Source organism: Vulpes vulpes, chromosome 14 (genome assembly GCF_048418805.1).
Source record: "Vulpes vulpes isolate BD-2025 chromosome 14, VulVul3, whole genome shotgun sequence".
Classification (NCBI taxonomy): Eukaryota; Metazoa; Chordata; class Mammalia; order Carnivora; family Canidae; genus Vulpes; species Vulpes vulpes.
In genome coordinates this window covers 116,963,448-117,251,805 of record NC_132793.1, presented here as the reverse complement: position 1 = coordinate 117,251,805, position 288,358 = coordinate 116,963,448, and the positions used below count along the sequence as shown (strand labels likewise).

The 288,358-nt window shown below is 42.1% G+C and overlaps 2 protein-coding genes and 1 long non-coding RNA gene across 6 annotated transcripts; 1 reads left to right on the top strand and 2 right to left on the bottom strand.

The window, feature by feature from the left end:
* Window positions 1-10,699: 10,699 nt before the first annotated feature.
* On the bottom strand, window positions 10,700-27,736 carry ZNF518B (zinc finger protein 518B). 3 transcript variants are annotated; one of them, XM_072737777.1, is made up of 2 exons: window positions 27,629-27,736; window positions 10,700-17,337 (listed from the first exon to the last, which is right to left on the bottom strand). In XM_072737777.1, the coding sequence occupies exon 2, from the start codon at window positions 17,131-17,133 to the stop codon at window positions 13,888-13,890; it is 3,246 nt and encodes a 1,081-aa protein (XP_072593878.1). In that variant the 5' UTR covers window positions 17,134-17,337; window positions 27,629-27,736; the 3' UTR covers window positions 10,700-13,887. The 3 variants fall into 3 exon arrangements, with proteins under 3 accessions (XP_072593878.1, XP_072593880.1, XP_072593879.1); XM_072737779.1 differs by lacking the exon at window positions 27,629-27,736 and adding an exon at window positions 27,153-27,321; XM_072737778.1 differs by lacking the exon at window positions 27,629-27,736 and adding an exon at window positions 19,262-20,002.
* A 24,571-nt stretch (window positions 27,737-52,307) lies between these two features.
* Window positions 52,308-253,614, bottom strand: CLNK (cytokine dependent hematopoietic cell linker). Of its 2 annotated transcripts, none has more exons than XM_025998330.2 (19): window positions 253,334-253,614; window positions 193,380-193,432; window positions 135,079-135,150; window positions 126,147-126,175; window positions 116,604-116,641; window positions 112,138-112,282; window positions 110,638-110,744; window positions 104,129-104,174; window positions 92,686-92,711; window positions 92,452-92,471; window positions 91,098-91,208; window positions 84,384-84,411; window positions 81,042-81,060; window positions 79,073-79,154; window positions 77,075-77,115; window positions 70,387-70,517; window positions 68,040-68,117; window positions 63,792-63,947; window positions 52,308-56,012 (listed from the first exon to the last, which is right to left on the bottom strand). In XM_025998330.2, exons 1-19 carry the CDS (start codon window positions 253,334-253,336, stop codon window positions 55,866-55,868), a joined length of 1,332 nt encoding a protein of 443 aa, XP_025854115.2. In that variant the 5' UTR covers window positions 253,337-253,614; the 3' UTR covers window positions 52,308-55,865. The 2 variants fall into 2 exon arrangements, with proteins under 2 accessions (XP_025854115.2, XP_025854119.2); XM_025998334.2 differs by lacking the exon at window positions 253,334-253,614 and adding an exon at window positions 206,588-206,840.
* Window positions 253,615-268,884: 15,270 nt separating this feature from the next.
* On the top strand, window positions 268,885-284,992 carry LOC140595500 (uncharacterized). Its single transcript, XR_011997176.1, has 3 exons — window positions 268,885-268,934; window positions 271,509-271,593; window positions 284,718-284,992. It is a non-coding gene; the product is annotated as an uncharacterized lncRNA (long non-coding RNA).
* Window positions 284,993-288,358: the final 3,366 nt, after the last annotated feature.

The following is a 288,358-nucleotide window of genomic DNA, read 5'->3' as shown; positions in this document are numbered from 1 at the left end:
CGATAGCAGTGTTCAAGCAGCTAAAAAAATAAATTTTAGTTTTCTCTGTTGAAAATATTATCAAGTTGTTGAAATAAATCTTCATGATAAAGAGAAAGCAGATAAAAATGCACAGAAAAGGTTTTATTGAGGTATGCATAGATTTTATGTTTGTGTTACTTGTAAGCTTTTTTTAATTTTTTTTCTTTTTTTTTATTCATGATAGAGAGAGAGAGGCAGAGACACGGGAGGAGGGAGAAGCAGTCTCTATGCTGGGAGCCCGACGCAGGACTCCATCCTGGGACTCCAGGATTGCGCCCTGGGCCAAAGGCAGGCGCCAAACCGCTGAGCCACTCAGGGATCCCCTACTTGTAAGTTTTTAAGCAAGTTGTTGTGATTTCACTTCTCATTCTAAACACATATTCATTTTATACCTAACTTTGTAGTTATAAAATTTTTGTACTTTTTTTTCTTAAGGAGGGCTCAAAGTTTATGTAAACTTGTCCACCACAAGTTTACACCACACCACACCACACCACAAAGGTCATTCTGCTCTGACTGTGGCCTTAGGCAGAGAAACACGGACCCTTCTAAAATGGAACTAGACAATGAGAGAATTGATCTCTTTATCCTGCAGCCCAAAGCAAAGCCAAAGGGCTAAGGAACACAATTATTTTAGTCCATAGAGTTCAGCCTCTCTGGGGACAAAGCTGAGTGCCAAAGGGGCAAGCAGCACACTTGCAGCATAATGGGAAACCTAATGTTGCCAGGAAGGGTCTTGCTGCCAGGAAGGGTCTTGTGCAGAACAGCGCTCAGGGACCCGCTTCCACTGGTGCCCACCCCCACTTGCTCTGCCCCACAGGGAAAAGAATGGCTTAAGCAATTAAAAGCATATAGAGTTCCTGTCTCATATTTAGGTCTTTCATCCATTTTGAGTTTATTTTTGTGTATGGTATAAGAAAAAGGTCCAGTTTTTTTCTTCTACACATGACTGTCCAATTTTCCCAGCACCATTTATTGAACAGATTGTATTTTTTCCATTGGATATTCTTTCTTGCTTTGTTGAAGATTAGTTGACCATAGAGTTGAGGGTCTGTTTCTGGGCTCTCTATTCTGTTTCTCAGCCATCAGAAAGGATGAATACTTAGCATTTACATTGACATCGATAGAACTGGAAGGTATTATGCTGAGTGAATAAGTTGATCAGAGAAATACGATTATCATATGGTTTCACTCATATTCCACAGAAACAAACAGAATCATAGGGGGAGGGAGGGAAAACTAAAGGGGAAGTCGTCAAAGAGGGAGAGAAACCATGAGAGACTCTTAACTATAAGAAAGAAACTGAGGGTTGCTAGAGGGAAGAGGGGGGTGGGGTGGGGTAATTGGGTGATGGACATTAAAGAGGGTACATGATGGGGTGAGCATTGGGTGTCATATGCACTTGATGAATTATTGAACACTACATCTGAAATAATGGTGAACTATATGTTGGCTAGTTGAATTTAAATTAAAAAAAAAAAACACACAAAGCACAGAGGGACCGGTACCTTCTATGTTCACTTTCACTGCTACCCCCCCCCCCCCCCCCCCCGCCTGCCCACCTGCAGAAGGGCATGTGCTGTGTGCTCTTGTGCTATGGCACCAACAGGTCACCAGCCATGCCAGTGAATGGAAGTATGTCCCCCTCATCAGGAAGCTCATTTGAGAATGTGGTCTAGCTGTATTTGAAAGTCCCTTCCAGCTCTACCTGATAATAGTAATAATAAATAATAATAATAATAATAATAATAATAATAATACAAAGCATGATTATTATGATCTTGTCCAACTCCCACATTTTACTGGTTAGAATATATTTTGCTCTTGAAAGAAATGTTCCATTGCAATATTTATTAAGGATAGTTCTTTTATTATTTTTAGCTTTCCTTCAAATCTCAATTTTAGTAGTATTTGAACTACTAGCAAGTAACTCCCAGTTTTTAGAGGGTATTTATGTGAATTACAAATGTAACTGCCAACAATGATCTTTCACTTGAGAAACCTCTGCGTTCTAAATCATAATTTTCTTTTATGGATTTCTTAGTGAAATCTCTGCCAAAGTGAGTAGAGACTAGAAAGAGGAACACCCTTTTCTTCTAAATATAATGCACAATCCTCTAATGGATAGGGATTTGCATAATGTTGAGGCTGAAAGAAAGGACTTGTCATGTTTATGATTTCTAAAACAAAGGGTAAAGGCTAAATTAGTTTTTCAAAGGGTCAGTTTGCTTCTGTTCCACAATTAAGTGCAACAACAATAGTGACAAGGAAGACAGGTTCTGGCTGGAGTGTGGGTGGGGGATGCAATTTTAGTGCCATCTGCTTGGTTTTGAAACACCTGCCTGGACTCACCAGTGATTTTTTAAAAAAGATTCATTTATTCATTTATTAGAGAGAGAGAGAGCGCGCTGGGTGAGGGACAGAGGGAGAGAATCCACAATCAGACTCCTTGCTGAGCATGGAGCCCAATATGGGGCTCTATCCCAGGACCCTGAAGTCATGCCCTGAGCTGAAATCGAGAATCAGCCACTCAAATGACTAAGCCATCCAGGTGCCCCACCCCAGTGATTTTTAAAGTCATGTGACCAGCTCCAGGAACTCCAGAGGCCCACACATGTAATGGATGGTTCTAGCTCATTATAAATCATTATTCAAAATGCCTGGGTGGGGACACCTGGGTGGCTCAGTGGTTGTGTGTCTACCTTTGACTCAGGTCATGATCCCAGGATCTGGGATCGAGTCCCACATTGGGCTTCCCACAGGGAGCCTGATTCTCCTCTGCCTTTGTCTCTGCATCTCTCCGTGTGTCTCTCATGAATAAATAAATAAAACCTTAAAAAAAATGCCTGGGTGAAGCATACACATTCATACTTCAAATTACCTTATGAGGAATCTTCAGGATCAGAATCTTCAAATTTAACATTGATGGGGAGGGATTCAGAGACAGGTACTTAGGATCAGCCTCATTTGAATTGCTGAGATGTCAGAGATCTGGCTACTCCACAGTCTAATTCATCATTTTTCCTTTAGTTTTTGAGATAAGATTGAGGAATTTATGGTTGCATGTATTGAGCTCAGAAAGGCAAATCGCAAAGAATGAAGTTGCTTTCTATATCAATTCATAGAAATCAGTAAGAATACTTGAATAGGCTCTAAACCGCTTTCTCCAACAGCTGTTGTTCTGTTTTTATAAAATAAAACTTTAAGATTTCAATGCATGGCCCCTAGAAGAGCAGCATCGGCATCATCAGACAGACTGAGCTGGGATCTGTATTTTAATGAGATCCTTCATGATTTGTATGCACAGTGAAGCAATGCTTCTCAAACTTCAGAATTTAACTCTCAAGCTTACTATGCAGGAGATCCAGAGAGGTCTTGCCCTCAGCCCCAGCTCTCCTGTAAACCTGGGCCATAAAATGACAGGCACTGAGAAAGGATGAGGTCAGCTTGCAGTTTAAGAGATGAATCCTGAGCAGGCTCTTAACCACTTGGCAACACAGCACCTGGTTTCTCTCTGACTCAGGGCCCAGCTTGTCTAGCCCAAGACTCTGTCCTTCATTCAGTTTCCTACAGTCTTCTTTCCTGCTTGCTGCCCCCACCTTTCCCCCTGGTTCCCGTTACCATTAATTATAGCCTATGGCTCTGCATATGCCGCTTGTTCTGATAACACAGAGTATGCCTGCTTCCTCACTGGACCATGAGTACTTTCTCCCCTTTCATTTTCTAAGAGCAATAGCAGTGCCATGGCAACGTCTAATCCCCTAACCTCGAGATGGGGGTGGGGTTGAGAGAATCAGAGCAGGTGTTCTTGAGAAAGGAAACAAAGAATTAGCCAGATGAAGGCAGAAGAGAAGGATCAGTATTCTAGGCCAGTGTTTCTCAAACTGTCATGGGCATGCAAGTCACCCAGGGGTTTGTCCATTCTGATTCAGGAGGTCAGGGATGGGACTGGAGATTCTTTAGTTCTCACAAGATAACAGGTGTTCCCAATGATACTGGCCCATGGATCACAGTTTAAGAAGAAAGTTCCAGGAAATGTGAAGGTGAGGATCATATTGTTCTATTCACTGTAATATCAAGACCATGTGTGTCTACCCCAGAAAAGGTGTTTAATAGGTTAGTGAATAAATACTAACTGAATCGACCACTTAATATCTGAGATACCACCTGGCTGCTTGATTTCTTGTAAACTGCAAGATTTAAAATATGTTCCATTTGGCTCTAAAATCAGGGCTAATACTACATGCACTGAGGCACAGAGAGGTTGAGTTACTTGCTCAGAGTCACACAGTTATTGTCGCAAGTTGTTGCTTACCAGATATCCCATGAGCTCCCCTACGTTTCCTAATCTCCCTTATAGTTAGTTGAAACTGTTGAACTAATTCGAGCCAATGGACTGTCAGGGACATGGCATGTGTCACCTACTAGCTGAGGCAATCAAGAGGCAACCCTATTTCCTCCTTTACCCCTTTCTTGCCTGTTTTGTACTTTACCTAAAATTTATGGCCCCCACAGTAAGATTGCAGGAATGTTGCCAACCTGCAGCGGGCACAAGGATACATAAATCTTAGCTGAATTTGAACCACTGCAAATTTGAATTTTGCTATCATGTTATTCTAACTACTATGGGCTCAGTGTTGCTATAAGACAACTCTTTGCATAATGGGCTTTTTGTCTGGCATTCTAGGCCTTCTAAACGGGAGCATCACCCCCACTCTAGATGAGGCGTGCCACAGTCCTGCCAACGGGGGAGAGCCTAGATGCTAGGCACTGGGGCTAAAAATGCATGATAAGGGCCTGGAGAAACGCCTGAAGACAAAAGATTTAGCAACAGCAGCACAGTGACTATTCTCTGCAACCTGGCTCCTTATCTGCCAGGAGGCATTTGTTGTCTAGCTGTTCTTTATCCATATGGAGGCATGTCTTCAAGCATGTTTGCTATGAGGCAAACCTTGCTTTCAGAGGTTTAGGGGCTGCATTCATGAACTGAGTGGAATCTTATTTTTGGAACATTATGAATGCACACCTTTTCAAGTGATTGATTTTATAACTTCCATTGACTTGGTCAGATGGGATGTATTTTTCTACACAATGGCATATAGACTGTGTGTCCCACAAAATAATATAAGATGCACCATCTTACTTGCATGTAAACATCAAAAAGCCAGAACTATTGTTTATATTTTTCTAGGCATATGGAATTGAACAGAATAGAGAAGCACAACTAACTTAATAAAAAAAGATACCCCTAAAAAATATATTCATTGTACAAATCAAATCAGTATTTGAGACTTTCCAACCTTCCTCTTCCCCCATCCATATTTCTCCTTTTTTGTTAAAGATGCCTGGTCAAGATGTTTTTGCTGGAGGATTAACCCTCCAAGAACCAACTGATCTCTATTCTCTGAAACAATTTGCATAAATGGAGATGTAGAGAAAGTGACCCACCCATCCTATAAGAGTGGTATACCTTGGGATCCCTGGGTGGCCCAGCGGTTTGGCGCCTGCCTTTGGCCCAGGGCGCGATCCTAGAGACCTGGGATCGAGTCCCACATCGGGCTCCCGGTGCATGGAGCCTGCTTCTCCCTCTGCCTCTCCCTCTGTTTTAGAACTTCATCTAAAATACTCTTAGTAAATAATGTTGACATGTTTTCCATACCTCATCCATTTCATTCAACAAGTAAAATTTTTAAATTTTTAACAAAGCTCTTAGGATTTACACATTTGTATTTAAACATTGATATATATAGAGAATTCATTGACTGCTCATAAGTTAAATTGGTAGAGACAACTGTTCCTAAGATCTCAGCATTGAAATTTATATGCCACCTTATCTTTCATAAAAGCTGAAAATTGTTGACTTAAAATGAAAATCAACTATTCATGTTTTGACGATAGTTATTAATACTGTTATTTGTTACAGTTTTGGGCACAGTATATTAAAACATAACTTGTGTTGTTCCAATATGTAACATGGAGGGCCAGGTCATAAATAATGACATTATAAAAAAAAAAAGAAAAAAAGAAAAAAAAATGTTTGCTATGAGGCAAAAAAAAAAAAAATTTTTTTTTTTTCATTTTGGATTGGTTGATTTTATAAGATAAAAGTACATTTTAATAAAGAAAAAAATTCAACATTGAAGGCTCAGACATTCTTGGGGTACTGGGAAGGGGAATTCCCACTTCTTCCTCCCACCTCCCCAGCATCATTGTGGAGGCGGGGTGACAAGTTTTTCTGATCTTGGAAGGAATGTCTCTGCCTCTCTCTCTCTCTCTCTCTCTCTCTGTGACTATCATAAAAAAAAAAAAAAGAGTGGTATACCTTGATAAAATAGCATAAGGACAGTACTAAAAGAGGAAATCCCAGACCAGTACTGCTTACATGGATTCTAGTGTTAGATCTGGATACTCAGCAATATATGCATATGAATAGATCATCACAAAGTATGGTTTATCCCAGGAATATAAGGAAGATTTAACATAAGAAAAACTTATTCAAGTAATACACTATATTAGAATTTTGAGAGAAAATATACTCAAATAAATGTTTAACAAATGTAGTTGTGGGGAAAAAAAAAAAACCTAAGCAACTTATGGATAGAAGGGAATTGCCTTAAGCTGATAAAGTTTCTCTTCCAAAAACCTATGGCAAAAATTATGGTGAAACTCTAAGGAAACTTTCGTCTCTTCCAATATTTCTTTCTTTCAAGCTCTAATGTTTTGTTTGCATAGAAAATTCAAAGAGGCCCATTTTAATTTATAATTTCATATTACGTTGGTTAGGACTATTCTTAAACTGCTGAATAATGGAGGTGATAGAAGCATTCCCACGAGAGCTATTTCTATGCTGATGTATAGGAATTACACTGATTTTTAAAATATTGGATTTGCACTTGGCAATCTTGATACTCCTATTGCCATGTGATATAGTGACCTAAAATTCTTTCTTCCTTTCTCATGGTTTTAATTGATTATGCAACCTATAGTTTTTATTGTTACTGTGAATGAAATCTTTTCCCCCAAATAAATGGAATAAATTATAAAGCGTTATTGGTCCAGCAGAACTTTATTTCTATTACATATTCAAATCAATTATCACACTAAATGGTAATAACATGTTCCCACTGATGCAAATTTTCCTTCTTTCTTTTTAAAAGTTTATTAAAATTCAACTAATATAGTGTATTATTAGTTTCAGATGTAGAGCTCAGTGATTCATTGGTTGTATATAACACCCAGTGCTCATTACATCACTTGCCCTCCTCTTTCATGCCCATCACCAAGTTACCCCATCCCCCCACCCCCATCTCCCCTCTAGCAACCCTCAGTTTGTTTTCTAGAGTTAAGTCTTTTATGATTTATCTCCCTCTCCAATTTCATCTTTTTTTCTCCCTCCCCCTATGATCCTCTTGTTTGGTTTCTTAAATTCTACATATGAGTGAAATCATATATTTGTCTTTCTCTGATTGACTTATTTTGTTTAGCAAAATACCCTCTAGCTTCATCCATGTGATGCAAATTTTCTTTAAATGTACCTGTAAATTCTGTGTTCTTCTAACCAAAATCTCAACAGGGATTGACAGGCTGATTTTCAAATGCATAGGGAAGAGCAAACCAAGAATAGCCAAGATCATTATACAGTTTTCTAGTATCTGCCAAGGAAAGTGTCCTCACTTCGAATATAACTCCGTCAATGATAAACTATGTTATTAGAGTTAACTTTGAAGAAGAATCACAGTAAATCATGTAATGCAATGCAGAGACCCAACCATAGATCCACACAAATATGAAACCTGGATATATGGAGATATATCCCACACAGGGATAAAAGTATAGACTCTCTGGTAGTCTGGTAGTGGGTGTTAGGACAACTGAGTAATTCACTTGAAGCTGACATATAAAAAGATTTGGACCCCGATCCTTTTGCAATTGTTTTTTTTTTTTTTTTTTTTTTTTTTACAAAGCCTATATCTGACAGCTTGCATTGTTATAGTGTTCACTGTTGTATGGAAGTTTAATATTAAATACAAAAAACTATCTTTTTGATTTCAGGGTAGGGAAGGATTTCTAAAATAAAGCACAAAAACACCAAACCCAACGGAAAAAATTTTTCTTCATGGATTTTTAATAGTGTCTATATTTTCTTTTAAGAGTTTTAAATAGTAAATGGACAAGGAGTACCAGCAGCCCATACAAGCCAATATAGCCCCAAAACGATAGTATCCAATAAATACTTGCAAAATATACTATCTCACTTGGAATTGTGGCAATGCAAATGAGAACAATACATGGCTTCTTCAAATTTAGATCTTGCCAAATACCATGTTGAAGTTCCTATTTCTCCATATCTTCACCACCTCTTAGCAGACTGTTATCATTTCACAACTATCCGATTGAGAAGCTGCTTTCCACACAGGGCGATTGCTATTCATGCCTCTCCAGCATTCAGCCTGTAAGCCACTGTTAGATGTCACTAGTGGTTAGCATGCTGTTCTGCACACAAAGGCAGTGGGAATGCATAGCCCCTTTGGGAAGTTGTGTGACCACTTCTGGGGCAGTGGGTGGTGAGTGGAAGCTCTGTATGTTGTTTCCCGCCTGTGCGAAATCCACCCCTCTTGCTGTCACACTGAGGAAGGAGCCCAAGTGGTTCAGATGGTGCAGCCATAAGATGGGACCCTCCCTCAGGTCTCTGGCACTGTGGATAGTGTCAATGAGAAATAAACATTTGGTTGGTTGACCAGCTCTGTTGCAAAATAAATGTTGTCACCTTAAAAAGTCACATGTGCAATAAGTTTAAGGTGTAAGTCTAGAAATAGAACTGTGGGGCATTCATGCAGAATCTGGCACAGAACTGGCATTTCATAAATGTAAATTAGTGAAACCCATCCTAGCCTACCCTAGTTTTAGAGGTACATAGATAAAATCCAATTCTTCGTATTAAGAAGCTCAGACAAGTTAAGCTAATATTTACAACACAGTAAATATTTTTGTCTTATCCTAGGCTGTTCAATGTGGTAATCACTAGGCACACATGGGTAATGAACATTTGAAATGTGGCTAGAGTGCCTGAAGAACTGAATTTCTCATTTAAATTGGAAAATGTTAAACAGTTAATATCTTGCCACTAAACACAGCTTAAGTGTTTTGATAAGACTGTATCTCATTATAAATGAAAATTTAGCATTAAAATTTAAACCTTCTCTAAGTTGAAAATCAATTTTGTTTTAAACAATGTATATAAATATACACTTTGTTGTTGTTTTTTTTTTAAGATTTATTTATTTATTCATGAGACACACAGAGAGAGAGGCAGAGACACAGGCAGAGGGAGAAGCAGGCTCCTCCCAGGGAGCCCGACATGGGTCTCGATCCCTGATCCCGGGATCAGGCCCTGAGTTGAAGGCAGATGCCCAACCGATGAGCCACCCAGGCATCCCTAAATATACACTTAGTATATGTGTTAACATATACAAAATATCTCAATATTTTAGATGTATTGTCAAAACATTTAATTTCACCTGCTCTTTTTACTCTCCTAAATGTGGCTACCAGAAAGTTCAGATTATGTATGTGGCTCACGTTATATTCCTATTGGACAGCACGGCTCCAGACTAAGTCCACATTCCTCAGAACGGTATCTCATCCTAACTCCTGTGTCTGATACATGCTAGAACCATAAGAAGTCAATTCATCCTAAGTGTAACCTGTGGCAGCAAAAGGCTCTACATGTTGCAAAGAGCTTTATAGACGCTGGGGCACTTCCTGCCAAAACACAAGCTTGCATATTACTTCACTCGCCTTCACGTAAACATAATTTTTTTTTTTTTAACATTCATCTTTCTTGAACTGGAGTTTTCTTCACAATAAAATGTGACCCGGCGACTGCCACTCAACTTTCTGGCCTTGGTGTCAGCGTCCGCCCAGTCCCTGACTCTGTGCATACCGCAGCCACCTCTGGTAGTCCACACCCAATCCGAACCTCCCTTGAGGCTTCCACTGCCTTATTTGATTTCCACTTCCTTCTAAACAACCAAAGATGACAATTTACTGGACCAGAACTATAGGATGGAGGATGACTCCTCTCAGCTAATAAATTGAAACCGCAAATAGCTGAATTTACGCCAACTCACATCTCTAGGTTTTCTTCAGGGTCTGCCAAAACTCAAGTCCGTTTCTTTTCTTTTTTTGGCTCCTTGGAATGATGAACCAAGCGCCCCCTCCAAATATTCTCGTCTTTCCTCTCTAGTATGCGTGGAGTCAGATGCGAGGATGTTTGGGAAGATGGCATCAGCAGTGCAGCTGCTCCTGTGGTCCAGCAGGCTTATCAACCCCTTGGGAGCTCTCTTGTTCCAATCCCCTCCCAGCTGAGAGGCCAGGTTCAGTGGCCACATTATCATCTCCGATGAGGCCATGGACCATGGGATGAAAACTGTTACTGCTGCCTAAACCAGCATCTCTTGTGAATTTAAGACAAAGACAAAACAAAACGAAGCAAAATGACCTGGTCCATTTCAGAGCATGCATGGTTAACCAGCAGTACATCTAACTCAACATATACCCGGATGGAATTCAGAGCACCTGTGCTGTACAGATGGCTGCCTTTACATATCAGAAATGTATCCCACAAGATAGGCTATGTAATAAAAAGCCCTCTTATCACTGAAATGAAAGGGCAGAGAACGTTTTACAGTTGCTTTATTTAACAAAATTTACGCCAACTTCTAGATCTATATACAAACGTGTTTCAAAACCAGAGCAGCAGACACATAAACTGTTAACACAGGACTTACACTAATGCTTCAGACATGTTATGCAATGTTTTGTTTTCTGCTCATATTGACATGTACAGGTTCAAAAATTATTCCAAAGGCCAAGCAACATCACATTTTTGTTTCCTGGGATGGTTTATTTAGTAGGTTGTGAAGAAAGAGGGACGGAACTTTTGAGGGTTAATATATTGTGTTCAGTGTAGTTTAATAAACAGCATTTGGCCCAGAGTGGGGCTCACGAAATATTTTGGGCAGGGGATAAAAATTTGAGTAAAATATGATCTATGAGACTATGAATCTTTTTAAAAATTTTCATTCTGTCATAACTATAAGATCATATCATTTCTGACCCCCAAAAGTAAAAAACTCTAAGAAATAAGTTTAAAATTCTATTAGTAAATATTATTAATAAAATTTCATGAGCACAGGTCCTTCAAAATCAAGGTGGGAGTACATAAATACTCAACACAATTCTACCCCTACCTCGTTCATTAGAAATGTTTTATGACATTTACCTACACGTTAAGCTATTTCCTAAAGTTCTTCATATAGGGAGGACAGACATGTTTTGCTTTCTCATTTTTTATGACTTTCAGGAGCCTTCTTAATTCCTCAAAAAGTATTGTAGCTCAGGAAATCCTCAAAAAGCTTATCTACATGGTCTATTCATAAAATTTAGGTCCATAAAGTATGTAAGCTGAATTTTAGGTAATACTTGAAAAACGGTTGATGCTACAAAGTATAAATATTTCATGTTGACACTTAACACTCTGACCTGATTCATAGTCATCTTTCCTGAAAGGTCATGCTCTAGCCTCTCAAGAAAGATGCTACTAAGCAGTGAGGTATAGGAGAAAAAAAAAAAATCACAGCCTTTTCTTCTGTTAACTTAGGAGCCTTCTATCACGCCGGCAGGGTACATATCCACACATGGTTCATCTGAGAGCACTCTCCTCTATGTGGTGAAGTGGTACATAGGATCCATTTCCCAAAAAGCACCAACTAGAAATGCATGGGGATGAAATACTGCAATGAAATGATCCTCAGGGATTCCTACTCCTGTTTGTTCATATAAATCAGACTCATCATTTACTTGTGCTTTCATTTTCTAAAAATGAGACCATACCATTATAAAAATGTGCTTCCAAAATAATTTCTAGAATATAAAGTGTCTTATATTTTTCCAGCCCACATAATTTCATTATAAAATAGGAAATCAGAAAATTAGCTGTTTTCATATGGTAAAAAATATTTATATGTGTACACACACACATATAAACATATATACACATATAAAAAACCCAAGTTTTAAATTCCAATAAAAACCAATTAACCAACTTAATGATCATGTATTCAGTTAAACATAAGAAATGTTGATTATCTTGAGAACCAACTACAAAGAATTATAACTCCACCTATCAGAAGATAGTTTGACTTTCACACATGTAAAAAAAAAAAAATCAAAGTTCCAACTAACCAACATGAAAATCTCACTCAAGTTTTTTTCAGATATATTGGCTCCCAGTTTCATTCACCGCACTAACAAACTGCCTAAGGAAGGAGCAGTCTTAAAGGGAGGAAAATGCAGAGTTGGGGGCTGCCCTGTAGCCGTGCCTGTGTGTTCTGAGACGGTTGGTGCCTGGCAGGTGGGTTGGTGAGGATGAAATCCAGCCTGAGCTCCCTGTGCCTGGCCACCTATCTGCCCAACAGGTGGTGAAGGTGCAAAGGGAGTTTTTCCTAATGCACACAAAGGTGCTGTGTGGACCAGCCATGGTCCCAGCATCTGATGGTGGAGAGGGGAGGTGTTCACGAGTTACTACCCAGGAAAGGTGAGTGAGAGGGAGAACAGACTGTGAAGGTGAAAGTAAACTAGAAGTGTACTGTGATTATCAGTGAAAACCAGGAGTAGTGTTTCTATAACCTCCACAAAAGATAGTGGGATGTTTCTATTTTGTTGGTTCTTGCTTTAGTATTTCCATGAGGGAAAGCCTTAAGGTGCCTCAGAGGCACAAAATGAAGGGGACAGGAGGTGAGTAGGGAAATGTCTCACTCCAAAGGAGAACCTGTTCGGAAAACTGGTAGAGGGAGAGCAGGCTATGAGCTAGGTTGGAGGCAACATCCTGGATCCCTAAGTGGTGGAGAAAGCACGCGCAGCCTTTGCCCATGGTCTGTGCATGGGTTCTCAAATGAAAACTAATGGCTACATTAAAGTCATAACTCCCTTCACAGTCCTGCCTTGAACTTTATCTATGTTGTAAGAAGCCTATTGATTCACATTTTAAATTGGGTTACTTTATGTTCGTGAGGGTGGCCTTAATTTTATTTTCCATCTGTGACCATTCCTTTTTTTTTTTTTAAGGCACGTTCCCTCCCCAACTGTCATAAATCAAGACATTTAAAAAAAAAGTAAAGGTTTGAAAATGTTTCTTTCCTCCCCTAACATCTACTGTTGACGTAATAAATTCAGGCAAACCCTCAGAATCATTCTTCAAAATGGCCAAGGGAAGCACAATGCTCTGTGCTACAGACACTTCTGAGTACTGCAGAGTGGGTGAGGAATTTAAAAGAGCCACTTTTCTATAACCAAATTTAAGATAACAAAGTAGAAGGTATAATTTCCATTATGTACCAAATATTCAGCACATAAGTTAATGCAGAAAAAAAATGGATGTGCACACCAAGATACGGGTTTAATTCCTCAGTAGCATTTTGTATAAAGAGCAATATGTAAAACACTAAACTTGTCCCTCTGAATAGATCACAACAAATATGTAACTACTCAGAAAAAAGGGGTGCTAAACAAAGAAAAGTCTCAGATCCCACTGGAAATCTGGAAGTTTCACTTCTCTCCAGAAAAACACGTATACATAGATTTGTGCGTACGATTTCAGGGGCTTCAACTAGCTTCCAAGGTCTGGTCACTTATCTCCGGTTAAGACTCCTGGCTCTCAACATTCCTACAAGGTTTCTGAAGAATGAATGATCCTCCCATTTCTACAATCTATATTTCTCCTACTGAGTCAGGGAGGAAGGGGAAAAAACAAACTAGAATAAACTAAAAGTAAGAAAATAATTTGCTTCAAAAACCATTTTTTACTTATTTGCCCTTGGAAGAAAGAACATCCCAATCTCTAGTTGCCTCTATCAAATGCCGTTGGCCATGACTCATCCACTCTTCCTGGTCTTCATACAGCCGCCCACAAAACCAGCATTTAAATATACACTGTGATGAGTCATCAGGCAAAGAATCCACCACCTGGTAGTTGTTTTTATGAACTTTTTTAAGTTTCATTTTCAACATCATTTGCCTTTTTATCTGATTGGCCTCCTCCACATTCTGGTATGTCAGGCGAACGTGATGCCGTCTGATGCCTAGCTGACACCTAGTCCTCTCTGACAAGACGACTTTGAGAACGTTGCCTTTGTACTTGTTTATTACCTTCATCACATTGGTCACTTCTGGAGAGTCAACATCAGGATGGTTTAATACGATGACAGGCTGGTTCCGACGTGGGCATTTAATCAATTGATCTGGTTTAACAGCTACCAGTCGAAGTTGTCTTGCAACCTGGAAAATTGAAGGATCCTTGAGATAGCGGCTGGGATCAGCCTGGATTTTACTTTTCTTCTTGGATGAGTTCACTTGTTTGGTTTTATTTTTACTGATAGGAAGACTTCTGGAAAGCAGTTTCCCTTGCTTACTCAGTTCACTGCTTCCTTGCTGACTGTGCAGGGGGCCAGTTTTTTTAGGCATGGTGCTACAAATAGAACTCTCTTTTCTTGGTTTTGGCCGAAGAGGTATATCAAAATTTTGAGACATATCTATTGGCCCACTTTCACTTGTCAAAGACTGTAAGTCTGAGTCTGTCTGTCTCACTGGGCATAACGGAATGGGTTTTATTAACTGTGTCTCACTGCAAGGTATGCTGACAGGTGCTTCACACGTGGCTTCTATAATGTGTGCATCCTCAGAAGAATTAAGAACCCTCAATACAGCCCCTTTGGGGATCAATACTGGAGTAGCAACATGGGCCTTCCTGGTTACCCGTTCAGTATTCCCATTGCTGCCTTCTATAAACTGTGGACATATTTGCTGATGAGTCAGCTGTCCATTAATACTACCATCATCCTGAGGTTTTGGGAGCGTGCCTGTGGAATAGCCAGTGCCAGTAAATGATACGTTAATTTCGTGGATACCTTCAGGAGCAGCTTTTGAAGTTTCCTTCGACGTCTGCCCTGCAGAACGGCGATGTGCATTATTTGCAGACAAAGATGATGGCTTACCACAGGATTCAATTAATTGAGCTATCTTTCTGCGCAAGAGTTCAATTGACTTTATTTTGGATGTTGAACTATTCCACTTAACACCCTCAGGGACATTTTCAGACCCAGAGCTCAGAGAAAATACTGATGAGATGACTGGACCATCAAAAGAGTCTTTAGTCCTTTCAGGATTCTTTAATTCCAAAGGCTCCTCCCTGGGTGGCTGAGACCTGATTCTATCTTCTCCTGGCATATTTATGTGTAAATACTCGCTTTTATGTTGAGAGGAAATCTGGCTTGTATTTGAAACTGCCTTGTGTTCCTCCATCTGCTTGTCTTTCAGCTTCCGATGAGAGGGAACCATTTTTATAGGAACACTGATCTCATTTCTAGATTCCAAGTTATTTGTACTTACAGGCAATGAGCCCTTTTCTCCAGAGAAGGACATGGTTGTAGGTGATGCAGCTAGGGGAAGCAACTGCTGCAAGTCACCGTGTAAGTTCCTTCCATCTTCAGCAAAAGAAACAGCAGCTTTATATGGAAAGGGATTTGATGCAGCTCCAAGACTGTGGAAAATACTGTTTTTTACTAGAGATGCTGGAGAATGACCTTTTAAGGAGAGAGAAGGAAAAGCCGGTCTGTGTGGGTACATACTGCTTTTTTTTGGGAAATCCTCAACTGTATCTGGGTTGAGGAGGGATTCTCCACGGTCGTGCACACTAGAATTGGACATGAAAAAATCATAAGACCTGACCCACTTCACATTTTTAAGTTGTTTCTGAACTGACGACTGAAGATTATCAATGCCTGCCAGTTTTCCAACATTCCCTTCAATTGCCAGTGACTTTGTTTGGCCTGCAGAAACCATTTTTTCTGGTTCAACTAAACGCTTCTCTCTAGCCATACGCTCAGAATTGCCCCCCTCGCCCCCACCAGCGTCAGGGCGGTTACTTTCTTCCAGAGGAAACAATTTCAGGACCAGCTGCTGGGTCCCATTGACAACCTTCACATCTATCAACTGGGCTAAGCAGTTTGCAGGAACGACGAGTTCTGCTGGTGCCACCACAGTTAACGGCATTCCCGGCTGGACAGGCTCTTTTGCTGGAGACAGCACTTCCACCTCCACACTTTTGTTCTCAAACAGACTGCCTTCGTTTGGCTCCGACAAGGTCACTTTATTTGGAACACATACTACATCTTTTTGGTATTCCTTTGATTCAGGCAACAACATGATACTGTGCATTTTGTCTTTATTCGTATGGAGAGAGAACCTTGAGAGTTGATCTGATGACTTATTTTGAAATGTAGTCCTTGGATTGGGAGCTTTGAAAAGCTCTGTGTTTTGCTTGGATGTGCTGACTCTTTTCGGCTCCAGTTTGGCAACAGTTTTGGGCAGCCGCTTTCCCCCCACCCTCTCATGTACTCTCCGCCTGTGTTTGACAATGTAGTCATTCCTAATAGCACCATAGTCGCAGTACTCACACTGATAAGGGAATACGCCTGTGTGTTTCACCAGGTGCCTCTGGAACTCCCCTTTTGTGTAAGAAACATAGTTGCAGTGAGAACAGATGAATTTAATCTCTTCATGTTGAAGTGTGTGCTTCTTGTATTGCAGAGGGTCCTTTGTGGAAAATCGACATTTATCACAATAGTATTTGCCTGGCTTAAAGTTCCTTACCTTAAATTTGTTATTGACGGAACTTGAGATGGCTTCGGCTTTATTTCCTACAGCAGTAGCATTGGGATTGCTGTTCACATAATGAAAATGGGGAGCAGCCACACCTAGGTTGCATTTGAAGCAAATGTATTTGTCTTCCTTTTGGCTTGGCCCGGTACCCTTTTTCAAATCTTGAAGCGGGATTTTGTGAACACTTTTGCACTTCACACATGTAGCAACAGTCATCATGGCAGCCTCTGCCTCTGAGCCTTGACACAAAAGAGCCTGCGCTTCTTGTCTATCTGGTCGAGTTGCTCTATTAGCAGTAGGCTGTTTGGGTGACATGGTTAAGGAATTATGTCTGTTGTTCACTTGAGTGGTATATAACTGCCGTCCAAGATCCTTCATCTTCTTTATTTGCATTTCTAAAAAGGGAAAGCCAAAAAATCCAGGAAGACTTCACAGGATAAAATCCTTCGGGGCCATCCTTCATTTAACTTCCCGATTGGCAGAGAAGCAGTGACTTCCTGGGCGGGCATAGTCAGTTATCCTTGCTTATAAACCACCACAGTAGGTGTATGATCCCAAAATACAATTGTTCCCAATTCTCTGATATTCCGGGCAACACTAAAGGGAAAAAAAGACATCAGAAAGCATGATTAATACGTGAACTTAAGGTTTAGTTAAGCTATTTCCAAACTTATCCTGTATTTCAATGATCTTTATATTTCATGCTAAACCTTCACATATTTTCTTAAACATATACTGACAGTAAAATGTAGTACCACAGAAGGGGCAAATAAGCCTAAATGGAAGATATTTTTAAATTCAGCCCTCTAAGAACTCCTCTCTTTAGACCAACCATAAGTAGATAGGCCAGGAACAAGGAAATCACAGCTGTCACTCAGAACAGTCCTTAATAAGTGAGTTATTTTTAGGTGTCATGGAGAACATCCCAGCAATTTCATAGGTATAAAATCATATTATACCTGTACAGGAGAATACTATTTCAGTTTCTAAACATACACATTATCAGGTCACGGAGAAAGCTAGGGCTGGGGCTCAGGTGTCATTTGTTAATTAGCAGCTTGGATTCCCAGCTCTCTCTATGCTACATTTACTTTCACAAATGTAAGAAGTCAATAATACACTGGCAATATTAGGTGGACAAATACTGATTCCTTCAAGATTTTATTGAGCATCTATTATGTGTCAGGCAGTGTTCTGAGTAGTGCAGGGCAGTTAGCAAAACCCAGTTAAGTGATGAGGTTGCAGAGCTGGCATATAGAGGTGTGGAGAGTCAGGAAAGACTCCAGTTAAGCTGACATTTATTTGAGCAGAGACCTCAGGGCAGCAGGGAGTGAGTACTGTAGTTGTCTGGGAGAAGGGAATTTCAGGCAAAGAAGGCAAAGGTCTGTGGGATGTGGGCCTGGACCAACTGAGGAATGGCAAGGAGGCTGAGAACAGAGGACAGTCAGCAAGGAGAGGAGATAAATGAAAGAGCAGTTGGTATGATCAGAGTCAGTGGGGGCACTGGTTAAGGAAAGCTCCAGCACAGAGTCATAAGGACGTGACTTTTCCTGTACCTGAGAAAGATAACCAGGGGAGACTAGAGCAGTGACATGGCCTGATGTGATTTATATCCCAACAGAGCCTCTAACTGCTGCACAGACAAGCATCTGTGGGTGGAATGAAGAGTGTGGGGGATTGAGGTGAGGGTGGGGGGGCAGCCTGGGCCGTGGTGGCAGAAGCAGAAATGTCCCTACAGCAAATGCCATAATATGTGTAACACTGATACTCCTATAAAAATGATTATCTTTAAGTGCAAGTTCTTTTTTCAGAATATACAAGACCCATAAGCCAAACAATAAAACATTCTAGCTGGGGATCTACTAAAAAAACCTTTCTTTTATGACCTTATAAAAACTACTGAAGCCTTGAGCCTCATTTTTTTTCATCTATTAATGAGAAGGAAGGACACTTATCCAACCTCTCTCATGGCGCTGCCACGATGACTAAAACACTCAAGGGTAGAAAAGAACACTTCTGAAGTTTTAAAGTGGTTCTTTAAGTGTCAAGAGGCACACAGAGGTACCCAGTGTCTGACCGATGATGAGTAGCAACAGGAGGTGGAATTAGCAGCTTTCTTCTGGCACACTGATCACAGGCCAAGAGCCATGCAAAATAAGTCTGAAGGGCCAACCTGGGGGAGCAGAAGGTCCTACTGTAGGGTCAAGAGAAATAATTATTGCATATTCAGATCCAAACTAAAAGCTGCCCTGTAAAAGCATTTTTGGAAAGCACCATAAGAACACACTATGTTTGACAACATGCTTTTTATTTGGCAGTGTTCTCTCCCTATTTTGCTTTTGCAAAAGATAGCGGTCTCCTTTCAAAAGCAATTCCCAGTATGCTGTTGAATCCTGGTGGCACCCAGGACTTGATCAGACGTGCCCCACTCCAAGCATGTATGTATATTTAGACACCAAGTGGGCAGAGGCCCCGTGGAGTTGCAAAACGCTACCTCTGCCCTTAGCGTTCAAACACATACCGATACAAGGGGACTGTGAAGAGGGCAGGACACGTGGGTGCTTCCAGCTGGCAAACTGATAAGCATGGGCAAAGACAAGAACTTCCATTTTGCACTCCTGGTATACACGACAGGTAGAAGTTTTAAGATTCACTCATAAAACTCACATGCATTTCATTTTCCAGGTATAAACTGGATCTAGTGAAGGGAGAGACTCCAGTGACACTATTAGTACCAGAACTTCTAGAAGCATAACCTGCAACTACTCAGGTAATCTCAAGCGAGCCACCTGTTCTCATCTGCTTGTTCATCTATGTGATTTCCAAGCCCAGTCTCCCAGAGCCGACCTCTGAAATCAGTCTTCCTACCATCCAGGAATGCTACTGCCAACAATGTGGTCATGTGGGCAATTTCATCCCATTAAAACAAAGGGAGAAATATCTGTGACCAGAACCCAAGAGAAGGCTGGCTCCAAGGACCCACAGGTGAAGAAGACTCTAAAAGGGAATTGGCCCAGTGGTTCCCAAACATGGAGGAGCCTCAGCATCACAGTTGAGACAGACAATTCTGGACTCACCCCTGAGCTAGTGAGTCTAAATCCTGATGAGGCAGGGGAAGAGGTAGAGATCTGTGGTTTATAAAAGCACTCACTGTAGTTTTGGTAAAAGCCAGGATTAGAAATCGCTAGTTAAAACTTCCAGCAACATTTTGATCTTTTAAAATCATCTTCACCAGTTGATCATGCAACCGACAGTCTAACATTGCCATAAAATTTCTGCCTCCTTTTAGGCAGCTAATTTTATTTTCACGTAGTTCTCGTTGTTGAGAATTTGCCCTTAAATGTAAATGAAACTAGTGATTTTGTAACTTTCTTATATACTGATTCTGGAGCTACAAACATAATCCCTCTTCATAAACCATTATATTAATACACACCTTTTCTGTCATTCAGTCCCTGGTTCTCAACTCTCTTCCAAAGATCTGCATGCCAGTTGATATTATATCTGCTATCAGCCCTGTAATCCTACTAACCAGAGAGAGGGAGGGGGAAGAAGACAGGAGGAAAAAGGGAGAGCACAGAGGGGAGAAAAGAAGAAACTTACTTGCCTGGTACAAACTGCTTACCAACTACTTCAACATCTCACATATTAACGCTAAGAAATTCTCAAGACTCTTGTGATGAGATTTCTTCATTTGAAGACTCACCCAAAACAGGATTCCAACTGTGCATTTTTAGTTTTCCAGCACCTTTCCCGGCCTCCAGGGTTCTTCAAAATTTATAGAAAGCAGTTTTGCCATTTTTTTTCCCCAAGTCCTCTTAAAACTTGGGAGATGTCTTTCCTCCTAAATAACTGAAGACTCAAAATCTCAGCAGATTGGATGGTAAGATCACATACTTGGCAAGAAGTAGAGAGCATGCTGATGGAGGAAAGTTCCCTAGGGGGATTAAGCAAGCCAGCTACAGTGGTGAAGGAGTGTAGTCCTATCAGAGGTGTTTCCAGAAAACTATCTCACCAGATATTCTGAATTAAGAATCCTGAGGAGCAAGTGCCTGTAGGAAATGCGAGGCTGTGATTAGCAAATACAGTTTAACGCGAGGCAAGACATCTAGGCCATATCTGAATTATGGTCACCTGTTTACAAGTGTCTTCCTGGCTTCTAAACCACTCTCAAAGTAATACAATATTTCTACACTGGTACTTCCTTCAGTCCAGGTGACAAAGATATCAGGCTTCTTCCAAACAAGTTCTCTTTGGCCTTTGCAACGTGTGTGGCTAATTGTTAGGGGAAAAGGTCTGAGCACATCCAAAGACAGGGGTCAATGGATGCAGTGACCGGCAGGGAAGAACTAAGGTGGCTTTGCTTCTGGTACTGCATGTGGGCATACCCGAGCGACCCGCTCGAGGGCCCACTCCCTCTGTCTGGCTCATGGAAGGTGCAACCACCTGGGGAGTTGGGTCCTCTTGGCAAACTGCTGCCCAGTGGGCTAATGACCAAGGCTTATGTGAGGTGATAAAAGCCCTTGTATGCCCCTGACATGGGAGGGCACTCAGCAAACTGCTAACTTCGGTTTTGGTGTTTACCTACCTTTCAAACTCATGCCTCTATTCCCAAACCGCTGCATTTGACCTCCTAGAACTGGAAACATACTTTTTTTTGGGGGGGGGGGTGGGGAGAGGGTGCCTTAGGAAGAGTCTCAAAAGCACAGAAAATACTTAGTATTATTAGCCCTGGACACAATAAATAAAATGTCCAATGACTATTAAGTTGTCTGTTTTTTCACAGCACACCATGAGCTTTTTAATGCAGATTTATCTACAGCAACAGCCAAAGATGACGGACACACCCCAAAGAGAAGTGCACCGTATGACACAAGTGTTTCCTCAAGACTGAGTCTTGTCTCCTCCTGAGGAAAAGGCTGTACAGCATTCGCTGCTGCTGGTTTTTCTTTTGACTTTGAGCTCACTTGCCCTGGTTTTTCTTATGCTTATTATGGAGACTTATGGAGAAAAAGACTTGAGTCTGTCAGACACCAGGACAGCGCCACTGCAGCCTATAAAAACTGTGAGGATTGTACAAATTCTTATTAAGATGGAAGTATCAGACTTGTAAATACTGGAAATGCCAAGTGCTCAACAGAATTAGAAAAGAAATAAGTAGCAATATGACATAAACCTACAGATTCTAGAATTGTATTACAGGGATTTAAAACCTAGTGCCATCCCTTTCTAGGTGTATGACCTGAGGCCAAATGTCTGAATCCTCATCAGTAAAACCAACACTAATAGTACCTATGTCCTAGGCTTGTCCTGAGGATTATGTGATAATATGACATACAGTGTTAAACTGTTACAAATATAATTTCCCCCCCTTTTCATGAAGTAAATGGAGAAAGAAATCATACCAATGACATAGTCAAAGGGGTTAAAATATTTGCTGCTTCCCTGCCTAGCAACTGCTCTTTCCAGAATATACACTGAAATTCACTTCATGATTTTAATTACATTTCCTGGGTTGTATAGCCTAAAATACAATTTATCTCTGGGGCAAGATCATCACCTAGCCTTACTGGCAAAGGACTAACATGGAAAGATGCTTCAACTACATATGACAGTATTCACTACAACTTAGGTTAGGTACTGGCTAGTTACTGAACTACCTGTTCCTCTCCAAGCTCAGGTGAATCGTGAAATATTCCTGTGAGTGCATGAACGTCTATAAGCTGGATGTGAGTGTGAACAGCGGCTGGCCAATTATATCACATGCATGTAATTCGTGGGTCATCAAGATTCTGTTCGTTGAGAAGCTCACCAAACTCAGTCACCAGAATTTGCATCATTTTTGGATGGAGAAGCATATATAGGAAGCTCTCTCCAGAAATCCTCCCACGTGGCTCCTGCCACATTCAGTGCCAGGGCAGGGATGGAGCTGCAGGACCCACGAAGAGCAAAGGGAATGCAACTGGAAGATTTGTGGCTCAAACTCTGATTTCTATTTGTTGAGTCCTTAGGCAAGTGGTTCTCTCTGCTCATTGTCAGGCAAGGAAACAGGCTTCATGATCTTCAGACTTAGAAGGTAATTAGGAGAGCCAAACAAGGTAACATATGCAAAGCACTCAGGTTGTGGCACAGTGCTCAAAAATTCTTTTCTGTTCCTTTTTATCTACTTAGTCATAGCAAAGACTGGTCTAAAAAATGTTTCCCAGCAAGCAAAAATTTAAAGCATTCTACCTCAAAGTGCCCAGCAGCATGTAGACAAGTAACACCTGATCAGAGTTAAAGAACCCAACCCCAACATTAGGCCTTTGAAGTGCTCACACTGCACAGATAAAATGGCATTTAGAAAGAAACTGGTACCTCACTCAGCAAGAACCATTGCAAAGAATCAGAACTGAACTGAATTGGTAAATACTTCTAAGAAAAGAAAAACAGCTAAGTAAGATCTTTTCTGTCAAACTACTTTGCACTTCAAAACGACTGAACTGAAAATTGATGGCCCCTGAATGACAGAGAAATACTTCCAAACGTTGCAGACAAACACACCACCTATGGGATTCTAGATTTCCTTCTGAAACCAAACATTATCACTTGGGTCACAGAATGGGGCAAGAAGGCTGGACAAGAAAGCCCCTGTTCAGGTTCCTCTGCTTTCTATGGGAAAAGTGCAAGAGTAGAAAGGACAATGAGCTTGGAATTTCAAGAGCAATGTTTAAAACCTAGGTTTTGGACTTAAGAGCTGTGCAATTCTGAATTTATTAACCTGCTCTGAGCTTGAGTTTTCTCACTTGTAAAGTGGGACTAATGATGCCCAATTTACATGCTGATATGAGGACGAGGTATATGCAGGCAGCAGGTAACCTTATGTTTGGCAAGCAGTATATGTTCCGTTAGAAAGAAACCTATTTTTGCAAGTCTCCTTTGAATGTAGAAGAGTCTGGCAAACTGAAAAGCAGAAACTCTTAACAAATCAGCCTGATGAGATAAAGGACTCACAGCAGGCTGTCCTCAGGGGGTTGGGGGGCCAGGATCTTCTCCCCAGTCCCATCTAGAAAGGAGTTATTTGGGGACCCACTTGACACTGTAAAGCTCTTCAACTGAGACTATATCAGAAAGCAAAGTAAGTTATTACACAGATTTTCTTTTTAACAGTTTAAGAGAAGACCTTTTAAAAGAAAGAATATGACCAGTGATAGAGTTCTTAAAGTATAAAACTTACAGTTCTCTGGGTGGAAAAAAAAAATGTTAAGGGGAAATTATGCTTTTGTTAGCATTAAAAAAAGCACAAGGTAAAAACAAAGTAGTATTACAAACAACAGTACAGAATTGTGTGTTACTGAACACACCTAGGAACTTCAGGTCTCTAAAGTGACAAAAATAAAGGACACATATTTTTGTATTCTCCCCCCTTCTTTTTGGCTTAAAACCCAAATTTGTAGATGAAATGGATTAAAAGTTTAATAAAAAACACAAACACAGAAGAAATCTTACTACACCAGTGATTATTAACCTTGGCTGCATTAGGGTGACCAACTTGTCATAATATGCCCAGGATGTTAAACTTATTTTTGAAGGAGGTCCCTGGGATGGTCAACCTACTGCACATCAGGATTACTTGGAGAGCTTTGAAAATGATGCCTGGGCCCCACTGTGTGTGCAGAGGTTTTAAAAGCTTTCCAGGTAAATCTCATGTACAGCCAAGGTTCTTAACCCCCTGACAAAACAGGCGCAAAGGAGTGTGAGGGGGAAGGCAAGTATATTATGAACATCCTTGTGCAATCTTTTATATACCCATCCCAGCCAAGGGTGCTAGAGAGGGGGCAAGGCAGTGGCCTTGGATGGGGGTGGAGTGCTGGGCAAGCCAACTCTGGGTCCTGCTCCTGCTTAGCCATTTGACCTTGGAAATATCATCACTGATACTCTCTGTAACCACAGTGTGTAAGTAACCACTTTACAGATTCTTGGGAATGTAAATGTTCCTGGCAGGGCGCTAGTACAATGAGCACAAACCAGGACTGTTTATCCCCACACTTGCTATGGGCTGCTGTCTTTAAGGAGTGTAATGGGAGATGGAGAGCAGTCCTAAAAGGGTGGTTTCAGTGAGGCAGCAAGTGCTGTACCGCTGATCTGATCAGGAAGCTCTCAGTGGCTGGCTGTGTTTGGCAATCTTGGAGCATCTCGACCCAAGTCAGGTGGAAGGGGTGCCTGGGGCCTGTAGACGCACCTTCATACGTTACCTCAATACTCCTGAAAGTGTACCTTCAATTATCTGCTTCTTCTAAGATAACAGATCTGGAGAGGCTATGTGTCGTTTCCCAGGTCATGGAGTTGATCCGCTGGTGTCTAATCTAAATTCTTTGCTTTCTGCTACCAGACTGTGTGAAACTGTGAACTGAAGACACGGCATCTGCTGCCACTCAAGTACCGTTCTTACTTCCTGCCTGGTGCCGTAGAGCTGCAGATGAGTCAAAGGCGTGGCGAGTTCCAGGGCTCTTCCTTCTTTCAGGTCTTGTCTTCTCAGGCACCAAGCCCCATCTGGCCTCCTAACTGTAGGCCCTGGCGTAGGCTTCTACACCCAGCACCCTGTGAGGCTTCCACGCACTGCACAAAATGCCCTGCAGCAGAAGCCAGGCACTTGGATGTAAGGCCTGAGTCTGTGCAGTCTCAATTGCACCAGGGTTTTTCTTCTAGAAAATAAGAATGAGCCCCCAAGACGTTCTCTGAGCAGGGATGTGTTGCAAAGTAACACAGGAGCTTAAAATAAAAAAGAAGAAAAGGCTTCCTAGGGCTCAGGTGAACTAATAAATCAGATTGCCCTTTTCCTGAGATGGGCTGAGGCATACAGTTTACAATCCTTCCCAGGGATTCTGCTGCCTCACCACCCCCACTCCATGATGAGAACATCTGGATTACAGTCTCTGGACCCTTCACTCCAAGGATGGATTCTGGAAATTACAATTGGTGGGGTTGGCATATGTAAACAAAGAAAATGCAGTCTACCCCCGAGCAGCTTGAGAGCAATCAAGACTGGGAAGCCTCTCTGTGAGGACCTCATTTATCACAGTCAACAGCATGGGGCTTGGCACAGGAGGTACTCCATACACATTGGTTGAAGGAATGAATGAATGAATGAGTGAATGAAAGAAAGGTCAGCCTTGTGTCAACAGTCATCCAAATGTTCCTTCTTCCTCTTGCCTGAAAACTGCCCCAGATTCCCTTACTTAAAGGCAAAACAGCAATGGAGATCAAGACTTTAAAAAAAAAATTGATATTAATGAATTCTTAAAAATCTACATTAGTTTGACATATCAGGGAGGAGGCTCGATAAAACAATGCCCTCCTTTGTTTTCAAAAATGCATCTGTAATGAATGTTATCAGCAGAACAAAACCGGATACATACAGAAGGGTTATTTTTTCGTGGTTACATTACATCCAAGATTAAAAAAAAAAAAATTTTAAAAAGTGCATCCTAGGTGAGAGAAGGTCGACCTTAGACAATTAACAGAGCCAAACATTCTACTTGCGTTCTGGTTTCTAAAGGGCTATTTGCTGGGCTTCCAGAACCCTTGGCCAGTATCTCCCGTTGTGTACACACATCACAGGCTGGGCTGAACTTTGCATCGGTGGCTCAGGGAAAAGATAAAGACACATACATACATTCCTATTCTCTCTCCGTTCCTCTAGGAAAGCACTGCAAACTCCTGGAGACCACAGCTGTCTCACTCGGGGTGACTTCAATTCTAAACTTAGAGAGAGAGAGATGATCCTGAAAGGCCGTAACACGTTGCAGTGCAGCCGTGTAGACCTCCATAAACAGGACGGCGTGCTATTTCGCTTTTTTCAACTTACTGAATGCCAGCCGGGCTGATACACTTGTCCACGGCCTGGTTTTTAAAGTCAGGGTTATTGTAATGGGGGGGGGGAGGGTGTACACTTGCCTAGAAGGACTGTACTTGTTCGTTCTCTCTCTCCGTTGGTCTCCCTTTCCGGTGAAGAAATCTATTATTCACTCTTGTGCACCCGGCCTGAAACTGCCCAACACAACCCACAGATCGCAAGATAAAAAAAAGGGGGGGGGGGCAGCTGAGATGGGGGCGGTCCCGCAAGGGCAGCCTGCAGGGCCTCGGAGCAGGCAAGCCCCCGCCGTACCCGCCCCCCGCGGCCCCGGCCCCCGGCCCCCGGCCCCCCTGCTCTCCGCAAGGTCCTGGGCAAGCCCACGCCGGGCGCACGCCGCCCAACTCCCAAGGAAAGACAATGCCAGTCGGGTTCTCAAGTTTATTGTTGGCGCGCCCAGGCCGGTGGGGCGCGGGCTGCAGGCGGGCGGCGGGCGGCGGGGCCGGGGCGGGCCGGGGCGGGCCGGGGCGCGGCCGCGGGGTCTCCGGTCACCGCGGGCGGCGCACACGTCAACGCTTACCTCCGAGGCCCGCAGGAGGCTTTAAAAATGGCCTCCTGACGACACTTCCTGCTCGGAGCCGACCGGTAGGAACCCTCGCAGGAGACGCATCATTTAAAACGCCGGGGGCGGGCGGAGGAGGCCGGGCGGGCGCCTGCACTCGGGCCGCCGCCGCCAGCACCGCCGCGGGAGGCCAGCCTGCGGGTCGCGGCGGCACAAAGGGCCCGCACCCGGCCCCCGGCCCCCGGCCCCCCGCACCCCGCCCGGCCCCGGCCCCGGCCCCCCGGCCCGCGCAGCGCCCCCGCCCGCCCCGGGCGCCTCTGCGCCACGACGCCCGCCGGCCAAGCCGCACGCGGGGTCGCGGCCCGCACCGCCCCCCCCGCCCCGGCCCGAGGCTGCCCGCCCCGTCCCGCCCCGGCGCGGCCTCGTCCGGCCCTCCCCCTCCCCCCCGCCCCCGCCGCGCGCGAACCCCCCCCGCCCCCGGCTCAACCACTCACCCGGCCGGCGGGGCCCGGCTCCCAGGGTAGGGGCGTCTACACCGCCGGCCGCCGGCCGCAGCCGCCTCCGCCGCCGCCGCCGCCGCGCCCGCTGTAGGTCCCTACTCGGGGGGGCGGAGTCGGGCCGGCGACGCGCGTGCGCAGTGGGCGCACAGGCTCGGCTGCGGCGCGCCCGGCGCCCGGGATTCCCGAGGCTGCGCCCGGCCCCCGCGGGGTCTCCGCGCCGCCCGGGGAGCCGGCCCGCCGCGGTCGGGGTGCTGGGCCCCGCGCTCCGCCCGGCCCGTCCACGGCGTGCGCAGGCGGCGGCCGCAGGCTCGGCAGGAGAACGCAGCCGCTTCCATTGTCGCCCGGGAGGAGGACCGCTCGGGAGCGCCCGCGGGGTGCAGGCCGAGGGCAAGGCGGCTCCCTGCCCGCGAGGAGCTTGAAGTCCAGCCGCGACGGAGAGAGGGAGCTCGGCTCTCCAGCCTCCAGTTCTTCCTCTTTCGAAAGCCGCAGTGGATGACACGGCCTTGAGGCGCGTTCGAATCCCGACTCTTGCATCCTAGCTTCGGGACCTTGGGCAAAGAACCCCCCTGACCCCCTGACCTCTGCGAGGCTCAGAGTTGGCGCTGCTAAAGGCGGGGAAGGCCACACCAGAAGACAGAGCTTCATCTACCACGTGGGTGGTTAGGACAGTCTGGAGATGGTGTGAGCTCATTTAATGCCAGGGTTTTTCTTTTTTCTTTTTTTTTCTGCTCCTTGGGCTCCCAATACCATTTTCTGGGAACCATGATCCACTCCCAACACAAGAGCACTTTTTTTTTTTACCCCCCACAGGAGCACTTTTGATCTTCTGGAAAGAAATTGTCTAGAATAGACCCCCTTTCTTAGGAAAGAAAGAGGCCCGGTCCCAATAATCAGTGACTCAGATGCTGCTCCCCCCAAAATAAAAGTGCTCCCTAGGAACGCGGACGGTATGGGCAGGGAGCAGCGACGGCGAGAAGCGCAGTTTCTCCAGGAATAACAGCCACGGTTGATTTCAAAGCTCCGGAAGGAGCGCGGCTGGTTTCCAACACCTTCCTGTTGTAGGCCAGAGGTCAGGGTGTGTGGACGTTGGCCAGAAGCAGGAAGGAGCTACAGGGCTGGAGGCAGTTCTTCAACACGGGGAAGTGGGAGTTCAGGAAGACCCCGTCAGTCACCGGCAGCCTGCCACTGAAATAGCAAGAGCTGGGCGGAGAGAATGCCAACCCAGAGATGGATCACCACCAGCAAGTTCTTCCTCCTGCTCTTTGCTGCAAGGCCCGACTTTGATTCCTCATAAGGGAGCCTCCTGGTCCTCTATCTCCTATGGCTCATTCAAGCTAGCAGACCTTTTCTCAGAAAAAACAAACAAACCCCATTTATGTAGAAAGAATTCTGTCCCCCCAAGATCGGGGAGGGCTTGGGAAGAACACAGAGAATCCAAACTGGGCACTGCTTAGAGATTGCTAGTGGCAGAAGGAGCTAAATCAGGAAAAGCTGTTAATTGTAAGCATTGGAGAACCAGAAGTCTAAGGCGTTAGAGAATTTTTCCTAAAATGTAGCCGAATTGTTGCTCCTGCTTGTAACATCGACTCAGGCATTGCAATTCTGTCCTCTTGGGTCACACAGAATTGATGAAAGAGTACCTCTGGCTCTCCTGAGCAATTTTTCTGGAATTAGATAGAGTTGGTTATAAATCCCAGCTGTGAGCCTGCTCCCTAGCTTGTCTGAACCTCAGCTTCTCATGTAAAATTCAGTGAACAATAGGACCTAGCTCACAGGCCAATTGTCAACATTAAAGGAGAGAAATCAGGTCAAGGCTTAGCACAGTCCCTGGCAGATTTACATGTTCTCAGAAGACCATATTAAGGCAGATAAAATGCTTTTTGGAGAGCCTGGAAGCGGGGGTGTTTGCAGTTTGGAAGAGGGCCAAAAGGAATAGAGACCACTCCCATAGAAACCCTTAAAATTTGCATATCGTCCCCTCTTGAATGCAGGCAGAGTTCACCTGGAAATGTTATTGCTGGACATTCAACCAGGGCACATGTCCTACGTGTGCGGCTGGCTGCCCATGTGTCTCCTTCCCCATCCTGCTTAGTTTGCCTAAATTCTTTTTCAGTGTTCCAAAGATCACCTCTGTTATGAATGCAAATCCACCCCTGTGGATGTGACCTTATTTGGAAATAGGGTCTTCGCAGACATAGTTAAAATGAAGTCATGAGGTGGGTCCTAATACAGTATGATTGGTGTCCTTCAAAAAGAAGAAATTCAGAGAGGCGAATGCCACACGAAGACACAGAAATACAGGAAGAAAACGCCATGCGAAGACAAGGCCAACGTGGGGTTATGTTGCCACAAGCCAAGGGAACACCTGGTGCTGTCAGAAACTGGGAAAGGCAAGAAAGGATCTACCCCTATAGCATTCCCAGGGAGCATGGCTCTGCTGACACCTTGATTTTACACTTCTAGCCTACAGAACTGTGAGAATAAATTTGTTACTGCAGCTCTAAGAAATGAAGACAAGCTCTCAGATATGATTGCCTACTGAATAGGAGAGAGGAAGGAAGGCATATGAACAAAATCAGTCACTGAGTATAAGGATTGGGAGATGTCCGGTCATTTACTTATTCATTCAACAAACATTTACTGAGTACCTGACATATGTACTGAGTGCAGACATAAGCTAGGCGCTGAGGATAGAGTACTCAAGGAGCAAGACCAGGCTCCTTCAGGGAGCACTGGTGTTACTGGAGGTGGTGACCTCAGACAATGAATGGAATATGGAATTCGTATTAGGGAGCCCTAGAGGTCAGAGAGGAAAAACTGGGTGGTGGTGGAAGGGAGTGCAAAGCCAGGGAAAGGATAATCTAAGAGGCTCAGTGAAGGGAACTTTGAAGATGAGCTCTAAGCCACGAACAGAAACCAGCATGGGAAGATGGAAGGAGCTTCACAGGGAGGGTAAGAGCAGGTGCAAAGACCCTGGGGTGGGCAGAGTTGCCTACGTTTGAAGGAGAGAAGGAAGTACAGTGCGGCCCTAGATCATCCTGGGCACTTAGAAATTGTGATCTTAAGGAGTCATTCACCGGGATTCTGTCAGTGAGGACCTGCGGCTTGGAGGAAGGTACGCGGCCTCAGGGCCTCAATGCGCCTGAAGAAAAAGGCCAGGTCTCTAACAACCAGGTTTGGAACTTCCGGCTAGTTGCGGGGGAGCGAGGGGGCGGGGCGGACAAAGACATGTAAACTATGGCATTTCAAGACGGCATCAACAGGAAACCCGAGAAGTGGCTTTTGTTTGTTTAAAATATTTGAGGCGTATCCAGTAATTTCTTTGAGCCTTTGTTGGCTCACCTGTGAAGGAGGGAGAAAGGCCTCTTTGCTCAGGGTCCCCACGGTCCTATAGGACTACCAAGATACTCAAGCTCCCTGCTCCTCCCATTCCTGGGGCGCAGAGGGGGGAGGCTGCAGAGTCCGAATCCCAATCCCATTATTCTTCTGCACGGGCTGTGTGACCTCGGGCAAGTTACTGCCCGTCTCTGAGACGCTTTTATCAACCTCCAGAGTCGTGCCACCGGGCGGCGCTGCGGGCGGCACTCGCCGGCTCAGCCGCCTCCGGAGCCCCGCGGGACCGCGCGGTGGGGCGGCCGCAGCCGCGAGCAGCGCACCGGGCATGCGCGGCCGGTGGAGCCACTCGAGGCAGCCTGGACGCCTCCCCGCCCCCCGCCGCCCGCCCCCCGCCCGGCGGCCGCGGCCGCGACCGGGAGCGCTGCAGTACCGCCGGCGGCCGGTGGCGTCGCTGCGCGGCCGGCCCTGCGGTCCGCGCCTGTAGAGCTCTACCCGCTCGGGCAGCTCCGCGCTCACCTGGCGGCTGGCGCTGCCCGCCCCGCGCCCTCAGCCCGCCGCGCGCCCTCCTCCCGCCCGACTTCTTCCAGGTGTGCTGCTTTGCTCGGGTTTCTGCGAGGCCGCGGGAGCGGCGGGGGTGGAGACGGCGCGCAGGCCAGATAACGGGGGACTCCCTGCCCGGCCGCGTGCGCTCTCGCGACCAGCGTTTGCAAAGTTGGTATTTATTTAAGCAAAGGCAGATGCCTACCTGGGGACCCAGTAGGGTGGGTCCAGGGGGTTCCTGATGACTCACAGCCTCCCTCTCTTGGCGTTGGCCTGGACTGACAAGTCCGCGCGCGCCCCCGCCGCCGGGCTGTTGAGTTCCACCTGCGCACGTGTCGTGTCCGTGTCGTGGCTGTTTTGCTCCTCGCGGACGCGCCACGGTTGGCATATGCCAGGCCCGGAACAGACCCGGCTTCCAGGGCCAGGCCGGCCTGAGCCGCCAGCGTCGCGCCTTGCTTGGACTTGGACCAGGGGGAGCCAAAGCCTGAATAGGACAGGGCGTCCCCGAAGAGGTTCCCGAGGGAGGCGCGAAACGGAGCGCAGAAGGGGAGCGCTCACCGCGTCGGACGCAGCTTCGGCCCCCAGCGCGGGATGCGCGGAGCAAGGTAGGGAGTTGGGGGGGTGTGCCCCGACTCAGGTCGCTCGTGGCTCAGGCTGCGATCTAGCCACATGCAGTGGACGCCCGTGTGTTGAGAAAGGATGGATGGGGGCAGATAGTTCTAGGCTGCGGTGATAGCCAGCCGCCTCACCTCCCTGCCTCCACCCTCATCCGTGCTGAAGCATCCAGAGCATCCTTCCGCAGCGCACACGGCTGGAGCTGGAGCCACTCCCCAGCTGAAGAGTCCTTGCGGGTCCTGACCTTCCACAGCATCTCGTCCTGGCTCTGCAGCGCTGGTTCCCCCTTGCAGGGCTCATGCACGGGGCTTCTTTTGTCCCACGGTCCTAGCATCTGTTCCTTCTGTCTGGGACATCTCTGATCTTCTCTCAGCTCAAAAACCCCCTTCTTCTTCTTCTTTTTTCCTTCGATTTTATTTATTCAAGAGAGATAGAGATAGGCAGAGGGAGAAGCAGGCTCCATGCAGGAATCCCGATGCGGGACTCGATCCCGGGACTCCAGGATCACGCCCTGGGCCGAAGGCAGGCGCCAAACCGCTGAGCCACCCAGGGATCCCTGCAAACCGCCCCCCCCCCCTCTTAGAAGTCTTTCTAACGGTTGAATTTCCCACAGCCGTCACCTCCCCACACCCTAGCACATCTCTGTGTTTACATTCTTCCTAAAAAAATGAAATCATTCATTTGTGTTTTTGGGTTTTCTCATTATCCTACACGACCAAATACATTATTGGCTTGTCTTGTTCATCTAAGGACAGGGCTTGGGACTCACCAGACACCCTGTAATGGTGGAGTGCCTACCATCTTGGTTTGAGTGACCAGGGCTTGAAAGCAGACTTGGAATCCCCAGGTCCAAATATCTACCCTTAACTCTTCCTCTACTCTTTCATTTCTAAATTTTCTCATCTACGATATGATGAGGGTAATAATAGGATATGAACATTAGATGAGTTAACTTTGTAGAAGACTTAAGAGATGCTCAGATTGAGAGCCCCAGGTGATTTAGCTATGGCATCAGGATGGGCTCGGTTATACTGTAGCAATGAACAACCTCCAAATCTCAGTGGTTTAAAAAAGACCTAGGTTTATTTTCCACTTATGCCATATGTTCACCATGGATTGCCAAGAACTTGGCTCCTTGACATCAACCACACTGACAAAGCAGCCACCAACTGATGTATTGCCAGTTGCCGAGGCAAAAAGGAGTTTGGCTTAATTGGGTACTTTTAACTTACAGCAAGAAACTTTCAGAAGGAAAGACTAAATTTTCAAGTCTAACTTGGAGAAGCTAGATGGATCATGTCACTGGGTTCTAGTCAATGGGAAATAAATAGACCTAGAATATGCATGACAACCAGATGTGTTCTCAACCCCTTCTTCATTATGCTGGCTTGAATAAAAGAATGAAGTGATGATTTGGGCTTGCACTGCTAGTGAGTATAACTTACTGAGGGTGATAGAGCAGTAAGATAAAAGAATGAACCTGGGTTCCTGATAATCACAGAGCTGTCCCCTGACTTAATTTTAAAAGGGAAATAAACTGCTATTTTGGATTTACTGTTGCTCACAGGAAAATCTAACATGAACCCATCCATTGTTTGGGACAGTGAAGGATGGGAATGGACAAAGCAGGAGCCAACATGGTGTGAAAAGTGAAGAGTGTATGTTGGATGATCTACAAATTCAAATCAGTGGAACCAACAGGTTAGAGTGAGAAGTCTGCAGAAGAAATACAAGTAGTCTCCATCCGAACCCCTTCAAGACCCTCCAGATATCAAGATATCAAGTGAGGGCCATCGCATCTCTTATTGTAAGCGAAGGCTCTGGCTGTTTTTATTGGAATCTCAGAGTAAAGGGCATTGGGTCTTCTCTTCTTTAAATAGGAAGAGAGCTCTGTGTGCATATCATGCATGGTTCCTGAGGGTCAGATGCATGTATTCAGAATCAGGTACTCAGCTGGCATGTCATTCACCAGGCTGAACATTGCTCGCTAGCAGGATAGCAATCGGTATCAAGATTCCTCAAGTAATTAAAAATAATAAAAAATTATATCCAGTATTATAATATCCAATTTGGCTTTACATTTATTGGAAATAAAGACCCCCTACCCTGAGGACCTGTTATTTGCAGACAAGTGCTTGCAGGTACCTATCTGAAAATCTTTCTTATCAATTATAAATAAAAATATGAAAATTCTAGGTAGCCAGTCATGAAAACTGTATTTCCAGTGCTGCAGAATGTACCTTGCATTGTCACCTATATTTTGAGCACATTTTATTCCCAAACCAAAACTCTATGCCTGATTTTTAGAACATAAATGAACTACTCTACTTTTAATTCCATAGGATGGATTTCTAGCATTAGAATTGCTGAGTAGAAATATATATATATATATATATATATATATATATATATATATATATATTGATAGAGCTTGCCAGGTTAATTTTCTTAGCCCTGCAGTAATTCCAGTGTCCATTGTTATTAACAATTTATAGAACCTCCTGCTTGGCTTTGGGTCCCCTTGCCCTCCCTACTGAGTGTAACATTCTTCTGAACTTTTTGCCACCTGTTGGGTGAAAAACATGTTAACTCATTGTTACTTTAATTGGCATTTCCCTGATAATTGTGAGGTTGAACTCCTTTTCATTTGTGAGCATCTGGATTTCCTCTTCTATAAAATGGCTATTTTTATCCTTTGAGTATTTTTCAATTGGACTATTTCCCTTATAGTCTTAATTTATGGGAGTTACTAAAGTAGCATATATAGGAATCTCTTATCTGACCTACGGTGCTTCAAAGGTCTGTCACAGTCTGTTCTTTCTGACTTTGCTTATTCTCTTTTCTTTGTCATATTTTAAATAGTTACATAATCAAATGCTTAATTTTCCTTTTGTTGTTTGATTGTCCTGCCTTGCTTACGAAATCTCCCAGATACACACTGGCACAAATTCCAAGAGCATACACATATCTTTATAGATTTTCTTCTAAATAGTTGTTTATTTTTTACCTTTAAAGATTTCATTCTCATGAAGTTTTTTTTTTTTTAATGTAGATAAAAGGAAGAATGAATCTGCCTTTTCCACCCCGTTTGTAGGCAGTTTTGGATGAAGCAATATGTATTTAAACAAACCACCCCTTTCCCACTGATTTGTGTAATACTACCTTTACATCTTATGTTTCCTACTTTTGAATTTCTAGTATGTTTCAAACATTAGGCTGGCTTTCTGTTAAAAAACAATCTCGTAAGGCAAGATTACCTCCTCACCCCCTTCTCCACTACGTATTTTTTTTTCACCTGAGTTTTCTTAGGTATTCTTTGACATCTATCCTCTGTGTGAAGTATAAGGGTTTTTGTTGTTGTTAATTTGTTTTCACCTCTTTTTGCTGGTCCAAAGGGGAATTGGACTGATTTGATCAAGCATTCTCTCCAGTGATGATTGGGATCACAAATCCTGCACCCAATGGTGGCTTACTCTTCTCACACTCCCAGAAAGTGACCATGGGAGGGGGTGGGGGGGCGGACATGGACTACTCATTTGCTGCAGTGTTCCAGGCGGTGGAAATTGCTTGGGCTGTGGAGAGGGTGTAAGGTGAAAAGCAGCTGGTGCTCTGGTCTCAAATGGGCCCATTTTACTTTGAAGGGTGCCTTCTAATGCACACAAAAGCCCTACATTAGCAGCAGCTGCCTGAGATCAGAGGGCTCATCCTAGTGAAAGCTGCACACCCCAGGTGCCCACTCTGGGTTCCGTGGTCCCTCAGGGAACAGCCTAGGCTTCAGCGCCTGGGCTGGCCTGGCTTCAGACTCTCTGGATTGAATCCCAGCCCCATCTCTGGCTTTCTGAGCTCCTTTTTTCCTGGATCTCCTTGCTTTTAAAATAGGTGACACCTTCTTCATTAATCCATTGCTGCCTCTTAGCCCGAGATAGCAGTGTCACCTGCTTGAGTTATGGTGGCCTCCTGACTGCGTTCCTTGCTTCTGCCCTCCCTGGTCTTCAGTTTGTTCTCAACTCAGCAGCCAGTGATCCTTTTTTTTTTTTAATATTAAATTCAGTTAGCCAACATATAGTACATCATTGGTTTCAGATGTAGTTTTCAATAATTCATCAGGTGCATATAACACCCAGTGCTCATCACATCACGATCCTTTTAAACTGAAGTCTTGGGCTGTTTCTGAATCTTGCCAGAGCCCTCCCACCCCATTCAGAGTCAAAGCCCATCTTCCCAAGGGCAGCAAGTTTCCACACCATCAATTCTTGTCACCTCTCTGACCTCCCTCCGATGACTGTGCTTCTCAACTAGTTAGTTGTTCATTCATTCATTCATCAGACATTGATTGAGTGCCTGCTTATGTGCCAGGCACTGCTATAGACACTTGGGACACTCCAGTGGACAAACATGTGACAGAGAGGAGGGACTAGTCTCTTGGCTGTTCCATGAACTGCTGGCATGTGGTTGCCTCAGTCCTGAATACTAACTTTCTCTGCCTGGGATGCCCTTGCCCTAGAAATCCACATGCCTTATGAGATCATCTTCATTCTCTTCAAATGTCATATCCTAGCAAAGCCTTCCGTGACTGCCTATTTAAAATCGCCAAGTGTCTGGCACTTACTGTCTTCTCTCCCCTATTCATTTCTTTATGACTCAATTTCCTCTAAGGGACTTTTTTTTTTTTTTTTTTTTTGGTGCAGAAAGGTGGTTTTATTAAAGCACAGGGACAGGACCCATGGACAGGATACCTACACTGAGGTCCTGAGGAGTGGCCCATCATATATTTTCAAGTTGGCAGGGGGTTAGGGATAGGATAAGCCTCTAAGGAATTTGCAAGCAAGGTTTCCAGGACCTTGAGTGGCTAGCTGTTGGGAAAAGGTCATTCATTACTATCTGGTAAAACCTTAGTCTTGAGACCCTTCAGATATATATTAGTGGGCCAGATGTTTGGAGGATGATTGCTAACACATATCTTGGGGGATAGAAATAAAGGTACTTTCCAAAGGAATTTCTGTATGTTACAGACTCACAGGATTCTGGAGGCCCAGATATGTTAAGCTAAGATTGCCTTTTGCCCTTAGTATTTAAACAAATTTTCTTTATTTAAATTCAGTTAATTAACATATGATGTATTATTGGTATCAGGTAGAGGTCACTGATTCATCAGTCTTCTATAACATCCAGTGCTCATCATATCACCTATCTTCCTTAATGCCCATCACCCAGTTACCCCATCCCCCCACCCTTCTCCCCTCCAGCAACCCTGTTTGTTTCGTATGGTTAACAATCTCTTATGGTTTGTCTCCCCCTCTGATTTTGTCTTGTTTGACTTTTTCCCTCCCTTCCCCTTTAATCCTGTTTTGTTTCTTAAATTTCATATATGAGTGAGATCATATAATTATCTCTGATTGACTTATTTCACTTAGCATAAGATCCTCTAGTTTCACCCACCTTGTTGCAAATGGCAAGATTTCATTTTTTTGATGGCTGAGTAGTGTTCTATTGCATATATATATATCCCACATCTTTTTCCCCATTCATCTGTTGATGGACATCTGAGCTCTTTCTATAGTTCGGCTATAGTTGTGGACATTGCTGCTCTAAACATTGGGGTAACAGACCTTATATTTTATAATGTCTAGACTTTACAATTTTTGTCTGTCATCTTTCTCCTGGCTCTCCCCAGTGAGAGCTGGAGGAGGCGTGGTTTTCTCCCTACTGCCATCTAAGTGCCCAGAACAATGCCTGGCACAGAATGGAATAATTTCTGGATAAAGGAAAGGATGGATGAAAACGAAGAACCTTTAGAACGTTATTGGCCTTTCTCTGCTTCCTTACCATCTTCTAAAAATAAAGGAGTATGATGGCCACTAAGTGACAGGCCCATTGGAAATGTTTAATGAAACAATACATCAAGGAGTGCCTGCCTGGCTCAGTTGGTGGAGCATGTGACTCTTGATCTTGGGGCTATGAGTTTGAGCCCCACATTGGGTGTAGAGATTACTTAAAAATAAAAGCTCTAAAAATCCCCCAACATATCTGGGCACCTGAGTGGCTCAGTAGTTAAGTGGCTGACTCTTGATTTCAGCTCAGGTCATAATCTCAGGGTCATGGGATTGAGCCCTACATTGGGCTCTGAACTCATCGGGGAGTCTGCTTGAGATTTTCTCTCCCTGTCCCTCTGCCCCTCCCCCCCCAACTCAAATCAATCAATCAATCAATCTTAAAAAAAATCCCCAATGCATCTAAAATGCTTAAAACAGTACTTGACACACATTAGAGTTTTTGAAATGTAGTTTGTTATGTGCTCCCCAGTTCCATTTCCACATCATGTATGTAATGTGCACACATACAGTTTAGGATTCATACTTTTTATCTTTTATATGTACCCCTGAACAAACACATGGTATTGTTTCATGTGTCTCAAAATTTACTGCGACAGTATTATGCATGTGTTTTTGAGACCATTTATGTAGAAATATATACTCTAGTTCTTCCCTTTCAATGGCTGTGTGGTTCTCTGCCAAGGGAACATGTCTTCCCAATACAGGCAATACTAAAGGGAAACATCTTTGCCCAGGTCTTTTTGTGCACATCTCATCCCAAATGTGCGAGAGTTTCTCAAGGACGTATCCAAAAAGTAGAGTTACTGGATTTTCTGGCTATTCTCCATCCATTCTCCATCCTTACTGGGCTGCTCTGTCCTGGGATGCAGGACGATCCATGGAGACTGCACCACCCACTGCCTTCCCACTGGGTTTGGCCAGTGGAGACCCTAGCAGGAGACTAGAGGATAGGAAGGAGGGGTCAGGGTACTTTTTCCTGACCTCCCTCTTTGTTTCAGTGCTTTATGTCTAGAAGCGAGTCTATCCTTTACATCTATCCTTCCCTCCTATTCCAGGTTTGCCTGGGCTCTGTGTTCTCTCAGTGCCCAGTGAGCCCTGAGAAGGGTGACAGGTTTCCACCATTGCCAGTTTGGGTACTTCAACATCCGTCGTCTCCTTCATCCTGTCTGTTCCTCCCTAAGGAGTTGCCTTGTAAAAGGCTCTTCATTCAAACATTGAGATATACTGTTTTCTACAAGGACCAGATGGACACATTGGTTTCATGGGAAATGCTCATTATTTATTTATGAGAGAGAGAGAGAGAAGAGAGAGAGAGAATGAGCAGGAGGGGCAGAGGGAGAGGGACAAGCAGACTCCCCCACTGAGCGGAGAGCCCAATGTGGAGCTCAATCCCAAGACCCTGAGATCATGGCCTAAGCCTAAATCTGATGTTTAATGGACTGAGCCACCCAGGTGCCCCAGGACATGCTCATTTTTAAAACTGAATTTTTGTTTTAACATCATACCATCCCCCCCTAGTTTTGGGAAGTCAAATAGCACTAAAAAGTATACTATGGAAAACAGAAATCACCTGCCTTCTTTCCCATCTCTTGTCTCTATTTTGGCTCTCTGGAAGCCACCATATTGCTCTCTGAGGACTTATGAGGTGGAGCATCTTTTCAGGTGTTTATTGGCCATTTATATACCTTATTTTGTCAAATGTTTCTTTGGGTCTTTTATATTTGATCTGTAGTTCTTTATATTTTCTAGATATTAAATATATATCAAATGTATGTATAATATTTTCTCCCAACTTGGGGCTTGTCTCTTACTTTCCTAATAGTCTCTTTTGAAGAACAGAAAGTTTAAATCCTGATGAAGTACAACTTACTATTTTTTTTAATGAGATCTCATTTATTAAGTTTTTTCCTTTATGGTTGCTTTTTTTTTTTTTTTTTGGTGTTATAACAAATGCCTACCCAAGGTTGAAAGTATACTCTTGTTTTCTTCTAGCAGCTTTACAGTTTTAGGTTCTGCATTTATATTTATGACCTATTTTTGAATTTTTGCTTTGTTTCATATAGTGTGAAATTGAGTTCATTTTTTTGTCCACATGGATATCTCCTTTCTCTAACACCATTTATGGGAAAGACTATCCTTTCTCCACTGAATAACTTTGATGTTTTTGCCAAAAATCAATTGATGATACCTTTGTGATACTATTTCTGGATTCTAGACTCAGTTCATTGATGTATTTATTCAATCTTCATGTTAATACAAACTTTGTTCTTCATTTTTCAGGATGATTTTGGCAAGACTTACCTCCTTTGCAATTTCATGTAAATTTTATAATCACTCCTCAAGTTCTACCAAAGTTTTTAGATGAATGTGGAGAGAAGTGACATGTTAACAGTATAGAGTGTTTCATCCACTTCATGAATATGGCACCTCTCCATTTACTGAGGTCTCCTTTAATTTTTCTTGGCCATGTTATTAGCTTTGGTTGAAAGATACTGTACATTTTTCATCGAGGTTATTCCTAACTATATTAATGATATTCAAAATGGAATTAAAAATTATTTTCCAACTGTTAATTTCAAAGATACAGAAATACAATTATTTTTTGTATACTAACTTTATATCCTATGATTTTGCTAAATTTACTCTTTTAGTAGTTTATAGATTTCTTGGTTTTTTTAAGTACACATTCATGTCATTTGGAATAAAGACAGTTTTACCTCCTCTTATATTTATCCTTCCAGGTGTTATTTTTCTTGCCTTATTACACTAGCTAGAACCTCTAGCACAATGATGAATCAAACATCTTTGCCTATTCCTGATTTTAGGATGAACATATTTGTGATAAAACAAGGATCAGATTATCAAAGCAGACTCATCCAAATCAGAGATGTTAACGCAGGCAGATTACACAGGTGAAGCAGGAACAAGTTTAGAACCATCGACAGAGCTCTTTAGGTCCTTTATTGTAACATCAGATATGCTCTTGTACCTTTTTAAATAATGAATGCAGTTCACATCATTTACATTATAAGTGAGCCATTTAAGTCATGAATATGTCTTTGTTTTACACTTTGATAGTTATACAACATTTTCTAGGGAGCAATGCTCTATAAAACCATAGGCACCAAGTTTGTTTACTATAAGCAGGCCTGTCCATCCTTTGGAATGGATTCCACAGGTTAAAGATTTTCCTGCTATTAAGGACCATTAGCTTCTTTCCAAGAGGTTGCCATTTCATGTGTATAAGGAAATCAAATCAGATTACCTCTCCTTCTATCTTTTCCAGGAGATTTCCCCATCTAACAGGGGAAAATGGGTTAAAGATGCCATTTAATTCTTAACTTTTCAATATTCGGTATTTCACCATTATCATGTTAGCTGAATGCTCTTGTAGATCCCCTTAATCAGAATGAGTAAATTTTCTTCTATTCCTAGTTTGCTAGATGTTTTATTAGAAATTAATGGTAAATTTTTTCTAATGCTTTCTTTACATTTGTTGGGATGATCGAATAATTTTTCTTAGTTTGTTAATGTGGAAAATTATATTGATTTTCTTTTTTTAAAAGATTTTATTTATTTATTCATGAGACACAGAGAGAGAGAGAGAGAGAGAGAGAGGCAGAGACTCAGGCAGAGGGAGAAACAGGCTCCATGCAGGGAACCCGATGTGGGACTCAATCACAAGACCCTGGGGTCAGGCCCTGGGCTGTAGGCCGGGCTAAACCGCTGAGCCACCTGGGCTGCCCTTGATTTTCAAATGTTGAACCAACATAGCATTCCTAGAATAAGTAAGTCCTACTTCATCATGAGATACTTACCTTTATATATACATTGCTGGGTACACACACAGACACACATACATTTTGTCAGTTGCTCCTTAGCATTTTTTTTAAGTTGGTAAAAGCACATAACATTTAGCATCTTAACCAGTTTCAAGTCCGCAGTGCAATGGTGTTAACTATATGCACATTTTTGTGCCATGGGTGTTTAGAACTTTTTCATCTTGCAAGACTGAAACTCTCTACTCATTAAACATCAACTCCCCATTTCCTCCTCCCCCCTCAGCCCTTGGTAACCACATTCTACTTTCTGTTTCCTTGAGTTTGACTACTTTAGATACTTCATACAAGTGGAATCTCATGCAGTATTGTGTTTTTATGACTGGCTTGTTTCACTTAATGTCCTCAAGGTTTATCCCTGTTGTACAGTATGACAGAATTTTCTTCCTTTTTAAAGCTGAATAATATTTCATTGTATGAATATACCACATTGCTTTATCCATTCCTCTGTTGATAGACACTTAAATTGCTTCCGCCTCTTGACTTGGGAATAATGCTGCAGTGAACATGGGTGTGCAAATACCTCTTGGCGATGCCGTCTTCAGATCTTCTGGATACATACCAAGAAGTAGGATTGCTGGATCATATGTTAATCAGGTTTTTAATATTTTGGGGGAAACTCCATACTTTTTTTCTCAGCAGCTGAACCATTTTATAGTCCCACAAACAATGGGTAGTGTTCCGATTTCTCCATATCCTCTCTAGCACTTGGTATTTGCTATTGTTTGTTTGTTTATGTTTTTTGTTTTGATAATGAGCATACTAATGAGTATGAGGTTTTGGTTTGAATCTCTCTGATGATTAGTGATGTTGAGTATCTTTTCATGTACATCATTTGTATATCTTCTCTGGAGAAATGTTTCTTTGAGTCCTTGACCCATTTAATCAGGTTATTTGTTGTTGTTTTGAGTTGTAGGGAGTCCATTAAATAATCACTTTGTTGTTCTTTTGCTGCACAATAGTTTTTAAGTTTGATGTAGTCCCATTTGTCAATTTATGTTTTCATTGCTTGTGCTTTTAGTGTCCTATTCAGGAAATCGTTATTAAATGTGATGTCCTAGAAGCTTTTCCTATATATTTTCTTACAGGAGATTTATTATTTTATATCTTATGTTTAGGTCTGTAATTCATTTTGGGTTAATTTTGTATGTAGTCTAAGGTAGGGTCCAACTTCACTCTTTTGCATATGGATATGTGCTTTTCCAAACACCGTTTGTCGCAGAAACTGTCCTTTCCCCGGTGTGTAGCTTTGGCACCCTTGTTGAAGATCATTTGGTCATGGGTGGCTCAACGTCTGCCTCTGGCTCAGGTTGTGATCCCAGGGCCCTGGGATTGAGTCCTGCATTAGGCTTTCTGCAGTGAGCCTGCTTCTCTCTCTGCCTGTGTCTCTGCCTCTCTCTCTGTGTCTCTCATGAGTAAATAAATAAATTCTTTTTTAAAAAAAGATTATTAGGTCATATATGCAAGGCTTTATTTCTGGGCTGTTCCACTAGTCTATATATCTGTCTTTATGCCAATACTTACATTATCTTAATTACTGTTGCTTTGGAGTATGTTTTGAAATCATACTGGAGTGTGGGGACTCCAAATTCGTTTTTTCTTTTTCAAGATTTCTTTGACTATTCTGGATTCCCTTGAGATTCCATATTTATTTTTAAGATGGTTTTCTTTTAGTTCTGCAAAAAATGGCATTGGAATTTTGATAGGGATTACATTGAATCTGTAGATTGGTTTGGGTAGTATGGACATTTGAACAATATTAAGTCTTCCAATTCTTGAACACAGGATGTCTTTCCATTTATTTGTGTCTTCTATGATTTCTTTTAGCAATATTTTGTAGTTTTTGATGTACAAGTCTTTCACCTCCTTGGTTAGTTTTTTTTTTCCTAAGTATTTTATTCTTTTTGATACTACTGTGATTGGGAATATTTTACATTTCCTTCTCCAATTTTTATTGTTAGTGTATACAAACACAAGTGACTTTTTAAAAAAGATTTTATTTATTTATTCATGAGAATACACAGAGAGGAGAGAGAGGCAGAGACACAGGCAGAGGGAGAAGCAGGCTTCATGCAGGGAGCCTGAGGTGGGACTCGATCCAGGGTCTCCAGGATCACACCCTGGGCTGCAGGCGGCGCTAAACCGCTGAGCCACCAGGGCTGCCCCAAGTGACTTTTTTTTTTTTAAAGATTTTATTTATTTATTCATGAGAGACGAGAGAGAGAGAGAGAGAGAGAGAGAGAGAGACAGGCAGAGGGAGAAGCAGGCTCCATGCAGGGAGCCCGATGTCGGACTCCATCCCAGGTCTCCAGGATCAGGCCCTGGGCTGAAGGCGGCGCTAAACTACTGAGCCACCGGGGCTGCCCACAAGTGACTTTTGTATGTTGATTCTGTGAAATCTTTAGAGTTTTCTAGATATTAGATCATGTCATCCTGATAGCAGAGATAATATCCTTCTTCCTTCCTAGTTTGGATGATGCTCTGTGTAGTATTTCCAGTACTATATCGAACAGTCATGGTCGGAGTGTTCATCCTTGCTTTTTTATTTTTTTAACTTTAAAAAATGTTTTTATTCCAAATTTGATAAATATAACACTCATAAGTTGATGCATCTCAAATGTATTTGCATAGGAGAGGTTGGCATTCTCCCACGGAGAGTTAAAAAAAAAGTTGGCAATAGTGTACAGAGAATGCTCAGAGGAATATTCTGCAAGAATTTAGTGTTTTAGCACCTGAAACTCCTGTTTTGCCTTGTTTCTGATCTTGGAAAGTTTCATTCTTTTACAGTTGAGTGTAATGTCAGCTGGGGGTTTGTCATTTGTTAAAGCAGTTCCCTCCTATACCCCATTTGTTGTGCTTTTTAAGAAATTCTTTTTATTGTAAAAGGGTACTGAATTTTATCAAGAGCTTTTCTGCATCCATTGAGATGATCATGTGGGTTTTACCTTTTGTTCTGCTAATGTGTGGTGTATTACAATTACTGATTTTGATATGTTGAACAGTCCTTGCGTTCCAAGTAAAAATCCCACTTGCTTATGGTGTGTGATACTCTTTTGTTGCATGAAGTTTGCTAGTATTTTGATTAAGGGATTTTTTTTTTATTAGGATTTTTGCATCAGTTTTCATCAGGGATATTGGTCGTCTATAGTTTTCTTTTTGTGCCTTTGTCTGTTTATGATGTAAGAGTAATTCTGGTGTAATAGATGAGTTTGGAAAGGTGCCAGCTCTTTAATTCTGTGGAAGAGTTTGAGGAAGATTGTGGTTAATTATTCTTTAAATATTTGGTAGAATTCTCCAGTGAAGATATCTAGTCTTAGGCTTTTCATTGTTGAGAGTTTTTTTGATCATTGCTTTAATTTCCTTTTAGTTATTATTCCATTTAGATTTTGCATTTCTTCATTGTTTGGTCTTGGTAGATTATATGTTTCTAGGAATTTATCCATTTCTTTTAGGTTATTCAATTTGTTGATATATAATTGTCCATTGTAGTCTCTTATAATCTTTTTTATTTCTGCAGCATCAGTTGTCCTCTCCTTCATTTCTAATTTTAGTTATTTGGAACTTCTCCCTCCTTTTTTTTTTTTTTTTCATTTGCTAAGAGTTTATCAATTTTTTTCATTAATTTTTTCTTTTGTTTTTTTCTCTGTTTTGTTGATCTCTCCTGTAATCTTTATCATTTTCCTTCTTTTAGCTTTTTTTTTTTTTTGGTATTTTTAAGAAAGACCTTAATTTCTAAGAGCAGTTTTAAGTTTACCATAAAATTGGCAGGAAGGTACAGAGATTTCCCACATATGCGGAGCCTTCCTTGTTCTCAGCACCACTCACTAGGAAGGGATATTTGTGATCATCAGTGAACCTGCATTGACCCAGCATAATCACCCAAAGTCCCAAAGTTTATCTGAGGGTTCACTCTTGGTGTTATATGTTTTGTGGGCTTGGAAAAATGTATAATGACATTTATCCATTATTGTAATAGCTTATGGAATATGTTCACTGCCCCCCAAAAATCCTCTGTGCTCTGCCTGTTTATCTTTCTCTTCTCCCTATCCCTTCACCACTGATATTTTATCATTATGATAGTTTTGCATTTTCCAGAATGTTATATAGTTGGAATCATATAGTAGACAGCCTTTGAGGACTGGCTTCCTTCACTTTGTTGTTGTTCTTTTTCACTTTGTAATATGCCTTTTAGGTTCATCCATGTATTTTCACAGCTTGGTAGCTCATTTCCTTTTAGTGCTGAACACTATTCCACTATTCCATTGTCTGGATGTACCACAGTTCATTCATCAGTTTACCTAGTGACAGGCATCTTGGTGGCTTTCAGTTTTTTGGAGTTATGAATAAAGCTGTTATAAACATCCACGTGCAGGTTTTTCTGCAGGTCTAAGTTTTCAACTCCTTTGAGTAAATACCAAGAAGTGTGATTGCCGGATCATGTGGTAAGAGTACGGGATCTGCAAAACTGCCTTCCTAAGTGGCTGTACTATTTTGCATTCCCACTAGCAATACTGAGAAGCTCCGGTTGTTCCATATCCTTGCCAACAGTGGGTGTTGTCCTTGTTCCAGGTTTTGGCCATTCTCCTAGGTGTGTAGTGGTATCTCATTTTTATTTGCTCTTTGCTGATGATTTTTGATGTGAAGCATCCCCTTTTCATATGTTTAGTTATCAGCTGTATGTCCTATTTGGCGAGATGTCTGTTAGGGTCTTTGGCCCATTTTAGTTGGGTTTTTTACTTTATTATTGTTGAGTTTTAAGAGTTCTTGCTATATTTTGGACAATAGTTCTTTATCAAATGCGTCCTTTGCAAATATTTTCTCCCAGTCTGTGGCTTGTCTTCTGGTTCTTTTGATAGTGTCTTCTTCTCCTGCTAACTTTTGGTTTCGTTTGTTCTCTTCCTTCTTTCTTGAGGTGTGAAATTAGATTGTCGACTTGAGATCTCTTTTTTCTCCTTTTTAAATGTAATTGTTTGCTGCTGGAAACTTTTCTACTGCTTTTGCTTCCTCCTGTTAGTTTTTGTATGTTTATTTGTCTCTAGATATCTTCTCAATTTTCTAAATTTCTTGCGTTGCTAAAAACTTACATTGGTAAGATTTACATCTTACACATAGATTTGTTACTATTAATGAGGCAATATTGCTACATTGTTACTACCTAAAGTCCATCCCCCATTTTTTCTTTAGTTTTTACCTATTCTAATTTTTATGTCCCCAGATCCCATCTGGGATTCCTTACTGCATTTATCTGACACGCTGCCTTAGGCTCCTCGAGATGGAACAGTTTCTCAGATTTTCCTTGTTTTTGATGACCTTAGCAGTTTTGTATACTGGACAGGTATTTTGTGGAATATTCCTCACTTTGGATTTGTCTGATATTTTTCTCATGATGAGATTATGGTTATAGGATTTTGAGAGGAAGACCACTGAGATAAAGGGCCATTCTCATCCCATCTTGTCAAGGGCACATACCATGAGCAGTAGTTATCACTGATAATGTAAAGTGTGATCATTATTATTAAATTTAAAAGGTAATGCTTTTTAGATTTCTCCACCATAAGGTTAATCATTTTTCCTTTCTTTCCATCTAGTAGTCATTGGGAGCCAGTTGCTGTGCATAGCCCACACTTAGAAAGTAGGGAATTATGGTCCTCCTTCCTGATAGTATAGTATCTATATAAACTATTCAGAATTCTTCTGTATGTGAATTATTTCTTTTGTCTGCCATTTGTTTATATCATTGTGGACTCGTGAATATTTATGGATACATTTGGTTATAATGCAATGCTATGTTTATTTTGTTGGCTTCTGTGTCCTTCGACTTACCTCTATCATTCCACAGTGGCTTTTGAGTATTTCCTTCCTTTTTGGCACTAGCAGATGCTCCAGGCTCATCATATATGTTCCCTGTTCCAGCCCTAAAATCAACCATTCCTCCAAGGAGCCTCGCTTCCTTTTTGTTTTTGGATATTGGTATTAAAAACCAAGTTCTGGGCCATTGGGCATGTTAATTGCCACTGGACTGTCATTGTTTCTAGTTCCTGTGGACAGTCATTGACAGAGGGCAGTGCCATTTCTTCCAGGTCCTCTAAATGGACAGAGCTTGGAAATGTATGTGTTATGCTGGGGCTTATACACATAATTTGTAATGATTTCTATGTTTACCTATATTTATGTATGTACCTATTTTTAGCAAAACATGAATTCATACTAATGTCTCCAACTATAATGCAGTGTCACATGGCTCATTCTGACCTTATCCCCCTGCTTATCTGGCATGTTCCATTCCAGGAGGAAGAATCTTGGCTCCTACCGCCTAGCGTCCATATACTATTGTGTTTAATCCCACTATGTATGTATACACATATCTGCAGGAGAAATGATTTTACCAGCTGGAGTACAAAGCTATGTCTCATTCTTTTGTCTTTGGCCTTACAGTCTCCTCTCTGTTCCAAAACTATTTAGGTCAGCATCTTTTCTCCCCCCTGATTTGCCAATATTTTGTTAAGGATTTTTGTATCTATGTTTGTGAGGCATATTAATCTGTAAATTTATTTCTTTATATTATCTGTGTCAGGCTGATTGGCTCATTTGTTTATTTATTTATGGCTGGGTTTGTGCCAGCCTTAAAGCTGGAAAGTATTCCCTTTTCATCTACCAAAAAGGTCTGTGAGTTTGGTATTATTGGTTTAAAATTTTTGAGGGATTGTCATGGTTTGGAGCTTTTGTGTGGGAAAGTTTCTCATTTCTTTTAAAGATGAAGTGCTCTTTAGATTTTCTATCTTCTTATTGTAGTCTTGTGACTGCGGAGTTGTGTGTTTCAACTTCATTGGAAGATAAAGGTGCTTCTGACATTCCTTTAATATCTTTTCAATGTCTGTAGGATCGCCATGTTTTCCTTTCTTTTATTCCTGGTTAGTAATTTGTGTTTTCTTTTGCTTATGTGTTTATTTCAGCTAGCTGTTTTCTAATTAATCTTTAAAGAAAGCCCAACATTTGGCTTCATTGTTTTCTTTATTGTTTGTTTGCTTCTTTGATTTCTGATCTTATTTTTTTTAATTCTTTTTTTTTAATTTTTATTTATTTATGATAGTCAAAGAGAGAGAGAGAGAGAGGCAGAGACACAGGCAGAGGGAGAAGCAGGCTCCATGCATCGAGAGCCCGATGTGGGATTCGATCCTGGGTCTCCAGGATCGCGCCCTGGGCCAAAGGCAGGCACCAAACTGCTGCGCCACCCAGGGATCCCGATTTCTGATCTTATTTTATGATTTCCTTTTTTCTACTTACTTTGGCTTTAATTTATGCTTTCTTTATAGCTTGATTATGGGCCTTTCTTTCCTAATATAGTCATTTAAGACCTTTAAGGTATAAATGCTTTTATGAAATCGTTATATTTAAAGGATAGTTATACCCCTTAAATTTTGGTTATGTTATGTTTCATTATCATTCATTTTGAAATGTTTTTAGATTTTTTTCTTTGACCATGGGTAATTTATTTATTTTTTTAAATTTCTTTATAATTTTTTTTGTTGGAGTTCAATTTGCCAACATATAGCATAACACCCAGTGCTCATCCCGCCAAGTGCCCCCCTCAGTGCCCATCACCCAGTCACCCCAACCCCCCGCCCACCTCCCTTTCCACTACCTGACCATGGGTAATTTAGAAATGTGTTGTTGAATTTCCATATATTTGGAGATTTTGCTAGACATCTTATTATTTATTTCTAATTTAATTCTTTGGGGAACGTGGGCTTAGAGAATATACCATATTTTTCCAGTCCTTTGAAATTTTTTTAGATTTGTTTTAGGTCCTAGAGATGATCCTTCTTGGTAAGTGTTCTTTGTAGACTAGACAGTAATGTGTACACTGTATTAGTTTTGTGAACTAGAGATGTGCGTTAAATTTCCAACTATCATTGTGAATTTGCTTGTTTCTTCCTTTTAGTGTTCTCTATTTTGGCTTCTGAATATTTCTTTCCATAGCATTCTATTCACATTCTATGGATTCAGTGTATGCTGTCTTAACTGTTCATATTTAAGAGAGAGGCATGGAAATGCTAGTTGGGACTTATTTGCCTACTGGTAGGACCTCAGTGTAGAATAATAGGGTGGGGGTCTGGCTCTTTGTTGGGCACCAGCACACACTACTGTTGGTAGCAGTATTACTCTGCTTTTGGGTTTAGGGCTGTGAGTCTATCTGCTCCGCCTGGAGCTTAAACCAAGTGTTTAAGCAGGGTGGTGGTTCTGGGGCGCCTGGGTGGCTCAGTCAGTTGAGCACCTGACTCTTGATTTCAGCTCAGGTCATGATCTGAGAGTACTGGGTTTGAGTCTTAGGCTCTGTGCTCAACAAGGAGTCTTCTTGGGAGTCTCTCTCTCCCTCCTCCTCTGCCCCTCCTTCCACTTGTGTGCAAATGCTCTCTTTCTCTCAAATAAGTAAGTCTTTAAAAAGGGGGGGTTGTGGTTCTAAACATTGGGAACTTCAGCTTAAACCCTGTTTTTCAGGTCAGCATATACTTCCCACTTTCAACAGGATCTTATATCCTAAGTCTCAATGTTTTCTGGAAGTGTACTCTCAGGGTGAGGGACTCTATCTGACTAAGCTGCTGATTCCCAGGGGAGGAGTGTTGATTATAACTGATTCTTATAATGGCCATCTGTGGATCCCCTTTTCACCCCAAACCCTTTACTGGTATGTAAGGGTACCTAGTGACTCCAATTTCTGAGGCTTTTCAGATTTTTCTAAGGGGAACTAGCTTGTTTCTTGTTGAATTTCCTCTTAGCAGACTTACATTTTAGCTTTTTCTATTTTGTTAACTCTGTCACTATTTGTCCTTTTAATTTCCTTCACCCCAAATTTTGTTGATGTCTCTCTTCTTCTGCCGTATTTTCTTCTATTTCTTTTATCACATATTCTTGACTTTTCAATTCCTCTGTTCGTATAGTGGAGTTTCCAGAGATACCAAGGTTAAGTTCATATTTAGCCATGTTTTAATTGGAATTCTTATTGCAGTGGGTCATACAGTTTATATTTTACTATTTTTAAATTGCTTCCCATGGTGCTGTACTGATTCACATTCCAGCTGGTAGTTGAGAATTTTTACTTCTTTACATCCTCACCAGGATATTATTTTGATATTATCTGAAATTTTAATTTTGACCAATCTGATGGGTGGAAAGAGCTATATAAATGTTATTTTAATTACCATCACTCTGGCTACTGTTGTGGGAGTACTGTCAGATGATCCTGAAGCCCAGGCATGCTGGAGGAGGCTCCTGGGTAGCCGCCTTTGACTTTCATCAAGCCTGTCAATGAGCACAGAGGAATGGTTAGCTTTCATTTGCCCATTTTGCTTCCATCCCTGGGCAGACAGGAAACTTGCTTGCCATTCTCATTGGGATTGCTCACTCTTTTAACCTCTTGCCTCCTTTTAAACATTCTCGCTAAATTATCCCTCATGTGGATTCATGCCCAGCTGTAGGAATGGGGACCAAAGGAGCCACGTTTCCATCTCCTGCTCTGCTCCATTAGACTCCACATTGTTTGTCCTTATAGATAGCTCCATTGCATGATGGCATCTATTGATATCCTATGTCAATCCATCACAGTCCAGTTATGATAACAGGGCTGGACATCTTATAGGGCTAAGAGGTTCTTTGTGTGTGGGAATTGCTTGTTTATATTCTTTGATCATATTTCTATAAAGTTGTTTAAATGCCTTTGGACTTTGTCTAACTTTTGCAAACATTTAAAACTTTGGTGTAATGAATCTTTCAGTTTTTTCCTTTATGATTCATGTTTCCATGTGGTTTAGGAACACTTTTCATATCCCCAAATCATAAACATTATTAGAAGAAAACACAAGACTCAATTTAAAGTTTTCTTTTCATTTTTAGCTATTTGATCTGTGGTGAATTTATTTTTGTATGTGATTTGATGTAGAGACATAATTTTATGTTTTTCCTATATGGTGAGCCAGTTTCCCCAGAACCACTTGATAAATCATCTGTCCTTTCCCCATGGATGCCAGTTCTGTTGTGTTCACATACTCCTTAACTAGGTAGTCATTGCTTTACTGGTGACAAGAATGGCCTGGAATAGAGCCTTAAAGATTAGAGCACTCAGAAATAGACTGACAAAGTTATTTGTACCTCAAAAGCTTGGGTTCTAGGGGCATCCTTCAACTCTTTGCTTGAATCTCTCCCCTGGGCAGGTCTCCCTCACTGCATCCTCCCCAAACATCCATTTCTGCCTACCAATGCAATGGTGGCACAAGGGAGAGCATTAGCAAATCTATTATTCTGTGTTACATGATTTTAATTACCTGTGTATCTTGTGTGCCAGACTCTTAGCCCTCAATCGCTGGGATTAGGTCTTTTCATCTTTATTCCCCAAATCTAGCTTGGGCTAATACTCATATGTCAAAAATTGTTCCAGAAATTTTGTCATAAGTTTATCCTATCACTTCAGAAGGACTTGAAGGCTAATAGGGCATGAAATGAACAAAATTAAACTATTTTGAAATCCTTTCTTTAATACTCAGTTACAGAGATATTATGACATTTAATTATGTATTTGCTTTATTTTAACATGGCTGTAAATCATGAATGTTCAAAAGAAAGTGCATTTAGCTGGAACAAACATTAGTATACAAAAATGGATACACAAATATAGCTAGTCGTAAATAATACCATCTTATACCATCTTATAAAAAATGTGTTTATGTGTACACACATGGAAATGGGCTAAATTTGACAATAGGGTAAAATTTGGTTCCTCTGTGGTCATCAACCTAGAAGATTTAACTGATTTGAGCTGTGACATGGTTATTCATATATCCACATCCTCTCCCACACACATATACCTAAGTAGGAGAATTTTCCATTAAGTAAATTTAGTAAAATTTAAAATTTTCTGGTTCAGAACTTTTAAAAACCATCTCAAATAAGCTTCATCAAAATGTCTAATGTTGGCCTCACTGACAAGCACTCAGTGATAAGTGTTCAAATGAAAATACAGTAAAGAAGATTATCTTATTTATTGGGTACTTTCTGTCTACTTCTCCCACTTAATTAACCACTATAATTCCAACGTCCTCAAAAGTGCCTAGCAATATATGCATACACAAACAAGTGCTCATAGCAAGATACTATTAAAGATGAGGAAGATATGAATTGATCCATAATGATAGTTATTTAGCCAACAAGAAATGTCTTGAACGTAATAGATGCTATAATCAGATAAAGCTAAGATTTCACTACTCTCTGGCAGCTAGGAGTCAAGTGATACTATTTCATTTTCAATGGAAAAGAATTTGGAAAATTCCAAATTCTTTGGAATTTGGGCAAGCCAAACCCAAATCATTGAACTTTTTCAGTTATAAAAAGCAGCTAGACACTGAATAGAATTGTGTCTGAAGGCATTGGTCCAGCTATGGCTGTGTCACCTTAAGATATAGGCCAAGGAGGCACAGTGTCTTCAATTATACAGTGGATTCAGAATACTTGGCCTGCCTTCTCTTCAGAACTGTTGTGAGAATCAAGAACAATTAAAATTTGTGTGTCCTTATTCTTCAGTAGTCTGTGTATAAGCAATACGTCCGTATTACAGTCAACACTGAAAACCAGAGTCACTGTGGCAGGCATGGTGGTGGGTCACTCAGTTTTCCCTTGAGAGAACTTGCTAATCCGTGAGTTATTTGACAGCCTGCCGCTGCAGAATCTTCTGGATCTCCCATAGCATCCGAAGCTTGTGTTTATCCAAGGCATCCTCTGGCAATGATTTACATGCTGTTGTAAGACCTAGCCATTTCTGTTTCACATTAGACTCTCTCTCATCTATGAGCAATCTTTGGTCTGGATCATATCAGTGGGCTGGCCAGGATGCTCCCAGAGCTGCATCTCTGCTGGATGGCTTTCCTACTCATGTCTCTATCCTTCTTGCTCTCACAGGGTCCAGATCATATCCCAGCCTGAAGTCTCTCCCTACCTAGTCCTACTCTTTCCTCCCGTCCCATCTTTCTCTGGCATTACCTCTAACAAATGTTGACATTTCTAACTCCTGTTTTGGCACCTGAGTTCCAGAAGACCCAACTAACATGGTCCCTCCAACACAAATCATCTACATAGCAACCCCATCAATATTTTGAATGTTATCTTTCTTTCCAGAGATTTTAACTATGTATAAGTATGGTGGGCTTTTAATTTCAAGATGGTTTACTTTTACCTCTTTTCCTCTTCCCATCATATCAGGCATTTATGAATAAAGCATTTTGAAAAGCATAAGGCTCATAAAGTGTTAGACACCAGCTGATGCTCATCTGTTTTAACAACAACAGTGTTTGAGGAGACTCAGATGACTCGAGCACACAGTGTTGAATGGCTCAAACAAGCCAATCAGAGTTCTCAGGCATCTCCCAACAGCTTTGTAGAGGGAGGGTGAGGGTCAGATTCTTTCTGCACGTGAGCAGTGGCCTCTGCTGTCTCTTTCCATGCCAGCCTAGGCATGGAAAAGTCCAGCCTTGCCGAAGTCCAGCTGAGAGTGATCAGCAACCATAAAGCCTTCAGCTCTGAACAGTGTGCTCTGTAGTAGCCAAGCCTCAGTTTAGACACACTCACCTCTTAGTTCATATGTTATCCTGGGCAGGTGCGCTTGAAGGGAGGCTCAGTGGGGGATCAGGAGTGCTAACCGACAAAGAGCTTTTCATCAGGTGCTCCTGATCTGCCTTAGAGGTGTAACTTTCCACTGACCTTGTGAAAGCAGAATCTGTGCAACTGTCTAGTTGATAGGTAGGCGCTCAGAGCTCCTCTCAGACCACTTCTTGGCTGCCATTTTAGATGAGATAAGCCTAAGCATTGTTTCCATTCTCTTTCTTTCTGATTCTATTTTGATTTTATTTCCACCTTAAAGCTACTATTGTATAAATATTCCATAAATTTCATGTGTAAGCTTTGTGGTAACATTTGAAGTCATTATGTAGATTGACTTCAACCAGGAACCCCACCCCCCCTTTTTAAAAACCTACTCCACTTAAGAGTTTATTTATTTTTATATTTTAACACAGGCAAATCTGTATTTCAAACCACCCATGGTTTCAAATGGTTTCTCTCTCTTCAATTTAGCTTTTGAACTTGATTGTAAAATTCTGCAGGAATATACCTGGGAAAGTGTGCTTGGTTGGGCCAGGCAAAATAGATAAAGATGTGGACTCTTTTACACAGAGTGAGATCAGTATCTTTGAGCCTCTTAGTCCTCATTTGTATTGTAAAATAGAGTAAGATTCTTTTAGCTTTAGGAGGTGACAGCACCAGGAGGCATGCAGGATTCTTCAAAGTAGCACTAATCTGAGGACAGTCCTCTTCCTTTGAAGGGAGGTCCACAATTGGAATTAAAAAAAAAAAAATTCAAAAACAAAACAAAAAAAATTCACTCAGACTTAGGCTTACTCCCTTATTATATATCTAGTAATTCCATTTGTCTTAAAGCCACTAGAAAAGAGTCCTGGAGACTGGGCCTGTGGCCCTTTTACACTAGTGCAAAAGCATTTCTGTGTTATAGGTAATATTTGCAAATACTCTTATTTTCTGCTACATTCCTTCCCTACAATTGCGTTTCCAGGATTACACATAAAATAAAGCTTATATTCAGCAATCTCAAAAAACATACCTTCACAGGTCCTACCACTTCTGAAAGAAAGGCAGGACCAGGTTTTATAAAGAGCATAGATTCAGAAGTCTCACATAGATTTGTCCCATGCTAGCTGCAAACATTTAAGCAAAGCTTCTTGTCACCTTTCTTTCTCATCTGGAATATAAGTATGATGACCATGTTTATAGTTTTCTCTTTATAGGATATTTTTTAAGAGCCAGCTTTTATTTTTGCTTCTTATCAATATTTTTTCTGTAGTTTGAGCTTTCAAAACAGAGATTGATTTTCCAATTTCCATCATAGAATGTTTTTCTTTTCTCCAAAGTCAAAGAAGTGATCCCTTGAAGCCACAGAAAATCATCTTTTGAAATAAATGAAAAGTGGCTGGAGGTATTGGATCCATTGAACTGAAAACAATACCCAGGCTACCAAGGTGAGAAGCACCTGCTGAGGGGGAGGGGCTGAGTCAGGTAGCATTGCTCCTTGTGGATTCCAGTTTTGTCTTTCCCATCAATTAGTATGATGGGAAAATACTTGTAGTGTTCGATGATGTCTTCTACTGAATTAAACTTCTGAAACACAGAAAAGAAAGTTAATGAAAATTTAAATATCTTTTGTTTCTGTGGGTTAAAGCACAGAATAAGATGCTTCGTTTCCTTAGGGAAGAAATTAACTCATTTAGCTTTTTTTTGTGTGTGTGTGAAGGTATGTCAGAAAGCGATTAAAAAAAAAAAGAATGTGGAAAACCAGCTCTCGAAGGATGTGTGATAAAGAAGTTAGCAAGGAAGAGTAAGGTGCTTGGGGAGACCACTCATCTTCACCTAGTAAACTGGTGGGAAGACCTGCAGAGAGCCCCCCTCCTGGAAACCCCTGTGTTCCAGTGAATCCTGGGGGTAATCAGAAGGAGCAGAGCCAGCCACAGTGCCAATGTTGCTTCCTTGCCTGGGTTTCTTGTGAGATAATGAGGTGACAGCAGATCTTTACTCTTTTTGTATTTCTGGAGATATGCAGATGAAGGGCTGTGGCAAACTGAATAGACAGATTATTTCAAGTTTGGGGAATCAAGTTGTGCTTCGCTGAAGATGCAGACTTGAAATGGGCTATACCTTCTGGGTGATTCTGAATAAAGGGACAAGAGGGTTTAAGGATTCTAAAAGCAGAGGAAGAAGCATGAACAAAGGCAGGTGTTGAAGACATGAGGACACAGATGGTGGTGATTCTGATGAGCTGAGTTTGGGTGTATCCTCAAAGGAAGAGGATGACTATAAGTAGGAAGAGCTTGATCCTCCTCGGCCGCAACCCCATGAGGTGAGCAGGGCACGTGGAATGGCCTCATGGAAGAGCTAAGGAAACTGCAGCTCAGAAACATGGCCTGATCTGCTTGGGTCACACAGCCAGTGGTCCAGGACCAGGAATGGAATCTAGTTCTTTTGGATATGAGTCGTCTGCCCTTTCTCTCATACAACTTGGCCTATGGCTTGTGACCCTGGATTCCAACAGACCAGGACAGAGACGACACAGCCTGAAGGGAGGGACTTCGGTGGGATGACTCTGATGCTGCCAGCACATGTTTGCAGGCCTTCGGGGTATCCAGCAGGGAGTGGGATTGTCACGGTGCCTGTCCTTGTGGAGATTGCATTCTGGAGGGGGCAGACAGAAGATAACTCCCTGTACAAACAGGTCATTTCATTTAGGTATAACATGCTCTAAAGAATGTACTTGGGACTCAGGAGCATCACCAGGCCTCCTGGAGAGCTTCCCTCGGGTGCTGCATGTGGCCACTGGGAGGGAACTCCTTTTCCTCAGGGGCACACAGTGCTAGTGACCTGTAACTGCCATGGCTGTCCCCTCCTTCCCACCACCTGTGGAGGGTGTGAAGCATAATGAGGTATCACACTGGAGGAAAGACTGGGATATAGTCCACAAGCTTCTCAGCTATTCCCACCCAAGCTCATCTGACTTGGCTTCTGGCTTTCCTTTTTTTCTTTTCTTTCCTTTTCTTTTCTCTCTTACTTTTGTTTAAAGATTTTATTTATTCATGAGAGACACAGAGAGGGAGGCAGAGACATAGGCAGAGGGAGAAATAGGCTAGGGAGCTTCCCTACAGGGAGCCCGAAGTGGGACTTGATCCCAGGACCTGGGATCATGACCTGAGCCAAAGGCAGATGCTCAACCACTGAGCCACCCAGGTGCCCCAGCTTCTGTCTTTTCACACTAAAACAGTCCTGATTAAATCTGTGGCTTGCCCATCTGCACCTGCTACTGGATCTGATTTCAGTGAGATAACCCATCTGTCCACTCCTCGCAGATATACAATAAACACTAGGTCTGACCTGATGCTAAGGTAAGGTGGTTTCCTGGTTGTGCCATGGGGAATGCAAGGGGTGCAGAAGTCTGATGTGAAGGGGCTATGGGGACCATGTGCCTGAGTTCCAAACTCGGTACTCCCACTCAAGAGCTGTGTGACCTTGGTTCGTTTCTCTTACTCCCTGTTTCAGTTTCTCTGTCTACGAACAGTAATGGTAAATCATATCAGGACCTACCTCTGACAGCCATTGTGAGGATTAATGGAACTAACACTTATTCACCATTTAGAAGAGAGCTTGGTATACAGTGAGTGCTCAATAAATTTTGTCATGACTATGACTTCATCCCTTGTGGGTTTGCCAAGAACGTGAACAAAGAACAGTGAGATCACTGGAGAAGTTTATAGATTATTATTGTCCACCTTCAGGAAAGCCCCCCCCCCTTTTTTTGGTATTTTCATCTCCAGTCATAAACGGAGTTTTCTTCCTCTTTTTTCATATTCAACAAAACTAAAAGTAAGTGATGAAAAGAAACTTCTCATGTGGAACTCTTTTCCAAAATTGGTTAACCCATGTGGCACAAAGGAAAGCCTCTTCCTTGATACTCATCTTCAGAGGAAAAATGCCTGCTTTTTTGTTCGCATTCCTGTTATCGTTAGGATGGTCTTGAAATAATGTTTTCAATATTAATTATTTTAATAACTGACTACATGGATGCCATTTTACACGAAATTGTAATTTTAGTAAGGGGTAGGAAGCAAGCAAAGCAGGAGCAAAAAATCAGGCTGTCATTTCTTATTATTTCCTTCTAGTGATAGGCCCATAACTGATATATTACCCTAAAGAAACTTAAAAAAATATTATAATTAAGCTCTTATTTTTATGTTAAATGATTTTTCCAGGAGGGCAGCAAATGTCATCCTGTTGTTAGATCTTAAAATTTCTTTAAATCTTTTGTGTTTGTTTGCCTTACATACCAACTGTAGGCAATGGTTCACGGACAGAAGGGTAAAGAAATCTGTTTGGGACTGCCCAGAGCAGTGAAAGAAGAAAAGAGAGAAGCTGATGGAAGAAGTGAAAAGCTCTGCCTACCAGTCTTTAAAGTTTGATTTATCCAGTAAGCATCTATCATAATTTTCAGTCATTTATCATAACCATTTGCAAGACAAGGGCAGGTCTGATGATTGAAACTGCTCCTTTCTATGAGCTTTCACAGAAACGTTAACAGATGTGATATCTGAACTCAGATGCAGGTTAATGTCTGGCAGCCAGTGAAGCTCTGAGGGTTACTAATGGCAGGTGCTTCTCTCTCTCTCTCATTTTTTTCCCTAAGATTTTATTTATTTATTCATGAGAGACACACAGAGAGAGAGGCAGAGACACAGGCAGAGGGAGAAGCAGACTCCATGCAGGGAGCCCGACGTGGGACTCCATCCTGGGTTTCCAGGATCATGCCCCAGGCCGAAGGCGGCGCTAAACTGCTGAGCCACCGGGGCTGCCTCGGCAGGTACTTCTCTTGCCAGGCCTGGTGTTCTAGCAGTTGCTAAATATTTCCAGTCTCACCCCTGCTTAGGTGCATGCATAGATAGGTACAGATGGAGCAGGGTTGCCCTTAGATGGCAGGGATTCTGTGTCCTCAGAATGGAGCATTAAGTCTAGCATAGTGTAAGCATAAAATTAATGCTTGGAAAATAACTGAGCAGATGGATAGAGTGGGCTGAAAGGTGGTCCCTGAGAGATAGGTCATGTCCTAATCCCGGGAATCTGTGTTACCTTGTATATCAAAAGACTGTATATTACTTCACATGACAGAAGATGGGATAAATCGAGGGTCATTGTAGGAGGAGCGAATCCTGGGTTATCCCTAAAAGCCATCATGTGTTGCCTTACTAGAGAGAAGCACAGGGTGACTCATTCAGAGAAGAGGGAGATTTTAGTGCAGAGGTAGAGATGAGGATGATGTGACCCACAAGCCAGAGAGCCACCAGAAGCTGAAAGGGACAAGGTAAAGTCCTCCCTTGGTGTCTAGAAGCCTTGCTGATACTTTAACTTCAGATGTCTGGCTGCCAGCACCACAAGAGAAGGCATTTCTGATGAAGCCACCAAGTTTGTGATGCTTTGTTATGGGCCCCAGGGAATAAAGACACCGGGTCTTTCCTAAATCTGAATTCAGACATGAGTTTCTAGCCATGTGGCTAACAGGATGACCCAAATACCTAAATATGCGGCAAAATGGACCTTCCCAGGCTTAATCTTGGCAGATGTGTGTGGGTTTGCTTACCTTCTGTGCATGGGGAGGTGTGCTGGCATGCTTGCAACCCCTGTGTCCCGGGGAGAGCTGCGCCTCACTTGGGCCTGGGTAACAAACCTGATGCACAGGCTCTCAGGAATCACTTACAGTGGAAACCCATACTCACTGTGCACCTGCCTCTATGTGTCTGAGCCTCTACGTGGCTGTGTTGACATCCCCTCATCTGACACATAATGACTCCCTTGAGATGGGTGTCGCTGCGTTGGATGTGTGGTTAAATTCTGAAGTTTGTGAGGCAGCCAAAAAAGCCACACAAAACCAAAATTATCCTTGACAACCCTGTATCTCATTACCTTTCTCTGCAGAGTCAAACTAAGACGCTATTTCTTTATTCAAGCCCCAGATAAAGTAGCTAGTGCTGGCTTGCTCTCAACAGAGCTGTACTGTATCAAATTCTTTCTCCCTTTTGTAAAGCTGGGAACGTCTCCCCCAGCAAGGCAGGGGCTCCCCTGCATGGTGAGGGGCAGGAGCAAGCTGAGAACACGCTAGACCATCCCAGCCTTGCACCAGCAGCCAGCTCCTTGGGTGGACAGGCAGGAAAGTGTACAGCTCTAAAGTATAAAGTATAAGTTCTCATGCAGTGCCTGGTGCACTTCACGAAAGTGTTAACACTCCTTCATCCCACGTTCTGGCCTGTTTTCAAGCAGGCTGGGGATTGTTTGCATTTGGTCATGATGTTATCTGAGACCATACAAGTATTTTTGCAGAGCGAAAAATGAAGCCCAGCCTTGCCGTGTACCTGCTGTGACTGGGGGGCCCATTACTTAGCATTTGTGTCTCAGTGTCACTGTCTATTAAATGGAAATATTAGTGGCACCGATGTCACTGGGTTGCTAGGAGGGTGAAATCGATCAAGTTAATTTAGTAATTGTTAACTGCACAGGACAGGTCCCATGCACAGCAAACATGCAAGTGTTAAATAGCAGGAAAAAGGAGACTTGCTTGGGGGAATAATGCATGGGAGGAGAACATTCTGGAATAACCCAAAAAGGGTTTTCTTAAAATAGGCGTTTGAATCCTTAAGGGATCCTTGGTGGTAATAATTAGAGCAGCTCACCTGGAAGCTGATGGTCTAATCTTGGCTGTCACAGATGGCAAGTGCCTCCCTGCTGAGGCAGGGAACTGGCTGACAATCTGATTAAATGCTGTTCAGATGGCATCCCAGAGTAAGAGTCGCTGTTTCCTCTTTTGTAGGCAGACCAAAGTGTGGCATGCTAAGGGAAAAGCTGTGACCCCTTTAGGTCTGTAGGAGTTGGTAAAAGGGCTCCATAATGCATCTTTCCCAGAGGTTTTTGAGGTCCAGGAGAGAGAGCAAATGATACAGCAGCTGGCAGAGGCCACGCATGTCAGGGCACATGGTTTCCACTTGTGTGTGTCCCGAGCATTTAAAAGTCATATACGGGGGCACCAGGGTGGCTCAGTGATTGAGCATCTGCCTTTGGCTCAGATCGTGATCCCAAGGTCCTGGGATCCAGTCCCGCATCAGGCTCTCTGCAGGGAGCCTGCTTCTCCCTCTGCCTATGTCTCTGCCTCTCTCTCTCTCTCTCTCTCTGTGTCTCTCATGAAAAACTAAATAAAATCTTTTTTTAAAAAAAGTCATATGCAGCTTTTTTTCTTTAAGAACGTGGGAAATTCTATGAGCTGGAAGAAGCTAGAGCAGGATAGAGGGGGCACGGAGCTTCCATCCACTAACCACAGGCATCTGGTGCAGGGGAACTATACCCCAGTTATTGCAACGACTTGAGTAAGAATAAAAAGATAATAACTCACATTTTCTGTGGCCTGGCTAAGTCCCTGGCGGGCTCAGAGTGTTTTACATTCTGCGAAGTCGCTAATCCTCAACACAAAAGGGAAAATTGGCTCCTTCTCTCTAGCCTCGCTGTAATACTCCCTTATTGTGGCTCTATTTAGCCGATTTCTGTATTAATCTATCCATCCTCTCGTGCTCTCATGGATGCCCAAACTTTCCCAGGCTCTGGCAAAGGCTGGTGCGGAGTGCACGTCTCCAGTCACGTGTGATTCTCAGAAGGGGCTCCAGGTCCAACGCTGGTTTTCAGCTGGAGCCCTCACACACCTGCTGATGGGATGCTCATGTGGGCGCCCACCTGAGGTGCTTTGGCAGCCCTGGCCATGATCTTCATCTTGATCTCTACTTAAGGACAGTAGGTAGTTGTGTGAAGGTTCTGGTTTCACACAGTATTTGTTTTCTCAGACCTCGTAACAAAGTACCACAGTGGGGCGAAGTGAGGGCGCCTAGACAGACCACGGTCCTGGAGCCTGGAAGTCTAGGATCAAGGTGTCAGCACACTTGGTTCCTTCGGAGGCCTCCCTTCTGGTATGTAGATGGCTGTGCTGTTCACTTTACATCTGTGTGTATCTGTGTCCTAATCTCCTCTTCTTACAGAGACACCAGACACAGTGGGTCCGGGCCCCCATGCCTGTGACCTCATTTTACCTTAATCCCTTCTTTAAAGGCCCTGCTCCATATACAGTCTTATCCAGAGGTACTAGGTGTTAGGGCTTCACCATATGAATTTGGGAGGGGGGGACACTGTTCAGCCCATAATGTAGATCAATGGATAAAATTGAGGTCTGGAGGGACGCCTGCGTGGCTCAGTGGTTGAGCATCTGCCTTTGGCTCAGATCGTGATTCCAGGGTCCTGGGATCAAGTCCCGCATTGGGCTCCTCAAAGGGAGCTACTTCTCCCTCTGCCTATGTCTCTGCCTCTCTCTCTGTGTCCCTCATGAGTGAATAAATAAAATCTTTTTTTTTTTGAATAAATAAAATCTTTTTAAAAAATTGAGGTCTGGAGATGCTAAATGAGAATTACTAAATTAAAGAAATCTAGACAAGAAAAGAACATTACATTTGAAGAAACTAAAGCCCAGAGAAGCAGTGGGCCTGACCTCACTGCTTAGACTTAGTAAATGTGATGCAGAACTTGAACCCTGTGCTTCCCTTCCACTCCTCTCCCTACCTTCCTTCTGAGAAGTTGAAAGAGTAGCTTGTCCTCACCCTCTCATGACTTGTGTGTCTCTAGTCCATTTACATATTTTTCTGAGCCTCGGTTTCCCTACGTCTGAGGTCAGAGCAATTGTTATGTCAAGGAGCTGTTGAGGGTTAGCGTGAGGTGGTGCAGACAGACCGGGCCTACTGTAAGCACATTCAGTGGAAATCAGCCTCCTTCCTCCTTTGTCTTCGGTTATTCACAAATGCCTTGATTGCTTCTCTGACCCTAGCCGCCTCTCAGTGGATCTGTACTGAGGGGGGGGCACGCTCAGCGTGGCACTGAATGCTGTGGTTAAGCTCACATTCAATTTAGAGACACAAACCTAAGGGTTCCTAGCGCCGGCAGGTGTTGGGAGGAATGCCTGCCGTGGGAGTTTGGCGTGGGGGTTGGGCAGGAAAGCGGGGCTTCGGGGGCGGCCTCCAGGGAGGCAGAATGGCATGTGTCCTGTGGAATGACTGTCCTGTAACAGCAGAGCAGTGTGGAGGGTACAGGGGATGCTGAGGATGGGCTGGGGCCCTGTGGGCTGAAGCGTAATAAGGTGCGGGTGGCGGGGGAAATGCTTGTAGAAGGGGCTGGGAGGGATTTAGTCTCTGCCGCAGGGGTGGCCTCTTTTGTCCTACCCCAGCAGTCAAGGGGCGATGCCTGATACCTTGGCCAGCATCCCCCAGCTTATCCCCTTGTTGTCTTTGGTTTGGAGAAGGGAAGCTGTTGGGCTGTACCCACCTCATCTCCCCTCAGTCCTGTCCCCAGGGCAAACTGCTGATTCTTCTCCAGGAAACGGATTTTCACATTGTAGACTTTGTTCCCGTAAAACACCACCAACACATAGGGTTCCGCCCTGGATTTCGTGGAACAGTCTCGGACCAGGAAAGTGCCATCCTGCAGCAGAAGGAAGAATGGTGTGTTCTCAGGCATGCCAGCATCCCACCCTGGACAACGCTGGCAGTAGTGACACTTGCATGTACCAGGTTCCCACATGGCTTTCTTTTTGGCAAACCAGTTTTGTACAATTTAATTTAGTGAGTGTCAGTGTGTGTAAGGGTTCTTGCTACTTTCTGGAAAGTATACATGACACCATTACATGTCCCTTCTTCTGAATTTTCCACAAACCCCACTGTCCTCAGTGTCATGCCTATAGCCTTAGCATCATGTTCGTGGATAAATGCTCCAGCCTGTCTTGTGGTTTTGTTTTCCCGCATCCTGGCTCCAGCCAAGCCACTGTTTCCCAAAGGCACCATCTTGCTTTTGGACTCTCAGCTTTCACATGAAACAGGCCACCTCATCTGCAGGGTGTAGTCCTCCATCTCCCCTGCTGGGGGTGCCTCCTGCACCTGCCCATCCTGTTCTGTCTGACGCTCAGGTGTTATTCTAGAGACCATGCGAGCCACTGCAGGCTTTAGCAGGAGAGGCTTTTAGCGTGATACCCGGGGCGTCTGAGAGGGATGTTAATATAGGGCTAGGGTCCCCCAAAAGACCTGGGGCTTCAGTCATTGGTAGCAGCACGAGCAGACATGGGAGTGAGGGGATAACATAGCCTCAGGTGAGCGGAAGGAAGGTGTAGGGGAAGAAAGAGGAGACAGCAAAAGGATTAAGCAGGAAACACAGAAGCTTCAGTGTGATGGGAGCCAAGGGAGAAGATGGAGGGTCTCTAAGAGAAGGCCAGCAGTGTGAGATGGCTTGAGGGCTGTGAATAGGCAAGACCGTGCGGTCCAGCCCACCCCAGTGCAATAGCTCAGGCTGGATGTCTGCTCATAAACAGCTAGGAAATTAAGCGATTCTCCTGAATAGAAGCACACCTGCAAGGCTGGTTTTGTGGCTACATTGTGCCTTTTATATGATGAAAAAATGCTGAAAAATCTGTAACTGTAGTTGCATAGATTCTTGTGTAGATGGTTACAAATGACCTATTAGAATAGATCTAATTAGATGTGTGCAGGACTTACTATTTTTTGTAGATAGGTATGATATATAATTTATAATTGTTACATATAATTGTCTCCATATAGACTATATTTTATATCTATATATCACTATATAACTATTATGTATAACTAATATGTATAGTTATAGGTACAGATAATGGTTTTAATACTGTATAATAATACTATAAGTTTATAAATAATACTAAGAAAACTGTAATGAAGTGATAATTCTGGTAACTAAGGTTTATTGAGACTTGCTCTCCACATGCTAAGCATTTTAGGGGTGCCTGGTTGGCTCAGCCAGTTAAGCATCTGCCTTCAGCTCAGCTCATGATATTAGGGCCTTGGATGGAGCCCTGCATCAGGCTCCCTGCTGAACGAGGAGTCTGCTTCTCCCTCTGCCTGTCCCTCCTGCCTTTGTGCTTGCTTTCTCTCTCAAATAAATAAAATATTTAAAAAAAAATGATGCTAAGCATTTTACATACATTACTTCATGTGATATTTACAAAAAAATTGAGAAGTTATTTTATCCTCATTTTACAGGTAAGGGTCAAATTGCTTAAATGAATCCACTAACACATCATGGCTAACTAGTAGATTACCTAAAAGTCAAGCCCAAGAACTTACCTTCTAAATGTATCAGCCTCTAAGTACATAAAGAAGGATTGAGGAATTTTCTGGAATGTGTTCTACTTAAAACATTCAGCCGTAATTGAAGTCTTAAGATTCAAGCACAGAACATTGCCCGAGATTTGAAAGGGAGAGGACGCCAAGACACGGAACCAAGTTTTGGTTTTATCATCTTAACCTCTGCAATGAGTTTGTCACCACGAATCTGGGCAATCCTACTATTTAAATTATCTCTCATTAATTGGAAACATGTTTTGACAAAACGGAGACAAACAGAATAGGAAAATATGAAGTCATGCAACTGAGATGCTGTTTTCTTAGTGCTTTTGTGGGAGGTAGAGAAACAGGCACACAGAAGGGGGGCGAAATGAGCCTTGATCGAGTGCCCAAATGTTGTTGGAAGGACATTATGTGATGTATACATTGCTCTTCTAGCACCACCGACACAGCAGTTCCTGGAAGCAGGTCTTCTATGACTAATTTTTCTGTTGGAAAACAGACTCAGAGAGTGCGGTGGTTCATTGGGTATTGATTAGCCAGGAGCAGGAGGTAGGGTTGGCGATGGCACCCTGCTCTCCCATTTACCCTGCAGAGATCAGCGAAGGTGGGATTCCCTGGGGAGGGGCAAGGGAGGGTCCTGTAGGCAAGGCATCACCTAGCCACTTAGGACTCCCCATTGGAATGCAGAGAACTCTAATGGCTACTGGAGGCAGTTGTGGTTTTGTGACAAGAACACTGATCTCGAATAACGACCGGTCCTGCCACTTTATCCACTTTATGACTGAGACCTCGATTGAGCCTCAGATTCCTCATCTAGAAAATGAGATCATTCCGTTGACGCCTAATATGTTCAAGATGCTCTGTTAACTCTATTAATTTTCTATTGCTAGAAGAAACTACCATGGACTTTGTGGACTAAAATACATTCAATAGTTCTGGAGGTTGAATTTTGATATGGGTTTGACCCAGCTAAAGTTGAGGGGTCACAGGGCTGGGTTCCTTCCGGAGGCTCTCGGGAAGAATGCATTTCCTTGCCTTCTTTGGCTTCCAGAGGCTGTCAGCGGTCTTTGACTTAGAGCCCCCATGTCCAACTGACATTTCTGCCTTGCTTTTATAAAGATTCTTGTGATTGCACTGAATTCACTTAGATATTATAATACTGTCCCAATCTCAAGATTCTTTTTTTGCTTTTAAGAATTTTTTTATTTGAGAGACAGAGAGAACCAGTGGGGGGCGCAGAAGGAGAGGACACTGTGGCATCTCAAGATTCTTAATCTAATCACGTCTGCAAAGTCCTTTTTCTAAGTAAAATGGTGTATTCACAGGTTCTAGTGATTAGAATGTGAGGCTTCTTGTTAGGGGGCATTATTCTATTTACCCTACCATTATTCTATTGATTAAATTTCATAATAACAATTCTGACAGCTACATTTTATTAAAATTTATTGGAGACCTATCATTTATTCACTCATTTACTAATTAACTAACTCATCCATTTTTGTATTTCCTCATTCAACAATAAACATTGCCCTGGTTAGTTGAGAGGCTTTGATGCTCAACCGTCTTGAGAACCTTTCTATCGCTTCTGAGATATTTCTCACAACCTAGTAGAGCTTCCTGCCCACAGTAGAATAGTTACTTAATAACTTTGCTATTTGTGATAATGGTTCTAGTAATCATTTGATCTGATCACAAGTGTTTCAGTTCTTTTCTCCTTTTGGTCAAATGGTAGGTTTGTCCTTCCCCATCCCCTTGGAGATGAGGCCTGGCCACGTAAATTGCTTTGGCCAATGAAATGTTAGCACAGATGAGTGTTACTTTTGAGAGGATGTGCTACGAGCTGGCGTGTGATTTGCGTGAGCACGTGTGGAGACACAGCCCTCACCAGCCTAGGTCTATGCTCCCAAACCTTTCTAGCACATGGAGCACAAGCAAGAAAGTTTTGCTATGCTAAGCAACTGAGATCTTGGGTAGTTACTAGGATAACCTATCATTTCCTGACTGTGAGCGCATCCATGATCTCTGCACCTTTCCTGAAGACAGGAGACATAAAGACGCCCCTGTACTTTGGGCAGGCCTTGAGGAATGAGATGCACTTGGGAGCAAGCAGAAGGTCATTGTGACCTCCATTAATACCATAGCTTCCACATCTGATCTCCAAAATAGTTCCTTAGGGTTGATTTTACTGTTTTCATTTAACAAAGAAACCTAAGCTTAAAGATATTTTGGAATAAGAACACATGACTAATAATAAGTTCTCAGCCAAGTGTCCCTTTTAATGACAACCCCCCCCCCCCCAGCACTGAGAGATATAGGCTGGTGCATAAAAGCACACTGCTCAAGATGCTCTGGGACCTATGGGCAGAAAACCTGAAGATGGCTGCAGGCACGGTGAGATGGGCCCTCTGGAAGGCATTACCTTGTTCTCCTTCCTTAATGCCTCTTCTACTGCCTGGCGACTGTGTTCTCCAATGTACCAGTCGTTGTTCTGGACGTCCTGCAGTGCGGGTCAATGATGAATATTTTAGGGTCAAAAAGAAGTACTAACGTTCATTTATTAACAAAAGTGTACTTTTGTCCTGCTAGGGTCAAACCACAGTTTGATTTATAGTAAACACGGAGTACAAACGTCCCATTCCTGGGTCTGGGAATGGACACAGAAAAAGTAATTGCAGCTAAGGGACTATGAACCTGGCAGGACAGAGTCTATCTGTCATTGAAAGTAACCAGACATTTCACTCCCCGTCTATTGAGAAAGGTCCTTTGGCTCCACACTCAAAATGGGTAATAAACTCTCTACTGTCCATGGTTTCTGAATCTGCACCTGCTGAAGCTAAGGAGGGATGCATATTGTTTGTGAAGCCAGTGGGGCCTGAGTCCTTGTAAAACCAGCAGGGGAGGGAAAGGTGCAGATCGAGAGCATCTTTATAGCACGTCTGTGACATCACATGTCGTGGAACTGGGATTCGAACCCTGGTCTGTCTGGCTTCCTCCCTGTACCATGATCCCTTATTATACCAATTGATTTATTTTTATTATAAAATCCATCATAACAAGGGTGCCTGGGTGGCTCAGTTGGTTAGGCATCTGCCTTGGGCTCAGGTCATGATCCCAGGGTTCTGGGATTGAATTCCACACTGGGCTCCTTACTCAGCAGGGAATCTGCTTCTCCCCCTTCCCCATCCTCCTCCTCCCCTTAACTTGTGTGCACACACTCTCTCTCTCTCTCTCAAATAAATAAAATCTTAAAAAAAAATTCACCACAACAGAAGAAAGAGCCATCAGGGAGATGTACCATAGATCTGCAGTTCCTTTACTGGGTCCTAAGGATGATAACATTAAACCATCCCCTGTCTGAGTCCAACATCTCTAAGGACATTCTTCATTCATTATCCCAGACCATCCCTGCAATAGTCCTGTGAGGTAGGCATGTCAGGACAGTGCAAGGACTCAGCATCTGTCACATGGTTGGCAAGAGAGCAGTTTTTTGTTCTCCATCCTCCCAGCACATACCTGATCCTTCTGTACAATGGGTACACTAGCTCCAGCCTAACTGCAAACTCACTGGCTGCCACCCTCTGGTGGTCAAAGGACGTGGGTCTGGCCAGCCAGATGGGCTTGCTGTTCTCTGGACGTGCATAGCTTCAGGGCTTGGCATGAGCCAGCCCTCTTGTCCGGACACCCTCCCATGCCTCATCCTTTCCTCCGGCCTGGCTCTGCCATTCTCTTCCATCGAGTGGGGGGTCTTATTTAACACCCCCTTTGGAATACATACTTAGTCCTTACCCCCTGAGAGGGTCCAAGGGCAGAACCAGCCCTGCTCACTCCTGCAGAGCCTTGGAACAGGCTCCAGAAACAAAGGAACCTCAGAGCCCCATCTCCTTCTGAAGTGGGAGCTCTTGGAGCTCAGAGTGGTCTGCTGCTTCTGGAGGGTCTCAGATAGTCCAGGGGCTTGGCAGGGCTTAGTTGTGGTGCCTCTCATCTCTTCTAAATTTATTTACTTCTTCAAACTAGAACACACTTAAGAGATTTTATAGTCTTGGGTTTTTCCAGGTGTGGTCATGAGTGCCAGCAGGTGAGTTTAGGTGGTACTCAGACACAGCATTAAATAACTCTGCATTAGCTGGGGGAGAAGTAGCCCCCTTTCAGTTCTCTGTCTAGCCCTTAGAATAATTCAACAGGAAGGTTTCTTTTTTGTTCTAGTATGTCCTTAATATCTCTCTGGCATTTCTAATCTCTCCTGCAACAGAACAATCCTTGTGCTGAGAACCATTAGTGAGTGGTGGGATCTTGCTGCAATTTAATGGCCTTGTTTTGTTGGACCTAAAATGACTTAAAAATGTGGTAAAATGTCACACTATAATATAAGATTTACCATTTAAGCCACTTTTAAGTGTATATTCCACTGATATTGAGTATATTCTAAATGGTTGTTTTTGCATCACCACTGTCCATCTCCAAAACTTTGACATCAGCCCAAACTGAAATTCTAGATCCATTAAATAGGCTTTAAATCCATTGAATCATAAAGCCCATTCCCCCTTCCCAGACTCTGGCACCCACTGTTCTATTCTGTCTCTATAAATTTGCCTATTTTACCCTCACATAAGTGGAATCACTGTAAAAAATATTAAAAACCAGTAATATGTAACCAAAAGGGGAAAAAATAAAGCCAATCATAAGATTCTCCTAGGAATTGTTCAATAAAGCTCTCTTTTGATGCTAAGTTCATCTAGAAAGACACTGCTGAGAAATATTTGTTTTACCTTTTCATCAGAACTTGTGGGGGAAGGCTTTCTCCAGCTTGTGTTTTTATAGTGAAGCAAATTTTCCTGAGGGCTGTAACGGGCTGGAGATTGACATCTCTGAGGATGGAACTGCATGCTTTCTTTATGGTCTGGAAAAAAGGAAATTCACATATAAATATGATTTTTGTTTGTGTCTCAGATTGCCTTTCTCCCACGAACTGGAGCTCATCACTCCTTCCTGTGTCTGGGGCAACCTTCTTGGTCTACACCACTGTCATCTCACTTGGGACAGCAATCTCCTCTGGATTGTTCTCTTGCTTTGGCTTTTGCCCCTTTCTCTCTAAGGCATCTGGAGTAATCGTAACAAAATATAATTCTGACTTTGCTATTCTACATGGTAAAAATGCCTCCATGATTTACACCTGAAAGAAAATCTAAATGTTTTACTTCTCACAAGAGGGCCCGGAATAATTCTGTCTATCTGTCCATCCCACTTTGTCTACTCTATTCTGATCGTAATAAATTTTGTCCAGTTTCTTAAATAAGCTGAGCTTGTTCTCAGAAAACATTACTTTTTAAGTTGAAAGAATAACTTTTTGTTTTTATGAAATATCACTTTCTTAACCTAAAAGAATGACTAACAGATAAATTGTGGTTATTCAGACTTGGGCAGTTGGCAGATATTTTATTAAAAATGAACAAAGTGAGCCTGTCACTTTATGGAAAACAACTGGCAGTATTTGTTGCCAATTATAAAATTAGATTTTTCTAGTGCAAACTGGAATTTGGAAAAACTTGTATCTACCGCTATTACATAACAGCGCACTTTTCTGATGAGGCTGGTGGTGTTACTTGCAAATGTAATTTTTAAAAATATTATAAAATGTCTTAACATCGGAAAGGTCTCAGATCTGTGAATCATTTTCCAAGTGACCAATGTGTGATATTACAAAATCATGCCAGGTTAAAAGATTCTTTAAAAGAGCAAGATAGACCAAAAGGCTTTAAAGTAACATAATACAAAAAGTGCATTGAAAAAGTTTAGCTTTCAGGGCAGCCCGGTGGCTCAGCGGTTTAGCGCTGCCTTCAGCCCAGGGCGTGATCTTGGAGACCCAGGATCTCCCTGCATGGAGCCAGCTTCTCCCTCCACCTGTGTCTCTGCCCCCCCCCCCCATCTCTCTCTCTCTGTCACTCATGAATAAATAAATAAAATATTAAAAAAAAGAAAAAGTTTAGCTTTCACATGGAACCTAAATTTTAAGATACTACCACTTGTCAAGTTTTGACATGGTATTTTCTCTTTATACATCAATGAAAATAGCATATTTCCACTGCATTGTCATTCTCATAAATGCTAATAAAGTATGAAATCAAAACCACAAGGAAGGAGTGAAGTGTTAGGAAAAATATGAAGCGAAGATATTTGTAAATACATTTGTAATTTAAAGCAAGGATTAACTCTATAAAAAATCATAAAGCCTTGAGAGTGTGAAAACAATATGAAAGTAGAATACTAGACAGTAACAACATAATGTGGAAGAAAGGTGATTAGTATGAAGGCAGAATTATAAGCTATATATATAGTCTTAATTCAGCCTAAAAAAATATAACTGATGTTACAGTCCTAGTTAGTAGCTGAACAAGAACTTTGAAAGAGTGGGATACTTTTGACAGTATACTTTGAAACAAAATACTAATAGCAAATATTTACATGCCAGTTACTGTAGCATTTAGTTTATTATATGTTTTTATTCTGCTTGTCATCAAAAAGCTGAATTTTTCTCTAGGTTTACTAAGAATAGCAGAATACTTCTGAAAAATATTTTACATTCTATTTTAATGGTTCCAAGGATTGTGGCTTTTAATGTGGAGCTTAAGAATGTGTTATAGGAATTACGTACCAAAATGTTTGTTGGAAAATATTTGATCACTTAAAGTTTGAATCACATTCATCATAGTAAGTTAATTTCACCCGCCAATTTAAGACCTTAAAAATAGGAATTATGCTAAAGACATCTCTGATTTTCAAATTTTATAAGTAAAGGAATTTAATTTTCAAATAGTGCAGAATCCATAGCATCAGAATTAGAGAATTCTGAGTTTCTTGTAATGCTTGAGAAGACGATATGAACTTCAGATTTCAAAATTCAAGTATGCTTTAATTTAAAATGTTAAAGGTCACCAATGGATGAATAGAATTGGAATGTATAACTTCCAGAGGGAGAAAGAAAGGGGAATTAAGAGATAAACCCACTATCTGGCAGGAAAAGAAATAGTCAAAAAAGTAGGGCAGAAAGGAGTCACAAAATAATATAAAACTGATCTGAAATATTAGTAATTACAATAAATGTCAAAAGTGTCAACTAAGCATTTAAAAATTAGGTACAGACTGGTTTAAAAATTCTAGTAATGTGCAATAGCATACCTAAATATAATGACAGAGAGATCACTAGTTGGAGGATGGAGGCTGTATATTAGGCAAATCCGAATGAAGAGAAAGCTAAAAGAGCTATTGAAGTATTTCTAAAAACACTTTAAAAACTTTATTTTAAATTATAGTAAAGCAGTACATAGAGACATTACTGATATGGCTGTAGCTATCTTTTCAACATGGATCGAAACAGTAAGTGCGTATTTGAGAAAAGAAAATAACCATTATCAACAATGTCTATCACTTGGTTTGTGTAGTTTACATAATAGTGTTCAGTGATTATGAATTTTTCATTGCCTTGTGGCAACTGATTTATTATATTTCAACTCTGAGTGCCTTGCTTGAATATTTAAAAAATCCTACTTGAAAAGAGCATTTGGAAACAGCTATATGTATTTGGAGTCTATGCAGAGAATGAGTTAAATAGAACAAAACAACGAACAGAAAAACTTTGCTGTGCCGATTTCCCCTGAACGTCCTTCGGATCTTAATTTAATGAGTGAATGAAATTCTGAGCGTATGTTTAACTGATTTTACTGCAGATATTTAACTGATTTTGTTTTAGAATAATGGAAACTAATCTTTGGAAAATTTATATAATATATTAAATATATATTGCATATCATATATGTGCATGTATATGTATACACGTACACACATATATAAATGTATTTACACATATATAGTTTGCATAAAACTGCATTTACTTTTATAACTGTATGAAATAGGACTCTCCTACTTGGAGAACACAGGGTCATATTAATGAAGAGATTGACATAGGGTAAATAGAACATTACGGGGGGGGGATACTGTGTAGGTGGTCAATAAAATTTGAGGCAGGATAGCTAATAAAAAGGCATGCATAGTAGAATCATATTGATATCCATAATTACTAATATTTCCAAATTCTTCTGTATATAAAGCTGTTAGTGTAGTGTTTGACCTCTACTGATTACTCAAAAAACACTACTGCTTGTGTTGTTAATATTATAAGAGAAACACAGTTCTAGGCTTTCCTTTTTTAAGCTGTATAGAAGCATTTTATTTTAAGCAGGTATCCATACATATTTATTGGCAAATTTTAATTTACTCTTACATGCAATTTGAAAAGTAATTTTAAGAAAGGGCCATATCTTTTAAAGAATATTTAAAGAAAACATCGGAAAACAAAAATTTAAAACAAAAAAGAACATAGATCATCCACAATCCCAAGCTTAAAGAGTAATGTTGTTATAATTTTGGAGTAGAGCCAAAGCTTTCTTCCAATATATCAAAATATTTTTTTGTTGTTCTGATAACTATTTGCTTAGGTTCTGTGATGCTGTGATGAAACATATATTTATTTGGTTGTAGTCAGTTTCTAACAGCAGCTCCTAAAACCTTTGGAATTTCATAAGTGATACGAATGATACAGGTACTTTAATATTTATAATAACCCCCGTGCAACCACACCTGGGTTTATGATAATGAGGTGACTTTTGGAAAGTGCCTAAGGTTGGGGGATGGTTGACAGGCAAACCAGCCAATCGACTTGCAGGATTGAAATTTTTAGTAGGGGAGCGGGGGGAGGGGCTGGAGGTTGAATCAGTCAACAACAGCCAGTGATTTCATCAATCACGCCTATGTAATGAGGCCTCTACAAAACCCCAAAGGATGAGGTTCAGAATGCTTCTGGATTTGTGAATCAGAACACATCCCCGCGCCATCATACAGGGACCCAAATGCCATGAGGACAGAAGCCCCTATGTTCAGGACCTTGCCCTATGAATCCCTTCCATCTGGCTGTGACTGAGTCATGTTCTTTTATAACAAAATGGTAATCCAGCAAGAAGAATGTTTCTGTGTGTTCTGTGAGCCCTTCTGGCAAATTAATTGAATCTAGGGAAGGATACTTTGAAACCTTGTATCTATAGCTGGTTAGTAGAAGCCTAGATGACAACCTGAGCATATGATTGGCATCTGATGTGGGCTGGTGGGGTATAATCTTGTGGGATTGAAACCTTAACTTGCGGGATCTAATGGACTCCATGTAGTGTCAGAATAGAATTGAACTGTAGGTCACCCAGCTGGTGTCGAGAATTGGCTGGTGCTGTGGAACCCCCTACTTTGGAATTGTTGGGTACAGAATTATCAGACTCCTAATAGCCTAGCTTGAACTCATTAATCAGGGAATTGAGCCAAGTCTGCTTATCAAGTAGTAGCTGAACTCAAGAATAAGCATTTCCCAAATTCCTTTCTCATTTGTGGAATAAGGATGATGATATCCACATTGACAGAAGTGTAGATTTCACTAGTCTACACCGAGAGTACTGCCTCCCTCAGTTTAGGCACTCAAATTAAAACCAGTAAACTTTAGAGAGCCCACTAGATTGAAAACCGAGTGTTGGGATTGTGTGGTTTTCTGTGCACCTAGTTTCTGCCAAGCCCTGGTGATCCAGAAATGAATTTTCACCTAGTAGAATGAATACCTGCTCAGTAAGCTGATGGAGGAACATCACAGGTATGAAAACACTGGTTAGCTGAAGGGAAGACCTGTCTCTGTTCTGTATTCTTAGGGCCCAGCCCAATTCTGTATACAAGCCAGGTGCTTCATGGATGTTTGATAACTGAAAGAGGAATCAGTGGTGTTTGAAGGCTCTGGAAACCTTACCCCTGTCCATTCTGGGCTGCTTCCTTAAGAAACTGTTTCTTAGACATGAGTGGAGAACAGTTTGCCAAACCTCAGTCCTGGTGATATACTCCCAGCCCCAGGATGCTTGACTGGACTCATGTCTGTGGAGGCCATCCACTTCACTAACACTGCTGTTCCGATCTCTAATTGCTCTTCATTTTTCACTTGTGCATAGTTTTGTCTTTCAAGTTAAGACTTTGGGATTCTCTCCAAGATCATTCTACCTCTCCATCCCTGCCGCATATTCTCACAACTCCTGCTCAGCCCCTGGACCATCCCCCTGGATGCTCCAAGTCTTTCTATCTTCATCACCTAGATCTGGCCTCCAGGACTACTGTTTCTGCCATTTGATTCTTAGGGATTGAGCCCATCCTATTAATCACAGCTCCTTCTGACTGCCTTCCTTTAAAAAAGGAAGTCCTCTCTTGGGAAACTCTTATTAGCAATAAGGCACATCAGAGAAAATAAGCTTACCAGATTGGCTTTCCAATCTAAGGTCCAGATAGTATAGGGCAGAAGAGGAATAAGGACAAGGTGGAGGTGAGGTAGGAAACTCAATTCTAATGGGTCAGTTGGATAGGGAATCCCTAGAGAAGGTAGGGTATTTATTAAAATGTGTCAGTTGCCTACTATGTGTCACGTGACGCTGCGTGCGTGCGTGCGTGTGTGCGTGTGTGTGTGTTTAACTCTGTGAGTTCATATTATTGTTTGGATTTTATGGATGGAAGAGGGAGAGGATCCAAGAATTAACCTGCTCAGGATGACCCTATTGCAGGGAGAAAGGCTGCATTGGGACTTGGTCAGTAGAACCCTCAGTCTATTCATTCCACTATATCCCATGGGGTCTGCTTCTTTCAGCCCTAAGCCCTCTTGTGGCTCAGCAGAAAGAGATTGCAGGATTAGACCTGAACACAGAATCTACATAGCATATGGAATGAAGAAAGAAATGCAAAAGAACGTGATAGAGCTATTTGAACAAAACAATACTAATAATATCAAAACCTACCAACAGTAATATAACACTATATGCTGCTGTAGGCATCTCTGCAGACAGGTATCCTATGTTCATCTTTACAGTCAGTTGGTAAAAGGAGTCAATTTGATTTCCTTTGTTTGACAGACTTATAATGAATCTGTCTTATAACCAAAGGATTTGCAAAAATTAAAAAGTTTTTCAGGAACAACTGTTGGAGATGATGGGGAATGAGGAGTACTCATATGCTGTTGGTGACACTACTATGTCTACTTTGGAAGATGCATCGAGTACAATCGAAGAGAGGCATACTTTCCAACCCAGACATTTCACTCTTAGAGAAGTTACCATGTTGTGTACCTGAGAAAACTTCTAAAATGTTGTTCACGACATCATAATGTTCTTAAGAAGAAAACACTGGAAACCACCTAAGTGATCATACTGAATGACCGATCAAAAAATTGTGATATTAACATAATGGAATACTATCTTTCAATGAAAATGAGCTAATTGCACCTACACGCATCACTTCAATGATGTTGAGGCTCACAAACCTAAGTCACAGCGCAGGAATGTTGTAGTGTGATGGCTTACCTGTTTGTTTTATAATTCTTACCTGAGGTGCTCTTACCTCTATTTTGTACACTGTGATTCCTCATCATGAATGGTGAGCTAAAGGAAATATTAGAATTGACAGAATGTTGGTATTTCTTATGGTAGGTGAAATTCCACTCAAAGGCAAGGTCAGTCATAATGGACTAAGTCCCACTTACAAAGCACTTTCTATTTTACTGGCTGTGTCACAAGAATTTCTGTTTTGTAAGGTAATAGGAGGCTGGTTCTTTTTCTCTTTTCTTAAGGCAGGCCAACAGATATGGAACAAATTGACCCATACGAGTTCTTCCTATTGTATTTCAATGAGCGCATATCATGATTCTTTGCTTTTGGAAGCCATGAATTCAGCCTCATAATTACAAGTCATTATAGAAAATGATAGGTGGTGGGTTGAGGCTAATATTCTATAGAGATTGTTTACTAGTTGAGAAGAGTGAGGCAGAGCAAGCAAGAAGAGCACAGAAGTTATTTTGCTCCTCTATCTTGAAATGTGAGCTAAGTGAGAAAACTGGATTGTTATAAGGAAATCCATATAAGGATTCCTTAAAGAAAAAGGATCATAAAAATAAAATAAAAGACGGGATTCCTAGGTGGCTCAGTTATTGAAGTGTCTGCCTTCGGTTCAGTCATGATCCCAGGTTCTGGGATCTAGCTCCATGTCAGGCTCCCTCTCAGTGGGGAGTCTGCTTAGCCCTTTCCCTTTGCCTCTCCTCATGGCTTGTGCTCTCTTTTGCTCTCTCTCTCTTTCAAATGAATAAATAAAATATTTTAAAAATATAATAAAAGACAATAAAAAGAACAATATGCAAGTAAGGGAAGGGGAGGTCATGCCCCTGATGTGGAGGCCTGGCCATGGCAGTGAGAGCTGATATTTATCGGGCACTTGAAACAGGTCTGGCTCTACTGTAGGATGAGTAACGTTGCCCAAAGATGTGGTTTGCTAATGATGACGCTGGGCAGTCTGATTCTGGTGAGCCTCTCCTAATCACGACTCTGTTCTACCAGAAACAGGGTACACTCCTGTAAGTATTTATTGAATAAATAAAAGATAGCATCTTAACTGTGGGCAGGGCACCAGGGAAAGTCAACATCCATGCATTTTCAGAATCAAGCCATTATTGGCAGCATGGGCTACTGAAAAGTGTCTGGGCTTTGAAGCTGGACTTGAGTGGTAAGGAGCTCCGCCTCTTTGGGCCTCGTTTACTCCCTTTGGGGAGTGGGTCAAAACTATCTCCTAAATTCAGTGCCACTTTGAGCTGGGTCTGGTGGCTGAAGAAGGGTTTCCCAAGCAGGGAGAGGATAGAGAGAGGGAAATATGGGGGGAAGTGGTAAAGAGAGAGGAATAGCATGTGCCAATGTCCTGCAGTCAGTGACAACAGGGATTGAGACCGTGAGAAAGTGGCATGAACTGAGGTAAAGCCATCAGCCAGCCTGGGATCATGGAGACCTTAGAAGCACTAATTTTGGAGGCCCTGGATATTGTTGTAAGGAAGCCACCACTAATTTGTAGTGACCTTGGTCAGTGAATCAACGGGCCTGAGCCTTTGCTTCCTCAGATCTTCAGCTGGGACAGCAGTTGTCACAATAACCGGATCAGGCAAGTCTTAAATCAGATAATGGCATTTCCAACCTCCAACCCTCTATGAAGTTTTGTTCAAAACTGTAAGTTTGTGTGTGGTAACCTACAAGCAACCAACTGAGAATAATATGAGATGACCAACTTTTCTCCCCAGAACGATTTGCGTCCATTTCAGTAAATCCTGTTTAGTTAACATCCAAGCCTTCAGATCTCCCTGACTTCTCTAACAAGCAATCACTAGTAAATTGCAGGAAGAACAATGCCATTAGCTTTCCGTAACAACTGTGACTCACACATTTCCCTTGGGCCTCATCATTGGGCTTTCAAAGACCAAAGATTTCCCATTTCTCAGGAAGCCTTGGTGTGTCATTATCCAAGACAACACATGGCCTGACCCCCAGGCTGCCTCCCAACAAGGCATTCCTGGCTCCTTACCTGGCAGTGACAAGAGGGATCTCTGGAATACTTGGAGTTTGTGGCAGGTGAATGGATTCAGGCTTCATCTGATAATGAGGAACTGCATAAAGGAGTCATATAATTTGGTCAGATTGTACAAAGAAAGTGAGACCTAATGGAACTTCTATAATTTCATCCGCGTGATCTCTGATTAGTAGGAGCGGGGCTGTTTGTGGTCAGCAGAAACTGTGCTCTACATATTCCATGACTCCTCTGGCCCTGGGCACAGCTTCTCTCTGAGGCTCTGAAAACTGCTTTGAATAGTGAATATTCAAAAATATGGAGAATAATGTATCTGGAATTCATCACTGAGCTTCCTGAAATGCAGAATATTACATTGGAAGGTATTTGGTACTGGAAGGGGTTGACGGGGAAGGGAACCAAAGTTGAATTCCGCATTCAAATGAAAACTTATGTAGGGACATAAATAAAAAAGTGAAACCTGAGAACTCTGGCCAGGGGGCTGCCCAGTGCTTGGTCCATGCTCTTCAGAAGTCTCTCATCTCCTCTGTGACAGGGTTGGAGAGCTCCTAGGATTCTGATGTAGACCAGCCTTTTCTACCTGCTTACCAGCAGGAATACATTTTCTCAGTTTTTCCCTTTTGATCTCTAAATTTTGAAAAGTTCTGCCAACCATATGAACTGGTGTTATTTAGTAATTACATATGCCACTATTGTGTGACCACACAGGTGTGACCACTATTTATTTCCTTTTCATCATGAATAGATTTTAATCTGGCATTCAAATCACCAAGGGCATATAATCATACTATGATATGAAATGCCATAAAACACTCTTCCAGTTGCTGTTGTATGTAGTAAAGTTAAGGAAGCATATCGACTTCATGTCTTAGTTCTGGTTGTTGGCTCTGTTCTCTTGCTCTGTCCAAGGTGGGTCACAGACTGGACACCTTCAATTGAGGGCTATGATTACTTGCAATATGATTGGGGTTGATGCCTGGTCTACTAGTCACCCATCCCATAAAATCATTTCATGTCCTCAGCAGTAACCCTGAGCCTCTGCCCCTCATGAGCTGAGCAACATGACATCTTTGGACTGATAATCATGGAAGTCCAAGGTGACAACATCTGAACATTTTAGTAGGATGTTGAGCTTCAGTGTGGAAAAGGACACAGTTTCCTTTAGGTTTTAAAATTATTTAGAATTGCCAGCTGGCTCCCACTTCTCCGACAGGGACACTTGAGAATCAGCAAACCCAGGTGAGGCCCACTCAAGCCGAACTTCCTCAGTATAAAGATGAGCAGACTTGAGACCCACAGAGGCAACACAATGTGTCCAAAACCACAAAGTGAGTTGGTGGCAGCCTCTGAAATCCTAACCCAGTGGTTCTTTGTGGAATTATGCTGTCTGTATTAACTCTGGGCCATGGCTCAGGCCCTTTGGCTTTGACATAATTCATTATTGTAAGCAAATGGTGAATGGTATTTCAAAGGAAGGCACAAACTTAATGGTACTTAGCATCTTGCCAACTACCAAGTGAATGTTGGATTGCATTGCACAATGACACCAACAGTGTGTACATGTGTCTATGAGTGTGTGCACTCAAATGAGGGTATACGTCTGTGTGTGCATGGGTGACATCAAAGCTGGGAAGACCAAGAGCTTCTCCTGAGCAGTGCACTGACCAGCCATGTCTTCTAAAGTTGTGCAGGGGCTGGCAGTGGGCCTCCTTCTTTTCAGTTGCCTGTGGCAGAAGCAGGACCTCCAGCTCACCCCCAATTTAAATCACCTTATTTCAACCAAAGGGCTCTTGAGTAGACTGTGAGATCCTGGGCTTGTCTGGATTACATCATCATGCACAAACGCAGGTGTTCGTGTATCCCAGGCCCTGAAACAATCCTTTTAAAAAATAACTAGTGCCATAAATCTGGAAATGGAACTTAACCTCATGGTATCAGGTTATGAAAACAAATGTAAACAGCTTACCTCTCTCTGTTCCTAGGACCTGCATTGAATGAACAAAAAAATAGTAATATTGAGTGACTCTAGGTGATAGAGAATTTTACATTAAACCATGTGTTTTGGAGCAACTGGTTAGTGGAATTTGGGCAACATTTTTGTTAGTATAAATTTTTAAAAACCTACGATAATTCTTCAAAAGACGAAGCAATAATCAAAATGTTATACTCTCTGTGTGATGCAACAGGCAAATATGCAGTCTGCTGATGAGGTCATAAGTTACTTTGACTCTTGTGAAAACAACTGAACCATAGCTGTCAACAACCTTAGGATTGCTCCTATTCTCGTCCCAATAGTTCCTAAAACACCTGAAATCTGGACCAAGTTCCATGCACAAATATGACCAGTATATCATTACCTATAGTGTCAAGCCCTGGAAACAATCTACATGCCCATCTAAGTGAGAATGGATAAGTAAATATTGGTGCTATACTGACTTATTGGAATATTAAAAATGCATTCCAAGTATTTATGTAGAGTATGAAATAGCATTATACTACAAGCATGTCTCAATGTTACATGAAAAGTTCAGGCTGAAAACTGGATTATGCTGTATTTACTTGCAGGTGTGTGTGTGTGGGTATGGGTGGGTGTACTGACCCTGGAGCCCAGGTCTCCTGACTCAGTTGGACTTCGCAGACAAGAAACCTTTAGCAACAAATAGCTCAGAGAGGCATTGAATCTCTTGTTTGAAGCTAGCCGACAGACAAGCCCCTTTGTTTTGAAGACCTCGGTGTTCCCTTGGGTTCTGGAAAGAGGCCATACATTTCATCATGGACAGCAAATGAGGCAATTCTATAGGCTAAGTAAAAAGGGTCATGAACATTCTAATGAGTGGTTTGGAAGTCTCCCCACTGGGTCTTCCCCAGGACTTTGGACCTCGCAGTTCAAAGTGCCCAATCCGAGGTTATTGTGGAGACAGTCTTGTCCAGGACAATCTCAGGCTTGTTGAAAGAGTTGGGGGAGCAGAGCTAGAAAAATGGCTAAGAAGCCATCTGTCTGGGAGAGCAAATGTTTTGTTTAATTGCGATCCAGCCCACTTTGTGCTTGAGGGCTCTGAATTTAAAGTGGGATGCAATTAGAAAAGTGGGTGAAGGGACACCTGGGTAGCTCAGTGGCTTGGCGCCTGCCTTCAGCCCAGGGTGTGATCCTGGAGACCTGGAATCGAGTCCTGCATCGGGCTCCCTTCATGGAGCCTGCTTCTCTCTCTACTATGTCTCTGCCTCTCTCTCTGTGTCTCTCATGAATGAATGAATAAATGAATGAATGAATGAATGAATGAAATCTTTAAAAAAAAGTGGGGGAAAATCTCTCTAATTTACTTACTTTACCTTTTCTTTTGGATATTAAAAAATAAACATATTCAAGTTACATAGTAATGCCTCCTTTATTACGTCCCTCCCTCCATCCCTCTGTCCTTCTTTCTTTCCCTCCTCTTCCCCTCCCCCCCTTTTCTTCTTTTTTTCTTTCAAGCTACTTTCACTTGGAGGTGTCTCTGTTTCCTGAGGTAGAGAGTCATAGAGTGGGGAGTAGACCTGGACTTTCAGAGGCTGGCCTGGTCTGCTGCTGCTGTGGAGACTCTGACAAAGTCTTCCACCTCCTTGAGGCTTCTTCTTCTCTTAGGTTTTGTGAGAATTAAGTGAGACAATGAGTCTCTCTTTGGCAACTATAATGTGCTCTGTGAATTTGAGTTGGGGTGGGCAGCACACCATTTCTGCTGGGAATGGGTTCAGGTTCCCAAGATATAATATGAGTAAGCACTTCACACCCAAGGATGGCATTTGACCCATGATAATGGCTTTTGTGGTGGAGAAATGGCCTTGACTCTTGGCCCAGACAAACAATGGGCAAGTGTCTTGGCAAAAGATAAGGAGGAAGAATGTGTTTTCCACTAGGCTGTGTTGTTTAGATGATATCTACTTCTAGAATGCCAACCAAAGACAAAGAAAACAGATTGTCCTGCTTGACCCCTGTTGTCTAAGGCTGACCTCACTACTTCCTTCTTGCTCCTTAGTGATGGAGGGCCTATTGTTTTTGCAGGCTGACCAATTAGTTTGTGGACTATAGATCATCTTGGGTGGCAGCCATCTGCTATTGGAGACACATCAATTTGACCCACAGGAAGAAAGTGGTGGAGTCCGAGAGTGCCCAGCAGCAGAGTGCCACACCTGCCTTTCTCCTTCCTGGTAGCACTTGGAAAATCTAACAACTCCCAAAAGAGGGGGAACTGGGTGAGGTCCTGATGAGAACCAGGGCAGGCCTTCTCATTCAGGAGTTATGTACCATCCTCCTTGCCATGATTGTCTGATGGATGAAAGGTAGTAAAAGTGTCTTATTGAGTGACAAGTGAGAAATGTGACGTTTGATTTTAGTATTTTCATAAAGCCAAATAAAAGACAGATGGAGAGACAGAACAAAAGAAAGAAAATAAATTAACCTGCCACCTCAATGTAGGAGCATAGTTGACATACTAAGGCAAGAACCAGGTCCCTTAGGAGGCCAGTGGGAATGAGATGAGGTCACTCTGGTTGTATTACCAGGACTTTCCATCAGTTACAGCAGACCCACCACTTCTTAGGGAACTTCCTCATTGGGGGTCAAGGAACTGAATGTGGAGGGGCTCTAAGGCAGCTCCATAGCCCCTGACTTTCATGCCATTTATTGAGCTTCTACTGCTCACTTGGTCATTGATGCATTTGCTTTGACTTACTTTAACTTTTTCATAAAAATTTTGCAAAGAAGTATATCTTTATTTTATGGCTGAGAAAACCAAAAGAAGGGTGGATTTTGTGTGTGTGTGTGTGGGTGTGCGCACATGCGCGCGCAGGGGAGACAGACTTGCCAAAGTTCACAAAGGTGGTATGTGGCACAGCTAGATTCAAACCCAGGTCTGTGTGGGTTTGTATATCAAAATTTTCATTCTGAGCCATGTTGCCTTTCTTGTGAAGAACAAATGGCAAGGTATAGTACAGTTGCAACATCTTATTTCTATATAACTGGAGACTGGAAGCCTTCTGTGGAAGCCTTATGTCTTCCATGGAAACTGGGATGCTATTCATTGGACCAGGGAACTCTAAGTACTGAATTTACTCAAAATAAAACAGAATAAGACCTTGGTCTAAGATCTGGATCTTAATGTGTTTTGGTTCAGTTTTCTCATTTTTAAAGTAGGGATAATAATACATTTTGAGCATAGCTATTATGAAAATTAAGTGTGATAAAGGCTCTGAATCAAATAGTGTCTTGCCCATCACAGACTCTAATGCACAGAAATCCTTCTTTATTTCCGAGGACAAAATTGTCACTTACCTCACTTAAGTCCTTTAAGCTTATTTGCCTGTAAGGAAAAGAAATACGGTGTTACATAAAGTACAGTTCATAATGATCAAGATAAAATCACTCTGAGCCCTTAAAAGCCCTTGACTGCATTTTCATTGCCAAATTAACTGCCCATGGTCCACTGTGATATTCATCACTGTTCTATAAAGCAAAAGCCAGGTTATTTTTTCTCATAATTTTCTAAGCTACTGAAGAAGTTACAAGGCAATATGAAAGATGGTGACAGAAAGGACGTGAATAAACTAGCTTTTCATTTTCAGAGAATTTAAATAACGTCATCTTTTCTTCTTATATTTAGTTTTCTGTGTTGGATTCATTAGCACAGTCAGATCTGCTACTATTACCTTGATTGCAAACCGTTAGTGTTTTGCTTTGAGGAAGTGTGATGAGTCCTACGTACGAAATTGTAGGGTCTGGTGGGATCCAGGAAGCCATGTGTCAGAGGAGGGAGGCTTCCATGAGAGGGTTTGAGACAAACCATGGAATGAATGATGAGACAAGAACTCAACACGCAGTGCGGTAATGTGAGGTCCTGGGCAGGTCTCAGAAGAACTGGCAAGCCTTTCATGGATACTGACAATTTAGTCAGTTTGCCCCTCTGAGCCTCATCTTTTTCATCTGTGGACTAGCCACAAAGCCATTCATCTTGGGGGGTTATTGTGAGGATTGCTAGAGATGAGGATGACAATGTGGGGCACTCCGTGAGCACTGCTGTTGGAATGTGGTCAAAGTCAGATGAGGAGTGATGAAAAGTGTGGGGGTGATGGGCACATTCTATCTGCCTGGGTCTGCTGGTGAGAAACTGGCCCTGAGGGAATGTGGGGAGGTTGAGGCAGCAACACCAGCCTCAGATGGAGACTGTTGATCTAGCGTGATAGAGATGAGCCCCGGAGTACACAGTGCTCAGATCATGTATCCTGCTCTGAGACCACCAAGCAGCAGGCAGTTGGACCAAGGGCCATATTTTGTAACCAGTTCATCAGCCCATCAGAGTTGGTACATCGGTACCAACTGGTACTCCCTGTCTCCCCCTTTCAATGAGGCAAATTAGACGATAAAGAGATATGGCTAGAGGTAATAAAGTAGAACAAACACCCATAGTATTAATTATTTGGGTTAAATTGAGGCTAATTTCTGTTTTTAATGTTTAAGAGATCTGGCATTTTAGGACTACTGACCAATTGGCCATGTGGCTTCAATTTAAATTGTGCAATTGATTTTAGACTTGTGATTTTAAGTTACAAGAGTTAAGCTATGTTTGACTCCATTTATAAAGAATTTGAACTGTTTGAGGGAACCTGAATTTTTCTAGATTTATATATTTACCTTATAAGATTTAAAAATTGTTAAAATGTTGCTTGTTAGGGTTTAAAGTTAGATATATAAAGGTATTTCAAATGCTTAAGGAGGTCTAACTGAATTTGTAAATAAGTCTTACTGTCTAGATTCCTTAACCTACCTAGTGTGACAGAGTGTCCTTCTGTTGAGATAAAATTGCTCAATTTATAAATACAGCAATATACTTTATTAATGGAAATTTGAGGCTTTAGGAAAGCTAGGCTTTGGAAGTGGTAACATTAAAAAACTGGATTTTTAAGTGAGAACCCAAGTCATTATAGGAGGGTTTTCTGTGCACAGCAATGTCTTTGGGCATGGAAATGCCTATGTTGACAAGATTCTACAAGTCAGTCATTCCCTTTACCTATAAAATGAAGGCATCAGGCTTTGGTGGTGGTTGGAGGGGCAGGGGTCCTCTTAAATGACATTTATGAGGATAGAGAGACCTGGACAGTCACAAAATGGCAGAACAGGGTGGGCATTTGGCTCCTCACCGCATCGCATTGCCTCTCTGAGAGCATCTTTCACCTCGTGTCAGTTGTCCTGTGTTCTGTTTTGGAGATGGCCAGCCTATAAGCCATGGTCACTGCCTACATAGCATGAATAAGCTTTCCCTCCATCCTTTTCTCTGCATAATCAGTGCTCATTGTGTATTTGAGGATAATCCACTTTACTATAAAAATAGCCATTTTTGAGTGTCCCTTAGATTTTGCTTAGTTTTAAATAAACTGGGTTTGAATCCTTGCTCTGTCATCTGTGAGCTCCCTCATCCTCAGGAAGTGAAGCCCCTTCTCTGAAGCTTGATTTTCCCACCTGTAAAATAGGTAAACCCACACAGAAATGAGGAGGGTTGATTAAGGTGCTCATGAAATAATATACATGAAAGCTATTTGGAAGAAAATAACACCTTCTGTCCTCAGAACACCTTTAACAGTCATATTTTCTTTTAAATAAAACTTTTGCTCCAACATAATTACGGGTCTTGTGCTCCTGTAAGAAGTAATGCAGAGAGATCTTGTGTGCATGTCACCCAGTTTCCTCCAATGGCAACATCTTGCAAAACTATAATGATAATAATTAAAATTCATGCTCTCAAATCCATAGTTCCCATCCATAAGTTCCTGTTCCCGTACAAATTTGTGTATCTTCATGGTAATCCAGGCTTCCTTTCTCTTAAAGGACTGTGGTTTCTCAATATCTCCATAGATTCTTTTGTTTGCACTTCCTACATCATCAGAATGTACAGTTTTGTCCTTGAAATTGCTTGAACTGATGCGGTGCCAGCTTTGCTGGTTCAAAGGGAAAACTATAGTTAGGTGAACAGGTGTTTTGTGGTTAAATATCAGGTACCTTCTTTACATTCTGGCTAAATCCTGCACAGAGGGGTTGGAGTTTGCTAAAGCTGCAGGGAGACGTCTCAACTCATGACCTCTGTATTTCTGCGTCCCCCTCAGTAAACTGGGGGTTGTGATACAGCTCTCTGCACAGTGTGGTTGGGGGGACTACATGAGGTAAAGCACCCAAAAGACCCCAGAGTTGGGTCCATTGTGTAACAAGCACTCAGCAAAGTTCCATTCCTCTGACAATTATTCAGGATGCTTTTATTTGGTGCATGTGCCATGGTATTAAAATTACAAAGGCTACATCGTGGGAAAGTTATTCCCTTTTTAATCTCTTTCTAATTATGTCAAAGAGAGAGTTTCAATACAGAGGTTACTTTATCCAAATACTGCTCTTGCATTTTAGTTGTCTTCTCTTTTAAGAGACAGAAAATGCCCCAGGCTCAAAATTTTGGTCTGAAATTGGCTGTGTTGTAGTGACGGTAATGATGTTTCCCTTTTAAATAAATTTACTTACCTTAAAGAAAATGAGCTGAGCAAAAAATAATTAAGTACACGGATAGGATAAAAATCATAATAATGGTCCATGAAGGGAATGCCCCACAAACATTCCCCAGACTTCAAAGTCCTTTTCTAATTTTCAGTCGTCAATGAAGGATTTAAGTTGCATGTTCAATAACAGAAGTGCTTCTATTCAGCAATGGTTTGGTGAAGCCAAGACCTAGCTTTCAAATGGAGACTGGCCGAGCCAGTGGAGACAAATGGATGCAGAAATAGCCAGAGCCACATTCACTGTCAGGGGAGCAGAGGCCATTGTAAAGGGCTACAGCTGTCAGCTGCCTTCTGTGGCTGCTGTGGACTGCTACCTGTCAATCACTGCCTCCCCTGACGGAGGGCCATCCATCCCCCAGAGCCTAAGGAGCAGCTGGTAGGAGGGGAGTGGGCCCTAGTCTTCCTGAATGGGCTGAAGCAGCTCAGCTCTCCAGTGTCCCTTCTGTTTTCAGAGACAGTGAACCTAGCCACAGCCTCCTGTGGTTGTTGACAGTCAACATGTGTGTCATTAGTAATGGCCATCTGACTACCAATATGGTGCCCAACTCAGAATGAATTTGGAAGCTCTCCTCTTATAGCAAAACTCTTTCTCATTCAGGGTGACATTCCTGATGTCTCACACAAGCTCTGTATTTTTTTTTTCTTTGATCCCTCAGGGGTCCTACACCAATCCTATAACTTTGATCAAGTCACCTAACTTCTGTGAATCTTAGTGACCCTATGTACCCAATGGTTAGGGAAGTGATTTTTACCAGGCATCTTCTATCAACCAGCCACCAAGCCTTCGAAAACCATCCTTTAGAGGACTCCTGGAAGGATACAGTGAGGTGGGATGTAATGACCCTCTGGAGAGGTTTATGGTAAAGAGACCCAGCCAGGTTCTCGTCACTTCTAAAAGTGATTAAACAAATTTAATTATGGCTGCAGAAACTCCAGTGATGCAAAATGGAGATTTGTAAAGATTCCAACACGATGGCGTTGGCTGCATAATAAGCTGTAGTGATCCAGACTGCAGAGGAACTCATTTACACCTCAAGTGAGCATTATTTTAGACACTGGAAGCTTGAGCATATGTAGGGAAGGCCTAAGGCCCGTCAGAGCTTTGCAGATAGATTCCTAGAACCTGGTTCCCTCTGGGTCCTTAGCCCTGCCTGCGCATCAGCTTCACCCCGGAGAGCTTTAAAAAACAGTGATGGCTCCTTCTCCTCTCTATGAGCGATTGAAGCAGGTAATGGGGAATAGTACTTTTTAAAAAGCTTTTCTGATTATTTTAATGTAAAGCCAGGATGAGGAACATTGCACTAGAATATATAGCCTGTATTTCAAGAGAAAAATAGGGTTATAGGTGCTGATTCTGTCGGGTACATATGGGAGATGATGTTCAGGTGTTTTTCTTTCTTTCCTGTGCAGTGACAGATACTATCCTAGGCACCCTAGAGAAATCACCGCAACTCTGTCACAGGGGGATGGCTATGCTGTTTTCACAAATAAGGAAACTCAGAACTGTCATAAGAGCTTTATGAGCTGATACAGCCAGAAGTGGCTCAGCTGGGATCCAAGCCCAGTTCTGCTGGGTCCCAACACCTGTTCTTTCCAGCATGAAGAAACAGAAGGAAGAGAAAATTCTCTTTTTCTCCACATTGAAGAACCTCATGAGCTCTGATATTTTGTTCATCCTATGTTCTATCTTCTTACTTCTCTGAGTTTTGACCAGTTCTGAACATGTTAGACTCTTTGGTCAGTAGTCTCTGGGAGTGATACATTTTACATTTCCAATACTGATGACACCACTTCACGGGTTTGACGGTCTACCGTTGGCTGTTGTCTTTCACACTTTGAAACTAGAAATCAAAACAGAGCACATTTGGTGACTCCCGGTCTGGCTAGGACCCTCTGGAAACTGCAGAAGGAATTACAGATTTATCAAAAGTGTACTGTGTGCCAGGCACTGTGCTAGGAACTACTCACGCTGAAATAAGTCAGTGCCTCCTTTTGGGGTGAAACAGACAGTCTTGCATCCAAATAATTATACGGGGTCGGGGGTGGGAAAGCCAGCAACAGGAAATGGCTCCAGGTAATGGGAGCCACAACTATGTGCTGGACAAGCAGTGTTGAACACTTGGCATGATTAAGCTTGTGTAATTCTCACATTAGCGCATGAGCTAGGTGGTAGGTATTACTGCAATCCTCCCTTTACCACTGAAAAAGACCAGAGCTGGGTGAAGGTGAGTAATTTGCTGTAAAGGATTTTCTCAACCTCTGCACTATTGACCTTTTAGGGCCCATTATTCTTTGTTGTGGGCCTGTTCCATACACTGTAGGGTGTTTAGTGGTGTCCCTGGCCTGTACCCACGAGATGCCAGGAGCGTTCCTGCTATTGACATGTCACAAAAAATTTGTCTCTGGACACTGCTAATTTCCCTTGAGGGCCAAGTCACCTCCAGCTGAGAACTGCTGCCCCAAATCTGCCCATTCAGAAGAAGGAGCACCTAAATTTTAGCTGGGGCAGTTGGAATCGATACCTGAGCGCTTGTATCCCTCCCCACACTGCGAGGCCAGTGGAGAAGCCGGCAGAGGAGGTGAGATTGCACGGGGGAGAGCGGGAGGTGTGTTTGCGTGGGGCTGCAAAGGATGAACAGATGAAGAGACATTCGCCAGAAAAAGAAGAGGGAAATGGCATTTTAGGCTCTTCCACGTTCCCATCAGAACCTGACTGGGTTTTCCACAGAAGCTCAAAATATGCCTGATATTTTCAATTTCTGGATCTTTGAAAAAATGCTTACTAATTAATGCCTTGGCTCCAATCTGCTGATTCAAGATTGCAGTAGGAAAGTGTCATTCACTCCATGCAGGAGCAAAGAGAAATGCTAACTTCTGTTCTGCCTTCTAAAATAAGGCGGTTTTGGAAATTCAAACTCTGTTGGAGGGGAGGAGGGGAAGCCCATTCACATTTGTTACGTGTTGTGATTGTTGCTGGCTGCCAGATGCCCCACATGTTTGGGAGTGGGGCTCTGTCGTCAGCTCTTTATGCCAGAGTGTCGGCTTTTTAATTATTTGCCAAAAACATTATTGTCAAACCTGTTATTGACAAATGGGTTTTCACGTGCGATAATATTCCTGCAGCCTGGGTGGTGAGAAGCTGGGGGTCGGAATTGGTCCGCCCATAGCCTGAACACCCTTTCGGTTTTTACATAAAAAGTCCTGATTCCTTTCTGGCACTTACCATTTTCTTCCATAATGAATTCGGGTTTCAAGTGAGCCTTTGTTTCAGTAACTCATTTTATTACAAAGAAGGTGGATTTTCTGTTAAAGAATCGAAGTGCAGGTTTCTAAGACTGTGTTCCCTCCAGGCATGGTCAGCCCCTCCGAGCACAGTAGGGAGCCTGTTTCCAGAGATGGTTGGTTGTCCTCCTTGCCCTCCCATGCCCCTCAGTGACAACACCAAACCTGTCACCTGGGCCCTTTCTGGACTTCAGGAAAGCCGAGCCTCTGAGGGAGGGGTGACCAGCTGCTCTCTGGCTGGGGTGGCAAGGGCTGGTATTTCTTTGGAAGAGTGATGGGTGGCCTGTGGAAAGAGTCACAGTGAGAGTCTGAGAAGGTTGGCTGTGCAGGTAGCTCCTCAGCCAGCCCTGCCCTCTGTGTCCCCGGCTTTGGGTGGGAAGTTAGTTTTGGGGTGCTGGCTGCTTTAAAGGGCAATCTGATCATTTTCAGGTACCTTTGATGATCAGAACACTCTATAGTCACTCCCAGTGAGCCTAAAACTCCCTCCCCACAACATGCTCTTTGGTCTGGTTCTGTTTTCCAAAGGATATGATGTCATCCTCTGCAGGGCATCACAGATTGCTCAACATGCCGCCTGTCTGGGTTTGAGGACGACTGGAAGATGTGAGCTCTTTAAACGCCCCAAAGAAATAGGAAAATGTTTAAAAGTCAATGAGCGTCTCACTCACCCATTTATTCTGCTGTTCACTCATTTATAAAGTATATCAGGCGCTATTGGTGGAGGCTGGAGATGCAGAGAGCAAAAACAGTTCGTTTTTGCTTCCCTCCAGGGTGGCAGAGAGAAGCCATAAGGTACACTCAGAAGCAAGGGTGGTACACTCTGTGACAGAGGTCCTCTCGGGGCCCAAGTAGGACAGCAGAGTGACCGACTCATCCAGAGCCTGTGAAGTCTAGGCTGTGGCTCTTCCCTTCATGTGTATGCACAATAGAATAATAGTAGTATTTCTATGTATATTATATGGAAAAATACATGTGCATATATAAATGTATACCTATACCTTGTAAGTTCCTTTAAGGCATTTCCTAAGTGCTGGTATCATCTGGGGGGGCTTCTTTCTTTTGTTTTTGTTTTTTTTTTTTTTAAGATTTTATTTATTTATTCATGAGAGGCAGAGACATAGGGAGATGGAGAAGCAGGCTCTCTGTGGGGAGCCTGATGTGAGATGCAATCTTAGGACCCTTGGATCACGACCTGAGCCAAAGGCAGATGTTCAATCGCTGAGCCATCAGGTGCCCCATTTGGGGGGTTTCTATACTAAAAGGAGGGAAGCAACGGGAAAGGATAGAGGAGCAGTGCCCACATCACGAACAGATGAGTGAAGGTACAAAGAGTGGCTGGTTGAGTGTGAGTGAGCGGGAATGTCGTTGAGTAAAGGCTTGTCCACTCTTGTTCACTGGCCAGCTCGTACTAGTTTTTCCACATCAAGTGCTTGTGTTTTTCTTTTTTAAATTCTGGAGCTTTTCAGATTCTGGAACTCATCATTTAAGTGCATAGCAAAATAAAATTTCTATTTTAAGTGTCTTACCGAGGAGGTGGTAGAGGAGTCTGCAAAAGGAAATGAGAATCAGAAATTAAATGTATTGTTCTCTGAGCAGAACTAACAGTTAACAGTTTGGGGGTTTACAAATAGAAATGACAAATGCCAACCAAACTTCTAAGATATATTTTTCAAGTGATATCTAAGCCTTTGCATTGTCCACATTCCCATGCTTCTAAAATAAAGAGTGGGTGACAAACACATTTTAATGACTTCTCTTACCTTGCTTCCTTTTGTGGGTCTGTCTCCTGAAACATAAGAGGAAAAGCAGTGAGTTTATGGAAAATGTCATCAAACTAGTTTTACATATGTTTGAGTGGAAATTATTCCCCATTTGAATAATCTTGATGATAATGTCAATTAAAGTTTGCTGAGATCTTATTAGGTATCCAGGACCTAATATTACTAGTTCTGGGATCTCATTTAATCCTCACCTTTGTTCTGGAAGTGAAGAGTGAGGCACGGGGAAGTTACCCTCCAGACACCCCGTAAATGGTAGAATGAAGACTTCATTGCATGTGGTACGACTCCCAAGGTCTGCCTCTTGGCCACTAATTCTTACTTATAATTAACATTCTTCTATATTTATATAGTTACCTCATTATTTCAGATTCCTGCCAAACACCTTCACTGGACATTTCTGAGCAGAGGAAGATAGATAGCATCACCGAATTTTCTAGATGGAAGGGTTTTCTAAGACTCCAAAACCCAACTTTTATATTAGACGAAAGTAAGGACAAACTAGGTAGGACAATTGCTCAAGACCACCCAACCCTACAAGGGTGTGAATGAAGGCCAGGAGGGCTTTACCTGACATCCAGGTAGTTTTAGTTCCACAATCCAATTCAACTCAAAGGTAATCATTAGGCTGCGACTCTGAGCTAATTAGCACAGAACCAGGCGCTAGGGGACAAAGACAATACTGCCCTTCCCTCAAAGGATTTACACTTGTTGGGTTCACAGGCCAAGTTCTGGGGTCTGGGGACACAATTGTGACGGGGAGACACTATCCCTGTTGCCACCAGGCTTGTACCTAAGAGCGTAGATGTGCATTGGAAACACTATGAAATCTTTCAGAATTTCAGAGAGAAGGTCATGATATTAAAGGGAAACATGAGAGATTTAGGTTAGTGGGGGATGTCAGAAAAAGCCTCCTATGAAAGCAGATGTGCTGTTGTAAATGTTTTATAAGGTTGTGGGAGGAGCCAATGGGAAAACGTGGCCCCTGTTGTGGATGACTTCACCCTCAGCTGATTGCTGGCTTCGCTGAGCTTCATTTCCTGTGTGTGAGGCAGTGAGGCCAAACTGGCTCAGGGGGTGTTAACCATGCTCTGAAGGGCACCCTGGACTCCCCCAGGACCCCCTGAGGGGCCGAGAGGGCTAGGGGACTGGTTTCTGGCTCGTCATCCCATGTCACAGGGGGCTCTACCTCAATCTGCTTCCAGATTTCTTTTGGGGGGAAACGTCCAGCTGGCCCAGAACAACACAGCACATACTTGTCTGGGTGATTTGGAGGGCTCTTCCAGGTCTGAAGTAATTACTCAATGGAGGAAAATTACCATACTTCGTATTTTATTTTTGTTTTTGGAAGACACTTTTAAAATAGATAAACTGGATTTCTCTGCATAAATTCAAACACTAATGGCAAACAGGAATCGTAGATGTTCTTGGCATCGTAAAAACAAAATAGGATCCGGGATGGGTTTCAACAACGGCAGCAGTCTAGTTAATGTTAGATCTTTGGCTCTTTCAGTGGTATTTCCAAAAAGCTAGACTACATGATACCCTCTTAAGGCAGCAAGTCAAAAGTGTAAGATGCACTTCGTCTCGCTTTGTTTGCATTGGCTTCACCCTCAGAGCTCCCCAGTGGACTGCCTCGCTGCTCATATTGATGCCTTTCCCTGCAAAGCTATAGATATCAGCTTTTGGAGAGGCCTTTCTTCATAGCTACCACTATATCTATGGGGGATCAATTCAATTACTGGAAAAAAAGTTCAATAAAAAGACTGAGTATCTGGGACTCAGTAGGAACATTCCATTTATCGTTTCAGAGATCTCTATCCTGTTTGCCTCAGTGACTGAGCTCAGGAAAGGATATCTATCTTCCTTTAATTCATTGACTTATTATTGAGCACCTAGTATGTGTCAGGCATGGATTCATTTTTAATATATTTATTAATGCAGGTGGTGGAGAATATAACACCTAAACAGAAGTTGTTATTCCCATGTAACTTAAATTTCAGTGACAGGAGATAGAGAACAAATACAAGTATACAATGACAATGACAGGTGATGACAAGTGCTCCAAAGAAAAATGCTACAGAATGAGGGAGAAAGTAGGAGCAGGAAGACTTCCCCATCTGTCATGCAAGAGAAAAGGGGGAGCGGGTTGGCTGTTTCATAGGCAGATCCCAGAAAGTCTTTCTGGTTAAGTGATGAAAACAGAGGCCCAAGAAAAGTAAGGGAGCCCATCACATGATTGTGTGGGCAGGCGTTTCCCGACAGAGGAAACAGCAAGTGCAAAGGCCCTGAGGTGAGATGAACAAGAAGGAGGTGCGGCTTGAGTGAGTGGTGGTTGTGGAGGTAGGAGAGTGCCTAGATCACCTGCCATCTTATAGGCTATGGCAGGAGCTTTGTCTTTGGGTACAGTGTTCATGTTGTCCTGTGTCTTCCTTATAATATCACCTTTTCTGTGGCATCACTTAGTTTTACCCCCTCACTTAAAAAATCTTGTATATGATATCAGCGACAGCAGCAGAGATTTTGGTTCTATCAGATATGTGTATTAGTAATCATTTGTGCTGTCAAGCTTCACTTGTGCGTTGCTTAGATAACTGAAATCCTACAGATTAGCAGGTAAGCGTGAATTTCAGGAATTCTACAAGTGAGAAAACTGGATCAAATAGGCAACGTACCATGTCATCATCAATTCATAAAATCCAACCAGCTTGGTTTGGGGAGGGGGTTGCTTAATAAAGTCACAACAGCTCAGGTATTCAGAAATATCAGAAAGGGAGACAGAACATAAAGACTCCTAACTCTGGGAAACGAACTGGGGGTGGTGGAAGGGGAGGAGGGCGGGGGATGAGGGTGGATGGGTGACGGGCACCGACGGGGGCACTCGACGGGATGAGCACTGGGTGTTATTCTGTATGTTGGCAAATTGAACACCAATAAAAAATAAATTTATTAAAAAAAAACAGCTCAGGTATCTGGGATAATAGAAGAAGATGAGATATATGGAGCGGAGTTTTTGGAATTTGAATCTTGATTCTGTACCTACTACGGGCGAGAGCATAGCAAGTTCTCAATAAATATTTGTGAAATAAGCAAAAGGATTGAGGGACGGCTGAGTTTTCTCATCTGGAAAAGTGAGAAATAGATACTCACACTTCACTGGAATCTGTGTGTGGGATACATGGGTTAGTGCTTCAGGTATGTGGCCTGTAACGCACACCCAGTTACTAGCATTATTGTGCAATGGAAAATTAGAGGGGGACTGGCAATCTACTGTCCTTGTGAAGCACACGGATGATCTCAAATGCTAGGAAAACTCCCTATCTGTGACATAAGAAGACACACACACGGTTTTTCTGTGTGGTCCTTTTTCCTTCTTGAAATTCAATCAAGTGGGTTTCAGGAGGAGGAGGAGGCTGGCGTGCTCGCCATCTGGTGGCCATCTGTGTAATTAGCACCATCTGCCCACAGAGTGTCCTCATTTGCTCTTGGTGCTGCCACAAGATTGATTCCATTTCCGCCGCAAAATTTATTGCTGCTTCGGAGGTAACGTGGTGAGGTGAGCACCGCGTGGCTGTAGAACTGATGCACTGGGTTTGACTGTTACCTCTGTAGCTTCTTAGGGAGAAATGATGAAGAAATTGTCCACCTTGCAGGGCTCTGCGAAGTTAAAGCAAAGCATCCTGCAGAAGAAAGGATCACAAGGCCTATTTGTGGTCTTTGTTTTGTTTTGTTTGCAATGCAGTTGTGAAGCACAGCCATCACTGAAAAATAAATGATTTTGCGTACACGTTCGGTTCTATCAGAGACCGCCGAACTGTCTTCCAAGTGGCTGTGCTCTTTTGCATTCCCACCAGCAATGTGTGAGCGCTCCCGTCCATCTGCATCTTCCCCAGCATTTGGGGGTGTGGATTTTGTGGGTTTTGGCCATTCTTATAGGTGTGTGGTACTATCTCATGATTGTTTGAATTCATCTCCCCCTGGTGATGTATGATGTGGAGTATCTTTCCATAGGCTTATTTGCTATCTGTATATCTTCTTTGGTGATGTGCCTGTTGAGGTCTTTGGCCCATTTTTTAATTGGACTGTTTTTTTTTTTTATTGTTGAGCTTTATGAGCTCTTTGTATATCTTGGACAACAGTCCTTTATCAGACGGGTCTTTTGCAGATATTCTCCACAGGGCTGTGATTTGTCTTCTTCTCTTGACATTGTCTTTCCCAGAGCAGAAGTTTGTAATTTTCAGGAAGTCCAGCTCATCGATGATTTGTCTCATGGGTCGTGCCTTTGGTGTTGTTGGCTAGAAAGGTATCACCATGCTCAAGGTCATCGAGGTTTTCTCCTGTGCTATCTTCTAGTTTTATAGTTTCAATTTTTAATTTAGGTCTCCGAGCCATTTTGAGTTAATCTTTGTAAAGGAGTAAGGCCTGTGTTTAGATTAATTCCTTTTTCTTTCTTTCTCTCTTTCTCTCTCTCCTCTCTCTCTTTCTTTTCTTTCTTTCCTTCCTTCCTTCCTTCCTTCCTTCCTTCCTTCCTTCCTTCCTTCCTTTCTCTTTCTTCTTTCCTTCTTCTCCTTTCTTTTTTTTGCAAGAGGATGTCCAGTTGTTCCAGCACTGTTTGCTGGAAGGACAATCTTTGCTCCATCGGATGACCTCCGCTGCTTTGTCAGAGATCAGTTGACTAAATGTGGGTCTATTTCTGGGCTCTCCATTCTGTTCCATTGCTGCGTTTGTTCTTTCACCAATACTGCACTGCCCTGGTTACCGGAGCTTTATAGTATATATCTGGAAGTAGGATAGCATCAGCCCTTCAAATTTGTTCTCATACTTTTTCCCCTTCAGAGATCTGTTTTTAGATTTACTACCACTTGTGATTTGGTGTTGACACTACTATTAATGAGCTGAGTGACTTAATACAAATTATTTGGCCGCTCTGTGCTTTGGTAACCTCATCTGTGACTTAAATAGGGAACAAAGATATGTAGATGTATTTCTAGATTGAAGGGACAATGGCACAACAGAGTGGCAACAAATGGGACCTTGGAAATCATTCACATTGGGTTCTAATCCCTCCTCTATCACTTACTGAGTGACCGTGGGCAAATTTTGCAAATGCTCTATGCTTCAGGTTCTGAGTCTGTAGAATGCAGATCATGAAGCATAGTTTTTTTGGGTGTGGTTAGAATGAAATAATACTTGTTTTTTTTTTTTTTACTTAGCTGCCATTCAATTTGTGTTAAATATACACCATACCCTTTATCTATGAAATATGATCATGAAGATCAACAGTTCAGAGATAGACCTAGATAGATAGTTCTATAATTAGAGAAATAGACTCTGGACAAAAATGGATAAAACCTGGACTCATCACAGTATTTATCATGGCTAAGAGTTTTATGATATATAAATGTGAACCATTAGGACTGCATGTCCTGATGATTAATTATGGAAGAACCTTAAGAAGCAACATATGATCCAAGTGGCTAATGTAGATTTGACAAGGCCTGTTTTAGATACCTCTTTAAGTCTGAAGTGTTCAGAAATTAATTACAACAATAAATTGCTGACACCATTCTTTGGGTTGGGCAGAGAGACATTAAATTAGACAAAGCCATGGATTTGAGAGGGACGTACCTTCTTTAGCAACTGCGCAAATAAAGTCAGAGAGTACAATCTTAGGAGCATGGACATCAACATGCACTTGACCATCTACTTCTCTATGTTGGGGTTAGTGGGGGATGTGGGATAGGCCCTCAGCTAGTGGGGGGCGCATGACTGGGGTGGGCTTGTCTCTAGGTGGCCCAGTAACACCTGGTGATGCTGATCTGATATGCTATTAAAATGGACTGAGTTTTAGACCTAATAAATATTTCCTATGCATCTACTCTGCACTCAGCATGCTGCTCTGTGTTTGTTTTAGGAAAAACAACGTTCAGTAAACTTTGATCCTTGTGATTGAGAAGCTAGCTTATTTTTATATTCATCTACAAGACTTACTTTGTATGCTGTACACCAGACTGGATAGAGAATGGCATGGTTTTAGCTTCGAGAGTTAGGAAGACATTTGAGTGCTGGAAGAAAGGCAAGGATTGGAAGGAGCACAGAGTCCTGCAAATCTGTTCAGTTCAGTAGTAGCCCTTCGTGGAGGGTCCACCATGTGTCAATGACAGTCCTGTAGGTTTTCACTGGTTCTCGCCTTTCCAACTACAGGTATCTTATGATATAGCTGGCATCTCCATTTTATTTTTATTTTATTATTTTTAAAATGTTTGATTTATTTATTCATGAGAGACACACACACACACACGAGAGAGAGAGAGAGAGAGGCAGAGACACAGGCAGAGGGAGAAGCAGGCTCCATGCAGGGAGCCCCACGTAGGACTCAATCCTGGGACTCCAGTGTCATGCCCTGGGCCAAAGGCAGGCGCTAAACCACTGAGCCACCCAGGGATCCCCTCTCCTCCATTCTAGAGAAGTGGAGACTAACGTAGAAAGGTTAAGATTCTTGGGGTTTTATTATTTGGAAAGCAGTCGTGCTGGGATGTGAACCCAGGGATCCATGTCCCCAAGTCTCACATTCACGCAACCACATTTTAGCTGCTCCTAAGCATCAGAAAACATGTTTAACTTCCTGTGAGGTCATTGTCTCCCACTTCAGTCCAATGCCTCTTGCTCTGTGAAGCTTTCCTAGGAAACACAATCCTTCCTCCAGGTAGAATTAAGTATGCACGTTACTGAGTTCCCAAAAATATGTGGTGTTGACTGCACCAGACTGGGGGCTCCTCATGGCCTACGGTCTGATTGCTGTTCAGTGCCCTGGAACAAGTATTATTAAACAAAGCGACCTGCTACCCTGGCAGTTATCACACACAGTGGTAACTCCCTTGTTTTTGATTCCTTTATTTGTGGCTACTTTATAATTTCTCTTTCAGAAAACCGTATTTGTTAAAACGAGCAGTTATCAGACACCCTTCCTTTTCTCTGAGCCACCTTATTTTCTGTGTGTGATGAGGAGACAAAAATGCTTTCCTGTAGTCCCATTAATGAGGGATTTTTACAAAATTTATAACATTCATAACACATTTATAACATCAACTTTGAACCGAATATTCTATCAGTGCTTGTGTTGCTTTTGAGCCATGGGTTATGTCTGAAATAAATTTAAATCCAAAATGATATGAGAATTGTCTTAAATTTATTTCTGATAATCTCTGTGGCCCAAGGCTTGTTATTTTTGTTAAAAATACAATCTATCCTACGCCAAGTTCCATCATTTTTGCAATGTTTTGTGTTGCCACGCGGTGCCACGAGGGGGCAGTATCGCCCATCAATTCTTGTCCTGCACTAAACCTTGCAGAGTTTGGATGTGTGGGTTAACAGGGGACAGGAGGGGGAGTTTGCAGAATGGATTTTAGATGCTAGCAAATACAGCAAAACCCTGGAAACACTGCCCTGGGCTCTGGTCTAGTCTCTGACCTCTGTGACCTTGAGCAAGCCACTTCTCTTGCTAGGCTTCCTTGCATAAAATGAGGGAGTTGAGCCAGATTAACTCAAACTCATCTCTGATTCTAATTTTGTTGGCATCCAAATTCCTTTAAAAGCAAATGAGAAGAAAGGTCTTTTGATGGCATTATGTGGAATTCTATTTTGCTTCTTTTCAACCAAGCTCATGTTTCTGGATGAACACGTTCAGTCACCTGTGCATAATTCTCTTTCTTTTCTTGGATAGTTTATTGTATTTCGTTATAAATTCATTCTTGCATATGGTATGCTTGTCACCTCAAAGAAAATTGGTTCACAGTCTGTGCTTGGTTCACATCTGAAGCAAAGAGAAATTCACTTTAACGTCCTTTATTCTCAGCATTAAGAAGCTAAGCCACACTATATTTGAACATTACAGCTATCCTTCTCTGAAAAGAAGACAGTTTCTTTTGGATTTGTGGTGAGTGCTAATGGCTCATCATAAACAAGCTATACTACCATATTATATATAAACACTTTGCCCCTAAATAAACTCTCATCCATTTTTGGAAATGAAAAAAAAAATCCAAGCTTCAGGGAAGATAAGGTCTTGAAGTCTGACAGTTTCCAGATAATGTCAGAATACGATTGCAAGAAAAATGACATGAAATGTACATTAACATAAATCTATAACTGCTCAACTTGATGAAAAATATCACCATAAAATTCTGTCATTGCTGAACCACCCGATATGGTTTTTCCATGACATTTTGTGAGAATGAATAAATTATCTGAAAATGTGTTTGCATCAAAAATACAGAGTTTTGTAATAAACACATAAATCATTCAAGCATTCTCCAGCAAGATGCCTGATCCTAAAAATGGGAGTATTCATATTAATTTCGCCCCCTTGGAGCTTCCTTCTCTGTATGGTTCCTTAGAGCTCTGGGTGGTGATGGAGAACCATCGATTAGGGAAGTGTAGGAAGACAGGATGTAAAGAGAATGACTCTTACTGGAGAAGTTTTCCATGCAACCTCCTTGTACTCCCTACAAGCCTCAATTCTGGGAGCCCTACTTTCACTGACATCCTGTATGCAGTCTACCCAGGTGCTCCTTTTCAAATACAGCCATGGTCCCCATATGTCAGCCTACATTCCCTGTAAAATGGACAGTGCTGACAAAACTCTGAAAGATGTCTTTGTTGTGCTTGCTTAGGAACTGGTTTGCTTTTCTATCATGGGCAATTAATATCACATAAAGAAGCATGGTTCCCTTTTTGCTTAGGCTACCAGAAAACTGAGAGGCAAGCCAATAATTTAATTTTAATAGAATGTAGTGATGTGTACCTGAGGATCCTGAATTTTATCTTTGCTTCGGTGTTATAATCTACCTAGATTTACCCTAGGATTTTATTTTTATTTTCTTCTATTTTACTATGTAAGTTTTTGTTAACTAACCCCAATATCTCTGTGAGCTCAGGCGAAGTATAGGTAAATATATGCATGGATAGTTGTGATACAGTGATTTATAATAAATATATATTTGATCCTCGTCCCCAAGATTCTGGCACACAGCCTGTAAATCCCTTGGAATTTCCTAAGTGATGAGAACTATAAAGGCGTGTTCTCTTATGTTAAGGAGGGAGGTGACTTTTGGACAGCATCTGGGCATGGTTGTAGGGGACACGGGGGAGCTCACCATGTGACTAGAGAGTTAGAACTTTTAGTACTTCCCACACTCACATTGAGGAGGGGAGAGAAGCTTGAGATTGAGTTCACTTACTAATGCCCAGTGATTTCATCACTTATGCTGATGTAATGAAGCCTCCATAAAACCTGAAAAGGTTGGGTTCTGAGACTTTTGGGTTGAAGATAGAAGAAGCATGGAAGTGCCACTCCCTTTCTCACATATCTCATTCTGTGCATCTCTTCCATCTGGCTTTTCCTGACTTATATCCTTTTATTATAAACTGTAATCTCATGAGTAAAATGTTGCTCTGAGTTCTATGAGCCTCTCTAGCAAGTTATGGAACCTAAGAATGGGAGGTCAGTGGAACCTCCAATCTATAGCGTGTCTGTCAGAAGCACAGGTGACAATCTGGGCTTGTGACTGGCATCTGAAGTGAGGGCAGCTTTGTGGGACTGAGCCCTTGACCTGTGGAATGTGATGCTGCCTCTTTGTAGATAGTATCAGAATTGGGTTGAGTTGTAGACACAGCTGTTGCCTGAGAACTGCTTGCGGGGGTGTGTGGGGGAATGCTCCCCCAACACACATGTTGGAATGGGGATTAGAAGCATCTTAATCGGCAAACAGACATGTTGATATGTAGAATAATGGTCAAAGAAGCTTCTGCAATCAAAGAAGTGAATGGATGTGTATGGTGAACTCTACAAAAGGAAGAAATTATGACATCCACTTCTTGTCTGCTCTCTCTCCAGGACTCATTTCTCAATGGGTGCCTGTGAAGGTTCTAGAATGATGTGGAACATTTGTGTGTCAAATGACTGTGGTCTGATCTGGGATCCCTCTGGGCTTCTGGTCCTTTCTGTGTCAAGAGATGTGAAAATATTTTGTCTACATAATTCACCTGGTTTCTAGGGACTAAAATATATCAGTTCATGGAGAGGAGCTCTGAATCAAGTGCTGTTGGTACACTGAAGGTACTGACATTTTAAGGTGTAAAGAGGCACTGATTTGGAAGCTCTCCTATTTTGGGGGGGAGTTTAGAAGTGGTATGGATGGAAGACATATGGGAGGTCTTTCAGGACTGAAAGGAGAAAGGATTTGAGAACAGCTAGATTTTCCTGCCTCGGTTAATGCTCCTAAATTGGATAGTCATAAAAGCCCTGCTCACTTCTCACTTTGCAGAGGAGGAAAGTAAGGCCCAGAAAGGTTAGTTGCCTAACTTAAGGTCACACAGCCAGGGAGGGGCAGAGCCTGTGTTTGGGGTTGCCCTGGTTGCAAATTCAGCCATTGGGAAGTCCCTGCAGGAATTCAGAGGAAGGTTGTAAAGGGAGGTTGGTGGACATGTGTTCCTTTGGCTTCCCTTCCACGAGGCTCAGTTGGATCTGGTGATGTCTCTCTTCTCAAGGTGGTGTTCTTCTTCTGGTTTTCTAACTGTCCCTTCATCCTTTTGGGCTGAGGGGTGGTGCCAGGGCCACTGCTCTTAGCGCCAGTTCCCATATTATCCCTACACCCCCCAAATCTCAGGAAATGGTTCCTTTGTAAAGAAACTTCCTTAAATGATCCTAATTCAGGGGTGCCATCTGTTTCCTGTTAGGACCCTAACTGTAACATCTCCTTATCAAGGAAAATGTGATGTTAATAATATGTTCTAGAATATAGCATTAGACACAAAGGATGAATTTGATATGTTTCAAGTACTAGGAAGTGTAAATCATTGCCATCTTTTCCAGTTGGACATTGTGAGAGAAGATGGAGCATGGGGGAGATGATGAGAGGAGCTATAATGTGTATGATCCAATTAAATTTCTTTGGCTGTCCTCCATTTGTGCTTCCAGCACTACTGAAATTGATTATTTCCTTTCAGCTTCCTACCTGTATCTTCATCTCCAAATTGAGTTGCTTTGCCTAAAGCTTTAAAATCTGTTTTCATATGAATTAATCAACGTTTTAAAATTAGATTTCTATCTTGTGATTTTACTGGGGATATGCTTGGAGAAATAACTTAGTTATATATTTAATGCAACCCATATGTTTCAAAGCAATTCCTTTCTGAAATCGCACAACCATGGAATATGAAGTTTCACAATCAATTTCTTCATCAATAGGGTAAGGTGATAAAAAGGCATAAGATGTATGAGAATCTTTCCAAGAGTAGTTATTTAATAAAGGATAGCTCAATAGATTACTTTGTTTAAGATAACCTGTGACCACCGACAAAGTGCAAGAAGAACTTGGAAGTAAAGAAATATCCTTGCATATCAAACTTTTTGACCTGACTTTACCTTTAACACGTTGGTTTCTGGAATCCTTGGAAATGGGTTCGTCCACCTGTGGAAGACAACATGGCACCATTATCTCTTCAGTTGTGACTCTGATACCATCGAATGTGTTGCCACTCTGTATAGTTAGACTCCCTAAGGTCAAAGCAAAAGTCCTTGGACTCATCCTTCTTAGAGAATCACCATATGCATATAGTCAATACATGAAAATAAGTGTAAATATGGGAATCATCATGCCATTTACCACTGTGGTGGCCTCAGATGGTATTTGGCATAAAAATACTTGTGTTTGAGATCCACTCCTGCCTCTTATTGTTGTGAAACTTTGGAAAGGCATGTGCCATATCATAAGCCTTAGAGTTTTAATCTTTTTTATAGAGAAACTAGTCAGTTCAGATCCTTGAGTTATTATGAAGACCAATATACATGATCAAGTGATTCTTTTTTTTTTTAAGATTTTATTTATTTATTCATAGAGACACAGAGAGAGAATGAGAGGCAGAGACACAGACAGAGGGAGAAGCAGGCTCCATGCAGGGAGCCTGACATGGGACTCGATCCAGGGTCTCCAGGATCACGCCCAAGGCTGCAGGCGGCGCTAAACCGCTGCGCCACCAGGGCTGCCCTGATCAAGTGATTCTGATTCTTGACAGTGTTGGAGCAAGCAGATGAGAGAGTGGCCTCGTATGGGATGCCCATTTGGGATTTCATCTCCATCACGTGCCAGCTATGAGACTATAGCAAGTCACTTACCCTTCTGAGCCTCTATTTCCTCATCTGTGAAATTAAGGTCACAAAAGTACTAATATATCATGAAGATGAGGTAATTGCATGAGACACACCATGCAAGGTGCCTAAAACAGGGAATGGCACCAATAAAGCTTAAGAGTTGTTGGTTTTCATTATTAATATTATTAAAGGCATTGGTGAACCATTAAGAGCTCTACCATTGCTAGACAAGAGGCTGAAGAAGAAAATCAAGACATCATAATGATGCCCAGAGTTTTTGAAAGCTTCTAAGCCTAGGTCAGCAGTGGGGTCTATGTTGATTAATTTTATATGTCCATTTGACAGGGCCACAAAGTGCCCAGGTAATTGGATAAACATTATTTCTGGGTGTGTCTGTGAAGGTATTTCCAGATGAGATTGGCATTTGAGTCAGTAGACTGAGCAATGCAGATTGCACTCCCCAACGTGGGCGGGCATCAATTAATCCATTGGGACCTGAATAGAATACAAAGGCAGAGGAAAAAGAGAATTTTGTCTCTGTACCTGAGTGTTGAGCTGGGATATTGGTTTTCTCTTGTCCTAGACTCAGAATTACATCATTGGTTCTCTTGGTTCTCAGGACTTTAGACTCGGACTGGAATTTATATCACTGGCTTTCCTGGAGCTTCAGCTTTCAGATGGCAGATCATGGGACTGAACCAACATAATCACTCTTTTTATCTATCTATCTATCTATCTATCTATCTATCTATCTATCTATTATCTATCATTTATATCTATCTATTATCTATCTATCATCTATCTATCATCTATCATCTATCTATCTATCTATCTATCTATCTATCTATCTATCTATCATCTATCTATCAATCTATCTATTTATCTATCATCTATCATCTATCTATCTATCTATTATCTATCTATCTATCATCTATCTATCTATCTATCTATCTATCTATCTATCTATCTATCTATTTACCTAAGGCTACTAAGCCTTTGCCCATCTTTCCATTTATTGAGCACTTGGTGTGTACCCAGCACTGTGCTCAACAACGGGGATGAAAAATGAGCCAGTGCCCACAGTCTAATGGAAGAGGCAATGGCCCAAACTGGCAGTTCCAATGTGATGTGAAGTCCTAAGACAGAGGTGAGCATGGTTCACAGAAGCTGCATCACTTAGCCCAGCTAGAGGCTTTTAAGACTTCTGGAGGAAGCAGTGCAAAGCAGACTGTCTATCTATCTATCTTATCTCATCTCCTGTGTTTCTAGAGAACCCTGACTAATACAGGTCGTTAGTGTTACTCTTCATTGGCATCAAGTTGAGGTAGCAAAGGTGGATGAATCCCCTGTTCTTACTGTGTGATGTTCAATGTCTACCTCTTTTCCTCTATGCACACTGACCCACAGTATATGCCTGGAATATGTGTGGCTCTTTGGCTGGTCCATTAATCTAGTAAGAGTTGAGTGTCATTTGGATTTTGTGATTGCTATGGCCTCCTTTACAGCATCCAGTTCCTTCATTGCTTGTGGGAGCTGGGGTGCTGGATGGGTTTTGTTTTTTTGTTTTTTTGGTTTTGTTTTTTTTTTTTTTTTTTTTTTTTTGGCATTCTCTTGCTTCCTCTGTGTGCTTGTCTTACAGATGGAGTCTCTCAATGCTTAGGTTCACCTCCCATTGCTAGCCTGGTTATAGGAGCAGGAGAGGTCCTCTGTTGTCCCTTATGTGGGTCCTATATGCTTAGGATCTTAGGGATGGGGCTTCCGCTTTGGTAGCCAAGTTAATTTGGTGTCATTGGACATTTGGATCCATTTGGCTCTTTTGTGTGTGAGACCTTCTTTGTCTTGCACCTTCCCCAGCAGTTTGATGCCCTCTGAGGGTGTTAGTATAGGATCCCAGGGCTGGGAATATTTTCTGCCCCTCAAGGGGCTGCTCCCATTTTCTGTCAGATAAATATTTATTAGTGTCCACCATAAGCCTGCATCAATGTTAGATTATGATGAAAAAGAGGAATAAGAGCTTGGATACTAAAGGACTCAGATATGTACACAGGTCTGAGCTCACAACATATTATAACACATCATAGCACAGGTTTAATTATAACACAGATTTCTCAACCTCAGCACCATTGAGAGTTGGAGCTGGATAATTCCTTTCAGTGGCGGCTGCCCTGAGCATTGTAGTAATCTTAGTAGCATCCCTGTCCTCCACCATTAGATGTCAGTAGCACTCTCCTATGGTCCTGACAACCAGCCTGTCCCTAGATATTGCTAGCCATCCCCTAGTGAGCAGAATGGTCCCTGATGAGAATTACTGAGGACCATGCAATGGTGTCACAGTCTGCTTTGCACTGCTTCCTCCAGAAGTCTTAAAAGCCTCTAGCTGGGCTAAGTGATGCAGCTTCTGTGAACCATGCTCACCTCTGTCTTAGGACTTCACATCACATTGGAACTGCCAGTTTGGGCCATTGCCTCTTCCATTAGACTGTGGGCACTGGCTCATTTTTCATCCCCGTTGTTGAGCACAGTGCTGGGTACACACCAAGTGCTCAATAAATGGAAAGATGGGCAAAAGCTTAGTGGTTTAAGACAGTTGTAACCAACCTAAGGAGTCTATGTATGAACTGGCCTCTATTAGGATTATTGAAGATCCTTTTCACAGATAGTTTAATCTCACCACAAATGTGCAGAATGCAGAACTAGTAAGAATGAACTCCTGGGAATGAGGCTGTAAATGGAGAATGTAATCTGCTTCTCATAAAAATGTGATTATTCAAACATTGATTAAGAGTAAACTCCTTATCTGAGTTGAGGTCAAGTCCTTCTTAATTTATAAGCCAACTTCCCCACCCTCCTCCCTGGCCAAAGTTGTGCTGAGTCTGCTGTATGCTTTTTCTCACATGATTTCACTTGACTTGATATGCTGAGATTATAGTTCCACTTGCAAAGTGATCTAGCTAAAGGAAGAAATCTGTATTGTAACAGAAAGCTACAAAGATATTATGAAGGAAATATAAAGTAATAAGGATGGAGGCTTCAGTTCTGGCATAGATATTTTAAAAACTCAAATGAGGGGCGCCCGGGTGGCTCAGTGGTTGAGTGTCTGCCTTTGGCTCAGGGCGTGATCCCAGGGTCCTGGGATTGAATCCTGCATCAGGCTCCCTGTGGGAAGGCTGCTTCTCCCTCTGCCTATGTCTCTGCCTCTCTCCATGTGTCTTTCATAAATAAATAAGTAACATCTTTAAAAAAAAACCTCCAACAAGAATTTTTTTTAAAAAAAATCTCACAGTGAGAAGACTGAATCAGTGATTACTGGGGGAAAGGGAAGCTCAGGTTTTTAGGTGAACATTCTCTATTCTTTCATAGCCAGACCAGAACTTGTATCTTTAGCCACTGGTCCAGTCATTCCGAAATTCTGAACATGCTTTATGCTCCAGTGTTGAGTGCCCTGAAGCGTCCTCCTCCCTGTCAAACAGCCCCCGTGGGGCTGCCCCAGTGGCAGATCTTGCTGACAGTAGCAAATATTCACCTGAGAACTTTGAAGACCAGGTTGAAAAAGGGTTCCATGGGAACAGAAGTCAGTCAAAACTGGATCTCTTTTCCTATTAAAATAGCTACTCACATTTCAAAATTTAGTTCAAGTGATGGAAAGTTTGTTAATTTTCCTCCATTTAACCAATATCTCTTGAGTTCCTCTTATATAAAGTTACTACACTAGGGGCTGGGACCTCTCCTCAAGGACAGGTCATCTATTGACTGCACGCTGTATGTATTATCATAATAGTGATGAGATTTTACAGTTAAGATCATAAAGGCTCAGAGAGGGTAAGTAACTGAGTCAAAGAGTTCATAAAAGTTGGAGCTGTTAAAATGAGGATTATAATGTTCATCTTTTAAGGGTATTTTAAGGATTAGATGTCATTCATTTATTCATTCATTCCCATTTCTACTCAGGAAGACCTTCCTTGACTACCCTTATCATGTTTTAATCATTTTTTCCCCACTTAACATATTGTCTGTTATTTATTTGTTTATTTATTTCCAGTCTCCTCCCACCAGTATGTAAGTTTTATGAGCACAGGGCCTTGGTTATTTACCAATGCATGTGGGTTCTTATCATTGTGTCTGGTCCATGGCAGACACTCAACACATATTTCTTGAATGAATTTGTTGAATGAATGATTAAAGTTTAGCTTGGTGCCTGTGTAAAGCAGAAGTGTTCAATATTTCATCCCCCATCCTGCTCTCCCAAACTCTCCTGGATGTGTTCTGGGTAAATGACATTGCTTATTTGTAGTTTCCTTTGCTTATTAATATTAACAGAAGCCCTCAAGTTAAATAGATAGACAATGTGAACAAATAATGCACAGGAAGAATGTGATATAAATATTTAAAAACATGTTCATACTCACTAATAAATATGGTACAAATTAAAAAAAAAGGAACAGTAAAATCCCTTTAAAATTACAATTAATACAGTAATAGCCAGTTTTGGTGAGAGTTCTGTGAGGTGCACATTATCATACAGGACTTCTGGAAGGGTAAATTGTTTATTTTTTTATTTTTTTTATTTTTTTAAATTTTTATTTATTTATTTTTAATAAATTAATTTTTATTGGTGTTCAATTTACCAACATGCAGAATAACACCCAGTGTTCATCCCGTCAAGTGCCCCCCTCAGTGCCTGTCACCCATTCACCCCCACCCCCCGCCCTCCTCCCCTTCCATCACCCCTAGTTCATTTCCCAGAGTTAGGAGTCTTTATGTTCTGTCTCCCTTTCTGATATTTCCCACACATTTCTTCCTGGGAGGGTAAATTGAAGCAATTTTTCAGGAAAGAAATTTCACAATAGGTACCAAAGCTTTTAAAATATTTTCACTCAATGGTTGAGTAAAATAATTAAAAATCCCATAATGGGGTCTGATATATCTATAAATATTATGCTATTAATGCTTGTTTGTCACATGGGAAATCATTTTATAACCAGAACTTAATAGAAAAAGAAAAAAAAAAACAGGCATGTACTACAGTGGGACTCTCTTGAATGAAATCTATCTGCATAGAGAATATGGGCACAAAATGTAACATAGTGTCGTGACTGGTAACCCTAAAACTCCAGGGGTGATTCATTTGTATTTCATGCATTTCTGCATTAAGGAAAAGAAGCATTAGCAAAAGTTCTTTAAAAATGAAATTTTATATATTTATATATTTTAAGTATATGTTATATTTATTTTATATGCTTATATATAATATACACACATATATTCATATATGTATTTGTATTTACAGGATATTTTCTTGATTTCTTGTTGGTAGTGTCCAAACAGCCTTTTGAAGTACAGCACGGTAGGGATTTTTTTCCTGTTTTATAGATGAGGTTACAGAGGGGCTCAGAGAGGTGGTTTGACTTACTTCTTACCACGCAGTTACCAACTACCAGCACTGGGCCTACAGTCTGGGCAAAATAATATGTTATTATCAACAAGATCTGAGTTCAAAGTCTGCTTCTGGAAAAGGAGACAAGCATCAAGTGCACTGTCTGTGAAGAATCCCCACCTTGAGGCCCCACAAAAAACCTTCACAAATGCTAATTCTCTTCCCTTCTCTGTGCTCATTCACCAGGACCATGATGTTAGCAGTCAGATGAGCTGGTTCCTTAGCACCTCACTGAGCTCAACTTGCTCATCACTTAACAAGATGCCTTGGGAATGAGAGATGGGGAAGCTCCTAGCTGCTAGGAATTGCCCTGCCCATGTTTGCTTCACACAGCCAAATCTGTACTCACTTTTCCTAGCCCCATCTGTGTGTGCCAGTGATGGTGCTCCATGGGGACAGAGGTCTTGGTGTCTAAGGAAAGGGGAGTGTCCATCGCACTCTTGAAATAACGTGTATCTGTGAAAAGAGAAAAATTCAAAGTCATACTTTAGCTGGACTCAGCATATTACAATTTACAAACTATGTGCCCATCTAAAAACTCACTGAATTGTCACAATGTAGGTATGAGGCAAGCAGGTGTACTTCCACTGGACAGATTAGGAGATTAAAGCCCAAGGGGGAGGACATGTATTCCTTCCAGTCCACACTTGTGCACACCAGAGTCTGCATTTGAGCATCCTTCAGTCTCTCAGCCCCTGGGAACTCCTGTTCATCCAGCCCTGTGCTCTGTCATGCCCTTTGCAGATCTTCCAAGGTCCCACCCACCACCATCCACTGCTGGTTCTCCTTTCTATGTTATACACCTATTATAGTCTATCCTATTTATCTGTTGATCCTTCTGCATCTGCCACTGGATTGTGACCTTCCTGAGAATGTGGATCATGCTTTGTTTATCTTTGTGTCACTTGGTCAATCCTAACATGGCAAGTACACACAGCAGATATTCAGTCATTGCTTATTGAGTGAATGAACAAAGGAGTTTCATCATTATTTACAAGGTGATTCTTTCCAAAGGGACCTCTGTAGACTCATCTCAGTGGGTCAGGCCCTCAGAAATCACAAGTGCTTCCTCTTCTTTTCCCTTACAGCCCTGTCCTATATTTACAATTCAGAGAACTTGCCTGTGTGCCCCAGTTGGAAAGAGACAAGGGTGGATGTGAAATTATGTCTTTTTTACTCTTAAGAAGCTTGGCTTTGCTGCCATGCCCCCGTGCTACCTATATGCTGGCTCCCTGGAAAACAAGTGAGCCAAGTTGAAAATTCTTCCCTTTTATGCTGCTCTCCATTATGCAAACTCTGTCTTAAATTTCCCATGCTAGAGGTATCTGGGTGGCTCATTGGTTTAGCGTCTGCCTTTGGCTCAGGTCCTGATCCTGGGGTCCTGGAATGGAGTCCCACATCAGGCTCCCTACAGGGAGCTTCTCTCTCAGCCTATGTCTCTGCCTCTCTCTGTGTGTCTCATGAATAAATAAATAAAATCTTTAAAAAAAAATCTCCCATGCTGCCCACAGTCCTGCCCATCCACTCTCTCCCATGCTCACCACTTGTTCCTAAGACTCAGGAAGAAAATCATGATAATAACAACCAGTAGTTACAGAGCTCTGACTCTGTGCCAAGTCCCCTGGTGAGAACTCAAAAGAACTCTCAGAGGGTAAGTTCCTTTATTATGAACACCATTTTCAGGTAGAGAAAATGAATTTTTTAGGCTTGATCAAGGCTGCACAGCTAGTAAGCCATGGAGGCTAGGATTTTAGCCTGGAGTTGCTTAATTTGGAATCTACGGCTTTAATTACTGTGCAGTATTGCATCGTGGATGTGCATTCTTAGATTTTTAGGTCCCAGATGTTACCTGCATATTCCGATTCCTTTATAGGTCTGGCTGGTAAAATTTTTATTGGTTGACATGCCTCTACCATGTGAAGCTCGGGGTCTTCATAGTCGTCATCGTTCTGGTCTTCATCTCTACCCAGGACTGCCGCAGCAGAGTTCCTTTCCTAAATGGGAGGGAACATTTGAGGGAGTCAAGGGAAGATACAGTTATAACCAAGATGATGGGCTATAGTGCTAGCAAGGGGAGTGGTATAGATTCTTTTAGCCGGAAACATTAAGAATCTGGGGTCTGGGCAGTTAAATTCTTGTGGTAAGCAGAATCGTAAAGATGTCCTCATATACTCCCATTCTTGGTTATTCAATCAAATAATAATCTGAGTCCTGCTGTGAAGGGACATTGAGGATGTACTTAAGATTACTAATTAGCTGTCCTTAAAATAAGGATATTGTTCTGGATCACCTGAGTGGCCCAGTGTAATCACATCAGCCTTTCAAAGCAGAAAAGAGATTTGCAGATGATGTGATCTTGTCCTACATACGTAGGACATTCCAAGGAGCCCACTAAAAAAGTTATTAGAACTAATAAACGATTCAGCAAGGTGGCAGGATACATGATCAATACACAAATTTCAGTTGTATATCTATATACCAGTAATGAGCTCCAAGTCTGAACACTGGGGATGGCAGGATTGGGTACCGCTCAGCAAAAGATCTAATCATCTTCATTGAAATTCTGGAATCTATACCTATGTATTGGGATCTGGATTCAGCATTGTGCTGTGTTTCAGCCCCGATACTAATCTCAATAGTCTTTCATATAGAAGGATCCCTTATCTCTCTTAAAGTTTCCACTAAGACTCCAAATGGCCATGGCTATGAATAACAGGCCCAGTTATAAGAAATCTTCATGCACATCCTCCACTTTGGCCCTCAGAATTAAGAGCTTAGATCTTTCTTTTACAAATATAGAAATTGGGAATGGTGGAATCTGAAAGCGACACAGTCATAGGTGCCATCGATGGGCAGAACCAGGTCTTCTATCACATTCACACAAAAATCCAACACCCAGTATTAAAATTGTTCTGAGCCTAAGACGAAGGGTGAATAATCTAGGGCATTCCTTGTGTTGCAACATCCATAATTTTGACTTCTAACCAGAGAGTTCAGTGGCAAACAGCGTGAGCCTGGGCTCAGATCCTGAGTTTTGAAGTTCCTTTGTTATTCTGCAGAGAGCATTTCACTTCTTTCCAGACAATCCTGGTCACACTACATGAATTGGGCAGCACACTAACTCTTTCTTTGGACTTTCAATTATTTTATAGTCAAAGACTGAAAACTTAGAGTCAAAGTTACTGCATTATGGCCTTAACTATTTCTATTCGTTTTTTGCACATAGTAGATTCTTAATATTTGTTTGTTAAGTAAGCAAAAATACATAAAATAATAGATTTTAACTCGATTTAGGATGTCATTATGATATGATTTAAAGTTTTTCATTTATATTATAATTTCTCTGGTTACAGAGATATATTTATCAAAGGCCGCTTCAAATTTATTTTTGGAATAGATGATACACACACACACTAATATAATCTCTTAGAGTTATAGAGTGACTTTGGCAACCAGAAGTTAAATGAGACAATGCATGTAAAATTTTGAGGAAAATGCCTGATGGTCAGTACTTAATAAATAGTAGCTATAAATACTACCACGGCTGCTACTGTACTAATGACAATTGAAGAGAATCAGAGGTAAAGCAAGGCCACCAATCCTCCTCTTAAAGCCTCTCTAACATTTGTTAGGGACTTTATATGTGCTAGATGCTTTATGTACTTTATTTCATTGTATAAACACAATAATCTAGGAGGTGGTTTTATTATAGTGGAAAGATTTGGTATTTGGGGCTTGTGTTTAAATGCCAGGTCTGCATGATTCCAGTGTATGTGGACAAGTTGCTTACCACCCCCAAGTGTCCAGGTGTATGACTTTTTCCATCATTGCTCTGTCAAAGCAGTTTGGTACAGGTAAAGAGACAATGTCCATGATGGGCCTGATTTCCAGGCAAACAATGCCCCTGTCTGGAAGACCTTTTAGGCTTTACCTGGGCTCCAAGTAACCTGCTTATTTGATGCGAGAGTGCAGAATGCAATTTAGTGAGTCAGTGTTCTCCATGGGATTGTTCTCCATGAAGGAGGTGGGCTCCCTGAAGACTAAAGTATGGCTTTGAGTGTGCTGCCCTTGATTCCTATCTTAAAGGAAAGGGAGACTCAAGTCTTATAAGAGCTGAGGGCTCAGGCAAGTTATAAAGTTATAAAATTCAAGGGGCTCAGGTGTAAGAGAACAGGGACAAGGACAGGAGCAGGAAGAGGATGGAGAGGGTGAGTGTGGTGACCCAAAGGAGAGTGGTGAGGTCACTGAACACAAAGTTGGAGTGGGACCATTGGCATGGTTGCATGGATGCTGTGCCCCTAACAACCAGGCATTATAGATATGAAGCCCCACCTTTTTGGTCTGATCTCGGGAGTCAAGCAGGACTCGGACTGGGAGTTCTTGGTTGGGAAACCAGGTAGGGCCAGTCTGCTTGGGGGCAGCATGGATCCAGGATGGAATCACCCACTCCTAGATCTAAACTGTGGGTCCACTGTATGACCTGGGGGACATTACATAATCGCCTTGACTCACTTGCTCAGTCTGTAAATTGGAGAGGGCTAAATCTACTTTATTTGGTTGTAGTTGGAGATTAATGAAGTAAAATGTACATAAATGTTCTATGTTGACACCTTCCCATGATAGGAACTCAGGACATGATAGATCCCCTCCTCTCTAGTGGATGAGTTTCAGTAGAGCTGAGTGCCCAGGGCAAAGTGAAGCTTCCAGGAGGGGAACTGCAGGAGTTTTCACAATTGACTTGGCAAAGGGGGGAAGGTGGCTGGGCTCTTCTCCCCCAGAACTGCATACAGAAATGAGTTCTGACTTGGAGTGACTCCTTTCAGGATTTGACAGATAGACATTTGTTGCAAGGGCACCATTGACATACTGTTCTGGCAATCACCAAGACTGCAGAGTATAAAATATCTTTGGGGAATCTTGGATCTGCTGGAAGAATCTGAGACAGAGTTAATCTTTAGCCCAATCACCTCGTTAGAATTTGTGGAGTCAGGGCACAGAGGGATACCCTGAGGGATGGCAACCACCACCCCAAGTCTGTAGAGAATCTACACCAGACCCTGAGAACCTTGCCTCCAGGACCAATTATAAATATTTTGGTTTATCTCTTTCCAGAATGAGAGAGAGACAGAATTTTCTTTTAAATATAATTACATAATAATACATAATAATTTAAATATAATTACATAATAATTACATTTATTTATCTAATTATCTATTACCTATCTACTGTCAATAGCAGGGATTCTTAACTAAAAACTCAGTATTTTCTGTCCATAAACCTCCTACTTTATAAAATATTTTGTGATTTTGTGTGTGCGTCCTGAGGTAAGGATCCATAGCTTTATTTTATTTTATTTTTTGCTTTATTTTGGTTCTTAAAGAAGTCTTTCAAAGAGTAAAGAATCAATGATTTTAAAAGCAGATTCTCTTTCTCCCTCTCTTCTATCTGCCTATTTCATATATCATCTATAGATATGCTAATTAAAACTATTTAAATTATGTACAATTTAACAGTAAATTTGTTTATAACATTAGGGGGCTGAGTTCGTGTTACAAATTTCAAATTTTCTTTAGTCCTTAAAATTCTTGTAAGTATTCTTAACAGCTTCATCATATGACTATGTCAGTCTATTCAATGCTTTTCTTTCTATCATTGAATATTTGGAATGGTTCCAGGGTTTCTGTTTAAATATATTACTATAAAATATAAATGAGTTTTTTTACATACTAGCCCAAGTTTTAGACTAGTTTCTTAGTTTAAATTCCCAACCATAGAATTATTGGGCCAAAGAAAGTAGACATTTTTATGTTGATTGGTTATTATGAAATGGCTTTCCAGAAAGTTAGTTCCATTTTAAGATTTCACCATGAGCCTTAGGAAGTGCTTTTCTTGTCACTCCCTTGCCAGCACCATGTGGTGGTATTTTCATCTTATTTAATCTTCGCAGTGGCCATGTGAGTTAATTTTTATCTGCATTCCATAGCTGAGAAATTGGAAGATAGTTTTTTTTTTTGCCTCTCTGTCTATTAATGCCTTGTTATCTACTTATTTATTTTTCCCAGTTTAATTGAGAATAATTGACCTACATCACTATGTAAGTTTAAGTACAGTGTGATGGTTTGATTTACAATGTATATTATGGGAATACAGTTTATACCCAAGAACTGACATGCAAGTTTCTCTGCTAGGAAATCATGCCATTTGGAAAAACTTGTTATTGTTTCTTGAAATTCGCCAAATGCCTTGAAAAGAGCCACCACTCACTTTGTAAATATCAAAGACTGAAAGGTAAGGAGGAGAAGTGGCTGACTTACACAGTGGAGAAGAGGCTCATCAATAGTCCGGTACTGGCCTGCCAACAGAAGTAGATCAAAGCGTTACTGCAAAACACTGAGAAGAGTGAGGGTGCCTGGGTGGCGCAGTCGGCTAGGTGACCAACTCTTGGTCTCGGCTGTGGTCATGATCTTGGGGTGGCAGGATCGAGTCCTGTGCTCTGCACAGAGTCTGCTTGGGATTCTCTCTCTCCCCCTGCCCCTCTGGCTCTTACTCTCTCTCTAAAATAAATAAATAAATCTTTAAAAAAACAAACAAGCAAACAAACATTGAAAAGAGTGGCCCTTGCATTTCTTTGGAAATTTTGTGCTAATTTCCATTCGTTTCTCTTGACAGTGATTGCCTAAAATGCAGCCTGTATATCCATACTTCTGGTTCTAGCTGCTGCTCTTGCAAAGCAGGGGCGAGACAATCAAATCCAAACTAGGAAGGCTCACTTCTTCTATGGCAGGTCAGCATCCGGTCACAAGAACGCCCGGGCTCTGCCCATCAGATGCGCCCAGTCATGACTCTGCGGCGTCCGGGCCCCCTCCCCATCCCTCTGGCACACACGTTGCATTTGCTGTAATCTGACATAGCTTCATCTCCTTGAACAGACTGGAAGGATTTTGAGGGTAGGGGACAGGTCTACTCACTCATCTGTCCTTAGCTCCAGGCATAGGGCCCAACACTGAACAAACGAGTTCTTGATGGTGTTTGTTGAGTAAGTACTGCTCATGTGAAGTTTCTCAGTGCTCATCCCCCTCGCTTGGACTTGTTTTATTAAAGATTTCCTGGGGGTCATCTAGTGCACTCAGTCGGTGCTCTGCTTTAAACTTTACCCTCAGATGATGCAGAGCCATCAAAGAACTGCTCACATGATCTGCAGGGTGTTTTGCTTCCTCTAGACTTAATTTTCCTAAATTGCATTATAGTTTCATGCTGTTAGTCTGCATTGAGGAACACTATCAGCAGAAAATATTCTTATCACACCCTCTTTATTAGCACATATGTGAGAAGTTCCTAGCGGGTCTTGGGAGCTGCATGCTTCTCAGGGATTGGTTTACTTTGATTTAATGGAAAACACCGATTTTATAAGAGATCATATTTCCCTTCCTTCTTTGGTTGTTAAGAATCTCAGGGCAGATTTCTGGCCTGTGTCCAAGTCACGTAGAGGACCACAGTATCATGTGTATTTTTACATCTTGCTCTGGCTTCATCATGTTCATAGACTTTTGCCCTTCCACACCGAATTCTCTTACCATACCAAAATATGCAATTAATAGCTGGGAATTTGTGTCAGCATGCCCAAGCCTTGTGTAGAGTATAATGTGTAAATTAATGAAAGTTTGGCTCAGCGGAAACACAGCTCTCTGGAATTTGCTTAGGACCAGTGCATCAGGGAAGTGTTAACTAGCCAAAGCTAATCTCCTTGAGATAATGAGCAGGAGTCTGACTGCACCTGCTTCCTGGTCCCAGCCCATCCCGATGGTGAGGCTTGCAGCCACCACTGTCCTGGGGGCACTGATGACACCTTCCTGTCCCAGCCAATTATACCCCTGCTGAGAGCCCTGGTGGAGAAACCCACAGGTTTTCCAGCCTTTCACAGTAGCAATCTGTACTCTCTCATGAATTGAGTTAAATTAATGAGGTCACCCATAATGATCAGCTAGGCTGGAAGGAGCAAATGAGCACCGAAATTTTGGGGATCTTTTCTGGCCCATAGGATCTAGGAAAGCAGCTCTGCTGTCTGATTCAGAGTTTGAGACAACTTTATTTTAGGAAATTGGCCTCATCAAATGTTTTCATTATACTGACATCTCCACAGAGAGCTTAGGGTCTCTTCCTTCACGAACTTGCAGCCTGAGACTCTCCTGGATCCCCCAAATATGTTTCATGCCACTTCTGAATGTTTGCTTGTGTTGATTCCACCTGGAGTCCCCACTTCCTCTGTTTTGCCTTCCATAATGCTCGGTGCCCTTTGAGATCCTCTTGGGGTTTCCCTCTCTGAACACTCTAGGTGACTTGAATGTCATGGAATTGTCAGGACACTTAACTTTCTGTCTCATTGTGACACTTAAATAAAAATAGGCAGCATTTGATTACATCTTTGATGGGTATGTACTTGACCCTTTTTAAAACAGATTTTATGTTTTTAGAGAGAGAGAGAGAGAGAGAGAGCACATGAGCAGGGGGAGGGGCAGTGGTGGAGAGAGAGAGACAGAGAATCTCAAGCAGACTGTGCTGAACGTAGAGCCTGACACAGGACTCGATATCATGACCCCAAGATCATTACCTGAGCCCAGATTAAGAGTTGGATGCTTAACCGACTGAGCCAACCAGGTGCCCTTAGGGAAGGAGTTGTATTTATCTGCTGCAGTACGTATGTTACTAACAATGCAGTTTGAAATGTAATTTTAAAAGCATAGTTTTAAAACTGTAAATCAGTTCATGTCACTCATGGCCCTTGGAATGCCCCATGGAATCCAGATTCTTTGCCATGGCCCCCAGCATAGCCTGGTTCCTGCCCCCTTTCTGATCTCATCTCTTTCCAGTTCCTTCCTCACCTCTGAAATTAGCTACATCAGCTTCTTTCCAAGTGTCTCCAGTACACCAAGCTCCTTCTGCCTCTGAGATCTGCATGCACTGTGCTGCAGTCCAGAACATTCTTTCCTCAACGCTGCCTATGTCTGGGTTCTTTTCATCAATTGGATCATATCTTAAATGTCATCTTCCCTGGGGTGGGGGTGGGGGACCCTCCCTGACCATCAATATTAGGTAAAAATGAAGGAGTACCTCTCCAGCCCTGCTCCTCACTAACTCAAGCTCCTTGAGTGGCTTTGAGGATGCTGTGAGGATGCTCACCTAGCTCCATTTAGTCTTCCTGTGGGTTTGTGGCCAGCACACATTTCCCAGTGTCTCTTACATGGGGTGGCCATGACATGATGCTATGCCACTGGGACAAAGTGTGTGCATGTGCATCATTCCAGGATGACTTCCTTGACCCTCTCCTTCTCTTGACCCTCCCGATGCTCACCTTGCCTCTGTGGCTGGCTAGAGGTGGAAGACCCTGAGGTCTTCAGTAATAATGGAAGCCAGTGGTGAAAGGAGAATGAATCTCAAATGAGTGTATGGGGAGATGACTTCCTTCAATCCACATTTGGACTGTGATGTGAACAAGAAATAAATCTTTATTTTTATTAAACCACTAACATTTGTACTTTTATGCATTATAGATGTTAGCCCTTCCTGATTAAAACACTCTGTTTGGTTTCTGCATAGCATGTAGGAACAAAGCAAGCCAATAAATATGTTCTATAGTTACAGACCCGGTGCCTGCCTCCCCTAAGGCAGTGCTGAGATTTCAGGCCCTCGATCACTCCTGTAACTCAGGATATGGCAAGAGCACCGTGAATGCATAGCCAGCTGTGGAATAGAGTGTGGAAACACTCCAGAATTGAGAACCAGTGACAGAACCACCAGTAGAACCTGATCTCCTCCCTGGCTGAGTAAGCTTGAGTTTGACACCCTCTCCTACAGGCCCCGGACCCACACCACAGAGGCCTCCAAATCCTTCCAGATCTTTGAATCTTCCTGGGGCTGAAGGATAGACTGGCTCCCCAGAGAGAGCCATTTTCCAAAAAGATGAAGGAAGTTTACCCAGCATCTTTTCACATCATTGTCCTGGAAGAGTTATGCTCATGTGTCTGCAGAGGGTCGTTCATCACCCACTGACACCAAACAGCTCCAGAGAACAACAGATTCCTGCATTCCTCACAAGAAAACAACATCTTTTTACAAAAGACAACATTCCCTTGAAAGTTATTTTTAGAAGGGAAGTGAAGATGAATATGTGTTGTGTAAGGCTCCAAACCTTTCCTGATTCGCAGAGGCAATTACCCCAGCCTTTGCCTATCAGCTTGCACACCTCTTCTCACGACTATGGAGTTATGATAAAGGCCTATGGCCAGTGGCCATCAAATTAAGGTCCCCCGACCATTTTCATCTTGGGTGCTTCTAAAAAAAAAAAAAAAAAGGAAAGAAAACAAAACCTGCCCCCGCCCCCTCCAGTGCAAACCAGTTCCTTTCTGCACAAGCTTTTATGGTGACACCCATCACACTGATGTCTGCGGACCACTGATGTAGAAGCTCCAATTCCCTTCTGATGGGAGATGGGCCATGTAAGTCAGATAAAATTAGAGAGCAGTTCCAACTATCTGCACTTGTCGACACCTCCTTGAGCGGAAGCCCCTGGAAGCATGAGGCTGGTGCGTTTTAGGGCCTTTACTCGGACAGGGCTGTTGGCTGTGCCCCCAAGGCCTGGCTCCATGGGATGGTTGCATTCAAAGGAAATCACTGGCTGACCCAATTCCCAGCAGGTCCCATCAAGAGAATCTGTCTCTCTGGTGAGAGAAGGGAAGTGAAGGTAGGGAGCCTGCAGTGCTCTAGTGCTTTCTGTTCTCTGGGAAGTGGAATCCGCGGGCTTTTCAGATGATGGCATTCCCAAACCAGCCAGGTTCCCCAAGCAGACACAGCTTCTGTTTTCATTGCAGTCATAAGATTTCGGAGGGCAGGGGAGGCAGAGAGAGGTACGGCGAAGGTGAGTGTTGGCTCTGACTCCAGAGGCTGCCAGCTGGGTGGGCCTGCTCCCAAATATATGGTGAAAAGGGAGAGGCCAGCTGGTCCCAAGGACCCATCACTAAGAATCCGTAGCAGAGACGGCTGTGTGTCTCCCCACGTCCGCTTTCCTCCGTCTGTCCTGGAGGCCCTGATGGCCAGCTGGGCACATGGGCACCTACAGCAAGGACTTGCTACACACCCCGGTCTTCCTCGCAGTCATGTGTGCCTGTGAGTCTAAGTTTTGGTAAATGGAAGAGATGGAAAATCAACTCACAGTCTGCAGGAAGCTCTCTGAAGAGAAAGTGTTGTGCACTGTTGATTTCTTCTTTTTCTTCCCTTCCTCCCTCCAGCTGCCCGGAGCACAGCTATCACTATTTTAGGCAATTTTAGGGATTGAGGCCAATACAAGGGAGGGAGCAGGATCTCTGAGGACCTGGAGGAGCAGAGCTGCCAAGCAGCCTTGGACTGCTTACCTCTGGACTTGACTTACACGGGAGAAAATACACACGTCACATGCAAGCCCCCGTGATTTCTTTCTGAACATGTCTTCAGCCTTTACTGTTTCATCTCCTTGTGGAGGTCAGCTATGGAATTCACCAGAGATGTAGCAGAGCCTCTAATGAAAGGCATGAATGCCTATTTCATGGAAGCCAAATGAGAAGTGAGAAGTTCTAGGTTCAAACCCTGGCCGCGCCGGTGTCTGGCCACATGCACTCAGGCAGGCCTGTAAGCCACCGGTTAACTAATATTAGCTTGTAGAATGAGAAGAGGAGTGTCTGCCCCAAACAGCAGTTGAGAAGGCTAAAAAAATACCCCTCTGGCGGCGTGTCCCCCCAGCCCCCCATGAACAGCTGTGTTTCATGTTTCAAGTTCAACTTCATGACCAAATCTTTTCCACTCAATCCAGATTATGATTACTCTGCTGTCAGATTTGTGTTAGGAGCTTGTTCATTCCTGAGTTCTCATTTTAAACTAAAAACAGTGCCTTTCTCAACGTTCAACTCCATTGACGCGGCTCTGTTGATTCTTCCCATTGGTCCCTCAAACTGGCGCCCGGTCCAGCTGTGAGGCCGAGGGATTCAGTGACACGGTTGGTTGACCCTCATTTTAAAGATGAAAGCACTTCTTGGCACACAGCATGAACAAGTGTCCTGTGACAGATCTGAGTTCTGTTCTGCTGATTTATTCCCTGGGGGATCTAATTCTCTTGGGCTCAGTTTACCTAATCTATACTATGAGTATTATCAGCACCTGACAGCTACATTAGAAACATCTATAAAATGCTTGACACAAACTAGGGACTCATTATATATGTAAGTTTCTTTCCATTTTCTCTCATTCATAGGTCCTAGGTTTTGCTGATGGTGTCAGAGAACCAGTATTCAAATTCTGCGCTCCAGACCTCTGGCCCTGGGTTCTTTTCTCTACCTGTCCTGTCTTCATCACTCTTTGTCTTTTAGGAGCCACAGGGTCTCTGGGGACTGAGGGCATCAATCTAACCTTCATCTCTATGATGGAAAATAGATAATCTACCCACTTTCCCCTGGCAAGTTCCAAACTTTAGGACATCTTCAGTTTGGCATCAAACCATGGCTATAGGGAGAGGTGGAAATGAGTTTCCTTGCATTCATTCTCACTATCTCTGAGGAAAGGCTTATGATGTCCTTGACTACATGACTTGGGCCTGGGAAGAAGAGAGGGAAGAGGGAGGGAAGGAAGAAAATAGTAAGAAGAGAGAAATAGATGTGTAGAAACAGATGAGTGGATTATACACACACACACGCACACACACCCACATAGAACATATGGCACATCTGTCTCTTATCTATCTACTAGCTCCATGATCTAGCTCTTCCGGACATTCCAGTTTTATTCACTGAACCGCAGCCACCTGATCTGAAGATTATGCACCGACATGCTGGTCACAAATAGGCCAAACTCACAGAAATAGCTACATGGGAAGCATTTATTGGGAGTGTGGGGAACAGGCTGAATGTTCTCACTAGGTGGCCCCTGGAAGTTCACTTCCTTTCTTGAATTCTTAATTTCCTCATCTGTGGAGCACAATATTAGTGTCTTAGGTAAGCTGAGGCCCTAGGACCTTTCAATTTCATTTTCTTAAAAGTCGGTGCTCAAAGCTGGTTATGGTCAGAACTACCACAAATTGCTTGGATGGATGCATGCATGAATGGATGGACGGTGACAGATAAGGCAGCTATCTTCCATCCCATTTCTTGGGTGATCTCCTGCAATTCAAATAAAATATTCTGAGACAGTTGTCCAGAGAGCTGACGGCAGCTTCTTGGTGGAGATACTTTTGATAGTTTTCTTTTTCTTTGTTTTTGCTTCAACCAGTGATTTTCCAAAGACAGTCCTAGCACTACACGAGTTGGGGTTCTCTTGTGAAAGGCAGGGACTCCCTGATCTCACTCTAGATCTGTGAAAGCATAGACCCTGGAGTGGGCTTGAGAATATACTTTTGTGACTACTGTGATTCTGATACACTACACATTTTAAAGACAACTGTGAATCCCTGGGTTTACCAATCATGGATGATGTGAATTCCTGGCTTGTGTTAATGGGAACTAGGGGAACACCTTTTCCCAGCAATTCACCCGTGAACCATTCACATCGTGTCTGTCTGCCCATTTTGCCAACACCTTGGGGGAGAACCACTCTGCTAATACAAGTATTTCAATGTCTAGAAAGAGCCAGCAGGGGGCATTGGATGCTCACATATCCCATACCTGCCTTTCCTCCACCTGCTCCTAAAATCCTTATTAATTTTTCTTTTAAAAGTGGGAAAAACCAACTTTCAACACTGCTTTTCCTTAGGAAACAAAAACCGAAAACAAAACAGGTGTTCCTGGACAAAAATGAAATTTCTTGTCCATTTGACTGAAATAGCCAATATATATCTTTATCAAGGTTTTTATTGTATACAGTGCCTTAAGAGAGAAGGACCACTTTCTAAATAGGGCTATCTTCTTTAATTATTTAATTAGTGGAAGGAGAGAGGCTCCTGAGTTTATTTTATGGAAAAACATGGCACTGTTCTCTGTAAATCAGCCTCACAGAAAGTATTGGTATTAACGGGTTGTCCAAGTTTGCATCTATGTCTGTCTTTTCCAGGAATATTTTTTTGATAGATTGTTTTTAGCATACAAAAATGTATGGAAAAATTATAGGATACATAGAAGCAAAAAAAGACAGGGATAAAAATTAATATAAGGTCCCCATACCAAGACTACCACTAAAAATATTTGATTATAGCCTGATCACTCACCCACACATAGCACACACACATGATATAGGCTCTGTAGGTCTAAACACATGGTTTTCTTGTCTGCTCTTGCATATAATAGTGTCCTATAACATATCCATGTCAGTAAATATGCTTCAATGTCATCTTTTTAATGGTTATATAGTATTCTCTCATATGGAAATCCCACCATATTTTCAAATAATCTCATGGTAAAAAGTTGCAAGCAACTTAAAAATATCTAGAAATGTTCAAAATATCATCATGGCAAACAGCCTGTTGTGTAAATCATGTGCATCCTTCATTATATCAGTTCTGTTATATTTTAATAGATACTTTCTGTGGTTTATAAGCATGCAGAGGCTGGGGTGCTGTGATTTGCTGTTAATATTTTTAGCAGAATATGATTCCAATGTGTATGGGCAGGCCTGGGCAGCTTTATCTCAATCAGCTCTCTTGGGGTTTTGATTTGTTTTTGTTTTTCTTCCTCCTCTGCTTATTTCTCTAGAATGTTGTTAATGAAACGTAATACCCACCTGTCGGTTTTTCTCTGCCTTGATGAATGTGGAGAGTGGGTGAAGGGAGAGGGGTATGGATCATGTGGTTTATAACCCACCAGCCACCGCATCAGATTGGCAATTTCCTTTCCAGGCACCATCCCTTTGGAAGTGTCTAGAGTACCCCCAGGACTTTAAGTGCATTATGGGAAGGGATGGGAGGTAGCAAGCTGGTGGAGGGAGGTATATTTGGAATCAAAGGCTCTAGTACAGTTTGGAAGCATCTACCTTGAGAGGATGCAACCTTAGCAAATGACTGGGAAGGTTAATAAAGGCATTTTCTGTAAGAGGGATTAGAGCCAGGTGCTTGTTTCTTATTTATATTCATACTTGCAGTCTTGATTTTGCTTTTTTCCACTTCTCACGGTGATTTGGGACATGCTGAAAGCTGGTTACATGCTCCAACATGCACTGTTATGAACCTTGAGTTCATTTGCAGATTGTGTGACTCCCTATGATTCTACACCTTCTTTGCACACTTCTTGTCTATTTTTCACTTTATTCTGTCTCCTTGTAGCCATCATTTCTAGCCACCTTTCATCGTCCCTCGCCAGCTTTCTAGGGATGTTCTATTGGACTTTCCCTGAAATAATAATGCTCCAATATGAATAGTACATACTTTCACTCAAACTTTAATGGGATTCTAGTAAGTGCCCGGTACCAGGAACTAGGCTCTGAAAAGACATGCAAGAGAATCATAAAATATGGTTTCTGATCAATTCATCCATTCAACACGTATTCTGGGGGGATCCCGTTATATAGAGTTTATTTGAACGAGCGCTACTGAGGGGCCACAGCAATGACATTTACGCAGACTTTTACCCATTTTGCAGATGAAGGATCTGTGCTTCACCCCAGGCTACACAGCTACAAAGTGAAGGGAGAGCCAGGGTTCCCCATCAGCCTGCCCCAGTTTCCAAAGCTTGTGGAAGTCACAGACCAGGCTGTACCCCAGGAGGAGCCGGAGGAAGAGGCCATCAGTGGGTAATGCCATTTTGAACACGCCAGTAGTTTTATAAAAGGAAAAGCAGAGAAGAATGGAAGGAAGAGTAATAGACCCATGCTGACATCCCCACGGCTTTTGCGACCGGGGGCCCCTGACTCACCTGTGGCACTGTTGAATCGAGGCCATGACCTGGGGCAGAAAAGAGAACCATGGTCAGTGTCAGCGGCATGCGGGTCACACACCTTCCCCAGAGGAGTGGGCAGCCACCACAGGCATTTCTCAGATCAACCTATGAAATGATTTCTTCCTGTTTATATTGTTCTGGATCTGAAACAACACCTCATTATAGAGAGTATGAAAAATAGAAAAATGTATGTAGAAGAAAACGCAACCACCCCAGGTAGCATTTTGGCAAATCTGCTGTACATATTTGTATGCGTGTATGACGGGGTGTGTGCATATGTCTAAATGGACAGATGTATAAAAATAGCATAAGGATGTATGGGCTGTTGATGTTAAAAATGCATTATATATCTTTAGCTGTTATTCAAAGACATGACATCTATTGGCTGTGATTTTTTTAAAAAAAGATTTTATTTGACATAGAGATAGCACAAGCAGGGGGAGGAGCAGAGGAAGAGGGAGCAATAGACTCCCCACCAAGCAGGGAGCCCTATGCAGGGCTCCATCCCAGGACCTAGGATCAAAACCTCAGCTGAAGGCAGATGCTTAACTGACTGAGCCACCCAGGCACCCTTATTGGCTGTGATATTTAAAGGGTTCATTTGGGCTCTTGCTAGTTTTTATTATTGCAAGTAATGTTGCAGGGTGGATCCATGCTTGCGTTTTTCATCTAATCCCCGAATCTTCCTGTGGAGAGACTCTGCCAAGTGCAGTGAGGAGGGTCAGGCAATGGGGGTCTTCCATGCCCCTCACAGTAGATCACTCATTTGCCCACCATGTGGTTTGGGTCAGTTTAGATGCTAAGTCACAGAGCGGTCAGTGACCATCGCTGGATCTCGCCACCCTTAAATCCATCCTTTAAAACAATTTTGCCTACGTGGTGCTCGATTTCTTATTTTACCTGTTTCATTTCCCTGATGCCTAGTGAGACTCAATTTTTATTATTATTTTCCAAATGGCCTAAAACCACTATCTATTGTGAGTTGTTTGTATGTGTGTTTGTCTATCTTCTAGTAGGGCCTTTTGCCTGGCCACCACATTCACATTGGCAGGGTGCTTTAGGAAATGCCTTTTGCCTAGATTTTGGGCAAAGATCTGCAAAGCTCTGGGGCAAAGGAAGGCTCTGGAGAATGCTGCTTCTGTGAGCCAACTTGTTTGTGCCTTTAATAATCCTGGGCCTCGTACAGCGCCTATCCTCCGAGGCTCTCAAAGTACGTCACAGAAGCAATTAATTGAGCATCGCAACACACACCGGGGGTAAATATTTATGAGGCCTGCCTGGTGGCTGGGACCTCGGGCACTGAATAGTTAAGTTGGGAGACATGAGTAACCAGGAGACCACGGCCCAGGAGTCTGGATTCCCGCTTACCCTTTGTCCTCTGTTTGCCATTTTAATATTCAGGGAGGCCCTGTGGGGTGGCTGTCACTGTCCCAATTTTACAGACGAGGAAATGGGAGGTTCAGAGAGTCCTTCAACTTGCCTGATCCCACAGAGAGTGAGGGATCTGACAGCCTGAGAGTGAGGGTCAGATCTCGAAATCTTGCCGCGTCCCTGGCCCTCGCCCACAGGCGGTGGTGAGTCCAGAGGCAGTGTGCAGCTGCGGTCTCGGAGCCCTTGTGGTTAGCTCTTGGCTTCCTTTCAAGCTGCCTGAGATTCGGCAGAAATTATCAGTAAATCAGCCAGTAAGGAGCAGGTCATTTATCTGGGGCCTGAGAGCTCTCTCTTGATGCTTTCAACACATGGCCTCTTCCTTGACATCTTCGTCTTTGACTAAGGCCTCAAAAGGCTCCCCAGGCCTGCCACTGGTGATACGTGAAATGCAAATGGTATGTTTTCGTGACTGTGTACGGTAAGCTTGCTGTGAGCGTGGCAAGCCAGGCCCTGTACTTGGGGACAGCACATCTGGTGCAGGCGGCCTGCAAGCCCAAGCCCAGGGATGAGGCAGAGGATGCCCATGCCCACTCTCCTCAGGGATCCTGGCAAGGACTTTGGCTCTTATGTTAGGATTCTGTCCTTCTTCTGACCTTGGCTTCACCTGGTTTTTAGAATCAAAGACAGTTAATGCTAAAAAAAAAAAAAGCACATCGGAGACAACGTCGTCCAATTTATTGTTGCAAGTTTCAGCCTGGGGTCTTGTGACACCTGTGAAGAGTGGAGCCTGTGCAGCATGGAGAGGGCTTTCCCCACTTCGCAGGTGCGGCTCAAGTTCAGGAGAGGTAAGTGACCTGCCTCAAGTGGCCCAGCATGCGATGGGCAGAGCCGGGAATTGTCTGGCTACCCTCATTATTTCCAAGCCTGCCTCAGCAACGTAGACCGCCCAGCTCTCTCTGCCTGGAAGCTTCCTCCCCATCGTCCAGGCTATCTGGAAGTGGCTTCTCTGAGCCACTCTGCCCCTCGGTGGGGTCCCAGAGCGATGGAGCTCATTCATATGTCATACCCTCCGGGATTCTGCACCCCGGGGCTCTCTGTGCGTCAGTGCAAGCTGAATGAGTTAGCAGAGGAAGCGTCAGCAGGGCTGGGAGCAGCGTTGTTATTCCAGCTGAGCCCACAAAGGGGGGGGGGGGGGCAGAACATGCTCTGAGGGCCCGGGAAGGAGGGGGCCCCGGAGGAGACCTGGACTCCACGGTTGTGTCTGGTTGGAGTTCAGGCCAGCAGCTGACAAGCTCCCCGAAAAGGCTCCTGTGCTGATGCTCTTTGCAGCCCGACAGCCCGGGGTGATTAGCAAAAGAGGCTGCTAGCAAACTTCGTGGAGATCTGCTGTGTTCTTGTTGCTCAAGCAAGCCCCACATGCTAGTTAGCAAGCTGCCTCTTGCCAAGGAATGACGAGGATGCACCCTGGCTCCTTTGCGTCGTCTACAGCATCCGTAACACGGCCACATGCGAAGGGGCCAGGGCTGGATGGTGTGACAGCTTGGCAGCCCTGCCCCCCTGCTGTTCCCACCCCCTGCTCCTTCCAGCTCCGGGCCTGAGGGCAGCAGGCCTGCCTCTATGTCTCTGGCTTACGCAGGCAGGTGTCCACGTCGTGGTGGGGGGAGTTCGCGGAATATGAAATGAATGAGGCTGATCTCCAGCGGTTTGTGGATTTCAATATTTAAGGCTTATTACAAATAAAGATTTTTAATTTCTGAATATTTTTAATTTTTAATACTTCTCAATAATTTAATACGCTTAATAATTTTTAATCCTTAAAGGGCACTAAATTAAACCCATCTTCCCTCTCCCCCTTGCTGCCTGGGAGAACTGGATCTGATTGGGTAGGCAGGATGCACTTGCGTCTTACTTATCCATGGGAACAAAGTTTGGATGGTGTGTTTTTCCTGTCCCATAGAGACGACGTTTGGTCCCATCTCCAGGGTCAAGCTCCCGGTGGGTGTGGAGACTAATTCCTCATCGCCCCCTAGAGTGTGACGCGTGTGGTCCTCCCCTGGGCCTCCCCAGGTACCACTGCTGGAGCAGAATGTGCAGCAGAGCCCCTTGGGAGACGGTCAGGGTGATTTCACCGGCTAACCCACTCCCTGTCCCAAACCTCCAAGACTAACTGGCTCGGCACCACATCTCCCCTTAAGTACTGCTTCTGACGTTAAGAGAGCGCTTTAGACTAAAATTCTAATTTTTGTCAGACAATTGATAGGAGTTGCTAACCTCATTTTTAATATAATCTAGAGGGAAATGAAAGTGACTTTGAACTTCTAAATTCATTGCCTTTTTCCCTCTGTTAGGATGCCCATGCCGTACCGGTTAAGTGTGAGCCTTATACAAATCATATCAGCAAATCTCCTGGCAACTCTCAGTGGACAAGAATCTCTATCTCAGTGTTAGGGCCAATTACCAGGAACTGGCCCTTTCCTTTGGTGGCTGGGTTGACCGAGGCCTGGGTTAACTCCCGAGGGGAATTGGTGGTGCCAGGTTCACATGCAGCCAGTCTGCAGGAGGGGAGCACCCTGCCTTCCTCTCTAGCACTGGAGGGATGTGCAGATTGGCATTAGGGAGCTGCAGGGGCCGAGGTATGGAAAGGCTTAGTGTGCTCTGCTCGGAGTGAGGAACCAGCAGGGTGGAGCTAGAGGGCCTGCCTAGTCCTGGAGGCTTGTGGAGCTCGGTTAAAGCACTGGTTCAAGCATGCTCAGAGCTGCATCTCCAGAAGGCCATGCGGGTGTCCCTAGAGTCTACTGGTGAGGGAAGGGTTCAGGCATAAGTCCCAGCAAGAGGTAGTGGCACTTATCCAGTGGAACTCACATTCCCCTGAGCAGATCACAGTATACCTCAGGTTCTCAAACTTCTTCCACCAGGCCCCCAGCCCCTAAATGGGAGACCAGGCACCTAATTACAGAACATGGCCTGTGAGCCTTCCGCCTCTGAGCACTGTGGTGCTGCTTGCTCTCCTAATGCACTAGGAGAGTCAAAAGGCAGCGTGGAGTTAGGAATTCCTTATTTAAAGATTTTATTTATTTATTCATGAGAGACACACACAGGGAGAGGCAGAGACACAGGCATAGGGAGAAGCAGGCTCCATGCAGGGAGCCTGACGTGGGACTCAATCCCGGGTCTCCAGGATCATGCCCTGGGCCGAAGGCAGGTCCTAAACTGCTGAGCCACCCAGGGATCCCAGGAATTCCTTATTTAAATCTCATTGTTAAACTCCATTTTTTCTTTCCTCAACTAAGTTTAAGTTCACTGAGGACAGGATGCATGTGATGTGAGCTCTGATCCCCTTCATCTGTGTGCCTGACAAGTGCTGAAGGATGAAAATAACAATATCTGGCATTTGGATGGGCTACACTGCAGGGGAGCAGCACGGCAGCGTGGGGTGGCCTGCGTGCCCAGGTTAGCTCTGGCGCCCCTCCAGCAGGTGAACGGCTCCCGAGTCTACAGCCTCCACTCTCCCCGACTTGTCCTGTCTTCTCTCTGCGTCCTTCCATCCTTTCCTTCTGGTGAAAGTACCTTCTATCACCTATTTAGGTATCTAGTATGTGCCAGGCACTGGGCGTACAGTCCAAGCCAACAGCCTCCTGGTGGGTCCTTCTCATTCTTCTTCCTCCCAACTCTTTAGCGATGCTTCCTGTGCATCTAATCTGGGGAGCTCCTTGTGGGGGGGCCCAGGAAAGGGATGGGGCACCCTCTTAGAAAGCCCTTTGGGCCCTCTGTAAAGCCCCTGGCTGGCCACATCTTTCAGAAAGATACTCCCCGGTCTGCACAGTGAGGCAGGCCAGAGGGAGCAGTGTTCTTAAGGATCAGTCAGTGCCATCTGTGGATGCCCAGGGCCCCTGGAGGGGGTGGGGTGAAACCAGAGAGGTCAAGAGCAACAAGGCCCTGGGCCCCCACCACCCCGTGTGTCTCCTGGGCAGAGAGCTGTCTGCTGGGAGGGCCGGGGGGGGGGGGGCTGCCTAGCGCAGCAACAAGGCTGCTGCGTCTGAAGGAATTACAGCCACATGCACCTTGTCTCCCCCAACGAACCCCCCCTCCTCGGGAATTAACTATTGCTGTGGGCATTAGTGGCAAAAGAGAAGAAATGGATAGTGAATAAGGTGAGGGTAGGGAGTGTCTGAGTGCGGGACGTGTGAGCAACAGTAACTACAGCGCTGTCGTCAGGAATGGGAACAGAGACTCCACTCGGAGTGGAAAGCATGGCTGGAAACCTCGTGGGCAAGCCCTTGGCCACCCCCGGGGTCCCCTGAGGGCCTGCGTCTTTTCTGGCACTGCACGAGGCACAGTGTCTTGTGATCTGGAATACCAGTCTTGCTCTGCACCCCCCACTCCCCACCCCCCCGCCCCGCCCTAGACTGAGCCTCTTGAGGGCAAGGGCTGTTGTCTCATCTGAATTTCCCGGTCTCCAGTACGCTGACCTCTCCCACCTTCCTCCTACCCTCTGGGCCCCTGTCTTGCATCTTCTTCCTTCCCATCTCCTGGAGGTGGTAGGTAGGGGCAGAGGAAGTGCTGGGCCTAGCGGCCTCCTACTCCAGCTCCGAAGCTTGCATTCTCAGTAAGGATGCTGAAGTGGAGGTTCTCAGGCTTGAATGGGCACCAGAATCACTGGGGGGTGGGGGGGCTTGTTTATACACAGGTGCCCAAGCTCCCACTCCTGAGTTTCTGATTCAGTAGGTCAGGGCCTGAGAATCTGCATTTCTCCGAAGCTCCCAGGCGGCGCTGATGGATGGGGCCACCGTCCAGGAGGTGCTGCTGTGAGGCTGTGCAATGGCCCTGGACCTTCTTCTCGGGAGCGCAATGCCCACACACCTGTTCTTCATAGCAGAGTCTCTACAGGAGCAGACTGGAGACTTGCAGGAACAGAAAACGAAATCCACAGGATCATGCCGACACAGCAGAAAGTGGTGGTCACTTGGAGCCCAGAAATGGTCCTCGATTTGACGTTACACTCTGAATCCCAATCCAGTTGTCACCAGTGACTAGCTCTGTGACTGACCACAAATGTAACCTCTCTCAGACTCTCTTTTCTCGTCTAGAAAATGGGAATTATAATAACTACTTCAGAGCAGTATTGTGAGGATTAAATGCCAAAATTCCTTTCGTGGTGGCTGGTGCATGTCTAGGCACTTACCTATGGATTTGAGTTTGGACTTGATTGGAAAACATGGTATGTTTCCATTTTCTGCACTTAGGGATGCACTACAGGTGTGGATATTGGGGATTCAGCTCAATGAATTCCATGGGGAGTTTGGGGATGCGTTCGTATCAGTAGTGTGGACAGGTCGTGGTTAATGGATGTGGTTCTGTGTTTTTCTTGGATCATCATCTGGACCGTATCAGCAGCATCTCTGTGAGCATCGTTTGTGGCCTGGAGGTGCATGCATGTTGGAGTGTAGTGGGGAGGTTGGCTGGGGCCAGCCCCCTGCACCTGTCAGGGAGCTGATGCCTCACCTAAGGGCTGGCTGTATTGAGGGCAAAAGTATGGAGAGCCAGGGCTGTTTTAGATCCCAGTAACAATATGGAAGTCTACCATTGACCATACCACCCAGCTCATCAGCCTCAGGGAAGGTACTGATGCTCTGCATGCCCTCTTCTCTCCTATGAAAGGGAGACTAATGAGCCTGGGATTGTGGGGATCCAGGGAGACATCAGCTATTAAACTCTTAAAACAGCACCCAGCACATGGTGACCACTCAGTGACCATTAGCCACTGGTATTTATTGTGGAGCTGCTGCGTTCCCGGAGTGCTACAGGGGTCTCTCATTTATTCATTTTCCACACACGGAAGCTGCTTTTCGTACAGGGATCAGTGGGGCACAAGGCAGTCTGCTCACTCGCTTTCAAATACCATTTCTAAAGTATATGAGGCGCTGAGATGGGAAATGGGCTTGTCAGAGTGAGGTCACTCCATGAGTGAGCAGGTGGGATGACACTGAGACCCGGTGCCCACTGGCAGGTTCTGTGCGCAGCACCACCTGCACATAGCACCTTCCCTTGGTCTTGACTGCCAAGGGCTGATAATTGTAATTTGTACAGAGAATGAATTCATTGGTTTAATAGTTCTTGAAGTAAGACAGTAGACCCAAAATGTAGTTTTCAGACATTTTGATTTGATTTATAGATCTCAATACTAATTTATACTCATATAATACTTTCATTATAAAATACGCAGCGGTACAAAGATTTGTATGCATATGGGATTTTTTTTTTAAAATTTGGGTTTATAAATGGTTTGGAACAGGTTGCAGAAACATCGTCTGTTGCTCTTTTTAATATATCTTGAGCATGCTATGACACATCCTGAAATAATTTGCTGCGGAAAAAAGCACTGCTCTTTCTCTCTTTCTCTCTCTCTTTTTCAAATGTAGCTGTAAATATTACTGTGATGTATGTGATTGCTGCAACCATCTTCATTTGAAGGAAGGCTTCTCACCCTTCCAGCTCCCATCTCTTACTATTGTCAGGAAATAAGAAAAACTGACTTAAAATGCATTATTCAAATGTATTTAATGTAAACATTGAACAAGTCTGAGAACAGCCACAAATTTTCCTTTGCTTAATATGGTTTTGACAATATTTCAGATATTCTGTTTTACAAGCATTCATTTAGTCTTCTTAGGGAAAATAGTTCTTCGAGTAAATCTTAGGACGCTAAGAATGCCCCGGTGCCTGGCACGTAGTGGGAACTGAATGGGTGTTTGGCGTTTGAGAGTGTTGGGATCCAAGGAATAGGATAACATGCTGAGACCCTTGCGTGCCTCTGAGCAGAGAGACTGGCTCAGCAGGGTTTGCTGAGGGAGCTCTGGTGGGATGCAGGGGGACCTCCAACCCCCTCTGGGTATCAGGATGTTGCCCAGGGTCTGGCTGCTGGGCAATGGTAGACCTGGAGTGGGCTTCAGGATTGGAATCCCCATTCCAATTGGCTTTTAGAGTTGGCTCTGAGCCCCTCGGAGGTGGGGCTTTGTCTTTCATCTCTGCATATTACCTAGCCTGTGCAAGTCCTAAGGCCATGACTGCTTAGTAAATGTTTGCTCAGCTGAACGACAAAGGGAAGAAACCACGTAGGCACATGGCTCCCTCTATCCTCACTTGTGAGACCGGGTGGTGGACTCGTGGCCTGATGCATCCGTGACCTATCATTTAAATTGATCACCAGCTGAAAATGGAAGCTTCCCTTTTAGTGGCTGTCTCTTGGGCTGTTTGGACACCTGGTGGGTGGTGGAAGTAGCCCTGGGTCTGAAATGCTGTGGATGCCTCGGGGCTTCTCAAACTTTACCTGCATCACACATATGATGGCACTTTAACTCATATGCATTTCTTTTCCTTCTGAACCTTGGTCTCTAAGACCACTGGCAGCAATAAAATTTTATCACATTAACATGTTGTGTGTGTGTGTGTGTGTGTGTGTGTGTGTGTGTTGGTCAGCTTATTTGCCATAGACTCAAAAATTTCACTCCTCTATTAATAAACAAGTAAATATTCTGACCTATTTTTTGGCAGACAGAGGTTCTGGAATTTCATATCGCTGGATCCTTCTTTTGTTGTCCTTCTATTGCCCCTGGGATGAAAGAAAATAGATTACAGTCAGGAAATAGCAAGAAGCTAGGGGGGAAAATTAATTAAGTGCATTCATTCATAGAAACAACCACCTAGTCAGATTTAAGTAATGAACATCTCACACATAATTCCAAATCTCTGCATTTCCATTGGGGTTAAAAAAAATCTGTGTTTAAAAGTAATTTAATTACTTTAAAAATATATTTTTAAATGTAAGAGCTTTATTTTACAAGGGGCGGTAGTGTGGGGTGGAAGAAGTGCCCCGGTCAAGATCAAAACGTGGGCGGCCGTCCCACATGGCAGGCTTACCACGGCACACTCTCTAAGCTGTGTATCTTAGTGCTCTAGAAGTGCTGTCAAAGAAGGAAAGTGCCTGTGGGCCAAGGAATGTTCTAGATGCTTCCTATGTTAGTTGCATTTGACCCCGGGCTAGCCTACCTCATCCAGTGTAGGAAGGCAGTTTGCTTAGCAATAGCAATTCAGATCCAAATAATATTTATTGGAATTCCATATAACTTGGATACTTTGCTATGGCATTTTCTGTGAAAAGATTAAATTATTTTAAATTGAGTTAATCTGTTCAAATTCAGTAAAGCCTTCGCTATCGTAAACCATTACTATTATGCATTCCTCATTCATTTAATTAGCCACATTAAATATATTTCCGTTTCTTTTGCAGGTATTTTGTGAACTTTAGCAGATGTTTATTGATAACATTTTCCCCTCTAAATGCTCCTTGATAGCTATCTCGTTAGCTCTGACCCCCTTGTACTCCTGGCTCCCTCCATGTGGAGCAAACTTGCTTCTTCTTTGTTCTTGGTTTTTGTTTTGTTTTGTTTTGCTTGTTTTGCTTTGTTTTTACTGCTGCCAGCAGGCCTCTTTCAGATACTGTTTTTTGTCTCCCTTCTCCTGCACTCCTGCTTCTGAGCTAAGAGAAGGTGCCAGGTCCTCAGAGGAACCTTCCCCGCCCTCTGAGATTGGCTCCTTCATAGCACTTATCTGAGTTGTAAGCTTCCTTTTGTCTTAACTCATAGCTTGTGATCATGTCTGCTAAGCCAGCTCAACTACCAAGCTGGTGAGGGCAGAGATGTGCAGGGCGGTGTGTCGTTGGGGCTGGGGTCCATGACTGGCCCACAGTGAGCACTCTGTGGACACGCCTGTGTGCTCAGGAATCAGGGACTCTGGGAAATACCTATCAGTGATTGGAGACTGTCCATCTAGGATTTTGTGTGCAGCCTACAGGCTGTGATGTGATAAATAAAAAATTTAGTGAGGGGTGCCTGGGTGGCTCAGTCAGTTAAGCGTCCAACTCTTGATTTCAGCTCAGGTCATGATCTCAGAGTCGTGGGATCCAGTCCTGTGTTGGGCTCCATGCTGGGTATGGAGCCTGCCTGAGATGTTTTCTCTCTTTCTCCCTCTACTTCTCTCTCTCTCTTCCTTTGCCCCTCCTCTCTCTCTCCCTTTCTTTCTCTCAAATAAACAAGTAAATCTTAAAAAAAAAAAAAAAAAACAACAACTTAGTGTGGGGTGCCTGGGTGACTCAGTCAGTTAAGTGTCTGATTCTTGACTTTGGCTCAGGTCATGATCTCAGGGTCCTGGGATTGAGCCTCCCATTGGGCTCCTGCTCAATGAGGAGTTTGCTTCTCCCTCTCACTCCATCTCTCCACTGCTCATGCTTTCTGTCTCTCACAAGCTGGGGGAGAGGTGGAGGGAGGAGGTGGAGGTGGAGGGAGAAGGAGAAGCAGACTCCCTGCTGAGCAGGGAGCCTGATACAGAACTCGATCCCAGGACCCCGGGATCATGCCCTGAGCTAAAGCCAGATGCTCACAGGGGACCTGAGAGAGGAGGGGGTTTCACTAGAGTGACCAGGCTGGTTGCAGGCCAGATCTCTGATCCCTTAACAGGTGCATGTCAGACGTAGTACAGGGAAAGGGGAGCCAGAGATTGCCAGAAGCTCAAGGCCAGGCCCCTCTGAAAACCACTGAAGAACAGAGAGAAAATGAGGGTGGGGTGGGGGGAATGACAGGGGTTTGGGGAGGGAGGAGCTTCTCCTCCCACAATGGATGATGTAAAGAAACTGTTAAGGAAGCTTGTAAATCAATAGCCATTTACTTGGATAGTAAGTAGTTAAAGTCTATTTACTTTTAAATTGCATGGGAAAAAGTAGAGATTAGAAATCAGAGGTTCCCAGATCGTTCCCTACTCCCTTCCAGTTATTTGGCTTTGAATTTTGTTTGCTAATCTCAGGGAAAACTGAAATATTCGGGTCCACAATTTTACTCCCTACCGGGTTTCTCTATTTTAAATCATTCTTTAGGGTTCTAGTTTTTAGAAACACTTTTTTATTTTTATTTATTTATTTATTTATTTATTTTATTTGCAGCCAATTGATTTTTTAAAATTTTTATTTATTTATGATAGTCACACACACACACACACAGAGAGGCAGAGACACAGGCAGAGGGAGAAGCAGGCTCCATGCACCGGGAGCCCTACGTGGGATTCGATCCCAGGTCTCCAGGATCGCGCCCTGGGCCAAAGGCAGGCGCCAAACTGCTGCGCCACCCAGGGATCCCTAGAAACACTTTTTAAAAAAAAGTTTAAAAAAAAAAAGTACAATGTTGAAAGAATCATCAAGCTTTGGTCTATCATAGAAAATGTTATTAAGGATGTTAACCATCACAGGTCAGGATTATTTGCTTTGCATTAAATTGAGATCTGACCTTGGAAGGTTCAGTGTTCCCCAGTTGGCCATTGCCTCTATGAGCCTGGGGTTACCAGTTCTGTTTACTACAGCGGTGTAAGTAGATACGCATCATTTTACAAGGCCTCAAGCATTTGGGACCAGCTGTCCTTCCTGTGGGCCACTCAGCCTGTCCCACCCACATCGTAAAATGAATCACATCAGCATTTTAAACTGCTGCTCTAGTACTTGTCATTGATCCTGGTCAAGTGCCCAGTAGGGAAGCAACACAAATTAATTTATTGCTCAGAGAACTCAGCACATCCTAGAAAAGTGAGAAGTGCCGCTGGTTTGTGGGGAAACTGAGGCACAGAGAGCCAGTAGGTGAGCCAATTAATTGTTCTTCCAAACATCTCACATCCTGCTGAAACAGAGCAAGAGGACATCACCTCACACCAGCCAACCTCTCTTTCTGATTAATCCTCCCAGCACTTGAGGTTCAACCCTTTGTGGCCATCTTTGATTTTCTTCTCATCTGTACCTCGCTCCTGCATGGTCAGTTAACAAAACCCATCTGGTCTCCCTTCACACGCTTGTTTTCTTGTTCCCTCTTTTTAACTTTTTTTTTTAAATATAACTTTTGTGATTCCTGTTGCTTTTTGGGCAGACCTAATCTACTTGATAGTTTAGAACTGGAGGACTAGTTCCATGGTGGAATCAAAACATACCTGCTATAGTGGGTTGAAGGGTGTCTACCAAGAGATACGTGTGTCTGGGATCTGTGAATGTGACTACATTTGGAAAAAAGTTTCTTTGAGAATGTAATCCTGCTAAGGATCTTGAGAGGAGCTCGTCCTGGATTAGGGTGGTCCCTAAAGCCAATGATAGATCTTCTCGAGAAGAGAGAAGAGATCACGGAAGAAGGCTTTGTGAAGACCCATGTGAAGATGGAGGCAGAGACTGGAGCCATGTGGCCATTGTTGGGCTGGCGAGACTGGGGACCTCAAAACTGCCCACCCCAGGCCAGCAACCTCCCAATAACGCAGCCTTGCCACCCTACCCTAACTTAGCTTACAAAGACCTGTAACCCTTGCCCTAACTGGAATGCCACCCTGCCCCCATCTTCCCACCCAAAAACTCTTTATAGACCACCCCCCCTGCGGTTTGCCTGGGCACAACTTCCCCAGCCCATGACTTCCCCACTCTCCCTCCCCTGTGGGCCGTGGAACCTCGCCGAGAGCGTGTCCCATTAAAAACCTGTTTCGACCAACTTTTGCCTGGCCTCTCTATTCCATTTCACTACTGGTCAAATTAAACTTGACAGCCATGGAGCCACCCAAAGCTGGAAGGGTTGGGTGAGGAAGGATTCTTCTCTAGAGTCTTCAGACGGACACAGCTCCGCTGACACCCTGATTTTAGACTTCTGGGCTCCTGAACTGTGGGAGGATAAATTTATGTTGTTTTAAGCCACCTATTTAGATAATTTGTGATGGTAGTCCTAGGAAACTAATACATGAACATCTAACCTGTCCCAAAGGACAGAAAATAAATTTGACCCAAATCCAAATCAAGGCAAAACAATAGGTGCAGTGATAAAACAAACAAATAACAACAAACACCCCATGTATGATATAGAAGGAAAAAGGGGGAAGAAACAGGTTAAATCTATAAGTGAGGAGGTAGTCGGGGGCTGTTTCCCCAAAGTGATGAACAAGGACCTATAGGTATTTGCCAGAGAGATGACCGAGTGAGCTGAGAGGTGGAGAGGAAGATGGGACAATCTATTTTGAGAGCTAAAGACGCCCACTTCAATCTGTCCTGGTCATTCCCCTCCAATTTCTCACCTCCTGTACTCTCAGCTACACTCAATGTGGCTGGTACAGGCTGACCACCACAGAAGGAGTACTACCATTTCTTCGGCTGTGAAACTATACTTCTCTTTGTGAACTTTCAGATCAAGTTCAGCTTTTTCAGGAGCTTCTCATTCAGTACACTCACGGGGATCTTGCAGACTCCCTTAGAAATCATACATATTGCTTTTAAGCCATAATTCTCCTCCAATGCCTTGGGTTGTTAACTCCAAGATCATGAATGGTAATAATGTATAACACTACAAAATGATGATGACAACTCAAGACTTACATGAGATTTACAGCTTTACTGGCTATTGTTTGGCATTTCACACATATTAATCCATTTGAATCCTCACAGCACCCTGTGAGACCTGTCCCATGCTATCCCCAGCTCTTTTGGATTTCTTCATCTTATGTTTAACTCATTCTATCTCCTCAGGAATTGATGCATGTTGGGCTCCTGAGGAAACAGACCCTGGAATGTGCAGGAAGTGCATTAGGGTGAGCTCCTGGGATCAGCTTCCAAAGAAGAAAAGGAGCAAGATTAGCAGAGGAAGAATGTGGACTATGCTCTGAGGCTGTCATGATGGCCCTTCCCTGCTATCCTGAGCTGTGGTGGGAGGGCTGGTGTTTTGTGCCCCTGGGTGGACCAGTCAGTGGATGCGGGCTGTCCCAGGTAAGGCAAATCCAACCTAGGCAATTCTGAAAGAAGGTTGAGGGGGAATGTAGGTGGAGACTCACAAAATCTAGTACAAAATACACTGGATTCTGACTCTTTAGTGAGTCTGAGTTCTCAAAGTCAAAATGGGCCTTGGCTATATTTTTTAGTAGGAGAGAAGGGAAATTGGAAGGAAGTCCCCTGGGAAGGAGACTATCAGGTCAGAGAGGTGCTAGTTTCCATAAAGGTAATGTGATGTGGACACAGAGTTAAGAGCACACACTTGAGGGCGTCTGCGGTTGGCTCAGTTAAGTATCCAACTCTTGATTTTGGCTCAGGTCATGATCTCGGGATCCTGGAATTGAGTCCCACATTGGGCTCCATGCTTAGCCAGGAATCTGCTTGAGGATTCTCTCCCTCTCCCTCGGCCTCCCTCCGCTAAAATAAATAAGTCTTTAAAAAAAAAAAAAAGAGCACACACTTGTATTTGATCTGAATTTGAATCTGCCAACTAACTGAGTCACTGATTTCTCTCTTCATCCCCATTTTACACACAAAGAAGGACAGAGTTATAGTACCTCCCTCATCTATTGACTATGTTAATTGTCATGTTTCTTATTTAGGACCTGATTCTTACTTGGAATGACCTAAGATTACCAGAGATAGACAACTAGTAGCATTGAGAAGGGCAGCTGATAATTAAAATATTTCACCCAGGTCAAAAAGGTAGGTTATTTGATTAAAGTCCTGGCATTATATATTACCTAATTTTTTTGACTGTAGGTTTCTTTTTTTTTTTTTTTTTTTTGTTTTCTGATTTTTCTTTTGAGAACAACTGTCATTGTGATTATTATTTCATATAGTTGAGGATACCAATATAGATCTCTCCTTAACTTCAGGAGAGTGAGAAACAGCCAAAAAAGTGGAGACCTACTGCTGATAGGGATTTTACAAGAGGTAAAATAAAGCTATTCAATAATTTAAGTCTTTTTCCCAGCCATTTGTTTTGGGTGCTTGGAGGTACTGGGTGGTCATCCATGAGGATCCAATCTAATCTAAATGCAGCAATTGCTTCCTTGGCAGCAAGTTAATTGCCCAGTATTTTCCCAGGTAAATAGAATATTGGATTCCAACATGTCCTTTTTTTTTTTTTAAAGCAGGAAATTCAACTTCATTATCTAATTCAATACTTCATTGGCATTAGAGGTTATATCATTGGCCTTAACTCTAGAATTTTCATGCTGTGCCTGATGAATGGCTTTGAATGCTCCAGTGAAGTTCTGCACAGCATATAGTTTAAGAGCAAGTCATGTCTGTCTGTATGATATGATCTCTTTGGCTAAGTCAATTTCTGCTACTCATCTCTAGCTATAAGACATTTGTTCCTCATGAGGACTTTGAAAATATTGACACCATAATCTACTGCTTTCCCTATATTGTCATCAGATTGGCTGTAGAACCTCAAAGAACTTCAAGAAATAGCATTGTGTTTGTTTGTTTTTTCCTCGACCTCTGACAGATGAACATCATACAATGGTATGGGTCTTCAGCAACTGAAGAGTTGATCTAGAAAGGGTGGTGGCACCAGCTGTTTTATAGGGTCTCCTGGGATCCCAGTTTGGGTCTAGCCCAACTAACATGACCTCATATTCATTTGCACATTTAAATCTGGATTTGAATTTGGTTCTGCCAACTGACTGAGTCACTGGTTTATCTCATAATCCCCATTTTAAACACAAGAAAGGGCAGAGTTATAATACTTCCCTCATGTATCGACTGCACGTTCAAGAGCCATGACCCTCACCAGGCTATGTGTTACTCTTAATTTAGTACCAACGTCACCATGGACTTTAACTTGTGTGTCCATGAGATTTCTTTCTCTTTTACACCATCCATGAGATTTTTCTACTCCCTTATAAAGTCTGTGGGATTTTTTAATACTATCACAAACTTAGCAGCTTAATCAACACATGTTTATTATCCCATGACTTTTGTGGATCAGGAATGTAGGCATGGCTTTGCTGAGTCCTTTGTTTTAGGGTCTTTTTTGAGGCTTCAGTCAAGGTGTCAGCCAGGGTAGGAAAGCTCCATTGCTCCTAAGTACATGGGATTGTTGACACGAGTCAGTTTCTTGTGGCTTGTTGGACTGAGGGCCTCAGGTCCTTCGTGTCTGTTGGCTGGAGGCTGCCTTCAGTTCCTTGCCACATGGACCTCTCTAACATGCTGCTTGCTTCATCAAAGCATGCCAATCAAGAAGACGCGAAGAAGTTGTAATCTTAGGTAACATAATCACAGAAATGACAACCCATTTCCTTGTTCACACTCCAGGGGAGAGGATTATGCAGAGAGGAACATGAGTGCCAGGAGATAGATAATGGAGGGGGGTGGATTTTAGTGTCTCTCTGCCACACATATTGTCTACTCAGTGTGGAGGCATGAGTACAGATGACACTTTAGTAACATCTAGAAGAGTTTTTTTGTGAACCTAAAAACCAAATCAGCTCAAATCTTTCTGCAGCCTATTTTATGACTTTCTATGACCTCTGAAAATGTCAGGCCAATTTTTGAAGGTTTTTCAGCTAATTACAGAAAGCTGTAGCCAAGACCAGAATAAACTGGTTCTCCAACTCTTTTGTGCATGAGAGGCCATTGCAATTGTATTTTGTAGCTGGACGTGGTGCTTCTAACTTCCTTAAAATGGTCACCACATCAGTTGTCACAAACAACTTTTCCAAGTGACCGGTGCCCATTTTGTTTCTTCAGCTTGGTCCCTAAGCTGTGTGGGTGGTATGTGCAAACTTTCTTCAAGTAGCATATTCCTGTATATAGTTTCCTCTAAACTTAGGAAATGCTCTCCCTGAGCATCTGGAAAAGCCCAGTTTCTTGGGGACTTAATGTGCCACAGCCTAGATGCTGGATAGCATTAATGTGCTTCACTGTTGCAGTCAGAACTAAGCTGAAGGGCATGCACAACTTTTTTTTGCTACACATTTTAATTTTGAACTTGAATATATTTACATAGGGCCTATGCCCCCCAAGCTCATGAAGCCCACCACTCATCCTGGCTATCTTACATTTCCCTCTATGTGGACTGGCTCCTGAAGATTTGAGCTGGTGACCTTTTCCAGAGGAATTTGAGAGGGAAGTCCACTCAATAATGAGTTGACAATAAAGAGATGTTTTAATTGCTATCCATCACCTAGTCACACCTTTTAATGGTTAATTTTATGTGTCAACTTGGCTGGGCTATGCTGCCCAGTTGTCTGGTCAAACAATAGTCTCTATGTTATTGAAAAAGTATTTCTTAGATGTGATTAACATTTATTTATTTATTAAGTTTTAGAGAGACAGAGACAGAGAGAGTGTGTGTGTGCTAGTGGTGGAGGAGGGGACAGAAGGGAGGGGAAGAGAGAATCTTAAGTAGGCTCCATGCTCAGCACAGGGCTTGTCATGGGCTGAATCTCACAACCCTGAGATCATGGCCCGAGCCAAAACCAGGAGCAGATACTTAGCCAGCTGAACCACTAAGGTTCAACTGCCCAGACGTGATTAGCATTTAAATCAGTGGACTTGGAGTACAGTAGATGAGATTCCATAATATGGGTGGGTCTCACACAATCAGTTGAAGGCCTTCATAACCAGGACCGAGGTTTTCTGAGGAAGAAGAAATTCTGCCTCAAGACAGCAGTATGGAAACTCTGCCCAAGTTTCCTACTTGTGCCCTGCAGAATTTGGATTCAAAATTGCAACACAACTCTTACATGACTTTCCAGCCTGCTGGCCTGCCCTATAGATTTCAGACTTGCCAGCTCTCACAATCGTGTAGGCTAAGTTCTTAAGATAAATCCATGTATGTATGTATGTATGTATGTATGTATGTATTCTTTTGGTTCTATTCCCTGGAGAACCCTGACCAAAATACTCCTCACACATTTACTCATTGGGAACTGCCTCTCAACACACAGGAAAGAAAGAAAATGTAATTAAAAGCTAGTAAGTGCCTACCATGTGCCGGATATTGCCCTAGGTGATCTCACTGAATCCTCATGACAGACCTTCAAATTTGATGAGGGCAATTCATGCTGTTCTTGTTTTACAGATGATGAAACAAAGACTCAGGGTTCCAGTAAAAAGACACAGGGCTTCAGTCCCATACTTAGGCAAATCTTGGTGTAAAAACCTGTTCCTTCACTGAATGGACTCCACATGTAATAGACTCCACTGTGCACCATAGCAAGTGTCTGATGAAAGTGGAAAGATATGCACACAAGAGACTTTTTGCCCTGAAGGATCCTTCTAGGGCTCAGTAAGACTTAGAGCTGGTTTCTGCTGAGGAAACCTAGGGGTGGGGCCATGGGGGAAGATCATGTCTGGTTACCATGGCCCCCACCATGGGAAGTTCTTTCTCCCTCCATGCCTGAGTCACACTGGAGTTTGAGCTGCCAATGAGGACACAATGGGTGCTCTCATCTGTGGGACATGGCCTTATCACCCATATGGATTGTTGCAGTGAACCCATGCCTAGATATCCCATAGGAAGTTACATTTTCTGGGAGGCAAACACTGCTGATGACTCATGAGTTCAGCCCCTGTTCAGGGACAAGAATGCAACAAAGAACTCCCCGAGTCTCTGCACACCAGGAGATCACAATTCAAGGACTCTGGAGGCTGTTCCTGTCTTGCCTGACACTACATGTATGGCAGAAAGTGAGGGAAATGGCCAGAATATAGGACAGACTTATATTCTGAACCAGTTTCAGTTTTGAGGAATTGCCTGGAGGGTTCTGTCTGTCTTGTCCAATGTCTCCTATCTGTTGTGTTTATACCTACAATCCTGGATGATTCTGGGGATAGCCAGCTGGAGGGGAAGAAGCATGGCTGAGTAACTTCAGAGTTAGAGTTAGGGTTTGAGCCCCAATTACCTTACTGCCTCATCATGTTGTCTCACTTACACCACTTAACCACCTTGGGCCCACCATCGCTACATGGTGTAGGCATAAAATCAGAGGGTAGGACTGGTCGGTGTGTCCCTGATGAATCATCACTGAACGTATCCTGAGCACTTTCCTGTCCCTGTGTTAAGCAGTGGTGAATAAGAGTCTTGATTCACAAGTAACTGAAAGTCTAGTGGCAGAGTCATGTCACAAAAGCCATGTCACAAGTGGGGTGTGCATATGTACTATGCTTTACAAGTTTGGCAGAAGGATGACTTAACTCATGGGTCCTGTGCTCACTGAAGCCCCCCTGCAAGAGCTCCTTAATTAATCTCCTTGACATCAACCCCTTTCTCTGGAAAAAGCCCCTACAATTTGTCTCCACTATCATTTCAACTCTGCAGTTTTGTTCTATAAACCTACATTTCAGACAAACTGGACCTCCTGCTAGGCTGAAGTAGAGCTCGCTGAGATTCTCTTTGGCATGTGGTCTCCTCTGCCTGTGATTCATTTCTCTCTCTTCCTCTCTTTTTTTCTGCACACACACAACTTCAACACCTCTTGCTCTTTTGCGCCCTGCACAGATGCCCGGTTTTCCAGGCATCTTTTGAAAATGTGTCTAGGAAGGGGCACCTGGGTGGCTCATTCAGTTAAGCATCTGGCTCTGGGTTTCAGCTCAGGTCATGATCTCATGGGTAGTGAGGTTGAGCCCAGTGTGGGGCTCCTTGCTCAATGGGGAGTATGCTTGAAGGTCTGCTCTCTCTGCCCCGACCCCCCACACTCTCTCTCTCTCAAATAAATAAATTAATCTTTTAAAGAATGTGTTTAGGATGATGTCCCGTGTCTCTCTGTGAGTCAGAATGGTACTTGCTCTCCACCTTAATGAATGACAGCTAAGTTTCCTAAGCCCCTACCCTCCTCCTTGACCTAAGCCCTCTCCTTCTGCAACCTCATTGAGTGCTCCTGAGAGGCTCTGTCTCTCATGGTTGTGGGAACAAGTTCCTCTAAGACTCAAAACCTTTACTGAACCAAATTGAAATTGGGTAGCAGCCCCTGGTGCATTCCACAAGTCAAATATTTGTTGAGTAGCTACTATTTGCTGGGCATTGTATTTGGCCTGGAGACATAGGTGGAAAATACTCTGTGAAGCTGGCAGCCACATGAATGGTAACCAAGCTGGTGAGCAAGTAGCCCATCCCTCTGCCTTTCTTTTATCCATGGCTTCCTATCTTCATTTACTCCTGATTTGAATGGCTACACAATTTCAGGACAGTCTACCTGGTTCTGACCTGATTTTTCTTTTGTCATAGCTTTGATTTCTGACTACTGGATTTATAGCTGGCCAGGCGGTAGCCCCTTTCTGAACTTTCTTTAGACTCCTGGGATCCACTTGGGCGATACTCCCTCCTTTAGCTTCCCCTGACTCAGAGAGAAGCTCTGCGTTCTCTGTTGAAATGGATCAGGCTTGGATTTTCAGGGAGTGACATTTTCATGGTCATTGTTGGTATACACATCTCCCACCAAAACTCTGAGTTCCTGTTACTCTCCTCACACAGAATAACAGCAGACAAAATATTTGTGCACGAGATCTATAAACTTAGAGGCAGGACTCTCTTGAGGGAATTACTCATTCTTGTTTATTAAGGCAGAAAATGGACTCAGAATATTCCAGAAGAGACCAGCTCTGCCTGTGGGTTATAGATGCAGAATGGAGAGTGGTGTCTGAATTTAGTTCCTTTTTCAAAATTTTAGCCTCAAAGGTTCTCAGAGCACGAAGCTGAATGGAAAGATAGATATCCTCTCCTGGAACCTGTTAATCTTACAAATGGGGAAAGTTAGACCCAGAGAAGTGGAATGGCCCACCCAAGTGAACCACATGCAGACCGAGAAGGTTTGGGCACAGCTTCGGGCTATACCTGTGGTGCTCTAGGCCCTTTCATTTGACCTTCACTTCCCCAGTGCTTGTCCTTCTAATTAAACTCCTTTGTGTGTCTTGTAAATAATTTCTCCTCATTTTCTTTTTAATCTTCTTGAGGAAATAAAGAAAGACAAAAGAGAGATAATCTAATTTAGAACATAAGAAAGTAATCCTGAATCCTTTATGTCCAGTTTTCAAGAAACCCCACAAAACCTTATTCCCATTTGCTTTTTTTTTTTTTTTTTTGTTAATTTTGATTCAGTTAAAGGAAACAAATGAACCAAGAAAAATAGAAGTCTTACAGATCAGCTTTTCAAAGGCTTTCTCTCTCTCTCTCTTTTTTTCCTCTGACTTGACTGTCAGGGGATGTAGCTTCTAATAGACCATCAGGTTATGTAATGAGCAAATACAATAACAACAGTGAATTACCCTTTTTATACATCCAAAGATGTATTCATAGTGGAATTTAATTTATAGATGGGCATGCCTGAAAGATTCTGGATGTAGATAGAAAATGACTTGAAAGAAGCACTATGTGTATTTTTAAAAAATCTCTCAGAACAAATGCTCAGTTTGTGCCTGGTTAGTACACACCCAGTGAAAACCCAAGAGTAAAAGGGGACATAACTAACCTCCTGCGTCTGCAGGGATGCCAGGGAGGGGACTCTTGCTTACGGAGCAAGAGAGGCTTCTAGAGCATGTGGCCTCTCAAGATAATATACTTTTCTCTATCTCCTCACCTAACACGTTCTGACTCCAGAAGGTCAAAAGAAAGGAAGAGAAATCAGGACAGGAAAGGGAACTAAGAGGGGCATGAGGAAGATTCTAGAAGCTGCCAGCTCCTGGGTTCAGCTCCACCCTCCTCCCTGTGGGGATCTGCAGCACCATTGGCAGCAATGTTTTCCCTCCAGTCCCACCGTATCTCACTTCCCCCCATCCAACCACCATGTTGAGGCTGGGCCTCTCGCTGCATTTACAGTTCATGTCCCGAACATGGCAAACAGGCCTTCCATGGTTGCCCTGACATTTTCCACAGCTAGCTCTCTGCAGCTCCCACTTTGCACCCTAATGGGGGCCATCATGAGCCATTGGCCTCCTCCTGCATGGGGCTGGTTGGAGTGTACTGTGAGAATGAAATGAGATAATGCATGTAAAATGCTTACAATGGGGCCTGACATTACATTATGTCCTCAATAAATATTTGAGCTGGAAATCTTTATCAGAATTAATTCAACAGTACTCATTGAGTGCAGAGTATGGGCCAAGAATTGTCCTCATGCTTGAGATATGTCAGTGAACAAAGCTAAGATTCTTACCTCCCATAGAAAAGGCACAGAAGGATCTCTGTCCTCAGGAAAGAAGGTAAGCAGTCACAGCAGGTAGAAAGATGCATGGGTAGGTCACGGGCACAGCAGGGCTGTGGGGGACCGGGGAGGTGTCATCACCCTCATAGCAATCACTGAGACTCTGTGGCATTCCCCACCCCCCTCCCAACCCATCCGCAGAGTTCATCTCTCCTTAATGCTGGTTTCTCTGGAAACCATTCAAAAAGCAAGTGTCCCAGCATTTCATGTTTTTCTCTATTCTATTTTGCATTATTCTAACAACTTGCTTCGTCTTTGATGGCCTGCTGGAGATGTTTTGTCCCCCCTGGAGCACAGAGCAGGCTGTGCCTAGGATTCCAGAGGAAGCAGAGAATTGGGGTTTGGGGGGAGCTGACCGCCACACTGGCCGGAGAAGACAGGCAATGCCAATGGTTCTCACTCAGCATCTGCCTCACAGAGGGCTTGCTATCTCCAGACCTTATTTCTCCAGCTGTAAGATGTCAGTAATGGAGGAGGCCTTCCACCTCAGACCCACATGGAGTGGGAGAAGGCGAGCGGCGCAACTGGGAGCTATTGGTGGTGTTATTGGTGGTATGCTGGAGTGCATTCACACTGCACAGTGGGGCTGATTGTTAACTATGGCAGGAATTTGAGATGCAGTTGGTAAATGATTTGTTTTTTTTTTAATTTTTTTAATTCTTTTATTTATTTATGATAGTCACAGAGAGAGAGAGAGAGAGAGAGAGAGGCAGAGACACAGGCAGAGGGAGAAGCAGGCTCCATGCACCGGGAGCCCGACGTGGGATTTGATCCCGGGTCTCCAGGATCACGCCCTGGGCCAAAGGCAGGCGCCAAACCGCTGCGCCACTCAGGGATCCCGGTAAATGACTTGTTAAAAATTAAATTACATAAAATTACCATCAAATAAATTATAATAAAAACAAAACTAATAAATATCCAAACATATCCTTTTCTAATTATTTTGCTACCTTTGCTATTGCCTGTGGTTCGACGCCATTCACATCTATTCTATCCGTGGTGGAAACATGTACGTCCTTCCCAACCCTGCATTTAGTGACATCACATCGGTTTTGACTTTGGCCACTGTGGGAACATTTACACCACTGAACTTGGCCCGTGCTATAAGTCAGAGTTTGCTTACTGCTTTGTTGATAGACTAATGCAAGAAAATGTTGGGGGCAAATGTTAATAAAGTAGGTTTAATTTAAAAGTGTGCCATGTCAGGGGTGCCTGGCTGGCTTAGCTGATTAAGCATCCAACTTTGGCTCAGGTCATGATCTCAGAGTCAGGGATCGAGTCCTGCGTTGGGCTCCACGCTCAGCAGGAAATCTGCTTCTCCTCCTCCCTCTGCCCCTTTTCCTACTAGTACTCTCTCTCTCTCTCCCTCTCTAATAAATAAATAATTTTTTAAAAAAGCGTGCCATGTCTGTTGCTTGGATATTGTGAATAGCACCGAAATTAAGGAGATATTTTTCCGACTCAGCAAAGAAGTTGCTCACATCACTGACAAGCAAAGCTCTGGCAGGCTTGTTTGTTGTTTCTCTTGTTTTACTCATTCATGTAAAGGAAAACTTCAGTCAATATTGATGTTAGAACTGTACTCATTTGTCAGTTGCAACCACAGGTTGGTTGGGGATATGAGTTCAACAAAAATCAGTGAAGTCATTCTGCGACAATCAATTGGCTCTACAGAAATTTACAATAAAGAGTGCTGTATATTTCATTATTATTTGTAAATTGCATACTGTACATCCGAGATATCAGCAACATTTATAGCAGATTGTGTACATTTATATGTACCTCCCCCCCCGCCCCCACTGCCCAACTCAGGAGCTGTTTATTAAACATTTACTAAAGTTTACCAGAACAATAACTGTTTACAGTGTCCTATTGGCAGGATGAGCTCAGCTTCGGTGCCAGAAATAGCTGGTATATAGCACACCTGTGATTAGGCTCTGGGTTTCTGGCCCGGGGCGATGATTAGACTGTTCTGAGCCACATGTTTCTTATCTCTAAAGTGGCAACATCACTAATGTCTCGTAGATGTGATGTGAGGCTGGGTGCCCAGTAAATGTTAATTCTATTCTCCTTTCAAGTATAGGAACACAAGAGGAACAAAATCCCACAGAACTGTGTTGCCTTCCGCCCCTCCCTGTCCCAAGTCCCCAAGTGTATGTAAATAAGTGGGCCTCCTGCTCCCCTCCCAAATATCCTGATGACTTCTTGTCTCCCTCCCTGTACTCAGCATCAACTCCAGCATCTCTCCTTTATTGCTGGAGGAGCTATATGCCCGGGGCAGTTCCAAGTTCAAATATGCTTTGCTCTTTTACCCCCTGGAAAAGAATTCTTTGTCAACAGGATTGATGTGAGCGAAAGAGGAGGGCACATCCACAACCCCCTCCTGAACTACAACGTGATGAGTAGTTATAAGGTGTGGGCTTCTCACCGATGACACTGCAAGCTGATGAAGGAGAGAGAGGGTACTCCTCATTTGAAATTACTTCTCTACTCACATCTTTTTCTGTGCTCGGCACTAAGTAGGTACCCAAACTCGCCAGTAAATTAAATTCTATTTCGACAATAGTTAACATTTGCTCAGAGCATTAAAGAAAGATAAAGACTTCAGTAATTCATGCACAACGACAACCGTCTGAAATGAACGTAAGGCTTGATTTTCCGGTAACCTCTGTCTTTCCTGTACCATACAGAAAAGGGAACAGGAGAGAGAAAAATGACTTTCTTAACTCCTGTAGGTTCTCTTTGCATTTTAACCCTTCACATCTCTTCCACTGTGTCTGCAACGAGGAGAGAAAGAACAGCTTTTGTTTTTGGTTTTGTTTTTTGTTTTTAACCCTAGGCTATAAGGAGGTAGGGAGAAAGGGTGAGTGCGGTATGGTGTTTGTGTTAAAAACACTGGCCTTTTAGTTGTGAAGGAAAGAGCAAATGAGCTTACACAAAAGAATCAAGATTCTGGAGACATTTCCTTAAAAATGTAAACACAAATGTACCAAATGACCCAGCAATGCCACACTTAGGTATGTACCCAAGAGCCACACAGAAACTTGCACAGGGATGATGATTTTAGAAGGATTATTCATTAGAGCCCAGAATGGAGAACAATCACAGTGTCCACTGATTGGTGACTGGACAGATGACATGCGGTATTACTCATGCAATGGGATACTATTTAGCAGTTAAAAGGAGTGAACCATTACAGATGCTCCAACTTGGACAGACTTTAAAAACACGTGAAGTGGAAGAAGCCAGGCATAGGAGACCACATAGTATACAATGGATGTGACCAGAAGAGGCAAATCTAACCCACAAGAGAGTAGAGGAGTTGTTGCCTGGGGCAGAGGGTGGGAGCTGGGGACTGGGAATAGCCTTGAAAGGGGATGAAAGATGTAATTGAGATGAAGGGAATGTTCCCCAATTGATTTATGGCGATAGTTACACAACTTGCTAAATTGTTGTGTAAAAGTTGAATTGTGACATGGAATGAATGGCTAAATAAGTTTACTTAGAAGAAGGTTCAGGAGAAAATCGCATATTGGCAGCATCCTTTAGCTCTAACCCATCATCAGTGAAATATCCCAGGCTGCGGCATCCTTATCCACAGAAAAGCCATGAGTAGCTCTGTGCTCTAGGCCACTACTCACCGGGGCTGAGATTCCAGAATGAATTAGTCTTCCTGGAGCTATACTGGCAGATGGGCCCACACCTCTGGACCAAGTACTCCAATTTGTCCTAACACCATCCAGCTCTCCTCAAAGATGATTGCCAGATTTAGCAATCACACTAAATTAGAATCAAGCACACTAATCACCTGTTAGGAAAATAGACTGGTTCTTGTTTTAGGAACTTTGTGTTTTTAGACTGGCCAGACTCCTGAGCTGCCGCCAGCAGACTGGGAATAGACATCAGTTGGAGACAGATGGAGTCTTTGAGACTGTGTTTGGGTAATAACAATGTGGTCAGTACCTGATTGGAAATAAAATTAAACATTATGAGCTACCATCCTTCTCGGAGCACCTTGGCCACTCTCCCTGTGACAATGACCTCACTAATTGGTGGTTAGAAGTAGCTTTGTTTCTATAGGAAACACAGGTGTGTGTGTGTGTGTGTGTGTGTGTGTGTGTGTGTGTGTAGGGAGGGTTGGGGAGTAGACTGTAACCAGGATAGAAAAGAAAGAAAAGGAAATAGAAAAAGGACAGAGGATGTTTAGCATTATGAATGGGTTGAAATAGATTTCTATGACCCTCAAAAAGAAAATATCAGAACACAGATAGAAAGTTTAGATAGAATGTTTAAATGCAACAGCGTGCTCTGTGCTTTACACATAGAGTCCTCAGGGCATCTTCTCAGACTTCTGGCATCCTCATCCCCATTTTGCAGATAAGGAAACTGAGGCTAGGGGTTGAATACTGTTTCCCATAAGTGGGAACTGCCAAACTTATTCCTGTTTGGACCTAAGTCTAGGATTCTTTCCACAACACCCCATCCTAATAGTCATTCATGGAGACTAAATGTACGAGAAGGGGGAGCCTAAACAATTAGCCCTGGTTTTCTTCTTACGTGAGAATGTGAGAAATCTGTAGCCTGGACATTCCTTACTGCTCGGTTGTTAAGCCCGAGTGAGAGATGCTGTGTATCTGGATACAGAACAAACACTGAGCCTGCATCTCATCTTCTTATATCTGCCCCCGCCCTTGCCCCATCTTAGAACCTTAGAGCTCACAGCTCCTCATGTAAACAGGAGAGACTTGAAATCCGGAAACAGAGCCATGTACCCACACCCTACAGCTAGGCAGTAGCCAGACATAACTCTGTTCCTAAGACACACCATTTTACTAGGACTCTGTATCTTTCTTGGGGGGAGGAGGACTAGTCTCTTTATCCTTTTCAGTGAGTTTTTGGTACCCGGAGTGTCTATGCTAACACCTCTCATAAAGTCTCCAAACTCAGACACTGACTTAATTGTCAAAGTATTGTCATTGATTATATCTGGAGCCACTTGGCTGGGCCCTCTCTAACCTTCACATTTGTCCCTTTGCATTTTCCCTCAAAGGCACTACCCCTGTATGTTATGTAGCATTGCATACCCATGGAGTGCCTCCTACTCCCCATACTGCCTCAGCCAGAACTCTTGCTCACTTTTTAAAACCAGGATCGCTTTGTCTCCTTGAGCATGTCTTGCCTGCCCTACCAGTTAGGTGGCCTGTCGCCTGGCTCTCAGGTGCTCTGCGCGTACTGCTCTCATAATGTTGACCATAGAACACTGTAACTACAGACAGGGTAGGAACATCCTGGAGAGGTCAGAACAGTAGCAACACATCCTGAGACAAGGAGCTTCTGAGGGCGGGGACCTATCTTGTGTAGCTTCTAATTCTCAGCCCCAAGCACTGTAACTGGCAGATAATTGATATTTATGAAATATTTGTAGAATAAGGAATGGATGAGTAAGCCTACAACTAAACATGAGAAAACTAAGTGTCATTGGGGCCTTTCCATTTTAGGGTTCATTGAGTTAAAGGCCCAGGGAGAGTTGCTACCAGAAATATGCCATGTGTCCCAAGTGAACCACATCCAGTTGAGACCCACAAATGTTAGCCCCTGAAATCTCTAGCCCTTGAAATCATTCTGTTCTCAGATTCCATAAGCCAATGTTGTCAGATTCACTGTTATTATTCTGTCCTCTCCAGGAAGATATTAAGAACAGAATGTCAAGAAAAGGATGACGCATATTTTGAAAAGTAAAGGACAGCTCACTTTCCGGGTGGGGTCTGGGGCCTGTGGCTTCATAGTGAACTTCTTTTGTGTACAGGAAAAAAAAAAAAAGTTCCCAATGGCTGCCCATTGTCCCATGACTTGACACCAGGGCTCCACGGGTAAGAGATGAACAATTGTAAGGGTAATTGAACACTTCACAAATTTTTACAGTGGATCAGCACTAAGCCTTTTATCCCAGGTATTTCTGTGATTGAGATGCTGAGAAATTGTACACCGTTAAATGGTTCTCAAATCACTCTTTCGTCTGGGCAAAACAGGACTTGGTATTTGCAGTCTAGATCATAAAAGCAAGTGATTTGGGAACAATAGTTGCTTAGAGCCTAGACAAAAAAGAAAAAAAAAGAAAGAAAAAAAAAGATTTTGCTGGGAAATCTGAATCCTGACATTTTAGGCATCGAGAGATTTCCAGGAGTAGAACATACTTAAATGCCTGTGAGCTCTACCCCTTTATTTGGAAAATGCCATGTAGATTGTTAGGTGCAGAGCCAGCTTGGAACCCAGCTCAACCCAGGAAGCTGAGGCTCGTAGTCCCCCAGCTCAAAAAGGAGTGATGCTGGAAAGCAAACTTAGGTCGCCTGATTTCAAGCCCCTTCTCCAGACATTTATGTTATCTTGTTAATTCTTGGGTTCTTCTTATCCTCCTCTGAGAGCTCACAATTTACTAAATGCAACTGGATTTAACAGCTCATGTTATAGACAGACTATAACAGGCACGAGGGCCGTGATCCCATGAAGAGGGTCTTTGTATAATACTCATTCGAAAGGTGTGGGGCAGAAAGGGGCCTTCACACCATAGCAAAGATATCTCCACCACACTTGCTGCTGGTTCTTTATTAAGAAAGAGCATGACTTTGGTATCAAAACCCTTGGTCATGGTTTGGTGGAGGAAGCCTCAGTACAAAAATCTCTACTATGACATTCATCTATTTTAAGTGTCCAATTCAATGATTTTTATTATGCAAATTATACCTTAACAGAGTAGGTAAAATATTATTTAAAAGATACATACTAAACAAAGATAATGGATTATTTAAAAGATAGATGCTATATACAGTTCTCATTCCAGATTCCCTGGAATGGATCCTCCTTAACTCAGTTAACTCATTGGTTGTTTAAGGACAACTGACTTAACAAGTCCTTCTATGGGTCTTAGAGATTAATTCCTGGATTAGAGAAGGTTAACAGACCATTAGTCCCAAGATCCAGAGAGCACATAATCAGAGAAGCACCCCTTTCCAGAAAGTTCCTTGAATAAAGTTTTGCTCTTTTCTCCTCCTAATACATATTTGTTGAACATCTCATCAGTGCTTCTGGGCAGCATAATTCAGTGATGAGAGCAAGAGTTCCAGGATCCAATACCCTGGATTCAAATCTCAGCCCCAAACCTTGTAGTTGTGTAGACTTAGGAAAGATCAGTGCATATTGCTGAGCCCTGGGTTCCTCATCTGTGCATCAGGTGTGGTACCAGCATCAACTTCCCTGGACATATCAAGGGACTAAATAAGATGGTGCCTCACATATTATAAGCACTCAACCGATTTTGGATATTATTTCTAAGTGTCAGGCACATAGTGATACAATATTTACAAACTTGGTGCCCTGACCTCTAGTGGCTGTGAGTTTAGCGGCAGAAATGGCCAAGATGCCTGTGGAGCTGCAGCTGCCACCGGAGGGGACCCTGACCCCAAGTGGGACCCCTAGTCAGGACACCGATATCCAGTGTAACAAGGTAGACAGTGAAGAGGTTAGATTCCACACTGAGCAAGTGTGTTTAACCTAAACGTGGAGATGTGCATGCAGCCCAGCATTCTGGATCGCTTTCTTTCTTCCCCATCCATAGGTAGAAAAGTAAATAGCTTTTGCAGTTTAGATTTACATCATTCAAACAGTTCAGAGTATTAGAGTTAGAAGGAAATCAGTCAACGCCGGGACAGAGAAGCACTAATGAGTAATGCTGGACCTGAATCTCAAGACACGTTAAATAATAGACTTTCCATGAGGAGAAGCAACCTAGTGTCAAGTGGTTTGGTTTAGCCCGTTGGATAGTAAACATAGCATAATTCCAGTAGCACTTCTCAGTAACTTTAATGTGCTAATACGCAAGAGAGAGGGTTTATCTTTCTCCTGCCTCCCATATGATTTGGTTAAGAAACAACTCATTTAATTCTTCTGAAGAATCTCAGTGATGAGTGCTCAGAGGAACACACTTTGGGAAATGTGACTCCTTGTGTGGGCTGAGGAAACTGCCCTATAGATGGAGGGTGACCAGCCTCATATGTCTAACCCAGCTGGTGGCAAACCTCGGTGGGCCTCAAATCTTCCTTGGTTCAACTTCACTGATAATAGGGCAAAGAGTCTGCACTATCTTTCTTGGTGGTTTCCAAGAAGAATGAATTGCAGTAGTTTTACTAGGCAGGAGAATAATAACCACCATAATGTGAATGTGAACAAGCTTTCATCCCTGAAGCCCCAGGCACACCAGGAACACAGCTCCAAGATGCCTTTGACATGAACATCTCCTGCATTTGGAGCTGTAAAACCACCCAAGACTTTTAACAGACCAATCAACCCAGCCCCGGGGATGTCTGACAGGATTTGAGACTTGCTGTAACAGGGAAACATTAACCAATGTAATTGAAAGCATGGCTGTCCTCTGCCCTGGAGGGGAGGTGTTCTGTGTTTAAAGGGGGAGAGTGGAGGTAAATGCGCCAGGCTGACACCACCGTAAGGTTATTTTAACAATTTGTGTTTGTTTTTCTCACTGCTTCTCCACTGAGCTGGGCCCTCCTGGGCTCATTTCCTCTTCCCAATTGGTTGTTCCCTTTAGATCTAGAGAGATTGTTAATGAACTTTGGAAATGAAGAATACCGGGCATTTATTGTGCTAAGGGTGCGTGTGTGTGTGTGTGTGTGTGTGTGTGTGTGTGTAGGGGGGTGGTGGTGGTGGTGCTGTGCTTGTGTGACAGACAGAGAGACAGACAAAAGAGAGACAGAGAGAGAGGCACCAAAACCAAGCCTTCTTTCATTGTGTGATCCTTCAAATTCCCACTGACATAGCTTAGGGCTGACATGGCTTGGGGGAGGTTACCCATCTAGAGGGAAGAAGGGGTCATCTAGACTAGGACAGGAAGCCACACTTGGGACCTGCTCTGTACCAGGCACATTCATTTCAGCTGCTCATTTAATTGAAGCTTCATGGGCACTGGATTGATTATTGATTATTCCTATCCTGGTTTGTCTGTCTGATCCAGCTAGCAGGTGTGGTGCCAGCCTCACATCCAGATCTTTTTGCCCAGAGCCCATGTTTTTCACACCGTGTAACCATGGGTCCTCTGGGGCCAGCTCTGTCTCGTCTTAGGGAAACTGCCTCAGAACCCCAGACCTCAATTTCTACATCCATGAAATGATGATTTCTCTGAGGGCAATGGTCTGGATATTTTTGCTATTATTATTGTCTCTAAGAAGCATAGATTTTGGATAGCAAGTTTTTGCCCCCACATTTCTGTTTCTCTTTCTCTCCTTCTTGCTCTTCTTTCTGCTTCACTGATGTGCACCAGCCCCGTCTTTATTTCCTCTGATTCTCTTGAGTGGCCTTTAGTTTTTTCATACAAAGTTCTTTCTTTCTCCAACAACTGGACAGTCGGCCCCTCACTCTTCCCTCTCTCCTTTCCTTTTTTTTTAAATTAGGTTTTAATGTTTTTATTTATTTAACATTTTAATTATGAAAATAATGCATGGGGGTGCCTGGGTGTCTCAGTAGATTAAGTGTCTGCCTTCTGCTCAGGTCATGATCCCAGAGTCCTGGGATCAAGCTCCTATTGGGCTCCCTGCTTGGCAGAGAGTCTGCTTCTCCCTCTCCCTGTGCCCTCTCCCTGCTTGTGCATGCTCTTTCTCTCTTTCAAATAAATAAAATCTCTAAAAAAATTCATGGACATTGTAGAAAACTGAGAAAATAAATACGAGGAAAGCCAAGAAAAGAAAAATAACACAGGGCAGATCTTTTTTTTTTTTTTTTTTTTATTTATGATAGTCATACAGAGAGAGAGAGGCAGAGACAAGGCAGAGACATAGGCAGAGGGAGAAGCAGGCTCCATGCACCAGGAGCCTGACGTGGGACTCGATCCCGGGTCTCCAGGATCACGCCCTGGGCCAAAGGCAGGCGCCAAGCCGCTGCGCCACCCAGGGATCCCACACAGGGCAGATCTTGACATACTCTGGCTTGTAGCACACACAAATAAATGTTATTTTTTGGGGGGGAAACATGTGCATAATATACCTCCATGAAATCATATTTGATGGGCTGCATAACATTTCATAATATGGCTCTTATACTGTATTTTAACAATTTCCTGAATTCATGGTTACAGATTTACACTTTAATGATGTATCTGGGCTTGAATCCTAGTTCTGCCCCTCACTGCTCATGTATTTTTTGAGCAGTCCACTTGACCTCTGTGCCTCAGTTTCTTTACTTGCATCATAGCAAGAGCTCTGTGCTATGCTTCTTCCAGAGAGCTAGCTCTCACGATTTCTCATTTCTTATCTACTCCTAAGTCATCCCTGGCCTTACTATGGTTTGCAAATATTGATTTGTGAGACTATTCACTTCCCCACCCCCCTCTCTGATTTCGTGTTAAGTTTCTAAAAGTTAGGATCTGTTTCTCAATTGCTCACAGGTTGGGAAAACCTACAGAAAGATACCTGGGAGATTCTAGAGAGGAACAGTGGGTGAACCCCTGAAGGGTAGAAGGGCTTTGGAGACAGGTGGGTATGCACCGAACTCCTAGCTCTTCGGGACAAACTGTGTGGTGTTGGTCCTCATCATCTCATTCTTCTGCAGAGACAACAGGGCTTGCCTCCCTCACAGGCTTTCTTGAAGGGTCTTCCTCAATAACTAGTGGTGATCGCTAGATCTTGCCTGGCCCGGGCTCTAAGCAAGAGGGTGAGATGGGCTCACCTTCCCAGGACATACTGGCAATCTGAGATCCAAGGCAAGAGAGTGTTCACTTGGGAGGCCCCTTGCTGTTTCACATGTCCCAGGAGCTGGAAGTGCGGGCACAGACCCACCAATAATGAGGAGGCACTGCCATCTCACAAGACCGTGAGAGAGGACACTCAGGTCTAGAAAACCTCAATGCAAAGTTCTGAGTTCCAGCCAACCTCAGGGAAGTTTCCCCTCTATCCACGAGAAAAGCCCTCATCCCCACCCCAAGCCAGTGTCTCACAGGCCTGAGTAGGCTTTGAAGCAACATCTTCCAAACTGTAGAGCCCAAAAGGATAAGGAACATGGTGGTGAGTGGGTCAGTGGTCCCTAGCCCTCCCTGTCCATTGGGAAGGTCTTGGTCATGGTCTACTTCAAGACTTCAGAATTAGAGCCTCCATGAGAGAGACTCAGGAACTCCATTTTTTCAACACTTAGAGAGATTTTGTAAAAAAAAAATTAAAAATAGAAAAGCCCCACCCAGTGCTTCTGATGTTGTCAGCCAGCCCCAGGCCATGCACAGTGTCTGAGAAGTACTGAATGGGAAGACCTGAGGGCTGAGGGTCCCGATTGGGAAAGATTGACAATAATTAAAGAACACACTGGAATAGTCTCACTATGTTCCCATTCTAGGAGTTGGGTTATTTTCTTTGAAAATTCCTCTTCCTTGTGGATGCCAATTAAACATTGTGCATCCAAGTTGAATTTGGTTAGTTTTGTATGCAGTTTTCCTTCTGTCTGCTGATGGAACAAGAAACAAACTTCCTCTGAACAAGTTTGCTTGCTGGTTAACAACTTAGTATGACATGTTTGTCCATTTGGACTCTATGACCACTCTGAGAGATAAACAGAGATAGACTTTCCTGACCCTCATTTTACAGAGGACACAATGGGGAACCCAGGGCTCCAGGAGGCTCAGGCTCTCACAGGTGGCAGTGGTGGAGCGGGGATCCATCCTATGCCTACTTCACTAATGCTGCTCTTCCTTTCTCCTCTATGCTGAGTCCTGCACTATGGCTTGTAGATTCAGAAATTATGGAGACACTCTCTCTCCAAATAGACTGTGAATTCTAGAAAGGGAGGAGCCAATAAAACTAATTATAGCAACACAGCAAGAGTGGGAATATTTATCTTCCTTTTGCCAAGATGCCTCATTCCCATTTCCTACCCACATAATCCACAATCTCGTAGGCTGGTCTGAACATCCCTCCTCGTTCATTCTTTAATCTGTCCATCCTTTCATTCAATCACAAATTCACACATTTCTCTAGCAATTATACCAATAATTCATTATTTATGGGGTACTTACTGCAAGCCAGGCAGGCACTATTGTCCTATGTAAGCCATTGTGGATAGGCCCTTAAATAGGCAACAGGATGGAGGGTGATATTTATCTCCAAGTACAAATATCTCCATGTACATTTGCTGAGTGAATGAATAAATGGATGGGCATGCGAATGAGGGTTGTAATGAAGGTGTTAGAGTAAGTACAGAGGAGAAGAACAAGAGAAGATGCCCTCCACCCTCTACCATATCACATCAAATGCCAGAGCCACTTTAGGGAATCAGCATGTCTCAATCCACTGTCACTCCACATCATGGCATAATGATAGCCTTCTCTTCTGGCCTTCCATTCATTTCCCTCTTGCTCCTCCTGGTGTCTGGTCATCTTGGGGTCAACATGATGAGGTCAGCTCCTGACAAACCCCCCAGGATATAGGCATTGTCTGAATGACTCCCTGCTCAGAGCACATTGATAGAAAAACATTTCCAAGCTGCCTAAGGTGGGCATCCTGTCTCACAAAGGCCAAGCGCTCCAGCTGCCTACCATGGGAAGTCATTTAATTGTGTTCTGTGGTTGGGCAGGTAGCAGAGGGTGAAGCAGAGGCCGGAAACTAGAGGCAGTGGAGGGGAGACAGATATCCCCATAACTGTATGTGCTCAGACAGACACGGAACAGGAAATTAAATGGCTGGAGAGGAATGATCACAATTACAGGAGAGTAGAAACTGTTCAGACCACCATGTTGTCTGACAGTAAGATGAGAACACTTGGTCTACGTCTGTGTTATTTATGTATCTGTATCTAGATGGATAGATCCATATAGATAGGTCCATCTTTTGCTATGTATCATCTCCCTCTATGCCTATAGCCAACTATTTATTGACTGGTCTATCTATGAAATAGTCAGGAACTTGAAATAAAGCCCCCCCCCCCAAATAAACCTTTCAACATTACGTAACTATTTCAATGATCTTTAATTACACGTCTAATATTAATTCCCTTCAGTTCATCGCCATGTAATTGGGGTGATAGAGGAGAAAGAGGGAAATGAAGCAAAAGAGGAATTAGTTCAATGACAACATCTGGCAATTAGTTTTTCATCTTTCATTCCCAAAGCCACTAGTAACAGAGGAATTATATCTCCTTTTGAGTGGAGCTCAAATAGCCAAAGGATTTTCCTGATCGGCCTTCAGATGCCTCACAGCTAATGGACAATGGAATAGGGATTCAGATGTGCCTGCTTCTGAGGCCTTTTTGTTTGAAACCCTAGCCTCTTTTACTGAATCGAGGGCTCACCCAGTGTGTGTGCATCTGATTCGCAGATCAAGTTGTAGTATTAGATGTGGTTGAAGGCATGAGTGGTTCTTGCATAGGTAGCCAACTGGTGTCTCCCGCGGGATGCCCGACAGGCATCTAACAATTGAAATATCCAATATGTAAGTCACATCTTTCAAATGTCCATCTCCTCAGGCTTCTTTGGTTCTGTAAACAGCACCTTCTCTCACCCAGTTGTGCAGTCGTGGGGTCCAGGATTCATTCTCTACTATATGATGCTCCCAGACTAAGCCGTTGCTGATCTTGGAGATTTTCACTCCAAAAGTACCTGTTCACTACTCCCAGCTGACCTCTGCCACACCCACCTTCACCTTTGCCTGTTTCCTGTTCCATGAAGGGTGCAGACAACATGCCCAGCCCTAGTGGGTCCTCCATGTGAAGGGACACGAAAGAGGAAGATGGGGACTTCTGATTTTGTCCTGGAAGTTTGCACAGCACTTCACACATATTGCAAAATTCACCTTTCATCCAGAATATCTGACCTTTGTATCATTATTTGTGGGATATCTGCTTCCTCTGTCATGTTGTCACCCCAGGAGGAGTGGCTTTCAAGGTCTAGCCCAGTGTCTCACGATTGCTTTCCTCATCTCTTGGTAAGTTCGGTTGGTGCACATTGACCATACTTCTCAAACACAATAGACTCACTGCTTGTATTCCAGAACATTCCTAGCATTAAAAGAGTCATGCCACATAACTCAAATTCTCCATTTTTAGTTCTACCACTTTCAACACCCTTGCCACTTCTCAAACTTTGGCTCAAATAAGCAAATTTGGCCAGGTCCCTCCCAATAGAAATCTGGAAGTCCATTTCTAGAACTGAGCTTTGTTAAACGTTGTTAAAGCCTGCACTTCCTCAGGTTGAGACCACTGGGCTGTTCACTATGGTTATCATTGTCACTATCTTTGGCACAGGGCTGGGGTTCTCTTGGGATCTGATGGAAGCCAGCCTTTACTGAGATGTGCTATGATACATTCACCTGTCACCCACACTCCCTCATTTGATTTTTGCTCCCTGTGTGATTGTGGCATGAAGGGGAGGGACATAAAATGAGCAACTTGCTGGAGGTGGCACATTCAAGCTGGAGGCATCTGACCCTACAACTGGAGCTCTTTCCTCTGGACTATGATGCCCTCTTGGGTGCTGCAAGTTCTCTGAAGACCAAGAATGCTGCCATCTTTCCACTTCATGCTTTTATAACTGCTCCACATCCTTTCCAACAGCAGGGATGTCCCTGGGCTGAAAGATACATATGCAAGAAGAAGGAAGAACTCACCCACACGGTGCCAATGGGATGGACATTCTCATCTTGAGAGGTGCAAGGCCTTGCTATGTGCTTTCATATACACTTGCTCCCTGTGTCCAACCCTGTGAGGTTGGTTGTAATGGGACAGGGTAAATAAATTGGGTGCTCTGTTACATAAAGATGATGGCTCTGTGTTGGGTTTACATATTCTCATTAGTCTTTAGGACAACCAGTGAGGTTAGAATTAGGACTCCCATCTTACAGACAAGGAAAATGAGTCACAGAGTGGAGAAGTATCCTTCCAAAACCTCACAGACTGGGTTCAGACTGACAGTTGTACCCCACACCCTGTGCCCTGTCCTTAATCATTGCATGATACTCCCTGACCCTGGTCAGTGCCAGAGAAGGGGGATGGAGGTCATTAGGGTCACTAGGGCCAACCTCTGAGAAAAGAGGGGACACTGAGAAGAGATAGAAAGAGGAAGACTGAATATTTGCCCTGAAAAAGTAGCTCCCGGGAAGCTTCAGACCAGAGAGAACACCTGGGCTGTCACTTTGGGAGGCGTCTTATAAGTTATCCCCTGTCACAGGCGGGCCCAGAGACCCCGCAGCTTCCCTGCCAGCTTGCTGTGCGGGCTCCGCCCTTTGTAACCTGGGGAATGAAGCTGAAGTTAATTAGTTCTATTTACTGCATTTGCCTGTCATTTCCTCAAGCTTCATGCCTTCCACCTCCCCATGTTTGATCTAATGGAAGAGAAAATCTCTCCACAGCCTGGATTGTGCCTACTGGGCTTACGCCATTCTCCGAAAGACTCTGCATTTTTAGCGCTAATTAATTTAAGTACTTCGGTTGCCCTACTGCTTCTGAGAGGCACCTCTGTGTTTCCAGCTTTCCCAATCAAACTTTGGTTTTTTTGAAACACCTGTCACTGTTCAGCCTTCTGAAGATTTTTTGCTCCTTCTGGTGCAGAGCTCAGGAGACAATTTGACTTTTCCCTTCAGACTCATTCAGATTAGTGAAAGTCATTAGAGATGAGGAAAGATCGGAGAACATAACTGCTGGAAGGAAATTTGGTAAAATGTGCTGTTGGGCCGGGTATTCTTCAAGGAAGAATAAATTTCTTTTGTGCCTTAAGCTGGTTTTGTTGGGTTATTATTTCCAACTTAAAGATGAAGAAACAGAAATTCTTATAAGTTGAGTACCTTGCCCGGCCCCAAATCACATGGCTAGAAATTGGCAGAATTGGAGTTGAAATTCAAACCTCTCTAGAAAGCCAGTGCTCTTCTAGACCAGGCTGCCCTGGACGGGGTCAGGCATGGTAAGATGCTGCCGGAGCACACAGTGTGCAGAAGGCATTGTCCTTGTTTGCAAAATGGGAAAGAGAGGTGTGCAAACCACGGAGTTCCACACTGGCACCAATGGCATGCTCAGGGATGCGGCATGTGACCCACGAGAACACAGAGGTGGGGGGCAGTAGTTCTGCTCATAGGTGCCTGGGGAGACTTTTCAGCAGCCATTTGGGTTGCCTTATGTACTCCAAAAACACACATGGAAGTCCTAACCCCCAGTCTCTGTGAATATGCCCTTGTTTGGAAATAGGGTCTTTGCAGATGTCATGAAGCTTTAAGCTGAGGTCATATTTGGATAGGGTGGGGCCTAAATCCAATAAGACTGATATCTTGGTAAGGAGAGAAGAGACACAGAGACGGACACACAGAGGAGGGCACCACGTGAAGACACTGACACATAGAGGGCAGAAAGCCATATGATGCTGGAAGCAGAGATGGATGTGATGCAGTGGCAAGCCAAGGAATGTCAAGAACTACCAGCAACCACTGGAAGTTAGAAGACAGAGCATGACTCATCCAAGAGCCTTGATTTCGGACTTCTCTAGAACCATGAGAGAATAAATGTCTGCTGCTTTAAGCCATCCAAATTTGTGGTAATTTGTTACAGCAGCCCTAGGAAACTCGCACAAGCAGGAATCACCTGCATGAACCTTGGGGCCTGAGTGGTGCTGGGCAGAGGGGAGATGTGGCAGGAGGGGGTGACTGATGCCAGGGCATGGCTTCCCTATCATGCCCTGAGAATGGGTCTGGAGCTTGGTTATGCAGGCAGGAGGTTGCAGGCCATGAGGTTGAAGTGCTGGATTAGGACTATAGTTTGAAGGGTAGGGATGATCAAAGCAACCTTGTGGCCATCTGGGGCCATCCAACTGTGCTGGACAGTGGGGTGTGAGTTAAAAGGGAAGTGTGTCATCACCCACTGGCTCTCTATCCCCTCCCCTAGCCCAGGACACCTGCTCCAGGTGCTAAAGCTCAGATGCCAGCTTGCATCCCTAAACCACTGCATGAAGGGATCTATCCTGGGGAACTGCCTGACTCATAGCAAACTGTGTGTGAACAAAACAATAAACCTTCATGCCTTAAGCAACTGATCTTTCTGGGGTTTGTTTGTTATTGTGACAAACTAGCAATACATATTCCAGATGTTTGGAGACAGAATATAAGAAGTATATGCATGTCCCACCTCCCCAGAAGACCCCGGGCCATGTGGATCATTCCTCTTTTATTGCCTGCTCCCGCCCACAGCCCCTTAAACATATTCAGCACTTATCAAATTAGCTAGAGAATTAAAGCTGGAATGAGCTCCAGGTTGTCTAGACGGATCCCTCTTCTGACCTAAGCTCCCACGGTAAGACAGTGGTAGGTCAAGGCAAAGCACTGGTGTCCTGCACGGAGTGCTCAAACTCACCTTGTCCTTTAAGCTACAGCCCGTCATCCAGCCTGTGTCCACACCACTAGCCATGCCCATGGGACCATCAATTGCTCGAGGACATTCCCTTACCATAGAGATAGCTGCTGCACTCTCCTGAGGACTTATAACCTCCTGGGGTGGGGGTGGGGGGCGGCTTTTACAATCAATGTGACCCACCCATAAGGTGACCATGTTATAAATTGCAAAAACCTCTCTCAATGCTTTTGAGAGAGAAAGGGAGCACCATTCCTAACTGCTCTGGGGAAACAGTGTGAACTTGGACTGTCGTGGGCAAATTGGACATACCAGCCACCCTGCTCAGAGGTGGTTTTGGTGAAAAGCAGCTCATCTGATTAAGGAGTCCAGGACCTAGGGTATGTGCCCTGGCTTTGTTATTTAGGGATTCTGTGAACTTGAACAAACTCCACTCTCCGAGGCTCCAGGTGCTTATGTGTCGAGTGGGAAGAATGACTAACCCTCACCACTTGGTGAAAATGTACGTGACGGTGGTGTATTCACTGTGAAAAGCTTTAATTTATTACCGTCATCCTTGCTGCTGACATGGGTGTTGTTAATGACTGTCATTCTTTAGTGAATTAGAGCCGGATTCTTTGCCCGTGCTGCTTGCTAGAATCATCTGGGAAGATTTATCAAATAAAAATAAATAAATGTAGTAGTTTGCTGGGGCTGCCATAAGAGAGAACTGCAGATCTCGTGGCTTAAAAGGCAGAAATTTATTTTCTCACAGTTTTAGAGTCCAGGAGTCTGAGGGAGGGTGTGGGCAGGATTCTTTCTCCTGAGACCTCCTTCCCCAGCTGGCATGGCCATCTTCCTCTCTCTGTGTCTTCACATGGTTGTCCCCTTGTGTACACCTATGTCCATAGTTCCCCTTTTTTATAAGGACACCACTCATATTGGATCAGGGCCCACCCGAATGACCTCATTTTTACCTTCATTAATTCTTTAAAGTTCTTTTCTCCAAATACAGTGACGCACCAAGGTGCTGGGGGTTAGGACTTCGACATATGGTTTTGGTGGGGTGAGGGGAACACAATTCAGCCTGCAATAAACCCCATCCTTACCCCCACAATGCTGGTATAGTTCAAGGCCAAAATCCATTTTATTGAAGGAATTTCAAAAACAGTCTTGATATGGTGAGCTGGAGACATTTCTGGCCAGTGCAAAGCCCTTTCCTGTACTGCTGAGTGAGCCTCCGTGAGATTGATTGAACAACTCTGAGCATCTTACAGCCAGCACTCTCCCGTTGGTGATGGGAAATGGTTTAGACAGAAAGCCTTAGCACTGACACATTGAATAATATTTTGTCAGTGGCTTTGGCTCATTGTGCAAAGCGCTTTCTCTGCTCAGGCAGTGCCTGACTGGCCTCAGGGCTTGCATGTGCCCTGCTGGACTGAAGAGGAGGGGGCTGCCTATAGCTCCCTAACTCAGGGGCCAGCCGAGGGCGTGAGATCTTACCAGGATCTCCTTTGAGACTCCATTTCCTTGTCAATAAAATGAGAGTGGACTTTCTGCACCATGTAACTCACAAAGTTGTCATGGAGAACACATGAGACCTATAAATTTGTAGCTTCTATTTCTGTACGGCCCAATATAGCAACCATATGCTCATGTGGCTACTTAATTGCAAAATAATAAAATAAGAATTCAGTTCCTCAGTTGCCCTAGACACATGTTAAGCTCTCCACATCCACATGTGGCGAACCATATTGGTGAGTCCTGCTTTGGAATATTTCCATTACTACAGGAAGTCCTGCTGGATGGCACCACTCTGGGTGCTTTCCAGACCTTCCCCCCTGAGGACATTATCACCACTTAAGCTGTCCTTGCGGTGTCCCACGTAAAGCAGAGCCACTGACACCCAGCTCCAGAACTGTCCAATTTCTAAAGTCTGGGTTCTGTTTCATTACCCCACGCCACCTCCTACATAAAGCTGAACAGACCATTTTTCTTCGGTCTTTAACATCAACACTGGAGTCTCACTTGCGAGGCAGGGAGGGAGCTTCTGGCTCTGGAATCTCTGCCAGGGTGATTATCGGGGTGTGGGCAGGACGCTGGACTAAAAGTTTTGTCTCTGGTCATGTGCACACACACACACACGCACACATCCATCCTGTATCACAACTCTTCCTCTGTTGCTAACTACTGAGCAACCTAGCAGCATAAAAATTCGTCACCCCGGCTCACTTATAAAACAGGGATCCTGTTGCTGGGCTGTAGCGCCCAGGTGGAGACGTGAGATGCAGGCTGCACACGGCGGTGCAGGCGTGAGCTGCGACCATGGGCCTCACTCTTTTTCATCATGCGCGTGCCTCTCCCAAGCACTGCAGGCTTCTGCTTCCTTGCCTAACAACTGTCCTCCTGGTGACACCCCAAAACAGCAACGTGAGACTGACTTACAGGCAGATGAAAAGCAGATGCTTGAAACCAGCGGGAAGCGCTCGCCTGGGAGCCGCTGCTTCCAACTTCAGAGGCAGAACTTTACTCCAGCTGGAGGTGAAGCCACAGTTAAGAGGGGCTCAGGGCAGCTGCCTCTGGAAGCTTGCCCCCCCTGCTAACCTCTGAGCACATCAGGGCCATCTTCCACGTGAAATGATAATCAAGTATGAGATCAGAATGAATTTTGCCCTGGGTGTCTTAAAGCTGTAGGGGAATAAGATTGTGCTTTCAAATCCAATGTGAACCCTTAAGTACAGAGGAATTGGCTCCTTGAGGGAAGAGGGGGGGAGGAAGAACCTGGCTGCTTGACTGAGGGGGTTCAGGGTGCTGAGGGGGTTCCACAGGCCCCCCGGGATAGAGGACTGGCATGGGGGCACGGATAGTTGCAGTGCATTGCAAAAGTCATGCTGCTTGGAGCAGAAGACTCAGGGGGGCAGAGGCACCTGGATAGTTCCAAAAGACCCAGTCTTAAATCTGGGTCTGCACGGAGGGCCCAGCGTGACCTCAGCAGAAAACAAGAGTTTACAGGGAGCGGAGGGTGAACTGCACACATCATTCTCACTTTGATGGATCCCTGATTGCCCTCAGGATGGAGTCTAAGCCATACTGAGGTTCTCTGTAGTGGATCCTCTGGTGTGCTCCATGCCCTGGGAGCCCGAGGGGATGTGTTTCCCCAGCTGCTGGGCATGCTGCTTAGACAAGTGTCAGACCTCTCCATCTGAGTGAGGAAGTAAACGAAGGAATGGATGACAGAAGTGCATCGTTCAAATACATCATCCATTAATTTGGCATTCTCGAAAACACACCTACAGCAACTAACACATGAGACATAAATATTTTTAAGTCAGTTTTGGAAAAAGAAGGTAAGAGGGTAAAAATAAATAAGCAAATCTGACATACGTGCAGGCCTTTACTATTTTTAGCTTATCCTGCCATATGCATTCTGACTTCGCGCCCAGGGCCTCCTGCCAGGTACCTGCCACATGCAACTGACCGTGACTTTGCACTTGGCCTCAGGGAGCTGCTGACTGAGATGCAGAGGCAGAGTGGGAGTGAGTGGGGACAGAGAGGCCGTCCAGGGAGGTCTGGGAGAACAAAGGACACATTCTTGCAGGAGAGTTATCTGATTTACAGGTTTACAACCAGGAGGTGGCCCTGTTGGAGAGGGAGGTCATTCCAGGCAGAGTAGGCTACCAGGCAGGGGCAGGGAGGCAACAGTGAGGAGGGATATGGGCTTTAGAAAGAAAACCTAGGCCGTCTGACTTTGCTAGTGTGGGTCTTGGCACTGCCACCCATGGGACCTGTACGAATTTGGGGAAGCTTGGAATGTTTGAGTTTCCATCTCCCCATCCATTTCACAGAAATTTTTTAAAAAAATGCAAAAGACAATGACCCAACCCATCTCACTGGGCTGCACTGTGATTTCATATCTGAATTTTCAGTCAACTCCAAGGTGGGAATTTGTCTATTTGCCCCAATATTCTTACAGAGCTGCAGGAAAAGCTAAGTAAGACAGTGGAAGACACTGGACGCTGAAGGTCACTTAAAATGGTAAGCGTTGCGAGGCTGTGAGTCTCAATTTAAAACTTTTTATTTTAGTGGGTATCTGTAAGTCCATACTGTTGGATGGCTGGTGGATCTAACACAAAACCCAGCTATATGCACACACACGTAGGCAGACACACACACAGACATGATGCTTAAAAGTGGCTGGTCCAACTGCCAGACATAAATGTCCTGGATATTGGCTGTTTTGTGATTCTGGCCTCATGGTTCCCTTCGCCGATTGTATTTCTAACTTATGTCATCTGGAGAAGAATGGATCCTCTTGAAAGGAGCAGATCCCTCTTCATAGTTTCTTCTCCTTGGCATGACTGCAGGAGGAGGAACTCGTATGACTTCACAGTCCATCAGATTTCATCTTTAGTTTCCCTTCACCTTTCAAACAACTGTTCTAGCAATAAACCCATCAACAAATGCTTATTGAACACCTACTTCGTGTTAGGTTCTGTGCTATGTACAGGCGACACAGAGGTGACCAGAGAGACCTAGTCTTTGCCTTTTGGGGTCTGCTGTCCAGAAACAAGAAAAGAGCCTATCATGGTTGTCTATAGTGACTGATCTCCTTTCTCTTACCTATCACTACCAGCTCAGACTTTCCTGCTGCCACGAGGATAGGTGCCACAAGTAACAAAAGGCAATGCACCAGGGAAAGATACACTGCCATGCACAGGTGTATAATAACAGGATGGTCACAGGGTGGACGTGTGTACCAGCATCCCAATAACCTCTGACTTCCTTCACTTTCTGATACACCCCGGATAAGCATTCAAAACTAGGTCATGACATTCCACAGCAACAACACAATTGTAAATTTTCAGTGTCCCAGAGCTATGCCTAGATTCCCAGAGAAATCCCACCATGACATCTCTGGGCATCCACACCAAATACTTCGCAGTTCCTTGGTTCTTTGATCTCCTATGTTGTTCATAACCGTAGGTCCCTAGATCATTGTACACGGATATCCCTTTTTCTGTTGTCAACCCTGATGAGCTTGGCTCTGTGATACTTGGTTTGTGGGACCAGAAAACAGCCATCCTGCATTGCTGCCCAGGCACTTTACAGTATGACAACCTGCTCACACCTAGAGTCTGGACGTTGAGATAAGCTCTTGAATTTAGGATGCTTGCCACAAGTTCCTGCTTTGCTTTTTCTCGGGGGCACCTTTTCAAATAACCACTTAGAGTTAGCCTAGGAAAAGTTAGTGACCTCTGCCCCAACCACCTTATAAGTAGTAGGCGCGATCCTGTTCTCTCTCTTCTGAGCTCATGACGGGGGTGGGGGGGGGGGAGGAGTGGGGGGAGGGGACAGAGGACTGCTCCCACCTCTGGTTCATTGAATCCCTATCCTGAGATCTGTACCTAATAAATCTTGTGACTTTGTCTCTTTTGTGTGAGTGTGTTGAAACTGCACCTCCAATCAAAATGGCCCCAGGCTTTTCATTTCCCCAAAGTGGGAGTTGAGAAGCCAAGGGAACTACCTGCCCACTGTGCAGTGCCTTGTGCCTCCTCAGACAGCAGGTCATAATCTGCATATTCTTAATTTAGCACACTAGCCCCAGGATTTCCAACACAGTTTGGAAGAAGGATCTGGAGAAGGTCAGAGTCTTCTGCATAATATAGAGTGGAATTTGGGTGACACAGGAACAGGGGGGTGAGAAGGGTTCATACATGGTGGTGGGCAGATGGAGGAGCCAGGGGGGTGTCAGGAAGCTGAGCACTGGGTGGGGAGGAGGTAGAGTGGGAGGGAAATGTGGCCCCAAGGATGGATGTCTGCTGATGGTGAGCGCTAAGTGGTGGGTGGTGGCGAGTATGAAGTCTCCATCCCTTCACTACTTTGCTTCACAGACCAGACTTACCCCAGCTGCTACTATAGTGAGAAATGGAGACAAAAGAATGGCTGTCAGTCTCGGGATGATGATTGCTCATAATACCGATGTGCCCTCATAATAATATGATGTTTACTACGTGTCAGGGCTTCTTCTATCACATCCCATGCACTTGACTCAGGTACACCTCACAACCGCTGTTGTGCTAGTATCATCTCGGTTTTGTAGATGAGGAAACTGAGGCACAGTGAGGCTTAATCATTGGTATGAGATGTCTCCACTAGTAGAAAGCAGAGCTCCAGTTTCCACTCAGATAGGCTATACCTTGAGGCCCAGAACATGGTGGAGACTCAGCAGGGAGACCAGAGTGAGGCAGGTCTCCCAGGCATTCACTCTGGGAACAAAATTTAAGGGGGCACCAAAAAATCTCAATAGTAACCAAGCTGAATATGGCTGAAAAGCAATATTTAGAATCGAATAAAAATTCATGCAAAAATCCATTCTGAAAAAAAAATCAAATTTCAAAATAAAAACCATGTGAGTAATTACTGATTTTCTTTTTCCCAATGGCTACAATATAGCTCAGTGTGATAGTAAGGAGAGTCAGGTCTTCCTGCTGCTTCTCAGTTCTTGTCCTCCACTCTGAACCAGAATATTTCTGGGAAGTTACTTGTGCTAGGATTCGTAAAATTCTAAGATGAGGCTTTAAACTGCTGCAAAGCGTAAGAAGGGTGTTCGTGCCAATCCTGGCTAGATCTCAAGGGTTAGAAAGTTATCCAGCTGATGGCTGGATAACTGTCACATGTCTCATGCATTTGCATGTACTGTTTGTTCTTCTTGTCGTGCTCGAATTGAATCTCTTCTCAAAAAGATTCATTTGATTGTGGAAAGAACATGAGATCTACGCTACTCTTAACAAATTTTTAAGTGCACAATACAGTCTTGGTCACTGTAGGTACAAGGCTGTATAGGAGACTTCTAGAACTTGAATTCATCTTGCTTAACTGTACTTATTGATTAATACCTTCCTGTTTCCCCCCTCTTACCCCAGCCTTTCACCATTCTACTCCATTGATTCTATGAATTTGACTGTTTTCGATATCTCATATGTGTGGAATCATGAGATTCTATGGCTTATCTCACTTGGCATAATGTCACATGGCTCATCCATGTTGTTGTATCTGGCACAAGTTCTTTTTTAGGCCCAAATATATTCAGTGGTAAGCAGAGACCACACCTTCTTGATCTATCCTTCTGTCCACGTTGTTCCCACATCTTGGCCAATGGGAATAAGTACTGTGAGAACTTGGGCCACAAGCCAGTGTGCAGAGAATGATGAAAAATTCCTTTGAAAGACTTTCCTTGATCCCCTCCTCTCTGGGCTCCAGCCCAAGGGGCAGGCAGTCCTCTCCGTGATGCCAAGCACCCAGCCCTTGTTGCCTCTCACAGCCAGTGATGTGGTGTGAAGGCACGGCTGAGAGGATTGTTGACAACATGCTCCTGTCACACTGTCTCAGCATCTCATCGGTACCCAGCCTGAAATAGAGTTCACTACACGCCTGCAAAGTGAGTGAATGTGCTTGGGGGGACTTTTAACCCTGCTGTTCTAAAATTCTGCATGCTTCTTGAAATAACAATTCCTCCCCTTTCTCAAAGCAAGAACATTACAAATCAGCAGAGTTAAGTAGAAGTGACATAAATGCTTAAGTCAGATACGCTTGAGTTTACATACTTAACTGTGTAACTTTGGAGACAATAGTACATTTAATCCTCATTTCATCCTTAGGATGACTTTATGACATAATGCATATACCGGGTATATGTTGGGTACTTTTATTTTATTTTATTTATTTATTTATTTATTTATTTATTTATTTTTGTACATTTTTTTGTTGGGCACTTTTAAAATGGTGCATATATGCACACATACACATTACAGTTTTATGTATCTGTTTGGAAATGTTCAAATTCAAATTGCATTTTTTAAACTTTAATGCTTCATTTAAATACAACACAACCAAAAGCAAATTAGAGGCTGAGCTGTGAAAGGTGGAGGCTTATTTTCAAACCCAGAGAGTTTTTGAAGAAGAGACTGTCTATGGCCCTTATGTGTCAGCTGGGGAAATAGACCCACGCCTTGAGGTATTGAGTGAAATGGTCCAATAATGGGTTTTCAGGACAAGCTATCAGCTTTGGAGCAGATGTGCCCAGGAAAATCTGTTTTGTCAAGAAGAAATTCCTCACTGTTGGTGAACCTGGGCCAAGGAAGACAAGTACAGGAGACAGAAGCCAGCTACCACGCTCTGTGCCTCTTGGCAGGGAGCATGACTACACTACTGTAGTCAAGGTTGGGAAGTTTTTTCTTTCTTTCTTTTCTTTCTTTCTTTCTTTCTTTCTTTCTTTCTTTCTTTCTTCTTTCTTTCTTTCTTTCTTTCTTCTTTCTTTTTTCTTCTTTCTTCTTTTTTCTTTTTTTTTTTTTTTTTAGAAAATATTTTCAAGGCAGCCCTTCTGGACCTTCCTCCCTCCCCTTAGGGAGATTTTCCCACACTCATGTGTTGCCATCACTGAATATTGTGTGCACCTCAATCCCAACATTCCCCATATGGATTGTCATTTATGCATCCCTTAGGCTTGCCCTAGACTGTCGGCTGCCCAGGACAGGGACTGGGTCTTACTTGTCAGCATTTAATGGGTGAGTCCAGTTTCCATGACGTACAGGAGACATGGATTATCCTAGGCTGCCCTTGAATTTGCAACCAAGAACTTGCTGTCCATCAAGAGATGTCAACTGTTTCCTTTTGTGACTGGTGACAAGTGGGAGACTTGGCAAGTACAGGTATAGTCTCAGGTTTGTTGGGGAAACTTCAAGGTCTTCCACTTCTTTCTCCTATCTGACTACAGTTGAACCTTGAACAATGTGGGAATGAGGGGAGCCAACACCCTCACAGTCAAAAATCCACACCTGACTTTTGACTCCCCCAAAACTTAACTACTAGTAGCCCACTGTTGACTGGAAGCCTTATCGATCACACAAAAAAGTCAATTAATGCATTTCATATGTTAAATGTATTATATACTGTATTCTTACAATAAAGTTAGCTACTGAAAATAAAATATTATCAAGAAGTGAAGGAGAGAAAATGCATTATATAGTATAATACTGTGGCTATCAAAAAAAATCCACATATAAGTGAACCCATGCTGTTCAAACCCATGTTGTTTAAGGATCAACTGTATTTTATATGAAGCATTTGAGGTGGTGGATTATGAATTTGAAATTTCTTTAGGGCTAGGGAGTAGCTAGATATCTGCCCCCTTTGGATCTTGAATATTATTAGCAGAAATTGTTGTTTGTTTGTTATCATTCACCCAGGTGAAGAAGGTGGTAATTTTAGACAGACACTTTTGAAAGTTGAAAGAACACTTAGTTTATCACCATTTCACTGAGCATTCTGGTGGGACTCAAAGGAAAAGGCCATATTAAATCCATCTGTAATACAGAGGTGAGCCTCTCCTCAGCAAGGCAAAGAGAGAACTGGCTCTGTATTGAGTACCTGCCATGTCCTAGGTGAGGCCTTTTATGTCTTTCTCCATAATTCTGAGAGATAAGTATTATAATCATTTCACAGAGCAGAGATTTATCTTAAAAAATGCTTCATTACAGCCTTCAGCTGACTTATAGGAGACACTATTCTAGGTGACAGTGATACAAAAGTAAAGAATGCTGACAAATTTGCTGCCCTAAAGCCCATAAACATTTTTTCCCCATCCTCAAAAGGCCAGTATGGGTCAGATTTTGAATAGATAAGGCACTAAGTCAGTGCTCATTTCACTACCTCCAATCATTCCAAATTCACTTGTTCTGCTGTGACTTTTCTCCGGACTCTAGCTCTTAGCAGGTTCCCCTTCTGTGTAGGTCAGAAACTAGGATACATCATTGTGTTTTTTTTTTTTTATTTAAGATTTTATTTATTTATTCATGAGACACACGCACACACACACACAGAGGTAGAGACACAGGCAGAGGGAGAAGCAGGCTCCATGCAGGGAGCTTGATGCAGGACCCGATTCCAGGTCTCCAGGATCAGGCCCTGGACTAAAGGTGGCACTAAACCGCTGAGCCACGTGGGCTGCCCACTTCATTGTGTTTTATATTTCACTTGTATCCTGGTGTTATAGGTCAGGCTCCTCACCTTATTACTGATCTTCTCAGTAAAGCATCTCTTTGTACAAATTATCATGTAATAACACATCATATCATTTTGTTTCCCCTGGACTAATTAAGACTTTCCCCACATATTATCTCAGGTGACATCAGAGGACCACCATTTTGAGACATCTCTGCTTTATAAATGAGGTAACTAGGACAATTTATCTGAGTCTTAAATGTCACTAAATTTTGGAGCTGTTACTATCTATGACTCCAAGTTCAAAGAACTAACAATTAAGAGGCATCTGATGCTAGGCATTTCCCATGTGATTTACATACATTATTTAATGTAACCCTTATCTAGAAAGTGATGGGGGAAAGATTGGGACCATGGTCTGGTTGATTTCAAGGCTTAATCTCTTTTCACAGAATCTTCTTTCATAGAGACCGTAATCATCTGTCTTCATAATCAAGCACACTGCCATTTCAAGTATCTGACATATGAAAGATGGTGGAGAAAACTGGTCCTATTATATTCCTTTTTCAGATAAGGAATTCCAAGACTCATAAAGATCTTATGTGGGTTCAAAGGACTTGTGAATGGCAGGAGAGAGGATAAGGACTCAGGCTATCTGGTTTCCAGTCACTGGCTACCCTATCTATAATCCTAGACTCTTCCACTTTAGTGCCCAAAGCTAAAGAAAATAAAGTCATTAGGTTTTTACTAAAAATCTCCTCATGTCCTGCTAATACCGTTATCTTTATCCCTTAGAGAAGGGAAGTCTGGTTTTTCTGGGAGGACAGAACCAGTGGTCTTCCCAAAAGGAAGCATGTTTTTCAGACCTTACTAAGCATTCTTAGGCTATGAAAGAATTTTACTTCCATCGATATACCTGGCAAACTCCTGCTTGTCTTCAGTATACTTCTCACCTTTTCTTCCTACCTGAGTAGATATAGGTGCCCTTACTTCTGTGCTCCTACATTATCCTTAATTTTCCGCTGGTACTTAGTATATATCATTGCTTAGAAACTCCTTCCTTACTGGTTCATTGCTGTAATAGCTCCTCAGGATTGTTAAATTCAGGACTGAGATGTTTCCATCTATTTGCTCCTAGCAGACAGCATGGGGCTTTGTACAGAGGAAATAAATGGATGAGTGGATGCACAAATGAACAGACACTGGATTGGATTAATATATAGCTAAAGAAGATAATAAAGGATTGATTCACTAGTCTTAATTTAAACATTGCTAACTGATCCTTTTTCAATGACTGAATTATAAAGAGACAGCTGGATATCTCTACATATGCATATATAGCTTGAATAGTCCTATATTCATATCTATATTTACCAACATCACCATTATGTGCCCATTTAAAAATTGTCCTGATCCTACATGGAGAGATCACTATTAATGTTTTAGTGTGGACCCTTTTAGACTTTTCTTTACATAGAATGATACAGTCATCTTTGACATGAGGTCCATTTTTGGCTACTTTTACCTTTTTATCTGTACCTCTGTGACTTTGTGTTTCACATGAAAAGTGTTCCTAATTTATAACCAGAAAAAACAAAGTTTTTTTAAAAAAAATCTTATATCAGGAAGGGAGACAGAACATAAAGACTCCTAACTCAGGGAAACGAACTAGGGGTGGTGGAAGGGGGGAGGAGGGCGGGTGTTGGAGGGGAATGGGTGACGGACACTGAGGTGGACACTTGACGGGATGAGCACTGGGTGTTTTTCTGTATGTTGGTAAATTGAACACCAATAAAAATTAATTTAAAAAAAAAATCTTATATCTTGGGGCACCTGGGTAGCTCAGTTGGTTAAACATTTACTTTTGGCTCAGGTTATGATCTCAGGGTCCTGGAATCAAGCCCCAAGTTGGGCTCCTTGCTCATTGGGGAGTCCGCTTTCCCTTCTTCCTCTGTCCCTCCCCCTGCTAGTATTCTCTCTTGCTTGTACAGTCTCTCTCTCATAAATAAATAAATAAATAAATAAATAAATAAATAAATAAATATTTAAAAAATTAAAATCTTATTTCTTATATTAAAAAAACCTAGTACCTTTTAGGTGTTATCTTAAATTGAGGTAATAATAGCTACTGAACAGAGCTAAAACTCTATAGAGGATCACTATATTCAAGATAACGTTCTTTTTTTTTTTTAAAGATTTTATTTATTCATTCATGACAGAGAGAGAGAGAGGAGAGAGATTGAGAGAGAGAGAGAGAGAGAGAGAGAGACACAGGCAGAGGGAGAAGCAGGCTCCATGCAGGGAGCCCGAAGTGGGACTCGATCCTGGGTCTTCAGGATCACACCCCAAGCTGAAGGTGGCGCTAAACCGCTGAGCCCCCTGGGCTGCCCTGAAGATCACGTTCTAAGCATTCTACCTGTATTAAGTCATGATTTAGCAGTTAGGATAACTTAGTAAGATTAGTATTATTATTATCTACACTGTATAGAAGAAGAACTGAGGAAAACATAGGCTTAGTAATTTGTTTTAGGTCATACAGCTGAGAAGTCACCCAATAGAATCTGACTGATTAAGAGGGAGGGGGGGAGTTAACACTGATGTTTTTCATATATGTTACCTATTTGATCCCTATTTTTATGCCATGAGGTGGAGTATTATTATCTCCCACTGATTCAGGAATCTGTAGCACAGGGAGATGATGTTAGTAATTGAGTCTTTTCATCTTAACAACTGGCAAAGCCTATGTAACAGCCAAATTCCATAATCATTCCATAACACCATTTAGGGATGTTCATGTATTTTAGATTTATTTACTGATGTGTTTATTTATTTGTTTGTTCATTCATGCATGTTAAGATTAATTTGTCAGACACCCACGAACCTATTAATACTGCTGGGCACATGGCAGGCAATACTAGCTATGCACAGAATGCTGTCTGATAGTTTTTCCACTTTAATGAATAGGGTAGCCCCTGAATCCTTTATTTCTGAAGATTAAATCTAATGAGATAATGTATTCAAATATGAATAGCACAAAGTCTGGCATGTAGGAAGAGCTTAATTCATGATCATTGAATGAGCATTTGCAAAACCTTGATGAATCACATCAAGCAAAGAACACACCAGTTCTAGGGATGTGTTATTTTTCTTTATATAAAAATAAGAACATCATTGATAAAACTGAAAACATGAAAATTCCCTTTTATTCTCTATTTAATTAAATTTTTGTCAAAACACAGTTTAAAAAATTGAATTCCATAGGGAGAATGTCTTTGATTTCTTATAGCATAATAAGCTAGATACCTGAGTAAATCTTCCATAGAAAACAGTTTTTAAAAAGCAACTTATTTGCAATCAACTGTTAGAAAAAGTAAGGGCTTCCCAGGGAGAGCCCAAAATTTGAATGAAGATGAGAACCCAGAAATGGAAACAGAACACAGAAGCCAGCTCTCTCCTTGCTGGCATTGCTCCTACAGGGAAAAATGGTCTTTGATTTTCATGGCTTCACAGAACATGATGGACTTGAAATAGGGCTCAGATAGTCTACACTCTGGAGAGTCTAGTATGAGATCCCACCCCATTATAAACTGGAGTCTAAAGAGTTAGAGCCTCAGTTTAAGAATGAACTAGGGAGAAGTCCATCTTTCCCACTCTCAAACATTGGTGCAGAGTGAAGAGGACAGTGTTTCCCCATAGGAATTCATAAATACACATGGATTTTACCCTAGATTGTCTAAAAATCTTCAACTTGAGAAGACAAATAAGTGGTGTTTCAAATTTGTGGGAATTTCTAAGAAAAATGAGCATGCAGACAAAATAGGATAACCTTAAAATAACAAAACACCAAAGTAAGATGGAGAAACACTAGACAACTGAATCAGGTACTCAGTCTTAAGATGTTAAACTTGTCAGACAAAGAATATAAACCAAGTTTGTACATCATATTTAAATAAAAAAGAAAAGGCTTCAATATAAGAACTAGTTCTCAGAAATGGTAAAAAAAACCATCCAAACAGAATCAGGATTGCAATGTATTTAATGCAGGATAAATAAGAAATTCATACCTAGAGACATTATAGTGAAACTGTAGAAAACCAAAGACAAAGAGAAGAACCTACAGGCATCCTGTGGAAGAGAAATATTATTTTCAAAAGAGTGGCAAGTATGTTGATAATTGATTTCCAGCAATAGTTAATAAGAGTAGTGGTTAGCGAACAGAGTATAGAAAAATAACTCTGGTTTTAACTGTCAACCTGGAATTATATGTCCAATGAAGATATCATTTTAAGAATGAGGAGAAAATAAATATTTTTTTTGGCCCAATAAGTGTTTTCTTATAATAAGTCTTGACACTAAAAAAAAAAAAAATCCAAATTGTATTCTTCATATTGAAAGGAAATGGCCCTATAATTGAATGTAATTCAGATTCTCTAAAAATTCACAAAAATAGTATCATGGGGACTATTTCCCTTTAACCATATGATGAGGTTAGAAATCAGTGACAAAAAGACAATTAAAAAATCCAAATTTATTTGGAAATTAGCAAGTCATGATGAGTCAATGAATCAATGACAGTGGGAATAAAAAGATTTAAGAAAGAAAAATAATGTAGAAATATAGAATTGAAATATTTATATTGGAAAAAGAGAAAAGCTAACATTTAATCACTGGTGCACTAACTTCGTAGATCTGTGATACAACAAAAGGATAATGCCAAGAACACAAACAGAAGGCAGGAGCAAGCAGCAGAAGTTACCAAAATAGAGGATGGAATTACAACAGAGAGGTCTAATACAATTTATGCCCTGTGGCAAGCTTGATCAGAAATAAAAGGGAAGGCATGACAGACAGAAATGAAAAAGGAGACAACTATGGGTACTACAGAGGTTAAGATGCTCAAAGAATATCAGTGACAAACATATATTTAGAAAAATATATACAACAACAAAAATTACCCATGAAGAACTATTAACCAACAATGATACTTTTTATAACCGACAATGATACTGAATCAGTAGTTGAAAATCTTCCCCCAAGGAAATACCTGTCCAAGACAGTTTTATTGGTAAAGGAACAATTTATTCCCTACTACACACTCTTGTCAAGAATAGAAAAATTGGTAAATACCCTAACTCATTTGATAAAGCTAGCACAAACCCGTTGCCAAAGTCCAGCAAGGAGAGTAAGAGGAAAGATTATAGGCCATTCTCACTAATGCCCATTAAGGACTCATTGGGCCAATATGCTGGAAAATAATAATGTCATGACCAAGGTGTGTTTATCCCAGAAATTCTAGTTTTGTTGAGTATTAGAAAATCTACTGATATAAATCATTACACTAACAGAAAGAGAAGGGAAAATATATAGAACCATCACAACAAACAGATGATTAAATTTAATATTTATCTGAAATAAAAATAAACAGACTCCTGAAGACCTAGTGTCTTTAATCTGGTATTTGAAGCCTACCAAAATCTGGAAACAAGCTCTCATGCTCTGTTCTGAAACACCGAAAGTATTCCCTTTAAGACTGAGAACAAGGGTGCTCCCTATCACTACTTTAATTTAGCCTTGTTTTGGAGATTCTAACTAGTGCCACCATGCAAGAATAAAAAAGTATAGAAAATGAAAAGGAAGAAATAAAATTCATTTGCAAATGATATTGTCATCTACATAGTAAACCCTAAGGAATAAACTGATGAACATTAGAATTAATAAAGCATGATCAGACCAGTTGTATTATATCATTTCTAAAAATGTATTTCCAATGACAAACACAAAAACATGGAACTTTGATATCTTAATTTATTATTTTTTGCAAGAGAGAGAGAAAAAGAGAGAGAGTGACCATGGGGGTGGGTGGAAGGCAGGAGAGGGAGAGAGAATCTCAAGTAAGACTCCCCACTGAGCACTGAGCCTGAGAGGGGGCTCAATCTCAGGACCCTGAGATCATGACCTGAGTAGAAACCAAGAGTCGGTCACTTAACCTACTGAGCCACCCAGGCATGCCTGGAATTTTGGTATCTTAACATTTACAGTGTCATTAAAATATGTGAAATGCCCCAAACAAATCTCTCAAAAGATTGTAAAGCACAATTTTTTGGGAAAATTGTAAAACATTATGAAATTATGTTGAGGAACTTTTCTCTCTGTCTCTGTCTCTGCCTCTCTCTCTCTCTCTCTCTGGAAATGCATGATATATTCATGGACTGGAAACACAGTGTCATAAAGATGCTGTTTCTCTTCAAAGTTGTCTACAGATTCAATAAAAATCCCAAGAGTGGTGTGTATGTGTGTGTGTGTGTGTGTATGTGTGTGTGTGTGTGTGTGTGTTTGACAAGCTGATCCTAACATTTAAGTTAAAAAGAAAACATTTAAGAGCCAACTCACTGATGACGTTCATACGGAGAACATGAATTCTGAGATATCATGAATTACTATAATATTATACTAATTAAGACTTGTGTAGTTGACTTGGGGTAGATACTTTAATCATGGCACAAAAAGGGAAAGCCCAGAAAAAGATCCACCTGTGTATGACAGAGCTGGCACTGCAGATCAGTGTGGAAGGAATCGCTTGCTTGTATATGGTACTGAGCAAATTGTGCACCTGAGTGAAAAAAATTAATCCTTCTTACTTTATCTCATACACAAAGTAACCAAGTCCAAGCTGATTAAAGACCTAGAAGAGAAAGGTGAATTTTATGATGTCCAGAATTCAATAGAATTCAATAACTTACTGAAACAAAGTTTCTTGAAACAATATACAAACTCAAGAAATCATAAAGAAAAATTTGGTATACTCCACTGCTTCAAAATCATGGTCATCAAAGGAAATACCCAAGAAGAATGAAAACTTAAGTCCCCAATTGTGAAAAATGTACACAGTAAATTAATAACTCATATCAATCAACATGAAAAAGACAACATGTCTGACAGAAAGGTGGGCAAAAGATTTAGGTAATACTGTATGCATAAGAGAAAAATGATAGCTAACAAATATATCTGGGTTTTAAAAAAAGATTTATTTACTTATTTTAGAGCAAGTGTGTGGATGGAGGGGCAGAGGTAGAGGGAGAGAGAATTCTCAAGCAGATGCCCTTCTGAGTGCAGAGCCTGATGCAGGGCTGAGTCCCAGTTCCCTGAGATCATGACCGGAGCTGAAATTAAGAGCCAGACACCTAACTGACTGGGCCACCCAGGCATCTTGCTAATAAATATTTGAAAAGATACTTAACTGCATCTGTTGTCAACAAAGGTAAATTAAAATCACCCCCAGTTGGGTAGAAATGAAACTTGCCAGTATGGAGGTGGATGAGGTTGTAAAACAACCAGGTCATTTACACACACTTGTGGAAGTAAACCATGGCCTGGCAGCTTTGGAAACTGACTTTGTCTAGTAAAGTTGAAGGTATGCCTTCTCTGTGAACCAGCAATTTTAATTCTGAAACTATACCCCTATATACAGATAACTCTAGAATGTGTGCCCCAAGACCAGAATATATGCTCAAACTAGAATGTTCTAAGCAGACCTGGTATAAACAGAATCTGGAGAACAACCCAATGTCTATTGACTAGACAGTGGATAATTAAATAGTATTTTATGCACATAAGGAAATAGTATATAACCATGAAATCAAAGGATTTATGGCTATCCATGGTAGCATGGATCATCTTTGAAATATAAATTGGGACAGTCATAAAACAGATTGTGGAATAATAGCTAGCTAGTACTTATGGAGCCCACACTATATGTTCCAAGCACTATTTTCAATGTCTTACACAAATGAGTGCTTCTTCATGAGAATTGGGTAGTATTATTATTTTATTTTTGCAGTTGAGAAAACAGGCACAGTGATATTTACTAACTTGCTCAAGATCTCATAGCTGATAAGTGATGGAATTAGCTGCCAAAAGCAGGTAGTCTGGGTGCAAAATATAGCCTGTGGTATGGTTTTTTTTGGGGGGGGGGGCTAAGATTCAAAACCAAGCAAAACCAAACAAATTATTTTTAATGATACAAATACAGGTGGTAAATGAAAAATAAAAGCAAGTGAAGGATCTATGCAGAATTCAGGACAGTTTTCCCCTGTGGGGGTGGGGATTTGTGATCACAGTAAAGTGGGTGAAACTTCAAAAGCAGCGATAATTTTTAAAAACAGAATGAGCACCCATATCTGAATTGTTTTATTGTTCTTTATACCTTATGCATATTTTATGACTATTGTTTTGTTTCTAATCAGTATTTAAAGCAATTGAAGAAACCAAAGGAAGAAAATAATGATGGCAGAGGAAATTCTCATGTTTCTTCCTCAAAACATCTCTTGCATCTTTGATGGAATCTATAGAAAAGTCCACAGATGGGGATCTGGATGTAGAATTTTATTATTCAAAGAATTTTTGTTCAAACAACCAGTAATGTCCACAAATAGCACAAATGCCTTTAATTGCATCCTGTCTGAAAGGCAACATCAAGGGGCAGCAGAATCCATCCCATCAATGTGGAGTTTTTAAATGTTGCAGCTCAAACCCAGGCCCTTATACCTTTCTGATTATAGATTGTGGCACCTCCTTTTCCTCACCAATCCAGAGATGTAGGAAGTCTACCATCCATCATAAACCGCCAAGAAATTCTCTCTCCAATTACTTAGAATCAGTTTTTAAGGAATAAAATTCAAATCATCAGTCAATTAAATGTTACCCCCTCACGTTAAATCCTTATAGAGTTTTTCCAGCTATGATAGTTAGTCTGTCCCTGCTCCCTCTTCCGTTAGCCGCTCAGTGACATCCCATCAGCTTTCAAGCTCAGCTCGACTGTCACCCCCTCCGTGAGGATGTCTCTTCTACCAACCACTGCACCCCTTTTCCCAAGATTTGTTTCTAGACAGAATAACTCTGGTGTCCCCTTAGCACTTTGCACACACTTGGAGCAAAGAACCCTTTATTAGCATTCTGCTCAGCCACTATTAGTTATTTATTGCCATTCTCATCTAGAATGGATGTTCTTTCAGGTGGGATATCAAGCCGTAAGAATCTCTAAATTATATCCTGAATATTCAATAGGAAAGGGTCTTGCATGAAGTAATAATTGTGGTCGTAAAAATAGTAGACAATATCTATTCTAGTCATCTATTGTTGCATAACTCATCACTCCAAAGCAGTGGCTTAGAAACGAGGATTTATTTTTATCTCCCCTGGTTCTCAGCTGGGAGGGTTCCTCTGTGGCTCGGTCACGCTGTTGCATTTAGGTGGTTACCTCAAAGTTGGGCCAGGCTGAATACCCAAGGTGGCCTTCTGATGCTCATGTCTGTTACCTAGTGCCCTTTAGCCTCCCAGCCTCTCCATGGGGGCTTCTCACACATGGCTTATACTTGTCCCAGCATGGTGATCATAGCATATGACTGGTGGAAGCCAGCTTCCAAAGGCAGGAGGCAGAGCTGCCTGTTAAAGCCTCTTTCCAGACTTGGCACAGGGTCCCCTCTGTCATCTTCCATTGGCCCGTGCTGTCACAGGCCCACACAAGTTAAAGAAGGTGGAGAAAAAGACTCACTTCTGATGGGAAGCATCCAGGTCACATTGCACTAGAGCATGTGGCCATGTTCAGACAGTACAATTTACCACGTCTGTGGACATCTATGGAGTGCACCCTCTATGCCAGACATAGTGCTAAACATACTCCTATATTAAGTCACTATCCTTCTCAACAACACTTTGAGATAGCGACTACTTCCGTTTAATAGACAAAGAAAACGAGGCTCAGAGAGGCTAATTAATTGCCTTAAATGTCACAGCCAGTAAGTGGCAGAGCTGATAATCCCAGTAGGATCACTCCAGAGCCCACTCTCTTAATTACGGAAGTATTTGGCCTCCTCATTGTGAGAGCTAAATAAATGTTTGACTTTAATACTTCCCTTCTTTGACTAGTTCAGCAGAATGATTTTAAGCTGTTAAAATACGTATCTTAAAAAATATCCCCCCTCCCTCTGAAAAAAGTAATGGGGGAAGAATGGAAAGCAAGAAACCATGCAGGAGGGCCTTCTAATTTCAACTTGATATTTGTTTTGTACTCTTGTGCATGATCTGATCTCTCTTCACCAGGAATTGTGAGATTCCAGGCAGCCAGACCTTTGGAAAATTCCTTTTGCTCTTTCTAATGAGTAGCTTTTTCTAGGACTTCCTGATTTTGGTCCCAAATCATGTCCATCCACAGCTTTCGAAAAGCTTTTCAGCTTTTTGGTATCAGATGTATTTGGACATGACCAAAGGATTTCATGAAGTCAACTTTCCTCTCTTTCCGTATTTATTGGTAGGGGATGTTGGATATATGGAAACTAGAATAGGTGGGTGACTAGTGGTTTGGACTTCATGGAGGTCTCAACCAGAAATGCTGGACCTTACTTTCAATTTCTCTGCACATTTACATAATCAAATACTATGTGATCATTACAAACTGTCATCGTGGGTCAGGTTCTCCAAACCACTTGTGGAGCAGAGGCTTATGAGATTCCCAAAGTGGTTGGTTTTGCTAATTGCCATGTAATAAAACACAGTATCTTAAGACATGGTGGTATTAATAGAGCTTGTCAAATTGGTTCATGAGATGTGTTGTTTTCTAGTAGTGAGAAAATATAAAATATGGCATGTCTAAATGATGGGAGATTGTATAGCTATGGAAATGAGTTTATTAACATTGGAAAAATGTTATGTTAATATTAAGAAACAAAATAGGATGCATGGTTTTAGAAGAGACCCTTAAAAGATACCTAGTAATGTAAACCACTCTTCAGTAGTTCTGTTATGGTAATTTTCCTTTGTATGCTTGTCTTTATATTTTTAAATTTTCTCCAATGAATATATGTTCCTTGTATGATAGCAGTAAACTCAATATTAGAATAAGTCACAGCCTTCTCTATTCTTTGTGATGTTTTTTATTTATTTTTAATTTTTATTTATTTATTTATTATTATTTTTTCTTTGTGATGTTTTTAAAGGGCATAAGCATGAAATGTCCAATCTTGTGGCTAGTCAGCAGGAGACTAAGTTTGTTCAGCTGGAAGTTTCCCGAGTGGTGGCAGATGAGTTAAGTCAGGTAGTTCCTTCACCAGCTGGCAGTTTTGCCACTAAGAGGGAAAGGAGGCTACCTTTAAGTCCTCGATTGCCCCACCCCCACCCATCTCCATGAGTCTCAGGACCAGCGGCACCTGCCACCCCTCACAGGAATCACTGGCCGTGTGTGCAACCTCTGGCAAACGCTGGCCCTGTATCTCAGCTGTGTTTCTCACAGCTTGCAGCTTTTTAATTACCAGCCAACCACGAAGCTGAATGCTAGCTATGCGACTCTGATAGCACCAGTGGATAGGCCTGGCTGGCCCGAAAGCTGGTTCATAATTACTTCTGCGTAACTAGGAAGGCAGCCACACTCTGCTGGGTGCACGACTCTGATCTCAGGATGCCAAAATTCCTGCTTCTCCTTTCCCCAAGAATCAGTGGGATTTACACTTATGAATTCCTGCAAATCAAAACAAAGTTGTTCCCTGAGGTCGAAGGCAGGGGTTGTACATATAGATCATGGAGGGAAATAATGACCTAGAGTTTACAGGGAGTTTTATCATGCATGCATATGGAGGGAAATATCATTTATTGGACATCTCCTGTGTACCAGACACTGAGCTGGGCTCTTTCGAGAGGAGCTGATATCCATCCCTACCCGGCGATTGAGTGGCTTTTATCACACACGGTTTCAAAGAGAAAATATGCCTCTCATAAGCAAAACAATCGTTCAGTTTGGGAATGTGTCCCTGATGAGGAATACGTAAAGATGATATTCTTAATCATCGTGAAGCAGTTCAATATAGCATAGATTTTGGAATCCAAGACATGTGGCTTTAGCTGACTCTGAATTGGGAAACCTCTTACCCTGGGTGGCGTTCTTATGTGGCGACGTGAGAGTGGGGTTTTGTGATGAGTGGCTGCACAGATCCTTGTGCAAATGGCTAGTGGTGTGCCAGCCTGTAGCCACTCCTGGTTTATAGTACTGTTTATTCTCTTTACCCTTCTTTTCGCACAATCAGACTGTTCACTTAGGTGGGAAAAGTATTGCAGAGGGGCACTGGTTAGTAAAATGGTTAGTAAAATTACAGGGTCCATGAATAACACTGCCTTGAAGTTAGCTTTGTTGGTGTCAATACAAACAGGAACTTTCTTCCACTTTTTAAGCTCCCTGCCTCAGAAGGTAGTGAGTCCTTATCCTAAGAGTATTCATGAAGACTCTCAAGTCTGGGGTTACAGCGACAGGTGGGAGCTTGAATTCCATATCTCTAAGACTCTCTCTAGCTTTTTTTTTTTTTTTTTTCTCTCTAGCTTTCAATCTGTTTTATTGGTTTGCCTTGTTTACTATCAAAACTCTTGCCCAGGGGCAGCCCAGGTGGCTCAGCGGTTTAGAGCCTTCTTCAGCCCAGGGCATGACCCTGGAGACCCAGGATGGGGTCCCAAGTCAGGCTCCCTGCATGGAACCTGCTTCTCCCTCTGCCTGTGTCTCTGCCCCGCCCCCTCTCTTGCTGTGTCTCTCATAAATAAATAAATAAATAAATAAATAAATAAATAAATAAAATCTTTAAAAACAGCAACAACAACAACAACAAAAAACAACTCTTGTGCAAGGGCGCCTGGGGGGCTCAGTGAGTTAAGCATCTGCCTTCAGCTCGGGTCATGATCCCCGGGGTCCTGGGATTGAGCTCCAAATCTAACTCCCTGCTCAGCGGGGTGCCTCCTTCTCCCTTTGCCTCTGCTCCTCCCCCAAGCTCATGTTCTCTCTCTGTCTGTCTTGTTCTGCTCTCTTTTAAATAAATAAATAAAATCTTAAAAAAACCCTCTCGCTCAAGTAAATGAATATGAAAGACAATTTTTCTGAAGCAAGAGAAGAAATAGGTTATTGTCCGATAATTTGATTGGACCTGTGTCTCTGTGTAATCATAGACTTGTTACAGTTCGTTTTACATGTGACAGGACACACAGCATTGCATGCTAGGGACCGTAGTGACACAGCCTTCTCTAATACTCCCAGAGTATAAAGTTTAATCTTGGCAATAAAACTGCCTCATAAAACTTTATGGGTAACAACTGAAATGTCCAACACCAAGGTCAAGATAAAATAAACCACTGGATAAAATACACGTTCACCATTCCTTATCCAAATGTCTTAGGGCTACGGACTCAGAATATTTTGGATTTTAGGAAAGTAATATTGTGCGTGTACTGATACTAGTAATTTCCCCGTAAATTTTGAAGCAATGCGTTGTCATTAAACACACTAATATTTCTGCTGTGAAATATGTAGATATATTCACAGTAAGTGGGATAAAAGAAGGAACATGCGTAACTTCATTTTATTGCAGCTCAAGTTTTGCTGCCAAATTAGTTACAAATAGTTTTCAGTATTTTGAAGGCTTTGACTTTGGAATTATGGATAAAGGATTGTGAAGCTTATTTAAGCACTAGCCTTAAAACATTGCAGTTTTGAAGAAGACAATAATATGGGACCATGCTCATAACACAAAACAGTTTTACTGAATGAAGGAAAACAGTAGAAGTTTTAAACATAGATTTGCTGAAATTTGAAAATATTACACAAAGATACAGAAAAATGACTTCAGAAGCCTCCAGCAAAATCATGGTTATTTTTGTATGCTAGGATAAATGGTGACTTTTGTTTTCTTTTTGTACTTCCACATATATTCTAAAATTTCCATGAGGACTATGAATAATTTTAACAAGGAACAAAGCTAGTTTTGCTGTCACACCTTTTCAGCTCATTTCAAAGTGGATGCTGCAGGGGTACTCGCCCTCCACCAGTCTCCAGTCTGGGATCTCTGAGCGCATCTCCCTCTTGAGTGCCGGAAGCAGCCTGGCCAGGGCAGGGCGTTTGCTTACTGGAAGGGCCCAGAAGCAATCACTCTAGTGACCTCCAACTCTTTCAAAACACTTAGAATTGTAGCACCAGGGTTCTTATCAGTTCTGTCCAGAATGATGAAGAGATCCTGGAACCAAACCCCAAGACCCCTTTAATCATCCCCAATGGAGTAATCAGGTTTGTCTACCCTAACAGCCCCATGGAGTGGGCTTTACATACTTCGATCGATTGTTAGAGAAGCTGAAAGCTTTGTTGCAGGGAGACTAAATATGAAATAGCCTGCTAATTTCAGAAGTAATTTAGAACCATGACATCCAGACTCCTTAGCATTGGTGGTGCTTTCTCATCACTTGCTACATGAGACTAAAGTGGTCTGCCCAACATACAGCTTATACAGTTGGAGGGCAGGGACTACATCTTCCTCATCTTTATAAGGGATGAAGCCCATTTTTATAGGTTGAAGCCCAGCACCGTGTATACACAGTAAATATTTTTTACTGAACTAACATATTTATAGGGAAATACATATGCACATACTTGTGTATATATACACACATATGTGGATATATATGTATATATACATGTGTGAGTAAATGTGTAATTTATCTCTATATCATCCTTTCATTTGTGTTCATTCATTCATTCATTATAAAAGTGCCCAATGAGAGATAGTAAGGAATTAGCTACAGCTACAAAGACCATTTAGGATTCTAAGTTATAAAATGACAAGAAATTCCAGGTTACAGAGTTGTACAACCTCTAGGAGCAGCATTCTGCAACCCTAGCTCCAGGTTAGACTGAGTTAAAGGGTTATAAATAAAGTAATTGTCCAGGCATTCTGATTCCTTTGGTCTGGGGAAGGACACTGAAATTGTTTTCCTTTTGAGCCTCCTTGATAATCCTATTGTTCAGTCAGGTTTAAAATCTACTGCCCTGAGTTAACTGGGTTAATGATTTTCACAGAGGAAGGAGTGCTCCCCCAAGTCATAGCAGGACAAAATGTCTCTCTCTCTCTCTCTCTCTGTGTGTGTGTAGAGTCATAAATTTCCAAACTATCCTCACGCAACATCCTATCTGTGACTCCCTTCTCTGAGTCCTATCTTGGTGAATGCTGTAGCTGCTTCTTGAGAATGCCTGCGGAGAGACAGTTCCGGGGGCCACTGTTATAGTCAGGTGCATCTCAAACATTAATGTAGCTAGAAATCAACTGGGGAGCTTGTGAAAATACAGATGCCGATTCAGCATCCTAAGAGGAGAAAGGGAGTATTTTTGAAATTATGAAGATTCGGTCTGTCCTCTGTGAGCTTCCTAACCCACACAACTTTAACACCAAACTCTTAAAGCTACCTTTTGGAAGTTTGATGAGATGCAATTGCCAAGAGATCAACTGTCTGACTAAAAACCAAGGCTACCTAAAGTCCTCATGAAGTGGAGACATCTCTTTTCTTTATGGAGGAGACTGATGGCATAAAGTGGAATCACAGGAGGAAACAGAAGCAGGGATGTGGGAGAGGGACTCTCAACCCCAAAACCAGTTGGAAATTCATAGCAGATACTGCTGAGATTGTCAAAGTAATCCCACAGTGCCCTCAGAGAAGGAGGTAGGTCTGAAATTGAAGCTTTCTATAGTGGGTTGAATGGCAGCCCTAAAATATTTCCATGCCCCATTCCTGGGCACTTGTGATTGTGACTTTATGAGGAAGAAGGGTCTTTGCAGATGTCATTAAATTAAGGAGCTTGAGATGAAATCATCCTGGATTAGCCAGGGGGGCCCTGAACCCAATGACAAAAGTCCTTATAAGAGGAAAAGGAGGGAGAATCCGAGGCAGGCAGAGGAAGAGAAGGTACAGACACAGAGGAAACAACCAGTGAGGGTAGAGACAGTAGAGTGATGCGGGCACAAGCCGACCTGGGGCCACCAGAAGCCGGGGGCAGGGCGGTGGTGATAGTGGTAGTGGTGGTCAGAAGGGATCTTCCCTTGAGGCCTCAAAGTGAGCCAACACCTTGATTTCGGACTTTCTAGCCCCATGAGCTGTGAAAGAATATATTTTTCGTTGTTCTAAGCCACCCAGTTGGGTGGGAAGCGGATGCATCTGCCTTAATGTTCATTCCATGCCACAGACCATTTATTTGTTTATCTTACAATAAAGCTGCTCTCGGCCACCTTCGTCACTGATTATAATTCATCCTCTTCGTCAGGCTACCCTGGATCAGCCAGCTCTCGGACCTACCCTTGCCCTGCCTGCCCAGCCTCCTGTCTCTCTCAGTTTCCTGCAGAGCTGGGATCAACAGAAGGAGCACTGGATTGGGAGTCAGACTCAAATTCCAGCCCTGACTCCTTTCCCACTTTCTGTGCTGCTTCAAAGGAGTCACTTGGACCAGGAAGCTGATGCTTAGAGAAGTTAGCGGTGCCTGCCCTCTGGCTCCACTCGCTGCCGTAGGATCAAAGAAAGGAAGGGAGTCCTGGCACCTGGCGCAGAAGAGATGCTCCATAAGCTAGACTCTGAGCCAGACGTGGAGCCCACCTGTGAATTGTGTGCCAGGAAGCTCCCACTGCACTTCTGTGGCAAGAAGAAAAGCAGCAGGCCTGAGCCTGGCTGTGTGTCAGGTACCACCCCCCCGCCACCTGTGGGCATCTGCGGTGCTAGAGCTGCTGCCTTTATGTCACTCTGGACACCTCCCCTGCCTCCAGCACCCACCTGGGAGACCCAGGCATCACCTGGTTACCCTGGGCTGTTGTTCCTTGGGCTCCCCCCAGCACCAGAAATCCACCCAGAAACCAGTCAGTCCTCCTTCTCCAGGCCACATCCCGCTTCCTGGAGAGGAGGTTAGGTAACTCCCCAAATATCACAGAGCTATAAAATGATGGGGCAGGACAAGGGCTTTACACTAGGTCTGCCTGACTGGGAAACTCATGCCTTGTCTCACACAATGACAGTAGAAACAACAGTGCTACCTTTCCAACTGGCAGAATGTAGCCAATAAATAGATATGTAAAATTGATTTCAAAATTAGTACACCAAATTTTCTCAATATAAAAGTTTTTTTTGTGGGTGTGTTTTTCATGATAAATATTTCTTACAACTTGGAGGTTGTAAGAAAAAAATAGCAGAAAATAAAAAAAATAGCATAGACTTTTTTTTTTCTTTTTTTAGATTGTTATAGACATCAGGACCAGGATGGATTTTTTTTGCTGAATCAGATTCACATTAGAATATCCTAAACTGACCACATCACCCCCCTTGGTGCTCCACAAAGAGATATCTTCTACCTTCCTGCACCGGGGTATGAAGCGATAGGTGGTATTTTGGGGTGCCCTTCTGGCATTCTCTGGTATCTCGTCACTGTCCAGGCCACAACCCCATGCTGCGCGACAAGGAGTGGCCTGCCCACAAAAAACATTGGCGCTATGGGAAACACGCTCAGTGAACCCTAACACACACATCCTCTCCAGCTGGGCCCTAAAACTGGAAATGCCCGTCCCATGGGGGCATGTTAACACCCTTCCTTCCTCCACCAGGAGAGGGGAGATTGGGACCCACAGTGACTGACATCACAGTACTTACTGTCTGCTCATAGTTCTAGGCGCCCCGCAAATAAGAGGGATCTTCAATTCAGCCTGTGGAAACGAAAAGTAAACTCGTTACTGAGCCAGACACATCATGTTTTAATTCTGGTGAACACGCTACTGTCGTTTCTTGTTAAAACGGGATATAGGTGCCAGCTTAAGGGAAGTGACGGGAAGAGAATCAATCCAGGTAGATAATTGGTTTATTTCTGGAGTGGGGTGTGGGGGGGTACTTTCCCCTGACATGCTGTCCTCTTTCTGTCAGGATCCATCCTGTCTGCCCCGGGGAGCTGAGCACACACATCCTGAGCCTGGTTTTCCCTAGTGTGCAATTGTGTGCTTCCCTTGGGCACCCAGGACGCGTTAGCCCCTGCTCAGCGGGCTCTGCTCAGGGCACCCATACACGTGCAAGAACGGATGCCTCTCCTTTCCAAGCGTGATTCTCCCTTGAAATATTTATTGGAAGCTACATTTCTATAGCGCTTCGCATAGCACCAATATTTTATTTGCGGCTGGTGTTCACCCACATAGGAGAGATTATTAACTCTGTTTACCATATAAATTAGCCACAGAGACCCTGGGAGTATTCAGTAGGAGCCTTACACCAATGATTACATTTAATCTTACACAAAGGCCCTGGGGGGGGTGGTATGGAAGATGTTGCTGCCGGTATCAGTTGGGGTTCCAGCAAGAAACAGCCTGCTCAAATTAGTAATTTGAGAAGTTTAATAAAGAGATGGTTTAAAAGGTATGAACAGGATATAGGGAATCCACAAAGGAAAGTGGAGGACCTGGAGGTGCTTTTACCATGCTTGGTCCTGGAGGGGCCAGGGAATCCAGGGGTCACTGGGACCCAGACACGGGGCTGGTGAGAAGGGAACTGTGGCTTCCACAGTATAAGAGACGCACAGGGAGGGAACACACAGTTCCCTGTGGTGGTTGTGCAGAAAACCCCGTCTCACGCTTCTCCTGGCCCGAATCTGCTGCTGTCTCCCACTGGCCAAACTCAACAGGAAGCCAAGGGTGAGTTTCTCTCCGTCAGCCTCCTGGGACTCCCAGCTGACCGTAGCAGAGTAGGGAATGCACTTCAGTGTTAAGAAGATTGAGGTTCAAGGTAGTTCACTTATGTGCCCAAGATCTCTCATGTGCAAGAAAAGCCCAAATGCACAGAACTCAAAGATGCCATTTCCTGGCCAGCCACCATATTACACCCCCACTGAGCTCTAGGCACTTCTAGATCATTCTGCCACTCATCTGTTGGCATTTATCCATCCATCTATCTGACTGCCATTTACTGAAAGCTGACTTTGTGCAAATATTGTGCCCAATAAGACACAGCCTCTGTCCTCAAGGCATTCCTAAAACTCAGTACAATATAGATGCTGCCTCTCTCTGTGATGGCTGTTATCAACGTGCTTTGTAAAAACAGAAGCGTATAGAACTAAACAAATCCTCTATGTCTTGGAGGACAGGGGAGTCATCACAAAGGAGGTAGTACTTGAACTGAGTCTTCTAGACTAATTCCTCATCTTCTTGGTTCAGAATTAGAGAAGGTGCGCTGGGCAAATGCAGTGCCATCTGCAGAGAAATGAAGATGTCAGAATAGGTAGTGTTCCCGAGAGGCTTTGTCCAGATCGGTGGGACCACAAGGGTCAGCAGCTTGGATGTTGATAGTATATGGAAAGGAACTTGGGAAGATCCACTGGGTTTTGATTGTTAGGGACCATGCATGACAAAGGATGGGCTTTCGGCTTCAGCTATGTGATCCTGGACCAGGAAGGGCATGAAAGTTGGTAAAAGCCAGACTAAGCTCCAGGTGCTCAGACGTCCTGTGTGTGACTTCACAGCCTCTTGCCTCACCTTCTGCTTCTAGTGAGTGGTAACAGGGAAAGGGGAGGGAGCTGCTGGGCTCTCATCCGCTGACAATCCTCTCTGGATGTGGTGTAGACTATCTAGTGCTTGGCCTCTTTGAACATTGTCTCCTCATAGAGGTGGGGAAAAGGGCTTGAACCTTTATCCATAGAACACAGTCCCATACTGGACGTTGAAGAATGCTCCTCAGTCCCCATGCTGTCATTAACTGGCTGTGTGACCTTGTAGGAATAGGTGGCGTCTCCTCATTTATAAATGCTAATGCCCACATCTTTCTTTTACTGTGTTGTTCTAAGTATGAAATCAATTGATGCATCTGAAAATGTTTTGCAAACTATAAGGTGTTTGCAAATACCTTATAATGTTATAAACACCTATAATGTTTTGCAAACTATAAGGTGTTTGCAAACTATAAGGTGTTATGGAAGGATGCCTAGGCAATTAGTCGTATAACAAAGTAAAGCCTGTAGGTTGCTTTAACATCCACCATGTTATATTTGGCTATCTAGGGTTATGTTGACATTGATTTTTGGATATTAATATTCAGAGGAATTAAATTACTTGATTATGGTCACACAGGACAGATTCGCACCCCCTTCCTCACTTTAGGGCCACCCACCATTTAAATGTGTTGCTTGTACACTCACTTCATTTCTTCGAGTGCATCAGAGAGCAGTGTTGAGATGGAAAAAGGAAGACAATTTTTATGGAGGGTCCATTCTGTGCCTGGCTCCTGGCCAGCTTTAGGTACAGAGTGAAGGAATCACAGGGTGCAGGATGGTCCCCTGCAAGGCTTACTGCCTTGGATCTGAGGCCTGGGGAGGTGGCCAGGGAAGACACTGCTTTCCAGCCTCACTTGGCACTCACTGTGTAGTCTTGAGCAAGGCATTGAAATGTTCTGCCTCAGTTTTTCACCTGAGAAATGATCAGGTTGGGCCAAATAGGTCCTTTCTAGCTCAAAGATTCTGTAAAATAGTTCTTTTTTTTTTTTTTTTAAAACAACAACAACAACACTATAGCTCTTCCATATTTGGTAACACAAATAGTCTTTAAAAAGTTGGATGTATGTAATTATGTTTCTCCCATTTTATTGTCTTCTCTAGTCAAGCTTCCTCCAGAGCAACACTGCAGAGGCTTTGCCAAAGCACTCACATGAAGGACATCAGGAATGGACAGGGTAGGGACTGGGGAGGAACCCCTTAACTTTTGCCTTGTCCTTAAACCTTTGTGAATTATTTGATCTGTAACAGCTTGTATTGTAAAATCTTAACAAGAGTTCAAAAAAGATATTACTAGCAGCTTTCAAGATATGTGAACAGCCTACTGTATAAAAAGAATTTTAAAATGTCATGAAAGGAGTCCAAACTTTCTAGCATTTAAAAAGCAAAATTTGGGGTCTTAGTGACCCACAACAGAATGCAAGCCAACCAAGTAATGGCATGATGTAATGGATGGCACTTTATTTATTTCTTTAAATTCTTTTTTTTTTTTTAAGATTTTATTTATTTATTCCTGACACACACACACACACACACACACACACACACACACACACACAGACACAGGCAGAGGGAGAAGCAGGCTCCATGCAGGGAGCCTGACATTGAACTCAATCCTGGGACTCCAGGATCACGCCCTGGGCCAAAGGTGGCGCTAAACCGCTGAGCCACCCAGCGATCCCTGGATGGCACTTTATGAGGCAAACAGCTCTTTGCTTTATTCAGAGCGCCTAAGACCTGTCCCAGAATGCTCTAGTTCTATCTGATCTCAGTCACTTTGTAGAGGATGTCATGAGAATGAGATACGGCGAGTCAGACAGAAAGAATTTCATGTCCATAGGCTTCATGAAGTTCATATATTATAAAAAATGAGCATCTGTATGTGATGAACACCAAACATCTGTTATGTGTCCCTGCCCCACCATGGTAACCCTGTATGGTCCATATTATCATTCTTGTTTTATACAAAACTAAACTGACATTCACAGAAGTTAAGTAACACACCCTACGTTGCATGTACAATAAACTGGTGCTGCAAACCATTCCCCTTGGTGCTTTCTAGTTATATGTTGGGACAGCAATCAGCCTCAGGTTGCTTATCTATAAGGTGGGGGTAACCCAAGAGCTATGGTAGGGCTCTTGTGAGGATATCCATAGGATATCTAGATATGGAAGGATAGTGATTGATGCTAAGTTGAACTTTAAGATTAAATGTCCTACATGATTTTTAGGTTTTAGTCTTCAGAAATGAGAAGCACTTCCCTGCCATTCATGACCACTGGTGGGGCCAACATGGGTTCTCACATCTGTCCGCCCTTCAGAATGACCTGGGGAGCTTTAACAAATATTGATGCCCTAGAAAGTTTGATCCAGTTGTTGTGGGGTGTAGTTCAGGTATTGATATTTTTAAAAATGCCCCAGGTATTTTGATGGCAATGGTGGCAGGAGGAAGTGGACATGAGAGCTTCCCTTCTGAGCTCTATCTGCCTGGTGCCACTCACTGGCATTTTCACATTCCTGAGTGAAGTGTCACAGGAGCGCACTTCCACCTGCCTTGCTGTCCTGGGCTCATCCCAAATGGAAATTCAGTCACATCAGTGCTTATAAAGAATCCTCTACATGCTTAGAGTTATTTCTAAGTTAATTTTCAGTGAGATGTGTAAAGCATCTCCATCATGCAAATCCATCATGTCCAAACACTGATGCCATAGTTAACAGTGGGAAAGGCTTCTAATCTCACCAAGCAGCAATTCCTCTGTCAGGTCTTATCTATGGGCAATGAGTGAGTAAAATTCAGGCTCCCACATCTGTCCTTTGGGCTTGAATTTGTTCATGTGTTCTGTGAATGTTTATTGAGGTTCTACTATGCGGTGGGCACCATCCATCTAAATACGAGGAATTAGAGACCACAGAGCAAAGCCCTGCCTTATAACACTGGTTTGTTTTCTCCATGGTGCTGTAAGCGATTGTACAGAGTGAAATTAAATATGTATCTGTAAATAATAAAGGAACACACAGTGGTATTGGAATGCAGAGGAAAGCATGCCCAGAGGGGTCCAGACAGCTCCTACAGGGTCAGTGGAAGATTTCCTTACTTGTTCTTCTATTGCTCCTTATGAGTCACCCTGAGCCCTACTTAGGGCATAATAATGGAAGTAAGGGGGAGACCCCCGCAGGCCATCAAGGGACTTCTGGAATTAGAGATTGTCCAAGATGAAAGAGCATCATTGGATGCTTGCTTTTCTTGCCTTACTCAGCAACCAGGAGAGGCTGCAAGGTATAGCCAGGGAGAAAATCTCATGTGTTTGCACATTTATTTTTTATAGGAATTAGGGCATTTCTTTCAGTTTCTCTTCCTAGTTAGCCATAGAAACAAAGCCGAAGCATGGCTTTTGTGATCAAAGAGAAGTGATCCTCAGGTGCCATCTGTCAGCCACAGCAGGGTCCTTGGTCCAAATGGCACTAATATGGCCAGGGCTGGCTCTGCGGTGGGATGCTGGCAGAAGCACATGAGGTTCTTGAGAAGAGACTACACTCTGCCTGCAGGGGCTCACAGTCAGGGAGGGGCCAGGTGGGAGATCCTGGGGCCCTGGGGAGTCCTCAGGGAGAGGCCACCTCTTTTCAAGATGACTGTTTATTTCCCCAACAAGGAGAGATGTCAACTGTATTAAACGTTAGATGCCAGTGCAAATCTAATCCTAAATGCTAACCAACATGGGCACTATAATTGCCTGACTGTGTACCAGGTTCCAAAGCCTCGACAAAAGAAACAAAATACACTTTTAATTAATTTTGACTTAGAAATCTGTGCTTTCATTTCACTGATAGAGTTCTCATGAGATTTACAGACACCTAAGGCTCTGAAGCTCTTTGGGATCCAAAATGAAGCCCAGTTTGAGAAACACTACTATACCCTGTGCTGCCTCCCATTAAAACTCAATCCACTGCTCTCAAGGCATAAAGAAGACCCTATCAAAGAGAGGTGCACAGCATGGCTGGGATCCTGAGATTAGGGGTCCCTGCCCTAAGCATCCATTTTGGCCACATAACCGTACAATTTTGGAGAATCAGATGGTCCCAATTATTATATTCAATTAGCTTACTAAATACTTTGTGGGCTGAAATCATTTTTTAAAGAAGATAATGGATTTGATGGTTAAAGCACATTAATATTTCAGAAAACTATTAAAATAAAGAAAGCAAGGTCCTATAGATAGGCGTTGGTTTAGGATTCCCAAAGAACACACATTAGATTTGGGCTTTAAAACCAGGATGGCTGCTTCTGAGCTTGAAACCGCCTGGGGTCTCAGTGAATATGTTAGGAAGGAGAGACTTGTTTTATAAATGGATTGGATTTGGGTGCGGATCTTAATCCAAAAATAATTAATACCCTTATGGTACCATAAGCAGTTTAAACAATTGGAAATATGTAAAGCAACAAATCACATTTCCTTGTTATCCTGGAGAACTCTTGTTTTCCACTGGGAATTCACCAGTGCTACCAAACAGAGCTTGCAAAGAGACCTGTTATCATAAATATTTCTGCTGCATTTCACCTGATCTGAAATTAATATTTTATGAAGGAAAAACAATGCTTTTACAGTGAAGAATAGTTTTTTTTACTCTCAAATATTTCTCACTCATTCCTTGAAGATAAGGCTTATAAACATGCTGGCCACTTTATTTCAAAGGTTAAGAAACATCATGCTACTTAAATGACAGTGTGCCTGAACAGACACAAGAAATGGAAGAAGCAAACTATGACCTGCTGAGGAGAATAGGAGAGACAGTCAAGAAGGTGCAATGTAGCTCTGCAGCTAAAACTGGGTCAAGGCTGGAGAGGAGGGTCCGAATTAGTGCTTAATGCTTTTTCTCATTAAACCACGAAAACAGGAAAAGAACCCAGCGTAAAGTGCATACAGTACACATCTGATTCTCTACATAGTCACATCCGACAGATCCCAAATGATGGATGTCACTTTGAGTTGAGGCAGGGAAAGAGGGGGGTACCATGTGAGTATTTTGAGGCAGAGGGCCAGGGAGTGCACACGGGTGTCTGTGTGTGCACGCGTGCATATGCTTTTAGTAAACACATTGAAATATCCGACTTCTCAGATGCAGGTGTTTATTAATTTGGTCACAATTATATACGATTTTCTTCTATTTTCACACAAAAAAATGAGAAAATTACATCTTAGAGGTGCTCAGACTTAGAGGAAGCTGTATGCTGATTGGATTTCTATTTCTGTACCCTGGTCAGAGCAATCAGCTACATTTAATTAAGTATAACATTTAATTTTATTGGATTTCCAACAAGTGGAGGCATTTGGAGTCAAATGGATTGTTATTATAGATTTTTTTTTCGAGGAACATGGGAGACTGCTTTCCTAGTTTTTCTGCTATTATGTACAGGAATATTTTTTTTAAAAAGATTTTGCAACTGTCTTGATAACAAGTTACTTCCCTTAAGTATCTCAAGACGAGGCGATGTGCACCTGCATCCATTTTTTTTTAAATGATTTTGAAAACACCCTTAATGATCTGATGCAATCTATAGATTTTGGAACATATCTCTCCTGGTGCATTTTATTTTCAAAAGCCATCTCCTTTTCTCTTCTGCAGAAGGGGTTTCCCTCCTTCTGTGGTAGGAATTTTCTCTTTCCTCTCTTCCCCCCCCCCCCCAGTTTTGTAGTAAATAGCCTCTTGCTTTATCCTTTTTCTCACTCACTCATGCTGTTTCCTCACAACCGTCTCTTCCTTCTGTCCTTTCCTTCATCTGTCTCCTTCTCCTCTTTCACCTCCTTCTCTCCTGTCCTTCCCTCTTCCTGCTCTCTTATCATTGAAGTGGTTTTATTGCTCAGATAAAACTAGACTGTAGCAAAAACAAAACGTAGATTATCGAGAGCCTAATCAGATGTTTCCATATTATTTTTTAAAGGTGTACTTATTTGCCTCAACCCATTTGAATTTGGCTCTCATAAATCATGGCAGGAACACACTGATTAGGGCTGGTACTGCCAGGCCCTTATCTGTCTGTCTATCTATCCATCCATCTATCATCTATCTGTCATCATCTGCCATAATTTACAGGCTGGCCCTGGAGACAGGTCCAGTGACCCTACCTCCCCCACAGACATCCAAAGGCTGATGGTGAAAGTACTGTCATTCTTGAAATAGTCATTTATTAACCACCTGCTTAATAATGCTGGTCATTTTCAGAGGGTCTGTTTCACAATAAGGTGGGTCTTAAAGAAATTTGAGAGCATCTTTAAATCCAAAGATGGGGGATGAAAAGCCAGGTAATCTAATAGGCACTGGGATGAGAGGAATGTAATCAACAACAACAACAATAATAATAACACTGTCTGCTGAATGCCAGAACCCTATGTAGGACACCCTGTTTACTTTAGATTTCATCCTACGGCAACAATCCAAATGACCCAGATTTTTCAATATCGAACAATTCTGTCATTTTGTTCAGCAAGAGTCCTCTTGAGCCAAATCTGTCTAGTGAACAAATGCACAGTATGGATTCAGATGAGGTCACTGCTTCCTTTGAAACTTCAAGTGCATTTAGAACTTAACCCCTGAATTGAGCTTCCTCCATATAATTAACTCTTTCTTTGCCCCTCCTTTTATTCGGGATCACTCACTGGGCAAGATGGGAAGCAAGTCTTTAAGCCCAGGTATGGTGAACTATATAGAGCACCGTGCAACTTGACTCTGTTTCTCTAACTGGAAAAAAGGGGTTATAAACACTTGCCCTCCTTTGATCATAGGATGGGTTTGAAGACCAAGTGGGCTGATGGCAGTGAAAGTATCTTGTCAACTATAAACGGTTATGCAGTCTAGCTCAACAAGTAAGTATTGACCAATTTCTAAATGTATCAGTACCGTGAAGGACAGTGAGGATTTGAAATTGGCAAGGAAACTACTCTAAAAGAATTTCTATGATTTTTAATTAAATATAAATAATTTCAGAGAATCTATACATTTAAGAAGTTGCAAGATATTACCAAATCTTTGAAAGATGAATGATTAAAATAAATATGAAAATGATGAGATTGGCTTTCTGGAGATACCACCTTAAAATAGGACTTCTTTAGGTCAAAATTCTTAAAGAGAGAAAAGAGGCCAAAGAATCTAATGAAAGTTTGCCTGAATGTCAATTAAACTCATGATAATGGTGCTAAAAATGATAATATAGCCATTATCCTTTACTTTGCTCTTAATAATTTCCATGCACTATAGTGCATACGTAATTTTTATATACCACATCTCATTCCTCCCCACACATTCAGAAGGGTATTGCAATTCCAACTTATAAAGGATAACTTGGGATTTGAAGAGGTTAGATAACTTGCCTGAAATCATTCTATTAGGAAGTAGCAGTCTGAATCCAAACCCAGGTTATTTATTTCTCAAAAAGTGGGTGAAGCCGTGAAGTAGGAAGTGCTTAGGAACAGAAGTCGGAGTTTGGGATAGGGAAGTGTTCTTACGGGGAATGCCCATAGAGATGAAGCTCATCAGGAGATCCCTGGACAGGCCCCAGAGTAAGGGGGATGTGATCTATGGCCATCATAAGTAGTCATGGGGCAGACTGGCTCCTGGGTGCCTATCAAGACATCAGACCATCAATAGCTCAGTGAGTCGAGTGATTGTAATGACATAGCTTTGACTTTGTTTTCAGAAAACTACCTTCCAGCAATAATTTGGTGTCCTGTATAGATTGGTCCATTGGAAAGGAACTTACAATCCGAATACACTTTTAACACTTGAACAGAGTCACATAAGATAGATATATGGGTGAGAATGCCAGGATGAGATAACACCCCTGAATCCCATCAACTTTGAATGCCTTGGATGAAATCTGCAAAGCCAATGATTAAATATGGGTCCACAAGGATTCCACAAAGCCTTAACCCTCTCAGAGGTTAGGCCTGGCTGGGCCATTAGGCACCCCTCATATTTATCTCACACTAAGTTCAAAAGAAAACCCACCATAATGGAAGGCTGTGTCCTCGAACACATGGATATTGAATTTCCATGTCATGTTCAGATCTTTTGACTCCTCTTGGTTTAGATGGCAGGTAGCTATACACAGTGCCATTTCAGCACAGTAGACTTCTATTTTTCGTGCTTAAATCTTTGGGAAATAGTCTTTCAATTAGTATCGCCAACGAAATAAAATAACCAAGATCAAACACCAGTTTTACTATTTCTCATGGTCTGAGAATCCTAAAATGCTTTGTTTAGTTTGAAGGAAAGTGATGCTATGATCGTGACCCTGAACACGTTCAGGAGAAGAATGGATGAAGCATCTCACATGAAGTAGTAGCTTAGGATTCAGGTAGACCCAGGTCCCATTTCTGGCTTTCCCTGTTAATCACTATATGAAATGGACAATGTAGGGAATCTCTCTGAACCTCAGCATTCTCTTGTAGAGAGGAAGAATAAATAAATCTACTAAAAATAGAGTAAACCATCATGATGATTCTTAAAGTATTCCATCCACAAAAGTAACAAAAGAAACAAAACCCACAAAGTATATTCCCACAAAGATTTTTTCCCCACAATTCTGTTTTTTTATGGTAATTTTTCTTAAGTTACTGATACTGAACTTATCTAAATAGACATTTCTCACACTTATTGTTAATTCACTTCACAACATCACTGGACATTTTGTTTCAATCTGCAAAAATCTTAAACCTAATTTAGATTCCAGCAGTTACCTCTGTTTAATGATGTAACCCCTCTAAGTGCTGTATTTTTCTCACGCTAGAATGGGTAGGCATAGCCTGGAGGAACTGTCCAGACAGAACTCAGGTCTTGGTAGACCTTAGCAGTTGTCTGCAATGGTGCCTAAAACTACTTTTTAAAAGTTATTATTGAAGTATAGTTGACATATGAATATAATGACTTTATGTAGTGGTGTTCATAAAAAGATACTTCTAGAGCAAGCTCTACTACTCGCTGTGTGATCTTGGCAGCGACACTGCATAGAGGCCATTTGTCCATTTCCTGAATGTCATTTCTGTGTCAGACACTGTCTGTACATTTGCTTCTCATCTTCACACCTAAAGTATATTATTTTACCCAGCTTTGAGTTACACACACCAGCAACAGCTGACAGAAGCTCAGAGAGGCTAAGCCACTTACCCAAAGACACACATGTCCATGTCACATGTCACATTCACATACAATTTTGACTGACCTCAAAGCTCTTTCTCTATCTATTTCAACTTCTCTGAGTTTCAGTGGCAACATCTTTTAAATGACCCGATGTCATCCTGCCTACTTATTTATTTATTTATTTTTAAAATAAATTTATTTTTTATTGGTGTTCAATTTGCCAACATATAGAATAACACCCAGTGCTCATCCCATCAAGTGCCCCCCTCAGTGCCCGTCACCCAGTCACCGCCACCCCCCGCCCACCTCCCCTTCTACTTATTTCACTCAGCATAATACCCTCCAGTTCCATCACGTTGAAGCAAATGGTGGGTATTTGTCGTTTCTAATATCCTGCCTACTTATTTAAGGCTACTTTAAGGTTACGCAACTGTGATATATTACTCTTGTCTAATGAGATGACTAAAATCAAATATTCATATATTTATCTGTATTAATAAGTTCTATGGTGATTATGGGCATGTTTTAGGAATAAGGTTAGTGTTGATTTGGGCTGAGGAAAGTAATGATGAGTGAGTCAACATTTATTGAGTGCTTACTAAGTGTTAAATATATATCATATTTCATTTAATATAAATAGTTTATTATCGAAGCTAAATAGTTTGTCCGTGCAAGTGTTAAGTGATCTTGGTCCATTTTAAAGATGCAGGAATCGAGGATTGGAGGAGCTAAAGTAATATGTCTGATCCAAATGGCAGAGTTTGGATTCTGACCAACTTGTCAGATGTTAAATCCCACAGTCTTTCCAGGACAGCACCTGACTCATGGCAGAGTGAGCTAGAAATAGGGTCCCTTGATGCTAAGGCCAGCGCTGGCCAGATGGTACAGAAAAGTATAATCTTTGGTTTTAGAATGGTCTTGCTCATGGAGTCATCTGAGAAGGCTCCTTGGAGAGAAGAAAGAGAAATATCACTATTAGATATTTCTAACACTACTCCAGGAACAGCTTCAAGAAGAACCCTAGGAAGCTGCCAAAAAACACCATTCCTCTCAGTCAGCTCAGGAGCAATCAGGGTACTTTTGAATTCTCCTATGATAGTAGTGGCTGGACAACCTTGAACATTTACTCGGACCACTCAAGTTCTTCTGTAAACCAAGGAGAATATTACCTAACTCTCAAGGTGGGGTGTGAGGATCAAGTGAGTTATTACACACAGACTGGCCAGCAAGAGACAGAGTTGTAAATGCCAGTTGCCTTTCCTCCTTCTCTGAGGCATATTTTATCTTAAGTTTCTCAGAGGCTTTCTGAAATTGTGTTATTTCTCTGGCAGACCTCCAATTGGCCTGACCTACTGCTGTCTTCCTGAGTTTTGAAATAACCATTCCCTATGGTTTGAGGGAGCCTCAGGGATCAACAGCATGGAGCAACATGATTGAGGGTCTACAATACAATAGAGACAAAGAGGATAATCAGATAAGTAACATTGGTACACAATAAAAAAGTCAGTATTGATAAATTATGGCCATGTCAATATCTTGTAAAGCAGACAGACCTTAATTACACTCTCCTTTCTGTCTCACTCATTTAGATTTTGTTTGTTCTCTTCAAGAAAAATCTGGCAGAGATGCCTCCTGGCATCTTGGAGGGTAACCATTGTACCCCCCTTCACTCTTACATTTGAGCTCCTCATCCTTGTGAGTGAGAGGATGGTCGGCATGATTCCAAAGTCACCCCAAACCAGAAAGGAAACTATTTCAATTTAGAACATTAAAATATATATATATATATATATCCACAGGGGCTCCAGGAGTTAACTTCTACTTTCAATGACCTATTTTGAAATGAGGCTGCCTTTCTAGGGGGCTGTCCTAATGAAGGTCAGCCAAGAAAGCCAGCAACCAGCCTGGCCTTTAGATTTTAGTAGCAAACAGTCAGGGGGTCCAAGCTCCAGGATGAGAAGATTGAAAACATCTAGTCTTTTAATTTTTAATGGGTAGGTACTTGATTCTTTCTTCCAACAGAATGAAGGGATCTTTAAAAAGTGAGTTAAGGGAGCTGGCTTTCTTTATGCTGTTCAATGCTTTATAGAAGGCCCAGCATTGAATGTTATAAAAACCTTTTTTGCTTGGTGTCAGCTCTTTCTTAATGATCATTCATGCCAGTGAGATGCCCACCCAGATGGACCTGGCCTACTTAGTTTACCTGAAGAGCGTGGACATGCACAAGGTCCCGTGCTGAGATGTTGGTCTTCTGCGAGGAGCCCCCGTGGCAGCATTGCAGAGAACTCCAGGAGCCAGTAATCCGTAAGACAGTGAATTATTCTCAATGCTAAACAGTGTCCTTTAGCAAAAAGCTCCTCCTAGGTCTGTTTTAGGCTTGGTTTCCTGTGAAATGTGACCACAGATTAGGGTGTAGGACCTGTGTGTGGGTAGGACTTCCTCTTCAGTTGAAGTGCAGTATGTGAAGCCATCGGAAGCTAAGGTCTTCCAACCCAAAAGAGTGTCCTTAAAGACACATGGAGTCCCTCAGTGGCCCTTCACAATTACTAGAATATGCTAAAACAGATTTCTGAGCAACACTCAAGCATAAAAGATGGATTTTGCTAGTCTTTTTCACATGTACACTGAAACTAATTAATTATCTATCCTATGACTTGATGTTACCAGTGGCATCCTGAGACCACAAGACACATGAACTACATCCCTCAGGTACAACAGAGGGAGCACGAGAAATGCCTGGCTCTTATTCCTGTTGTACTAATTGTTAGTTTTATGATCTTGGACAATTTGCCATTTCTCAACTAGCTTCCATGTTTATGATTGAGGGATAAAATTTTATATTTTACAGCTGTTCCAAGAAATGAACAAAATAATGTACATGAAGACATGTACCAAGGTTTGGAGCACATGTTAGGTGCTCAGCATATTTAATTTCTCTCTGCCTTCCTTCTGGTTCATTTCAGCTGGAAGCAAGATCTTGCAAGTGCTTGGTGTAATCCAGCACTCAACACTTGACCCTCTGGTTTTATAGAAATTGACATTGAATTCTTTCTCTTTTTAAAAAAGATTTTATTTATTCATTCATGAGACACACACACACACACACACACACACAGGCAGAAACACAGGCAGAGGGAGAAGCAGGCTCCATGCAGGGAGCCAGACGTGGGACTCTGTCCCACGTCTCCAGGATCACGTCCTGGGCTAAAGGCGGCACTAAACTGCTGAGCCACCCAGGCTGCCCAAATTGACGTTGAATTCTACAATAAATCCCAACATCATTTAAAATAAACTCAAAGGTAGAAGTGTATCTTTTCTTGGGTATATAAATCTGGTTTTGACTTAATATATACCCCAAAGGTAATGTTAAACTAAGCACTCATTAAATGTTAATTATGTGCCAAGAATGGTGTTAAGCACTTTGCAGGCATTATCCTACTAAATCTTACTGATAATAATGTGAGGAAAAGACATTTAAACCCCTTTTGTGATTGTGAAAACTGAAACTTAGGGAAAATCAAGTAATTTATCCACTTTATCAATTAGCTTCTGATGCACCAGGGGCTTAAAATAGTAGCCATTTTCTTGAGTTCACAATTGCATGGCTCATTTGGTCTGGGCCTGTGTTAGTTTCCTAGGGCTGCATAGCAAAGTTCTACAAAGTGGGCGGCTAAAGCAACACAAATGCATTGTCTCCCAGTTCTGGAGACCAGAAGTCTGAATCAAGGTGTTGGCAGGATTCATTCCTTCCAGGCCTCTGTTCCTGCCTTGTAGATGGTGGTCGTCATCTTCATGTGGAATTCTTCTTGTGCTTGTACATTTCCCTTTCTTATAAGGATACCAGTCACACAGAAGTAGAGTCCACCCTAATGACCTCATTTTTACTTGATTACCTTTTGAAGACCCTGTCTTCAGATAAGGTCACATTCTGAGGTGCTAGAGGTTAGGATTTTAACATATGAATTTGGTTGTGGGGGGCACAATTCAACCCATAGCAATACCTGATTATCTGGTCTTTGCTGGTTGGCTAGAAGGCAGCTGGAGAATGTGAGGTCCTTACATTGATGTTTCTGTTGGTTAGCAGGAGGTCAGCCAGATGCCTCAGTTCTCCACTTGACTTGTTATCATCCAGCAGGTTAGCTCAGGCTCAAATATGTGGTAGTTGCAGGGGTCTGGTGCAGCAGAGAGGGAAAGTCTCAAGACTCAAATCTTTTCCAAGTCTCTGCTTGCATCCTGTTTATTATGGTCCCATTAGCCAAAGCAAATCCCATGGGCAAGTCCAGAATGAATGTGGGGGAAAATCACCCAAGGGGTAGGTACAGGGAAAGTAGTTACTGTGGCCTTCTTTGGGAAATAATCTAATACCCATGTTGGAATCTAGTTCGCAGCTGGACCACAATGGGAACTCAAACCCTGATGATATGAAAACCCCCTGCTTTTTACCAAAGAAGAATTGAATATAGTTTGGTATAGCAAGAATGTTGTTAATAGTGTAGATGGTATTTATTCTACTCTGAGGGCTTGGGGAGGACTGACTCCCCTCGGGATGAGGTGATTTTTTTTTTTTTTTTTTTTTATTAAAGGTCTTTAATGATGAGTTAGAATTTGCTGGACCAAAAGAAGGGAAGGGGGGCAGGGGAGAAGACATGAAGGAAAGAAGGCAAGAGAAAAAGAAGGAAGGGAGGGAGGGAGGGAGGAAGAATGGAAAGAGGTAGGGAAAGGAGCAGAAGGGGAAGAAGGGGGAGAAAAGGTCAAGGAGAATGTTCTGGGCCAAGGTGACTGTATATCTAAATGCCAGGGTGGAAGAGACAGCATATGTAGCTCACTGGAAGAAACTAAAAAAACAAAGGTGACTGTGAGAGGCAGAGACAACAAGGAGGGCATAGTGCAGAAGCAGCTAGAAAGACTGGCTGTGTTCTCTGAGTATGAGCCAGCTACCCACAAGTTCCTCTCCACATCTCCCTTTTTCTTGCTGTGCACCTTACATCCGCAGGGAGAGGACTAACTCACAGTCATCTTTGATTTGGATGATGATTTATTTTATGTTAATTGATTCATGAATTCTTCTCTCCTGCCCACCACATTCTACACCCCACCTCCATAGTTTATTGGGTCCATGATCCTGAGTCAAACTGGCGGATGTTGGGAAAATCCAGAGGAGTTTGGGTTTTAATGGCCAGATCAAAATTACTGAGATGTGTCACTGAAAGTCTACCTGGCTTTGGGCCAAGGACTTGTCTCATATGCAAATTGGCAATGATAATATTTACCGTGAGGATTACATGGCTTGTCTCCTGCAAAGTGTCTAGTGCTGTGCCTGGCATCTAATTGATATTCATCCCTTGTTTTTTTCTGGAGTGCTTTTGCGATGCCACTAATGCATTATAGAAGGCCACCAGAAACACTGCCTGATGGATAAGTGATCTACAACATCTGTGGACAAAGGATGCAGTGTATGGACTGAGCTGCCTATGGGTCTGAATGGGATATTTCTGTCAATACTTGACACAGTGAGTTTGTCTCTGTGGATTTCACTATCTGGTTAGTCCACTCAGGGTATGAAGACCTTGGGTAGATTGTATGGAAGAATCACAGGAAAAAATTAAAAAAAAAAACAACAGATAAACACACACACACACAAAACACAAAGCAGGACTTTCAAGACCTAATCATGTTCAAGGACCACAGTTCCTAGGATGAAGGGAAAGAAAGGTTTAACTGGCTCTTGCAGGCCCCTGCTGGGAAGCAGAACTGCAAGACTGTCGGGCTTTGGAATTACTCTGGCTTTGTTCAAATCCCTCCCGGGTCCACTAATTGAATGACTTCCAGCAAGTTATCTAACTTAACTGATTCTTTCATTTCTCACCTTTAAAAAGGAGTGTGACACTACTAACCTCATAGCATTTCCAGTACACAAAATGATAAATTTACTTCATAAATGAAGGTAGAAGAGAAAGTGTAACCACATGTCAACAACCTAGAGCCCATTCAAAGAGTTCTCTAAATATTTTTTCAACCTGAATTTAATGCACATAAGTAGGAACCGAAATTCATATCTATACTTAAAAATTATTGTCTTACTTAAACAATTTTAATTTTTGAGTAATTTTAGACTCACAAGCAATTGCCAAAATCATATAGAGAGATTGTGTGGAGTACCTGTCACCCAGTTTTCCCTGGAGAAACTGATTTCTTATGAATAAACATTCTATACAGAAGCATTCACTTTTCTCTAAAGGTGAGGCATATTGGAGAGGGGGAAAAAAAGGTGATAAAGCCTGGCCTAATCACTTTCCTGCTGTTCTTGCTCTCTCGTTGGTTTTCTTTTGAAAATTTTTTTAACAAAATAAGTTCAGATGATTAAAAAAAAAAAATTGCTGGTCCTGGGTCAGCATCCTAATACTGAGTGATCTTTAGTCCTTCTTTTGGTGCCAAGTTCAGGCTCCTGTCACATAGCTGGTGTTGGGATGGTGTCAAGGCCTGGGTTTGACTCTGCAGCTTGCACCTACATCTATAAACCCCAAAGCACAAGAGAGACTGCTCAACACCATCATGATAGATGTGTTTGTTTTATAAATTCCGAGTTGAGGGTACTGTCTCCTACAATGGATCAAAATCCATGTACTCTTTACGAATTATACGGGAGCTCTTATGAGAATAGAGGTTAATTGGCACAAGCATTTCTGATTTTTTTATAGTTTAGCACCTATTTATGTCCGGGCCTCAGGCAGTTTGACTCCAGGCCCTGAAGAGGGGTTCACCTCATGCTAATTGCCTTTCATCTTATATCCTATCTGCTCCAGGAAGCACATTATAAGCCTCTCTGCATTAGCTGTGTTCTGTCTCGCACATTGCATGAGCACTCTGCAAAGGGGAATCTTGGCGTGAATGTGAGTTGAGTTCTGTGCTGTTGCAGATATGCTCAATGTCAACCGGGTCTATGGCTGCAGTTGGGCAGTTTTCATGACTGTTGAGAAGTAGCTTTCAAGGGAAAACCTCAACATATAAACATAAACATAGTTGATATTCAAACTCATCTGGTGTCTGGGAAGTTCTAGCAGGTGAGGTTGTTCCCACAGTAGTCCATTCTTTCCATAAATCACCTTTAGGCATCCCCAGCTCTCTGGCCTGACCACCCTAACACATCCTACAGGAAGGCAAAACCCAAAATAGGTAGAACCAGGGCTTAGTGTAAAAGCTCACGGGTCAGATCTCAAGGGCCGTTGTGAGCATAACAAGGTTTCTGACCTTTGGATTTATTTTCTAGCCAAATTTCTTTGGAAATCATAGGGTGGAAGTGATAAGTACATGCAGAAAGAAAGAACTTTTCCCTTAAATCTCTGTTCAGGTTCCTTGGTCTCCTTTAATTCTTATTCACAGAAATGCTACATGGTTTATCAATTAATGAAGATTCATTAAATACGAATCAATGCTTAATTCACGCTACTTTTCCCCTGGAAGAGCCTCATGGGGCTAACATTAAGTAAGACATTGTTCTAGGCACTTCGCATAAATGCATGATTTAATTATCACAATAATGCCTCCATATTGGCAGAATTATTACTATTACCCATATCACCACCCTCAGAATCATCTGTCCCCACTGCCTTAACAGGCTTCCTCACAGCTTTGGCATCATGAAGACTCCAGAACACTAGTGTCTTGCCAAGGCTATGGAAACAAGTACTTGCAGAGGCTAGTGTACCTGGTGAAATGCCAGGGAGAAGGAAATATGTAAGAGAAAGTGCACCTCAATGGCAGAATGATACAGGATAACAGAACAGAGAGTGGCCTGGGACGTATGGGGTAGAGTTGCTTCATATAAGGCAGTGTGAGGTTGAGTCTCTGCAGGGATGACATTTAATCTGAGGTCCGAGTGAGGAAAAGGATCCAGCCAGATGCAGGTCTGGAAGGAAGGGATTTCTGAATGGAGGCAACCCTGTAAGAGATTGTTGAGGAAGAGATGAGCTTTGGGGGATGAACTTCATATGTCATTAAATCATAAACTCCTTGAAGGTGGCTGTAGTTGCTTCTCATCTTGCAGTCCTTTGCAGTATCAAGATCCTACTGTGTCATCCAGAAATTCAGTGAAAGGAATTGGCTGTAAACTACACCTCTCATTTTCAAATGAGGAAGGGGAGGAACCTGACTGACCACCGAGGTGAGTCAGGAGAAGAACGAAGACAGTGATGCAAGTTCCAGCTTCTCAGCTAAATCTTTTTCCAGTCTTGCACAGCTATGTCTCCTGATTCTACATTTAAATGGCAGCCACAGTTAGCCATTTATCTTGAGCAGAGCCTTGTTTAGACAAATCTGGTGAGGAGTATGACATCATCCACACACACGCAAATCTGCTATGGGTTGTTTGCCAAACACTTTTGCCGGAGGTTAAAACACTGTGGTATTTTTAAACCATGCGGGCAAAATCACTCCCTCTCCATGCAGGGGCTGAATCGTTGCCAGGGTTGCTAAATTGGCAGGGCAAAGGGCCCTATGCCATATGTCCTCACATTGGTTGAATTTAGGTCTTGAAGCGAGAATCGGATTAAGAAAAAGCAAACAGCACTAACTGCACGGAGGAACCCTTGATAGGTTTCACTTAGCATGTGGGATGAACTATCCCGAGGGGAGACAGTGGGGCAAGGCAGGACTTAGAATAGAAGAGAGGAAGGAGGTGAAACTTAACACCAAAAATGGAGTTGGACCTTTGGCTTTTAAGTAGAGACAGGGCTTTTAGCCTCTCATTCTCTCTCTCTCTGCCTTTTTCCTTTTTAAATTTTCTCTTTTCTAAAAGGAAGGAGAAGGAAGCTAAAATTGCTTTTCTGTCTTTAAGGCAAATAGGGAACAACTATAGCTGGTGTAAGTAAAGTAGCTATAATTTTTAGATTATTACCCTTTTAAAACATTATTGATTTAGTTTAGAGAGAGCAAGAGAGAGAAGGGGGAGGGGCAGAGGAGAGAATCCTCAAGCTGACACCCTGCAGGACTCGATCCCAGGACCCTGAGATCATGACCTGAGCCAAAATCAAGAGTCAGATACTTAGCTGACGGAGTCACCCAGGTGCCCCACTTTTCCTGAACTTTTTCTTCATTTGCATCTTAGTCTATAACACACCTACCACTCAGCCTAACTTTGGAGACTAAACGCAGTTAAGTCACAAGTTCCCTGCAGCTGGAAAACCACTGAGCAAGGACAAACCTGGATCTCTAAATTTTAGGTCACTTGCCCCAGCCAACAGTTTTTCTTTCTTGAAAAGGGGGAAACAGAAGCTCAACAAAGTAAAAGGTAGTGACTGAGTCCATAGTAAGCTGTCATGAAGCTGGCAGTCCTGTGACTTGGATTCTAAGGCTGGAGTTTCTCATACAGTCCATGCTGCCATCTGTGTGTTGGGAACCTTCTGACTCTGGGGTTTTCGAAGAAGTAGCAGAAGCATGATTTCTGAATGACCACACAAATTCTAAAGGTATTTTATAGACACCAGAGGAAGACTAGTGTCTTTGTTAGTTTGGGCTGCTGTAACAAAGTGCCATAGACTGGGGCTGCTTATCAACAGTGGAGAAACTTAGTCCTCACAGTTTGGGAGGCTAGAAATCCTAGGTCAGAGTGCCAGCATGATTAGACTCTGGAAAGAGCTGTCTTTCAGTTGTAGACTGCCAGCTTCTGGTTGTATCCTCACAGCAGAGAGAGGGAGCAAGCTCTCTTGTGACTCTTACAAGAGCACCGAACCATTACTGGAGCCCCCTCTCCACATGACTTCATCTTGTCCTAATCACCTCCCAAAGGTGTCATCTACTTGTACCATTGCATTGGGGGGCGGATAGGATTTCAAAGTATGAATTTTGAGGGAACACAAATGTTCAGTCCATCACAACTAAGATTCTAAGAAGAAGCTTATAAAAATGAAAGAATTCTATGGCACTTTAGAGAGAGAACGGGGAGGGAGCTCCATGATGGGGGGGGGGTGTCCCTGTTGGGATCTGCCATAGCAAGCATCCCTGGGGACAGAGTAGGTACTCAATGAATATTAACAAAGGAATGATACAACCTCCATGGAGCCTGGGCTTGATCTGTGTTGTTTATGCTCTGTTCTGGCACCTGGAACAGTACTTAAGCAGCCTTGTAGGTTAGCAAATGGAAAAGAGAAAATAAAGGGTTAAATAGGTTTTTTAATTGATCCCAAATAACTTGAATACTAAGACTCCACAGGGTTAGTACTAGGTCCTGGATGAAGGCATAGTTCCTGTATTGATCAATTGCCGGATATGGACTGAATATTCTAATCAATCAATTAGGGGACAGGGTTTTCATTATAGGCCTATGAGCGTATATATAATAGAATTTCAGTTGGGAAGTAGAACCAGTTCTGGGGTGTCAGGGATGCTATTGGGTTTGCAAGACTGCTGCTTTATTTGTTTATTCTTGAGCCTGGTCTATTGTAGCAATGGGTGTGAAAGGGATGATAATGTGTAAGAAGCAATGTGATAGTGCTTCTGATGGTGTGGATGGAGAAAAGACTCAGGGGTGAAAGTTAGGTATAATTAACGACTGGATTTGTTTAGTGATGTTTTGATTTTAGAGCCTGCTATGGGTTGAATTGTGTCCCCCCCTAAAGAGATATGTTGTAATTATAACCCAAGTACATCAGAATGCAAGCTTTTTGTTAGAAATAAGGTCGTTGTAGATGCAACCAATTTAAGATGAGGTCCTTTGGGTGTTCCTAGGCAAGATGACTGGTGTTCTTGTAACAAGAGGAGAGACACACAGAAAGAGGAATACCATGTGAAGACCCAGCCACACACTGGGAGAAGATGGCCATGTGAAGATGAAAGAAAAGATCCAAGTGATGTGGTGACAAGCCAAAAAATACCTGGGCTGTTAGAAGCTGACAGAAGTAAAGAAGGATCCTCTGCTCTAGATTTTGGAGGAATCATAGTCCTACTGACACCCCGATGGGAGACTTCTGGCCTCCAAAACTGTAACAGAAGACATTTCTGTGGTGGTAAGCCACTTAGTTTGCAGTACGTGTCACAGCAGCCCTAGGAAACTAACACAGAAACATGTATTTATAACTTTGAAACATCATTATATTGCAAGACCAAGTTCCAAACCCCTTTTTATCTTCACTGAAAGAAAGTTTTTATAATGTGATTTTAAATAAATGATGTGAGGTTTTTCAGGAATACAAATATGATAGACCATATTTATATGTTGTAGGGGGAGATCACAGCTTTAAATGCTGGTGTTTAGAGATCCTATGACTAGCAGCTATAATTTCTCTTCAATTAGCGCTTGAGATAATGTATTCAAATCTTCTAGGCCTTTCTTCTGCCTGTCTGTCCTATTTTCTTGATATGGTATACCAACTCCTTCAGCCTCTGCTTTTGGTTATGGGGGATGTGGGGAATCCATCGGTGACTCATCCTCCAGGACCCTACCATTGCCACATCAGCCTTTGAGCAGCATAAGCACCTACGGCATAAACATAGTGCAATAAGCCTTCTTTTGCTGACTGCACAAGATTCCCAAATTCCATTTAATTTCTATCTGACTGGGGGTACTGAGTGGAAGCCTGCAACTTTTAATTACAGTACTAGACTACACCTTGGACAAGAAGGTGAGGAATACGTTCACTCACACTGGTTGGATACCTATACATCTCCAGGTACTATGTGTATGTTGTTTTGGGTAAGACCTGGCACAGCTTCTTAAAGTGAGCATCATCCCTATTTAAAAAGGAGGAGATTGAATCTCTGAGAGTTTCAGTATTATCAAACCAGAAAGCACCTGGATCCAGCCTTGCCCTAACTCACAGATGGCGGACTTGAAACCTTTCCTTACTCCGCTTTTCCTCCCCCAGACTGACCTCTATGTCCTGCTCCATGCCTGCTTCTCTTTATAGCCATCTCAACCCTGCAGGGCCTTCTAGATCTTCTTGTGACAGGGACAAGATATAAGAAGGGAGAATGAAACCCTTTCCCCAAGTCACATCCTCAAGGCTCTCTTCCTTCTCCTTTCCATCTTGATCCAGGGCAACTTTCCAGCCATGTGGTTCTCCAGTCCATCTTGTCCAAATTGGAAATACATGTGGTGAGGAGAGTTTCTAGCTCTGAGTTCCATTTATTAGCCCACACAGAGTTCAGACCCTTGGATGTCTTTAAGGACTCAATTTTGTCCTGGTCAATAGACTTTCTTCTCCAGGTAGATGGAGTAAGGAGCAAGTTGACACTGGACTCTGTATCAGATGGCTTTTGTTTCTCACCACAGGTCCTTTGGGATATCCATCAGGACCTAGCTCTGGGTGCAGTCATATTCTACATGAGCTTCCTCAGCCACTTCTACTGTGTTTATGCCACATCTACTTCACAATCAGCCAGCACCTAACCTGATATTTACTCCTTGAGCCTCTTACCTCCAACACTGAGCACTTCACTTGCTGCTGAAGCGTGAGGTATCTATGTAAAAGCCAAATGGAAGTATAAAGAGTTAAAACCCATAAGGAATATTGGGAAATATAAACTGGCAGATAAGCTTTTCCCCTTTATTCCCCAAAAAGGACTGTTCAGGACACAATAGTGTTTGAGGACCCTAGGAAGATAGCACCATGTAACAGTGGGATGGAACACTTACTTGGGCATGGTACAAAATGCTCAGCCAGCTTAGTGCCATTTTATCACATTGAATCTCCCTCCTAATCTGTCACATTCCCATGGCCTTCATTCCAGCTTTCCTAGGACCAATTTTCTAAGCTCTGTGTTCTGGGGAACAAGGTTAAGACAAGTTTCCTCTGTGGTTGGTTTTATGGTGTTTTCTCTGAATCACCTGGGACACTTGTTAAAAATACAGTTTCCAAGGACCCATCCCATGATTAGAATCTCTGGGTTTAGGTATAGTCCTGTGCATTCTAAACAAACTCTTCGGGTGATTCTCATGCATATCATAGTCTGGGAACCAGAGTTCCAGCTTAAAGTAAACTGAGGAAGAAAGCAGAGTATATGCCCTTGACATCTTATTTGCCTGAATAACTGAGAAATGTCTAGCTATGGCTTGCAAACCCACCTATCATCTCCCAAACTATGATACATTTCCTGCCACAGGTGAGTGATTCCAGACACATGTGATTGCAAAAGAAATCTTAAAGCCCATTCAAGAAAAGTTATTTGTGTACCTGCAGTCACCAGAGGCTACCACATAGATTCTGGGCAGTAATCTTACTGACATTGGATTGGCCGCATGTTTGCTTCCTTCCCAAAGTTACTCATTAGGAATTGCTGAGCCTTAGGGTAATTTATTTAACATCTAAAATTTGGGGACATGGATATTTGGGCAAAACTAAGACAATCTTCTAAAAGTCTGCATAATCAACTTAATTAGGAAACTCCCTACAGAATGAGGTTAGAGTGGCCAAGAAATTTCAGTCCATCATTTCTCTTTGTGAGGAAAAGAAACTGGTAGTATTTGCAAGTATTTGTATAGTGAAAACAATTTCAGCAATGAATGAGCTTGTGAGGGAAAAATAATTATTACCCACTTTCCTCCAAATAATTCACTCTTTAAGTTCAAGGGTCCAACAAGAATGGCTTCTCACACTCAAAACACATTTTTCATGCAGCTAGCAAAACTGGGTATGTATGGGATACATTTGCTTTTAATTTTCTCGTTGCTGGCTCCTTTTCAGCAAAGCTACCTGGTGTGGCAGGTGAAGAATGGACTAAGGGTCACACAGAAATGGCTTCAAAACCCAATTTGGCTCTTGACTATCTTGGGAACATTGAGTAAACTGTTCATTGTGTCTAAATTTTGGTGAACTTCTTTGGATAATGGACACTATTTTAGCTTTTGTGGGTTGTGAGAATAACAAAAGAGTAATTATAAAAGGGTATGGCATGGAATAGGAATTTAAGAAATTGTTATTAAATGTCATCATCATCTCATTATTATGGTAATCAAACTGGACCAAGAAGACAGTAACAGGATATGCATCCATGGAATTATTGACTATTCTATGTTGATTTGTGTGACATAAATAGGAGTGTGGGGATAAAAGCTGAAATAGACATTTCTTTTTTCATTCAGAATTAAACTGAAAAACGAAGAAATGCTAACTCAGATGGTGGGTTGTGAAATCCTAGTCTATGTAGATGGGACTAGAAGTCAGAAGCCCTTGGTGGAGATGGTGGTGTACTGGTGGTGGTGGGTTTGGAATACATAAGACTTAAAGCAGATTGCAAACCAACAGGTCCAGGGTTTCATAAGTGTATCATTTGGAAGAAATCTGAAAACATGCATTCAGCTTCCAGGTGTAATTTGAAGACAAACTTCATACTTTAGTTGATTGTTTAGCCCTTACGCCCATGTAATACCTAGACCATATTATGCCCTCAGTAAAAGTTAGTTGAAAGTAAATACATAAATACATGAATGAATGACTAATGGAAAAATAAAATATGACAATATATATGACAGGTTTGGTCATATTTCTGAAAATCTGTGACGTTATTTTGTATGTGGTATTCTCTGCTTTTTCCTTCCACACTTAGACCCACCTGTCCCTTGATGGCACACCTTCCCAAATCCTCATATTTCTCAGATATTTCCACCTTCTAACTGAAATCTGCAAGGGAGCATTATTCCACTTAAGTTGTGATGGAACTCTCATTGGGGTAGTTAATTTTATATGTCAACTTGACTGAGTCATGGAGTACCCAGACATTTGGCCAAACATCATTCTAGGAGTATCTATGAGGGCATTTCTGCATGAGATTAGTATGGGAATCAGTAGACTAAAGCAGATTGCTCTTCCAAGAGTGGGTGGACCTCATCTAATCATTTGAAGACTTGATTAGAACAGAAAGACTAAGTAAGAGGGAACTCTTTTTGCTTGACTGAGCTCCGTCAATGATCTGTTCCAGCCTTTGGACTTGGACTGAAACATTGGCTCTTCTTGGGTCTCGAGTTTCAAACTGGAACTTAAGCCACATGTTCTCCAGCTTCTCAGCCCTTTGAATTCAGTCTGGAACTACACATTCACTCCCCTGGGTGTCTGTCTTGTTGACAGCTCATCTTGAGACTTTTTTTAAAGCTTCTGAACCATGTGAGCCAATTTCTTATTATCTTTCTGTCTGCCTGTCTTTGGAGAATCCTGACTAATATACTCATGTATAAAGTGTTTGCATTTCAATAGGGATTAGAAAAGAGACAGGTTTGGCAAAGGGAAGAATGTCTAGTTATGGAATTTAAGGAATGAGGAGGAAGGGAATGTGCTGACTTTGTGGGTAAAGAAGATGAGAATTGCAATGATAATAAAATGAGATCTTCTACTAATGCATCCAACATTGCAAGCACTCAGTAAATGCTGTGAGATTGATATGATTATTTTATAGAAAACTGAAGGTCATTCTACAGGCAACTGAAGTCACTGTGGTTAAAAATATCTAGGAAATCTGGAAAGGAATCCAAGCCTGTCTAACTTTAAAGCCAAAGAAATGTTTATGGTGATTTTACAGAGACCCTGGAATTATAAATTATTTTGCTTGAAACATGTAGGTGGGTTCCTATTCTATATCCACAGTGCTTCACAGTCTCCAAAATTTTAGCACTCATTACCTCATTCAAACCTCAGAACCTGACTTGTGATGTGGGGACTATTTTTAATTTTATAGATAAGGAAGCTTGAGACTCAGCCAAGTGAAGAGACCTGTTAATCATGCAGCTTGAATGCAGTGACCATACTGGAGCTCAGACCTCCTGATTCTAAGCCATGTGCATCTCCTCTTCTTCAGGGGACCAGTAAAGGAGTTTAGATTCTTACTGGGGCTGATGAGGCAACAAGAACTGGTGGGGACAATTACCTGAAAAATCTCCTTTTTCATAGGTAAAAGAAACATGGTTTTGTGTAACTAATGCAAACAAGAATATGCAAATGCCATTGCAGAATATATGCATGGTGTATATAATATATAATTATGCAGAGGCTTTGCATTTAGAATTGTATCATTCAACTGTTTTACTGCCTAAAACACTTCAGCAAATTGTGATGATTCCAACTTGCTGAAAAATGGTGATCATCTTTTTTTTTTTTAATTTAAATTCAAGTTAGTTAACATATAATGTATTATTAGTTTCAGGATAGAGTTTAGTGATTCATCAGTTGCATATACACCCAGTGCTCATTACATTACGTGCCCTCCTTAATGTCCTTCACCCAATTAGTCCACCCCCCACCATTCACCTCCAGCAACCCTCAGTTTGTTTCTGATCGTTAAGAGTGTCCTAAGCTGATCATCTTTTGCACCTATGAGGTTTTAGCTGTTCTACTTTTTACCTAGTCAAAATTTCTCTAAGCTTTTAATGAATTCTTCCATTTTTAAATGAAGATTTCATGGGGCCATCACATCCAACTTTTATGGACATGAATAAGATATGTTTGTTTCATTTTTTGTCAATACTTTGACAAGGAAATGCTTAAAATCATGCTGCAGATTTTGCGAGAAGACATTGTCTATTTCAGGCTTGGTTGTATCTATTGCCTGTGAACATAAAGTGCAATCCTCTCCTTAAAACAACTCTTTCTCTTGCTTCTTTCCTACCAGTGTGGTTGAGTGTCCTACGTTAAATGATATCTCCTGGCCCCTCTGTACCAGGTTGGGTGGGTGAGAGCCCAGCTGAAAACTGGCATTATTTTGCTAGGACTGCAAATCTCCTTTGAACTTCTGGTCCTCGCCGTGTTCTGTTCTAGATGTTGGCAGGATGAATAAAACCCAGCCCCTGCTCTCAACGAACTTGCAGTTAGGTGAGAGACTGAAAATAAACAGGCAAGTTGGTGAATGAACAAATTAAAGATATACATAAGTGGTTTGTGGAGAAAGCTGGTAATATGCAGGAGTTGGTCATAATAAAAACTCACCTAGTGCTTGCCATGGGTCACCATATATTTACGTATATTAGCTCTTCTGGTCCTTGTTATAACTCTGTGAAGTAGCTTACCATCTTGTAGGTGGGGAAACTGAGGCATGGAATAGCAGTAGCATGAGGTCACCCCTTAGGTATGGAGGTTGAGGTTTGAATCCAGGCAGACTGGCTCATATACTTAGTTGCCATCTTCTACCATTGCAGCTGGTGGTCAGGGGAGAAGGACTGGTTAGCCAGTTAGAGAAAGTGGGAAGCAGATTCTACGCAGACAGAATTGCCTATTCAGAGGCAGAGGGGACTGGGAAGGAGACCTATAGCTTGGGATGACTGTGGCACACAAGTGTGAAGACTCATATGCCAAAGGTAATACTAGACACGTCAGCATATTTATCTTGCCCCTTCCAGATAAAGACTTCCCTGTTGTGCTCTGAAGACAATAAGAAGCCACTGAAGAATTTTATGCAGAGAAATGTCACGATCTGATTTCCATTTTCCATGAGGTCATTTGGAGGAGGTGTGAAGGAGAGTACCTAGAATGTCTCGTAAAGTATCTAAAATATCTGGTACCTAGAAAAGTATATATTTAGAGAAGAGAGAGGGTACCCAAAGCAAAGAGACCAGTGGGGAGACTCACAATTGTCTAGGATCCAGGGTTCAGAAAGATAGTATGGTCAGAAAGGGCCAAGTGCCCAATATGGACTGGAAGGCTTAGTTAGAACTGATGGGCTAGGCAGGTGAAGAGGGAGATTCTAAGGACTGTGGCCAGGTTGGATGGCTCTATAGGAACTTATACAATGGGGCAGGCAGGAGGAAGATAGCCCTATTTTGGAGGGCTAGAGTTGCTTGAAGGTACATATGCCTGGAATGATGCATGCATATTATGGATGAATATGGTGGGGATCAGCACCTGGAGGGAGGGACGAGAGGTGGTACTCTGCATAGAAGTGACTGGAGGCTTCTCACAGTGGTGTTTGGTGATATGACAACTGGCCATTTTTTAAGAAAGGAGGTGCTATAGGAGATTGTGAAGCAGCCCAAGTCCTTTTAACACCATCCACTTGCACCACCATTTCTTGGATATGAGTCTGGAATTCTGCTTTCAGTCATGTCTTACTCTTGAATTGTGAAAGTTATTAACCCTAATTGAATTATTATTTAACAAAACACCTAGAATAGTGCCTGGAACGTGGTCTTTGCTGTTCGAGTGCTTATTAAGTAAAATAAATAAATGCACTCCCATCTAGATGGCAGCTGAACTTTTTCTTCTTGCTTGGTACACATTAAGCCTTGGGCAGGAAACAGAGAGAGAAGCCTGGGAGAAGCCCATCATATAAATGGACTGTTAGAAGGACCATCCAGAGACTAAAAGAACATCACCAAAAGCTCATGTCACATCATCACCCCTTCAAGGAGGAGATGTCAACAGGAACAGAACCCAGGTGACAGAACAAATAAGTTAAAGATGGCAAGTGATTTATTAGGTTTGGAATCCACCTCAAAGACAAGAGTTGGCACATGGCTTGTGGGATTATCAGTGATAATAATAGGAATGTTTATCTTGTAGGCTGGCTGCATTCAGCTTTGAACCAGGAGACACAGTCATTAACTATACCACTAGCCCACATGTTGTAGGTTGTTACTTTCCATTCCATTAAGTGTTTCAATGATATCCTTTACCGAGCACCAAATATGTGCCAAACAAGACAGACAACATCTTATAGAAGAGATATATGTTTATATGTATGTTGAATGTGTAAAGATGACTAGCCTACGTCCCCTGCTATCTGCTCTCACAGTTCTTGCCTGAAGTCCATTTGCTTTCTGGAATTCTGCACTTCTTAGTATAATTGATGGAGAGAGACACAGAAATTATCCAACCCCCCTAGTTAGACTGTAAGCTCCAGGAGAGCAATGTTGTCTGGGTCTGCACATCCACGTGTCTAAATGCCTGGCACATAAACACATACAGAATGATTATCACAATTTCAGGAAATGCAATGTTAGTACAATGATAGTACAATGTTCTTTGAGATTATATAATGGGGGGCTTTTATAAAATGAGGGAATGACCACCAATATTTGTAGTAGCAATGTCTATAATAGTCAAACCATGGAAAGAGCACAGATAGATGGATGGATAAGGAAGATATATATATATATATATATATATATATATTCATTGTATAAATATTATAAATAATATATAATCTATTATATTATAATATATAATATAATAATATATATGATATAATATATTATAATATAATATAATAATATATATAAATATTCATTGAAACACTTAATTTTTTTTTATTTTATTTATTATTTTTTTTTGAAACACTTAATTAAATGGAAAGTAACAACCTATAACATGTGGGCTAGTGGTATAGTTAATGACTGTGGCTCCTGGTTCAAAGCTGAATGTGCCAGCCTACAAAATAAACATTTTGATTATTATCACTGATAATCTCATAAGGCATGTGCCAACTCTTGTCTTTGAGGTGGATCCCAAACCTAATAAATCACTTGCCATCTTTAACACACACACACACACACACACACACACACACATATTTATATATAGTGGAATATTGCTCAGCCATCAAAAAGAATGAAATCTTGCCATTTGAAGCAACATGGATGGAGCTAGAGGGTATTATGCGGAGCAAAATTAGTCAGAGAAAGACAATTATATGATTTCACTCATGTGTGGGATTTAAGAAATAAAACAGGATCATAGGGGAAGGGAGGGAAAAATAAAATAAGCAGAAAGGGAGACAAACCATAAGAGACTCTCAACTATAGGAAACAAACTGAGAATTGCTGGAGGGGAGGTGGGGGGGATGGGGTAACTGAGTGTTGGGCATTAAGGAGGGCACTTGATGTAATGAGCACTGGATGTTAAATACAACGGATGAATTACTAAATTCTACCTCTGAAACTAATGTTACACTATATGTTAATTAACTGAATTACAATGCAATAAAAACAAAGTAAAATCAGGGTGACCAGAGAATAAGTCCCTGAGGAAATAATAGTGTAAATAAGATTTGTAGAAAGAAGAGGGAGGTAGCTAGAGTGAGGGGAGCATTCTAGGGAGCAGGGTGGTGGAAGACCCTCAGGTGAACAGAGTTAGCTATGTTCCATCTTTCTCATGTCAAATAGTAGTTTTCTTTAAGTTTCCATAAAATGCCACTTCAGGAAATCATGTTTTCTGTTTTGTAAAATGACTCATAAAAGAGCTATTTTGTTGTCATTGGCATTAAAAATAAATTCAGAATAAAATAACTTGGAACCATGCTTATTTTCATCCTTGATTTTTTTTATATGAAATGATGGAACTGCAAGTTTAATTTTTCTTTGGCTGTTTTAAAAATGAACTTTTTTTTCCTTCCTGGCTGATGTCAGCTGCCTACCCTGAGTCCCTGGGGATGGTGTTACCTCAGCTCTCTTCCCTCCCTCCCTTGATCAGCCATACTCTGGAGAAGATCCATGTCCATCCTCCACGCTGGGCAGGGACAAGCTGCTAGGGCAGCACGCCCACTCTTGGTTCCAGATATGACATATTTGCTCAGAGCAGCTGGTGTAGGTGGAGCCTCCATACACATGGGGTCCAGCCTCCCTGTGCCTGACATTCTAGACACTCTACTTCCTGGCTGTGGAATTGGGGAAGGGTTAAGTCTCTGAAGTTCAGAGCCCTGAACTGGGAAAAATAAATGACAGGATTACATAAAGTGTCTAGTAAAATGTCTGTCACACAGTCAGTTTGCAGTACATATAAACTAAAACAGACCTACTCCCTACTAGATTTCCTACCTTTCCTAAATTCATCGCAAAATGTGTCCATCTGGACTTGAGACTCCTTAGTCTCAAGAAGAATGGAAGGAATTCCCAGTAAACTTAACCAGATGAACACGAGGTCAGGGCTATATGCTTGATCAATAGAAATGCTTCTGGGGTCAGAAATCAGGGCTTCCTAAATCAGATGTTATTTGCTACACAGGTTTATTCTTGAACATTAGTCCGGGGGGAGGGGGCTGGATGAGAGGCTTAGGGAGGAGGGGCTGAACTCTGATGAATAGAAGACTCTGTGGAACAACACTGTCTTTGGTGAAGTCAAGGGCTCCAGTGCCTCAGTGGAACCATGGTGGTCAGTGTGGTATCTAAGCATAGAGAAAACAGGATGGTTTGGCTTAAGTTGGGAAGTGGGTGCAGATGAAGTGCCTCCCTGAAGCAAAGAACCACCAATAGTAACAAGGTGGAGGGAATGGGGTCTGAAGGCGGAAATTCCTACCATAATTGTAGAGAAAGAATTGAACACTACAGATGTTTACATGTTAGGACCCATTTGTCCTTCCTCAGTTGGTAGGATCTTGGGAAATACTGGTTACAGGATGTCAGAAGTCCAAGCTGGGTCTCACTGGGCTAAAATTCAGGTGAGGCAGGGCTACATTCCTTCTGGAGGTTCTGTAGGAGAATCTAAGTTCTAGCCTTATCAGCTTCTAGAGGCTGCCCCGGTTCCTTGGCTCATGGCCCCTCCTGCATCTTCAGAGTCAGCTGGACTGGGTTGAGTTTTCTCAAGTTGTATCCCTATGACCCCCTCTTCAGCTTCCCTCTTCTACAATGAATGACCTGTCACTACACTGGGCCCACCAAGATTATCTAGGATACTTTAAGGTCAACTGATGAACAACCTCATTCAATCTGCAACCTTAATTCCCCTTCGCTGCATAACACAACAAACACATTTACAGTTGCTGGGAATGAGGACCGTCATCGTTGGCACTGTCACACAAAATCAAATGTACTGTTTACATTAGGTGAGGGGTACTGGACTAGTTTCAGAAACCATGGGCTCTGGTTTTGGCATCACTGTTCATGAACTATGTGATCTAGCAAGCCATTTTGTTGGATGGCTACTTGTTTCTTCATCCATGGATGAGCAGCCCTGTCTGGAGACAGAGCGAGTGTGAGAAGAGGAGGAAGCAGGAATGGGGTGGATCTGTGATAATGTCTTGCTCTGTCCTCTAGAGAGGTTAACATAATTGCATATGGATTAAAGATATTTCAAATATTACCTGCGAAACGGGAAGAATGTGGGAAACAGGTATAGTGGGATGCCTGCTTGCCTCAAAATCTCAGAGTTCCAGACCAAGAGTTTCTTGGGGCAGGTCATCCCCTTTCTGCTTCTCATCTGGGTCTTCCATAGAAAAGTCATGTAGAGTCTGAACTACTGGACCTCCAGTGCTCTCCCAGGGGTTGTGGATTCTATTACTATAAACTCAAAGCCAAAGGGGCTCACTTGGGGGACACTTAGAAACCATCCCAGGATTTGTTTCTGTGTTGAGCTGACTCCACACAGAAGTTACCAGCCAAGCGCTACAGGCCAGGACTCCCTAGTTTATGAGCAGGATGCCACCATAAACACTAGGGTTTCAGTGGGCAAGGGGCAGACTCCATTTCAATCTCTCCTGAGTCATCTGAAAATATCCAAAGTCTGGAATCAGTTACGGGGACCCAATGGGGAAGAGGACAACTCGTGTCATCTATACGTCTGCTATGGATGTCATGGGCTGTCCCATTCATTTTCCTCATTTGATCTCTCCTCCAAATCTTTAAATTACAGAGGAAGGTTTTTGTTATTAACTTTGTACAGGTAAAAAAAAAGTGAAGCCCACATTACCCAGTTGGCTATTTACAAGGTCAAGGCACTATGCATCTCCTTTCCGAGGTCTCTGAGCTGTCACTTCTAGTGCCAAGGATTACAGGTTTCCTAAGAGCACAGCAAAAGTTCACTCATTCATTAAGGGGATAGGGGAGGAAATGAGACCTGGTTGTCACCTTCAAGCATCTTATAGCAAATTGGTAGGGAAGTGATGGCAGTACAGTTCAGCATGGGTCCCCAGCAGAAAGTGTAGGGTGTGTTTAGATCTGAGGAAGATGCCTGAGCCTGTATGGAGAAGGTTAGCAGTTTCCCAGGGAGGAAATGATACTTGACTTGAACACTAGAGGCAAAGTAGGCCTTCAGTGGACCAAGATGGGATGCAGGGTTTCCAGGCAGCACAAGAGAGGGGAGAGATGCCTTGGCACTGCCCGAGAAGAGTAGGCAGTTCCCTCTGATGGGAAGGGTGGCAGGAGGAAGCCTGGCACAGTGGACAGCACTCAGTGCTGATGTCAGAGACACCTGGGCTCAAAGCCCATCTGTGTCACTTATGGCTGCTATTCCATCTTTCTGTGCACAGGGGATTTTACATCTGGAAGCAGAAAAATGATTCTGTATCATTTCAGGAAGGTTATATTGAATAATAGGAAGATTAGCTAACATAATATTTATTATTTCCAGACACTAGTCTAAGTGTCTTATACCTATTAATTTTTCTTAAGTTTTCATTTTGGATAATACTATTTTTTTTCTAAGATAAGGAATCTAAATGCAGAAATATAAGTAACTTGTTAAAGATTACATGCTAAGAGGAAGAATCAGAATTCAGATGTAGCTGTGCTTTTTATCAAGGTATGTTGATAATGTATACAAAGCACCAACATATAATAAGCACCTGGCAGGGCAGACGGGGTGTTGTTGAGCAGAGGAGGTGGGCAGAGGCCCAGTCATGAAGGGCTTTGTTGTGAGAGCTCAAGGGAGGGTGGTGTGACTTGTCAGATATTCATTTTAAGATGATCACTCTGGTGGCCATATACAGGAAGGCTTGGACTGGATAAGATGGAATATTGTCTTTGCAGGATATTGGAAAAATTTTAAGTTTTTTCAAAGAGGTTCAAGAGCCCTTATTCCTAGACTTTAGAATGTCACAGAAAGAAGTCACAGTGAAAAAAAAAAAAAAAAAGAAGTCACAGTGTAACAGATTAAAGGAGGAGAGACCAAGATTTTACTCTGCACTGCCACAATGCCATGGGGACCACTTCTAAGATTATGTTGTAAAGCTGTCTTTCCAGAGTTTTCCTATGCAATAAATATGCCTATTAAAAAGCCTGGCTTAACAAATCAGTTTGGATGAACATAGGAAACAGCATTAAAATTCTCTACTTAACCAAGGATATTCAATAGTTTTAATAAGTAAGCTTCATATTAATAAGATTCCCTTAATCGTGGATAGTGGTATGGTGCCAGACAGGAATCAGGAATTTTGAAATTGAGACTTAAGACTGTATTCCCCTTTATAAAATACAATACTCGGGAGACTCAAAAAATCTTGTTCACTGGAAGGTATTTTACATAAAATATCTATGAAGCTGATTGTTGAGTACCACTATAATACCTAATAGCTAAATATGTCCAGACACCGAACTCATAGAATTTTCTTATTTAATCATTAGAACTGTCATATGAGGGTAGTATGATTACTATTGCTACTTTATAGGTGAAGAAATGTGAGTCCTCAGGAGTTTAAATCATTTTCCCATGACCTCACAGCTAATTTCAAACTTGAATTTTTCTGATCCTGAAACTCCTATTTCTGAGTTTGATGATATTGGTAGATTAATAGCAAAAGAGGCCATAATTCTCATCCCTTGTTGAAGGTGGGCCCTTGGAATGCGATTTCCCTGCTAATCCCAAGTGGTGAAATCTACTACCCTGCCCCCCCACAAATCTAGGCTGTCTCAAGCCTTGCCTTGCCAGGAGAATGAGGTAGAAGATGCATGTGCTGGTTTGAAGCTCAAGCCTCAAAAAAACTTGGATCCATTCCTTAGCTCTCTTGGAACCCTATCAAGTAGCCCACTGGCTCAGTCAGCTCAAGCTGCTGTAACAAAATATTGAGGACAGGAGTTCTTTAACGACAGGCATTTATATCTCACAGTTTTGGAGGCTGGAAGTCTGAGATCCAGGTGCTGTCTGATTTGGTTCTTAATGAGGGCCCTATTCCTGGACTGCAGATGACATATATGTCCTCATATGGTAGAGTGAGAGGGGTCTGGTCTCTTCCTTCTCTTAGAAGGAAACTAGTCTCATCATGGAGTTTCACCTCCTAATTCCATCACGTTGGGGGTTAGGGCTTCAACACTTGAATTTATGGGGGCCATAACAGCCATAAATAATACCAGCCTAAATTGTGGAAGATGGGGGACGCATGGTCTGGTAACCCCTCCACCCCAGCTGCCAATGCAGACATGTGAGGGAGGTCAGTCAGTCATCATAACACATTCCTGCTGACGTCACCGATGCAAGCATGAATGCAGCTCACATCAATACAGTGTGGCCTAGATCAGAACTGCCCAGCCACCCCAATCCTCCAACTCACAAGCTCAGTAAATGTTTATTAAGTCCTTGGATTGGAGTTTGTTTGTTATGTCGCATCACTGATGACTGATATGGTAACCATTTGGCTTATTATCTAGACTGGATCATTTCTGAAAGACAATAAGTGAAAAAGTGCTACCCCAGGTCTCCCTCTCTCTGGGAACTGTAAGTCAAGAAAGTGCAAAGATTGATGCTCTGGTGAATAGCTGCCCCTTGGATTTCTGAGAAGAGGTGTGAGGCATAAGGAGTGCATGCTTCTCTGTGCTACTTGGTCTGAGGGCAATGAGTAATCAGGATGGACAGGTATGAGAGACTAACTTGTGCTGGGGTGACTATCCAGCTTCCTGATAGGAGAATGAAAGTGAAGCTGGTCAGAATGATGATGAGGAGGGGAAAATGATGGGCTATAGAAACACTTGTAAAGAAGTGAAGGGGCATCAGACTGTTCTATGCGTTTATTTGGCACATGTTCCTTAGCATAGTCCTTCTAATAACAAGAACTAATGTGTGTTGGGCACTGATTGTGTGCCAAGTGCTGTTCTAGCCGATTTGAAGGTTTTAACTCAGTAGTCCATCCTTCCAATACCTCCTTGAGGCAGGTGGTATCCTATCCTCATTTTATGACCAAAGACACTGTTGCTCTGGAGATGAGGGACCTTGACTGAGGACGTGAACTCACTGCATCTTGGAAATGTATTTAACCCCAGAGTCAGGGTGCTTTCTCTCTTGAACCGCTCAATGCCTCTCAGACATATAGGGTAAGTACTATGAGAGAGTGGCATGCTGTCTCCCTTTACACTGCACTGTCACCTTCCTCAAGCTCCCAGTCTGTCTTACTAATTTTTTTATATGGTCCTCTTCACATATTCTCTGCTGATAAAAGCCAAATGAGTGAGTTGCTAAGAGAGCATCATCATCATCAAGTAGTCAGGTAGGAGAGTTGATTTGCTTTGACTGTGACACCAGATTCTATAAGGATGTCTTCTTCTGGGCCTGAGGTCTTTGACTATTAATATAGGGTGAGTGATACCATAGCCCAAAGGCCAATCTTGGCCTCATGAGTGGTTTCCAGCTCAAGGTGTGAAGGTCCTAGCCTCTCTGCAAAGAGGAAACTCTATAGCCCAATGTAATAAATTCTGAACTTGTGGGCAACGTACTCTCCTTTCTCTAAAGGTGTGAGCTGGTGGTCAAACCCATGTCTGAAACCCTAAAGCATCCTTGCTCTTAACTGCTTCATTGCACTGGTGTTGTGGTCTTTAGGAGCAACAAGACCACTGAGCTTTTTTTTTTTTTTTTTTTTTTTTTTTTTTTTTTTTTACTGAGCTTCTTTAATGCAGTGCAGGGCCTGGTTTTCTACATGAACACAAGAACCATTGGTTTCTCTTAGGAAAAAAAAAAAGGTCCCTGACTGATCCTTAATCTCATAGAAGACCTCCTAGCCTAATACTTGTTGAGTCACAAAACAGTCTCTCCCAAAGAATAACTACCAAATAATTTTGATATAGAAAAGTATATATAAATCCATAAAACAAGATGTCTCAGAGAGTCTTGGAAACACATAATGCTTATATTTTTTCAACAACTCTTTTTGTTTTGAAATATTGGTTGAATTACATTTTAAAAAGATAAGATAGTTTTATTCTCTTTCAGTTTTTAAAAATTTCAAACACTGAGACCTCTGACTCTTTCCTGGCCCTTGCAAAGTGGAGAAATCTGCCATTTAGGCAGTTGGCCTCTTTGCAGTTCTCCTGCTCAGAATCTGGGTGACTTGACTTTATCAATACATGTTCTGCACTCCAGATCATCTTCTTTACTAAAGGAAGGAATTGAAGTGGATTATTTCTAATGTCCTTTCCAATTCCAGCCATTTTCTGAGGTATTTACAAAAAAGTGCTCCAAACCAGTTCTGTGATGTGTCCCATGAAAAGATTTGAAACTGGAAGTAGTTTCAGAAACACTCTTGGGGATTCCAGAGGTCCATTAGCATATTTAACAGAAAGTTGGCTGAGGCACCAGGAGACAATGGTTATCACCTTTCAAAGAAAGTACTAGATCATATGCAGAAAGTTCAAAGTTAGATGATCAAAAGCTAGTTGGATGTCACACCACATAAGGGTATCAAAAAGGTAGCAGGGTGGAGAATGGGAAAAAAAATTTGAATATATATTTTTGGAAAATGCATTGCTGAACTATGAGAGCCTTATACTTCACAAAGAAGAAAGGGAGGAGTTAGGTGCTCCTCACCTCACACCTGGTAGGGGGTGGTCTTTGGCAGGACCACTCAGAGAATTTTGTGTAAGTCCTCTGCAATGGGAGAGAAGGTGGTCAGAGTGTTCTGGAATCTGAGTCTTCTTTGACAAATCTCAAGTTAAGAGCTGATTAGCTGCAACATGCATGAGCTGGAAGGTGGGGGTGCTGGGAGTGGGTGTTGGCTGTGCTGGATATCATGTACTTCAAGAATTACTCTGTAGAAAAGATGGGTCAGTGAGTATTTTCCTAGACAACATGAGTGTCAGGAGCAAGAGAGAGCACTGGTATGGAGTCATCTTAGCTCCTGAGCAAGATGGCACCCAGAAGGGTGAATGACTTCAGTGAAAAGAAGGTACAGAAGGTAGAAGAAAAGCCAGAGGAAAATGGAGTCATCATCCACATCAGAGAACTGCAGGGAGAGATGGCTAAGAACAGGCACAAGGGTGGTGTCTCTAAGGTTGACCGTCTTTTGGATACCTCATGGTCCTCATTAGAACTGCCAAACCCAGACCACCAACTCACAGCATTATTGGGCAAAAAATAACTTTCCTGTCAAACTCTCTTTTTCTTCTTCATCCACATGCTTCAAATCTATGCAGGTAGACTCTGAGGGGAGTGGTAGGAGAAAGTGCTAGTAAGGAGAAATAGCAAAAGCCACCTAGCCCCTCCTTGACTGCAGCCTCCCCACTGAGGGTGGGAGAGGAGCTCAGACTCTAAATCAAGGTTGAGATTTTATTTTTTAAATGAGACATACACTTTTTTGGTGTATTTTTGTTTTTTAAATTGGAATACACTTTTTACATAGTAAAGCAAGATTGTACTTGGGACTTAAGCTGACTGGAATGTTTTGTGTTACTTTTTTTTTTTTAAGATTTTATTTATTTATTCATGAGAGACACACAGAGAGAAGCAGAGACATAGGAAAAGGGAGAAGCAGGCTCCCTGTAGGGAGCCCCATGTGGGACTCCATCCCAGGACCCCAGGATCAGGACCTGACCCAAAGGCAGATGCTCAACCACTGAGCCACCCATGTATCACTATTTTGTGTTACTTAAGAGAAACTAGAGGCAAGGCCATGAAAAATAGAATCTTCCAGAACATACTTAGATATGTGTTGTTCAAAGGGCTATATATTTTCTTTCAGATCGGTATGCAGAGGGTTATTATTTTGATTTACACAAATTGCAGATTCAAAAATCAGGATAAGCAGCTGGTATATAAACAGCCTTAGGCCCTTAGATCTCTTTTAATCTAAAGTGTTTTAGGTAACACATTCATAGTGGGGTATGTATATGTCTGTGTGTGTGTTGGGGGGCATTATTTCCATATCTTTAACGGTGACATATTCCAGATCTCAATGGAGAAGTCATCCTCATTACCAAAATTTCATTTTTAATCTTTGTCAAATTATCAATTCTGATTTTTGATTTAGTAATTATGGTCAATGCAGCTAAAGAATATTGAAAACTATTGGTAATAGGTAAGGATTAGTTTTCTTTTTTATGTTCAGACATTTTCTTTTATTTCACTTATATGCCCTAAGATTTTTTTCTTTGCCTTAAATCAACATTCCTGTTCAGTTTCAGTATCTGTAATAAAGCAGCCATGTAATTTTTACGACTATGTTGCATTTTTTAAATGCAAAAAAAAAAAGAAAGAAACCAACCAAAACAATGAATTGCCTGAAATACATTCAATTAAAGATCAAACCCATATCCCTGCCTTTACATAATATCAAAGTGGATCTTTTAGATCCTTGCTATTTAAATGTAGCCAGTGCACCAGCAGCAGCAGGTAAATCTGAGACTTTGTCAGAAATATACAACACAAGTGCTTGTCTTGGACCTACTGTGTTGGAATCACTATGCCCATTAGAGTTGAGAAGTGCTCTTTTAGATAGCCGTACTGAGCATGAGATTTACTGCCTGTGTGCTTAACTAGATTTTGCGGCACCCACCCTACACTGTCATCTTGGAAAAGATAAAAGCAGAACTGGGTTTAATCCAGCTACTTTGTTTGTGATGGGTGTGACCTCAGGCAATTCATTTAGCTTCCTAAATCCAGTTTTCTCATTTAAAAAATGTGGGTAATATTCTTTACCATGACTCTGCGAAGTAGGACATAGTTAGAATAATAGCATCCAGAATGGATCTGGTGTATTACTGGGTTCATATCAACAGTCAACCACTTTCCAACAGGATAATAGTAAACCCATCACTGTAAAAATAACACTTAATTTCTCTTCTTTGTTTCCTTCTTCCTCTTTTTTTTCTTTTTTCTTTTGCTTTAACTTCTGCTTGTTTGGCAATCTCAGCCATCCAGAGAATAACTAAAGGATATTGAATTGTTTAAATTATTTAGTGATACTAAAATTATAAAACCCACCATGAGTCAAATCCCCTCCCTGTCGCATGGTAAGAAAGACCCTGTGTCCTCAACTCAAGCATTTGGCTCTTGATCTACACACAACTCTGCCAGGCATGGTATTCTCATTTCCAATCCCCCAAAAAACTATAAGCAGGAGTTAAGGATGTGGTAATGGCATCTGTGAAAAAGAGCATTGGGAGCTTGCCGTTCCCTGGCAGAGAGAAAGAAAGTAAAGCTGCTCAAGCAGCTTAGAATTAGGATCTGAGTCATCAAGAAGTGAATGCCTTTCCTGAGTCTCTACTGTTTGAAAAGGTAGTGAAGTATTTTTTTTTAATGGTATCTAACCAAAAGTTGAGCATGCAAGATTATTTTTAAAATTGAGATTTCTGAGTGAATGCCACCAAATCGAGGTTTCAGCAATATTAAATAAAAAATAAGCAGTTTTTATCTGAATTAATTCTCAAGAGGTTTCTTCTTTATAAGTAGCAATGCTAACAGTCTCCTGGCTCAGGAAAACTTCTATGATTTTGTCCCCTCTTCTCCTGCTGACTTTCTGTTTGGTCTGAGATTTGGAATTCTGTTAAAGTCAAGTAAATAGGTTATTAAGAAATATATAAATGTCTCAGTTGGGGCCAAATGTGAACAATGTAATATTTCTATAGGAACCTTGAAAAATGCCTTGAGACTTCTCCTTCTGGGAAAATGGAAGAGATGTACTTTGACCAGTTTTTTCCAGGTCAACTAAACACCTTAGACATGTTAACAAAGGTATATGGAAACTCTAAAATGTGGGGAAATGGTTGACTGGCTGAAGACTTCTAGACCACCAAAAAAAATAAGGTGATGAGTCTCTGATTTTTTTTTTTTTTTTTTTTTTTTTTGCTTCACATGTCCCAGACTTGGAGCTGAAGAAGCCCACAGCTCAGAAATGCCAACAGGCACTAATAAAGACAGCTTCATCAAAAGCCTAACCTCACTACCAAGAGTAACAGGAAAGGGATGGCAAGACAGAAAACATCTAGAAAATAACCACTTTTTGCTCCCAAACACCACACAAAAAACTGGCCTACCCAAGCCTACAAAGGCTGAGTGGGGAGCTAGGCTTCTATCTTCTCAGGTTGTCGCGAGGCGCCCCAAACCTCCTGCTGGAATGGTGTCAGAGGAGACTGGGCAGGAAGCTGGAATTTTCTTGCCTGCCAGGCAATAATGAGTCCCTTCTCCATCATAGTGTCTGTGGAGACCATGTGGTGTTCCTCATTGGGTAGTAGTGAGGTGTTCACCACCTTTCCATGCACTGGGTGTGTCAAAAGAGGCTAAGTGAGAGTTCTAATGAGGTACTTCTACCTCTCACCCCCCAAACAAGTGGATATGAGTAAGGTCCAGTCAGGAGAAGAACTTCTACCTCCACATAGCCCTAACGAGGAGCACCTCTCATTGGATGCTCTGGAGGCCACATGGAGAATCTAGAGTTCCATATCACACTACCCCTAGAACTAATGAGGAAACAACCTCCTTCCCTTGTCAGAGTGGTGTCAGAGGATGCCAGTTAAAATGTAAGGTTTAAATAAGATCCAAGGGGCGCCTGGGTGGCTCAGTGGTTTGGTGCCTGCCTTTGGCCCAGGGTGTGATCCTGGAGTCCCGGGATCGAGTCCCACATCGAGCTCCATGCATGGAGCCTGCTTCTCCCTCTGCCTGTGTCTCTGCCTCTCTCTGTGTCTCTCATGAATAAATAAATATATAAATCTAAAAAAAAAATAAATAAATAAGATCCAAAGTTCTATAACATAAGACCATATTATAAAGTTTCAATTTAAAATAACTCATTATACTAAGAATAAGTCCTGGTTGATGAAGAAAAGGCAATCAATAGATGCCAACAGTGAGATGACAGAAATGCCAGAATAATCTGACAAAGATTTTAAAGAGCTATCACAAAAATGCTTCAGCGAGCAATTCAGACCATACTTGAAACAAATGAAAAAATAAGAATTTTAGCAAAGAAATACAAATTCTCAGCAAAGAAATAGAAGATAGAAAGAAGAACCAAATGGAAAATTTAGAAGTGAAAATACAGTTACAAGAACCTGAATGGGTGGGCTCAATAGCAGGATGGAAACAGGAGGAGGAAAGAATAATGAACTGGATGGAAAACAATAAAAATGATCCAATCTGAAGAACACAAAGAAAATGGGCTGAAACAAACAAGGAAACAAAAGGAGCCTCAGCGGCACGTGGGTCTATAACAAAAAAATCTAACAGTGGTGTAGTGGAAGTTCCCATAAAGAGAAGAGAAAGAGGGCAGAATTGAAAATATACCCAAAGGAATAATTACTGACAAACTCCCAATTTTGTAAAGGACATAAAACCTACATGTTTGAGAAGCTGAGTGAACCCAAACAAGGTAAGTCCAAAGACATTCACACCAAGATACATCATAGTCAAATTTCTGAAAACTAAAGACAAAATACCTTGGAAGTAGCAAGAGAGAAATTACTTAGTACCTTATCTCTTGGGGGAAAAATAATTGGAATGGGAGTGGATTTATCATCAGGAAATTATGGAGATCAGAAAAAAATGGTACAACATTTTTTCAAGTGCTGAAAAATTAAGAAGAACTATAAAGCCAAAATACCATGTAGAGTAAAAATATGTTTCAGGAATGCAGGGGAAATTGACATAGATAGGTGAAGAAAAACAGAATTTTTTTATTGCCAAATTTAGTCTTTATAAAATGCAATTTGATCATGCCACACCTGATCAAAAACCATCATTTTTTAAAAATTCTGTAAACAAACAAACAAACAAACAAAAAACCTCTTTGATTCAAGATCAAGCTTGCTTTACAAAGTAATTTCTTTCCTATCTTCCAATCAAATTTAACTTCCGATGTTTTGTCCACATGGCCTGCAGTTTACTGATCCAGCACAGAGTGCCATCCTGCGATCCACTTTTCTCCCACCCATCCTTGTTGGAATGGAAAAACAATTTGACACTAGCATAACTACTGTAACAAATGGGTCAAAGAAGTTCTCTAAATAGAAAAGAAATGTTAAAGAAAAGAATCTTGGAACACCAGAAAGGACAAAAGAACACAGTATGTTGAAATATGGAGAAATAGACTTTCCTCTTCCTTTTGAGTTTCTAAATTATGTTTGATAGTTGAAGTGAAGACTGTAACACGTGTGGTTCTAAATGTATGCAGAGGAAATATTTAAGGTGATTATAAATGAGAGAGGGTTGAGGGATATGAAAGGAGGTAGGGTTTCTGTACTTTACTTGAACTGGTAAAATGATACCACCAGTAGACCATAGTAAGTTTTATATATATCATGTTAATACCTAGAGCAACCACTAAAAAGCCATTCAAAAGAATATACCCAAATACTCTATAGATAAATAGAAATGCCATTAGTAAAAAAAAAAAAAAAAAGTCCATTGGAGGGTAGGAAAAAGAAGACAGAAATACAAATATGCAAATAGCAGGAACAAATAGAAACCAAAAACTAAATGTCAGTTTCAAGCCCTAACATAAGTAATTATATTAAATATAGTCAAATTCACATTTACTCTGGATATATATATGTGTGTATACTCATATATATTTAAATATTTTATTTATTTATTCATGAGAGAGAGAGAAAGGGAGGCAGAGAGAGAGACAGACAGACATCCTGAGAAGCAGGGAGACTGATGCAGGACTCAATCCTAGGACTCTGGGATCATGAACTGAGCCAAAGGCAGCCACTTAATTATCTGAGCCACCAGACACCTTAATCTGCACATATATTGACAGACTGAATAGAAACTCATGAGTATGGCTCAACTATATGTGTCTGTGAGAAACTCACCTTTAATACAATAACACAGGTAGATTGAAAGTAAAAGGATGAAAAAAGATATTAATCTTATTTTAATTAATTTGCAAATATTAATCAAAGGAAAGTAGGAATGATTATATTAATATCAGATGAAGAATCCAGAGAAAAAATCATCACAAAAAGGGACATATATGGTAAGAAGATCAACCTACTGAGAAGATGTTGCAATTCTAAATGTATATGCATCAAAAAAACAGCTGCAAAATTTAGAAACGAAATTGATAGGACTGAGGGAGAAATAGGCAAATTCTGTTATAGTTGGAAATATCAGCACCCCCTCTCAATAATTAATAGAACAACCAGACAGAAAATCATCAAAGATAGGAGAACTTGACAACACCATCAATTAAGAGGATGTAATCAACATTTATAGAACATTGCAACCAACAGTAGCAAAATGCAACATTTTTTAAAAGACCCATGAAACATATACCCAGATAGTTTACATCCTAGGCCATAAAAGAAACTTCAACAAACTCAAGACTTCAAATACTATATTATATGTTCTCTGACCCATTTGCAATTAACTGGAAATCACTAATAAAAATAACAGGAAAATTTCCCAACACTTGAAAACTCAACAACACACTTCTAAATAATTCATGAGTCAGAGAGGATGTCTTCAAGGAAATTAACAAAATACATGGAATTGAATGAAAATGACAATGTGATATACAAAATTTTGTGGGATATAGCTCAAACAATGCTCAGGTGGAAATTTATAGCCCTGACTACATATATGAGAAAATAAAATCTCAAATCAATAATCTAGTTCTACCTTAAGAAATTAGGAAAAAACGAAAGAGCAAAAATAATGCCAAAGGAAGCAGAAGGAAGGAAATAATAAAGATAAGAACAGAAATCAATGAAATTGAAAACAAAAGCATTAGAGAAAATCAATGAAATAAACAATTGTTGCTTTTAAAATATCAATAAAATTTACAAACTTTAAAAAAAATTTACAAACTTTTATTTTTATTTTTTAAAGATTTATTTATCTATTCATGAGACACACACAGAGAGAAGCAGAGACATAACCAGAGAGAGAAGCAGGCTCCCCACAGGGACCCTGATGTGGCACTAGATCCCTAGACCTGGGATCACGTCCTGAGCCAAAGGCAGACCCCCAACCACTGAGCCACCCAGGTGTCCCAAATTTACAAACTTTCAGAAACATTGAGAAAGAAAAAAAAAAAAAGGGGAAGACAGAAATTACTGCTATCAGGAAGGAGAGGAGGTTTAATACAGATTCTGAAGACATCAAAAGGATACTAAGTCAATGCTGTGAGCAACTCTATACACATAGATTTGACAACCTAGATAAAACAGACTAATTCTTCAAAAAATAAAAAAAATACTACTATTCACCCAATATGAAATAGATCACTTGGATTGCCCTGTAAGTAGTAAGGAAATTGAAGAGATGGATATTTTCACCATATTGAATCTTCCAATCCATGAACAAAATATGTCTCTACATTTATTTAGATCACCTTCTATTTTTTTCATTAACATTTTGTGGCTTTGGGCATACAAATCCTGTACATGTTTTCTTAGATTTACACCTAAGTGTTTTTTTTTTTTTTGTTCTTTGTAATGGTTATAAATGGTATTGTAATTTCAGTGTCCACATATTATTGCTAGTATATGGAATATAATTAATTTTTTGGTTTGTGTTTTATACTGGGCACTTTCTGAACACAATTACTATAGAGATCACAAGATTTTTTTTTTGTAACTATAGATAAGGTGGCCCCAAAATTTATATGGAACTAGAATAGCCAAAACAATTTTGAAGGAAAAAAAAAAGAATAAAGCATACAAATCAGTTTATCCAGTTGAAAGACTTATATGGCTACAGTAATCAAGACTGTGTGGTATTTGGAGAAGGATAGACACAGAGTAATGGAGTAGAACAGAGAATCCAGAAATAGACCTACACAAATACGTCCAACTGATTTTTGATAAAGACGCAAAAGTGAATCAACGGCAGAAAGACAGTCTATTCAACAAATAGGACTGGTATAAATGGACATCCAGAGGCAATGAAAAAAAATGAACCTTGACCTAAGTCTCATACTTTATATAAATATTAACTCAAGACAGATCATAGCCTTAAATATAAAATGTAAAACTATAAAACTTTTAGAAAAAAATTGGGCAAAATCTTCCAGCTAAGGGCTAGGCAAAAAGTTCTTAGACTTGACCTCAAAAGCATAATTCATAAGAGAAAAAATGGCTGATCGGACTTCATCAAAATGAAAACCTGCTTTGTAAAGGGCTATTAAGGGAAAAAAAGATAAACTATAGACTGGAAGGAAAACACTTGTAAACCACATACCTGACAAAGAACTAATATCTAGACTATTTAAAGAGCTCTCAAAACTCAATAGGAAAAAAATTCAATTAGAAAATAGGCTAAAGACATGAGCACACATTTCACAGGAGAGGATACACAGATGGCAAATAAGCACATGAAAAGATGTTCCACATCATTAGCTATTAGAAAAATGCAAATTAAAACCTCAATGAAATATCAGTACCTAACCTATTAGAATGGCTGAAATACAACAAAGTGGCTGCACAGAATCTGTACCATTTTATGTTTCTACCAGCAATGTGTGGGGGATCCAGTGTCTAATATCCTTGCTGGATCGCTCAGGTACAAAGATATGTGTACCCTAGAAAACAGTTTTTCAGATTCTTAAAGCACTAATGTTCAACAGCTGGCTCCCTACCCCCACCCCAGTCATTTACCCAAGAGGAATGAAAACTTTATGTTCACACAGAAATGTGTACACAAATACAGGTTATTATTCTTGATAGTACTAAAAAAACCTGGAAAGAACACATATGTCCTTCAATGGGTGAATGATTAAATAGTCTGAGGTATATCCATAGGATCAAATACTACTTAGCTATAAAAAAGAATGAATTATTGATACACACAAAAGCTTGGATGGATCTCTAGAGAGTTATGTTGAGTGGGAGAAGTCAATTAGTAACAAAATTAGTAAAAATTAGTAACAAAAAGTTTACTTATTATATGATTCCCTTTATTTAAGATTCTTGAAGTTAGAAAATTTTAGGAATGGAAAACAGATAAATGGTTATCAGGGATTGGGAAGGTGGGAAGGAAGTGTGTGGATACAGGGAAGGAAAGGTAAGGGTAAGGGGGTGTGACTGTAAAAGAGCATCATGGGGGATCCTGGCAGTGATGGAGATATTCTATATCTTGTTTCTTTCGACGTTCATATCCTGATTGTGGCACTGTACCATAGTTTTGCAAGACATTACCACTGGGGGGAAATGAGTAATGTGTTCTCTAGAGCTCTTTATGTTTTATAACTACATGAGATTCTGCAATCATCTCAAATTTTAAAAGTTTAATTGAAGAATAACGAAAAGCACTGTGACATAGTCCTCTCCCCAGCAATGTAGGCTACTTCTGGATTGTGTTTTGGAGAAGAGAGGTTGAAAGAAATACAGAAAGAATGTGGTGTGTGCAGGTAAAATCTCTATTCTATGTAGGGAAAGACAGATTGGGTGGAACAGCGATACATTTATTCATTTATTTTATTCATGCGCTCAGTTTCTCTACTAATAAGCTCATATATTCGTTCATTTATAAACATATTCATTCACTTGTTCATCTTATCTTTCATTCAAACAATAATTAGTGAGACCAACTATACATGAGGTATGGTATTAAGCACTAGAGGAATGGAGGAATAAACACGACATGGGCTCTGAATTTAGGGATCTTATAGAAATTCATTTGTACATTTCATCAACCAAATATACTACCAACCAGTCAACAAACTAATCAACCATCCAATGTTGATATGCGCCTATTCTATTCCGAAGGCTTGCCAGGTTGCTTGGCATAAAAATATGAGTATACATTTCGTTAATTTTGTAACTTCTCACTGACTATGCGAAGGAAGTATGTTTTCAGAGCTGAGCGCCAAATTATTAGCCTTTTGACAACCCAGGAAATAGGGTAGACACGAAGTGGATATGAATTATGAGAGTAATCCACCAATTTTGTATAGGGTTGAGTAAAATTGTGCATTCAGCAGGATGGAATTTGATTACACCCAGTATAAAACACAAGTTCCTAAGTAGGGATCACTAGGCTCTCACAACATGGCCCCAAAGTCCCTTTCCCACCACATCTCTTGCTAGCTCAACTAGGCTCCTTATGTTTTCCATGTTCTCTGAGTGTGTTTCCTTCACAGGAGTCCTTTCCCCACGGGTAAATCTGAAGCACCACTGTGCTGTAGCTTTTGGTGACTTTCCTATTACTCCACAGAGGGAAAGTGAATGGCCATTCTTCTCTTTTTCTGTAGCACTGAAATGTTATACGTTGTTCCAATTCTAATTATACGCCAACAGAGTGCATTAAGAGGCTCAGGAATCAGAAAGAACAGGACTTCCACTTTTTCCACATACTTATTGTTTTAACTCAGGAAGCTTGTTAACCTCTCAGTACCTCTTTCTCTTTATGACTTGATGGATGCAAATAGGATTATGTCTCAGAACTGAGATAAGGGTTGAGAGGAATAACTCGTGGGAAATGTTCAGAAAACTGAAATGTGTTTAGCGCCGAGGAATATTAGCTTTTATTATATGATGGGAAATATTTTTTTCATTTCTGTTCACTTTTTTTCTTTGTTTGAGGCGGGGGCTGTTTCTTGTTCATTTTAGTATTCCCAGCTTTTGGACTCTTGTACAGTAATGATAATGTTGCTAATAATAATCATATCTACTGTTCAATATTACTGGTACATAGTAAGTAAATGTTTACTGAAAAAGCTGGTTAGAAAATCACCAAATCGTGGGACTTTTGGGTCTCTTTCAGTATTATCACATTAATCTATGTTCGCTGAAATTCTAGTAATCTTTGACAGGTCTGAGAATACCCCAGGGGCCAGGGAGAGAGGGAGACAGCAGGGAAGGAAGTGTGGCTTTGGTTATTTTTGTGTGTGGAGGGGACATAAGTTTGCTCAGGAATTTCAGTGTATTTCACTTTGTGAGAGATTTCAGAATAAGGATGCTTCCAGTAAAATTGTTTCTTATAGGTTTATATATTATGTATATGAATTCCTGTTGTGTAGGTCACATAGATGTCTCTCTTGACCTCACTTTACTCAGGCCACATTGGGCTCCTTGCTGCTCCCCAAAAACAGCAAGCAGAGTCCCATCTTTGATCTTTGCACCTGCTAATCTACTGGAATGCTCTTCTGTCAGATATCTGCAGGAATAACTACCTTAGCTCATCCTACAAGTGTTTGTGCAAATGTCACCCTCTCAAGGAGACCCATCCTGCCACTCTAATTAATTCTACAACACCCACTCTCCATTCTACCTCTTTTTCTCTATTTTTCCTTGTTCTTGTGGCTCAAATCACCTCCTGGGATATATGCCTCACTTGATTATTACATTTGTAGTTTATTTCCTGTGCCCCACCCCAACCCATTGAAACATCAGCCTCACTAGAACAGGGAACTTCACCTGTTTTGTTCACTGTGGTGTACTAAGTGCTTAGAACAGTGCCTGGCATACAGTAGGTGCTCGATATTGGGTAAATAAAAGTATTAATCAGATGGAGCTTTGGGAAAGAAAGAGCTCCAATGATGAAGAGATGGGTTTGTTTAGAAACCCTCCAAGGCAGGAGCAGATGCAGCCCAAGGCTCATATGACTCCATGATTTCTTTTCTAAACCCTCGCCCTTGTGTGGGAAGGGAGTCTTCTCTTTTTCTGGTGACTCAGCAGACCTCATGCCCAGAACCCATGCTTCCCTTGATAGGGTGGGGGTGGGGGTGGGGAGCGGGGGGTGTTGGTTCTTAGCTATGGAGGCAGGCAAACTGTGTGTATTATTTTGGAGGTGAGGGTTGCTGGATCCTGGGGCAGAGGGTGGAGAGAGTAGACTTGTGGAGAAAGAGACAAAGAGAAGAGAGGCCTGTGGGTGAAATCTGAGGGTCAGCCAAGGGGTGATGGAGCACAAGTGGGTGCGTTACTGACCCCATAACTGTTAAGCTCACAGCCAGTTTCTCCTGTGATGTAGAAGAGCCAAACAACCTTGACAAGGGGCATAATTTTTCATATTCCTGTAACACCTTTGGTTTGGCAAGTGAGTTTTTTTGCTGAAGATGTTTTTTGCTTAATCCAGGGATAACTAATTGTGACCCACGGGGTGAGATGTTTTTTTTTTAAAAGATTATTTAATTCTAATGCCTTACATAGGCACACAATCTCGACCTTCTGTGGCTTTATATCCCAGGCCTGGGACTCACATGTTTACATTACCTTACAGCACCTTATTTGCCTGGGTCCCAATCTACATTTTGTGCAGTGTGAATTCAAGGTAAAGAGTCAACAAGATAGTCTCTGGAGTCAGAAGAAGAGGGTGCCCTCCTCTCTCTAGTCTCTGGCTCGACAGCTTCTGCATAGACACCTGTACCTCTTCTCAGTGATGAGCAGTAACTACCCTTCAGATGGGTCTCAGATGTAGAAAGAGAAAGCTCTACTCTCATTTCCCCCACTATTCCCATCCCCAGCTAAAGAGACATTCTGTGTAACATGTAGGAACTAGATTTGAAGAGAAAGAGACCTACTAGTTGGGATGATGAATATATTAGGATGTACATTAGTTTCCTAGAGCTGCTGTAACAAGGTACCATAAACTGGGGAGCTTAGAACAACAGAAATTTATTCTTGTATACTTCTGGAGACCAGAAGTTTGAAATGAAAGTGTTGCCAGCATTGATTCCTTCTGAGGACTATAGGAGAAGGGCTCTTTTCTAGCTTCTGGTGGCTTGCTGGTTATCTGTTCCAGTCCTTGGTTTCTACTATATCATCTTGTGTATGCCTCTTCATCTCATCCTTTTTACAAGGACGCCAGTCATATTAGAGTAGGGTGGGACCTAATATGACCTCATTCAAACTAGTTACATCTGCAAAGATCACATTTTCAAGTAGTGTCACTTTCTGAGATAATGTGGGGTATGATTATGAATTTGGGGGAGACAATTCATTCTACATATGGTGTAATTAAGTTTCCAATTGTGAAATTATTGAAGATTAAAAACCAGTAACTTCTTCTCATTTTTATACAGAAGAAAGTTGAAGCTCAGAGATGTTTCAGAGTATGGCAGGGGGAGGGGGAAGGACATGCTCACTTCAGAATTTTAGCCCCATCTCTTACAAGCCACATGACCTAGAATCACTTATTACCTGGCATTGCCTAGCAAAGGTGATAAAGGTCAAATGGGGCCATTGGCATGAAGATGCTTTATCAATTCTAATGGGCATACATGAATAAAGGGTAATTTTTTTAAGGTCACAATGCAAGTGACAGGCCAACATGCCATAGGTGTCTGTGGAATATCACAATTAATCTGGAGTTCTTTCCTTAGACACAGCATCCTGTCTGTGGAGGTCAAGGCAAAAAATCTGAGACTTGCATGAGCAGGGTGGGGGGATATGTGACAGCAGTTGACTCATGGCATATAAAAATTGGAATTTGACCAGGCTGGTGGATCCAATCCAAATCTAGGGAAACTCATAAACATTAGGTGCCTTTACTCTTTTAATTGGTAAAATTCTGAACAAAATGATGGCTCTTTTTTGCTAGCATAAGACTGTGAGGTCCAGGGAGGGTAAATATGCACACTTTAGGGTGAGGTGCATAACAAAGGCCAGTTTGAGAGTTGTGGAAAATTCCGTGGTGGAACTCAAAGCCACCAAAAGATCACCCAATACGCAACCAGCAGGGCAGAGTCAGACTAGGGTTTCCACCAAGTCTCCTCACTCACTAGCTGTGTTAATGGTTGGAGCAGAGGGAGTCAGTTTAGTTAACTTCATGATTTATAATTTCTCCTCTGTTAAATGAGGATAAAGCACAGTTAGTGGGAGTAGAGCCAGGCTCAGCCATTCTGAAGTGTAGTCAGGCAGTACCTAATGAAATAAGCACACATGCATCTCATGAGCCAGCAATGCTACTGCTAGTAGAGAGCTAGAGAAAGTCACACCCAGTGTGCGAGGGGACAGGCACAACAATGTTGCTGACCATAGCATTATTTGTGAAGTCTGAGAAGTGAAGACAGACAGCCAGGTCATCCACCATTAGAAGAATGAATGAGTACAGTACTAAGGCAGCAGCTAGAAGATACGGACTAGAGCATCGGTGGTGCTGGGACTAGCAGCATAAGCATCACTTGGGAATTTGTTAGAAACAGAAACTCTTGGGCTCCTCCCGGTTCTAATGAATCAGAAAATCTGGGGTAGGGCCCAGAAAATTGTTTTGACAAGACCTCCTTGAGATTTTGTTATATGCTTGAGATCAGGAACCACTGAAGTAGAGGTACCCATGGATCAATATTAAACATAGTCTTGGGACGCCTGGGTAGCTCAGTGGTTAAGCGTCTGCCTTCAGCTCAGGGTGTGATCCTGGAGTTCTGGGATCGAGTCCCACGTCGGGCTCCCTGCATGGAGCCTACTTCTCCCTCTGCCTATGTTTCTGCCTCATTCTTTCTGTGTCTTTCATGAATAAATAAATACAATCTTTAAAAAAAAACATAGTCTTAGGTCAGGAAGAAAGAGAGATAGAAAGAAAGAAGAAAAGAAAGAAAGAAAGAAAGAAAGAAAGAAAGAAAGAAAGAAAGAAAGAAAAAGGAAGGGAGGAAGGGAAGTTTCTTGCTCAATGGAATTTATTTAAGTTAAAAGCATACCCAAGCACAAGAATATTTGATAATAGAGACCCTCATTCTAAAGAGTTTCCTCCATATGAGAATGGAAATGTGAGAAGGAATGAGTGATGAAGAGAAAGAAAGAAAGAAGCTCTGGCCCTTTAAACAAATGCTGATGTTGTCTCATGACCTGAAGAGTGTGTTCCACTTGATTTTCTGCACCTGAGATTCTGCACAAACACATAGGAAAGATGCTGAAGACACCTAGCAACTAGCACAGCATGGATTACACCCTGCCCTTGTGCTAGACACAGTTCTCAGGGTCATGTGCACCCCCTTACTGGCTTCTCGCAGTAACCCCGTGATGCACCTGCTCATATCATGCCTTTTTCAGAAATGAGGCCACTAAAGCAAGAAAGCTCAGGAAATGTGCCCCAGATCATGTGGTTAGGAGCACATAGAAGCCTCTCAAATCCTTTACGTTTTGCAGGTTTAGCTCAACAGTTCTTGCCTTTCAGTGGCCATTTGACAATGTCTCAAGACTTATTTAGTTGCCACAACTGGGAAAGGCCTTCTAGCCTCTCCAGGTGAGTAGGGGACAGGGATACTGCCACACCTCCTACAAAGCACAGCAGCTGTCCTGCCCTAAATGTCAATAGTGATGACGTCAGGGAAACCCTGACATACCTCCCACACAAAACCTCTCCCGTCTCCTCCGAGTCAGTATTTGCAAATTTTGTTCAGAAGAATGCATGCATGCCACACATTTTATATAGTTATATTCCATTTGTATAGGTGACCTTAATGTTGGGAAATAACATGACCCAATGCCTAAATTAACAAGATGCCCAGGTTTCCCCTTGATCAGCAAGCACTTTTATCAAGTAATGGCTCAGGTTTGCCATTACTTTATGATGACTTTATAATCCCTGGTCTGTGATGGGTCCTTTCTCATAATTTCAGCTTATATTTGTGATAGTCTATTTATCATGTACCAAACATATCTTAGTTTAATTACTTCATACAGCGATTCATGGTTCTACAGGGCTTTTTTTTTTTTTTTTTTTGCCATAAGCCTCAATCCATATGCATATTATAGAATGATTTCTGTTGGTTTCCTGACAGTGCATAACCATCATTAGTATCACATGCTCAAACTTTGGATCATTGCTAAGTGAGAATGATTTCTCCCTCTTCTGAATTTGTGTATTTATGTTTCATTTGGTACTTTGTAACTTTGAATATAGGTGTCTCTGTGGCTTTTTGATATGGTAAGCTCTTTGAAGTCACATCTGAATTGTATTTTCCTGATGCCATGGTTTACGCTTGATGTTCATTAAAATTTAAACTGCAAGAACAATATTACATGTTTTGAAAAAGGTAATTTATATATAATTACCTGTCCCTTCTGCCCCTTTTTCCTTCATAATATTTACTTGACCACATTTCATTCAATGTTTAATGTATAATTCTGGCAAGTAGGAAAGATTAGATAAATAAGTCATGAAAGATGCATATTGGAAATTTCCCAGAACAGTTTTCATATGCATTCTCAAGCCGATATTTTTACTGCCATTTGCTTCTCAAAAAGAAATGGATTTGAAATATAAACATTTATTCATATGACTCAAACCTCTAACTTTATCCAAGTTAACCCACGGGATGCTGATCAGCACAACATGAGGTGAAGAGCAGAAACCAACAGATGGGGCCAGTGAATGTGTGCCTCTGTGACCCTAATCACCTCACCATGAGTATTTCTGGGCACCCACCTGCTAAGTGAAAGGTTAGCATCCAACAGCTAGGGCCATCCTTGCTCTAACAGAAGCCATCACTGCACCACTGAACTGACACTGTGTAGATTTCCCTTTCCTACCATGGTACTCCTGTAGTTTGTTTCCATTTTGCTAAATGATACCACCATCCCCTCATAAACTAGACTAAAAAATGATTTTATGACTACTCTGTTTTCCTCATTTTCTATATTAATCAACAAGTCTTACTGATGACGTGGTCTCCAAAATAGATCTTAAAATCTGCCACTCCTCTCTTCCTGCTCCCCTTTAGTTCAGCCTCCAGTAGCTCTTATTGGATGACTATAATGACCTTGGGCTGGGGCAATGCATTCTTAATCTTGCATTTGAATATAGGTCTAGCTGGCTCCAAACCTTCGCTTTCCTCAAAGGGGACTTTCAGACGCAAATAAAGCATTTTCTGGTCTCTCAGTTTAGAAATAGGACCACTACTGGGCTTCCAGCACCTGGAGATCTGAGGAACAAACTTAATGGCAACAATCAACTCAAAACATTACATGCCTCATGAACTGAAGTCTAAAACCCCCAAGGATGCTCTCCTAAATCTCTAGTCTTCTTGACTATGACTACCTCAAATTCTCAACTCTTATACATGTTCGATCATTTCAGTTTATGATTTATTTTTGTCATCATACACATTCTGTAGTATCAATTCAAGCATGAAATGTAGCCCTTCCTTTAATTTACACTCATGTGCCCACACACAGCATCTTGTGCTTGGTTAGGGAGGAAGAGAAGAGCCAAGAGTTACTTACCTCATGTCAACAAAAACTTCAAATGAAATACCAGACATCCTCTTTCTTAAACATTCTCTGGCCATCCAACCACAGGGGATTTCACACCGGTGAGTTCACAGCCCCTGGCCCTCCTGCTATTAGGCTACCCATTCCTCTTCTCTCACGCAGAGGGTTTAGCCACATCCTTTGTGCCTTAGCTCCCGCTAACATCCAGTCCTCAGGGGGCACTCCTTTTAACCTCATAAAGCTTATTAGTGTTACTCCAAAAGAAGATAATTTCTTCCTAAGAAGAATTCTCATTCATATGCTAAGATAATAAATTGTTATTCTGCCTATAAAAGGCATGAAGATTTCAACTCAAGTTAAATATTTGTAGTATTTTGAGTTTGCTATCATCCCCACAATTGTTTATTAAGAACTTCTTATGAGTTTGGCATCATTTTGTTGCCACGGACATCATAATAGTGTGCAAAATCCAGGAAGCGTTTTGCTGTCATAGAATATAAATTCTGTGTGTTTAATAGTGCCATTTACTGTTAATGGGTAATTACAAAATGAGAAAACTTTGCAAGAAAGGAATCCAAACCTATGAAGTCACAGCACATGAGGATCTACCTAGACCGGGGATCTGGGAAGGCGTCCACAGGAAGTGAGGATGGAGATGATTTTTGAAGCAATGGTGTGCTGCCAAAGGTTTAACAACTTGCTCTGCAGGGGCGTGGGAAGGGAACAAGCCCTGATGTGTAGCATCTGCCAGTTTCCATGGTCTATATGTTCTTTCTGTCTGGTTCCAGGCTATCATGTGGCATATGTGACTATGGAGGGTATAGTATAGTAACTATAATAGTACAGTATATGCAAGTACATTAACCACCATCATACAGCAATTTTGCCACACAGAAATGACCTTATGAGCAAAGATACTGTGTGCTAACACTTCTATCTAAAGTGTAGAATATGGGACGCCTGGGTGGCTCAGCGGTTGAGCATCTGCCTTCAGCTCAGGGTGTGATCCCAGGGTCTGGGATTGAGTCCCGCATCGCGCTCCCTGCATGGAGCCTGTTTCTCCTTCTACATGTGTCTCTGTCTCTGTCTCTCTCTCTGTGTCTCTCATGAATAAATAAATAAATCTTTATAAAAACTGAAGTGTAGAATCTAAAAAGGCTGAAATCATAGAAAAAGAGTATTGAATGGTGGTTGCCAGGGGCTGGAGGTGGGATGGAGGAAATAGCGAGATATTGGTCAAAGGTAAAATGTTCCAGTTACAAGGTGAATGGGTTCAGTAGATATCATGTATAGCATGGTGATTATAGTTAATAATACTATGAATATATATGTATATATATAAAGTTTTTCATAATATTGTGAATATATATACATATATATGTATATATATAAAATTTCTCTCTCTACATATATATGTATATGTACTATACACAGGCATATTAAAAGGTGATAAAAGAATAGATCTTAAATGTTCTCAACACAAGAAAGAAATGGTAATTACGTGATATGATGGAGATACTAGGTAACACTATGGTGGTAATAATTTTGTAGTATATAAGTGCAGCAAATCAGCCCATGTATACTTTGAACATACACAAGGCTACATGTCAATTATATCTCAACAAACCTGGAAAACAAAAAGCATAGGGAGTAGGGCAATGTAGCAAAAAAATATCAGGAAATTATATCATGAGTATTTATTACCTTGTTTTAATATAATTTATTTCATTTTAAAATAAAAGCTCCGTTTAACAACCAGCTTATAAAGTTCTTGAAAATGTAATAGTCAGCCCTGTGAGCCCCTGCAAATTGTATCCAGCAGCACAAGGATGGAGTGGGTTTAACTAGGCATGGGGGGTTCAACAGAGGTAGCAGTAGGTACAGAGCCCCTGTGATGAGAGGGACCTTGGCCAGGTCTCTAAGGCTTTTGCTCTTCACCCAAATAATAAGGGAAGCCCTCACAGGTGTATAAGCAGACGTGGAATGATCAGAATGTACTTGGAAAAGGCCTATTGAGGAGAAGGAGGGTTCCTGTTGTCACTGAGTGGTTTTGGTTGAATTTGAGTAAAAGCACAGGGAGAGGATTCAGGCTCTGGATAGAGACTATCTTTCTCAACTCTGAAATTTTGTGATAATGAAAGACTGAAGTTTTTGAGGACAGATAGAAGAGGTTCTCAAGATGCTATCTTGTGCATTATAAGTAGGTATATAACTATGCCAGCAACTTGAGGCCAGAAAAAAAAAAAAAAAAGCCTTGTCTTTAAAATAAATAGCCACAGGAAGCAAAGTGAGTCAGGTGTTTTCTCTTTCTCTCTCTCCCTCTTCATGCATTCCTATTTTTGAAACATCACTTCCTCGAAGTGTCAGACAATTATATCTGCTAATATATTTTTGCCAGCAAGATCCTAAAAAGAATGATTTGAGTTATTTATGCCATTCCTTCTTGGCGGGAGTGAATAGGACAGTAAATGCTGCAATGTTTCATTTTAGGAAATTCCTTGTGCAGGGGATTTCAGAGAGCACAACCCAAGATTAGGAAAACTGATGAAGAGCCTCAAGTAGGAGGGAAAATAATCTGCTGGAGACTTCCTTTCTCTTTGTGCCTGCTAGGGCACTGTTGTCTCTGGCCCTCTCAGCCCCCAAGGTTTAGCCACAGCTTCCTGCCTCCATACTGTCTATCTTATGGTGTCTCTGCCAGTGTCTGCTCTAATCTTCCCCATGGCAGGAACCCTGAAGCTAGCACAATGCTTCTGTCCACCCATCCACCCTGTGCCACCACCCGCCTCCTGACACCATACTCCTTGGGTCACTGCTACTTCAGACACTCCTGACAGCAGCCCCCCTTCTCACTTTCACTGTCCACTCAGAGTCAGACCCCATTCATCCTGGCTGGAGTTAGCCTTAAGAAAAATGGCTTTGGGGGCAGTCAAATTCTTGCTTCATTATGTATTAATTATGCAACACTGGGTGGGCTAGGGAACATCTCTGGGCCTTAGTTTTCTTATCTATAAAATGGGATATGAATATTCCCCATTTTTTTTCCAGGTTAGACGTTGAGGAAAGGAGTATATTAAAATTCTCAGCACATCAGTGAATAATAACAAATTATCTTCTGTGATTATTATCTTTATCTGTTCCCTAGACTTCCTTGCATTTATGTGCTTTTGAAAGTCTCATTAATTTAGTTATTCTTTCTGAGTATCTGCTATGTGTCAGGTACCATGTCTTCCAAGTTCTCTTACTGGGGTCATGATTCATAGGAGCTATTTACCCAATGCCTGTTATATTTTGTCCAGAGGTTCTTTTATAACTTTTCAGAGAATTTTAGCTTTGTGTTGCTGTGGAGCTAAGTGCTTAGAGATCCACAGAGAATGAATAGTGAAGTGCCTGGCCCCGGAGAGCTGACATTTCTGCATGCCTACCATACATTGATGCCATTCTCCTAAAGAGTTGGTTCTGGAAGCATGTTTTCAATACTTACTTCTTTAAAGTGCATCTTTAAAGTTAGTCTTTTTTTTTTTTTTTTTACTACCAGCCCATTAGATCAGCATACTCTTTCACTATCTTTTAGGAGTGCTAATAAGGAAAGATAACAGACCCAATAAGCACCTACCAAGTGTCTACACTACCGTGGGATCTCATTTCCTCTCTGCAATAGCCTTGTGAAGAGCTTCAACTGATTTTGTGATTGAGTTAGCCAAAGTTCAGAGAAATTACGAAACTTATTCCCAATCCCAGGACTTGCAAAGCCTGAACACACCTGACACCAAAGCCTGACCACTTTGCTGCATGCAATGCTATCAATCTACTGATAATCTTATAGCTCCAGCATTCTGGCTTAGAGCCAACACTGATCACCTCTCACGACATTATGGCAAAAGCAACAGCGTTATAGAATCAGATGAGGGAAACATGACATCCCTTAGCCCAATCTTTCTCTCTTTATTCGGGTTCCCTTTTAAGAAGACTAGTCTATTGACAATTTTGTCCTTTTCATAGTTGAAGGAAGCTCATAAAAGAAAAGTTTGGTGGACTCACCATTGAAAGCACAACAATTTAGCAAGACATACGGCTGGATGACTTGCATCTGCATTCACCATGAGTCTTCTATGTTATAGCCAAATCCCAGCTGCCATAATAGACAGAACCATTGAATTTTCTTCACTGTCAAAATGTTTTCTGTCTGTGCTTGTTCAGAAAGCTCATTCCTTTCTGGCTTCTCTGTAAGGATCTGTAAATACCTTGGTCTATTTGATGGGTGCAGTGAACAAGGAGAACCAAATCAAGTTGAAGTCCCTGCTAGCTATTCATAAGCACACAAAGCTGCTAGCAGGAGTCTGCTGGCTCTGGGACAAAGCAGGTGAGCAGAGCCAAGGTGGAGCCAAAAGTCTGACCCACACCTGCTATTGACATCAAACAGTTGCATGTTCCCGTGGTGCTCTTTTCATATGTTCATAATGCTAAGTTTAGGAAACTTAAGTCTCTCCCACCCTGCCCCTACTCCCAAACCAGGAATCTTCCTTCCTAGAGTGAAGGTAGCAAATGTGCCTTTTCTTTCTTTATTTGTCAGCATTGTATGAGATTGGATGCTAGTCATTTGCTATGTACATTTCAAATATCTTCTCCCAGGTGTATGTTTGCCTTCTTATAGTTCTCATGGAATCTTTTGATGAATAGAGGCTTATCTTCCATTTCAAATAGATTAGAACAGTACTTTACAAAGAGTTTTGAGACCTGGGCAGGCTCAGTAGGAAAGAGCATGATGATCTATTAAGAATGGTTGTAAACCATGAACACCATTGGAGCTGCCATTTCATAGCCCTGGAGCAAGATAGCTAAGTAGTTAAATGGATTTCGATTTAGGTTTCTACCAGTGCACCCATTGGATGGGACAAGTGAATGGAATGATAGAAATTCATGAAAAGAGCACAGATAGTATCAACCATCAGCAGATATTAGAAAAACACACATATTCTCTTTCTCTCAAGGGACAGGTATATTTCTCCATCACCAAGGAGGTGATGTAAGCTCTAGATTTGAAGAGGATTTTTGCCAAGTAGAAAAGAGAACATCTCAAGAAATGTAAATGGGGAGTGAGTTGAACAGAATGGTGTGCTCGGGAAGTCCACACAGTTTGGTCATCACAGGTGTAACAGATGACGGTAAGAGAGGAAGCTGAAGAGGTTGCTGGATTCTGTCATCACAGACACACTCTGCGTATTAAGAGGTTGAGACTTTATTATGGGTGGTGGGGTGTCAGGTCCTGGTCCTATCTTATACTTAACATCAGGGTGAAAATGTGTAAGATAATAGGATAAAGCTTGAAAGAAAGACAGAATCGTGGGAGCGTGAGGCCAGGAAGTGCTTAGAATTTAGTAGGCGGTAAGTTAGTAGTACTAGCTGGGTCTTATGTCAAGGAGCTGGGCTCAGACTTCATGTTTGGCTTTAGCAGAAGCTTCTATCTGAGAATAGAAAATAAGTCATGGAAGAATAAGTTTGGGATTCAGTCTCTGAAATATTGGGTTTAATGAAAGTAATGGGTAATTAATAGAGCCTCAGGCCCAGGGGTTGTAGTAGCAATCCAGTTATCAAACTTGGAGTTCAGGGGGAGAAAAAGAGGCTAGGGCCTGGGACTAGTATTGGGCCATCATGTGAGCAGTTGGCCTTGGGAATGACAAGGATATTCTATTTCCAGAACTGAGGCAGAAGGTCAGATGTGACCAGAACAAAGCTGACCTGACACTCAGAACTTTCAGCTAATGTGTTGCCTGCAGCCTTGGCTGAGCAAAGGGGCATAAGCTGCACAACTTCAGAGGCCTAGCTTTCAATCCCTGCTGGGTCCTTTGTCTCTACAGGCTCTTGAACAAAGCCGGTCCTCCATTAGAGGTTATGCAGCTCTGACATGTCAAATGAGATTAATGTAGAGCAAGGTGAGCAAAGATGGGGGAACAGTTCTCCTAGCTGCAGGGTAGGAACTCAGAGTTGTCTTATCAGTCCTGACTGCTTCGTGCTCGCCTCCCCCCAGCCAGAACTCTTAGAATTGTGCCAAAATAGGAGATTTAAGGAGTTCTAGAACCACTCCTAGTCTCACCAATCTTGTGAGCCTGACTCTGGCCCAGTTTTGACTAACCTAGAGTCTGTCCCACATTCTCAGCCTATGCCTCAGTTCTCAAAGGAAGGGCTCAGGTACTGCTCAGCTGAATGACCTTGGTCAAGTGTTGACTCCCTTGAACACCTACTTTCTTATGTGCAATACAGAGAGAATAATCTCAGCTTCACGGGGTTGTTAAGAAGTTTCCTTATGAATGTTGATGACATGTATATAATACACACTGAACATCTTTGCTAAGTGCTACACAGATGTGGTGGTCTCTACGATGGCCATGATGGTGATGTGATCACGGCCTCTGATGACTGCTTTGCTTTCTGAGTCATACTTACTGGTCTTACTAGCACACTTGCTCCAGAGACAGGTGAGCAGGTGTGTGGGTTTGTGCAGAAGCAAGATACATATAAACAGAAGAGCATATGGCAGAACTAGAAGAGAAATATAGCTAGGGAGAAAGAGCCAGTAGCCAAATTAGGTTGATTTTATTTAAATATTCAATGGCTCTTTTGTGGCTTCAGGAAAAAAGTAATTATATAATTATTATGCAAAAGAATATGCAAATGAAGAGTGCGCAAATAAAGGAACTATCAGAGAGGCTTTGGACAAGTCCAGTAATCCATGGGATTAATATCACGTCATGGCATGTAAGACCTATTTGTCTTGGGTAGCCAGAATTGAAACTTCCCTTTGCCCTCCTGCTGACCTGTGTTCCTTTGTCTTTCTCTTTGTCTCTGTATAGCTCTTTAACCCTTTGCATACTGCATTTTACTGTAATTTTCTGCTCATCTGTCTTACCTACCAGACAATGAACTTTTTGGAGGTGAGGACTACATATACATTTTACACTTGTTACCTGGCACAAGATAGTCAATGCGACTCAGCATTGTAAAAGGAATAAAAGTCAGCAGCAGTGAAACCTCCCCGACACAGGATTTAAAGCAGTTCTCAAAGGACACACATGAAAATGTAGTTTCATGGAAAAGAGGTGAACAGAAAGTCAAACAAACTGAGATTGTGTATAGCAAGGAGACATCTGCAACGCATCATCAATAGTATTGGCTGGATGAATAAGAAAGCCTTCTCACCAACAATATATGAGCAGAAGAATAGAAGCAGAAGTGAGTGAGATCCCTCCAGGAATAATGGAGGCAAGGGGAGACCAGATTGCCGAAGGCTAAGTTATTGAGCCACTATATTTAAAACTGCCTTTGAAAAGAAGATTGAATGAAAACAAAGAAGTTGTGCAATTAGGATGTATTTTTCTTTTGTGTTCTTATCTGCTTCTCCCACAAACTATTTTTGGTAAGTTTGCATTAACTTTCCAACAAAATGCCAATTAAAGCAACTTTTAATAGGCTGTGTTTAAAAGACCGAATCCAAAGAGGAGAGTGTGTTAGATCCGTGCGTCAGTGTGGAAACCAGATTCTTAATCCTACTTGGATAATAACTGAAATTCTCTGTTGTTTTCACCCGGGAGAGCAACATATTCAATGGAAAAGCAAACTCTCCAAGTGGTGATCCGGAATGCACACATCTAGTACTGCAATGACTTTCTCCCCTGTTTCTTTCCTTTTTTTCTTCCCGCCCAGGCCCTCCCTTACCAATAACTTGTTTTCCAGATAGTGTCAAATGACACCCAAGCACTCATGTTTATAATATAAACTGACAATAGGCTCAGGTTTGTGTTGGCAGTTGGAATGTTATACATGACATTAGTGCTCCCCTCTTTCTGGGAAGATGAAGTAAAGCACACCACAGTGTTTATATTTGAATTACAGGTGTTCTGGGCAGGATTCCAAATACATTCATGACTTTTGTTGAAAAACAACTTCAAAGTGGAACCAAAGATTTAGCCTGGTCCTGCCTTTCCTGATTGACCAGGTTCTGACTTCTGTCCTCTAGCTCCACATCTTGGTATTCTCTGCCTGCTTTTTCTTTTCCTTTCCTTTACTGTATAATGCCCTTTCATCCATGGAGTCTCCATAGGCATCATCTCTCTACAGCACTTGTGCTAACCCTTTCCTCAGTGTTTATCCCATGCAATTGTCATTACTTTTTTTTTTTAAGGTTTTATTTATGTATTCATGAGAGACACACAGTGAGGCAGAGTTACAGGCAGAGAGTGAAGCAGGTTCCCTGGGGGGAGCCTGATGTGGGACTCAATCCCAGGACTCCGGGATCCAGACCTGAGCCAAAGGCAGATCCTCAGCCACTGAGCCACCCGGGTGTCCCACAATTGTCATTATAATCACTCATCAGTCTCCTTCCACAAATACTGCAGGCTAAGGATGGGTCTTTACTGACCACAATATCCCTGCTAATGTATAGACTATGCTATAAGAGCTCTGTATGTCTATAAAATGAGAAAGTTTTAAAATGTATAGATATCTACCTACATACATAGTTTATAGACAGATATGGATGCTGGGTGATGGGTGGATGTGGATAGTGGGATAGACAGGTAGGTGGACACGTGGGTGAATAATAGAGCTCAGGGGAGGTCACACAGGGATGCAAAGCCAATGTTTTCTTATCACATTCATTCTTTGTGACGTTCTCATTCAGCTCTTTGGGAAATTCGAAAGGGTGTTTTCTCTTATTGATATCAAATTAGCCAATTTCCTTCTCTATTCCTTTCCTGGAAAGGTAGAAGGTAAACCAATTTTTTAAAATCAGTACCTAATTTTGCACAGTCACCTACAACTGATTTAGTTTTCTTTTGAAGGCAAATAAGAAAACAATGTTTTTGCCAATTGTATCTGATAAGACAGGTATCGAATGTTCAGTCCGTAGGAGTCCATCCACTATACAAACAGGAATGAAGAGCAGGTGTGGCGGAGGGAATCATGTGTAGTCACAAGAGGGCTAGAAGGAGTGGTCGCCCTCTTGCCGTGATGTCTCTTCTGCTAAATGGAATCAAACTGGTGGACAAAAGAGGTTGTCAAGAGGAAGTTTGCTGACACCGTGTTCCTGGTTTATATGTGGTATCATTAACGTGAGAAACTCATAGCTCTTATGTCTGACTTCTATGGAGAAATTTGGGGTAGCTGCATTTGATAGGAAAAATCTCCAGCCCACAAAGTTGAACACAACACCCGGAGGCAGAGGGAATTCATGTTTTCTTCAGGAGTGAAATGTGGGGTTTTGACGGAGTTAACTTGGTAAATCTGACCTTTCCTCTTATGGTAGCTACATTGGTAATCAGATCTGGATTCACAACTGGGCAATTAAAAAAATCCCAGGATGGGAGAGGAGTGCCTGAAACTAGTATAGCTGAAGGTGTTTACCAGGTGTGGGACCTTGAACAAGTCATTTTTAGCCCCTGGAAAATGAAAAATATGGGCTAAATCCTTACTGGATTTCTTTCTAAGTAATTATTTGGATGTTTATAAGAATCTTATAAAGAAACCTATATATTTAAATTTTTAAATCTTATCTTTAAAATGTTGAATTTTCTTCTCCTTCTCCTTCTCCTTCTTCTCCTTCTCCTTCCCCTTCCCCTTCTCCTTCTCTTTCTCCTTCTCCTTCTCCTCTTTCTTCTTTTCCCCCAATATCACTAAGATCAATGGAGGAATGCAAGACCCACATTTTTCTATGTGTCCTCCTGTGTGCAATACATCAACTTTTTCTCCTAACTTTAAATACAGGTTTTCAGTTTATATGTTACAGAGAATATATTAGTTCATCCATTATGAACAATTTCTTAGGAACTGCTGGGAATTGTTCATAAAACCTGGGTTAAGTAACTTGGCTGTAAATATTTATACTACTGTATGATGATATTAAAAAAGGACTATAAAATATTAATGAAAACACTCCCAGACCCACCCAGTGTGACTGTGGCTAATTTATCCACCCTCTCCTGGTCTCAAGTTCCACATCTATGAAATCAAGATTCTTCTGATTGCTTGCATTCTTATAAAGATTCAATGAGATAATATAAGGAAAACATGCTTCAGAGAAATGCCTGGAAATGCTTCATATATAGGAAACTCTCAGAAAACATCTGCTATCATGAAAATAAAATCATCTGGAATCCATCTCACCTGTCCCAGGATCAGTGATGGTGATATCTTTGCTAGTTTGGTTTCATTGATTTCCTGCATCTCACCTAGTCAGATATACTTTAAAAAATCTAAAAATCGGGGGGATCCCTGGGTGGCTCAGCGGTTTGGTGCCTGCCTTTGGCCCAGGGCGTGATCCTGGGGTCCTGGGATTGAGTCCCGCGTCGGGCTCCCGGCATGGAGTCTGCTTCTCCCTCCTCCTGTGTCTCTGCCTCTCTCTCTATGTCTATCATGAATAAATAAATAAACCTTTAAAAAAAAATCTGAAAATCGGGATGCCTGGGTTGTTCAGCGGTTGAGCGTCTGCCTTCAGCTGACGTCATGATCCTGGGGTTCCAGGATTGAGTCCCACATCAGGCTCCCTGCATGGAGCCTGTTTCTCCCTCTGCCTATGTCTCTGCCTCTGTGTGTGTGTGTGTCTTTCATAAATAAATAAACAAAATCTTTTAAAAAATCTGAAAATCATCAGTGCTCATGACATATAAAATAGGAGGATATTTGAGATGGGGACTATGAGTATTGTATAGTGCATTTTGTATAGAGTCCTCTTCCAACCTTTTGATTGGCACATGGCCAAAGCCCAAATTTGTCAGCATGGCAGCCAAGACCAACTCCTAATCTACTTTTTCCAGCTTCAATTCTCACTGCTTCTCTACATAAGCAATTATATTAAGAAGATTTCTCCTCTAACATTCCTGGGCACCTGCTCATTTACATTTTGATCCAGGAACACTCAGAGTGGTCTTCATCAAACAAAACACCCGTATGTTGCCTAAGTGTCAGATGGGAGGGGCATTGACAGTGTAGAACAGAAGAAAAGCCAAAGCCTTTGTGATGGTCTATAAAACTTTACAGAACCTGGCCCCAGTTACTTGTTGGGCCCACTTCCCACTTCTTCACCCACTCTACTCCAGCCATACTGGCCTCCTGAATTTCTTCAAACTCAATAAGAATAATCTGCATTTGGCCTTTGAATTTCCTGTTCCTCCTCCCTGGAAATGCCTCATCCCTAGCTTTCCATGCGACTCCTTCTCCTTCCTTTGGGTATCTAGTGAAATGTCACCTTCTCAAAGAGGCCATTTCCTTCATGTACTATTTAAAATAGTAACACCTCCGTTGTTCCTTTTAATTCACTTAAACTCTTATTTTCATAGCACATTTCATCACTGGCTAAGACTTATTTATTTTGAGTTCATTTATTCTATAAGGGTTCTGGAGCATGAACTTCACCTTATCTGATCTTCATTGCCCAGAATAGTGCACTGGAAACTATTCACCATCACTTCAGAATGGCTGGAACCCCCACCTGCCTCCATAGTGTTGCCCATACTTCTTCCTTGCTTCGGGTCCTGTGTTTGCCTTTAAATTTGGCTCAGCTTTATGCAGCCAACTCAAATCTACCACCTCTTCGAGTCCTTCAATAAACATCCCAGACGGTAGTAGTCATCTGCTTCCCTAAATCACTATAGGAATTAAGAATATTTACCCATTGGTGGTCATCTGGGGCCTTGTGCGTGTAGTAGTACATTAAGTGGATATGTTCTGGAGTCAGATTGCCTGGGATTGAATCCTGACTCAACCATTGATGAGTTGAATGACCTTGTGCAAGCTAGTCAGCTCACCTGTATGTCATCTCCTCACCTGTGGTAGAGGACAAAGCCAGTGCCCATCTCATGAATTTGCTGCAGGGATTAAATGAGTAACATTCATCAAACGCCATGCCTGGCACATAGTAAGCACTTGGTCAATGCTGGCATTTATTTTTATCACCTAAACAAATTGTGTCCCCAGTTAGTTCAAAAGCTCTGTTCTTTGTGTGCCCCATGACATATGGCAGAGTCTTCCACACAGCAGGTGCTCAATAACTCTGTTGACTTTTGGTAAAATTATTTCCCAGAAGAAATGTCAGAAGAAATGCTTGGAAAAATTATGCCAAAGCAGTTATGATTGTAAAGCTGCTTGGGGACTCAGAAAAGGTAAAGACTCTTTCTTTTGAGACTCTCAAAAGAAAGTTCCCTTGCACACTCATTTGGAAAACATTTTCTAAGTGTCTGCTACGGACCAGACATTGTGCTGGATGCCTAAGGATGCAGTGATATAAAGGGCAGGCTTCTTTTTTCTTAAAAGGTTTTGGGGGCAGATATATATGAGCCTATAGCTGAACCCATGTGGACAGGGCTGAAGGGGAGATGCGTGCAGTGTTGCAGTGTCTCAGGGGTCACTTATGGAAGGGGAAGGACTGGATAGTTACTTTTTCAGGTTGACTCAGGTAGCCTACATTTCTATTTCTGTGTGCTGCACGAGTGATTTTGAAAACGAGAATGGTGTTAAAATTGAAAATGGAATAAGGTCCCTGGGGAGCAAAAGCAGAAGTAGTCTGGGAAAAATACACTGAAATTGTGTAAAACAAGAAGCACAGATTGAACAAAAATCATTGATTTCTTTAGGTTTCGCTATAATCTAAAAACATTGTCCTGAGGACAACACGTTGAATAAGACTTGGGATTTTTTTCCCTTTCTTTTTCTGGCACATTGTTAATGAAGAAAAGTATTTCTATGTTCAACTCTCCCTTATTACAAGAATGTAAAGGTAGCATGAAATTGTAGGTAGCTGGCAGAGCCATGCAGAGCAAAGCACATTTTTGCCTCTGGGTCCTCACTCCTGCTGATATACTAGTCTGTTTGCTCCTCTGATGAAGTATTTCAGAGACAAAAGCACAATTAAAATAATTTTCTGATAAATATAGAGCTAAAACATAATTCTAACTGATGCTCTTAGAAAAAGTCAGCATCTTCTACTTGTGAATCCACCAGATTGCAATTCCGCTTTTCTATATACCATGGTACAGGTATGGCTGGTATGTCCACCGTAAGCTTAAACTGATACAAGACCAACGTACAAAAATCAATTGTATTTCCATACACTGGAAATGAATACATTGAAAATGAAATTAAGAGAATGATTCTACTTATGCTAGCATCAAAAAAATAAAATATTTGGGCATGTGGGTGGCTCAATTGGCTAGGTGTCTGCCTTCGGCTCAGGTCATGATCCTGGGGTCCTGAGATTGAGCCCGCATGGGCTTCCTGCTCAGGGGGGAGTCTGCTTCTTCCTCTCTTTTTTCTGCTTCCTCTACTCATGAGCTCCCTCCCTCTCTCTCTCTCATAAATAAATAAAATCTTAAAAACTAATTAAAATATTTAAAAATAAATTTCACAAAAGAAGTATAAGACTTGCAAAATCATATAACATTTTTGAAAGAAATGGAAGATCTAAATAAATGAAAAGATAACCTATGTTCATATACCAGAAAGCTTAATATTGTCAAGATAGCAATGCTTTCCAGATTAATCTACAGATTTCATATAACCCTTATCAAAATCCTGGGAGGTTTCTTTTGAAGAACTTGATAAGGTGATAATGAAATCTATATGGGAATGCAAGAGACCCAGATCAGCCAAAACAATCCTGAAAAAAGCAACAAAGTTGGAGAATTCGTGTGTTTTGATTTTAAAACTCACTATGAATCTATAATAATCAAGATAGTGGGGCATTAGTATAAGAATGAACATATAGAGCAATGGAATAGAATCAAGAGGGGAAAAATAAATCCTTACATTCATTATCAATTGATTTTTTACAGGACAATTCAATAAAGAAAGACTAATCTCTCTGATTATTACTGGATAATAATCAGTGTTCCAGGACAACTGGATATATGCATGCAAGAGAATAAAGTTAGATTCCCTATACTACACAATATATAGAAATTAACTCAAAATGAATTATAAACCTCAATGGAACAGCTAAAAATATAAAACCCCTAGAAGAAAACATAAGGTTAAATCATTGTGACCTTGAGTTAGGCAATTGTTTCTAGGATATGACATCAAATGCATAAACAACAAAAGGAAAACATACAGAAAGGATAGACTTCATGACAATTAATGCTTGCTGTTTAAAAGATATCTGTAAAAATGTGAGCAGCCAAATAAGAAAATGGGAGAAAATATTTGCAAATCAAAAGTCTAAAAAGGGATTTGTATCCAGAATACACAAAAAAATCTTATAATTCAACAATAAAAAGACAAATAGCCCAGCCAAAAACTGAGGAAAGGATTTGAATAAACATTTTCCCAAAGAAATGTAGAATATTTCTTCAAAGAAGAGATACAAATGGCCAATAAACACATAAAATATTTCTCACTACTTATTAGGGAGATACAAACTAAAATCACAACAAGGAGTGCCTGGGTGGCTCAGTTGGTTGACCATTAGACTCTTGGTTTTGACTCAGGTCATGATTTCAGCATCCTGAAATTGAGCCCCATGTTGGGCCCTGCCCTCAGCTTAGAGTCTGCTTGTCCCTCTCCCTCCCCCTTTGTCCCTCCTTATGCACTTTCTCTCTCTCTCTCTCAAATATATAAATAAATAAATAAATAAAGAAATAAATAAAATATTTTAAAAAATCACCATGGCCACCACTTCACACACACTGGGATGGCTAAAATAAAAAAAGACAGAAAAAGACAACCAAAATATGATTGTCCAGGATATAGAGAAAATACTAAATAGTGTTACTAGAAATTCCAATTCTAGGTATATACCCAAGAGATATGAAAATTTATTTCCATACAAAAACTTGCTTATGAAAGCTTATAGCAGCATTATCCAAATAGCAGAAAAGTGGGAAAAATTCAAATGTCTATCAACAGATGAATGGCTAAACAAAATGCAGTATATCTATACAATGGAATAGTATTTGGTCATAAAAAGGAATAACATACTGATACATGCTACACCATGGATGAACCTAGGAAACATGCTAGGTGAAAGAAGCTTGTTCCCAAAGACCAATGATTTCTTACATATATGAAATGTCCGGAGTAGGCAAATTCAGAGAAACAGAAAGTAGATTGGGTTTGTTGGGGGAGAAGCATTGGGGGAGGTGGGGAGTGACCGCAAATGGGTATGGGGGTTTTTAGGGGGTGGTGAAACTGTTCTTAAACATGATTATGGTGATGGCTACACAGCTCTGTGGGATACTAAAACCCACTGAACTTTACAGTTTAACAGTGTGGATCTTATGATATGTGATTTATGTCTTAATAAAGCTGTTGTTTAAAAAAAACCCTGCACCAACAAAGTACAACAGAAAAGATGTTTGGGATAACAGCAACATTGTAATCCTACCCTCCTGAGGTCAGGATAAATCTTGAAAGTCTAGGGAAATGATCTTTGCTTGAATCCCCTCCTGGAAAATGGGTACTTCAGGGTTAGCCACACATCAAAACCCAGGAATCATTACTATTCCTTCTCTGACCACTCTCTTTGTATGTCAGGATACTATAATAGCTGCTATTATTATTATATTTTTATGTTACATTCTATTTTATTATGGTTTTATGAGCAAGGCATAGAGCGCTTTATATCACTAAGCATTTAATATCTAGGTCCTAAATTTGTCCTGAAGATTATGATTGGCTCCATTTTTCAGAAACAAAACTGACCCCTAAGAAGTGATGGAATGTTCCCAAAGTCATATAACTCATGAAATAACTAAAAGCTATCTGACTTCACAACCCACTTTTAATTAATATCCCCTATTAGCTCAAGTCTAAACCGAAGTATGTCACCTGTAATTGCTATTTTTTTTCCTACCTTTCATGTCACCTAGACAAGTTCAATCACTCTCCTACCTCATAGCCCATGTTTCAAGATCATTTTCATGTCCCCTTAAGTCTTTTCTTCCCCAGGCTAAGCATCTCATTTTCCATCACTTTTGTCTTAGTTTTTTAAGTTATGGTCTTGAGCCATTTTCCAACAACTGTCTTAAAGTGTGGTATGCAGATGTCAAGGAATAAGATGGAATTACTCCAAGCCACACTGTTCTAGGCACCTTGAAAATGGATCCTTCTATCAAGCCTTTAAACTTAGGCAACAGGGACTCCTGGGTGGCCCAGTGGTTGTGTCTGCCTTTGGCTCAAGGTGTGATCCCAGAGTTCTGGGATCGAGTCCCACACTGGGCTCCCTACATGGAGCCTGCTTCTTCCTCTGCCTCTCTCTCTCTCTCTCTCTCTGTCTCTGTCTCTCATGAATAAATAAATAAAACCTTAAAAAATAAAGTTAGGCAATATTTTACACATCTTACAAATGACACATTGAGCTCAGAGAGGTTAAGATCTTGTCTAAGATCACACGGCTGTGAAATAACAGACCTGGGATTTGAAACCACATCTGGTTTTATTAGTTATTTCTGACCTGAATTAATAGACTTAAAATCCCCCATTCCCTTAGTGTTGCAGATAAACAAGAAGTGACTCCATTCGCTGGAAGGATCCTACTAAAGAACTAAAATTCTCCAAGCAGCTGGAGGTTGTAAATCTTAGGGATGGCAATTAGCCTGAGGCCAAGCTTATTTGTCCTAATTAGAAGTCCTTAAAATTTCAGAAGGGCTCTTTGTTTGCTGAGCTGGCTACTCCTTCTCAAAAGCAAAAGGCAAATCTTTCATTTCATTTTATTTTACTCTGTTTTTCTTACCACAGTGAGGTAGTGTCTGGCTGAGAACATTCCTTCACTTCTCGTTCCTTCTCCCAGGGCACCCTTTTCATAGAATTCCTTTTAACTGTGGCATTAAAAAAAAAAAAAAACAACAACAACTTGGCAGTTATTTTGATTAGAGCATAAAATTTGCCTTTTATGCTGAAAGATTTATTTATTTATTTATTTATTTATTTATTTATTTATTTATTTATTTATTCCAAAAACGTCTACAGTGGTTGTACTATTTGGCAGTGAGTTGAGAATGGGGAGCGTGTCCCCACCCTTGATTTGGAGAGCTGTCCCCTCTGACTGCAAGCGCTGGTTGCAGGCAGGGGGTAACCAGCAGTCCCTTTCGGATGCCAGGCTGCTGGCCACTGAAGGCATAAAGTGGGCTTTGTTCTAGTGAGAAGGCCAGTCCCCGGGCTGCCTCAAGTCAGGCTCTGATGACCAACAAGACTCTAGAAAATAGTAAACATCTTACTGCCTTTTTCCAAAGACCCTGAATTTCCCTTGGAGGTGAGTCAGCCTCTCCCTCCCAACAAAGGAGACAGTGACCCAAGGAGCACGCTCACCTGGGAGATGACTTTTGCTTCTCATTTTTACTTTCAAAATGAAAAGAGGGGAACTGGGGGCTTACTAAAAAGCCATGGAGGCAGATCTGAGCAGTGGCACCTCATGTCTGGACCAGCCGGCGGCAGACCCAACCAGTCTGTGGCAGACTCAAGCAGCCCGCAGGGCAGGAGCCAAGCTCCCACTGAGTCCTGGGGGCACATCCTCCTGGGTTCGGAATAGCCTTTTGTGGAAGCTAATCTCAATCACATTTATGTGTGTAATATTTGTGCATTTCATATATAAAATATGAATATTGAATATATTCACATGTATACATGCATGTGTATATATTCAAGTATTTTATGTATAAAAAGGTTAAATCCTTTTCATTCCTAATAACTCATCATGGTAACTAATTATAACTGCATTTTATACTTATATATGTACATATGTATGTATGCATATATGTATATATAGTATATGTATCTTGTACATATATATGTATATATATTTTACATATAAAAATTCAACTATGTACATATAAGTACTATATTTGTGTATATAAAATATAAATATATAAACATTAAAAATATAAATATATATGCAAATATGTGTATAAATGTATATATGTATTGGAGTATATTACATATAAAAAAGTCAATTATTAAAAAGTGGAACTGGAATCTGAACTCAGCCCAGTGTCATTCCATGCATTTACTACTCTGTCTCATTGCCTTACCAGAGAATAAAATAAATATTTTTCTCCATGATTCCATGATTAGACTTCTTAGTATACTATAGAGTTAAAGAAATAGTTCATGTTTTGGGGTGCCTGGGTGGCTCAGTCGGTTGAGCAGACAATTTCTTGGTTTTGGCTCAGGTCATGATTTTGTGGTCATGGGATCGAGCCCCATGTTGGTCTCTAGGCTCAGTGTGGAGTCTGCTTGAGACTCTCTCAATAAATTAATTAATTTAAAAAAGGAAATAGTTCATGTTTTGATTTTTTTTTCTTTTCTAAGCCTCCTGACCACTAATAAGAGGAAAGCAAATGTCTCATCTGCTTAGTGCTATTGCTTGACTCCACTCAGGTGTTCATTCAGCAAGTGTTCATGGAGCAAGCAGGGGAACTCAGAGGGGCTGTGGCTACGGTGGTGACAGTGTGAAAAAGGCCCTGCCTCCACACATCCTGAATTCTGGTGAAAGGGAACTGATAATTAACAAATGATTCTACAATACAATGATGGGGAACATTCAGTTCTTTGAAGGAAATTAAAGGATAGAGGTCCAGCAACAAAGAGTGTGACCATGTAGACCATGGGTCAGGGCAGGGGTCCTTGAGATGGTAGCATGTGAATAGAGCCCTAAATGAAATACAGATATCTGGGGGAATATTCCAGGCAGAAAGACTCACTAATATCACTTAAGCAAATTTTCCTATAAGAAAAGGTTACTATTTTAAGCATCAATACAGTTTTAAGGACTTAACTATTTCTGGGAATTTGCTCACTGGATGATGCTCAGAATATCTTGTGAGTACCATGGTTACGAGATAATTCTCCAGCTGCTCCAGAGAGTTATTGCCTAGAAGTGACCCACAAAATTGAGCTTAACCTGATGGCCAGGAAAAAAATCCTCGTACCATTGATTAATCTAAAGCTGGTCTTTGCTGTAAAAAGCCATAAAATAAATAGTTTAGGCTTTACGGGCCATAGGGTCTCTTTCAAAACTACTCAACTTTGTCATTGCAGCATGCAAGCAGCGTTGGAGAATGAATTTGTTTGTGATCCAGTATATATACCATTATTTATGAAAATAGGCTGCCTGCTGGATTTGGCCTGTGGGCTTGGTTTGTCGACTCCTCTAGACCAATCCTTCAGGGGCCTCCTGAAGTCTGGATGGATGCTGCCATCACAGGAAAGATAGTCAACTATTAGGACTTTTGGTTTCTTTATGCTTCTTATTTCCCTTCATCTCTGTAGTCACTTCCTGTGCTATGGGCTGGTCAACCCACAATCAAATGTGTTAGAATCCTTTCTAAGTGAAAAACCACATAGTTTCTCAGGAGAACATGAGGAGTGGACTGGAGGGAAGATGTAAGTCAGCCCTGAGGATAATTTGCCTAGCATCAGAGCATGGACTTTCTGAAGGGCATTCTGGAGGCTCTGGGGTCATTATTTGTCTTTCCTTGTGTTCTCAGCTGTTCTGGGGAGCTTGAGATTCTGGGTAAAGTAAATGAGCTGAAACTATGGAATGAAAATCCAAATAATTAGATCTTATTAAGTAAAGCCTTGGAATAATTATTATTCTTTGTTTTTCTACACAGATTTTTATGAGAACGTAACAAATCTCCAGAATGGATGAATTGCCACTGTGAGTTTGCTGACTTTCTGGTATAAGGAGTCCTCTTGCTAATCCTTCAGTGCCATATGTTAATGCAGTTAAGAGTTGGTGTAAAGATGGCTGTTGGCATGACAGGGTGCTGGGCACCACCTCTTACCAGTCTTTGGTGTTTACACAGAGGTGTGATTGGGCTGTTACACTGTACAACCCTGCAGGATACCACTCACAGCCCACCTGAACAAACATGGTAGCCCTGGAAGGAATAGTGATTAAAAACCATGGCTGACCAGTCCTGTGGGCTTTGGCAAAGAATGCCAACTTCAAGTCACAGTCTTATTATCTAGAACATGAAGAAGGCAACTTCTACTCCTTAGATATTTGGGAGAAATTAGATGAAATAAAATGTGTGGAAATGCCTTAGCACTGTGCCTGGTACTTGGTAGACACTGAGCAATTCTTTCCTTCCGTTGAATGACCCAAAAGACAAAAGGAGGCATGAAAAGCAATAAATCATGACAAAGAAATCATTTTCAAAAAAAAAAAAAAAAAAAAAGAAATCATTTTCAGAAGATTTTATTTAAGCCACAGAAAATTTGAGGAAAAAAGATTTGAAATCTTTTCCGCAACAAAACTGGAAGCTATGGGGTTTTCTTGTTTATTTCAGCTACCCACATAGTTTTGTTTCCTACCACCCACTGACACCTTCTGTCCTCGTGACAAGAAAAGATCCTCTTCCTTGAGCAGTCTTATTTGACACTGGACTGTGGTAACTTGCAGAGTGAGACTTTTTACTACACTAGTGATACTTTTTTTTTTTAAGTATTTATTTGAGAGAGAGAGAGAGAGAAAGAAAGAGAGAGAGAGAGAGAGAACGCACACGCATGCCTAAGGGCAAGTGAGTGAGCAGGGGTAGGGGGTTGGGGGGGAGAGAGAGAGTCCCAAGCCGACTCCATGCTGAGCATAGAGCCTAATGCAGGGCTCGATCACAGGACCCCTGGGATCACCACCTGAACAAAAACCAAGAGCCAGATGCTTAACTGATTGTGCCACCCAGGCACCTCTATGCTGGTGGTACTTTTAGATAATGAGAAGTTACCATCTCATCAAATTAGGGAAGATTGCAATATATACTGAAGATCTTAGAACAGCATAATAAAGGTGAGCTTTCTGAATATCACACTTCCAGAACACAAATCTGGTCATGCCACCAAGTCCTTTCCTAGTCTAGAACCTGTTGATTACTCTTCATATCTTGCAGGTCATGATCCACTCTCTATCACAGCACCCGTCTCCAAGTGCTTTGCAGCAAAGCATTCTCTGATAATTGGCACCCACTTTCCCCTAATAGAACTAACAGGGCCCTGGGCTTGTCTCTCTCCCTTCTGTGCCCGAACATCTGCTCTATTACAGTGGTGGGAAAGTAGATGGTTACAAAACTAGGTGCCTTTGTCCTCACACTAAATTGTTAGCTCTTGGATTGCCAAGCAGATGCCTCCATTTTAATTCATCTTTGAATCCAGAGTCCAGTATATTGACCAGAATGCAGTAGGCAAAGCAATAATGCTTGTCGAAGGAATGTTTGATTTGTATCAGATGAAAGCTGTTCAGTGTGGCCTCATCACTAGTCTACTGACCCCTTGTCTTGTCCTGGGTATACATTTTAAAATAAATTGCTAGAAATGTTCTTCCTTTATTTTCATTAGCTCCATTTATTCTTTTCTTTTATGTAAGTCAAATAAACTTAGTGATCTGGTTTCTCAGTTCGTCGGAAACTAGAAGGTAAATCAGAACGTGGCACTCTTTATAGTGGAAAGCTTAAACGTGAATGTTTACTCCCTTTCAAGGGAGGTAGGGGAGGAAGTAGGAAGAGAGACTTCCCTTCTCTCAACCACGTTCTACCTTGGCAGGCCCTGTGCAGGGTGCTTGATGTGGGCTACGGCATGATTTATATGAGGAAAAGATATCAGGAGAGCTGCTGGCCAGTGATCAGATCACTGAGCTCATGTATGACACACGTATGCGTGTGACATGTGTTTCACTCATGATGCTATAAAAAATAAGATGTAGAACAGGGAAAATAAAGCAGATGTTGCTGAGTCTAAAGAATCATTTTTGACAGTATGTTTTATAAAATCCTAGGTTTAAAAAAATGACTATGAGGCTTCTCTGGGGAATTTCACTGTTGCAGAAGCTTTAAGTATGTTTGTTAAATTTCTGAGCTTAAAAAAAAAAAAAGCCATTTAGACGATGACTTCTAAATCTCATGCTCATTCCATGTCTCTAAAATACACTTTATCCTTGCCATGCATCACAGGTTGGTGCCCAGGTACAATCAGAAGCCAAGGAAGAAAGCAAGCAGCAGGGCTCTGCTCCTTATCAAGGTTCTCACTTTTGAGTCCCTCACAACACAAAGTAGGGAAGCTCCTAGTACAGAAAAAATTCTGCTACGTTGCTCATCCAGTTTAATCAGACCATATCATTGTTATTTCGTTTCAATTCTTGATGTCGATGGTGTTCCTTCAAACAGAAAATTGTAAATTCCAAGCTATAAAATCGATAGAGTTTTCTGTCCTTGTTTTTTTTTTTTTTTTTTTTTTTTTTCAGATGGCACTTAAGAACTGCATTGAGTCTCCCACCTGTGATTGCATTCAACCCACACTGTTGATGAATTGGAAGTATAATCTACTTGGTAGGTTAAAAATAAGAGACAACTTTCATCGTGTGGTTACATCCCTTTCCCTTACAAAAGATAGGGTAGGGGAGATGAGTTCAGGTTTTCAAGCCATACATTAAGCCTGGTGGGGGATACAGAATAGTGCTACTGAACAGTCTTAGTACTGTCTGGTGGGGAATTCAAAGGCAAATAATACTTGAAAGGACTTAAATTCTAGGAAGACAAATGGGCATTTATATGCAAATGCAGTGCTGTATAGTAAACACATATGTAGATGTCTGAGGGATAGAAACGCTAAAAGAAGGGATATATAAATTCTGTCTGGAAGATTCACTGGAAAGGATGCTTTAGCAAGGCTTTGAATACTGGGTAGGAATTTGCTGGTTGCATAAGGGCAGGGAGGGGTTGTTCAAGCAGAGGGAACAGGAGTAAGGAAGTCTGAGGGCATGAATGGCCACGGGGTATGAGGAAAGGTAAGAGGAACTGAATGGCACTGCTGTCTGAAGTGCAGTGAGAAGAAGGTAGGATGGTGGGGAGTTGAATGAATGAGAGGAGTCTAGACCTGAGAAGTGAGTCAGTGGGTGTCCTCGAAACCAGGCTGTGAACCACTGAAATGCCTAAGACTTCTGTTAAAGCTGGGCTCACTCTAGTTCATTACTTCAGAGTGATTTAACTAAATAACCCATTAAAAAAATCTTAAAACATTTTTAATTAATTTCAAAAGGCACAGTGATTGCACTCCCATATTCCCTATCCAAATATTAATCCCCACTCATTGCTGTTAAGTCCCAGAATAAATACAGATACTTTAAATCCTGGATTGCTGAAATTAACATTCTTTCCTAGAAGAAGAGGAAGGAAAAAAAAAAAAGTAAAGACCCAACACTATTAAATCCTACCTCTAATTAAAATTAGGAGAGGATTTAAATTAATATCCAGAAATAAGCCAACAGCTCAGAGAAATGAATACAAATGTTAGGAAATTATTATATTTTCCAGCAAATATCACTAATACTTTCTAAACACATGTGCTTCAGACTGGAGTTGACAAAGCAAAAGTGACTCCTGCAGTGACTCAGAAAGGGGACTGAGCAAAGACAAGGAGACTCCGGGAACTTTATTTCATAATCCACCTGCGAGGCTCCCCAGAGTGAAGATAGAGTACATGCAAGGCCCCGGTAGTATCCTTGAAATTCCTCTCCATGTGTGCAAAAGATCTCCTTTAGAAAGCATTCCAGTTTTTCCTCCACCCAGCAGAGATTCCAGGGACGACTTACTATTTCTGACATGAAGTCCTTCTCATTGGTAAACCTGTGAGTCCACATGCTGCCTGGATTAGTACATTGGAATTGTGTCCAAAGTGTCCTAGGTCTGCCATTTGGATGAGTGATTTATTCTCTCAGAGCCTCAATCCTCTTACCTGTCAAATGGGAATAGACTTGCTGTGAACATGACCTGATGTGGCATCTGTGCACTTGCATTATTAAAGGGGCCCTGGCTCTCACTTGATACCCATCTCTGCTGCCACGGGAGATGATCTTTGCTGGCCTACCCAGTTCCCTTGGGTCTCACATTGGTTCCTTTACTCATTTTCCTCACTTCCATGTAGGCTCCATCCACTCCGGTTCCTTCTCCACTCTGCTGAACTATTAACTTAAATAAATATCTGAATACACCCTATTCTTGGGTCAAAATTCTCCAATGACTCCCTATTGCCTGTAGAATAAACAGTCACATTCTTTAGCTCAGCATTCATGATGGAACCCAGCATATTTTTTCCAAAAATGGGTTTCTGGTCGTGCTGTTTCCAGCCACCTGACCATGCCAAGCTGTGTCCCTCCTCTGTACCTTGGGGTTTTCTCACTCCTTGGCCCGATATTTCAATCTGCTATTTCTCACTGCACTCAAACACACCCCTGCAGAGAAACTCCTCAAGATCCTCAGGCAGTTGGGTGCCCCTTCTCTTGCCTTTTCTATGTGACCCTACCCCATTTGACAGTGAATTCCTTGAAAGAGGACCATGATTTATCATTATTTGTCTTCAGAGCCAAGCTTAGAGCCTGGCATGAAGTCTGTTTGGTAAATGATTGTCGGATTCGATTGCCTGTCCGGACCAGATGCCAACTGTTCTGAGATATATGTGAGTGGTCTCTCCTGTTCCTCCTGTCAACTCCAGGCAGCTTCACTGAACTCAGCAGGGGGTGGGTCCAGTTAATTTTGTTTCAGGATCTGCAGGCCAGTGATAGAGGATGGCACGACACAGTGGTTCAGAGACAGTGCATTGGACTCACAGCAGGAGCACAAAGCAGACAGAGGGGCTGCCCTACAGGCCAACCCCACAGGCCCTAAGGATTTTCTTCTCAGGAGCTGTGAGTCACTGTGGCAACCGCATTGCCCAGAGCTCCTTTTAGGGCAAAGAGACTATTTTAGGTAAAGGAGACTTTGGTCACACTTCAAACATACATTCTCAGGGGAAATAAAAATCAGAGGCCCTCTCTTTAAAGGCTTTCCAACCTTCTCTGTCCCTACCCTCTATTCAGTGCTTCTCTGCCGAAGGAGGCCGCTGGGATCAGGATACTTTACTTTCTAATACTCAGCCTGTGGTGTCTGGAATAGAGGAAACCTCCTCACTTCCTGACACAGCCCAGCCACATTTTGGCCTTGGGTCACACAACCACCCTCCTTCCCCTATGCCCAGGCAAAATTCACCACTCACTTCTCTGTTTTATTGTTCCTCTAATACTCTTCCTAGTGTCTGCTCATACTAAGTGAAGAATATCCAAACAATAAATTACCAGATAGTGAGCCAGAGATAGTCTTATAACCACTTAAAGTCTGTAAGGCAAGGGCACTTCCCAGATTTTAGAAAATCAGGTAAAAAGAGAAAACTGAAGCTCAAAGGATGAGTAGCTTGTTCATTTCTTATGGGGCATGAATAAGCACACAGGCCCTATGTGAAGCTGGACCTCTCTCTCTTTCCATCATCCTACAACACTTTGGGTCCTTTCTTTAAATGAGTCCAAAATGCACCTGCTTCAGGAAGCCATAACCAATGTAAGTCAAAGGATTAAAAAACAAACAAACAAACAAAACTGTGGTAAAGAAGTAATTTAAGGCTCATTGATGAGCTGTTTCCTCTGCTATTCCTATTTATCATGCTTTCAGCTTTTCTTGGGCTATTTCTGCTTCATGAAACATCGATATCTTTATGTCTCACTATTTTATTAAGTATATTAAACAGGGGAATTGAATTCACAAAATGTACTTTGAAAAGTACAAATGCTCTGCAAACAGAGGCAGTATTAGAATTATGATCATTGTTATGAGTTTTTCTTTTGCTATGGTTTGTGGATTTGTTGCTTTGTCTAATTTGTTTATTGTATATATAGATTTGGTGGAGCCTGCTAATTGCTTCCCCCAAAAATCCATTTTCCCTTTCTTTCTTGTTAATGGAACTTTGGGTTTTTGTTCTGTGGCAATGTCCCCAGCTAAAAACTGTGTTTCCCATTTTCCCAAGTGACCGGGGATGACCACATGACATACAACTTCATGTAAGCAGAAATCATTGGGTGAACTTTCATGAGTAATCCTTAAAGGGTGGACTTGGCTGGCTAGTGTCTTTTTTTCCCCCACCTATTTTTACTTTTTGCTTGCCTGGATGCAGACATAATGGTTTAGATTGGAGTGTCTTGTGACCACAGGACAATAGCAAGATACCCACAAAGACTTCATCCCCAACATCTTTGAGCCAATAAATCAAAGACAAAAATACCTAGTCCTGAATTTAGTGCTCTGAAAGAAAAAAAAATCCCTAATTAGTGTAAGGCACTGTTACATAGATTTTCTGTTGTGTGCTGTTAAACTCAGTCCTTAAGCGACATAGTCATCAAAAGAAAGCAAGGTATATTGTATAAGTCCTAGACTAAAACTCTGATGTTACTTAATTGGCCTTCCAGCTGCAATTATTCTCTGCTAAAGTATGCATTTTAGCTAGGCTGGTCTTTGTATTACCTTGTTTGAAATCTTTCAACAGATTTTCATTGCCCTGAGAATAAAGCCCCATGCTCTTACTGTAAGTAAATGTCTCTGCTTAGGTCCCACCCATTTCCCTGCCCATCCTCATCCTTATTTCAGAGACCCAACCCTCTTAACATTGACCTTCTTACCACTTCAACGCAACACATGGTCTTTGGGTTTTACCTTCTGATAGGCCATTCTTTCTGCTTCAATAGTCTCCCCATCCCTCTTTGAATGTCAAAATAAATGGAACACCATTCACAAATCTCTCCTAGACTGGCCTCTCCCAGCCCACTGTGATTACTTTATAACTTGCAATTACCTTCTCAATGTCTTATCCATGGAATGTGGCCACAGTAAGAGAAGGGGCCCCATCTGTCTGGTTTATCACCATATCCCCAACACTTAGTCTAAGTGCTTGATATAATGCAAGTACTCAGCTCACAGTTTGAAGGTAAACTTGAGGTCAGTCCTCTGTCTTGTCTTAGAGTTGGCTTCTGGGAGAAACTCATATTAAGGTTTTGAGTGCAAGTAGTGTATTTGGTAGGTGATCCCAGGAAAAACTGGGGGGGGGGGGTAGAGTGGAGAAGTGAGAGAGAGAAGAATAGGAAGCTAAGGAAGGATTCCTCAGACAATTTTGACTATGGGCATTGAAGACATAGCTTATTCTACAGAAGAGTTCCAAGAGACAGCATAGAATACATTTCAGAGTTATTTTGCTCCAGAGGCAAGGGAGCTCGGGCCTGAGGCCATTGGCATTGGTTGAGGGCTATAGGATGGGGATGTGGGTGGAGTGGTGATGACTCCCCAGCATTGTTGGCCTGCCTGGCATGCAAACAGAATTTGTCTGTCAAAGAAAATCAAGCCTTCAGGAAGAGAGCCTGGATGCTGGCAGCTGGAGGTGAGGCAATGCACATGGATGGTAAGCACTACAAGGTATGAGGGGGCACCCTGGGGTCCACCCCATCACTGCACCTCTCTCAACCAAGGCTCTCTACCCATAGTGTGGACATGACATCACCTGGGATATTTCTGAGGACTGAGTGAGTCAGGGAGATACAGTGTCTCTTCTGCCAAGCAATAAACTTGGGGGAATCTGGGAAGGTAGTTGACCTCTTCTCATCTCTAAAATAAAGATTATGATTCCTATCGTGCATACTTAGTAAGAAGATTTATGTGGCAAGTGGCCAAGGATATCTGATTAAGAAGTGTAAGAGAGTATAGATAAAAAGGATTAGGGCCAGATGATCTGAGTTCCTATTCCAGCTATACCACATTCAGATAATCTGATCTAGGCTCCAATGTCCTCATCTGTATAATGGGCAGAATAAGAGTGTTTCCTTATTGTTTTATTTTGAGGATAAAAAAAGTACATAAAAAAGTATCTGTCATTGAGAAAACATTCAATAAAGGTTGGCTACAATTAGTTTTATCAGTCTATTGGTATTAATATTATTTTGTGTTACAACAATTTCTGTATAATTTTCCCCAGGCTTACAACTTTATTTTTTGTGAAGATCACAAAAAAAAAAAAAAAAATGAACACATGTTTTGGTGGTAAGCTTTGACTTCCATTTTTTATACCAAATTCTATTCACAGACCACCATTCACGTTCTTTGGGGTTTTTAATCATTTGGGAAATTTCCATTTAGAAGGGAGCCTGGGGCTTCAAATAGTTCATACAAAGAGAATGGGGATAATTTGGTGTCCAACCTTAAAGCTTCTATCTTTCATTCATCACAAATCTTCCCCCTCCCCCCACCGGCCCTGCCCTCCATGGCTATCTTGCTGATGGCTGCATCTAAATGAAGTATTGCCATAAATTACATTGACTAACCAAGAGCCAGTTCTCTATTAGGGTCAAGTCACTAAATGGTGAAACTGATAATGGTCCTTGCAGGCCTCACCCAAATCACTCCTTAAACTCCAATAAGTGTTGGTCTAGCACATTTGCACATTACCCTGAGACACCTCTAAGTTACGTTAGCCTTAAGGTGCAGAGCTGACATATTAACAAGAATGCCTTTTACATTTAGGCTATCAGAAGTCTCCTTTCATCCATGACTTTAATTGCCGATTACAGATGGAAGTCAAGTTTGCAGGAAGCAGAACATTCATGGATAAGGAGGGCTAAAAGTTCAATGCATTTTCTATGAGAGGCACAGTGTTACTTTTAAAGATCAAAACCTGCTCAGATTTTCATGGCATTTTAGAACTTGAAGGGATCTAAGGGGTCTTCTAGCTATGATTGCCTTCTTTCACAGATGAAGAACATCGGGCTCACAGAGGTTAATTAATTGCTCAAGGTCACATACAGAAGAGCTTCTCAAACTTTAGTGAGAATAAGAATCAGCTGGGGATCATATCACACTGCAGATTCTGATTCAGTAGTTCTGAGATGGGACCTGAGATTCTGCATTTCTACAAGCTTCCAGGGGATATAGCTGCAGCTGGTCCACAGACCACTCTGTGAGTAACAAGGATGTTCCATGAGGGGAGTAAGTAGTCGGGATTTTTTGATACCCAATTGACTATTTTACTTTACCAGCTGGTTTATCCTTTGTTGCTGAAAACAATGGCTTAGAATTAGAGTGGTCATTTGTCACTTGGGGAGGGATGATATACTTTTTAATTAATTAGTGTCTAAATTTGCAATGCTCAAGTAAATTGTCGACAATTGATTGATCAGTTAATTTGAAGGTCCTCAAAGTGCCTAAGCATTGTGTGGTGGATATTCTGAGGTTTCCCATAGAAGAACAACCTTCAGGAAGAAATAATGGAAGCTGATAGTTATAGTAGTGCAGAGGACATACAGTTTTCAAGTTCTAACCCACAATGAAAATGGTGTCAGCTCAAGAGAGCCTCATTACCCAGGGTTATGTCTCTTGGGAGGATCTGTATCCAATGACTGATTCATGGAAATACTAGGTGGTCATTTTTTCTGGTCCCAAATGATGTCATTGGAATGGACTTCTGTTATGGGTTGAAATGTATCCTCTCCAAATTCATTTGCTGAAGTTCTAACCCTCAGGACTTCAGATGTGACTGTATTTGGGAGACAAGAGCTTTAAAAAAGTAAAGGTAAAATATCGTCATTCAGGTGGACCCTAATCCAATAGAATTGGAGTCCTTGTAAGAAGAGGAGATTGAGACACAGACACACAGAGGGAGGATCATGTGAGGCCTCAAGGGAAAGATGGTTATCTGTAAACCAAGGAAGGCGGCCTCCAAAGAAAGAACCCTGTGACACCTTGATGTCACACTTAAAGCTTCCAGAACTGCGTGAAAACAAATTTCTATTGTTTAAGCCACCAAGTTGGTGGTTCTTTGCTACGGCAGGCTGAGCAGGCTAATACAACTCTTTTGTCAGTTGCCATAATTTCTATGTTGATACCTTGGCTTTCAAGGTAAGAGCTTTTGTAATGGGGTATGCTAAGAGGAAGTCTCTGAAACTGCCCACTCCTTGGGTTAAATAGTACATAAAAATAATACTGCATACCACGGGGGATGGCAGAAATTAGCATCACCCTTCAAGACTTAGGAGATTCAGGGATGATAATTCCTACTCTTCCACAGTTTAATTGCTCAGACTGATTCCTATAAAACTCAGAGAGATTCTGGGCAGTGATCACAGATTCTGACTAACTCCTCCAAGTGGTATTCCAAAATTATAACTACTGGACCACATGTGAGATCTTTACTAGAGCAAATTGGCATGTCTCCAGGTACATGGCATGTGACCATCAATTTGGCAAATCCATTTTTAACTTTGTTAGAAAGATCAGAAAGAGTTCACCCGGACTGGACAACAGTATTTACTTCCTGTCCTGCCCCAGGGTTATGCTAACTCTCCCAACCTCTGTTATAATACCCGGTCTTAGTATGAAGAGTCCAGGACCAGCTGAACCTTTTGCAGAGTATCACACTAGTCCATAGTGTTGATGAGGTCATCCTAATAGGTCTGAATGAGCAAGATATAGTTAGTACACTGGAAACCTTGATAAGATTCACATACTCTAGTGGGTAGGAGATAAATTCTTCAAAGATCTAACACTGCCAATCCTCAGATTTTCCTTTTCCGTGAAGGCATGGGGAAAAATCTGGAATATGATTTACATCTAGAGTTCTTAGGCCCCACAAAATTTCTTTCATTGTGGAATGAAAAAAAGATTACTTTATTTAATTTTACTGTCTGCCCTCCCTGGGCCTTAGGCCACAGGAGATCTTGACCAACCATGAACAAGTTGGACACTTGCATTTAATTCCTCTTATAGGGACAAATGTTTGGTTTTGATTATGAAATGAAGTAATACAGGTGAGACACTTAGCAGACCTGTTATGTAACAAACTCAATGAATATGAGCAGGTCCATTTGATGTTAACTATTATTGCTCAACAAATTTTTGCTGAGTGCCTCCTGTGTCCCAGGCTCAATTAAAGAAAGCCATCTTATTATATCAGAGCTAATGGAAACCTGAGTTTAATTCTGTTTTGAAGATAATATGAGTTAGTATACATTAAATACTTAGAACCATTCTCAGCACAATATATATGGCTTTAAACTATTAATTATTATTGGTATTAATTTTCTTTCTGTACAGGTAAACAAAGTAAGCCCATAATTTTGGGCTTGTTCTTTTAGGGAACACAGAGCCATTATGAGTTATAGATCATGAGAGAAAATTTTAGTAAGATATTAGTCTGACAGAGAGGAAGGGGAGGAGATTTAGATGAGACGCAGATCTGTGTTTCTCAACCTTGGTGCGATTGACATTTGGACCTGATAATGCTTTGTTGTCAGGCTGCCGTTTTTATTGTAGGATATTTAGCCATACCTATACTCCTAGTGTGATAACCAAAATGCTTCAGACATTGCCAACTATACCCTGGGGGGTAAAATTGCCCGTGGTTGAGAACCACTGACCAGATGAAAGCAGGGGTATGCTTGAGTTGGGGCAAGAACGAAAGATATTAAGGAGGGGTGGGGGGAAACTGGTGTTTGATCAGCTGAGAGAAGTCAAAAGGCAGAAGGAATTGAAGATGCTCCCAAGTTTTGTGTATGTTCCCTGAAGACTTGGGGTGATGGTGATAATGAATATGGGAAAGCTGGTATGGCAGAAGGAGGTGAGCTTTTTTTTTTTTTTTTTTAAATTTTCTAGTGCAAAGTCCTTGGGGGCTGATAAGTGCCACTTTTTTTTTTTTTTTATATCCTTAACTAACTGGCAAGATAAATCATCTTTTTCCTTTCTCTGTACATATTATGAGACTCTGAGACCTTCCCGAGGTCACAGGGTGTTTAAGCGGTCAATGTGGACTCACATGTCCTGACTTGAAAATCCGTGCTTTTCCTGTTGCCCTCCTCTGTCGCCTTGCAGTACAGAAGGGAGTTCTGGGGAAGGTGGTTTGAAAGGCACCGGTATAAAGGATGGGAGAGGTTTGCTTTTCCCAGGCAGTGAGGGGGACAGAATCGCGCTGGATGTGTCTACACAACGGTGCTGTGGCATTTGCATGAATGCAGTCCCAAAGAGGTTCTCACTTACATCGGGCCTTTTCCAGCAAGCAGACAACGATGCTTGCCGTGCAGTTGAAATCTAACACCCTCTGCACACACCCCACCAGTGAATCACACGCCTGTGTTTAAACAGAAGGCAGATTTTAGCAGCTGGGTGCTAACTCCACCTCCAAGAAGCTATTACTCCTGTGCTCTGTTCAAGAGCTGCTTTCTTGTCAGCCATGGTAAAGTCCCTGCCTGCTATCCTAGAGCAGGTGAATCAGGTAGGAGGGATGGACCACAGATGGACAGTAGGCCAGTGAGCAAAGCAATGTGGGCATCCTAGCTGCTAAGTGAGGTCATTTTTCTTGAAAATTACAGCACATGTGTTAGCACTCACAATGGTAAACTTTCACATGCCTTCTTAGAGCATAAATTAAAGGTAATGTTAACCCAGAGACAACTCTTCTGCAGAACGTGATTCAAAAACTGAAAGGTCTGTACTGACATATACAAAAGATGTCCCTGAAAGGATTCACAATCTATTGGTGAATTTATTTGGTTGTTTCTGGGGAGAATCAGCACTGAAAAGGGCAACACAACTTAACTTTTCACTGTATATATTTCTAGAACATTTGGATTCTTTACCACGTGGACCATTATTTGGAAAAAGAAGCACATGGTGGTACAAATTGCTAGTGTGCCTGATGGGTAAAAGGGGTCACTGAAGGGTCTTCTGGAAACTCTATTAACGTTCAGTTTCTTGAGCCGGGTGTTGGTTAGCTAGATGTGTTCACTTTGCATAAATTCATCAAGCTGTCCACCTTTGATATGTATACTTCTCTCTCTTACGTTTTAACAAAGCACTCAAATGCTTAAGAATGTTAAGTAAGCAAAAAGCAAGCAAGCAAAAGAAAAAGTCTGTAAGAGTACAGTTGGTTGACTGAGCAATTCATCCTTTGATACATTTATTTAGTTCAAAGAAACCCCAAAATGTATTTGTTGTGTTTACTTTGTGACAAGCTCCTTGTCCTTGAGTGGACCTGGCCTTGTGACAGGGGGAGGAGTTATACTACCACGATGATGCCAGGCTGTGCCCACTGGTTTCCTATCACTGCTGTGGCTAATTACCCTGCACTCCGTAGTAGTTTATAGCAACACAAAATTACTATCTGCCCATTCTGGAGGTTCGAGTGCAGCGTGGTCTCACTGGGCTAAACAGGGGAGGCATTTCTTTAGAGGCCCAGAGAGAACCTGCTTCCTTGCTTCTTCCAGCTTCCAGAGGCGCCCATGTGCTTTGGCTCCCAGTGTCTTCCCCCATATCCGCAGTATAACACTCTGTGAGTCATTGTGTGTCATTTGCTTTTCTCTTTTCCTTTGTTCACATGGTGAGTAGTTATATGGGACCCTCCAGGAACATCCAGGATTACCTCTCTATCTTAAAATCTTTAACTTTTTTTTTAAAAAAGATTTTATTTATTTATTTCCTTGAGAGAGAAAAAAACAAGCACAAGCAAAGGGAGGGGCAGAGGGAGAAGCAGACTCCCTACTGAGCAGGGAGCCTGACTTGGGGCTCTATCCCAGGACCCCAGGATCATGACTTGAGTTGAAGGCAGACACTTAACTGATTGAGCCATCCAAGATCCTTAAGAACTTTAACTTAATTACATCTGTACATTCTTTTTGCTATGCAAGGTAACAAACTTGCAAAGGTTCTGGGGATTTGGATGAGGACATCTTTGGAGGTGTCCTTATTCTGTTGCTGTAGACTGAATAGTTGTTTTATTCCCATAATTCATATGTTGAAGCCCATTTCCCCAATGTGATGGTGTCAGGAAGTGGGGGCTTTGGGAGATGATCAGGTCATGACAGTGGAGCCCTCATAAATGGGATTAGTGCTCTTATAAAAGGGATCCCACAGAGCTCTTTGCCTCATTGGCCTGTGAAGACAGGGGAGGACAGAATCTACCATCCAGGAAGGGAGGCTCTGATCCGACACTAAATTTGCCTTGATCTTGGACTTGCCACCCTCCAGAGCTATGAAAAATGAATTTCTGTTGTTGATAAGCTGCCCAGTATCTGCTATCCCGTTACAGCTTCCTGAACAGGCTAAAACATCTGTTTACCATAGTGTATGATGTAAGGAATCCAAATAAGGGAGTCATAGGAGAAGGATCCATAAGAGTCAGTGTGGGATGTGAGTGAGGATGGAGACAACAGGTAGCAGGTAGCAGGTAACACTTCAGGTGACCTGGAGGAAGTAAGGTCAGACAGATGCAGATGTGCATGAGGGCCCCAAGGGAGGCCAGCAGTAAGAAATTACACATATAGCCTGCCATGAGCATGCTGTTCATCAGGCTCACCCAGTTCCAACCGCCATGGAATATTTTCAGATTCTAACAAAATCTTAATGATGCATATGTGACGGGAGAGCATTTCAGGCAGAGGGATCAGCCTGTGTAAAATTTAGTGGGTTTTCTGGGGGCCAGTGACTACAGCATGTATGGGAAGCTGATGGGCTGATGACCAGGCTCAAAGAAAACGTCAAGATGAAGCCCAACAATGTCATTCCTGTGACCCAGAAGACCGTGTACCTTCTGCTTCCTGTCTACTTCATTTGTCTCATTTTTAAGAGACATAGGAAGCTGTAAGGACTCTAAGTAGAGGAGGACATCTTCCAGGATCAAAGGCTCAAGCTTAGGAAAATAAATGATGCTCTGGGTCTCAGGCAGCTTTTGCAGGAGGGAGCTGTTTCAGGTTGATAGAACCCAATGAAATCTTACTCATGTCCAGACAGTTCCTCATCGGTAGCATCTCCATGACAATAGAAATTAATGTATGTACACAGAGTTTCTTTTTGGAAGCTTGAGAGAAAAACAATTTAACTTTGCTGAGTGTCTCTCTCATTCAAAAAATGACCTTCAAGTTGATACGCTTTGCAGGTTGCTTAATATGCAAGAGGGGCTGCAAATTATGAATTATGTCTTTGTCATCATCTTGATTCCTGTGCAATTAAGGCTCTTCGTTTCATTTCTTCTAGATAGTGCTGGAGTTAGGGGGCCTGTGACACCATATCCCAGGCTGTTAAGATTTGAACACTATTACTGTCTGTGATAGTGTTTTACTGAGTTACCGACCTGGCACTCATGTTCTTCCATGGCTGTGCCCCTTCCAGCTTGCCAGACTGTGCTAATGGTATTCCATTAGCTAGACTGCTTTGTTCTCTATTCCCTCAAATAAACCTTCCACTTCCTCACTTTTCTGCCTTTCTTTCTGCCCTCATCTCATTCACTGTCCCTGGAATGAATGACCTATCCTTCAGGGTCCAGGGTGTGCATCTTACACCAAAGGGTTCCCTGATTGAGCCAAGATGCAAGATATGCTTCTCTCTCAGTTCTTCTGGCATTATTGGGACAGCAAGGTATGGCGAAGGGATGTGAACTTTGAAGTTCCTAAATCCAGACTAGTCATTTAATAGCTCCTTGGAGGAAATGATGCAATCCCTCTGATTTTCATCTTCTCTACTATTCAGATTGACAAACAAAAAGAAAACTAAACTCTTATTCAGGAAGGAAAATGACCTTCAAAAACCATCTGCCTATGATTTGTTGTTTTTTTTTTTTTCCTTAGGAAAATAGAAAAATACCTTTATGGACACTTGAGTGGCTCCATCAGTGAAGTGTCTGCCTTGGACTCAGGTCATGATCTCAGGATGCTGGGATTAAGCCCTGCATCAGGCTCCCTGCTCAGCAGAGAGTCTGCTTCTCCCTCTGCCTCTCCTTGCTGGCTTGTGCTTTCTTTCTCACTTACTCTGTCTCTCAAATAAATAAAATCAAAAAAAAAAAAAAAAAGATGTCTTTAGAGTTTGTTCACTGTATTTGTCAATATGCCTTGATAGCCCAGTGGATGACCTCTCATGCCTTGGGGCAATGCCAAAAGAGGACAACAAAGACAAAAGAATCAAGTTTCTCCAGAAAAATAGGACACATACATACATACACAGACGCACATATATAAAGAGATTTATTTTAAAGAATTGGCTCATGTAATTATGGGTTTGGCAAGTCTAAAGTGTTCAGGGAGGCAGACTGGAAATTCTCACAAGATTTGTTGTTGCAGTCTTTAGCACAAAGGCCAACTGAAGGCAGAATTTCTTCCTCATTGGGGAGTTCAGTCTTTTCACTTAAGGCCATCAACTGATTGGATGAGGCCCACCCACATTAGAGAGGCTCATCTGTTTCATGCAGTCTATTGAATTAAAGGTCAATCACATCTAAAAAAATATTTTCATAGCAACAGTTAGAGTGGTGCTTGACTGAAGAAGTCAGCACTACAGTCCAGACAAGTTGACATAAAAAAATAACAATCACAAGAAGTGATTTATTCTGCCAAAAAGTTGGTAAGAATTGGAAGTTCTGGAGGCAACTAGGGAAATTGGAAGTAGTTGTGGAAAAGATGTGCTAGAGGTGACAGGGCTCAAGATGTTTTTGAAATGGTCTTGAGAGAGGGGGTCCCTATGCAACTTGATAGAAAGTAATCAGGAATGAGAAGAAACCAGTGAGATTTACCCAGTATGATGCCAGGCAAAGAGACTTTTAAGAAGAGTATGTCCAAATATTCTTTTAGAAATCTCATTCTAAGACGTGTTCAATGAAATCCTTACTTGTTAATCCCAGATCTTCAGTAAACTCTTCATAGCAGGTATTTTGAGGTCACTTTGCAGAACCAAAGGAGATAAAGTCATCTCAATATTTGAGTTGTATGAGAAAAAAAAAAATCAACAGTGGGAAATGAGACACAAGCAAGATCCAAAATCCAGCATTGGCAGGAAACCAGAGCAAGAACTGAATAGAAAGTGAAGTCATTTGATCTCTGGTGGTAGATAGTTGCTTCTCTGTTTTATGGAAAGGGGGCATTTTAAATTTAAGATTTTAGGACATGTGGCCTCCAAAGACAAGAGCATTTAAGGGCATTCAGAGAGGTGCCATCTGGTTACGGCATTCTGCAGACTAGCTGTGAGGACTATAATAGGCAGCATATCTCCAGACACACAAACAAAATTACAACACACAGCAGAGGCTCAGTAAACAGAGCCAGGCCCACAACAGAGGCTCAGTAAACTGCAGTAACTGAGTATGGTGTTGCCTTCACCATAGTTATTAACATGCAATAGTTATTTGTGAACACCTCTTGTCTGTCTTATCTCTGTGATCACTTTGCAATTCCTAAAATACAGACACTGTGTCTCAGCAGTCAAATTCATAAAGATTCATAGACACTTCCTCCTTGAAAGCACAGTGCAGAACACCTGGGAGACACGGAGAAGATCCCACTGATCTTATCTCAAATTAATTCACAACCTAAAAGGGGAGAGAAAAAAGCACGTGGATAATTTCAGTGAGGGTTATAAGAGCTACAAAGCAGCATCTCGAACAGTGGCCCTTGAGTTTTTTGTCACACACAAAGCTTTCATATTTTTATATGTTTTCAATTTGATGCCAACATTTAAAAATCTGGAAGTTTTACCTAAAAATCTGAATTCCTTTAAAGATCTCTTGGAAGGCTGATAAGTATCCCTACCTTAGTGCCAGTTTGGAATGGTGCTCAATAATATTTAATGAATTAATGAATAAAAAAAGAATGCATGCATGATTGAATAGAGTCACCAGTTCATCAAAACCCTGTTTGCTTCAAGAAGGTAGAGACTCTGTCTAACCTGTTTACTTCTCTACCCTCAGGACATTAAAATGTACTATTGGCTTAACAGACTTTTGTTGAATTAATAATGAGTCCTTTCATGAAGAACAGTAAATGATCTGAAGAATATGGTGATTTGAAAGTTCTTCTAGACTTCCAAGTGGGGAGTGCAGGAATAGCCTCCTGCTCCTTTGACAAAAAAAAAAAAAAAAAAAAATTACTTGAAATAAGTGGCCTATTTTATGTCATTGGCCAAGAGGAAGGAACAGAATGAGGAGGAAAAGGACATTGAGTGTGAACCAAATTCCCAAAGATGCCTTCATGGAAAACAACCTGGGGCCATGTTCATATTTGTGATCATAGCGACCACACATTCAGATACCAGCTGCTGGGGGATCCCTGGGTGGTGCAGCGGTTTGGCGCCTGCTTTTGGCCCAGGGTGCGATCCTGGAGACCCGGGATCAAATCCCACATCGGGCTCCCGGTGCATGGAGCCTGCTTCTCCCTCCGCCTGTGTCTCTACCTCTCTCTCTCTCTCTGTGACTATCATAAATAAATAAAAAAAAATTAAAAAAAAAAAAAGATTCCAGCTGCTGAGCTAACCATGCTCACATACAGTCCACTTGATCTTTGCAACAAATCAGTGGTTTTGCATTTCAGTTATCGATGGCTGAAGTAATGCTGTACAGCAAAAAACTACAAAACCCATACCAAGAATTAATTACTGTTCATGTATCTGGGGGTGGAGGAGAGGAAGCAAGGTAGTTATGCTGGTCTTTGGCAGCTCACCTATGCTTGGGGGTCAGCTGGTTGTCCACTGATGTAGCAGGGCTTCGGCCAGAGTGAGTCGGCTCCATGTGCCTCTCATCCTCCAGCACACCAGCCCCAGCGTGTGCTTGTGGTAATGGTAGCAGCAGCTGAAGAACACAAGCACATCTATGCAAGTCTTTTGCATTACACATTTTTACCTCATTGGCCAAAGCGAATCACTAACCTGTCCAGATTCATAGAATGGAGGAGCAGATTCTACTTTAATGAGGGACTCCAAAGTTGCATGGTGAAGGGTATAGATATTTGGAGGATGAAGAAGTATGACCATTAATGAAATCAATCTGTTACAAATATGTTACGTTAATCTAATTTTTATGGAGAAATTGAAACTTACATAGCATCCTCAAAAAAAATGATGGTAGAATTGAAGTTTCAAACCTACTTCTCTCTAGTTCCATCTCATATTTATTTTGTCATCATTGTAATTTTAAGGAATACTGATATTCTGGGATAGGTCAAAGGTACAAGCACTCTAAGCTGAAAATGTTGAGTCCAATAAATCATTTTTTCTCTACAAGAAATGGGAGATGTGATGAAAAAGATGAATGTGTGCAATAAGACATCCTGAGTGCTCTAGGTACATGGAGATCAAGAGCAGGGAATGGGGGTTCTGGAGGAGAGAGAGACTCACACAGGCATTAAATGGAAGGGAATGGAAACTTTCCCCAAAGAGGTGGTGTTTGAGTGGGCTCGGAAGACAAGTGGGATTCACTGGGAAGAGAAAAGAAGGGGATCCTGAAGGG

What these genes read in the sequence shown, in the direction of transcription:
- ZNF518B (XM_072737777.1), bottom strand. Translation starts at nt 17,133, where the DNA reads ATGCAAATAAAGAAGATGAAGGATCTTGGACGGCAGTTATATACCACT.
- CLNK (XM_025998330.2), bottom strand. An exon ending in AAAGGAATCGGAATATGCAG is followed by an intron (nt 110,745 to 112,137) that starts GTAACATCTGGG and finishes CTCTTTTCACAG; the next exon opens with ATACACGTTATTTCAAGAGT. An exon ending in CAGAAACCAACGTGTTAAAG is followed by an intron (nt 92,712 to 104,128) that starts GTAAAGTCAGGT and finishes CTTATGTTTCAG; the next exon opens with GAGACAGACCCACAAAAGGA.